The sequence below is a fragment of the Hemiscyllium ocellatum genome, chromosome 39 (genome assembly GCF_020745735.1).
Source record: "Hemiscyllium ocellatum isolate sHemOce1 chromosome 39, sHemOce1.pat.X.cur, whole genome shotgun sequence".
Taxonomy (NCBI): Eukaryota; Metazoa; Chordata; class Chondrichthyes; order Orectolobiformes; family Hemiscylliidae; genus Hemiscyllium; species Hemiscyllium ocellatum.
The window spans coordinates 16928726-17217083 of record NC_083439.1 but is presented as its reverse complement, the minus strand read 5'-3'; the positions used below and the strand labels follow the sequence as shown (position 1 = coordinate 17217083).

The following is a 288358-nucleotide window of genomic DNA, read 5'->3' as shown; positions in this document are numbered from 1 at the left end:
ACTTCAATGGCTGGAGTGATGACATCTGTGTGATTATCCAGCAGATTTGGAATGTACTGGACCTGGAGTGTATTGAGTCCTCCAACCTTGAATCAGTTTGTTCTACATCTCTGACAAATCTGTCTGCTTCTCCTGCATTAGCTTGTGTTCTCTCCCAGTTCAGCTGCATTTTAGCTGAGACTCAGACATAACAATTACATTGGTGCAATGAAACATGAAATAACAACAGTCTTATCAGATTATAGGGCAACTTCTCTCTCCAATGAGACAGATGACTGGTGGTGGCTTAACCTAATGGTCACCATGCCTCAAGCAAGGGGAGCGGTTGAGAAGGAGAGGCCTTCATGGTAACCTCAGCCAGTGCAGGAAGTTGCTATTAGCATCAGTCTGCATGGCAAACTAACATCTAGCCAACTGAGCTACTGAGAGCTGGACTAACAGTCCAAAGATGTTCAGGTTAGGTGAATTATTCATGCTAAATTGCCCATATAGTGTCCAGAGGTTTGTACTTTAGGTGCATTAGTCAGGGAAAATATAGGGTAGGGGAATGGGTCTGGGTGGGTTACTCTTCTCAGGTTTAGTGTGGACTTGTTGGGCTGAATGGCCTATTTCCACACTGTAGGGATTCTATCTAATTCTATCTATAACAATGGAGACAGCGTTCTAGGTGCACAGTTGTCATTTGATAATTTGAGCAATGCTGTGGGTGCAGTGGAAGCTAGTGTGAGGAGCCGTAATGATTAGATTAGATTAGACTTACAGTGTGGAAACAGGCCCTTCGGCCCAACAAGTCCACACCGACCCGCTGAAGCGCAACCCACCCATACCCCTACATTTACCCCTTACCTAACACTACGGGCAATTTAGCATGGCCAACTCACCTGACCCGCACATCTTTGGACTGTGGGAGGAAACCGGAGCACCCGGAGGAAACCCACGCAGACACGGGGAGAACGTGCAAACTCCACACAGTCTGTCGTCTGAGTCGGGAACTGAACCCGGGTTATGGCAAGAGGAAACAGTTTTACAAATGATCAAGTGGGACATAATGGTCATTTGAGGTGGCAGGTCAAAGGACAGGAATGGCAATTGAACAATTAAATCCAGAATTAAATCCAGAAACAAGGTTCAAACAATGATGAGTTAAACTAAGAAAGTCAATCTGTACTTATTGCTTTAAACTTTTTCTCTATATCATACCTGTAACTTCTTGAATCTCTTCAACTATTTTCTTTTCCACTTCAGGGTGTTGGGCAATAAGCATTAGCATAAAAAAGATGCTGACAGACATTGTGTCTGGTCCTGCTATTAGAATTTCCAACACACTCTGCCTCACATTCTCCGCAGTCAGTTTCCCATGCGTCTACAGAACAGCAGAAAGGCAACTGTTATTCTGGGCATTGATATGAGCTTTATATTAACAAACATGACAGGCAAAAACCAAGATATGAACAGTCCTCAGGTGAGAGATACACAAAAATACAAATATAGTAGAAGAGTGATTGCCTACCTCTCAAATAAATCATAAATGGTTCACTAAAGTTGAACAAAAATACATTTTTTTTCACTTTTTTTGCTAAAATAATACATTTGCATTTGGATTTCCATTTGATTCTTTCTTTGTTGTGCTGTTACCTTTCCTCTGACATTATCATCAAAGCAGACTCCTGGCTTCTACCTGTGTCATGAGGGGCCAGGATTGAGCGTAGACTTCAGAATCAGCACAATGTGAATGTACAAGCTCAGCATGCAGAAATCATGCCGTGGACATATTTCCGATCATTTTTGAATGTAGGAACAAGCAAACTTCTTTTTTTTAAAACCGTATTTGCTCACAGGCTTATTGGTCAGCACACATTTTTCTGAAATAGGACAGATTCTTAGCCCTTAACCTTTAGTAAATGTTATTGCCGCAAGGCCACTAGTTAATGATATTCTTATTCTACTGTTTCCTGTCATGGGTGTCCTTGCTCATCATTGCTCTAAGATATGTGACAACTTTTATGAACTTTAATCATTTTGTCTTTTTAGCGAGTCTTTCTTTGCTGATTTTTATGTCATTTCATAAAGTGTCTTTAGACAGTATTCATTTTGAACCAGATTAATGAGACCTAGAGCACAGTCAGATGTAGACAAAAGTTGTGCAGATTTTTAAGTACAAATTAAGTGACAGCATCTATGTTAAGGTTAGGCTTGTCATTTTCTCGCCGATATTGTGACTTGGCCTCCACAGCCTGCTGTAGTGGAGAATTCGATACTTTTATCAACCTTTCATTATTTCAGTCCCAAATAATTGATCCCATATCCTGAGATTGTGTCTCCTAGTTCTAAATGCTGAATTGCTTGCTGCACATGCACATCTATTTTCATTGACTGGTTTACAAGCACAATTTGCTTTGCAAAAAAAACCCAGCTGCCTTTGTTTACTGCTTTCCAAATGTTCTGTTATCACATTTTTACAACAGTGTTTTGGACCAGGCCAGACCCATCAAAACATTTCAAGAAAGCAGCCCAAACTCTAACTTTGCTAGCTGTTTTAAGTGGGTGTAATGCAGATATTCTAGGAGGGATACAGTTGGTCAAACTACTTAGTTTTAAACAAAACAGAATTTACTTACAAAATTACCAAATGAAACACAAATGAAAGAGAACAGAATACCAAATAACTTGACCTATCCAAAAACCCAACAGATCATTCCAACTTAGTGATGCCATTCCCAAAACTTGCAACAATCCCCATAAACATTCTTTGGCACAAAAGGTAAAATCAAACACAGGATCTTACAGGAGAGAAGTCAGAGAGAGATCAGCATGGACCTGCTTCCTTGGGTCCAATTTCTTTTCAACTCTACTGTGCTAAACCTAAACCAAATGAGATGGAAGCTGAGCTAGGAGAACTGGCCCACTCCCCTTTCATTGTATAAGAGATTTTTTTAAAACTTAAAAGCCTCATGCCTGATGCTATATCTATTAGCTATAATGAAATTGACCCTAAAGCCTTTCAACTTAGACTTTTCTTAATCTGTGTCTTTTGCAACCTCTCTGAAAAAAGCCAAGGACAACATAACCTTGTTAAAGGAGCAGCATTGAGACAATAGGCTCCAGCATTTACTCAATGCTGATGTTAGGCTAGGCCTGTTTTTCCTGATCTGTTTTTCCTCCTTTCCTCCTTTTTTTAAAATGGTGACATCACATTTGAAGCCCTCCAAATGTAGACACTGTTCCATACTCGATAGAATTTTGGAAAGAAATTCAGAAATTCAAAGAAATTTCATGCACTAGAATTCAAGTCAAAAATGTTCTGAAACAGACATTCAGACAATGTAGTATCAATGTAATGACTATATTGATAAACACCATGATATCTTTGTATATATATATATAATGTGAACTCTTTTGAATTGCTATTTTCATAGATGCGATTACCTGTGCAAAAATCAGGTCAGTCGCAAAGTCACTGATGTCTTGCAGTTTTTCAGCTTCTTGCAGTTCTTGTTGCTTCTTCAGCAGCAGTTCTTCCACTGCATCTTGTAGATCCTGGCTAGAAGTACAGAACACATCACAGCTCAAAGTAATGTTGTGCACATGAACATTTACTCGAAGGTAGCAAATATTAGGTAAGTTTACACAAGAAATGCTGTCTTGTCAAGAGATGGCTACAGTTTTAGGATGTAAGTTTGCTCGCTGAGCTGTAGTTTGTCGTTTTCTTCCTCCTTGGTGAACTTTATGCCTGTGACGGTGTTGTTGATAATGTTAAATGTCTCTTCTGTCTTGTTTCGTTTTGTGATGACAAAGGTGTCATCTACGTAGCAGACCCAGGTTTTTGGTTTGATAGTTGGTAGGGCTGTTTGTTCTAGTCTTTGCATTACTGCTTCTGGTATGAATCCTGATAGTGGAGATCCCATGGGTCTACAAACAAACCAATGGCACACCCATGGGCCTACAGCTCAATGAGCAAACCTACACCCTTAATCTCAACCTGAGCTACAGACCTTCACAAACCTTGCAATAGATGGCTACAGGATTGGAAAAGAGTGATTGCTCGCAGTAATTAGCCAGAAAATAACATGCACAAAGCTAAGGATACATGCAGCAGAGATTTGATGGTACAATTGGTTCTAAATTTATAACGAGGTTTTAAGGTTCCAACTTCAACATCCTGAAACCTCGCTGCTTCCTCATCTGCCCTGAATTGTTCCTCCACGTCCACTTTAGGATGGTGACCACTTGCTCCAATCTAATGGTTCATATAGTTTACAAATAATTTTTTAACATGTGGGATAGGTTTCATTATTTTGAAGGGCTGCAATATTGAAGACATTTTTGCTTATCATGAAGCTGTCTTCCAAGCTACAGTCACCCTAAGCAATGGGTCCAATATGTATGGGTGACACAGTGGTTAGCACTGCTGCCTCACAGCGCCAGAGACCCGGGTTCAATTCCCACCTCAGGCAACTGTCTGTATGGAGTTTACATATTCTCCCCGTGTCTGCGTGGAGTTCCTCCCACAGTCCAAATATGTGCAGGTTAGGTGAATTGGCCAAGCTAAATTGCCCATAGTGTTAGGTGTAGGGGAATGGGTCTGGGAGGGTTGGTGTGGACTTGTTGGGCTGAAGGGCCTGTTTCCACACTGTAAATTATCTAATCTAATAAAGGTAAGTCGAATAATACTCACGCAGCTTTTTCATATTTTTTATATATCCACTTGAATTTGAAGAAAATGTCTGGCTTGAGCAAGAGCGTTTGCCACGTGTCGAAATACTTCTGAATTTTAGACACAATTTGGCCCTCTACAAAGGCAAGATAAAATGTCAAATGTGCGAGGTCTCCTTTTCCTCATAAACACATCGTTAATGCTGCAATGTTGAATTTGAATGTGTATTTGAAGCCATGGCCCCTCAATATGCAAATCTGTGAAAGTGCCTGGCACGAGGTCATAAATTGTCTTGTTGTTTATTAAAAAACATAAGTCGAATCCAATCCTGCTCATTGATGCTTCAGATTTCCACGAATTCCAATTTGTATCCCTGATTAACGTGTCAGTAGAACATGAGGTCCCTGAACATTTATAATAACATTGTGTGTCAGCAAGTTCATGAATAAAGCAAATACATTAATGAATGAAAATGGCACAGATGGATTTTATGTGAAGAAGACAGTGTGTTTGTAACTAATGTTTTTATTTTCAGTGCCAGATTGGCTGCTATTCGGATAACATTACAATTGGCATTGGATCTGTCAAAGTGAATTCTAACTCATTTAGACAGCATAGACAAATTCAGCATTGGGTTATTTGAAGCTGTATATTAATAATTATAACTACTCATACTCCAGTTGACTGCTTTAAACAGGATAGAAATTCGAATTACCGTGCATCGGAACTCTGAGAAATAGCCTGTTGGAAATGTCTAGTGTGATTGCTCTCAGGAACAGCAGTATATCCACACAGGCTGTAGTGCTGGTAGTTGTGGTGCTGTTACTCCCCAGTAATTTATCCAAGTGATTACGAGTCGATTCCACACTCACAGCGAGAGTCCTCTGAAGACCTGGGCCAGTCAAGGCTGAAACAGATGCACACAATGAATCCTGCATTGTACACAATGGCTATAAAAACACGCATCATTTTAATTGTAATTCAATGTGGAGAAAGAGTGCAGTCCTGATGATGGAGAATAGAAACCGACAGAATTGTGGATGCTGCACATCAGAAACAGAAACAGAAATTGTTGGAAAGGCTCAGTAGGTTTGGCAGCATCATGGAGAGAAATCAGAGTTAACGTTTCTGGTTCAGTGACACTTCCTCAGAACTGATGGTTGCTGGGAAAAGATGGCTTTTATATCCAGAAGATAGGGTGGGAGAGGGGATAAGGAGAAACAATAGGTGTAGATAAAGTCCAAAGAGAGAGAAGAACAGTTGGATAGACAAAGGAATGGGAAACGATCAGCCTGGAAGAGTAAATTGCTTTTAGTGGACAATTAGTAGCACTTCAACACACCATCTTGTTTTCTGGCTCACTTCTCTGTCTTGGGCTTACTGCAGTGCTCCAGCAAAGCTCAGTACAAGCTGGAAGAACAGCACCTCATTTTCTGCTTGAGAGCACTGCAGCCTTCTGGACACAATATCAAATTCAACAACTTTAGGCCTTGAGGCATCTTCTCCCATGTCCTTAGCCTAATCCACACACACCAGGCCTTGTTATCACATGGTTTGCTATTCCACATACCCATTGTTAATCACTGGTTGTCTACTAACAGCCATTCATTCTCCCAGGCTGATCATTATCCACTCCTTTGTCTGTCCAACTGTTCTGCTCTCTCTTTGGGCTCTACCTTCATCTATCGACTACTCCTCTCCCCAATCCCATCCTGTCTTCTGCATCTAAACCAACCTTTTCCTCGTTACCATCTGAGGAAAAGTCACTGGACCTGAAACGTTAACTCTGATTTCTCTCCACAGATGCTTCCAGGCCTGCTGATGGAGATTTCTATTTCAAAAAACCTAAATTATATTTGAGAAGTAAATAAGAGGCTGCGCTAGAAATCTGAAATAAAACCGGGAAGTGGCAAAGAGAGGAGCAGTTCTGAGCACATATACAAAGAGAGAAATGGAGTTATGAGGTCTTCAGAAATGAAGAGAGGTGGTAAAGTGAAGGGCTTTATGCTTGTGTGTCTTGCAGAGAACATCTCAATTCCTTTTGAATGGAGATATCAGGACTTTGAGGAAAAGCATTTCCTTTGAAGAGCTTGTGAATGTAGCAAAGTGGAATAGGTGCATTAGAGATGAGGGATTTAGTGACTGATGGTCCATTCTCTGAGGTTGCAGTCTGGGGAACAATTAATGGGTCAAGAACTACAACTGGAAATGCAAAGTAAAAAATTACACAACACCAGGTTATAGTCCAACAGGTTTAATTGGAAGTACTAGCTTTCGGGGAGTGCTGTTACATCAGGTGGTTGTGGAGAATAAGATTGTAAGATACAGAATTTGTTGCAAAAGCTTACAGTGTGATGTAACTAAAATTATATATTGAAAAAGACCTGGATTGTTTGTTAAATCTCTCATCTGTTGGAATGACCATGTTGGTTTCAGTTCTTTCATATGTAAATCGCAAAACTTTTTTAAAAGTTACATTCTCAAGTGAACTTTAACAGTTGGTGTCATGTTGGCCCAGATAACGTATTGAAGGTGTGAGCTGCTCTGTGTAAGACTGTCTGTGCCACAATGGTCAGACTGATTCTCATCTAAAAAACAGATATACAGAATCTTACATAGATTCATGCAGTTTTTGAGCAAAGTAAAATGTAATTCTGCAAGTACAGATTCACCTCACAAACATTTGTGTGTGTGTGCGTGTGTGTGTGTGTGTTGGGGGAGGGGGGTAGGTTACAGGTGTCTGTGAGAGAGTGTGTGAATGTCTGTGAGTGTGAGTCTATAGGGATATAGGTCTGTGAGCATCTCCAAATCTCACTGGAAGTGATTTGGAGATGCTGGTGTTGGACTGGGGTGTACAAAGTTAAAAATCACACAACACCAGGTTATAGTCCAACAGGTTTAATTGGAAGCATTAGCTTTCGGAGCGCCGCTCCTTCATCAGGTGGTTGTGGAATGCTGAAAGCTAGTGTACTTCCAATTAAACCTATTGGACTATAACCTGGTGTTTTGTGATTTTTAACTTTGTACACTGGAAGTGCATAGACTACGAGTTGTGATAAACAGTGAAATTCTGCCTTAGTTAATTTGTAATTGAATGAAATCAATCATTCTGCAATAGGAAAACAAGCACAGTAAATTCATCTCCGATCCACAACAACAAGAATTTAAAGTAAAAAAGATTCTTGTTCAACTTATGAATCTTGTTCTCTTTAGACAATATAGTTAAAAACCGCCCTAGAATCAAAAATGACTTAAAACAAAACACAAGCAAGCCACTTTGCAGCTCTACGTTCTGGCCCTTGACTCTCACTATAAAAATAGGTAACTTGTTCATGATCAGCTGGAGGTGCATGGCATGTGCAGACATCTATTGCCATTCAGTTTTCTAAGTCAAACTGCTGGGAAATTGACACGAACAGCGTTTCTCTTTGCTAAACATGGAGAGCATACTCTGAGGAACACATAATGTATACATGAAAACAATGACCAAGAGTCCAGACTGATGACACCCCGTCCCATAACCACCTCATCCTTACAGCTGCAGTTTATTGAGTCTCACTCTCAGATCACATCAAAGTTTGATTTTCTCACTCTGGTGCAGTGGCCAGATCAAGTGTTTGTCTCTGATGCTTTGGCGAGCCAATTAAGATCTGATTTAATTAAGTTCTCTGTCATGAGAAAAGATAGATGAGTCTGGATACACAGGAAAATGGATTGAAATATTAAATGTAAATGGAATACAAGTTGCTCTGCTGTAATGCATGTTTCATCCATGCGAATTTGCTGCAATATGATTGACAAATTGAGTACACTGTTTCCTAAAGCACAAACTTTTAAAATGTGTGTCAGCTGGAACGTGATTACTTTGTCAACACTTTAAGCACTGTTTCTGCAGCACAATATTTCGGGGCTGCCTAAGAATTCAACAATGGCTTTCTAGAAGAACCATGTGTATAAGTAATGAGGGGGAATAAAAAGAATAATGTAGGTCACAAATGCAGAAGGGAAGGAGGAAAAAAAGAGAGAATACAATAATTAAAGACAGAAAGAACGAAAGTAAAAATCTTTAACACTGAGACCTCATGACAATTCAGGGAATTGCAATCTTCCCAATTCTGGTCAGGTTCCTAAACTTTGGCTTATACATCTTCAATTGAACAATGATATTACAAAAAATAAAGCTATTTGAATATCAGAAGTGGATTTATTACCAAGATACTGATCCAAGCCTACATAAACAAAATATCAAAAGAAGATCAAATAATGAAGCACTCAAATTCAGCTTGATCTTTCTATTCTCTTCCTCTTTTAATTATTTTAATTGTTTAATTTGATGGTTCAACAATAGAAAATTCAATCTTGAATCTTGTCTTCCTGCTTTGCATTGGAGTCATTTCCAAACAATAGACTTTAACTGTACAAATTTTTCCTAATGCAGTGCCCAACTGACAGAAAACCTTATATCACAAACTTCCAGTCACCTCATGGGATAAAATATATTCAAATGGTATAGAAAAAAGTTACAGCTGATGTTAACACAATATTTTTGAGTTTTTTTAGCATCATTCTCTATGATCTCAATTTTTAAATCTATGGCTTCCACTGAAGACTTACTTTCACTTACACAATGCTGTGCTGTTGCCAGAAATCTAAGGATTAAAGCAAAAAAGAACTGTGCCATGTAATTGATCCTCTCTTTAACTTAACTCCAGTCAGGCATCACTGGAAAAGCCACTTTATATTACCTATGGTTGGTTAATAAGGCTGTTAGTTATAAGACCATTGGGTCCCTCAAATCTACTCCACCATTCAATGGAATTATGGTTGACCTGATAATCCTCAAATCCACTTTCCCACCATTTCTGTATAACCTTCAATTCCTTACTGATCAAAAATCTATCTTAACCATGAAGATACTTAATGACTCAATCTCAGCATTGCAGTTCTAGTCTCCTGTCTATTGGAAGGATAATGTGTAATGTACAAAGGTTCAGAAAAGATTTCCAAGGATGTTGCCAGGGTTGGAGGATTTGAACTAAAGGAAGAGACTGAATAGGTTGAGGCTGTTTTGCGTGGAGCGTTGGAGGCTGAGGGGGGACCTTGAGGTTTATAAAATCATGAGGGGCATGGATTGGGTAAATAGACAAGGTCTTTTCCCTGGGGTGGGGGAGTCCAGAACTAGAGGGCATAGGTTTAAGGTGAGAGGGGAAAAATTTAAGAGTGGCCTAAGGGGCAACTTTTTCACACACAGGGTGGTATGTGTGTGGAATGAACTGCCAGAGGAGGTGTTGGAGGTTGGTACAATTACAGCATTTAAAACAATGGGTGTATGAATGGGAAGGGTTTAGAAGGATGTGGGCCAAGTGCTGGCAATTGGTACAAGATTAATTTAGGATATCTGGTCAGCATGGATGAGTTGGACCAGAGGGTCTGTTTCCATGCTGTATGTCTATATGACTCTATGACAGTTTTCTGTAGCAGAGTTCCAGATTTACCACCCTCTGAGAGAAAACATTTCTCCTCTGCTCTCTTCTAACTGGATGCCTCCTTCTTCTGAGATTAGGCACTCTGTGCCCAGACGCTCCCACAGGGGGAAATAAACCTTTTGGCACCTACTGCGTCAAGACCCCTTAGAATCTTATGTTTCAGTAAGATTGTCTGTCAATCATTTAAACTCCAATGAGTACAAGTTACTCAATTTCCCTCATAAAAAAAATGCAGATTGACCTAAGAAACAGTCCCTGGAGTACCTCCAATGCCATTATATCTTTCCTAAAATATTATATATTTTTTCTCTATTTAAGTAGATTTTATCTCTTGTATTATTCCTGCCAAAGTGAATAATGTCATATTTTCCGGCGTTAGGTTTCATCTGACTAGTTTTGCACACTCATTTATCCCTCTGCAGCCTCTTTGTGCCATCCTCACAATTTGCCTTCCATCTTTTTGTTTAGCTTTCTGCAAACTAGGCATTCATACATTCACTTCCCTTATCCAAGTCATGAATATATAAAATAATTAATAGTAGGCCCAACACTGGTTCCTGCAGCACACCATTATTTATGGATTGCTATCCTGACATTGTTCCTCTTGTACCAGCTCTCTCTTTTCTATTAGTTAACTGGTTCTTAGTTGGTCGAAGATGGTAATAGTGAACCTTCATATGGAACCATGTAGTGGTAGATACTTTTTGTAGTGGTTGACACAACTGAGTGGCTTGTAATATCGCTCCAAGAGGCAGTTGACAATGACACTTTGCTACACACTCTCGTTATGTTCATTCTACAGTTGAGTGACGATTGCACTTTAATTAAGATGGAGATTTTCTAATTTCAGTGCAGTTAATTCCATGTACCTTTATGGATGGATCTCTGAAGTGTATGCATCAAATCATACCCACAGTTGGGTCCTTCGGGACAGACTTGTTGTACACTAGAAGATAAATACTTTCAGATAAAGTGCAGATGTAGACTTTCCAGAGAAAGTTTTATTTCAACCAAGTACTCACTATAAATCTCAGTCACCTCCTAGCTGATTCTGCTTTATACAGATTTGAATCCTCTTTTAGGTCAAACAAGTAAACAAATTAGTCCAATTTAAACCAAAGTAAAACAAGATAGCCCCTAGGACATGGTAACTCAAACTGAGATTTTAAGAGAAAATTAGCAACTAAATTGAAATTTGTATACATTTGAATGTAATTTCCAATTAGTTTACAATGCCCTTTTTCATTGTTACCCTGAATTCCTCGGTATTTAGCATCTTATTAACAGGCACTAACAAACCTGAGGGAGCACATTTCTGTCAAGTTTTGTGAAAGCTTCTTACCTTTTGCAAAATACGGACGTGTCATTTTCCAAATGGAGGGATTATTGTTGAAGATTATGCCATTTTCGTTCATACCAATGCACTTAAGCGCCTGTTTGTTTCCAAACCTGGATATGTAGTGCGCCTTCCTCATCACATGGTTCACAGCAGAGGATCTGAAGAACAAATCGGAATTAAAAGAATGAGATCACTACCCTGGGTGATCAGCTTGTCTAATCCTGGTCATTTGCACAGGATAAGGTCAATGTGGAAAAGTCATAAACTCAAAGTAAAGTCATAAAATACCTGTCTGAGTTTAATTATAAATGAGACAAGCACATCAGAGGATCTAGACAAGAAATCAGAGTTGGAAAATGATATGTCACAAACCTTGGTGATGCGTTAATAAAAACTGGCCATTTCCACATTGCAATAAATACAGAAAACTCTAAAAATCACAGAAAAGCTGTTTAATTTTAATGTAAGGGAAATGCATTTTTCTGTTCGTCAGTGGCAGTGTAATTAACATAATGTATCACAGAGCAATGCTTGGGAGAAAATTAGTTTCCTGCAAACTTGCAAATTGATTTACCTGCTAATAATAAGGGTTTCCTCACCATGGATCCACACTCTCACTATCTGGCCGTACTTTTCGTTGTAATAATTGCTGGCACTACCAATTCCCATCCACAAGAATCGACCATAAGAGATGAGAGGTCCAATACCCAGACAGAAAGAAGGACCTGCTTAAAGACATTGCACAGTTAGAAAGCACCTCTTGTTGACACGCTTAATAGACATATGCACTTTTTGTTACCTGGCAAAGTTGCTTTCTTTTGCAAAGTCTTGACAAAAATGAAGAGCAGCCCCAGGAAAAACAGCAGAGGAGCAGTGGCCCTTGATCCCATTTCAGGCACCACCCCAGTTGTTAGATTCTGATGGGCTGGTTTTGACATCTTCAACAGCGTATCACCCAGGGCAAACTGCCTCATTTCGACATAAGCTGAATTTTGAAAGAAATACAGTAGATTGCAAATTATGTTGAGGCTGTTTCTGTTCAGGAGTGTATTGCAGTTGAAGTGTATTGCAGTTGTCGATCAGTATTAAATTGCCTTGCACGAGATGCATTTTTATAAGGCAATAGGGAGGGTTCAGACAGGAGGTACTGGAAATGAAGTCAAAATATAGAGATAAGTTACATTTTCAAAGTGAAAATTCTTAGTAACCTTGGTATAAAGCAACTAAAATGCCTTTTTCAGTGCTAATTTTTATCTGTAATCTTGTCCTTGAACAGTCACTAGTGGCAATAAACTCAGCCTAACTATTGAGGTTGATCATAATTATATTAAATACATTTGACATGTCTATAAATATTATTAAGTGCATTTTATTTTTTGTTAAATTTGGTGGACTATAAAAGATTGTTGCTCATAAATATTTTTCTTTTATCTGCAATTCTTATTTCTTTTAGCTTCTAGTAAATTTATTTCCAGATGCACTCCCATCTCTTTTAATTCTTGGTAAAGACTGAATCTGGTCACTAATTATCTCCTCTTTTATTAACCTCCTGTCTTTTGTTTCCTGCATGCAAACCCCTTGCCTGTATTCCAGGTGAGCAATTCATCATGTTATTCATGCATAAAGTAATTATTACAGTGTACAACATGTTGTCTAACTATAACCTTTGGTACAAAAGACTAAGAAATATTCTGAATGATAAAAGTATATTGCATTCAATCCAGTATTAGGTAACCCCCTGGAGGGACTCTCACACTTGACCTGCCAGTACCATCGTCAGTTGAGTTACAATGGCAAGTTCTTATCATTTGCACCCACAACAGCTTCAAACCTACATGAAAAATGCCATCTTTATGGCCCGCATCCTAGTGTAAAGTTTTCCTTTGTACATTAACTAGTAGAGTCACCTTGTGGTTTAAATTTATTACAATCAATTGCCCAGCATCTTCCTTTCAGAAAAAAATCTGCCAATCGCACAGTACAATTGCAACTCAAGTCTGTTCATTTTAGGATTTACAAGCTTCTCCTACACCTGCCTTGAGTAACTTAATAGAGAAACCGAAAACTATTTTCTAGCTGAAATATTTTGCTCACAGGATGACTTGTTTAAAATAGTTCAGGAACAATTTGCCAGAATGGCATCGCACATGGTCCAAAGTAAAAGGAAGACCCACGTGTATTTAAACTTGTGTAAATGTGACTCTAAATATTTTCCCTTCAGAATTTCCAGGACTAGAGCAAAATTATAAAATCACCTGTTTTAACTAATGAAAAAAAATCAATCTGTATCTTACAGAAACATTTTTTAATAGATTGACTCAATTATTCAAAGCCTATTGCTCAATGAATTATTAATTGAATTGCTTTTTATTTACAACATATAATCTATTTAATATATAATACAATAATTAGAAAAAGCCGTCATTCAGACATACCTGCTTTGGTCTGGGACTTGAGGGAATGTTCCTTTCTTGATCTTGCTCCGGCTGTTCTGAAAATGTTTTGTTTCATAACCCTGCGTTCATCCTGTTCCCTTTTTATAGTGGGCTTAATTTTGGTTGCTACGTGCAAAGTTGCCAGGAGACAACACTAGGAAATTAGTGACAGCTGCTGTCATCAGCAGGGACATGTTTGTAAAATCCATTCTTCCCTTGTTCCTTCCAACTGGTGTTTGATGCTTCCAATAAAAACACAGGTATTGGAAGATTAAATTGGTAAATTATCAGTGAAAAGCATTTTACAAATCCATTCTCCCAGTTGATTAGCTGTCCATTTGGAGTTCCTTTTCTACTGATTGCTCCAGTTGAGAGCTTTGCTTTACCTCAGCTTTTCAATGTAAACCAAAATCTTACTAAATTGAATGATTCACTTCAGAAGCTGTTCAGGAGTTCCCATAGCAACCCGACTTGTAATAAATTACCCCATCAGGAGATACCTGGACTGTGCAAATTACTTTGTCCAGTGCCATGAGTTCAAAAGCAAAGCATTGCTTGGCAATTAACATCTATGGTGACAAACAAATACATTCAGTTATAAAGAAGGTTAAAATTAAGGATGTAATTAAACAACATTGGGCCACTTCGACTTGCCAATTTTAAAAAATTCTTTCACGTGAAGGTTGCTGGAAAAGCCAGCATTTATTGCCTGTTTATGCTGTCTTTGATGGACTGTGCTGTTAGTTTATTGAAATCAGGATTTTGACCCAATGATATAGAGTCATAGAGATGTACAGCATGGAAACAGACCCTTCGGTCCAAGCTGTCCATGCCGACCAGATATCCCAACCCAATCTGGTCCCACCTGCCATATCCCTCCAAACCCTTCCTATTCATATACCCATCCAAATGCCTTTTAAATGTTGCAATTGTACCAGCGTCCACCACTTCCTCTGGCAGCTCATTCCATAACTGTACCACCTTCTGTGAGAAAATGTTGCCCCTTAGGTCTCTTTTATATCTTTCCCCTCTCAACCTAAACCTATGCCCTCTAGTTCTGGACTCCCTGACCCCAGGGAAAAGACTTTGCCTATTTGCCCTATCCATGCCCCTCATAATTTTGTAAACCTCTATAAGATCCCCCTCAGCCTCTGACGCTCCAGGGAAAACAGCTCCAGCCTGTTCAGCACTGAACCCTTTCAAGTTTCACAACATTTTTCCGATAGGAAGGAGACCAGAATTGCACGCGATATTCCAGCAGTGGCCTAACCAATGTCCTGTACAGCCGCAACATGACCTCCCAACACCTGTACTCAATACTCTGACCAATAAAGGAAAGCATACCAAAAGCCTTCTTCACTATCCTATCTACCTGTGACTCCACTTTCAATGAGCTATCAACCTGCACTCCAAGATCTCTTTGTTCAGCAACACTCCCTTGGACCTTACCATTAAGTGTATAAGTGTATATTTCCAAGTTAAGATGATGCACAGCTTGGAGAGAAAACTGAACATAACAGTGTTCCCCACAGCAATACTGCCCTGTCCATCTCAATGGTACACGTCATAGGATTGGAAGGTACTGTAGAAGGAGGCTTGTTGTAGTACATCTTATAAATGGCTGCCACTATGAGGAAATGGAAATATTTAAGACAATATATAGAATGTTTCTCAAGTTGGTTGCTTACTGGTGTTGAGCTTCTTCAGTGTTACTCTGCATTTAACCAGGCAAGTGGCTCAATGGGGATTTGGGTAGCTTTTCTTTGAATTGGACCGATCGTAAAATAAAAAATGTTGAATGCTATTGTGTCTATCCAGCCATTCACCTCTCATTCAATAAATGGTAAAGAATTATCTCCAGCCTCTGTAATTCTTTCAAGTATCTTGAAGTTATGCAGAGGGTAGACTTTCAAATGAATTATTACCTTATTTTCCATCTGGTGGATTTTAGCCTATCCAGGATTTATGGGATGAGAATTTTTGGCTTGGTGAGACTGCAAAAGCGCTTTAGAGAATTCTACTGGGAAGAAGAAAAATGCTATGTTTATTAATGCAATACTAAATGTTACGTATATTAAAGTATTTACAAAATTTTTGTAAAGAAGGTATATCTGTATGAAAAAATCCCATTTGTCACATTTAAGTCAAACCTCATTTCCTATGTCTCACTCAATCCAGGTTAACATTCCAGTGTGATACTGATGGAATGCCGCACTGTCCGAAGTGCCATCTTTCTGATGAGACACTAAACTGGCACACTAAATTGAACTTAAAAGATCACATGGCCACTATTTTGAAGGACAGCAAAAAAAATTATCTCTGGTGTCCTAGTCAATACTTATCCCAAACAACATCACATTAAACAAAGCAGATTATCTACTTATTTTTCATTGTTGTTTGTAGATGCTTGCTGTGGGCGGCACGGTGGCACAGTGGTTAGCATTGCTGCCTCACAGCGCCTGAGACCTGGGTTCAATTCCCGCCTCAGGCGACTGACTGTGTGGAGTTTGCACATTCTCCCCGTGTCTGCGTGGGTTTCCTCCGGGTGCTCCAGTTTCCTCCCACAGTCCAAAGATGTGCAGGTTAGGTGAATTGGCCATGCTAAATTGCCCGTAGTGTTAGATAAAGGAGTAAATGTAGGGGAATGGGTGGGTTGTGCTTCGGCGGGTCGGTGTGGACTTGTTGGGCCGAAGGGCCTGTTTCCACACTGTAAGTAATCTAAATTTGGCCACCATATTGCTTCCATTATAACAGTACCTCATTTGCTGTGAAGAGCTTTGGGAAATTTGGTGTCCATATAAATGCAAGTGTTCCTTCTATCTTTTCACACTGTGGTGTCACTTGGGTGAGTTTTCTGAATGCAGATCACGAGGGTAGGCCTATTCATGTGTAACAGAGTGCCACAGGAACAACAACAACTTAGATTTAAATAGTGTTTTTATCACATGGGAGTAGTCAAGAAGCTTCTACAGGGAGCCAATCTCAAACACAATTTACCTGATTGAAGAGGTGGGTTATAGAGCGTGCATTAAAGGAAGAAAGAGAGTTAGAAAGTTGGAGAATTTCATTGAGTGGATTTCAATATCTGAGAACAAAGCTATCAAGTGCACAACTGTCAGTGTTAGACTGATTAGAATCGGGAATGTGCAAGAGGCTATTAATGAACAAATGCAAAGATTTGAGGGAATGATTAGGCTGAAGGAGGTTAACTTGATAATGGCCCCAGAGGGATTTGTGAACAAGGCTAAGAATTTCAAAATCAAGTTGCTGCTGGATTGGATGCCAGCGTAAGTCAGAGAGTAGAAGAGCAATGGGTGAATGGACTTGGTGTGCGTTAAGGTATTGAAGAAGAATTTCAGATGCACTCAAGTTGATGGATGGTGGGAATTGGGTAACCATCTAAGATGGCAGTGGATTAGTGATAACCAAGACCTTGCTGAGTGTTTTATAAGCGGATAAGCTGAGGCAGGCAATGTTGGAATTATGCTGTAGAGCAGATAAGTGATCAGAAAGCTGATTTCAGAGTCTGACAGAGTGCTACAATTGGAAACCTTCAACCTTAAACAATGAGCAGGGAGAAGGATGGATGGGGAGTTGGTGGCCAGTGTTTGTGACCCAGACTGAAGACAATAGCTTTGGTCTTTGCAATTGTTAGTTGGCGGAGATATTTGCTCATCTAGGACTGAATGTCAGACCAGCAGTATGCTGAAAAGTTTTGTTTTATGAAGCTATGCTAGCCATTCAACTTCAATGAGCCACTTGTTATCTTTCCAATGTCCTAATATCAGGTACAGAATAAACTTTGGAGACTTCAAGAGACAACCTTTTGCCTTCACTGTAAGTGCTGGGTAGTGGATCAGAGAGACAGAGGGAGATAACTAGAACAGCTGCTGTTTATGTTACTACTGAGAACTAGATAGAACAGATGTATTTATGCTTGTGTCGCTGCCTCTTCATTTATCCACTGATGCTAATCACTTATTTTTCAGCAATAACCAAAACACACTTGCTCCTTAGTGTGGGGCAGAATGCAATCAAACATTTTTGAAATTCCTTCGCTCCAAATTGCCTTTCTACATCCCTACATGGAACAGTTTAATCTAAAATTCAACATCCCTCTCTTCCAATAAATCTCACTCCTTACAGCTCTGAGGGCTGGATATTACATGCCCCTGCTTTGTGTGTGTGTAGTGATAGAGGGGCATGTCATTTAGGCCAACACATCTAATTTTCATATGGAAATAGTTACAGAATAAACCACCTGCATAAGTCATGTTAAGTCTGTAAAATATTATAAAATCTTGTTGCTTCATTTAACACTATTCTATCCTACTTTTTCTGTCATATTTTATCATCATGATGGTTGGCACCAGTTAAGCAGCAGTATTGTCACTTCAGAATATGCCAATTACCATTAATGCATCATTAGTATCATTGATATGATGCAGTAAAGTTGTAAAATAGATATAGATATAATCAAGAAAGAATCAGAACTCCAACCGCCACCAAGACAGAACCCCACTGGTTCTCACCTACCACCCCACCAACCTCCGCATACAACGTATCATCCGCCGCCATTTCCGCCACCTCCAAACGGACCCCACCACCAAGGATATATTTCCCTCCCCTCCCCTATCAGCGTTCCGCAAGGACCACTCCCTTCGTGACTCCCTCATCAGATCCACACCCCCCACCAACCCAACCTCCACCCCCGGCACCTTCCCCTGCAACCGCAGGAAATGTAAAACTTGCGCCCACACCTCCACACTCACTTCCCTCCAAGGCCCCAAGGGATCCTTCCATATCCGCCACAAGTTCACCTGTACCTCCACACACATCATCTATTGCATCCGCTGCACCCGATGTGGCCTCCTCTATATTGGTGAGACAGGCCGCTTACTTGCGGAACGCTTCAGAGAACACCTCCGGGCCGCCCGAACCAACCAACCCAATCACCCCGTGGCTCAACACTTTAACTCTCCCTCCCACTCCACCGAGGACATGCAGGTCCTTGGACTCCTCCACCGGCAGAACATAACAACACGACAGCTGGAGGAGGAGCGCCTCATCTTCCGCCTGGGAACCCTCCAACCACAAGGTATGAATTCAGATTTCTCCAGTTTCCTCATTTCCCCTCCCCCCACCTTGTCTCAGTCGGTTCCCTCAACTCAGCACCGCCCTCCTAACCTGCAATCCTCTTCCTGACCTCTCCGCCCCCACCCCACTCCGGCCTATCACCCTCACCTTGACCTCCTTCCACCTACCCCACCTCCATCGCCCCTCCCCCTAGTCCCTCCTCCCTACCTTTTATCTTAGCCTGCTTGGCTCTCTCTCTCTTATTCCTGATGAAGGGCTTATGCTCGAAACGTCGAATTCTCTATTCCTGAGATGCTGCCTGGCCTGCTGTGCTTTGACCAGCAACACATTTGCAGCTGTGATCTCCAGCATCTGCAGACCTCATTTTTTACTGAAATCACATTAGGCTGGTTGTTCTCATGGGATTCTCCAAAGACAAGTGGTGAATCCATAAAGCTCCCATAATTGGATATATACTTAAATATTCAGAGTCCTGACTTGATGTTTGTTAACAGGAAATAGTCTTAGCATAACACTCAAAACAACAATGTCATTGAGATATAACAAAAACAAGCTGAGTTTTAGAATCCATTATTTATACAAACCAATATAAAATACAAAGTAGCCTAATATGTTAGACTAGCTTTTGGTCTTGGTGGTGATCTGGTAGCTTTCTTGAACTGCTGTAGTCTATGTTCTGTAGGTACACCCACAGAGCTGTTCGAGAAGGAGTTCCATGAGTTTGGCCCAGCGACAATGCAGCAATAGCAATTTAGTTCCAAGTGAGGATGTGTGAGTCTTGAAGACCTCCTATAGTGTTTCAACAAAATTCAAAACAGAAAGTGCTGATGAAACTCAGCAGATCTGACCCCATCTGTGGGAAGAAAGCAGAGGTAGCATTTCAATAGTTTTTGTTTCAGATCTCCAGCATCTACAGTCCTTTGTTTTATTTTACTGCAAGATCAACACCTCATTTTCTGCTTTAGCACCTTTCTACCCTCGACCACTATGTTGAATTCCATAACCTTTGATCTCAATCTTTCTTACCTTCTCCAGCACTTTCTGTTTGTATTGTTAAAGGGGAGTAGGTTTTGAATGTACTAACACAGGCATCTTGGTGAATTGCTGCAGTGCATCTTGCAGGTTCGATGCTGTTGTTACTGTGCATTGGTGTGGAGCAACAAGGTGAATGGAGTACCTGTTAAGTGGGCTACTTTGTTTTGTGTGTTGTTTCAAAGTGTTGATAAAGTTGCGGTTATCCAGACAAGTGGAGTGTATTCCATTACAATCTTGATTTGTGTCTTGTAGATGGTGGATAGTTTCTGGGGAGTCTGGAGATGAGCTACTTCCTACAAATCCTTTGGCCTCTAACTGGCTTTTGTGGCTGCAGTATTTAGATGGTCTTATCAAGTTCAGTTTCTAGTCAGTGGTAACATCTAGGATATTGATGGTTGGAGATTCAGCTATGGTAATGCTGTTGAATGTTATATGCTGCTTCCCACATGCTGGGAGATGTAAACGTTCTGAAAAAGATTTAGTGGAAGGCAATGGATTGATTATGAATGTAAAAGCCTGAAGTTTTCACATTTGGTTAGACCATATGAAATAGAAACAGGAGTAGGCCATTTGGTCCCTCGAGCTGGCTTTGCCATTTAATAGGACCATGGCTGATCCGACACTCAGCTTCCTTGCATTTTCTCCCCTAACCCTTGAATCCCAGAACTGATGAATAATTTACCTATCCCAGCTTTAAGGGCTCTGCCCCCATTGCTCTCTGTGACAAGGAGTTCCAAAGATTCTGAGCCGTCTGAGAGAAGAAATTCATCCAATTGATGCCCCTTTTTTTCCGAGACTGCTCTCTGGTCCTGGACTCTCCTGTAAGGGAAACATTCTCTTATCATTTACCCTATCAAGCCCCTATAAAAATCCTATGTGTTTCAAAGAGATTTTCTGTCATTCTTCTAAACTCCAGTGAATAGAGTCCCAACCTGTTCATAAGAATGGGGATCATCCTAGTGGATCTAAAGGCCAGGTCTTTATCCTCTAGAAAACTGAAGACTTTAAGCAGATTTTATTGAGGCTAACGTTAGAGCTTGGTCTAACAAATGGAAAGTAACATTCATGTAATGGTTGAGCTTTTAGAAAATTTATAAGGCTGGATGTCTTTATTTTAACAGTGTTTTCAAATGCAATCAGCCTTTGGAAATTCTATAGGAGCTAGGAGGCGAGATGGATTGACAGAATGGAGAAAGAGCCTTTACAGCACTTATTGTGGAGCAAGAGGAGTAAAACTGTTTGGTTTAGAACCAACAAACTTATCAGTAAAATTTACCTGTCCCCATGATTTGTCCAACACCCTAACAATGGGATGTCTGTTCTCTCATATCACTATCTGTCTCGATTTAATGATTAGATCCTGCCCAACACCACCCTGCACCCACACCCCTGCCCCATCCCAGACATTTAAGGTTAATGACTCCCTTATAATCAGACTATCTTGTGGAAATTAAACCACTTTTTACTATCTGACACCTGTGGAACTAGGAGTGTGCCAGATCAAATACTCTGGATAATCAAGAGATCCACCGATTCAATGTAAAAACACACTCTAAGCACAGAGGGTATACACATCAATGTTAGACTTTATTTACAGCATGAATCAGCTAAATAATAAGGTGACTTTGCTTAAATAAAAATGTCTGGCAGAGAGGCATCTCACTCACACTTTCAACTGACTACTCGTGGCATTTGAGGAAAACTTGACTTGAAATTGAAAAAACTTTTGATATCTCCTGTGGCTGTTTGATTGAACAAAAAGTATATTTACTTTGAGGTGAATAAATTAAAAACAACTATAATAATTGGACAGAATAATACAGAAAACTTCCTAGTATTTAAGGTATGTATTTTGCCAGTTTATTAAGAGTGCCAATTATAAGGTGCCAGTTAAAACAATGTTTACAGTATTTCTTTCCTAAACATATCAGTGACTGTGCCTCTTTGTGGCAGAGAATTTTATAGGTTTAACACTCTCTGAGTGATGAAATTTCTCCTCATCTCAGTCTGAAATGGCCTATTGTTTATCCTAAAACCATAACCCCTTGTTCCAGACCCCTGGCCAGGTGAACTATCCTCCCTGCATTTAGTCTGTACAGCCCCGTTAGAATTTTTTACATTTTAATGAGAACCCCCTCTCATTCTTTAGAACTCCAGGCCCAATCTCCCCAACCTCTTCTTATAGGACAAACAGGAATTTGACTGGTAAATTGGTGCTGAACTCCTTCAATGGCTAGTATATCTTTCCTCAGGTAAAGAGACAAATATTGCACCTGATACTCAGATACGGTCTCACCAAAGCCCTGTATAACCGCAGCAGACCTCCTTGTTCCTGTAATCAATCCTCTAGCAACGAAGGCCAACGTACTATTTTCCTTTGAAATTGCTTGCCTTCAGTGACCAGTGTGCAGGCCACCAAGGTTACTTTGTACCTCAACATTTCCCAATCTATTACAATTTGAATACACACTGCTATTCTGTTTCTCTGACCGAAGTGGGCAACTTCACACTTATCCAAGTTATACTGCATCTAACATGTATTTGGCCACTCACTCAACTTGTCAAAATCACCCTGAAACTTTTTTTTAGATCTTTCTCATCACTCACACATCCATTTTTGTGTTATCAGCAGACTTGGAAATAATACACCCCTCATCCAGATTATTGACATAGACTGTGAATAGCCCCAGCACTGATCACTGCAACACTCCAATTGTCACTGCCTTCTACTCTGACCTTATTCCCATTCATAGCTTCCTGTTTGTGAACCAGTCAGTATACTATCACCAATCTCTACAAAATTTTATAAGATGACAACCGATGCATTTCTTATTTATATGGCTGCATCCTTTACAACCCTAGCACATATATTATCAGGCCCAAGGGATAGGAGGATTTATCAACTTTCAGTTCCACTAGCACATTTTAAAAATAATATTAGTTCCATTCCTCTTTCCCAAAAGGGCATTGCTTCCTTACCACTTCTGGAAATTTATTTGTGTCTTATTTGGTGAAGATAGAACAAACATTATTGATCAACCATTTCCATTTTTCTATTATCAATTCTGTCATTTCAGACTGTAGCATGGTTTACAATTATGTTCACTAATCTTTCTCTTTTCACTTACTTAGAGTCATAGAGTTACACAGCACAGAAACAGATCCTTCAGTCCAATCAGTCTATGCAGACCATAAGTCCAAACCAAACCCATCCCATCTGCCTTCCTCTGACCCATATCCCTCCAAATCTTCCCAATTCATATACTTATCCAAGGGTCTTTTAAACATTGCAATACAGGAAGATCATTCCACACGCGAACCACCCTCTATGTAAAACAAATGTCCCTCATGTCTTTTTAAAATCTCTCGCTCCATTCACCTTACTTATAGAAGTTCTTACAATTTGCTTTTATAGCGTATTACAGTCATAGAAATATACAGCACAGAAACAGACCCTTCGGTATAACTCATCCATGCCGACCGATATCCTAAATTAATCTAGTCCCATTTGCCAGCATTTGGCTCATATCCCTCTAAACCCTTCCCATTCTTATATCCATCCAGATACCTTTTGAATGTAGTAATCGTACCAGCCTCCACCATTTCCTCTGGTAGCTCATTCCATCTGAATGAAAATGTTTCCCCTTCAGCCCCTCTCACCATAAACCTATGCCGTCTAGTTTCGGACTCCCCTTCCCTAGGGGAAAACCCTTGGCTGTTTATCCTACCCATGCCCCTCATGAATTTATAAAACTCTATAAGGTCACCCGCCTGCCTCCAGTGCTCCAGGGAAAACAGCCCCAGCCTATTCAGCCTTTCCTGATAGTTCAAACCCTCCAACCCTGGCAGCATCCTTGTATATCGAGAGTGCAAGGTATGTGCTTCATGAAAAAAAAAGTGGACACTGAGGCAGGGTCTGCAGTGAAGATGTATGTAACCTGATGGGATGTCACAGCTGGAATGTGAGCTGGCCTCACTGGAGATCTAGAGATGTAAGAAGGAGAAGATGTTCGTGGACAGTCTCAATCTTCAAGATCACCAAATCCATTAAAGATTTACATTTGTTATTACCAATGTCGTTGGAAAATGGGCAGAATAAAGAGAATGGGGATGTTGTTGCCCTGAGTGTAGGGAATCTTATGATTATCTTTGATTTCCCCGAAATGTCCCAGAATTCTGAAACATTGGGCTAGCACAAGGCAGGTCAGAGATTGTATAACGGCAATCATATGTCATGAGGCTTGTGACCTTGGGATTGGACAACAGTTTGGAGGCTCAAATATTTTATACATTACTAGATTCATATTTCAGTCCATGTGAAATAAAGATGCCAATGAATTTATCAAACAGTGATACATTTATAGCTTAGCAGTGTATGTTGCAAGTGTTCATTTACCGTGACACCATTTTCCTTTACAGTCTGAGAGAGGCCAGGATTTAATCAATGATGATTTAGCCAAAGGAACATTCTAATTTACTTTGGGCATCCGCTAGTTCTGGGGAATTATACCTCTTCAGGGCAGCTGGAGATTAGCTGAGGTCTTCTCAACTCTTCCCTTGCTTGAGGCATGGTGGCCCTCAGGTTAACCCACTACCAGTCATCTCTCTCTGTAGGGAGATAGCAATCCCAAGGTCCAGTAGGACTATGGTACTTTGACTTTCCTCTAGATTCCAATTTGTGATTAGTCAGATTCAGGAGCTTCAGAACTCACTGCTAAACGCAAAGATCCAGTCACAAACACATCAGAATGCATAGAACGAAAGTAAAGCAAAAAAAATGTGATCACTTTCAAGCTCACAGGATTTATTTAAGTATTTTCATTGAAGTGTAGTAACTGCTATGTTGTAGGAAATGCAGCATCCAATTTGCATGCAGTAACCTCCCACAATAAGCAATAATATCATGGTCAGATCATTTGTTTATTGAATGAGGAATAGCTCACCTTGTTCAAGATTAGGTTAGATTCCTTACAGTGTGGAAACAGGCCCTTCAGCCTAACTAGTCTACACCGACCCTCCGAAGAGTAACCCATCCTAACCCATTTCCCTTTGACTAATGCACCTAACACTATGGGCAATTTACCTGACCGGTACATCTTTGGACTGTGGGAGGAAACCAGAGCTCCTGGAGGAAACCCACGCAGACAGGGGGAGAACGTGCAAACTCCACACAGACAGTCACCGGAGGCTGGAATTGAACCTGGGACCCTGGTGCTGTGAGGCAGCAGTGCTAACCACTGAGCCACCATGCCACCCACCTTTCTCATCTAGCAGAGACAGTTGGCAGAGTTTCAATTTAATGTCTGACTCAAAAGGCAGCACATCTGACGGCATTGGGGAGTTACTCTTGGATTTTGTGCTCAAGTCCTGAAATTAGACTTGAACCCATAGCATTCTAACTCACAGTGGACACTCGGAAGTGAATGCAAATATATGAAAGTAGTCATTGTTTACTGGGGTTCTGTGTGCAGATACCTACACTGCTGAAATTTTTGTTTTAGTGCTTGATAATCATTCCAAAGTTATTTCACCAAATTGGAAGAGCAACACGAGTTGTTAAGAGCAGTCCTCTGGCTGAACTGTAAGAAAGGTCCTGATTACCTTTTGAATTTCATGTATTCACACAGCCTTATATCTCAGTGATTTTAACTGCCAATTCCCAAAAGAAATTAGTTTGTACATATTACCATGGTTACACTTCAGTGTGCAAAAAGCAACTGCCTAATAATTACACTGTGTAAAATGAAGACAAGGGACTTCAATGCATTACACAATCTGATGTTTCAGATTTCTATTTGATTCTCCAATCTATAGTTTAGACTTGCTTGTGTTTTCCTCTCTTGTATTTGAAATGCTGCCGGCTTCTCATTCCCAAGTGTTCTTGCCTTGTCAGTCATGGTTCAAGCTGTGATTCCTTGTCCTATGATTTGTGATATGTTTTACAAACATCACATTAGACTGGATTTGATGCTCCTCTGTCCCTAGGCACAGGAACACTGTTTAATTCAAACAGCCTGTAGTTGGAATCATTGCTTCAGTCAGGATCCTAAAAACATGCTGTGACACTGCCATTGCAGTGACTGGGAACTCTGCCTTCTTCCTAGACCTTCCCTAACCCCCTCCTTCTAACATTTTCAGATATAGGTAGTTTTCCTGCAAAACTATAGTTGTGTCCCAGTGAAAGTTTGCTTCACAGAAAATCACCTTATATATATATATTGGGGCCTATAGAAAAATAGGGTTAGGGAAAGACCAGCAAAAAATATCACTCACAATCGCTCAAGAATCATTCAAAAGTCTAATACAAAGTGTAGCACAGCCTGAATAAAGGTTGAAATCATATTTATTAATGAAACAAAAGTAAATTTAACAGAGGATGTTTAAAAAATGTAAGAAAGCTTCTCTCTGTTCAGTACCTCTCACAGAGAGCTGCTGTGTTGGCAGCTGACATCAGCACACGTGCAGAATGAAGCGCATAAACAGATCTCCGCTGGAATTGCACTATTGCGAGCAAAGGTAAGTGTTCTTGAAAATACCTTTCCCTAATTCTTCAGTGAAGTTATAGCCAAATCGCGCTGTCGAAACACACATTATCCCAGAGCTACCTGTATCCATGAACTAGCTGTTCAGCCTTTGTGGCATCAGATAGGTGGGTGGTAAGAGGAGAAAGAAGCAACATCACTCAACCTAATACTAACAGCTACAGGCTCAAGTACTGGCACTGGATGAACATTTGAAGCCTTTTTAGTATCGGGGGACGTGAATGACCTGCAAACAGTTCAGAGGGGTGGATCATTTCTTGCGTATACTTCCCAGAGATGGAGTTTGCAGACTAGCTCTGCTACACATTACTTGCTGAGGGCCTCATTGTTTTAGATGGAATTGTCTGTTCAGATAAGCTCAGGTCAGAACTCATTCTGACTTCTACCATCTTTATTTACGTCATATACATGAGGATCTTGGAGTAGACACCTCTGCCTAAAAGCTACTCAACTTCCAACCTTATAGCAGAGTGTCTTTCACATGAAAACTGAGATGAGACTCCTAGTTTATCTCAGAGGCTTATCCCCCAAAGTGTATTTTTATACTCACTGGGGTAGATTGTGGCAAAACACTGACGAACCTGCAGATCACAACGGGTTGCCCATAGCAACCACCCAGGCATAAGAAGAAGGAGGAGTCTTGTTCCACTGAGACACAGGGCATTGTACAGAGCTCAGAACCTATCCTTCCCACCAGGAAATTTGTGGGCAGCTCCATGGCAGTCGTGTTAGATTACTCCATGATAGACTGTCTCTAGGCCTTATTGCAGCTACTGCAGTGTGAGCACAGTCTACCTCATGGATCATTGCTACAGTGGGGGCTCAGACAGATGCCGTGAGATCCCAGATTGTTGGCGGCCAGGTAGGGATAGCATCCAGTGGCGATGTCTGGAGAAAGCACTACCAAGCTCTTACAACAATTGGCACTGCAGTGGATTGCAGGGAATGTTGAAATGTGCTACCCGTGAGAGTGCCAACGACCTTGTGGAGCACCAACCTAGTACCCTCTATCAGCATGCCCTCAGTCATGCTACTTCTTCACCCAGGAGCTTTGCTGAGGTCCCGCCTGCCTGTCAGCTCAGTTTCCTGGCTGCCATGATGAAGTGGTGCTAAAGCCAGGCCCTCACAGCACAGAGCTGCTTCAGGGCACTCCCCAAGGCATTCGGCAGTCTCTCCTGACAGAATGGCACAGCAGCCTTCCACATCCATAGTGCAACCATAATGTAGGACCAGGAGGTCAGACAAGGGACGCCGGGAGGACAGGGAGATCCATGCTGGTTGATTCTCTTTTGTAAGTGGAGGCTTTTTTTATGGTGGCCTTTAATGACTTGCTGTTGACCAATTGGGAGTTTCTGATGAGGAACATGAAAAGCAAATGAAGGGATTGTGGAGCCATTTTAGGGGAAGTTCCTTCTATTTAAAGCAAAGCCACACTATACGGTCTCTGCCTCCTCTCCCTCCTGATGTGGCCTCTGATCCAAGAGGGAGTGGCTGGATGATTATAATATTGATCCTGTGATGGGTGCAGCACACTCCAGAGACTTAAAGATGCCCTGGAGGTTAGACCTATTTAGGGGGACCCTGTGACTCCTCCATCATCCCTGCGATCCCTGTGTATGATCTCCTCACGCTGCACAGCAACTGACACTTTAGTCTCTCCAGTGTAATATCTCTGCTGCCTGCATTCTGTAGAAAGCCCTGTACACCTGAAGCAGCTCCCCACAATGCGGGGGCCAACTTGAGACCACTTTTGTGAAAGTCCCACTGGGCTGTGCGGTTCATTAGCCTGTGGTTTCTGATACTTGCTGTTTCAGGAGTGAATAAGGAAGGTGTGCCCTTCACATTGACCAATTTTATTGTGGTGTGTCGCCTCAGCCCATTGAACTTTTGCAACGTCGTGAACAATCTCTTCAGATGTTCACTGCCGTGCATCACAACATCTGGATTGCCCTGCACAGACAACAACCAGCATTGTCACTCAAACATCAGCTCTGCAGTCAGGCTCCAGTGGCATAACTCAAATATGTTTTGCAGCCAGTGATTCTGGGCTAGGTTCACCAAGTATCAGCAAGGTGGTACCTTTACCCTTTCAAACAATAATCAATTCACTCCTCTTTCCCTTGGTTTTTGAACTGAAAACCAATTTGTCATATATTCTCCCTCGGGCTGCAAATCTCACATTTTCACAGACGTTGCTGGAGAAACTCAGATGCTCTGGCAGCCTCTATGGAGAGAGAAAAACAGGGAGTTCCAAGCCTGGTGACATTTCTCAGACCTGCTGAGTTTCTCCAGCAATTTTGGTGTTTATTTCAGATCTTCAGCATAGCAATGATCCATGAGGTAGACTCTGCCCACAACAAACAATTCTTTGTGTTATAATTCCTGAGTTTCAATCTTTACAATTCATCATCTACCACATCCCACATGAAGATAAGATTGCAATCAACAGCTTGACTGAATTTGGGCTTGCTGTAAAACTCAACCGTTCCTTCTTTGAAATATCTACAGTCCATCTATCTTACTTAAAATACTTTTTCTTTTCACCTCAGCTCTGTGCTTCCAAATTGAAGTTGTTACTTTGCAAACTGCAATGATACTTCAAAGACATTCCAGATTTTCTTTAGCAGTTCAAGCATGTTAGACACTCTGAAAGGATGGCCATTAAACTTGACTGTAGCTTTCTAAAAAAAATGTTTGATGTGTTTATTTTTGCATAAAGCTTCCAACAAACCACATGGTCTCTGCACTGATGATAAAACTGGGTCAATATAGATGCACTCACAACAAACATGGATGACCTATTTCAATAAATAGCCAACAAGAACAAAGATGTGGATTACAGTTATAAAGGCATGTTTTTTCCATTCCCAGGAATGCCTTGCGCACCGCAGGTTCACTAGAATACAAGAATCCAAAAATAACACTTTATGCTTCATACAATTGCAACAGTTTGCCTTACTATGGTCTCTGCCAGCATGTCTTGGAAAATGCAGATTTCTAGCCTGACTTTGCCAGTTTCATAAAAGGTTATTCTTGATTTGTTTTTTTCTATTTTTGATTATGATACAGTTTCAGTATTTGCTGGTTTAACTGAAGAGAGCACTCAGCGTCTTTCAAGTGGAATATTGCACCTCAGTTGTTTCTGACATCACATCATGTTTATTTGAACGTTTGAAGGATTGGATATTGTTGGTATATGTTAGACTGAAGAACTCATTTTCGCAAACATTTACAATAATACATTAAAGCCAAAGGCAATAGACTGAACAAAAATATCAAGAACTAGACCAGGATTTAGGGAGAATCTCAGAATCTCCATTAGAAGAGACAGCAGAGTCTACATGACAATACCTGTAATTATGGGCGGCACGGTGGCTCAGTGGTGAGCTCTGCTGCCTCACAGCACCAGGGACCCAGGTTTGAATCCAGCCTAGGGCGAATCTCTGTGTGGAGTTTGCACATTCTCCCCACGGTTGCATGCGTTTCCTCCAGGTGCTCCGGTTTCCTCCCACATTGCAAAGATATTCAGATTAGGTGAATCAGCTATGCTAAATTGCCCGTAGGTTAGGTGCATTAATCAGGTGTAATACAGGTTAGGGCAGTGGGTTACTCTTCAGAGGGTTGGTGAGGATTTGTGTGGACCAAATGGCCTGTTTCCACAGTGTAGGAATTCTATAAAATGTAACTTTGAGTTTTTCTATATTCAGTTGAAACTAAATTTTTAGCATCCACTTACTGCCAGAAAAAGTAGTGAATGAATGTTGCTTTCAGCAAGAACCATATTATCTAGTTTTTCATGCATCTAGTGGCTATTTCACCTCAATCCTGCCCTTCAAGATTTTCCCATTGCAGACATGCTAGGATTCAGGACCTTTGCACTGGCATTACAAGATGAGCAGAGGAGAACTCCAGAGATGGAGAGGTTTGGGAGCCATAGGGTCATAGTTACCTGGTTTTACAAGCATGCCACACTTACCATTGGCATGTCTCAAATTACTCTTGCAATGCATCAACTATAATATGCAAAATGACAGGAGATTTACCCACTTCATATTGTAATACGCTTAAAAAGTCATCTGAATTCTATCATATGTATAGGCAAATCAGGGCAGGACTTATACCATAAGTGGTAGGTTCCTGGGAAGTGTTGCTGAAGAAGGAGACCATGGAGTGCATGTTCACAGTTCCTTGAAGGTGGAGTCACAGGTGGATAGTGTAGTGAAAAAGGCATTTGATACACTTGCCTTTATTGGTCAGTGCATTAACATAGGAGTTGGGATGACATGTTGTGGTTGTACAGGACATTGGTTAGACCACTTTTGGAATCTGATTCAATTCTGGCCTCCCTGCTGAATGAAAGATGTTGTTAAACTTGGAAGGGTGCAGAAAAGATGTATAGGGATGTTGCCAGGAATGCAGGGTTTGAGCTACAGGGAGAGGTTGGATAGGCTGGGACTATATTCCCTGGAGTGTCAGAGTAAAGGGGTGGCATTATAGAGATTTATAAGATCATGAGGGGTATGGATAGGGTGAATTGCCAAAGTCTTTTTTCCCAGGGTAGTGGAATTCAAAATTAGAGGGCATAGTTTTAAAGAGCAAGATTTAAAATGGACCTAAGGGGCAACTTCTTCACGCAGAGGGTGGTATGTGTATGGAATGAGCTGTCAGAGGAGGTGGTGGAGGCTGGTACAATTACAACATTTAAAAGGCATCTGGATGGATATATGAGTAGGAAGGGTTTAGAGGGGTATGGGCCAAATGCTGGCAAATGGGACCAGATTAATTTGAGATATCATAGACTCTATGACACTAGGCTTTTCATCTTGTAGCTAGCAGGACAGAATCGCAAGAATATCAAATTTCAATCAACACTTTATGCTGCAAGAGAAGATCATTCTTATTGATTTGCAAGTCATAGAGAACTTGAATATTACTTTTAAAAAGCTTACCAATCATAGACATGCTTGGTCATATTATCTCAAGAGACAATCATGCTGAAATGGGATTAGAAACATATGTAGTCCAGACTGTGTGAGTACAGCAGATTTGCCTCCATCAGGACATTTTCTGAGGTTGAAGGGTGACCTTATAGAGGTTTATAAAATTATGAGGGGTATAGGTAAGGTGAATGACAGTGGGTTTTTTTCTCTAACGTGGGGGTCTTCAAGATAAGGGGGCATAATTTTAAGATGAAAGGAGACACAACATAAAAAAAGACGTGTGGGATTATTTTACACAGAGAGTGGTTTGTGTGTGGAATGAATTGATAAATGAAATGGTGGATATGGGTACAGTCCAATGTTGAAAAGACATTTTGATAAGTGCTTGAATAGGAAAGGTTTGGAAGAATATGGGCTAAACACAGGCAGGTGTGACTAGTATAATTAGGGATTATGGCCAGCAAAAACTGTTTGGACCAAAGGGTCTCTTTCTATGTTGTTTGACTCTAGTGAAACACCTTGGTTTTAATGAGAACAGCTTTATGGTCACTTTCATTGGTATCATCCTTTGATCTCCACATTTCTGCCCAAGAGAAGGTGGTGGTGAGCTGCCTTCTGTGGTGGGTACACCCACCTTGCTGTTAGGAAGAGAATTCCAAGATTTTCTCCAAGTGATGGTGAGCATACAGCAATATTCCTCCACATTGGAAGTGTATGGCTTGGCAGAGGACTTGCAGGTGTTTCTATTCATCTGTCACCCCTTTTCTTCCCAGTAACAGAGGCTGTTTTCAGACCTCTCTGTCAAGTTACATGCTTCAAAGAAGAGCACTTCTCATTCCTCTAAACCCCAGTGATCACAGGGCCCAACCTTTCCTCCTTAACATAACATCTTTTCCCAGAATTCAGCCTAGTGAACCTTCAATGAACTTTGATGGCATTTTCCAAATCTGCAATCTCCTTTGACGGTATCTTTTAAATTTACAATCTCCTTCAATAGCAGTCTCCAAATCAATTGGTCTCATCATTAAGGCATTGAGATAAGGCCACATACTAAAATTCGGTCACAAAAATCTCTCTCGCATCTATTGCCATGATCTAATACATTTGTGAGACAGCATTCTTACACCGGGAGTCACCTTTATTTAGAGCTGAAAATGTGTTGCTGGAAAAGCGCAGCAGGTCAGGCAGCATCCAAGGAGCAGGAGAGTCAACGTTTCGGGCATGAGCCCTTTATCAGGAAGGGTTTCACCTTTATTTAGGCATTGCATGCAATAGCCTGACCCTGAAATCCAATTCTGCTTCCCCTCAACCAACTTTATGGGACAAGAGCTGAAAGGAGTATGTTAAATCTTCACCCTCCCTGCTCTTGTTAAATATTCAGTTAGAAAATGGTGGGCACTTTGCTGTGCAGGATAATGTTACAACAGAGATTAGTAACCCTGCAACACGGTGGCACAGTGGTTAGCACTGCTGCCTCACAGCTCCAGAGACCCGGGTTCAATTCCCGCCTCAGGCGACTGACTGTGTGGAGTTTGCACATTCTCCCCGTGTCTGCGTGGGTTTCCTCCGGGTGCTCCGGTTTCCTCCCACAGTCCAAAGATGTGCAGGTCAGGTGAATTGGCCATGCTAAATTGCCCGTAGGTAAGGGGTAAATGTAGGGGTATGGGTGGGTTGCGCTTCGGCGCGTCGGTGTGGACTTGTTGGGCCGAAGGGCCTGTTTCCACACTGTAAGTAATCTAAAAAAAAACTGATATCCTGTATTTGGTGCTGCTCTTGCACAGCAGATGTCAGGGTGGCACTGTGGCTCAGTGGTTAGTACTGCTGTGTCACAGTATCAGGGACCTGGGTTCAATTCCATTCTTGGGTGACTGTCTGTGTGGAGTTTGTAATTTCTCCCTGTGTCTGCGTGGGTTTCCTCCAATAGTTCAAAGATGTGCAGGTTAGGTGAATTGGCCATGCTAAATTGTCCCATAGTGCATTAGTCAGGAGTAAATGTAGAGTAGGGGGAATGCATCTAGGTGGGTTACTCTTTGGAGGGTTGGTGTGGACTTGTTGGGCTGAAGGGCTTGTTCCCACACTGTAGGGATTCTATGATGACATCCTGTGCAGGAAGCAGCCTGATCATGGCAAAATGAACTGATCTTGCTGAATTGATGCACAGCTCTAGCCTGCTATGTTGCTGTCTCATTGTGCACCATGCACACATTTGTTCCACTTGCACCCAGTCACCATGCAACATAATCAGTCCCACGGAAATGAAACTGGAATAGCGATATTTAAAGCAGGTCACTGTAAAGCTTATGCCAGAGGCTTACCTTCACTTTCATGTCGTGTTCAAATACGTATCACGTGGACTTTGAGACCTTGGTGCAGATAATTCCATGACATCCCTCATGCTGATTCGGATCAGTTATCAGTTGAGATTATTGTTGTATCCCATATCCTGCAGTTGTGAACTTGCAGTTCCAGGCATTTGAAAAAGAAGTTGCTGCACATTTGTTAAGATATTCTTGGTCTCATCGTGCTGCTCAAGAATATGTACAGGTTTTGCTGAGGTCAGGGAAACATTAACTTTATTTAAGAAACATCCCACTGTGGCTTCATCTTGCCACAAGGTTGAAATTAAGGCCCAAGATCATGCAACATTGGAACCCTCCCTTTGAATGTGTAAACACTTTCTAAACAATGTTTTCAGAGCAGGTGGCACCTGAAGCTGGGTCTCCTGACCCAGAGAAAGGAGCAGTACCACTGCATCACAAGAAGCATGAAAATTTTACTTAGATGTTTTCTAATCAGCCTGAAGTGGATAGGACTTGAACCAAGGCCTCCTGGTCCAGGGGTATGGATACTACTACTGCACCACAAACCTGCAATGCTGTATTCTGTGTCTCCATAGCATATCACAAAGTCAGACTTAACCCCTTGACAGTACACTTATAAGACATCAGTCTCACAACTTCTAGGATAGCTTGCAGCCTGTCAGATGTCTTTGGAAATGTAGTTACTATTGCAATGTAGGGATGGTGCTGAATCTTAATTCCCATAAACAGATTTTGAAAATTAAAATGCAAGCATTCAAAAACAGGAATGGAAGTGCACCCACTTTCATGTTATTTTTGGACATTTTTTCCCCCACCAGTTGAGATAGCCATTCTCCCTTCCCAGCCCTGCAATAAGAACCCCATCCCACCAGAAACAAACTCTCTCATTTCCCAAAGACAGCTGCTCTCAGAGCCTGTCCAAAACCTATCCCACCTTCAAGCTGTTAATCATGCAGACGGTAATTGACATCACAAATCAATTAAGGAAGTTAAATTCTGCATGAGAATTTGTTAATTTAGTTCGCCAATCATTGTCTCCAATACAACCCCCCTGCAATCTCCTGCCACCCCCACCCATCCACACTCCTGTCACAGCCCGACAGATTTCATGCCGCCCCTAGTACTTGTCGACACTCTGTGTACTTGCCACAAATATAACCTCAAACCTGCCCAGATCATCTGTTTTTGTGACAAATCAGCCAGAATGGCATGCTTCTGTGAGCTCGGCTAATCATCAAATCATTTTTGCTGACGGGAGGTGATGGCCAAGTGCTGTTATTGCTGGACTGTTAATCTGAGACCTGGCTTCAAATTCCACCATGACATATGGTGGAATTTGAAATCAGTTTTTTTAAAAAATTGGAATTAAAGAATTTAATGATGACTGTGAATTCAACGCCAATTGTCAGGCAGACCCCATCTGATTTACTAATGTCCTTGGTGGCTCAGTGGTTAGCCTCACAGCGCCAGGGACCCGGGTTCGATTCCAGCCTCGGGCGACTGTCTGTGTGGAGTTTGCATGTTCTCCCTGTGTCTGCGTGGGTTTCCTCCCGATGCTCCGGTTTCCTCCTACAATCCAAAGATGTGTAGGCCATGCTAAATTGTCCATAAAGTCCTAGGTGCATTAGTCAGCGGGAAGTGGGTCTGGGTGGGTTACTCTTCGGAGGGTCGGTGTGGACTTGTTGGGACGAAGGGCCTGCTCCCACACTTTAGGGAATCTAATGTAATCTAAACTTCTATCCTTGTCTGATCTCCATGTGACTCCAGACCCACCGCAATGTTGTTGACTCTTAACTGCCCTCTGGTAGGATGAATTAGATTAGATTGGATTACTTACAGTGTGGAAACAGGCCCTTCGGCCCAACAAGTCCACACCGACCTGCCGAAGCGCAGTCCACCCATACCCCTACATTTATGCGTTATTTAACACTACGGGCAATTTTAGCATGGCCAAATTGCTGCCCCATGCTTCCCCATGCAGTGATTTTACAAGAAAAGAGATTTATTTGCCTTTCAGGTCGTGCTGGTTATAATCCCTTTAAGTAAAAGAGGAAGGAAGGATACTTGTAAAATTTGAATGTTGCTTACAAATCCACTGTTACAATGATAGATTTGCATAATATAATAAATGTAAAATGTTCTGTGTGCTACATCAGTTTGGCTAGTGCCTGAAAAGGTTGGAACAGGAGATCTTCTCCTAAAATGTTAAATTCTACTTCAAATTCTACCTAAGGGCACAAAAGACAAATGCAGCTGCTGACTGGTTTCAATTGACTTCCCCATTTCATAAACTGGCTGAATTGGTTGTTTATTATTGAAAGTCAATGTGTGTCTTTGATTTTAAACAAAAATCAGTTCAATGTAGAGAGTTGAGAGTGTGGTGCTGGAAAAGCACAGCAGGTCAGGCAACATCTGAGGAGCAGGAGAATCAACGTTTCGGGCATAAGCCCTTCATCAGGAATTAGGCCTGTGGGCTGAGGGGCTGAGAGATAAATGGGAGGGGGGAATGGGGCTGGGGGGGAGGTAGCTGAGAATGTAATAGGTCGATGCAGGTGGGGGAGAAGGTGATAGGTCAGAGAGGAGGATAGTGCGGGTAGGTGGGAAAGGTGATGGACAAGTCAGGAGGGCAGTGCCAAGTTGGAGGTTTGGGACTGGGATAAGGTGGGGGAGGGGAAATGAGGAAACTAGTGAAATCCACATTAACCCCGTGTGCTTGCGAGATCCCAAGGCGGAAGATGAGGCGTTCTTCCTCCAGACAGTTAGGGTTTGGCGATGGAGGAAGACCAGGACCTGCAATGTCCTTGGTACAGTGGGCGGAGGAGTTGAAGTGTTGAGCCATGGGGCAAGAGTGCCACACTCTACACACATGGGACATCAGCAAGGGCAGTGATTTGTTTTAATACTGATTTTAAAGTGCAGTAATAAGATCAGTTCACTAGATGGCAATCTCATCCTAATTCACTCTTCAGATCATTTACATTAAGGACATTACGAGGAAGGTTATGCTCGAAATGTGATGTATAGGGTGGGGAATAATGCAGTGGGATAAATCCCGATTCTATCCACAAAAAAAGGCAACTTATGGATTGCTGCTGTTTTAAAAACAGCTTAAAATGTCAGCGGTTTGATTTGCAATAGTAGTTTGAAATGGAAAGCCGCTAATTGAGTTGAAGACAAGTTTGGCACCAGTCTGTGACTGGATTTCTATCCTTGGATCCTATTGAAATGTCTCCCTGCTTAACTTGTGCCATGATTTGTATTAGCAGGATTTGAGTCTTGCTTAAAAAGACACATTTTTAAAAAGCTTTTTGTCTTGCACTGAACAGAACAATTCGCAAGAATCCCAAAGGCAACATGACAACAATATTTATATTGTATGAGAGGTCAGCACTGATTGGTTGAAATGTGGAGTCTCATTGGTGGAAGTATAACCATGGAGAACACGCCAGTTAATAATGACTAACGGTGAACTGCCAAGTTTTGTTTATATTTTAAAGCAGGTAGGTTCACTCTAACTGTTCATGGCACAGTCCAGGGAAATGAACCAGTGAATGGCTGTCACCTATTATGTTGAGTTAGCACAACATACATTCATGTTTCTGTTCCATAAAGGACAGGGCTCTATGTATTTATTGAATCCCCACAGTGTGGAACCATACCAGTCAACCCATCAAGTCTACCCTGATCCTCACTCCTACCCTACCCCTGTAACTCCCATGGCTAATCCACCTAACTTGCATACCTTTGGACTGTGGGAGGAAACTGGAGCACCCGGAGGTAATCCAAGGTAAAAATGTGCAAACTCCACGCAGTCGCCGAAGGGTGGAATCGAACCTAGGCCCCTGATGTTGTGAAGCAGCAGTGTTGACCACCAGGCCACCAAAATGTATGTAACTTTCATAACAAGCAAGTGCACCACATTGCCAGTCTGAATGCCAATCCTAAATTGGTTGTCAGCGTGATTCTTCACTCACTCAGGATTATTTAACAAATGCTGTCCAGTTGCAGAATCATATCTAATATTGAAGACAATGTTGTAAGTATGGGCTTGTTAGGAATGGTTAGTATCTTACTTGTTGCGAACAGTCACAGGTATATGATATGTTTGATATGATCCATTTGTTCACTGTGCAAGCTTGACATATGGCCCGTCAAAGCCATCCAGTGGGGTAATGGCTACCCTGATCAGATCATTTTTTGCTGGCTGGGCAAAGGTTCAAATGTGAAAGATGTACCAAAAGGGTAGAGATAATGTAAAAATGGAAAATAGTCACATGGGAGCTGAGGGTCAGAGAATGACAGGAAGTGCCAGAGGAAAACACAAAAACCTAGGAATACACCAAGCATTTAACAAGTATAAATCAAGAAGTTGCAATTACTATAGCAAAACTGCAGAATCCCTACAGTGTAGAAACAGGCCCTTCGGCCCAACAAGTCCACTCTGACCTTCCGAAGAGTAACCCACCCAAACCCATTCACCTACCCTATTACTCTATATTTACCCTTGACTAATGCACCATATCCACACATCCCTGAGCACTATGGGATCACTTAACTTGGCTAATTTGCCCTAACCTGCACATCTTTAGACCGTGGGAGGAAACTGGAGCACCCGGAGGAAACCCACACAGATACCACATGGGCTGAACTTGCAAACTCCACATAGACAGTCGCTCTGAGGGTGGAATCAAACCTGGGTCCCTGGCACCGTGAGGCAGCAGTGCTAACCACTAAGCCACCGTGCCGCTCCTGTGCCACCTGTGGGGTTCGGGGTGCAGTCCAGCAGAAAACAAAAAAAGCCCACCGACTCAGGACTGTAGCTTTAGGGTACAGGACCTTGAGTGTAGGGAGGTTAGGAATAATGCAGCGATCTCTAAGGAGGGTGCCTGTAACCAGAAAGGTGGATTGAAGTGTGTATACTTCAATGCCAGAAGTATAAGGAATAAGGTAGGTGAACTTGCAGCGTGGGTTGGTACCTGGGACTTCGATGTTGTGGCCATTACAGAGACGTGGGTAGAACAGGGACAAGAATGGCTGTTGCACGTTCCAGGGTTCAAATGTTTTAGTAGGATCAGACATGGGGGTAAAAAAGGGGGAGGCGTGGCATTACTTGTCAAAGACAGTATCACAGCAGTGGAATGGATGATGGAAGAGGACTTGCCATCTGAGGTAGTTTGGGCTGAGGTTAGAAATAGGAAAGGTGAGGTCACCCTGTTAGGTGTTTTCTACAGGCCTCCTAATAGTCCTAGAGAAGTAGAGGATAATATTGCGAGGATGATTCAGGAAAAGAGTGAAGGTAGCAGGGTGGTTGTTATGGGGGACTTTAACTTCCCAGATATTGACTGGGAGAGCTATAGCTCGAGTTCATTAGATGGGTCGGTGTTTGTACAATGTGTGCAGGATGGTTTCCTGACACAATATGTCGACAGGCCAACAAGAGGGGAGGCTATATTGGATTTGGTTCTAGGTAATGAACCAGGCCAGGTGTTAGACTTGGAGGTAGGTGAGCACTTCGGGGACAGTGACCACAACTCGGTGACTTTTACTTTAGTGATGGAGAGGGATAATCGTGCGCCGCAGGGCAAGAGCTATAGCTGGGGGCAGGGAAATTATGATGCTGTGAGGCATGACTTAGGATGTGTGGATTGGAAAAACAGGCTTCAAGAGAAGAACACTAATGAGATGTGGGGATTGTTCAAGGAGCAGCTACTGCGTGTCCTCGATAGGTATGTACCAGTCAGGCATGGTGTAAAGGGCCTTGTGAGGCAGCCGTGGTTTAGTAAGGAATTGGAGTCCCTTGTGAAAGGGAAGAAGGCGGCATATGTAAAGATGAGGCGTGAAGGTTCAGTAGGGGCGATTGAGAGTTATAAGGTAGCCAGGAAGGAGCTAAAGAGGGAGCAAAGAGAAGCGAGAAGGGGACATGAAAAGTCTTTAGCTGGTAGAATTAGGGAAAACCCAAAGGCTTTCTATGGGTATGTCAAGAATAAAAGGATGACTAGGGTAGGTATCGGTCCAGTCAAGGATAGTAGTGGGAAGTTGTGTGTGGAGGCGGAGGAGATTGGAGAGACATTAAATCAGTACTTTTCATCAGTATTCACTCAGGAACAGGACACTGTTGCTGATGTGAATATGGAATCACAAATAATTAGAATGGATGCCCTGGAAATATGCAGGGAAGAGGTTTTGGGAATATTGGAAAGGATGAATATAGATAAGTCTCCTGGGCCTGATGGCATTTACCCCAGGATCCTATGGGAAGCTAGGGAGGAGATAGCAGAGCCATTGGCCTGGATTTTTATGTCGTCATTGTCAACGGGAATAGTACCAGAGGACTGGAGGATAGCGAATGTGGTCCCATTGTTCAAGAAAGGGAGTAGGGATAGCCCTAGTAACTATAGGCCAGTGAGTCTGACTTCAGTGGTGGGCAAAGTCTTAAAGAGAATGGTAAGGGATAAGATTTATGAACATCTGGGTAGGAATAACGTGATCAGGGATAGCCAGCATGGTTTTGTGAAGGGCAGGTCGTGCCTCACAAACCTTATTGAGTTCTTTGAGAAGGTGACTAAGGAAGTGGATGAGGGTAAAGCAGTAGATGTTGTGTATATGGATTTTAGTAAGGCGTTCGATAAGGTTCCCCATGGTAGGCTAATGCTAAAACTTCGGAGGTATGGCATTGAGGATACATTAGAGGTTTGGATTAGGAATTGGCTGGCTGGAAGGAGACAGAGGGTAGTAGTTGATGGATTATGTTCATCTTGGAGCGCAGTTACTAGCGGTGTACCACAAGGATCTGTTTTGGGACCATTGCTTTTTGTTATCTTTATAAATGATCTAGAGGAAGGACTTGAAAGCTGGGTAAGCAAGTTTGCGGATGACACAAAAGTCGGTGGAGTTGTGGATAGTGGGGAAGGAAGTGGTAGGTTACAGCGGGATATAGATAAGTTGCAGAGCTGGGCGGAAAGGTGGCAAATGGAATTCAATGTAGCTAAGTGCGAAGTCGTTCACTTTGGTAGGAATAACAAGATGATGGATTACTGGGCTAATGGTAGGCTACTTGGTAGTGTGGATGAGCAGAGGGATCTTGGTGTCCATGCACACAGATCTCTGAAAGTTGCCACCCAGGTAAATAGTGCTGTGAGGAAGGCATATGGTGTACTGGGCTTTATTGGCAGAGGAATTGAGTTCCGGAGTCCTGAGGTCATGTTGCAGTTGTATAAGACTCTGGTGAGGCCTCATCTGGAGTATTGTGTGCAGTTTTGGTCGCCATACTATAGGAAGGATGTGGAAGCTTTAGAACGAGTGCAGAGGAGGTTTACCAGGATGTTGCCTGGAATGGTAGGAAAATCTTATGAGGAAAGGCTGAGGCACTTGGGGCTGTTCTCATTGGAGAAGAGAAGGTTTAGGGGAGATCTGATAGAAGTGTATAAGATGATTAGGGGTTTAGATAGGGTAGATACTAAGAACCTTTTACCGCTAATGGAGTCAGGTGTTACTAGGGGACATAGCTTTAAATTAAGGGGTGGTAGGTATAGGACAGATGTTAGGGGTAGATTCTTCACACAGCGGGTTGTGAGTTCATGGAATGCCCTGCCCGTATCAGTGGTGAACTCTCCTTCTTTATGGTCATTTAAGCGGGCATTGGATAGGCATTTGGAAGTTATTGGGCTAGTATAGGTTAGGTAGGATTCGGTCGGCGCAACATCGAGGGCCGAAGGGCCTGTACTGCGCTGTATCCTTCTATGTTCTATGTTCTATGTTCTATGTTCTATGACTCTCCCACTTCACTCACTGTCAGAACGGGTAGAAGGTTCAGTCCTGGGGATGACCCACAGCAGCTTCACCGGTGGAATCCAATTGTTGGGAGCGCTGGTGCCCCCGCTGGTGCTTCCGCAAGCTGCAGGACAATGTGAACCTCAGCCCACACTCAGGCAGGTGAACGGCCTCTCCCAGTGTGTATCCACCGGTGGGCCAGCAGGTGAGAGGAATTGCTGCAGGCCTTCCCGCATTGGGGGCAGAAGAAGGGCTTCTCGCTGGATTAGACCCCTTGGGCCTCAGCAGGGCAGAGGAAATTGCTGAAGGCCTTCCCCACACTCGGGGCAGCTGAAGGGTCTCTCCCACCGTGTGGACCTGCCAGTGCTTCGGCAGGATGGAGGACTCGGTAAAGCCCTTCCTGCACACAGGGCAGCTGAAAAGCCTTCCCACCTCCACCCCCACCTCCGTGGACCTGCCAGTGCCTCGGCAGGACAAAGGAATTGTTGAAAGCCTTCCCGCACACAGGGCAGCTGAAGGGCTCTGCCCTATATTAACCCACTAGTGCTTCAGTAGGTGGGAGGAATTGTTGAAGGCCTTCCCGCACTCGGGACAGGAGAATGGCCTCTCCCTGGTGTGCCTACGCCGATTAACCTCCAGGAAAGATGGGGCATGGAAGCCTTTCCCACAGTCGCCACATGCTGGTTTTCAAAACCCTTTTGATACTCCACTAGCCCCTGGGTAAAGAGGATAACTAATAACGTAAGCAATTAAGACATTAACATAAGACACAGAAGCAAAAATTAGGCCATTCAGCCCATTGATTCTGCTCTGCCATTCAATCATGGCCTAATTTCAATGTCTTTAGCAAATTTCTTGAAGCATTCATCTTGAAGTTTGGCCAAGACCATATGGTTGAGAAGATAGTTTTTAATAATCTGATTACTGTTTCGGTTGATGGAGTATGCAGTCTGGAAGCTTTTAACCTCCTGAACCAGTAATCTACTGGGGCCAAGGGCCAACTTTTGCCAAGACCTGCCTGGAGTAAAAAGTGAGGTCTGCAGATGCTGGAGATCAGAGCTGAAAATGTGTTGCTGGTTAAAGCGCAGCAGGTCAGGCAGCATCCAAGGAGCAGGAGATTCGACGTTTCGGGCACAAGCCTGAAAAAAAAACCCTTCCTGATGAAGGGTTTTTCAGCCAAGACCTGCCTGGAACCTAGATGCTAATAAAGTTTCATTTGACATTTTCCTCTTAATTACACAAGTATGGCAGAACAATGTGAAGTCTTCAATTTCTTCAGAAAATGCAGCCCTGCACGGATTTCACATTCGCCATTCCCAGTAACTACCGTATGTTCTATGTGGATGTTTCTCCCTCATCACCCTGGATATTGCTAACGTTTGGCTCTAAACAAGAAGATTGTCCATTATTTGAGAGGTTGCTGCTGGCTAAGGTATTTTTTCAAGAGCAAATTAATGGGGTGTACTATGACCAACTTTCCTGGCATAACTTTCCAATCTGGGTACACTCCGTATCTCCCTTTTCTGCTTTGCTGATTATTCCAGCTGTTTCTCAGCGCCTGGTAGGGATTTTGTTATGACTGATTAAAATGCTTTCACTTCTTAAATAAGAGCTAGATCCACAGTTTCTGCTTGATCAACGGCAGCTCAGCATTTTGTGTCTGCTCTGATCTGAGTTGACTTTTGTGTGGCAATTGCGGTGGCAATTCTCGTCTGGATTCTGTCCTGCTATCCAGCTGGAGGAGGACTTCATCTGCCATTTCCAGAAGACACAGGCTGTACAAAGGCATCTCTGCTCAGTAAACATGGTCTCTTGGTGCGTGGAGGTGATCGTGTTTGCTGGCCTCATCTTGCACATTGCATTCCAGAGGGGTGGCTGACACCGCACATAGGAGCACCACTTTTAACATGTAGCAAAACCGTACCCATATCCAAATCCTAAGCAGTGGTTGAAAACCAATCCCTGAATGTCAGCTAGGTAATCATTATATTGTTCCCTGACAGCAGTGAATCAAGGGTAAGCACGAAGCCCATCACTGTTGCTCTCATATTTATACAGAACATATCTAAAAAAAACAAAAACAAAGAAATTATGGTTTGTGTTTTCTTTTAAAATTTATCTGAAGTATTAATTTGGTTATTTAATTAAAGTATACTTAAACATGTGAATGTTCAGGATACTAAGTTGGCAACAACAGCAAGAAGAACAGCAACTGGCATTTATATAGTGTCTTTGATGTAGTCAAACATTACAAAGTCCTTCAAAGGGGCATGATTGAACAATATTCAACATTGACACATGATGAGATATTAGGACATGTGACCAGCGTCTTGATTAAAGAGACAGATTTCAATGAGTCCTTTAAAAGGGGACGGAGTAGGGAAAGAGAGTTGGAGAAGATTGGGAAGGAATTCCAAAGTTCAACTTTTAAACAACTGAAGACACAGTCACCAATTGTGTAGTGATTACAACTTAATGATTCGGAAGGTGGGGGGTGGGGTAATTCTTGCTTTGGGTGTTTCAGAGACAGGGAGGCAGAAGAAGAGTTTCGTGCAAGAGCAAGGGGTTAGCTCTCCCTGGGCACCCAATCCCCCAACGTCCTATTACTTCGAATGATAACCTGTGGCCCTGCATAGACAGGCCGCCCACTAGGGAGCAGCTATTGTTGATGTCACATGGTGACAGACCCACTTCAGCTGGATTTATCAGAGAGGGCAGCAGGTTTGAATGCCAACAGGGTAGGAAGGCACAGGAATTTGGATACACTACCACCTTGCCCAATTAATTGCCCTTCTACCCAATGTGAAGTAAAGGGTATAACTGAGGGATTTGGGTGTACGTGTGCACAAGTACCAGAATCATAGAAATGTACAGCAAGAAAGCAGACCCTTCAGTCCAACTCATCCATGCCAACCAGATATCCTCAATTAATCTAGTCCCATTTGACAACATTTGGCTAATATCTCTCTAAACCCTTCCTATTTATGTACCATCCTGATGCCTTTTCAATGTTGTAATTGTACCAGCCTCCACCACTTCCAATGGCAGCTCATTCCATACACTCACCATCCTCTGTGTGAAAAAATTGCCCCTTAGGTTCCTATTAAATCTTTTTCCTCTAACCTTAAACCTATGCCCTCTAGTTTAGGACTCTCCTACCCTGGGAAAAGATCTTGGCTGTTCACCCTATCAATGCCCCTCATGATTTTATAAACCTCTATAAGGGCAGCCCTCAGCCTCTGACACTCCAGGGAAAATAGCCCTAGCCTATTCAACCTCTCCCTATAACTCAAAGCCTCCAACCCTGGCAACAACCTTGTAAATCTTTTCTGAGTCCTTTCAAGTTTCACAACATCTTTTCTATACCAGAGAGACCAGAATTCAACCCAGTATTCTAAAAGTGTCCTAACCAATGTCCTGTACAGCCGCAACTTGATCTCCCAACTCCTGAACTCAATGCACTGACCAACAAAGGCAAACGGACGTCATTGAATAATGAAGTACAAATCAAGGAGGTTATATCAAACACGTATAGAACATTGTGTTCAACTTCAAACACCACATTTTACAAAAGATGTGAATAAATTGGAGACAATGGCTTTTGGAATGAGGAACTTGAGCTACGTCAAAGGATTGTGTTCCTTGGATGTAAGAAGGTTGAGAAAAGATTTTATAATGATCATAATGATGAGGGATTTGGAAAGTGTAGATGGAGAAATTCTTCTCCCAATAAAGGAAGGGCTGCGAACATGTGGACCCAGGTTTAAGGTAATTGACAAGAAAAGCAATGGTGAAATGAGGAAAAACATTTTTACACAGTAACTGGTTGGGATCTGGAATGCACCGACTGAGGGTATGGTAGAGATAGATTTAATTGTGCCCTTTAAGAGGGAATTGGATTATTAATGGAAAAAGGAGAATATGCAGGGTTTTGGGGAGAAAACAAGGAAGTAGCACTAGGTGAATTGCTCCTTCAGTGAGTTAGTATAGACAGGACAGGCTGAGCGGCCTCATTCAATGTGGTAATGTCTCTGTTATGTCTTCAGAAAGTGTACGCCTTGATCTAACATAATGTTACTGATAGGAGAAATACAAAAGGCCATTGTGAAGTGTTCCAAAGTTGCTCTTTGCTCGACTTTTTAATCAATATGAAAGGGCTTGTGAATTCACGAAGCGCCTACACAGTGGCTCAGAAACTTGCAGTATTCACTCAGAGAGTTTCATAATAAACAAAAAGTATGATTATACTTAGTTGTTTTATATAAAAACTGCAAATTCTTTGGCTCTGAAATCTTTTTTCTGGTATTCATTTGAAATGGATGATTTTCAGATATGTCCCACACATGCTGCCACTGATTAATGCACTCAACTGTCTTGCAACAGAGAAAGCACGAGGGAAATAAATAGACAGTGAGGAAAGCTTAGATGAAGAGGCACATTATCATTCTCATTGGGTGTGTAAGGGCACAAAGAAAGACAGGGATGGCATTTTGTGAACACAATTAACAAAAGTCTAATGAACAATTATAATGATTCGCTGTAAGTAGCCATGGGTTGGTTACACAATAGGGAACACAAGTGGCATTATCCACTTCCAAGAAAACGGATGAGCAATACTGTTGACTGGCCAAGTTAATGCGAATTACGTGCCAGCAGAATCTGGGCATGATCCACATGGATGCAGAATAACCTACTGAGATCAAGAAGATAGACCAAGATTTGGGGAAGATGGTGGTGGTGTGCGATTGTCATTGGTTTAATAATCTAGAGACCCAGGCTAATGCTTTGGGGATAAAATGAGGACTGTAATGCTGGAGATCAGAGTCAAGAGTGTGGTGCTGGAAAAGCACAGCAGGTCAGGCACATCCAAGGAACAGGAGAATCGACGTTGTGAGCATAAGCTCTTTTTTAGGAATGCTTTGGGGATATCTGTTTAAACTCTTCCTTAGCAGATAGTGGCACTTGAATTCAATTAATGTATCTTGACTTATCAAACTATTGGTCACCATGTCATTTATTGTTGTAAAAATCCAAGTGGTTCATGAATATCCTTTGGATGGTCTTCCTTTGGGGAAGACTATCTGCTATCCTGCTATCACGGCCAGGTTTATACTCCAGACCCCATTGCAATGTAGGTAACTGTCAACTGCCCTCTGAAATGGTGTGAAGATACCCAATCTCTCCATCAACGTCAGCAAAATGAAGGAATTGGTCATTAACTTCAGGAAGCGGAGTTGAGGGCACATCCCTATCTGCATCAGTGGAGCTGAGGTGGAGATGGTTGAGAGCGATGATCACCAACAATCTGTCCAGGAAGAAAAGTGAGGACTGCAAATGCTGGAGATCAGAGTCAAAAAGTGTGGTGCTGGAAAAGCACAGCCGGTCAGGCAACATCTGAGGAGCAGGAGAGTTTGGGCATAAACCCTTCACCAATAATCTGTCCTAGTCTACCTATGTTGATGTGTTGAGGTTTGAAGTGTTCCCTGGCCAACATTTCTGTCTCAGGCTTGCTGTAGTGCTTCAGTGAAGCTCAGCACAAGCTGGAAGAACAGCACCTCATTTTCTGCATGGGAACTCTACAGCCTTCTGGACTCAATATCGAATTCAAATATTTTAGGGCTTGTGCATGCTACCTCAACCCCCACACACCAGGCCTTGTTATCACATGGTCCGCTATTACAAACAAGCCATTTTTAGTCATTAATTGTCCCCATTAGTTGCTGTTCATTTTTCCTGTGCTGGTCTTTGTCCACTCCTTTATCTGTCCAACTGTTCTTCTCTCTCTTCGGTCACTGCCTCCACTTATCATTGACTCCTAAACCCCTCTCCCAATCCTGTCTTCTGCATAAAAAGACAATCTTTCCTTGCCACCATCAATTCTGAAAAAGGGTCATTGGACTCCAAACGTTAACTCTGCTTTCTTGGATGTACGTTTGCTCGCTGAGCTGGAAGGTTCATTTTCAGATGTTTCGTCACCACACTAGGTAACGTCTTCAGTGAGCCTCCAGACAAAGCACTGCTGATGATTCCTGCTTTCTATTTATATGTTTGGGTTTCTTTGGTTTGGTGATGTCATTTCCTGTGGCGATGTCATTTCCTATGGTGATGTCATTTCCTATGGTGATGTCATTTCCTGTTCTTTTTCTTACGGGGTGGTAAATGGGGTCCAAGTCAATGTATTTGTTGATAGTCTCAACACTCGCTAACTCTGCTTTCTCTCCACAGCTGCTGCCAGACTTGCTGAGCTTTTCCAGCACTTTCTGTTCTTGTTTTTGATTTCCATAATCCTCAGTTATTTCAGTTTTTATTTCATTTATCATGTTAGTTCCTTGCAGGTGGATTAGGGAAAATCCACCTCCATTATTTGCAGTACATTTAATATATCAGATATCAAAATGGGACTTCTATCTAATAAATGGTATTACTTCTTGAAACTTTAGACTGAGGAAAGTGAAGGCTTCTGCCTAGTACTTAATGTAACAAGGGTCATGCCAACTATGTTGACATAGACTAGGAGCAGCAACATCACAGAAATACTAAATTAAGATGTATTTTGCATCAAAATTATCTTTCAATCCACTTTTAAGGGTTAATATTATTGAAGACCTTTCACTCCATCAGCAGCTGGCTCTTATGGTATCAATGAACTATTATCCCAGATGACTGATGAGTAATACTGGATTTTACAGACTGTTATTACTAGAGCACTCCAAAGTGTGCTAAAGGTGAGTGAAATAAATGAAAACACTGGTGTATACAAAAACAATAGTCATAATAGAAGCCGACCAGGTCAAAAAAACAGTAAGCACTCTGTCTGAAGATAACTATTTCTATTTTTATAAAGTAACAAGGCAATCAGTAATCGCCATCAGCACAGCTATCTTTAGACTCGCTCAATAACTGGTGCAATGACAAATCTCACATCAAGCTGCTATAAATCCTGTTAGAAAATGTCCAAAAGAAAAATCACAGTTTCGTTCCTTGTGATGTGATGACAGCTGGGTCTTCTGAGATGTTTCCTTTCCTGAACATCCATTAAATAAAGATTCTACGCATAAATAGGAATTTGTGAATTTTAAAATGAATTAGTCTGTTGCACTCAGTAAAAGCCAAGAATAATATTCTTGCTTTTTTTTATATGATTGCATTTGAACTTTTCCCATTCTGTGCCAAACTGCACAGTGAATGGTCGCGAGCAAGACACAGAAATATTTGTGAGTGGCATGGTGTTGTATGTACTTCAGCACGAGTTAATTAATTAACTTGACAATAATTCTGAAGGTAAAAAAGTGTTTTTAGTTCACTAATGTTAATGAAAAGACCACTATGTGCTTATTCACTTTATATTTTGTGCTGGCTTTTTCACTGATGTTAAGAATGGAGGGTAAAATATACATTGAGGTGGTATTGGTCAACTTTATTCATGATTCAGAAATGTTCCCAGTTGTAGAATGTTACCAATTTTTGTTTCAACTCTGGTTTTGTCCCAACTACGTCACCACCTATACTCATTATCCGAAACCAGTCACTGCCTTCTCGGACCAAGTGTAAAGTGAAGAGATTCTTTGCTTCTGAATGGGATGTTTAAATGATTGAGACGATCGTAAGAACATTAGAAATAGGAGCAGGAGTAGGCCATATCGCCCATCAAGCCTACCCCACCATTCAATAAGATCATGGCTGATCTTCTCATGGACTCAGCTCTACCTACCTATCCATTCACCATAACCTTTAATTTCTTCACTGTTCAAAAATCTGTCTTTGCCTTAAAAACATTCAACAAGGTAGCCTTAACTGCTTCACTGGGCAGGGAATTACACAGATTCACAACCCTTTGGGTGAAGAAGTTCCTCCTCAACTCCATCCTAGATCTGCTCCCCTGTATTTTGAGGTTATGTTCCCTAGTTCTAGTTCCACCTGCCAATGGAAACAACCTCCCTGCTTCTATCCTATGTATTCCCATAACGTTTTATATGTGTTATAGATCCCCTTTCTAAATTCCAATGAGCACAGTTCCAGCCTATTCAATCTCTCTTCATAAAGCAACCTTCTCAATTCCAGAATCAATCTAGCAAATCTCCTCTGTACCCCTCCAGTGCCACGATATTCTTTCTTAAATAAGGAGACCAAAACTATACAATTTTGTACAATATAACTTTACCTCATAGAAGCCTTACAATAACCTGTCACCTCCAGCCAGTGACAGACATTTACATTCGCAGTTGACATTGATGCAACATCTGATGGATTCTTTAAAAACCATCCTGGCTCAACATGATTCTTCAGTAACTCTAAGTCATTTTATATCACTGCCCTGTCAATAGTATGGCTATGGAATGAGGGTTAGAGGGAACATTTAGGATATTACATTTTCCAATAGGACTGCCCAATTTCATGAGGTTGTAACTACAGCTCCAAGTGCACTTACAACAGTAGCATTTTGTTTTCTCCCAAACAATCACCTTGACAAAGAGGTTTCTTCTGTCACTTCACATGTACATGTGGCTGCATATTAGGTCACTCACAATGTTCCCTCTAAGCTGAACAACCACATGGCAGTGCAGGTCCTCCAAGAGTGCACGTGTCAACGCATTAATTCACGATACCGGAAGTCACTGCTTCATATAGACCTCAGAGATCACTGAGGCGCGAGGGTCTGGAGTACCCTGTTTGTACCTTACTTGCTTTCTGCGTGACACTCTTGAGAAACTTGCCTCTTTGACCAATGTTTTGGTCATCTAACCTTCTATCGCCTTCTGTAGATTGATGTTATACTTCCTTTAAGATTACATTTCAGTATGTTATCTTCCATTAAAGGCTTCATATCAATATAATGTTTTATCATTGTTGATTCTTTCAGTTTTTTCCACCATATGAACTCTTTGGCAATGTGATGGAAATCTCTGTAGAGCAGTATTATACTGGTGGGCAACAAACCTAAAACTTAAGCTCTGAAAGAAACTCGAGTCTCCTGCAAACAAGCCTTAATGTTTGACAAAGCTTCAAGATCCTGCAGTCACAATTGTGTGACCTCAATTAATGTAGTTGGATTTGGAACAATCATGGTGAACACTGGGAAGCCAGTCCCAATTACTTTTTAAAAATCAGGTAACAACACGACCACACATTTTCAACGCTTTTTTAGTACACATTCCATTTGCCAAGTGAGCTGTAAACTATTTGGACTGAAGGGCAGAATAAATTGAGATCATGCCCTATTCCAATTAGTATTAATGGTCACTAAGATATTGCCAGTTAATGGCTAGTGGCTGGCTTAAGTTATCCTTTTACTGTTACATTATTGAATTGGAGATTGTTGTCTGATCACCAATCTTCCACTAACAAGCAAGATTAGAATCACTTAATTTAAGTCCACTTCCTCTTATAGTCTTACTTAGTTTAGTTTTATATCAAACAAACCACGGTAAAATTGAAAATTAAATGGTCACTTTGAAACTTCAAGCATCAAATTTGATACCTGCCTTTGACTGTCAGTATATTTTCTCATTCAGGAACTGTAACAAAACATGGTCAACTCCATCAAGTTGACTTACTCAGGTTGCAAGTTAACCAAATTCATATGAAACACAGCTATTTGAATAATATGAAAGAAAAGTAATTTGGAACAGAGTTAAAGATTGTATGAGTTGAGTGATTGTGTTAGTTTTTAAAATAAATTGATGTATTGTAGATTAATTAGATCACATTCCTACTCTTGTGTCTCTTGTATATTGGCCTTGCATAGCTAACATGCATTATGTATTTTACTCCCCCAATGTGTTGATTCACAAAATAAAAGTGTTAATGCTTAGCTTTGCAATTGTCCATACCCCATCTGTAGAACCATCTGACTGTGCAAGCATAGCAATCGGTTTGCCCTAAAATTTTATCATAAGGCTAGGAATCCAGTATAGGAGAAAGTGAGGACTGCAGATGCTGGAAATCAGAGCTGAAAATGTGTTGCTGGAAAAGTGCAGCATGTCAGGCAGCATCCAAGGAGCAGGAGAATCGATGTTTCGGGCATGAGCCCTTCTTCAGGAATCCTGTATAAAGTCCTTCAAGCTAAAATCTATTTTTAGAAATTAATGCAACCATATAAGTTTTCATTTCCATTATAATCTCTTCAGGATTAAAATTTATTTGCTAATGAGTGTTTCTATCAATGCTAAACAGTCATTTTACACAGAAATTAAGAGAGAGAGAAAAACATTTAGGTCAATTATTCCATGCTCATCTTTATGCTCCACATATGCCTTACCCCAATTTTCTTCATCTTACCCTGTCAGCAGTAGGGTTTCCTAATTCCCTGACTTTCCAAATAAAGGAACTAAGTATTGCCATTCTCCACTTTTTGCAGTATTTTATTCCCTGGAGGTGGTGAGAGAATTGGCAAACAAAGGAAATAATTGATGAGTAGGCTCTGGAGAAAATCCCTGTCCTTTCCTGCCAGCTCATAATGATGTTCTGGGTGAGGCGTACCCCTCAACTTGTCACCAATGAAAGCCCTCCAGCCCAATAGTCGCGAAGGGCCTTAACTCACCTGACTCCTGGCTCACCTGGCAGGCACGGAAAGTGACTTGCCTCCCAGAGATTGGATGATGGACTCCAAATGGGAGCTCGAAGAATGTTAGGGAAGATGTACAAAGATGCTTATGTTAGCTTCTAGCATGACCCTCAAACTCTCTCATGACTGGCCTCCCAAATTCCAGTTTCTGTAAACTTAGCTCAGGCCCCGCACTGTATTCCAACTCGTTCAGCCACCATCTCAATGCTCACTGACTTACAATGTCTCACTAACATGTGTCACGTGCTACAGCTACAATTGCAATCTTAGAGCAGGGGCAAGACTGCACTGCCTGTGGCTGAGAAAGTGCCTGTTCCAAACTGTGCAGTTTTATCTGTGCTGTTTCTTCGAGGCAGGAAATGGAACATCTCACAGTTTCCCATAAATGCTGCAGAAGGGAGGTCACAGATTTACACTGTTCATTGAAAGCTAACTTCCTTTCATTCTCTCTTGCCAAATGAAAGCAGGTAGGCCGAGCACACAGGATTTCAAATTTCCTCATGATGCATGGTGGTATTGTTGGCATTGTTTTTTGGGTGATACCTTTGCCCTCTCATGCATCCAAAGGAGATTGCCACTCCCTCAACGTCTGGCTTTCAGGTGGTAAAGTAAAGTGAATCACGTAGATTGATGCCTAGCATTTTGACAGCAGTCAGGATAATCTGTCACTTGAAAGGAGTCAGAAAAGATTTATAAGGATGTTGCTAGAGTGTGAGGATTTGAACTGTAGGGAGAGACTGAACAGGCTGGGACTATTTTTCCTGGAGAGTTGGAGACTGAGGGGTGACCTTATAGAGGCTTATAAAATCATGAGGGGCATGGATAGGGTAAATAGACAAGGTCTTTTCCCTGGGGTGGGGGAGTCCAGAACTAAAGGGTGTAGAGTCATAGAGTCATTGAGCTGTACAGCACAGAAACAGACCCTTCCATCCAACTTGTCCATGCCGACCAGATATCCCAACCCAATCTAGTCCCACCTGCCAGCAACTGGCCCATATCTCTCCACACCCTTCCTGTTCATAGACCCATCCAGATGCCTTTTAAATGTTGCAATTGTACTAGCCTCCACCACTTCCTCTGGCAGCTCATTTCATACATGTACCAACCTCTGCATGAAAACGTTGCCCCTTAGGTCTCTTTTATATCTTTCCCCTCTCACCCTAAGCCTATGCCCTCTAGTTCTGGACTCACCCACCCCAGGGAAAAGACTTTGCCTATTTATCCTATCCATGCCCCTCATGATTTTATAAACCTTTATAAGGTCACCCCTCAATGATCCAGGGAAAACATCCACAGCCTATTCAACCTCTTTCCTTAGCTCAAATCCTCCAACCCTGGCAACATCCTTGTAAATCTTTTCTGAACCCTTTCAAGTTTCACAACATCTTTCTGATAGGAAGGAGACCAGAATTACATGCAATATTCCAACAGTGGCCTAACCAATGTCTTGCACAGCTGCAACATGACCTCCCAACTCCTGTACTCAATACTCTGACCAATAAAGGAAAGCATACCGAATGCCTTCTTCACTATCCTATCTACCTGTGACTCCACTTTCAAGGAGCTATGAACCTGCACTCCAAGGTCTCTTTGTTCAGCAACATTCCCAAGGACCTTACTATTAAATGTATAAGTCTTGCTAAGATTTGCTTTCCCAAAATGCAGCACCTCACATTTATCTAAATTAAACTCCATTTGCCACTTCTCAGCCCATTGTTCCATCTGATCAAGATCCAGTTATAATCTGAGGTAACCTTCTTCACTGTCCACTACACATTCAATTTTGGTGTCATCTGCAAATTTACTAACTATACCTCTTGTGCTCACATCCAAATCATTTACATAAATGACGAAAAGTAGTGGACCCAGCACTGATCCTTGTGACACTCCACTGGTCACAGACCTCCAGTCTGAAAAACAACCCTCCACCACCACCCTCTGTCTTCTACCTTTGAGCCAGTACTGTATCCAAATGGTTAGTTCTCCCTATATTCCATGAGATCTAACCTTGCTCCCCAGTCTCCCATGGGGAACCTTGTTGAACACCTTAGTGAAGTTCATATGGATCACTTCTACTGCTCTGCCCTTGTCAATCCTCTTTGTTACTTCTTCAAAAAACTCAATCAAGTTTGTGAGACATGATTTCCCACGCACAAAGCCATGTTGACTATCCCAAATCACTCCTTGCCTTTCCAAATACATGTACATCCTGTCCCTCAGGATTTCCTCCAACAACTTGCCCACCACCAACGTCAAGCTCACTGGTCTATGGTTCCCTGGCTTGTCCTTACTACCTTTGTTAAACAGTGGAAACTACGTTAGCTAACCTCTAATCTTCCGGCACCTCACCTGTGAGAGGGACCTAAGGGGCAATGTTTTCATGCTGTGTGTGTATGGAATGAGCTGCCAGAGGAAGTGGTGGAAGCTGGTACAATGACAACATTTCAAAGACATCTGGATGGGTATATGAATAGTAAAACTTTAGAGGGCTATGGGCCGAGTGCTGGCAAATGGGACAAGATTAATTTAGGATATCCAGTTGGCATGGATGAGTTGGACTGAAGGTTTTGTTTCTGTACATGCTGGAAAGATACAGCAGGTCAGGCAGCATCCATGAAGCAAGAGAATTGATGTTTCGGGCATAAGCCCTTCATCAGAAATGTTGATTTTCCTGCTCCTCGGATGCCGCCTGACCATCTGTGTCTTTCCAGCATCACACCTGGTTTCCAGCCTCTGCAGTCCTCACTTTCTCCTCCATGCTGTACATATCTATGACTTTGTGACAGCTCACTCTGCCAGCTGTATTTGAGAGTCCACAGTAAGCTAAAGCCTGACTACTGGGTGATAAAGGCTGCCCAGTGATGATAACCCCTGATGACTCTCCACATTGTACAGGCTGAACAAGTGCAGCATGGAAGTGTGCAGCAGCAGTCCACTGAGCTGCTGAAAGACCATGTTTTCTGTGTACACACTGCTGTGAGGGACTACTCCCCAGAGAGGGTGTGACATTTTGTGGTGATGCACTGTGCACTGCACCAACTCACCACCGTGAGAGTGTAGCCTTATCACCGGCTATAGTGATAATTTAGGATTGGATTGGAAGGAGAAATAGGAAGATGAAAAGACCAAGTAACCTTGACATCCACTTTCTGACCCAATTATTGGCGAACAGCTCAGCAGCACATGATATTAGTAACTGCAAACCCATTCTCTAATTACCAGCATAATGCCACTTCCACCTCTTGCCAATCATCACAGGACTCACTTTGGTCACAGTGCATGAATCAAGGCCATTGAAAGACAGACTTTTCAAACTGAATTCACTAATCAAAGCAATTAACATTCCATACAATAATGTACCTCATGCATTCCCCTACTGCTTGCCTCATATTTGTCTTTATCTGTCCTCATGCTCCTTTGCAGCGCTATCCCAGTAGCTGCAGTCTAGCTGCTGGAAGACTTTCAGGCAGGGAGATTGTAGATAGAGACTGACATTAGCAGGCAACAACAAGGGCACTTGTGCAATGGCAGGAGTAGATGGATGAGTTTTGTCTTCCTGAGCAAGACGTCACAGATACGCCAACCCCTACTGCGACGGAGTTTCGACCATCTGTTGCTAGACTTTAGTGACAGCCTTCCAGCCGCCTTGCACACATTAATGCATATCCATAACGACAGCACTGCCAGTGATTGAGCCTGGGAAGAAACTGACTTTGCATGACTTCAGTCTGAGCATCTGCTGCTGCTCTCAGTCACTGTTGGAAGCTGTTGGTACGGCAGAGAAAGTTCAGCCTTTGGGCACTGAATGGGCCCACACATTTGCTGATGGAGTTGATCACTATTTTGATGCTGGAAAATACGTTATCCTGTGCCAAATTGACGCTGCATCACTCCATGCTACTTGGCTTTGACTTTCTACCAGGCTATCAATGCACCAAGTCTTTTGTTCTGCCCACCTTCTTTGTACTGTTCCTCTGAGTACCCTGCAGCTGACACAAGCTGCTATAGTTTAACAGTGTTGAAGAAGAGTCAGATAAAATGACAAACTCTGGATGGTGGATAGCTGAACACAAACAGGAAGTACTGGAGAAACTCAGCAAGTCAGGCAGCACCTGCAGAGAGGGGAAGAAATGGCCCAGTGGTAGCACCATCAGACTGTTAATGTAGAAACCCAAGTAATGTTCTGGAAAACCAAACCAGAAATTGCTGGCAAACTCAGCAAGTCTGGCAGCATCTGTGGGGAAGAAAGCAGAGTTTTCAAATTCAGGAAATCTTCATCAGATGTTCTGGGTTTGAGCCTCACTATGACAGATAGCAGAGATGGCATTTGAGTTTAATAACAGTCTGCAATTAAAAGCCTGATGATGACTATGAAACCATTATCATTTGCTGAGAAAAACCCATCTGATTCACTAAAGTCCTTTAGGGAAGGAAATTGCTGTCCTTATCTGGTCTGACCTACATGTGACTCCAGACCTAAAGCAATGTGGTTGATTCTTAACAATTAGGGATGGGCAATAAATTTGCCCTAGCTTAGTCACACCTACATCCTACAAATGAATAAAAAAAGAGTTACATGCTTCAAGTCCAGTGACACTTTGATAGACATTTTGATGAAGGGTTACTAGACTTGAAACTTGAACTCTGTTGTGCTCTCCATAATTACTGCCAGACCTGCTGTGTTTCTCCAGCATTTTATTTTGTTATTACTGTAATTCAGATTTCCAGCACCTGCAGTGTTTTGGTTTGATGTGACAGACGATGAACAGAGGTTGTTGATAGTTAAGCGATGAGGCTGTGGTGAATTGAGCACTGTGAAAGGCAAACAGTGCAGTTGTCCATGACATTGTGTAAGGTTATTGAACTACTTTCAAAACTGCATCCTTGACACTAGATTTCCATTCCGGAAGGATCAAACACAAAGTGAATTAAATCCATTTGCACTTTTTGTGAACAAAATTACTGAGTCAAGAAATATTTGTTTTGCTCTCTTTACATACTTATCTTAGATTAGGCTCTTATTATGCAAGGATATTAATGGCAGCTCACTGTATATTTTAAAGGATCACCTGGATCACACTTATATGTTCTTTCTTTTAAAAACGCTCTCTATTAGATACATGAAGGCACTCCAGTGATTAGAGGAACTCTGCAAGAAGTACATATAATCCTTCATTGAGGTCTCATCCATTCATTTATATATGTTTCCTGAAACTGCTGTGAAGCAAACGTTTCAACTTGTTTCCTGTACAGTTAAGCCACAAATCCATGGCTTTTCATTACCAGGAGAAACTGGGATGTGTTTTGTCCCACCCGTGTTCAGGTGGGGTACTGAGGTAAAACACTCGCACAACATGCATCAATATCTTTAAGATGGACCAGAGCAAACACAATGCAATTTTAAAATGTTCTGAGCAATAGTGCAGGGCATCACAAGTTACCCTTTGAGCATTACTGAGCATTACTGGCCAGCAAACTCAAGGTCACACCATTGCTGCCTACTTTCCTTCATCACCTGATGAAGGAGCAGCACTCCAAAAGCTCGTGATTTCAAATAAACCAGTTGGACTTTAATCTGGTGTCGTGTGACTTTTGACTTTGCTTCCCCTCTGGCCTGAATTTCCTGTGCTGACATTAAAGTTACGGTCTTTGGAAGCAAGGTCACTGGATCCGAAATATTCGCTGTCATGTCTCTCCACTGATCCTACCACAATGCTGGGTTTTTCCAGTAATTTCAGTTTTTGTTTTGTTTGTGATTTCCAGCATCCGCAGTTCGTTGATTTTTTAAAATTAAGGCTAGAGTGTCCATTAAGTACATTAGGCTTGAGACAAAAATAAAACTAAAAAAGTAATACTCGGAAATGGAAGAACTCAGCCTCCATGTGGAAATTGGCGTTGCACTAGTATGTGTCACTCATCAGTTTTACTGGCTTCTCCTTCTGTGTGGTTAATACCCATCCAATAAGGATCATATTGTCTTTATGATCCACTCCTTCTGCCCATGTAAATCAGGGTGTTGTTTTCCAAGGCAGTTCTATTGTTAGGTCATTGACTATTATCATTATTCCTTGTTTTCTCATGCAACATTCCATGCCCCTCATGTGCTGGGAAAACTGATGCCTTGTGGTATTATTACTGGACGGTTAATCCCAAGACCCAGATACCACGCTGGGGACATGGACTCAATCCCTGTCATGGGCAGACAATGGAATTTGCATTCAATACAAATCTGGAATTAAGAGTCTAATGATGACTATGAAACCATTGCCAACTGTCGGAAAAACCGATCTGGGAAGGAAGCTGCTGGTCTGGCCCTCATGGCATTTCCTTGCCGTGGGAATTCGAGATGTTGTTCCACCTGTTTTTACTTGGGGTTCTTACCTGATGCCAGACCCACAGCAACGTGTTTGACTCTTAATTGCCCCCTGGGTAATTAGGGATGGGCAATAAATGCTAGCCTAGCTAGTGATACCCACATTCTGTGAATGAATAAAACAAATCTCTTGTCTGTCTCAAAACAACAACATTTTGACTTTTGTATTTCCTTAAAACTTCTCCCCTTCCCTTTTTTTTTCTCTCTGATAATGTTTCTCATGACATTCTGGCATCTCTTTGTGAAGCATGCAGCAATAGAATTAAGTTTATTCCAGTTTTCTTCTGTCTTTTGTGTGTATTTTAAAATATTGGGTTTTACTTCAACTCTGGTAGTTTGTCAAACCAAATTGCATCTGGAACACAACATCTTATACTTACCTTTAAAAATAAGAAAAAAGATGGGGTCTAAGTTATCTCCTTGTTATAGTTTGAGGGTGCCTGATCAGGTCCATAACAGGAACATAGTAGCATATGAAATAGGAGCAGGACAGGACATTTTGTAAATAGAGTTTGCTCCAGTATTCCTAGCTGATCTTTTACATTAATGCCATTTTCCCACACTAACTCCATTTCCCTTGATATCTTTAATGGTCAATCAGTGTTCCAATCAGTCATTGTTAATGAATTCAACAAAGGCAGTTTGGTGTTGCAAACAGAAACCAGACTGAGGGAACTTGAATGAAAGGCTAGAACAACACTAAGTGATATTAAGGAATTTAGAGAGGAAGGAGATATAAAGCTGAGTTCATAACTGGGAAGGACTTAGGCTTTTAAGAAAAATGCATTAATGATAATTTCAAAATCGGAGAACTAATGTTTGGGAAAAGGGAAATATTAACAATAACAGCATACACTAAGTCGAACAGAGATGGGGGAATGGTTAGGACCAGCATAGGTAGATCCCAGTGAACAACTCCATTGGGTAGAATGTGCGAAATGGAAAAGTTGCACTGTTTTGTGGAATTAAACTTATGCAGAAGTTAACCAGGAAGATCCAGACTGGGCAAAAATAATGAGGGGGTGTTCATGAAAAGGATGGCTTCAGCTTTGGAGACAAAGTTGTTTTCATACGTAACATCAGAGATGAGAACAGAGGAAGAGAAGGTAGAGAATCCAAATGACTTCTCATCAAGGGAAAGAAGAGTTCATCATCGTCTTTTCTCTGGAATAACTTGCATGTTTATGAAACTTTATGAAAGCTACCTTCTCTCTCCAATGAAAATGTTGCTTTGTTGACTTGAACCAAGCTACACAATCTGTTTGCATTATAGTTTTATATATTGGGAGGGTAGTAATTGGAGGAAACATTCAACTTACATTTACAAAGTTGCTAAACTTGTGGAACAGAAAGGCTGTGACTCTATTCGTAACACGGCTACCTCAGCATCACAAGGTTCTGTTTCCAGTTCTGGATCTTGAGCACAAAATTCTCCAGTGTGGTACTGAAGGAATGCTGTTGTGTCTGATGTGCTGTGTTTTGGACGAGATATTAAACCAAGGCACATTGTCCCTGTTCAGATGATTTGTGAAAGATTCTGCAACACTATTTTAAAGAAAAATGTGGGAAATTATCTCTGGTGTGCTAGCAAACATTTATCAACTTCATATAAAAGGAATTGTTTGGTCATTGTCGTATTGCTATTTGTGGGAACTTGCTGTGCATAGATTTAACAGCTGTGTTGTCTATGTGCAAGTATTTCACAAATGCTTCATTGGATGCAAAGTCCTTTAATATAGCTGGTGCTTATGAAAACTGCTGGATAAAAATATGGTCTTTCTTTATTTCATGGTCTAGATTAGAGTGGTGCTGGAAAAGCACAGCAGATCAAGCAACATCTGAGGAGCAGGAAAATCGATGTTTTGGGCAAAAGCTCTTCATCAGGAAATTTTGCCTTTCTATATTTCATGTCTACTCTTAATGCTTCACACAATTCTACTCATTGAAAATTGAAAATGAAATGTCCCTAAAAGAGCTTTGCATGATCTATAGGTGTCAAAACTATTTTGTATAAATAACGATCAAGTATGTGGAAATGCTGAGCTGTCTGATTTCTGTGTCGTTCACAGCTTTTTCTGTCTGGTCGTGTCCTGCCATCAACATATTGTGATCATTTACTGATAAATAATTCAGTGGATGTATGTTTGATATTTGAAGCTCAATGTATGTAAAGGTCATTGTCTTGCTAGAGCATAGGGCTGTGCTCGCCTTGAGAGGTTGAGAAGGGAGAGTCCTTTATGGTAACCTCGGTTGGTTCAGGAATTGAACCCACTCTGTCAGCGTCACTCTGTTGAAAACGTACCATCCAGCCAACCAGCCCCATGATGGAAGTGCTGCTCTCTGGGTGGTGAGTTTTTTTTGTCTAGGAGACCAAGTGTGATAGTGCCAACCATTTAAACACAACATCTTGTCACAGAAAAGGAGATCCATTGAGACCATTGCTTCTTTGAAAGGTGACTTCAACTTGTTTCTGAATAAGCCAGCAATTTATTATCCAAGTATGTATTCAATTCACTGCTTGAAGTTGCCATTGTATCTCACATCATTATCATTCTAGATTGTGAGAGACTGTGTATTGAGCTACTGACAAGTAGACATAGTATCTACTTATTCTCCATCCAACCCCTCATAGGATTACTAGATCATGTTTGGAAATCTGTTTGTGAAATGTCCAAATAGTTGAATGAAATTTTTTTTAAAATGGAAAAACCCAGCGACCAGGCAGCAACCGTGGTGGACAGAGTTAACATTTCAGGTCAGTTGAGCTTTCTTCAGAATAGTTGAATAACTATTTTAAAATGGGCCTTTGCATTAGTTTGAAGTTATGGTATAGCTATTGAGAATCCCAAGTTGTGTTTCTGGAATTTCTGTAGTGATTATTCAGGTCTCCCACTGTTAGGTACCATGAAGGGCTCTCGCCCTATAATGTTGATTCTCCTGCTCCTCAGATGCTGCCAGACCTGCTGTGCTTTTCCAGCAGCATACTCTTGACTCTAATCTCCATTATCTGCAGTCCTCTCTTTCTCCCTGGTGGTTGAATGCAGGGGAACTCAATCAATTCCATTCCCCTATGTTGTCCCCGTAAGCTTGTGAATTTAATTCCCTCAAGAGTCCGTCCAATTTTCAGTCACCGTCTCCTAATCAGATTTGCTTAATGTGTTTTATTGGTGCAGCCTTAAATTCTACTCTAATTGATGTGAAAATGTTTTTGCAGTTGATCCTTTGGAAGTTGTGACAGGAATACCTCTGTACGCCTCAAAGGTGTTAATCCATTTTCTTGTTTAGAAAGTAAATTGCCTTGGTCTCATATTTGGGTTCAATCTTCGACTGAGCCTTAACAAAAACAATCTGAACTACTCTCAGTAATGTTTCAAATACACAGTAAATATATCACCATTCATTAAACACAAACTTTTATTTTGCCTTGGAATCCTAATGATATGCGTCACTAAAGTTCTTTGATCTTTTAACAGTTGAACAGAACTGTCCCCTTATCTTTAAGAACATAGTTCAGTTCGTATTTGTACTCATCATTATCCATATGTATTTCTGTTTCTTTCACAGTTTAGTCTGGTGAGTTCTAAAATGAGAAAATCCTATCTGAAATAATATTGTGTCTAGATATAACAAGTCAGACTATAGTCTTAACCTTTAGCCTGCCCTACACAGATTTATCTTAAGCACTCAAATAATTTCCCAGTTTTCTTTATGTTAAAGGCAAAACCTTACCTCTGTATCTTTTACTGAAAATGTGTTGCTGGAAAAGCGCAGCACGTCAGGCAGCATCCAAGGAACAGGAGATTCGACGTTTCGGGCATAAGCCCTTCCTGAAGAAGGGCTTATGCCCAAAACGTCGAATCTCCTGTTCCTTGGATGCTGCCTGACCTGCTGCGCTTTTCCAGCAACACATTTTCAGCTCTGATCTCCAGCATCTGCAGACCTCGCTTTCTCCTCTGTATCTTTTACACAGATCGTTTTTCAGAACATGAACTTAATTAGCAGATTTTTTAAGTGCTTTGAGGCAATTTTATTAAACGTCTTACCCATATTCCTGTAAAAGAAACTTTTACTATTAATGCATAGAAATTATCTGTTGTAAAGAATTGCTTCTTTCATTTAAAAGCTATGTTGAGATTACAGCATAAAAACAACTCAGTTGACCCAACAAGTTGATGCTGTCATTTCTAGTATACGCAAGTCTTCGTGCACCCATCTTAATCTGACACCAGCCACCTTTTTATAGCTATATTTATATAAAACCTGAGGATATACCTACATGTAATAACCAAAGGTGCAATTGTATGAACATATATTGGATGGGTATTGATGAAATGGTTACGTATGTAGTTCCTCAAAGGTGTGAAAATCATTGCATTGTTTCACGTAGCTGGACTCAAGTGCAAGTGAGTGACCTACTTTATCTCAAACCACTTTAAGCATTAAATATTGAGATTAGAATGCTTTCAAAACATACCTAAACAGTCACTGTACCAAGCCTCTATCCCCTGGCGTTGCATGTCTTGCTGCAGATGATGAAGGAACTAATAATTGAGGAGCCATTTCAAAGACCTTTACTTCATAATAACACGCCGTCCAAATTAATTCTTGTAACTGTTTCTATTTTCCTATGAACAGTTACTATGCCTCTTTATTAGAGTTAAAGCCCAACATTCACTAGGTACTGCAGAAATGCACTGGGGCAAAGCCGGATATTATGAAAATGTTTACAGCTGCCCAGGATGACTACAGCAGGGCTTTCCAAGATTTTGGGTAGTGTTGTAGAACAGAGATATATTCAGGTATATAATTCTTTGAAATTTGCATCACATGTAGACAGGGTGGTTAAGAAGGCATTAGCACCTTTGGATATTGGAGTTGGGACATTATGTTGAGATTGTACAGGAAGTTGTGAGGCCTCTTCAGGAGTATTGTGTCCAGTTCTGGTTGCCCTGCTATAGGAAGGATATTATTAAGTTGTTACCAGGATGTTGCTAGAAATGGAAGATTTGAGTTATGGGGAAGGGCTAAATATGCTGGAGTGTAGGAGGTTGAGGGGTGACCTTTTTAGAGGTTTATAAAATGATGAGGGGTATGGATATGGTGAATGCAGGTGTCTTTTCCCTTCGATGGGAGGTTTCAAGACGAAGCAGTATATTTTTAAGGTGAGAGGAAAACGATTTTAAAATGATGAGGGGCAACTTTTTTACAGAGTGGTTCGTGTGTGGAAGGAATTTCCAGAGGAAATGGTGAATGAGGATACAGTTACAATGTTTAAAAGATGTTTGGATAACTATTTGAAGAAGAAATGTTTGGAGGGATGGGGCTAGTTTCGTATGGGATTGTAATCAGACTGGAGTGGTTGGACCGAAGGGTCTGTTTCCGTGCTGCATGACTCTATAACTCTACAATATGATGAGATATACAATGAGACAGTGTCAGGGACACTGAAGGATATACTAGGGATACAGAAGAATATTATAAGGTGATTAACAATAGAAATTAGGAATGGAATGTTTTATCATTAGGGACTCAGCAGAACATGAAAAGACAGCAATAAAATATTCTTGAGAGTGCTATCAGGAATTAGAAATGGAATGGTTTATTAGTGAGGATACAGCAAATTATAATCAGGGACTTGAGGGTGTCAGATTTGTACATAATTACATTATTTCAGCAAATTAAGATGGGAAAGTTTCATCTCAGTGACTGGAAGATGGGGAAATAGAATGGGTCACTCTCAGGGCACAGTGCACAATCTGAGTGAGACTGAGACCTGCCAACTTCGGATCTGAGTCTGACTCCTGTCTCTGAATGCCATGTTTGTGTCTTTTTTGCACATCGGGCAATGAATGGAATGAATGTGATTAATCTGTAAAGCAGCCTCCAGCCGCAGAGCAGAAAGGGCGAAGAAACTGCATATAAATCAGGTGCCAGGCAATGCACTAGCATTCTGAATAGACTGGCCGAGATTGCCAGGGCGTTTTCTGCAGCCCTGACCGGCAAGCTGGGGGTCGGAGCTCCGTGTGCCTGCCTTAGACAACATGACTTTCCCGGCAGCACAGCCCAGCTCAGTGAGAGCAAGTGTCCTCCTGGCGGGCCTGTTCCTGGTCACTGTGTTAAACTGCGCTGGGCTGGTTTATCTCTTCGTGCAGTGCAGTGGCCTGAGGTCTCAGCAAGCAGCACTGGGCAGCCGCCTGGAGGAACTAACTGAGAGCTGGCCCATGGAACTCATCTCCCGCCTGAGTCAGGAGGAGTCCGGCTGGACTGAGCAGAGGAACCGCAATAAGAGAAGCCACCAGCAATCCAAGAGCCTTGAGGAGACCGAGGACAGTGTCATGATGATGACTTATTCAAGGATCCCGGTAAGGCATACCGTCCATTTTAATTACATTTCAAAATGAGATGTAACCAAGTGAGACGCAAAGCAATTAATCTTATTTTTAAACAAAATCAGCACATTATAAGAGGTAACTTTGAAGAAACAAAATGCTGCATTCTTGACATTGAACTAGAGCCCATCTGTATAGTTTTTTTTCTAAATTCACTTATAGCCAGTCAATGGAAATTTCGTTCTTCAAACATGCAAGAGGGGATTGTGTGCGGTATAAAAGGCTTTTGGAAAAGAGGATTTGTCTGTGGCTCTGCTCCAGGATATCTTCATTTTTAACAAACTTATTCAGGCACAAGATGGAGCAGTGGGATCTAAACCTGTACTTTTTAGCCCAGAGGCAGGGACATTACCACTGCGCTGTAAGAGCTCTCTTACTCCTAGATAAGCTTTTACATTTCAAATATTGGATTGTGGGCTCAGAATGCTGGAGGATTGAGACTGTCAAAGATTCTGGGAGTTTTACAGCATAGGAAAAGGCCCTTCGGCCCATTGTGTCCTTGCCAGTCATCAAGCATCCATCTATTCTCATCCCACTTTCCATCATTTTCCCCGTTGCCTTGTATGTGATGAATGCTTATTTAAATAGTTCTTAAATGTACTGAAGGTTTCCTCTTCGACCTCCCTTTCAGACAGTGACGTTATCAAACATTGCCTTGTTAGTCCTCCAAAATGCATAAACTTTCACTTCTCAGGATTAAGTTCCATTTGCCACTGTTTTGCCCATCTGACCAGTCTGTCTATATTCTGTCGTCTAGGGCTTTCCTGCTTGCAATTTACCACATCACTGATTTTCACATCATTTGTGAATTTACTGACCATACTGTACCTCCGGACATTCATGTTGAGATCATTGATGTATAGAACAAACTATAAGGAACCTAACACCCAACTCTATGGTAAGCTATTGGACACAGGCTTAAAGGCACAAATAAACTATTCAACCATCACCCTCTGGTTCCTGTCACAAAGCCAGTCCTGGATCCAGTTTGACAATGTGGACTCTTACCTTCTTGACCAGTCTCCACTTATCCAAAAGCCTGATTGAAGTCCACACAGACTACCCTCATCTACTCACCTGGTCACCTCCTCAAAAAATTCAATTTATTAGATGTGATCTCCCAGTCACAAAGCCATGTTGTCTGTTCTAGATCAATCCCAATGTCCTCAAGTGGAGATTAATTCTGACCTTCAGAATTTTATCCATTTGTTCCCTACCACAAAGTGAATGTTTTGCAATCAATAATTGAAAGCTGGGATGGATTTTTGAGTATTTGAAGCCTTGAAATCATTTAGATGACAACGGGGCAAACCATAGTCTTTGATATTGGATCAATTGAAATGGAGAGATTAGATTTTGTCTTCCAGAACATGGGTCATTCCCTTGGATCTGCGCTACTTCCAACAGGTCCAACACCCTCACTCACAAGCAGCTGTTCACATTGAGCCAGTTGGGGGAGTGTGGACACTCAAGGCCATGCCTAACAACAGGGAGTTTAATGTTTGTACATTAAATGTAATGTAAAAATAATCTAAGTATCTCCTGAGATTAAACTTTGAGCAACAGCTGGGGAATTCTCATAAATACATTACCGAACACCTATAGCTAGCAACCCCCCAAAATATTAAGCAGCATTTAAAATTTAGATAAAGTAATTAAGTTACTTGAATCATAACATATTTAAGACTCTGAGATTGGTCAGGTTTTGTTGAAATGTCCAAATAATGCCAGTCATTCTTAATGCTCAAATTGGTTAGTATCTCAGTTAGCAATATCTCATGAGCTGTGAATGATCACAAGTTACCAGATGATTAATGCTACCCTGCTGTTTGTTCTGTGAAAACAGGGTCATATACTTAGCCTTCAAGTCATTTTCATGAAGTTGCTGCATTTGCATATTGATTGTTTATTAAGCTTACCACAGCAAGTTAAGTTTAGCAGTTTTAACCTTTGCCTACATGGAAAATTCCCTTTTTTGTAGTAGCATAAGAACTGTGAGTTACTTGCAATAATACTTGATGGCATAGGATTACATTAAAGCTGAGATCCCTTGACATCAAGACCACATTTGACCGAGTATGGCATTGAGGAGCCCGGGCAAAACTCGGATCAAATGGGAATCTGAGGGAAGCTCTGACCTGTTTTGAGTCATACCTTGCACAAAAGCTGGTTGTGGGTTTTGTGGGCCTGTCACCTCAGCTCCAGGGTAATTTTGTAGGAGTTCCTCAGGGTTGATTTTTTTATTTAACCTATTTATTTAATCAGCCTGTTCAGAGATGATATTACATATCTCTGGAGCAGGTGAGACTTGAGCCTGGGCCTCCCAGACCATGGATAGGGACAGGAGATCCTCAGGATAGTGCCCAAAGTCCAACCATATTCAGAAGCTTCTTCAATGACCTCCCCTTCATCGTAAGGTCAGCAGTGAGGATATTCACTGATGATTGCACTATATTCAACATCAATTTGTAAGTCCTCAGATATTGAAACATTCCATGTCCAAATGCAGGAAGACTTGGACAATATCAGTATTTGGGCTGATAGGCAGCGAGTAACATTTGTGTCACACACCAATGTCAGACAGAATACACACTCACAACTAGGTCTAAAGGGAACAAAAGGTGTGGGGAGGAAGCTAGAAAGGGGGTTCTGAGTTGGATGATCAGCCATGATCACATTGAATGGTGGAGCAGGCTCAAAGGGCTGAATGGCCTACCCCGGCTTCAATATTCTACATTTCTGTGTCTGGGCCCTCTAAGCACAATGCCCCTGGGCTCACTTACCAAAGTTCCAAGGCCAACAGATTCTCTGTTGAGTAAACATTCTTGACATCAGCTGCACAGTAGAATAGTAAACTGCATAATAAATGAGGTGAGATTATATAATAGATAGACTTTTATCTCCTGGTTAAAATCTTGTGCAGATATTTGGACTTATTGTCTCAAAAGCATGAACCTCAGTTTGTGATCTAGCCGTATTTGTCAATGTTGCTCAGGGGCTGCGATGATTCTGCTCTCAGTCTAATGGAGAGACTGGAGAAGCCAGGCTGGTTCTCCTTACAGCAGTGATGGGTATCAGAAGATTTAACAGAGTTGTTTTCGATTCCCTTGGACTCAGCACCGCCCTCCTAACCTGCAATCCTCTTCCTGACCTCTCCGGCCCCACCCCCACTCCGGCCTATCACCCTCACCTTGACCTCCTTCCACCTATCACATCTCCATCGCCCCTCCCCCTAGTCCCTCCTCCCTACCTTTTATCTGAGCCTGCCTGGCACCCTCTCCTCATTCCTGATGAAGGGCTCTGGCCCGAAACGTCAAATTTCCTGTTCCTTGGATGCTGCCGAACCTGCTGTGCTTTAACCAGCAACACATTTTCAGCTACATTCATGAAAGAGCAAGTAAGGAGAAACTGTTTCCAATAGGTCATGGACAAGAGGGCATAGCTGTATGGCAATTGGCAAAAAACCTGAAGCAAGATGAGAGAAAATATTCTTTAGTAGAGATTGTTGTGATCTGTCTGAAAGACTCGATCGTTATATTCAAAAGTAATTGGATAAATACTTAAAAGGGAAAGAATTTGCTGGACCCTAAGGAAAGGGCAGAGGAATCTGCTGAAGTTTGGGAGGGGAAAAATTGACAAGATTGAAATTTAAGATCCTGAGGGCTCTCAACTGAGTGGATATGGAAGGAATGTTTCCAAATGTGAGAAAGTTCGAAGTAGGGGGTCACTGTTTAACAATACACCGCCACGTACTTATGACAGAGATGAAGAGAATTTCTTTCTCACAGAGGATTGTGAATCTTTGGAACTTGTTTCCTCAAAACGCAGTGTGAGCAGAATCCTTGAAATGTTTGAAGGCAAAGTCGATAGATCCTTGATTAGCAAGCAGGCGAAGGTTTCTGGGGAGTAGGTGATCAGCCATAAGTCCATTGAATGGTGCAGCAGGCATGAGGAATTTGTGTGTTTGAATTGTACTAATTGGACAACTCCTGAAAGAGATATCACAGGCAGGATAGGTCAAGTGGCTCTCTCCTATGGTGCATTATGTTTTGACTCTATAGGTTGGATTTTCCTGGTTCTATGGAGATGGGGACAACAGAAAATAGGGAGATGCAGGTTCTGGGCACTCCAGCCCTCAGGGATCTGTCCCTCAATTAAAGCGGTGTCCTCAAGAGAGGCCTTTAAACTAATGGAGGTGTTGGGGGTGGGGTCAGGCTGGGGAATGTGCAGTGAGGTGTTGGGAGACGGAAAGTGAAGGCAATCAGGCTATTGCAGAGCAGCTATTTACATAATGATAACCAAAGTGGGTCAGGAAGGGACGGAGTGTACGAGGGTAATGTGGCTCAGTGGGTAGCAATGCTGCCTCACAGCACCATGGACTGGATTCAATTTCAGCCTCAGGCGACTATCTGTTTGGAGTTTGCACATTCTGCATGGGCTTCCTCTCTTATTGCTCTCGTTTCCTCCCAAAGTCCAAAGATATATATGTTATGTGGATTGGCCATGCTAAATTGCCCATTGTGGCCAGTGTAGATTAGGTATGTTAGCACTGGAAATGTGGGGTTACAGGAATAGAGGCGGTTTGAGTGGGAAGCTCTTCAGAGGGTCAGTGTGGACTCATTGTGCTGAAAGGTCTGCTTCCACACTGTAGGAATTCTATGATTCATGAAATAAATGGAGCAAATTGGATCAAAGGGAGAAAAAAAATGGCAAATAGACAATATTTATGGCTCTTTACTCAAATGCACATACGGTATTTGGAATAAGATAATTGAATTAATGGCACAAGTAGCAATAAATGGGTATGATCTGGTAGCCATTAAGGTGATGAGGAGATCAAAGCTGGGAACTAAAAATTCATAGACATGTGACGTTTCAGGAGGGTGAGCTAAATTGAAAGGGTGGCGGGATAGTGGTGTTATTACGAGCTGAAATGAATATGATAGTAAGAAATTATCTTGGATCTCATGATGAAGGATCCATATCTGTGGAGGTAAAAAATAAGAAAGGGATAAAGTTATAATGGGAGTTGTTCATTGGCCCCTTAACCACATCTGTACTATAGGTCGGAGAACAAATTAGGAGATAATGAATGCACATAACAAGGCAGTATATTAATTAGGAGTGACTTTAATCATCATGTAATTTGTGAAAATTTAACTTGCAGAGGTAGCCACAAAAAAGAATTCATAAACTGTATTCAGGACAATTTCCTAGAACAATCTGATGTGGATCCTACCAGTGATCACACTGTTTTAGATCTGGTAATTTGCAATAGGTCTAATAAATTATCTCAGAGTAAAAGATCTTCCAAGGGCCAGTGACTACAACGTGGTAGAATTTAGCATTCAGTTTGAGAGTGAGAGACTTGGGTTGAAAATAACTGTGTTAAATTTAAATAAGAATAATTACATAGAGATGAGAGCAAGTTGGCTAGAGTGAATTAGGAAAAAAGTCTAGCAGGAAGAGTGGTTGAGGAATTGTGGCTGATATTTAAGAAAAATGAGTGAGGAGAAGAATTCTAGGAAGAGGATAAACCAACCATGGTTAACCAGGGAAGTTAAGGATAGTATAAAATAGCAAGAAAAAAAATGCGATGTGCCATTTTTGGTTGTAAACCAGAGGATTTGGAAACTTTTAAATACAGCCAAAATGTGACCAAAAACAATGATAATAAGCCATGTGGGTAAACTTGCAAGTAATACAGAAATAGACAGTAAGAACTTATTTAAACGTGTAAAAATGAAGAGGGAGGCCAAAGTGAATACATGTCCCTTGCAGAGTGAGCAAGGAAAATAATAATGGGGAACCAGGAAATGGCAGAGGAAACAAATAAATATTTAGCATTAATCTTCATTTTGAAGGACACCTATAGAATTCCAAACATTATAATAACTAGAGAGCGAAAGAGTGGGAGGAAATAAATAATTATCAGTGAAAGGAAAATACCAGGGTGGAATGCTCAACTATAAGAGGGCACATGTTCAAGGTGACAGGTGAAAAGGTTAGGGGAGTAGTGCGGGGAAAAGTTTTCATGTAGAGAGTGATGGGTGCCTGGAATGCACTGCCAGTGGTGGTGGTGGAAGTAGACATGTTAACAACGTTGAAGGTGTAATCTTGACAGACGATCAAGAGGAGGCGAACAGAGGGTTAGAAACTATGTATGGCCAGTAAGTATCAGGTGTAAATAAGGACTAGGAATGGGCACAGGCTTGGTGGGCTGAAAGGTGTGTTTCTGTGCTGTATTATTCTCTGTTCTTTGTAGCATTTAGAAATTGATAATCTAATCAAGTAGTGTCAGTATGGCTTCATGAAGGGAAATTATATTTGACAATCTTATTAGAATTCTTTGAGGAGGTAGCAAGCAGCAGAGATAAAGGGGACCTGGTATATTGTGTATCGCATGGATAGAGATTTATGGGTAGTGTATCGCATGGATAGAGATTTGACTAACTAACAGGAGACAGAGAGTTAGAATAAAGGGAACATTTTAAGAATGACAATCTGTAATTAGCGGAGTGCCACAGGAATCTGTGCAAAATATTTACAAAATATATTAAAGACTTGGGTAATGTAAGTGAATGTACTGTTGAAAAGTTTATGGACGAGAAAAAAACAGATGGGAAAGCAAGTAATGAAGATGACACAAAGAGTTGAAAGGGATATAGACTGGTTAAAACTTAGCAAATTTGGGACAATGTTCGCTATTTACTTTGGCAGGGAGAATAGAAGAGCAGTATATTATTTGAATGAAGACAGGCTGCAGAAAGATTGAATACAGAGGAAAATGACAGAAAGCCTTGCATCTATATAATGGAGGTACACTCTCACAAAAGGAGCTACCCAAAAAATAACATGGTCTTAAAACTGGACATCTTTTTGATTGATCTTTTCTCATTTTAAACAGGCTGCAGTGATGAAGGGAAGAGAGGGAAGCACGAAGGAGTTATTAATCTCAGGATGTGAGAGTAAATTCATGCCAGCAGGACCATGGCATTAATCTAAAGTTCTTTGTAATCATATCATTGGTTGGTTTCCTTACATTTTTCATTAACTAGGTTAAAATGATCCTGTTTGGATTAGCATATTCCAATTTTCTTTTTATCTGAAAATTGTCAAGTTCAGAAATCTGGAAAAGTGCTCATCCTGAGGGTTGCCAGATTTGGGAGAATGTAGCTGTATTTTAAGTAACCTCAGGAAGTAGACATATACTTCAGACTGAATGAAGTAATTTCTAGTGTTTTGTTGTAACACCACAGCCAATTAACACACAGTAAGGCCGTACAAACAAATAGGAGGAAACCAACCTGCTAACCTGTTTTAGTGATGTCGCCATTTGCATGTTTTTTTAACTTGCAATATAAAAATTCAGCAATCGAATTATTTCTGCAAGTGTTTCAGTGGTTTCAGGATAAAAAAATAAATGTTATTACCAGCGAGATGGGGCGTAGTACTATAGCAATTCTAACTGGGTCAGCCAGCTGGACCTTGTGGAATATGAGTTTCCTGATTGGAGCTGTTAATCTGGGCCAATCAGGGAGCCCTGTCTGACAATGTCTTGCCCTTTCTTGAGAAAGGCATTGTTTGTCACTGGCTCACTGTTTCCTTTCTTCCTGGTGGTGGAATATAAATAAAGATTTATACACTTGTTGTCCTTCACTGTGTCCTGTACCTGCACACACACGACATGGGTGCTGGGAAAAAGTAATTACTACTCTGTTAGGCGGTAGTGTGGGGGAAAGAAAGAAAGGAGAGAAAAAAAACAGGAAAAAAATAAATAGGAGTGTTAGGGGTTCTGTTCACTCTAAGAGCTGGCTGTAAGAAATAAAAGAAAAAAGGGGGAGTGTCAGAGATACTGACAGTCAAATAGTTGACTCTGAAGAGGCAGTATTAAAGATGAGGACTGTTCATTTGTAAATAAAGGGTGATTTGGTGATGGGATACCGGCCTCAGTAGTAACGAGAGTAAATCACACTCCTGAAGAAACTCACTTGCAACAGTTGCCTTTGAGTTGGGGTAAGCATTTTTGGCATCATGCCTTTGTTTAGAAAGCTTGACCTGTTCAATCCTGATATTAAGGACTGGGCCCGGTGTGTGAAAACATTTTTTTCAAGGCAAAATACATTGTGGCTGATCAAAAACAATGAGTATTTCTCCTGACAGCCTGTGGAACCACAGCTGTTTCTGTTATTCGGAGCCTAATGTTATGGACCAGGTCAGACACACTCAAAACATTTTAAGACCCTAACTTTTTTTATATTTAAAAGGCAGGTGTACAGTGGATATTCAGGAGTGATGCAGCTGGTCAAACCACTCGGCTATAAGCAAAACAGAATTTATTTACACACTACGGTTGAAATAGGAACAAAAGAAAACAGAATTCAAAATGATTTAACTATTTGGAAACCAAACCAACACGATATTGTAACTTACAAAGGAGCTGTTCCAATACCTGCAACATCCCATATGTACACCACTTGGCCAAAGGTAAACTCAAACACAGGTTCTTTACAGGCAGGAGAGATTGCAGAGAGAAGAGTCAGGTAAGAAACATTTGCTGAAGCATGGAACGATGTTTCACTGTAGTTACTTCCCTGCCAGTTTCTGGTAAAAAGTGAGGTCTGCAGATGCTGGAGATCAGAGCTGAAAATGTGTTGCTGGTTAATGCACAGCAGGTTAGGCAGCATCCAAGGAATAGGAAATTCGACGTTTCGGGCATAAGCCCTTCATCAGGAATTCCTGATGAAGGGCTTATGCCCGAAACGTCGAATTTCCTATTCCTTGGATGCTGCCTAACCAGTCCCTGCCAATTTCTGACTTCCTGCTAAAACAAACCAAACTAAAAACAAACCTGAACTGGGAGAACTGACCACTCCCCTGCCATTGTTTAAAATAGACAATTCCAGACATATTGGCATCTCTGCCTTTACGACGCCTCTTGAAATAAAAAGGACAACATAACCTTGTTAAAGTGGCAGCGTCGTCATACCAGATACTAAACCTTTCAACAACTGATCGACATAGTTAAGAAGCCTCCTCTAATTCTGAGACACTGTTGTTTTTACTCAGCAATTTGAGAACCAGGCAAATCCATATTGGGATTATTGATGAGGTTAAGATGACTGGCATATGACTTTGGTCTAACCCTTAATGAAATGCTGAGAAACCATTTGGTATGTGGAATTAATGATGTAACTGTGCAAAAATGTTTACTAGCTGAAGCCTAACTGGACTTTAGACAAGCACTATAACTCCATTGGAAAATGGCCAGTGGAGCATATGAGTTGCAGGGTATTCTGATGGAAGTGGACACCCGCACCAGTCTGACTGAGCTTGGGGAATACCACCTCAGTGTAGACAATTTCACAGTCTCACTCAGGACATATCCTGATCAGAGAGAGTCTAAGTCAGCCCACAGCAAAGCCCCAAACCAAAGCCAAGCCTTGGCCAAACAGTTAACGTTTTCTTCAGGATCCTGGCTGGCAAGCCATTGTAGTTGCTGCCAATGTGCAGACCTAAGACAGCTAAGGAGTCCTACTGGATTGAGTAAGGGGACACAGAGGCTGGTATCCAGTTATCAAGTACACCTGAACAATCCCCGAGTTTAGTACTGCCTCTTTAGTCAAGTCTCAGAGTGCCAGTCTCTGAGACTCCGCTTGATTTCTTTTGTTTTTTTCTGTTTTTTTTGCTCCTCTGACACTCCTGTTTCATTTTGTTTTTGCTTTTTCATCGACCTCACACTACTACCGAACTGCAGTGGTGCTTATTTTACCCCAACTCCCATGTAGTGTGCGTTCAGGTGTCGGACGCAGTGAAGAACAACAAGTATGTAAATGTTTATTGATGTTCCAGCACCAGGAAGAAAGGAAATACTCGAGTGGCCAGTGACAATCAGTGCCCTTCTCATGAAAGGGACACTCCTCTTTATATCTGTCAGCCAGGGCTCCCTGATTGGCCCAGATTCACAGCACCAATGAGGGAAATCATTCTGTATGAAGTCTAGCCGGCTGACCTCATTACAATCCTGACAGTAAAACCCTTATACATGGAAACATTTGTGAGTTTTAGACTTACAAAGTACAATTTTGCTTTCATTTACAATAATTGTGCAGACTAAAATTATATTTTTAACAGTAACCACAAAAAGCAAATGCCTTGTAACAGGCTCTTTTGTCAAAGAACAATGGAATTTAAGTGGCCCTGAGAGATGTTAATTTGCTGGTTTTGTAATTTGAAACCATTGGTTTTACTTGTTAATAGTGGTTATGTTCTCCCCATACTCTTTCAATGGGTAAAGCAGAGCAATTAAACTTTATCAAGAACTAACAGATTATTATGTTATAACTAAGCTTTTCATTGTCAACACAATACAGATACAACTTCTACTGGTTAGTAAGGAGAAATAAAACTAAAACTTCATCAATATTTTACCTAGACCTATTTTGGCTGATTTTGGATAATAGTTCATTCCCTTCGCAGTTGCTACAAAATGCCAAAGGTATCTGAAGAGGTTTGAAGACCAGATGATCAGACCAACATGCTAAACCTTGTAACTGGTTTGACTATTGAGACCCTAGATATAAGAAAAGGAAATCTTCAGAAGTGTCATTCATAAAAATGAAATTTTAAACATCTAGTAATCAAGACCACACAAGATAGAATCATAGGTATGGTTACTACAGTTCCAATGTTGCAATCACATAAAACACAATATTCTAAGCATTTTTTATATTGTCAATATGGAATTAAGAGCAAAATAATATCAATGTAAATATTAACTGATTTTTAAAAATATTTGCTGCTCCATGAATAACATTAAACATATGTCCAAAACAACAAATTAGGAACTAATTTATGGTATATCTATATGGTTGGTTTAAAACAAGTTTTAAAGATCAAAATGTAATTTCCTCTGGGAAGCTAACTAAGATTAAAAAGTGCTCTGAAGCCCGAGTTTCACTGCGCTTTTGCAGTTTAATGACTATTGTTTGAAACCTTTTTGAATGTTCATTGGAATGTCAATTTGTGATACTGTGTTCCTTCGTGTAAGTCTATATTAGATTAGATCCCCTACAGTGTGGAAACAGGCCATTTGGTCCAACAAGACCACACTGACCCTCTGAACAGCAACCCACTCAGACCCATTTACCTCTGATTAATGCATATGGGCAATTTAGCATGGTCAATTCACCTGACCTGCACATCTTTGGACTGCGGGAGGAAACTGGAGCACTCAGAGGAAACCCACACAGACACTGGGAGAATGTGCAAACTCCACACAGGCAGTCGCCCGAGGCTGGAATCGAACCTGGGACCCTGGCTCTGTAAGCCACTGTGCCACCCCTTTACTAACTTTAATTGGGTAGCTTATCACATTTATTGTATCATTATGAAAAGCTGATTCTGAATAGCACTACAACGAGTTAAGCCTAGTAGTGCCAGATCTTAGGCATCAACTACAGTTGGTATCGGTTTAACAGAGTCATGTTAATACTGGTAATGCTGCCAACTGCCTGATGCACAGAATTCATTGTTTTCCCAAGTTCCCAGTTCCTTCCTCATTCAGTAATTATGGAAGGCATATTCTTATGACAATGAATTGATTTTGACTGTGTGTGCCTTCCAATATGTGCTCACAGGAAACAGTTCTTCAAAATGTAGTCAAAATCATGAGGTCTCTTTCCCTCAAAAATTATTGAAGTTTGACCAATTGAAAATTTTCAAAACTGGTAAGCTAAGCTGTGAACAGTCATGATTTAATTGGATTAGAACAGCCATTAAGGGTTGAACACCGTATAACAGTTCCTATGTGCTATTTGCCAATAGTTCAGATTTAAGAGATGATAAGGAAGAGTGATCTTTGAAACAATTAATGAAAATCATAGGGAACTAGTGCAAATTGCTAATAAATTGTTTAAGAATTAAATATTAGACAATACTTCATGGAGAACAATGCGGAGATGTGACCAACAAATCCCCAACAAGATCTGGATAATATCTAGTTTTAGCCTGGCAAGTGACATTCATGTCACTAAATGTTAGGCTATCATCATTAAATGGTGTTACCATCACTGAATCCCTCACTATCAATGTCCAAGGGGTTACCATTTACCAGAATCCCAACTGTATCCACCACATAAACGCAGTGTCTACAAGAGCAAGTCAGAGGCTAGGAGTTCTGTGGTGAGTAACTTATCTCCTGACTCCCCAAAACCTGCCCATCATCTACAAAGCACAATGTAGGACTGTGATGGAATATTCCCCACTTGGCTGGAAGGGTACAGGTCTAACAATACACAAGAAGCTTGACACCATGCAGGATAAAGCAGCTCGCCTGATTGGCACCACATCCACAAACATCCACTCCCTCCACCACCGACACTCAGTAGCAGCAGTGTGTGCACTGCAGGAATTCATCAAAGATCCTCAGACAGCATCTTCCAAACCCACTACCATGTCCATTTAAAATGACAAGAGCACCAGATATATGGGAACACAATCACCTGCATGTTCCCCTCCATGCCACTCACCATTCTGACCTGGAAGTATATCACCGTTCCTTCACTGTTGCTGGGTCAAACTCCCAGAATTCTCTATCTAATGGCATTGTGAGTCAACCTATAAGAAGGTGGTTGCAAGGCAGCAGCTCCCCACCATCTCCACAAGAGTAACTAGGACGGGCAATAAATGTTGGACATGTCCCACGAATGAATTAAAATAAAATGCAACCTCAAGCTGCATGAACCCACCCCGAACAGCAAACTAAAAAGAAAACAAACCCAATTCAACTCTCACACCTTGCTAGTGATTTCTGGAAATGAATGCCTTCAAATATAAAAGAAAAGCAAAATCTTGAAGAAGCCTTAACTGTATTACTATCACCCAGGAGTGGATATAGGAACAAGGTAAAACTGAGCCATTGTACATCATATTGGTATTTATATATCTGCCTAATAGCAGCACTATCTGGGATTTTAATTGTCCTGTTCATGTTTCTGAATCTCCTTAACAAATCTGATCATCTAAAAGAATTGCAGTAGTCCTCTTCAATATTGTTGGAACAGTTGAAACATAAGCTCCAGAACCGATTGTTAAAAGAAGAATGTCTTAAAAGTTGTTGTCACTTTTCAGTTTGCTTTTATGGAGTACCTGTATTTTAAAAGTAATACACAAATCAAAAAAAGATTTACTTCACCTTGATGTGAATTTGGTTAGATGATCACTTTCTCTTAATTTGCCAGAATAGTCAACGTCTTGCTTTGAAGCAAGGAGGTAGGAATATCCTTTTCACTCCCACACTTTGCTGTCGTTTTCACTTAGCTTTTAGACAGAATGGGTGAATTGTAATGAACAGTGTACAGTACCTGATTCTTTTAATGAGTGATGACTTTTGTAGGCCTTTTGATAAGTCATCAGAGCTCACAGTAACTGCTAATATTGTAAAAGCCACCGACTCATTCAAAAATCTTTCTGATATTACAGCTGCTGAGCACCAAACTCTGTGCCAAGCTGCCTTATAATGACAGCTTTGATAATAAGGAAAGATTGTTTTGAAGATGCGTGGGTATGGCTATTTGAATCTAAGCCATTTCACAATCTGTAACAAATTTTAGATGTTCAAAAATAAGCAATTCTGGAAGAACAGTGATGTTCTGTGAAATTTTTATTGTAACCATTGTTATTTTTCCTTAAGATTCGAATTTTTATGGATTTGTGCAACAGCACAAGGGGAATATGCTTAACAGGTATGTCTCTGAAAAACTCTGTGGATGGAATATCAGAGCAGAAAATTGAAATCATTTGATGCGTTTTTATCCTGTATGAATTGATCTTTAATGTTATGAGTATAGCAAGTTTATTTAAGAAAAGTGATTTGATAATGTTTTAGAGAATGCATAAAATCAAGATTTGTGAGTAGTCTTTGGGCCTTGTTTTGGGACTATGCAGAATTTGGCAATTTTGTAAAAGTTGTAATGGGGCAGCTAATGTGAGGTTGTCATAACAACCTATGAGGTTGCATGTCTATTTTATCATGATTTGGCTGCTGTGAAGTTTGGGACAGTCTATTAATACAAACGTCATGGAAAGTGTGATAAGGTCTTTGATGGCTGAGAATATCTCTCTAAATTTAATCTTCTTGGTATATTATTATTCTTGTAAATTTTGATGCTTCCATGAATTTCTTACCTGGAAGATAGGCGATTCGATTTCCACCAATTTGGAAGGACCTGAACTGACAAAATAACTAACAGTGATGTCCTCCAAATACATGCTTACTCATATGTGTACAGTATAGCCACGCATATAATCACACATCTATACCTCTGCATGCACACACAAACATGTTCAACTATAGGCTTTAGTGAAGTGTCAAACTGAAATGAAGTTTCCATATTTGTGGCACACTATTTCACACACTTATATATGGCACTATTAAGACGTATTTTAGTTTGGATAATTGGATAACTTTTCATATCAGCTGCAAATGTGTTGCTGGTCAAAGCACAGCAGGCCAGGCAGCATCTCAGGAATAGAGAATTCGACGTTTCGAGCATAAGCCCTTCATCAGGAATAAGAGAGAGAGAGCCAAGCAGGCTAAGATAAAAGGTAGGGAGGAGGGACTAGGGGGAGGGGCGATGGAGGTGGGATAGGTGGAAGGAGGTCAAGGTGAGGGTGATAGGCCGGAGTGGGGTGGGGGCGGAGAGGTCAGGAAGAGGATTGCAGGTTAGGAGGGCGGTGCTGAGTTGAGGGAACCGACTGAGACAAGGTAGGGGGAGGGGAAATGAGGAAACTGGAGAAATCTGAATTCATACCTTGTGGTTGGAGGGTTCCCAGGCGGAAGATGAGGCGCTCCTCCTCCAGCCGTCGTGTTGTTGTGTTCTGCCGGTGGAGGAGTCCAAGGACCTGCATGTCCTCGGTGGAGTGGGAGGGAGAGTTAAAGTGTTGAGCCACGGGGTGATTGGGTTGGTTGGTTCGGGCGGCCCGGAGGTGTTCTCTGAAGCGTTCCGCAAGTAAGCGGCCTGTCTCACCAATATAGAGGAGGCCACATCGGGTGCAGCGGATGCAATAGATGATGTGTGTGGAGGTACAGGTGAACTTGTGGCGGATATGGAAGGATCCCTTGGGGCCTTGGAGGGAAGTGAGTGTGGAGGTGTGGGCGCAAGTTTTACATTTCCTGCGGTTGCAGGGGAAGGTGCCGGGGGTGGAGGTTGGGTTGGTGGGGGGTGTGGATCTGACGAGGGAGTCACGAAGGGAGTGGTCCTTGCGGAACGCTGATAGGGGAGGGGAGGGAAATATATCCTTGGTGGTGGGGTCCGTTTGGAGGTGGCGGAAATGGCGGCGGATGATACGTTGTATGCGGAGGTTGGTGGGGTGGTAGGTGAGAACCAGTGGGGTTCTGTCTTGGTGGCGGTTGGAGGAGCGGGGCTCAAGGGCGGAGGAGCGGGAAGTGGAGGAGATGCGGTGGAGGGCATCGTCGATCACGTCTGGGGGGAATCTGCGGTCCTTGAAGAAGGAGGCCATCTGGGCTGTGCGGTGTTGGAATTGGTCCTCCTGGGAGCAGATGCGGCGGAGACGAAGGAATTGGGAATATGGGATGGCGTTTTTACAGGGGGCAGGGTGGGAGGAGGTGTAGTCCAGGTAGCTGTGGGAGTCAGTCGGTTTATAATAGATGTCTGTGTTGAGTCGAGATAGAAATGGAAAGGTCTAGGAAGGGGAGGGAGGAGTCTGAGACAGTCCAGGTGAATTGCCATGGGCACCCGCATGGGCCCCAGCTATGCCTGCCTCTTCGTAGGATATGTGGAACAGTCCATCTTCCGCAACTACACTGGCACCACCCCCCACCTTTTCCTCCGCTACATCGATGACTGTATCGGCGCTGCCTCGTGCTCCCACGAGGAGGTTGAACAGTTCATCAACTTTACTAACACCTTCCATCCCGACCTGAAATTCACCTGGACTGTCTCAGACTCCTCCCTCCCCTTCCTAGACCTTTCCATTTCTATCTCAGGCGACCGACTCAACACAGACATCTATTATAAACCGACTGACTCCCACAGCTACCTGGACTACACCTCCTCCCACCCTGCCCCCTGTAAAAACGCCATCCCATATTCCCAATTCCTTCGTCTCCGCCGCATCTGCTCCCAGGAGGACCAATTCCAACACCGCACAGCCCAGATGGCCTCCTTCTTCAAGGACCGCAGATTCCCCCCAGACGTGATCGACGATGCCCTCCACCGCATCTCCTCCACTTCCCGCTCCTCCGCCCTTGAGCCCCGCTCCTCCAACCGCCACCAAGACAGAACCCCACTGGTTCTCACCTACCACCCCACCAACCTCCGCATACAACGTATCATCCGCCGCCATTTCCGTCACCTCCAAACGGACCCCACCACCAAGGATATATTTCCCTCCCCTCCCCTATCAGCGTTCCGCAAGGACCACTCCCTTCGTGACTCCCTCGTCAGATCCACACCCCCCACCAACCCAACCTCCACCCCCAGCACCTTCCCCTGCAACCGCAGGAAATGTAAAACTTGCGCCCACACCTCCACACTCACTTCCCTCCAAGGCCCCAAGGGATCCTTCCATATCCGCCACAAGTTCACCTGTACCTCCACACACATCATCTATTGCATCCGCTGCACCCGATGTGGCCTCCTCTATATTGGTGAGACAGGCCGCTTACTTGCGGAACGCTTCAGAGAACATCTCCGGGCCGCCCGAACCAACCAACCCAATCACCCCGTGGCTCAACACTTTAACTCTCCCTCCCACTCCACCGAGGACATGCAGGTCCTTGGACTCCTCCACCGGCAGAACACAACAACACGACGGCTGGAGGAGGAGCGCCTCATCTTCCGCCTGGGAACCCTCCAACCACAAGGTATGAATTCAGATTTCTCCAGTTTCCTCATTTCCCCTCCCCCCACCTTGTCTCAGTCGGTTCCCTCAACTCAGCACCGCCCTCCTAACCTGCAATCCTCTTCCTGACCTCTCCGCCCCCACCCCACTCCGGCCTATCACTCTCACCTTGACCTCCTTCCACCTATCCCACCTCCATCGCCCCTCCCCCTAGTCCCTCCTCCCTACCTTTTATCTTAGCCTGCTTGGCTCTCTCTCTCTTATTCCTGATGGAAGGGCTTATGCTCGAAACGTCGAATTCTCTATTCCTGAGATGCTGCCTGACCTGCTGTGCTTTGACCAGCAACACATTTGCAGCTGTGATCTCCAGCATCTGCAGACCTCATTTTTTACTCGAACTTTTCATATCAGTCCATTTACTCCCCAATCTTTGTTTTAGATCATTTACTCCAGAAATGAACACAGTAGGTAATGCCTAATGTGTGAACATTCAGATAGCAACAATATATGAGCTATACACTTAGATACTTTGGTTAAGGTACGAATGAAACTACCGAGAAACATTTGTCAGCATGGAAACAACAAATAGATGATAACAAAAAATGTGAACACTTAATTTGATAGTCATACAGATGTGCAACACAAAAACAGACTCTTTGGCCCAATTTGTCCATGCTGACCTGATATACTAAATTAATCCTAGCCTCATCTGCCAGCATTTAACCATATCCCTCCAAACCCTTCCTATTCAGATACGCATCCAGATGCCTTTTAAATGCTGTAATTGTACCAGCCTCCACCACTTCCTCTGGCAGCTCATTCCATACATGCACCACCCTCTGTGTGAAAAAGTTGCCACTTAGGTCCCTTTTAAATCTTTCCCCTCTCACCTTAAACCCATGCCCTATACTTAATATATAATTGTGTTTATGTTGAAAATAGGTATTTTTTGGATAGCTTTAATCGTTAGCTTGTCTTTAAAATTGAGCTAGTACACAACATTTAAATAAACACTGCCATTTAGTGAAATATCAAATTCATTTTGAAAGATTATTGCGAGTATGAGAGAGCATGTGAGGTGCAGACATGAATGTTAGATAGACTTGTGTGCTTGAGAATGTGAATGTGTGAGAGAAAGAATTCAAATTTAAACAACACTGTCTGTTTGTTTCACTCAGTATTTGACATTCTTTTGAATTTGAGAGGTCAGATATTCGAAGTTCAGAAGTTCTCGAATTTGTATTAGAAAAATGTTCCATTCAGCCGGTGGGAGGTGTGGGAAGGGGGAGGGTGTTAGAAAAACCCACAAAATTGCAACCTCAAAGAAGTAACCCAGTGAGCATTGATTATCCTGTATGACAAACATTAGGGACATTTTACAGCTCTATGGTAAGTTGGGTTTGTAATGAGCTGTGACTGTTTGGAGGAGTCAGAGTGGGACCCATTGGCATTTTCATGGTCAGGTCTCACTCACAATATTTTCCTGAGCTGCCATAAGAGTGATTGATTATAACTAGCTGAGTCCACATTGTTCACCATCATCTCTACAAGGACATTTCTGTAGGTGGTCACAGCATCCATCTGGTTCTGGCACTGGGCCTCCATTCTGTGATAACCAGGGTCATACGGCCTGGTTAAGGCCCTCTTCTATTGTGTGGGAACACCAACTTACCACACTGTATGAGCAGCTGTCACCATTTTCTTTAAGTGTAGGACTTGCTTGGTCTGGTGTGGTCAAGGGAATTACTTCCTGGTCTAACTTGAAGATCTTTTTATAATTAATGAGCTATACCCTCATTTCATGTTAGCAATGAGTCACATCTTGCACATCCTAAGAGCCATTGTTACAGAGACTTGGAGGATTTGTGGTCTCGTTCCTTCACGTTGGCAAGCGGATCTGCCTACGAATCCAAATGACATCATCACAATGTATGGGGCTGATGGTGTTTCTATGTATTAGCCCTTTCAGGTCCAACGTACATCACCTTTGTACTGCTCAGTGGCACCCATATGGGTGAGTTGGCACAGCATGCCCCATTAATACTGATGGCAGTTCTGATCCACTTTGAGGACCAAGTCACTTATCCATGCGAGCTGCTTTTGGTTGGATACATGGCAAAGCTCATTGAGTTTGTGTCTATCATATTGGCCTCTCTACCACAAAGGCGGGGGGGGGGGGGCAATGGGATGGCATGGGGCTGCAGTGTTTTTTGTGGAGTCACAAAGTTAACTTGAAACTGTTGTGGTGCCGTTATCAGAGTGGACAGCAGCAGTCCATCATAGACACACTCTCTTGCACTAACAAGTGCCTTTCCTGAAAATCTATAAATAGAATCATAGAATCACAGAACAGTTACAACACAGAATGATGCCATTCGGTTCATTGGCCTTGGAGTGGTTCTATTACCTGGGCCAACCTATTGCCTTTTCACCAGATCTTCACATGATTTCTATCCATGTAATCATTCACTGCCCTCTTGAATGCCTCAACTGAACCTGCCTCCACTACAGATAGTGCATTCCATATCTAAACTACCCTCTGTGCGAAGTATATCAGATCGGTGTGGACTTGTTGGGCTGAAGGGCCTGTTTCCACACTGTAAGTAATCTAATCTAATCTAATCTATTGTGATTTCTTTATTGATACATGTTGTTATATCTGAAAAGAACATGTCAGGCGTGACTTGCTATTTACCAACCAATGCTGGTCATCCTTAAATACTCCAAAGCTTTGGAAACCTGTATAATTTTATTTGGAAATGCATCATTAAGCGGATTGGTCCAAACGATGTGCAGCCTCTTTGATGAGGTGCCTCAGTGAGTGTTCCCATGAAGCAATGGGAGCTGGCTTGGGGAGGTAATGAAGTTGCATCATTAACCAGGTTACAGACATCCCCAATTTGAGCTGCCCTCTTGCCTCAGCCTGAAGTAAGCTCACAGGAAGTCTATGGTTGACTCTCCCTGAATTCCCCCCCCCCCCCCCCCCGCCCCCCCCTTGCCAGTTGAAGTCTTTAAATGGCCCAGTCATGACATCCTCCCACCGTTTCTGGGATTAGCCCAGCTTTAGCTAGGCCTGTTGCCATGCACTGTCTGTATCGGTGAAATCTGTGAGCCATCTTATTTCTCTGGTTAGATTAGAGCGAGTTGGGAAGGGTGTGTGCTTGGGGGGGGGGGCAGGGAGCCCATGCATGAGGAAAGGAAAGAAAAGAAAGTGAGAAATTTGCTGCAAAAATATCAGAACATGCATGATTTCAGCCCACTGAGTATTTTCAAAAGCTTTCCTTAAACCAATAATCAGTACCCATCTGTCCTTTGCTAATCAAACATTGATCTGATCCTCTGTTGAATCAATATTTACTCCATTTGATTGCCCACTATAATTCCATTAATTTGTACTAAGAGGTTTCCCTTATAGTAAGGCCATGGTATAATGTACTTGCATTTAATACTGGTTATGAAAACTCTTCTTTTTCATTAATTTTGTCCAAATTTGCTTCTTTACATTATATAAAACAGGCCCACAAGGACCTGCTGGACCACCAGGTAAGAATTATTAACTAGTTACTTCAATATTATTTTTTCAAATAGCTGAGAAATTTTAACTGGCTTTTGTCATGATATAGATCTTAGACAGTGTGTTTGCTATGTATTTACTTCAAATATCCCTTAAGGCCTTCCAGGTTTAGATGGACTGCCAGGAGTTAATGGCTCAGATGGACCTACTGGGCTTCCAGGACCACCTGGAAAGGAAGGCAAACGGGCTCGGAAAGGTACCGAACCCTTTAAGTGTTTGTACGGTTCAGTAGTTTGGCAGAAGAACAGTCGTCCCTGTGCATTTGCAATGGGTCAGTCTTTGCTGAGGAGAGAGCGAACATGAGGAGCCATAATCCACATGGGACATCACTCTCCATTAGACAGAAGCAATTGGTTATGTACAGCTTCAGGGTGCCCACTCCACATGCAGGAGGTGGGGTGAGGAGGCATGAGCTCCCACAGCCGTTAAAATGATTGAACCCAGGCTGCTGGCTTTATTCTGCATCACATTCGAGTCAACTGAACTAACCAACCCTCAGGCGATGGAATAGTGTGGAACTTTGTCTTAAGCATTTGTCAGCTCTTAACATTGAGAATTTCGAGCCTTACGTTTCCTGCCTGATATATTTACCTGTACAAGGCTCTCAAAATGCTGATTTGTGGAAGCTGTCAAACCCAGATCACTTGATCAACAACACCATATTTGATAATCAATTCTGTCTTATCTGTCTAATTGGCCAGGTCAACTATATCCTGAGTGAAATGGTTCGGCTTAATCATTGGTTAGGCATTAGTCACGAAGGTGTTCTGTTGAGAAGCCCTTTGTGACTTGCAAGCTTACTGTGTTGTAATGTTTATACATAAACGCTTGTGTTCCTATAACAAAATAATCAGCTGATTAGCATTTATATTGAAACTAAATGTCTTTGTCTAATCTTAGCTGCGCCTGGACCAAAAGGGGAACCTGGAGATGTGGGACCGAAAGGTGAGAAAGGTGACCCGGGGCCTCCTGGTTCAGATGGGTTACCAGGTGCCAAGGGTGAGCGGGGACCGAAAGGTGAAAGAGGAGAGCCTTATAACGAGATCATTTTAGAAGGTAAACAATCACCTTGCTCTGATAAGGGCTTAAATCTTTGCTCCTTATTGTGAGATATCCAGTGTCCAGTTATGCCTCAATATTTACTAATGATATCTTTGAAAATGTTGAATTTATTAACAATTAGATTTGTCCAAGTCAAGGCTGTTTAGAAAAGAAATCTTACAACCTTACAGAATGGTGTTTGCAGAAGCTGTGAACTAACCTGATAAAAGATGTGGAAATGGCAGAGTGGTGCACATTCCTTAGTCATATCAGTAACATCCCAAGTTAGTTTAATGAGAGTCATTTTCAGATGTAGGTGAAAAGTCAAAGGTCTGACTAGTTGTGTTAGATATTGAGACAAGGGATGGTTCAGCGAAATAATACAGGAAATGTAACTTTATTTGGATGGGTCCAGGAAGAGCAGATTTCCAGATAAATGTAGGTGCTGACAGCTACAGCAGGAACCTCTTTGAGATCTATTAGTTCATCAGTTCCATGGTTCTGAGCTGCAGAACCACTAAGTTTCTAGCAGCCCTAAGCTTCCTTTTAGTTTGGGAGTTACTTGAAATCTACATAGGAGGATTTACCATTATATCTGTAACAGAATGTAAAGAGTCACAGAGTTTATTGTTAACAGCTCTGCTTTTCAACTCTACCCATTTTTAGATTGTTAGCGTTGCAAAGCAGAGGTTACGTTAAACTCTTATGACTCTTTACATTCTGCAACAGATATAACGGTATATCCTCTTATGTAAATTTTCAGACTTAATGAAGCACATTAACAAGTTATAGTGTTCCGATCCCAGTTGATGTTACTGCTGAACAAGTCAGACCTTACAATTAAACCTGGCTTGATGGAACACTTTTTTAAAAAAAATAACATGGCATTCCATCCCAGAAACATTAGCACATGATGCTGCAGATTTGGTTTTAAAAATAAAACAAAAGAGTTGATCACACAATAAAAAGTAAAGTAAATCAAACCAAGCTATCTACATATAACACAATTTGAAATATTTCAAAACACATGACAAAGTAAAATCCCACCTACTTTCCAACACTCATTATTTTATAGTTATTCTAAAAACCAAAAAAATTCCTTGCCTATTAAATCTTTAGTTTGACTAACAGCTTCTTCTCACTTCTGATCCCATTACCTGTGAGCCTTGATTAATTATTCAACTAAGAACTTAAACGTTCTCAGCTTTGAATCTACAGAGTTCTAACCAAATGCTTCAGGCCTGGAAGTTCCACAATCTAAACTCTTTCACTGAGTTAATAAAGTTATTCCTTTAAATGTTCTAACCAACCTTCATTTCGAAGGGGAGACTATACTTGCATCTTGCAGTCAGGTAAACCCAAAGGTTTTTGAACTACATTTAAAAAAACGTAGTCATCCTAGATTATGCTAAGATAATGGCTTAACGTTGTCTCTCTCCTGTGGTACATCCCCACAATATAACCAAACTTCTATTAGCCCTGCAGCAAGTACAGATTGGTTTGAAATCATTGTTCTGGAAAGACTGACCTAGTCAATTTTTAAACTCCTTCACAAAAATAGACCAACACTCACCTGCCACAATTTTAAAATCTAAACTTATATCTTTTAACTCTTAAAAAAAATGCAATGTTAGTATATAAATGTACAATCACACATTTTACATTGTATTAGTCACTGAAGCTTAGGAGGATGAGAGGTGACCTTACAGAAGTTTATAAATCATGAGCGGTATAGATAGGGTTAATGGTAGTTGACCTTTCCCTAAGATGGGGACTTCAAAACTAGGGGACACATTTTTAAGGTGGGAGGAGAGAGATTTAAAAAAGACGTGAGGGGCAAATCTTTTCTCACAGAGGCTGGTTTGCATATGGAATGAACTTACTGAGAAAGAGGTGAATGTGGGTTAAAATTACAATGGTTAAAATACATTTGGATAAGCATATGAATAGGAAAGGTTTGGAGGGATATGGGCCAGGAGCAGGCAGGTGGGACTAGTTTAGTTTGGGATTATGTTTGGCATAGACAGATTGGACTGAAGCATGTGTTTCTGTGCTGTATGACTCTACGAACAAAAACAGGAATTCAATTTTGTGGCTCTTGTGAGTAGAAAATACGTTCGTGCAATAGTGAGAATTTTTCGGTCATGTTAGCAAAGGTTGAAATAAACAGTTCATGTCTTTGTTAAAACAGAGAAATGTAATGGTAGGAATGTTAATCCACCCTCTCGAATAATGCATAGTGTGATTAACCTCTTTAAATAAGAAGAGAGAATTTTGTATTTATATCATGCCCTTTAGATTCAAAGGTGTAAAAGTGTTAGGAACCAATGTTTAACTGTAGTTAGTGTTTTCTGTATTGACGAATACCACAGCCAGTATGTGACATTCAGAATTTCCACAGGGCTATTGGTGAATGCCATAGTGAGGAGGCCTCAGTGGCAAAAAAAAACAGCTGATTTTCCAGGATTCCAGCCAAAATATTCCTAAAGTTACAATGGGAGATTGGGAGAAACTCAATATTCGCCTTTTCTATTTTAGTAGCATATTTAAACCTCATTGGCTTGATAGTAATGTGTGGTAAATGGAATTGGTAATCTTTCTGTCATGATTGTGGTGGCTCATTGGCCATTGGAAATTTATTTTAAGCAATATTTCTGATCAAATGATCAGAGATACTGTGACACATCTCTGGAGCAGGACTCCTGAATCAGAGAATACAGAACCATGACACCACAATAGCTTCCAGGAGCTTTTTTTCCACCAGGGACCTATTGCAACACAGCTAATACATTCAGACAACAAGTGTGTCCGAGTCTGATGACATATTTATGACCCTGATTGTTATATCAGGATGACACAGTATGAAGTGCATTCTCCAATCAAGTTTACTGAGGCCCAGCCAAAGACCAAGAAATATAAGCTTTAAATTATATTTGTGGGAGTGCTTCTCTGAAATTGACAAAACTAATGTGTTAGCCTCTGCTCCAGACTCTTCTTACTTTACAACTGCCTAGTATTGTGCTAGCCCAAATTTACTGAGTTGCATCAGGATGTTTGTTAGGGGTAGGTTTACAAATGAAATTAATGTCCCAAAGTGACCCTGAGTTCTTTGCGTCAGGGTGGGACTGATGATGGTCTCATTCTGGAAAAGGGACTGCCTTCGAGAAAATGAGATCTCACCCATGGCACCTTGCAAAATAAATAGGCAAATCATTGACTCTCTACAGTACAGAAATAGGCCATTCAGCCCATTGAGACTGCACTGAGCCTCTGAAAATTCATCCTGTGCACCCTCCCATCTTATCTCCATAACTCTGCCTAATCCACCAAACCTGCACGCCCCTGGGCAATTTAGCATGGCCAATTCATCTCACCGGCACATCTTTCAACTGTGGGAGGAAACTGGAGCACCCGGTAGAAACCCACACAGACACAGGGAGAATGTGCAAACTCCACGCAACCACCTGGAATCAAACCCGGGTGCCTGGCATTGTCCAGCAGTGCTGACCATGGAGTCACCCCACAATCTGACCATGTAAGCCCCCATGTCACCTGGGCATATTCGTGTATGGAGGCAACCAATCGGAGAAAATTCATACCGTTAAATAGAATGGAAGGAAGTGAAGAGGAGGCACTTCTCTAATCAGAAGCTGGTTCTGTCCCGTGCTTGCTGCTGATTAGTCCACTAACCTGGGTGAAAAGCAGCATTGATTGGAAGAGCATTGGGCAGCTTAGTAAGTCAGTGAGAGTTACAAATCACACAACACCAGGTTATAGTCCAACAGGTTTAATTGGAAGCACAGAATTTATAGCTTACAAATGTGCACTCCACATCCATCTGATGAAGGAGCAGCACTTCAAAAGCTAGTGCTTCCAATTAAACCTGTTGGACTATAACCTGGTGTTGTGTGATTTCTAACTTTGTACACCCCAGTCCAACACCGGCAACTCCAAATCATGCCTTTGAGAGGGTTTTAAAGGGGTGTGCCTTTTGCCTTTAAAATGTTTCAGTATTTGTCCATCTGCAATGGAGATGCATTTGCTGAGGAAAGTGTGTTCAAGGTGATGGCTTTTCATATGTACAAGTGTGTCAGTTATTTTGATAACCATTGTTAACTTATGACTGTTCTTATGTCAGTTTAAATACTGTGGCAGAAAGAAAATGCATGTTTCCTTGTGTGATGTGGCTTTGAGTTTAATGGAGAACTGAAAAGTGTTCAGGCTGTTGATGAAGTCTACTAATTTTGTTTGCCTGTCAGACAAAATATACATCAACACAAATAGAAAACTATTATTGCTATATTCTGGCATCAACTGATGAATGAGTTACTGGGAATGAAAAAGTAGCCCCCCAGATGCCAATAAATATCCTAAAAGAAAAATATAGCCTTTGAGAAAATTTCACGAGGAGACCTGAAAAAAAATTTGTCCCCTGGTCGGTGGTACTCCTATATCTGAACACCATAGCTTTGGGACAAAGTTACACTGCAGGCATTTAAGGAGAAGAAAATTAAGGCCAACTGCTGCATTCCAAAGTTGAGGGCTTGCTGAACTGCAGAGCTGACCCCTTTCAGCTGAGGCATTAAACTGTGGCTCTATCTGCCTCTTCAAAGATGGCAAAACGCTATTTTAACAACAATGCCCTAGTACTTGGAATAATGTTTATCCCTCAATCAATGTCACAAGGAAGAAACTGGCGTTACTGCATTTCTAATTTTGGGAGCTTCCAAGGTCCAGGTTGGCTGTTGTGTTAATCCTCATTGGCTGTTGTATTGATCCTCATTGGCTGCTGTGCTGATCCTCATTGGCTGTTGTATTGATCCTCATTGGCTGTTGTATTGATCCTCATTGGCTGCTGTGCTGATCCTCATTGGCTGTGCTGTTTTGGGAAATGTTGAGGTGGTGAAAAATATTGTTTAAATACAAACCCTTCTTTTCCCTTTTGACAGAGCAGCTCCTATCATGAACCGAAGTTCGGTCTGAAATGGAACATCACGCAGATTCAATAATGCAGCTCCGTTAAAAGTTCAAGAAAGGTCACTGGATCTGAAATGATAATTCTATTTTCTCTGCACAGATGCTGCCAGACCTGCTGAGTTTTCCCAGCAATTTCTGTTTCCATTTTCACTAAAAGCTGTCGGTTCGGTAAACAGCAGGAAAGGAATGCACATATTTGGTGAAAAGCAAATTACTGCGGATGCTGGAATCTGAAACCAAAAGAGAAAATGCTGGAAAATCTCAGCAAGTCTGGCAGCATCTGTAAGGAAAGGAAAGAGCAGACGTTTCGAGTCTAACTGACCCTTTGTCTAAGCACATATTTGGTGGTTGTTTCTTTCATCAGTGAATATTGCTTGTGATGCCATCCCCTTGCAGTTAAGCTCTATACATGCAGATTGTTACTGAAGGTTTACGACACAGATTTACATTTTCAATCTTCTTACCTCAGGTCAGAGAGGCCCTCCCGGACCCCCAGGGCCAGCAGGACCTCCAGGTCCTGTAGGACCTCCTGGCCCACCAGGTTCCAAAGGAAGGTCTCGCCATCAGCAGAACACAGTCAGTCACGGTAATACTTTCCTCATTATGAACCAGCTTTAGAAATATGACTTCTTGGCATTCGATCAGAACACCTTTATCAGGCCGAGCCTCACTATTTTGTTTACATTTAGATGAAGCTCACGCTGCACCAAGAGATGACACGTTAATCAGACGGATGTCGGCACAAAAAGCACTCAGCACCATTTCGATGAAACCTGGTAGTGTTTCATACCATTTCCATTTTGATTTTGAGATTGAATTGTGGTCGCTGTTACATTAATGCTTAAGTAATATCCTTCTTTAGGACGCATCATAAAATCCGTGGATGCCCCTTACAATGTGACAAGGATTGAAAACACATTTGGAGCATGGATGAAGGACCCTGCATCGAAGGACAATGGAAAAATTTGGATTGTGGAGCACTTTTCAGGTTTGCTTTCATTTATTTTAATGTACTGAAAACATTTGCATTTCTGTTATCCCACAATATTCATAATTTTCTTACTAAAATAACTGTTAGAATTAAAAATATACTTTCCTGAGAAGTTAAAGATGTGCAGGCCGATTACGATGGACTACTGGGGCAACACAGTAGCTCTGTTAGCCCTGCTGCCTCACAGCAACAAGGACCTGGGTTTGATTCCAGCCTCAAGTGACTGTCTGTCTGTGTGGAGTGCACATTCTCCCTGTGTCCTCTGGGTTCTCCAGTTTACCCTCACAGTCCAAAAGATGTGCAGGCTAGGTGGATTAGACATGGGAATGCAGAGATAGGGTAGGTGTGAGTGGGGTGCTCTTTGGAGGGGCGGTGTGGACTTAATGGGCTGAATTGCCACACTGTAGGGATTCTATGATTCTAAGATGGAATGTTGAATGAAGATCTTCAAATGACTTTGTGTAAATCGTGTTCCCAGTTTCTGTGGAAGTCGTTTTGCTCTCCTTATCTACAAAGCATCTTTGATTATTTAATGGCCACCAAACCACAGCCGGTTATGGGATTACTCCAGGGCAGGCTGAGGAGGCAGGTTCAAAGTCTACTTAACCTAGAACACAGCTCAAACCATATCTTGTGGTCATTCTGAGCAAAAGGCTCTTGTAGATTCAATGTCTCCATCTAAACACTCTGTCCTTGGCAAATGCAACATTTTTTGCTGTTGTAGCCTGTGTCTTTTGCTTTGCAAAGTGTCTTTTCCCAAATATATTTATAAATAGGTCTAATCAACGATGTTACAGTTTAAAATGTTTGGATCAAACATCAACATAGCATCTTCCCCTTTGAAAGAAATGAATGTGGTTTACTTTTCCTTTTAATGCATCAAAACATGAGTAAATAATAAGGAAGATGTCTACTCCCATTCACTCTTTAAGTTTAGTGTAGCTATGTATTTTAGCATGTTGCTAATCAGGTTCTTCAAACCTGAGTTAATTTCTGGACAAAGTATGGATTATCACAATGTTTTACCCTAGAAAGTGTGAGATATTTTAGTGTTAGGGCTGTAGTAGCAAACTCCACTGAAATAATCTGGCATTCTGGGCTTTGATATTTTCCGTAAAGGTAAGAGGTTTGAGATCAGTCTGTGCCACTCTATATAGCCTGAACTGAAATTACCATATACATACTGTGGCTACTAGAGCAGGTCAGACGCTTGGAATTCTGCCAAAAACTCAGCTGCGCAAAAATGTAAATACTCCATTGAGCCTGCATTAAACAATTGCATCCCTCCTTGGGTAAGGAGACCAAATTGTATGCAATATTCTAGGTGCAGTCTCATGGATGCCTTTTATAGTTAAACATTTTCCTATTTTTATACTCAATTCCTTTTGCAATAAATGCCAAAATCCCATTTGCCTTTCTTATTACCTGTGATGAAACTTCCTTACTAATATTCTTAAGATTTGTTACCAGTTCTTAAATTTTACAGGATTGACAGTTAAAGAATATGAGGATTTAGAGGCACTTAAAATTGGGAGCAACTTCAAGACCATAACATTGACCCGTTATTTTCATGGTTGTGGACATGCTGTGTATAACGGCTCGATTTATTATCACAAAGGAGGATCTGATCAAATTATAAAGTGAGTATATTATTGTATCTTTTAAGGAATAACAATGTGATATGGAGGTGCAGGTGTTGGACTGGGGTGGGTAAAGTTAAAAATCACAACACCAGATTACAGTCCAACGAGTTTATTTGGAAGCACAAGCTTTCGGAGCGCTGCTCCTTCATCAGTGAGGATCTTCGTGTGTGATAGGATGTTATCAGGCCTTCCCTGCTGGAGCTAGTGGAATTCCACTAAAATTGAGAAACTCAATTGTCTTTATCACAGCTGAGTTTTGTTAATCTGCTCAACACGATATACTTTTGGATGCAGCTTTTTGAGACTTAATCTGAACATTTAAATTTCTGTGAAGTCCATTTATTTGAATAGATAAATGTATTTTCTTGAATAATTTCTCTAGATAAAAATGTTTGTTTGTTTTTTATTACTTGTGGTTTTAATTGTAATAATATAATCTGAATTTCTAATGGCCACAAATATAATTGCATCTATTTTATAGCAAGAACTTTAGAGACATTGGAAATGCTATTCAAATCCTGAACATTTTAATGCTGCCTTGCAATTAAAAATTGGTATTTTATAATTAGGCTTTATGAAATTTGACACCCAAGGATTGAATATTGGACATGTCAGATGTGAGAGAAATGCATAAATGGAATATACCAATTATGATAAGCTTCCTTCTGGGTTTATTTAAGGCAGTCACTTATTGACGAAACGCAATGCAAATCCAAATGTAACCACTTAAGAAATTGAAAGTCCCGGTGCCTCCAATACATCATTATGTGTCAGCCATAACTCAGCAGTCCTTTTGCCTTTGAGTTAGAGTTTTGTAGGTTCAAGTTCCATTCTAATGGTTTGACATAACACATGTTAGCTGACTTTAATTTCAAAAATGGACTTTATTCATAACGAAATCTTTGTGTGTGTGTGTATGTGTGCATATACATAGTGACAAATGCAGTTCAGTTCTATGCAGTAGCATATCAAGGAAACAACAAACACTGGAGTTTGAATCTATCCAAAAAAACCAAGGACATCTCTTACACATACACAATTATATTTACATGCATTTGAGACATTAGGAGGTCTGATAACTGAATGGAGCGCCAGTTAACTTCAGCAGGAAGACCTCAGACAGTGGCCTTTCCCCAGTGCGCCTTCATAACTTCAAAGCTTGCTCAAGCTTTAGTGCATCCCTCAGCAGGTAATTCTGGACTTGGAATGTGCCAGACTGCAACATTCAGTTGAGGTCAAGTCCTTGTTATACAGGTTTCAGGCAAATGTAAGCCGACACTTGAGTGCACTGCTTAAGAAAGTGCTGCACTGCCAAGTTTCCAGCCTTTGCATGCAATGTTAAACAAAGGGAACTATCTGCTCTCTCAGGTGAATTCAAACATCCCATGTGGCTTTTCTCTTAAAGGTGATCAGGGAGTTATCCCCATCACCTTGGCCAATATTTAGCCTTGAATTAACACAATTTAAAAAGAAAAGATTGATCACTATTGCTTCGGCGTTTGTGGAAGTTTGCCTTGTGCAAATTGGCTGCCGTGTTACCTGCAACAGTGACTACACTTCGAATGTGCATTGGCAATTTGGGGACTTTTCTTCAATTGCTGCCTGTTTGAAATTCAAGTAAGTGCTAAAACTAGCATTGTTAAATTATCACCATTAGTCACATTAAATATATTAATGGGGCTCACTTAATCTCATATTCATCCACATAAGTAAATACTTCTTGTTGTAATTTATTGCAAATAATGTGGTATATTATCTAGCTAAGAAGTTTTTGGCTGCTTCATTGTTGAGTACATTTAGAGACAGTCTAAAAAGGTGTCTCAGGAAGTCAGGGATATGGGACCAAGCAGGAAAGCGGAGTTAAAGATCAGCCCTGATTGTATGGAATGGCTGAACAGTTCGTGTGTTCTATTTCTTTTCCTGTTTCTTTTGTTATGCAATAGCTCTGAAAAGCACACAAATCTGTAGGCAGTCAATTGTTTTTATAATCCACGTGACATTTTATAATTTCCTACTTTGGAAATAGAACCAGTCTGACTCTCGATTGGAATACACACAGATTCGAACCTCACACCTTTAATACATTGTCTGAAGTGAGATTTCACTTTTTTAATGAAACCTTACATTATCTCTTGACTTGAAAGAAGTTCTGGGATTTACAGATTAAATTGAAACCTGAAAGCCATTCTAAAAGATGACAGACTTAACAGCAATCTAGGTTTGTTCAATGTATCACATCAGTGTGTGACACTTTGATCTTTTACTATAAATTCTGTGTCCTATGATCCTACCTGACGAAGGAACAGCACACCAAAAACTTGTACTTCCAAATAAATCTGTTGGACTCTTACCTGTTGGTGTCATGTGATTTTTAGTCATAGAGATATGCAGACCCTTTGGTCCAACTTGGCCACACCGACTAGATATCCTAATCTAATCTACTCCCATTTGCCAACACTTGGCCCATATCCCTCTTAAACCCTTTCTATTCATATACCCATTCAAATGCCTTTGAAATGTTGTAATTGTACCCAGTCTCCACTACTTCCTCTAGCAGCTCATTCCATACACGCAACACCCTCTGCATGAAAAGGTTGCCTCTTAGGTCGCTTTTAAATTTTCCCCTCACCCTAAACCTATGCCCTCTAGTTCTTAATTCCCCCACTTCCGGGAAAAGACCTTGATAACTTATCCTATCTATACCCCTCATGATTTTATAAACCTCTATAAGGTCACCCCTCAGCCTCCGACGCTCCAGGGAAAACAGCCCAAGACTGGTGGGCGGCACGGTGGCACAGTGGTTAGCACTACTGCCTCACAGCGCCTGAGACCGGGGTTCAGTTCCCGACTCAGGTGACTGACTGTGTGGAGTTTGCACGTTCTCCCCGTGTCTGTGTGGGTTTTCTCCGGGTGCTCCGGTTTCCTCCCACAGTCCAAAGATGTGCGGGTCAGGTCAATTGGCCATGCTAAATTGCCCGTAGTGTTAGGTAAGGGGTCAATATAGGGGTATGGGTGGGTTGTGCTTCGGCGGGTCAGTGTGGACTTGTTGGGCCGAAAGGCCTGTTTCCACACTGTAAGTAATCTAATCTATTCAGCCTCTCCGTATAGCTCAAACCCTCCAACCCTGGCAACATCCTTGTAAATCTTTTTTGAACCCTTTCAAATTTCATAACATCCTTCCGATAGGAAGGAGACCAGAATTGCACATAATAATCTAACAGTGGCCTAACCAAATTCCTGTACAGCTGTGTCATGACCTCCCAACTCCTATGCTCAAAGCACTGACCAATAAAGGAAAGCATACCAAATGCCATAACTATCCCACTTGACCTACAACACTAACTCTGATTTCTGTCCACAGATGGTGCCAGACCTGCTGAGTTTTTCCAGCAACTTCTGTTCTTGTTCCTGATTTACAACATCTGTGTTTCTTTCAGTTTTTATTTTATTCTCTTTACCTACTCTGGCTTATATATGACAGAAAACCTATAGCTCTGTGGCTTGAAGGCCTAATTGTGGTGCCACATCCCATGCATGAATTCAAATAAATTCTAACTTGAAATATAGTGAGTTGAAGTTGTGTTATATGTATAATTAGATTTACATTCTCTGCAGTGTGGAAACAGGCCCTCCAGTCCAACAAGTCTACACTGAGCCTCCAAATTGTTTCCCTCTGACTAATGCACCTAACACCATGGGCAATTTAGTGTTGCCAATTCACCTGACCTGCACATCTTTGGACTGTGGGAGGAATCAGGGGGAGAATGTGCAAACTCCACACAGATGCCCGAGGCTGGAATTGAACCTGGGTCCCTAGTGCTGTGAGGCAGCAGTGCTAACCACTGAGCCACAGTGCTACCTGCAAGATGTATGCAAGAACTTTATTAAGCTAGAAATGTTAATGTTTTGTTTAATTTGTGAAGCAGAAATTATTTATCTCATTGTGACAGAGACTTTGAGATGGATATTTGCATACTATCTGCATTTAATGACCGAAGCAAGGTGTATTCCTAACATTGCTGACAGCAGGGCCTCAACATTTGGATCGATAAGCTGTCCACAGCTGTCATGTACAGACTTAATCAGGTGGAAGCAGGAGAGCAGCTAGATCCCCACCTCACATCTTCTCAACCAGTTAAACGTCCTACCTTTAAAAGTGCCATGAGGGAGGGTCACTAAGTTTGTGCTGTACATGTCATTTATCTAACCTGACATGGTGGAGAATGAAAAATTAGAAACAGCGTACACTACCTGCACTTGTTTGGGAGGGGGAAAAAGAGTAGTCAGTACATTTCTCAGCAAATGTGACCACCTTCTGTAGTGTTTAGAAAGCACAATGCCCATTTCTCTGTTGTGAATTGTGGGGAAGTGTCTCATAGTCATCTTGTGGTATCCACAGATTCATACTTCCAAGAATAATGGCAATTATGAGTGGCCTGCTTTTCTCTAGGAGACAGTGAAGACTGCAGACGCTGGAGATCAGAGTCAAAAAGTGTGGCGCTGGAAAAGCACAACCGGTCAGGTAGCATCCAAGGAGCAGCAGAGTCGACGTTTTGACCATAAGCTCTTCATCAGATAGGTAGGGGGAGGGGTTGCCCAAGGGGCTGACAGATAAATGGGAGGAGGTTGGGCTGATCTCAAGTTCGCCTGGACCATCTTGACACCTCCCTCCCCTTCCTGGACCTCTCCATCTCCATTTCCGGTGACCAACTCAACACGGACATTTACTTCAAACCCACTGACTCCCACAGCTACCTGGACTGCACCTCCTCCCACTGCCCCCGTAAAAACGCTATCCCTTACTTCCAATTCCTCCATCTCCACCGCATCTGCTCCCAGGAGGACCAATTTCACTCCAGAACATCCCAGATGGCCTCTGGCCTCTTACTTAAAGGACTGCAAATTACCCTCCGACGTGGCCAACAATGCTCTCCAGCGTATCTCCTCCACTTCTTGTACCTTTGCCCTTGAAACACACCCTCCATCCACAACAAAGACAGAATGCCCTTACCACCCTCCACTCTGACCTATCACCATCACTGCCCCACCTTCATCTACCTATCGCATTTCTAACTACCTTCGCCCCCAGCCCCCCAACTCCTATTTATCTCTTAGCCCTCTTGCCCAACTCCCACAACATTCCTGATGAAGAGCTTATGCTCGAAATTTCAATTCTCCTGCTCTTCGGATGCTGCCTGAGTGGCTGAGCTTTTGGTTCTGTTTTTCCCTATCCTATCCAAGAGTATTAATGCAAAAAAAAAATCCCTGACCTGGAACTTTCCAGGTTTATATGATTCAGCATTACACCATCCTTCAGATTTTACTATTTGACATTTTGAAAATATTGAAACTATTTCTAAAAATAAATTATTTTATTCAAATTAATGGGAAGGGATGCATTATAGTTAGGGCTAGCGTTACTGATATTGCTTGTAAGAGTTATGACACACTTACAAGATTGATTATTCTTTTGCTTCAAATTTAAATTGTGGTCATGGCAATGGATTGGCAATTAAGACAGAATTGAGCAAACTCATTAATCCCATCACATCACAATTCTCAATACCTTATGGACTGTACTAATGTTCCTGTAAAATATGTGTCCAGGCTGAGCTGCTTAAAAGGAAGCTGTGTGAGATGTAGGGGCTAGGAAAAAAGTAATTTGCAATAAAGTCCATTTTGGGAACGATGTACCTTTTTACTCTTGCTGTTTATTTTAGATTTCCATTCGATGGGAAACAAGCCCAGCATATGAAAGTAGAAAATGCTTTGCACAACAATCGCAATTACCTCTTCCAAAATGCAAAGACATATTTTGACTTGACAGCTGATAAAGATGAACTTTGGGTAATCTATGCTTCAAGTCATGATGAAAACATCGTTGTTGGCCAAATTGAAATTGATGAAGACTCTTTCTCGATTGTCCAGAATATCAATACCACATACCCAAAGTCAAAGGCTGGTAATGCATTCATAGCACGTGGGATTCTCTACCTCACAGATACTAAGGACTCTAAAATAGTTTTTGCACTTGATTTGCTGAAAGACAAACAACTTGATGTAAATTTTGATTTTAGATCATCCAATGATACGCTTACAATGGTTTCCTATGATCCCTATGATCACACTTTATATACATGGGAAAACGGCTACTTAAAGAAATATGGTCTTCATTTTTTATTAGCTGAATAAATGCTAATTATTTTACAATAGGGAGCACTTATTCATGCATATGCAACTGATAAAGCCACTAACCTTTAATATAATCTCAAGTTGAAATGATTTTTGTTTAAATGCAGTAGAATATTTGTTTTCATTTTTTACTTTGTGTTTGTGCAGAACACTATCTAACATCATGTATAGAAAATTCAACTTGTACATTGCATTGTATTATATTTTAAAGCATTTTGTAACGTCCTCCTTTCAATTCATGTTTAAAGGGTAAAGTCATCATAGTACTACTGGACGGAGGGCTCCTTTCTCCTTCGAGAGAGATGACTAATAGACGTTCACCCTGAGAGTTACCACACCTCACATAAGGGGAAAAGTTAAGGAGAGTCCTTCATGATAACCTCAGCCAGTGTAGGAATTGCACCTGTGCAGTTGTTGATACACTGCAAACTGCACAGTAAGCCAACTGTGTTAACCAAACCACCACTCAATTGGGGGCTTAGAGATCTGGACAATGTCAAATTGGTTTTACTAAAGTTTTCTCAATAGCCAACTATGTATAGGTTACATTTATACTGTAGCTTTAGTGTAACTGAGGTAGTTTCCATTTAGAAGTGACACTGAGGTTATAGAGCAACTCTGGGTTCAGGTGCTGCTGGAGAGGAGTGGTGACAGATCTCTGGCCCTTTGCTGCATTCTGCCCCACCTTGTGACTGCCCCACCCCATGGTAAATAATTGCAATACGTTGTTAATTCTGGTATATAAAGTGGAGAAAGGGACCATTTGACCACCTCCACATTTTTCACCTTTCACAGACTTCAACATGAATTGTACTGAGTACAGATACTCTCACCCACACTTTTAAGACTGGTAGCCACATTATGCTTGGGCTTATTGACAAATACCAAACATTCCAGTTGCATCTAAAGAACTCTACAAAAATCTTTTTAGTAAATTATGACTGTATGCAACGTGCATGCAAGATAGTAAAAGTATATAAAGAAAAGCACGCATCTAAAATAACAGTTCAGTTGCATGCACTGTACAAATTCATTCAACTTTTGGTAAAACTGCAAACATTTCCCAATGTTACATTCAAGTTTTAATGTTGAACAATTAAGCAGATAACATTGTGCAGTATATTGTAGAATCAGTAATGAATCTTGCTGAAAAGAGAGAGACATGACTCACGCTTTCTGTCTTGTACTTACCAGGAGAAACACAAGAATGCTAAATCTCAATTGATCCCAACAATTTATGCTGCAGGAGAAAAGGTAACTAACTGGTTGGCAAATTGATTCGGACTGTCCAAGGCATTTGGAGAAAGCAATTGAGAACTAAAAACTGTCACCCTCTGGTCTGAGAAGTGGCCTTTCTACCTTAAAATTATGCTGTGAAGGCAGAGTACCTCAAAAATTTCATGCTGCTGCTATCTAGTGGCTACATGAGTAAATAAATTGCGCAACAGCCAAGAGAATGCAGAATTTGCAGCTCTGCGGAAGTTTTCATTCGAGCCGTGTGTCTCCCAACAGGGTCTTGATGCATAATCAGTCTAGTGCTATCATCTCTTGTTCACTTGTACGTTACAAAAACCATATAGCTATGCCTGTGGTTAGACTTTCTCTTTATCACAACTGTAGGATTGCCTTCTGATGCCTGTGCCATTGGCCATTACATTAAATTCCCTGAACAGGATACTGCTATCAGTCCAAAAAGAAATTCTGTTCAAACATTGTTTCTGCACTTCAGCGCCAGTGGCCACCTACTTCAGCATTGTTTCCAAGCAATCAATTAATAACTTCCACCGGTTTTCCTAACAGGCAGATTGCACACCATTCAAAACTAACTCACAATTGCAAAACCTAATTGGATGTGATTCTGGAATTGGATAGCACTGCTGACCAATCCTACATGCTAACAGTTACACTAATCACCAGCTTAAGCTAATCAGTTGAGCTAGAAATGCAGCTCACTTGTGCTTGCTAGAAATGATGTGCATTTATAGACAAGAATCCATTCTCTGCGAACAAAAAGAATATGTTTAAACTTTATGTATTTTTGAATTATCAGAGAGCATGGGCAGCCTACAGCTGGCCACTTCCTTCTGCATGATAATGATTTGGCCAATCAGGAAGTTGACTTGCCAACCAATCAACATTATTTTTTCTTGGAGAAATTTGGCATTCTTGGAATTGTCGAGTGTGAGACAAAACAAAAATTTCAGCCTAAATCTCTTTTCAGGATTATTCAAAATCAACATTGAACATTAAGTGCCTCAATATATGTAATTAAATAATATGTAATTATCTTAAAGGATAAAGAGCTACATCAACTACATGCAATAGATAGAATTTGCATTACCAGAGGTTAATAAAATATAAGTTATAGTAACTGAACTTTTAATTGCTTAACATGCTAGCTGCAAGGTGTTATTTATTTAGTAGGAACGGAATTCTAGTTCTATATTTGTATGAAAACAACTTCAAATGCTACAAAGTGGCAATAAAATTGATATATGCAAACAAGACAATGTTGGATTATTGATAAATGTATCAGCATCAGAAAATTTATTGAGAGATAATAGTTACACCTTTAGCTTTCACATATTAAACTGCAAAGGTAACATTGTAGCATTGTAAGTGTGCAGACTTGCTTTTGTGCAACACAAGACTGCTACTGGATGCAAAGTTGTTGGGATACAGTGACCAATAATGTCTTCACTTCCAGCTGGGAAGTTTAAGATAGATTTTTTTGGGCATACATTAAAATTGTGACCTCTGACATGGATTTTTGACTATGTGATTCAGCATCTTTAGAACAAGGCCTAATCTTTAGTGCAAAATGGACTGATTTCCTATGAAACTGATTCCGGTACCAAGAATAGAACAATCCCAGGGCCCTGTGCTGAAGTGGCAGATAGCAATTGTTGGAAATTTCTGTAGAGAGAGTCTTATTCAAAAGAATCGCTAATAACAGATATGTTGATTTGCCACCTGGTGACAGCATTCAGAATGCAGGCTTCTTCCATTTTTGTGGGTTGCATCAGATGTAGGCAAATTGTCACATACACATTTTGAAGGTAAGATTTTTCTAAGTGACATAAACAAAATGGGGAGACCATCGCAAGAAGATTGCTTTTTGTCACTTTTCTGGGTCTATATTTGAACTTTCATCATAAATAAAATAAATGAACAAAATAAATCAGTAGATCATTAGCTACTCACATTAAAAATAATTTATTTGACTTACAAAGGTAAGCACAACTATTGTTTGAAATACATTTTCAAGCGCAGGATGAAGAGTCCACATCTTGCTCAGTCCACAAAGAAATGCAATGAATTTGTTACAGACAAGGACACAAAATATAAGCAGAAGACAACTTCACAGACAACATGTCAAAATACTGACTGAAGGTCCTCGAATTTTTCTTAGCATTTTTTTTAGCAACATATACATACTGAAAACATAAAAATACAACAAATTAAATAGCATATTACAGGCAAAATAACAGACAATACACAGCAATGATTACAAGTTATGTTAATTCACAGATCAAAATAACTTAATTGGTCATAATATTACATAAAATGTTGGGCCAGTTAAGCCTGACATTCATCCAAGGAAATGCAACCTTTTTTTCACATCAATATAGATTTTTTTTTAAAATACCAAGACTTCATAGCTTCCTTTAAATTAGAGCGCAATGCTCGGATTCAATGGATAAGCAAAAATAATATTAAATGCAAAATGAGCAAAAGAAACAAGAAAAAACCTCATCTGGTTCCTTTACTTCCAAGTATAGATAAATGATGACATTATTACACTGTGCCGCACTTAATTTAAAGGCAGATTGTAGTAATACAACAGTCTCAGAAGGTGTAATAACAGTGTGCAAAAAGACATAAAATAGTCATTTCAATCGCTTTAACTGGTTGAGTGATTAAATTAAAATTTCAAAAGTACCTATAAACTGACATAATTAATCTGTACAGCTTAATGACTCTGCATCCCATTATTTGCACTTTTTGCATTTTAGCTTTCAGTTAAGAACCATCTCCATCTCCTTCAGTGTCACTAAAAACTCCCTCTGAAGAAAGAAGTAAAATAATGAATTCAAATTTTTATAAATCAACTCACGCCATCATTACATACAAGATTTCCCAATACAGTGCTCATGGATTTTAACCATGGGCACATTTTTAATGTCCATACACTTACAGTACACCAAAAAATTTTGCGTTGTGTTCACAAAGCATTACCAACAACCTGCAACTGCATTGTTTTTAAAAGAATGATACAGTACATGCATGTCTGTCCTCTGGGTTTATGATACGAATTTCTTCAAGGCTTTATGCCACAACTCCACTCTATAATTCTTCAAATTACTTTCTTTTGCTTTATATGCATTTAAAATCTGCTCTGATCCACTAATAAAAAACTTCTGCAAAAACTGAGCCTTGGGTCCCTCCACATTCAAACACAACTCACGAGCAGCTTACGCACTCCCACAGCATATGTGAGATGCCCATGTTTTTTTATTAATAGCCAGAAACCAAAACAAGCCAGCCTAGCTAACCTACAAAATGTCAAATATTCCAGCAGGGATATTAAAATAGTCTGGCAAAACCCGTGTCTTCAAAGTTCCATCTGCTCCACAGGAAAAGATACGATTGCCTGGCCTGATTTCCAGCTGCACAACCCCTGCACCAATGTTTCGAAAGATTGACTGTTTGGCATGTTCATTTGTAAATGAATGAATTAATCCATGACCTGTTAACTTCCACACCTGCAAAACAGAATTGTAATGTTTGGAACAAGGCTTGATAAAAAAAACTAAACATTCTGAAGTTCATAAGCCAGTTTAATGTTCAATCAAACTTACTGAAAATATCAAAGATGTAGGTTTGTCACATTTTGTTAAATTATTATAAAGAATTAATTACAATATATTCTTAGACTTAAATGGGAAGAAGACTATTAAGTTGTGACAATACTTAATTTCAGAGCTGTATTTTATCCTTTTTTTGGAGAGAGCCAGCGTTGCCAAGTTGTCTCTATCAAGCCAATAAAACAGCTTGTGAGGCTCTAGGTTATTTTTAAAGTTAGAACAGTAGAAGTAGCATGAATGGATGGACTCAGTGTTTTAGTTTAGCTTTTAGTAGCTGTTGGAATTTTGAAGTTGGTTGTGGAAGTTGCTATACTTCCCTCTGCTACTGTGAAAAGTTTAAGTTCTCTCTCTCTCTCGGCCAGAATTTTCTCTTTGTGTTCCTTTCTCCTGGACTACAGAAACATCACATGTAAGACTATCTAGTTTACTGCATTCGCCTTTGCCAGGGGTATGTCTATGGGATGTTACTATATTGGAAAAGTTGCTGTTTAGTAGTTAAATAATCTATTCTTCTGTTAAGTTTTCTAACAAATTTACATCAATTCTTCTTTCTTTTGTTTTTATTTTATCTGGGTATAAGAATAAAGTATGTTTTGCTTAAAGCTAAGTAGCGTGACCAATCAAATTACATCAGGAACACAGCTCTTTACACTTGCCTTTAAATATGATAAAAGTTAGGGTCAAGGCTATTTCCTTGAATTTATTTGAAGGGATTTGGTCTGTTCCATAACAGAGTTAAATGTTAGGTTTACTAATTGCTTCTTAAAATGATCAGATATGTAATATACTTTAAAGAAGTTATTTAATGATATACACCAGTACTGATTCACTATCTGGGTTTTAAGACATTAGCAGGTAGATTCTAAGTGTGTTCAAAGGGAAGGGACTGGAGAAGATAAGGAGAAAGAATACAATCCTCAAGAACCTGGACAATGAGAATGCAAGATAACAGAAAGGAACCTTGACAAAGCTAATTGTCAAATTCACAATTGAGATATACAAATGATATAGAAGAACAAGCACGATAGTGCAATAAGATGGACACAGAAAGTGGTACAAGAAGGCTGATTGTTAGGCCTGAAAACAGGTGCTAATTGTAGGATGACAGCACGAAGTCACTAATCTATATTTCTTTACAATTATTCTGTGATCCCACGTTCCAAATGTCAATCTCCTGCAATCCTGACACTTGCACCATAATAATGTGTCAGACTGCATCATAGACATCAATCTTATAACAGTGCATCTAGAAGAATTGTGCCTAAAAGAACTACTGCTAAAAGATACAAAGTTAACACTTTTTTTCCATGTACTCATTTCGACTGGGATACAAGATACCAAACTTTGAAAGAGAACATCAATTTCTACAGCAGAAGGTGCTAATCAGTTCGCTGGATCGGTTAACTGTCAATCTTAGCTACCTAACGAAATGTGTGAAAAGGCAGATAGATGCTGGTTGGTCAATGAATTTTCACAAAGAACACAGCAGGGACTGGAAGTTTCCATAACCCTTTCTCACTGAAAAAGTAGCAATGCGTGGATAAAATGATGACAATCAGAGAGTGTGGGAATATGGAACCATTACACAGCCCTCTGTATTTGGAATTTTGTAGTCTATTACTTGCAAATAGTATCCAACTCAAATTCAAAAGACAGTTGCCCTGAAAGATTAGAACAACAATTTCAGTGAAAACAATAGAATCATATTTACCAGTGTCCTCCAGTGCTGACATCATCATATATGGAGGCAAATCTTTAATTTGCATATTTGCCCTTTCAAAGCCTCCATTCAATTATTCTTTTCTTGTAAAGTGAGTTCAGAAATGTAAACAATTTTAGTATTCTATATCAAACATCAAAATCTGAATGTAGGATTGATTTCAGTCGGTGGAACCCAAATGTTGAGGATTAAGTTGAGTATCCATCACAAAGCAGTTCTAATTGAATATTTTGCCTGAAGCCTTACCTTCATATTGCCTTCGGCTGAACCTGTAATGAAATAATCTTCTGTGGAGTCCAAAGCAAGGGCTTTAATTGCAGAATCATGAGCCTGAAATGTGTGTAGTAACTGCCTCTGCCGGATGTCAAAAATGCAGACAAAGCCTTTTCTGCCTCCAGAGATCAGAATTTGCTGCTTTGGTGCATATTGAAGCACTGTGGCTCCATTGTCATGGCAGACAAAACCTCAGGGGATTAAATGAGAAAAAATAGTAACCTTCAGTCTCAACATTTATGTTTAGCAAAACAAATTATCTGCACACAATTTTTAAAAATCACGGGATGTGGGCATCACTGTAAAAGATTTTGCTCATCCCCAAATTCCCTTAAACTGAGTGGTTTGTTAAGCCAGTTCAGAGGTCAACCACACTTCTGAGATTCTGGAGTTGATCACATAAGGATGGCAGATTGCTTTCTCTAAAGGAGATTAGGGATTCAGATGGATTTTATAACATTGAATGATAGTCGTTCAATGATAATGGTGAGATATGATCACCATTACAATGATCAGCCTTCATTAACTGAATGTAAATTCAATCAGCTACCTGTCCCTGTCCCCAAAGCATTGGTCTGGGGATCTGGATTACTGCTGCAGACATGCCCAAACAGATTCAGAGAGCCCAAGTTTAAACGTAACCAGTTTTATTTTAAATTACATGAATCATATTTGTTTGTCAGCAGTTGACTTATTTTCTGTTAAATCATACACTTAAGAATTTCAAAACAACAGGCAAAAAGAGGGTTACAAACATCAGCAAGGTGGGGGAAAGGAATTGAAAAGCATTAAACCTATGGCATACAGTCCATGGTGCTTTCTATTCAGATATTAAATCAGAGGCACAGATGCTTTTTCACATAACTACTTTGACAAATCAGAATTTAATCATGTCAATGGCAAAACATTATTTGAAAATGTATCCAGTACAATGTGAAACTTTTAGATCTCAAAACTGCTCTCTCCTGCAATCTTTGCTGTTTCTCTTCCTCCTTGTGCCCTATATGCACTCCAACCAGACCAGAACTGCAGTTAAACTGTTTGAAATAAGAAAAATCAATCCAGAACCAGCAAAAACATTATTTAATTTGAACTTCTCAGAAGATATGGCAGAAAACAGGCCAAAAAAAACACCCAATGATCAAATAGCTGCTGAGAAAGACCCAGATATAGTGAATAATCCCTTCACATTGCCCTGCTGAAGGGTTGTTCCATATATTCACACAAGTTGTTAATCAGGTTTTCTACAGCTAAGTGGATGCTGGATGCTGACCAATATCTCAAAAAAATCCATATCTAAATTTATTATTCATATTTTTACTATATTTCTGGCACATTCCCTTGTCCTTTACATAGCAGCATCCTGTAAAATGGCAGGCAGTGCCCCTTTGACAGCCAGACAGGTGACAGGAAGTCCAACAACAACCTCTTTGAAGGGAGATGTCGCATTGAGTTTAGAGACAGTTTACTCCAAATTATAATTCTCAAAATTCAGTACTGCAAGAGTTAGGTGTACCAGAGTGAAATAACTCCCCGGAGGCCAGTAGCCCATCACCAAGTCATATTTTATTTATATACAAAAAGCCCTTGATTCTAGCATTGCCTCTCCAGAGTCAGCTCTCAGAGTGACAGAATCGCTAACATTCCTCTTTTAATCTGTCAGCTAGGGCTCTTTGAACGGACCAGATTAATAGCCCCAGTCAGGGAACTCATATTCTATGAGGTCCAGCAGGCTGACCTCATTAAATCACTACAGATCCCTCAAATGGTCAGTGTCATTTTGGTGGGTGTGACCAACCTAGTAACAACATTCTATAATCACTCAGACACATCTTCTTTCCATTAGTACCAAAGCAAAGTTTGATTGGATTGCTTCTAAAGCGTTATTCTACGTAATCGTGAGTTAAGCACTCATATTGTAGCTATGTCAGAGGAATCTGTTCGTGATGTCAGAACAGCTTCCAGCAGAACAGCATCAATCAAAATGAGGCACTTTCAACTCTATTTGCTGGTGGAAGCGTATGGATCTGGTTTCTGACCAGTTGACCTGCCTGACCTTGTTCTTTTGTATGTTCATTTGAAGTGCATAAGAAGTCCTTCAACACCATCAAAGGGAGATGGAGACAAAAAGAGTATAAATAGGAACTGCTGACAGAGGATCCTGCAATCCAGCAGGGAAAATAAACAAATTCCTGAAAATAAGGTCAAAAAATACATTTAAATTACAACTGCCCGAAAATCTGTGCTTAACAATTCTGGATAGGAAGGCATTAAACATATTCTGGGACATAGAATCCTTCCACCAACAGCAAAGGGTCTTTTATCCCACTGGTTATGCGGAGTCTAAAACGTGGTTAAAGAATTGAGAGGCCATGGTTAAGCCAGTATAAAATTGAAGTCAAATCAAAGAATACCAGCCTAGCTATGGTTTCCAGGTGCACGTCAATGCTTGTGTATGGAGAATAAATTGGTATTCACAGACAGAAGTCAAAATGAAGGAATGCTTTTAAATAAATGCTTCACGTTAATTTTCAAAACAAAAGAGCATTTTCATAGAACATTATTATAATAATAGAAAAATATGACACTTAACTGGACAGTTCTATCATTAAGTTAAATTTGATCAAGAATTACAGACAATATTCTTACCATGCACAAGACTGCTCTGCGGTGAAATTAATGTATCCCATAAACAAACGTTTCTGGAAGGAGAAACAAAAAAATTGCCAGTTACTATACCAAACTAATATTTCGAACATTGTATTAAACGTCAAGGGAGACAGATTAAAGAGAATAATGTCCCAGGAGATTTCTAGGCAATGTAGGGCACAATATTCATCTCTTGACCCTGGACATTGATAGCTTCTCTCCAACCAGCTCCAAGCTATAGCATCTGGCTGTGAACTCTATGCCAGACCACTACCTTTAATGGTAATGGTTCCTTCTGTCACAAACTTTAATGTTATTTCAATTTTGTTTACTGAATAACACAGCCATAAGGAAAACAGATCGCTGTAGAGAAATAAAAATTCAAGGCCAGCAGGAAGGTTTCAGGAAGATGATCAGGATCAGACCATAGCCAGGCATCACAGAATTAGTTACCAAGTTGGAAAAATTAGAAGAATAGAATAAGGGAACCTATGAAAAAGGTACATTAGTAATTAAATAGATTGAAACTTTTCAAAGAACAATGACTTTTGGTAATGTCCCTTTAAGTTTGGCAATAAATTTTCTTATATCAATATTGCATTAAAGTTCATTATACCTGTTGTCATTAGACTGTCCCGCTGTCGTTATGAGACTTGAGGAGGTAACGAATGCAAAGTCACCAGCAGCTTTACTATGACACTGCCAGCTCTGCAATTAAACAAGGAAAATCTTTTCACATTAAGAATTACAAAAGAAATTCTTTCTAGCATTTCCTTCAGCAAGTTTTACCTTCCTTCTTGAGATGATAGTCCATGCTGCTACAATGTTTTGGAGAACTCTTTCCTTGAAATTTCAATCTCTCAACACATTTAATCAGTATGTTTGGCTGAAGTCAGATAATTACACTCATCTATAGAAGGTACTTGGAAATACTGACCATGTTTTTGGCACATGTGCAATATCTTCAAAGAAATTACTTATTTCAACAAATGCAAGAAAAGGCATGTGTTCTTAAATTACACATCTGTTTATATAACTTACAAGATAAGGCTTAGGATTAGATCCAGTTTGGTTGACTTGCCAGAGGCTCAAAAAACCTTCTCCATCTGCCACCCCCAACTGTTAAAAGGAAGAACCAATCGTTTTAGTAAGAAAGTTATAAAATAAAATTTAATACCTTTTTTCCCCCCAGCAGTATAGTTAATAGAGTAACCAACAATGCATGTAAATTGTGAGAATTTTATAACCAAAGAATAGAAATGCAGTATGTAATAGATTGGTCAAACTAACACAATCAATGCCATATTCTTTACAAGTTTTTCTCCACAGTTCTTAAAGTTGTTGATATTGATTCACATTTAATATTTATTAAAAATTAGAGTAGATATGTTGACATTCATCTTTATGAGAAGCAAATGAAGAATATTAAGTTTAAATCTAAGTGGCTAAATGGACAATTAAAAGCTTCACTAATGCAATCCTTAGTAATTCTATATAGATATGTTACTTTCTCAATTTTCTCTAAATATGATCAAAATTTTCATTAACTACACCTATAGTTAATATAGGTTTATATATATCAGGAAACCCCAGATTTTGAAGGCCCTAAATGTTGTTATCTGAACAACTCAGTGTTAAATAATCATGCCCTCCGTATGTTTGTTCAACTGCTTTATGAGGCCACGTACAAATCAACTTTGTGCTTATCTAGGGTTCTCAGCTTTTAAGATGTTTGAACACTGGAAGAACTTTAATTAGTAAATATTTGTAAATAGATGTGTGTTGTTCTGGTATAACACACGTTTTGACAATGCAAATTCGCTGTAACGTGATTGATAAATTGAGACACTGTTTCTAAAACGTGAATTTTTAAAACATGCTGGCTGTAACACATTTACATTGCCAACACTTTAAGCGCTGTTTCTAAAGCAAGATTTTTCTATAATGCGGAGTTGCAAAGAACATATTTTCTCCTTTTTATTCCTTATTTCCTTCAGATGTTAAGGGGGTCCTTCTTATTCATTTGAAAAATTTAAGGGAAAAAAGCTTGCAATTTCATAATACTTTGATCAATTCCATTGCTTATTTGTACAATTGACCATTTAAAAATAAAAATGAATAATAAGGTGATTTGTGAAATATGGATAACTGCTTCTGTAGCAGAAATAGTCTGAATATCAAAAGCAGAACCTGACTGAAATGCTAATAATGATGACAAAACACATTGGAAAGCAAAGTTTTGTAAACATCAGTCCAAACTGAGCCCATACATCTCCACAATCTAGAGGTCAATTCTTCTCTTTTCTGCACTGTGCCCAAAGCCTTCCAATCTAAATAGATCTGTCCATAGCCATTGGCAACAAATCATCTAGGATTCTTGGAATGAGATTTAGCTCTAGGTAACAGAATACAGATGGGAAAAGATATGGAAACATAGTAATGACATACATTTACATTAAAAGCTCAATGCATAAAGTTTCAAATGCACAATGTCCCACATAATCTCAAATTTCACTACTCCCCCAGAGAAATGTAAAAGGACATGCAATTAAAGCACACTCAAACGTGTTTGAATAATCCAAGGAGGCACAAAGATCAACTTTGAAAAATTCCCATTTCTTGTCTGTCCAGCACTCTTCCCATATGTGGCATAGTTATTTTCTTAATTCTTAAATGCTAACAAAAAGGCCACACTTAGGGGAACTACTTCACATCTGGGACCTGGATCTAAATAGCATTCATGTCTTACCCAAAGTTGCTTTAAGTGGTCTCAATTCAGTTTCAAAAACTACTGGATATTTGATGAGAAATGACAAAGTAACACAACAGGAATAGGAATATTATTACTAACAGTCAAAAACATAATGCACAGATTACTGACATAAAATGGAATAGGGAAACTAACAATCTTCAAGGAGATAGAGAGATTCTGATCATCAAATGGGATTTAGGACTATTGAAAATACTTCAAAGCATTCTGAAAGGAGGTGCTTTGGATGGAACAGAGTCTTTCCCCACTTAATGTTACTTCAAGTCTGATGCTAAGGCATAATGCCAGAGAAAACAATAAACTTTATTCTGCATTTAATAGCATTGGGCATGACCTGGTATTACAGATATTGGGGCCAACATATAAAACATTAAAATCCCTCATCAAAATTACTCTCATTTGTGCTGAGAAACAATCTTTGAATACAGAACTGACTTGAAGGTAGAAAGGAGGGGGGGGGGGGGGGTTTGTGTGGAGGGTTGCTTTTCAGACTGAAGGCCTGTGACCAGTGGTGTGCCACAAGGATCAGTGTTGGGAACACTGCTTTTCATCATTTACAAACAATTTGGATGTGAACATAGAAGGTATAGTTAGTACATTTGCAGATATACTAACAAAATTGGAGGTGGAGTAGGCAGCGAAGAAAGTTACCTCATAGTACAACGGGATCCGATGGGCTGAGGAGTGGCAGATGGAGTTTAATTTAGATAAATGCAAGGTGGTTGCATTTTGGGAAAGCATATCTTAGCAGCACTCATACACTTAATGGTAAGGTCGTAGGGAATGTTGCTGAACAAAGAGACCTTGGAGTGCAGGCTCATAGTTCCTTGAAAGTGCAGCAGCAGATAGATAGGCTAGTGAAAAAGAGGCTTTTGTTATACTTTCCTTTATTGGACAGAGTTCTATGTATTGGGGTTGGGAGGTCATGTTGCTGCTGTACAGGACATTGGTTAGGCCACTTTTGGAATATTGTGTGCAATTCTGATCTCCCTCCTATCAGAAAGATGTTGTGAAACTTGGAAGGGTTCAGAAAAGATTAAAAGGATGTTGCCAGGATTGGAGGATTTGAGCTAGAGGGAGAGGCTGAATAGGCTGGGGCTGTTTTCCTTGGAGGCTGAGTGGTGACTTATAGAGGTTTATATCATCACGAGGGGCAGGGATAGGGTAAAATCGACAAGGTATTTTCCCTGGGGTGGGGGAGTCTTAAATTAGAGGGGATAGGTTTAGGGTGAGAGGGGAAAAATTTAAAAGGGGTCTAGGGGCAACGTTTTCACACTGAGGGTACGTGTTTGGAATGAGCTGCCAGAGGAAGTGCAGAAGCTAGAACAATTACAACAATTAAAAGGCATCTGGATGATTATACAAATTGGAAAGGTTTAGAGGAATATCTGCCAAATGCTGGCAAATGGGACTAGATTAGGTTAGGATATCTGGTTGGCATGGACAAGTTGGACCAAAGGATCAGTTTCCATGCTGTACATTGCTATGAGTCTTTGACAGAAAAGGACCAACAAATTGCATACAGTCATTCTATTCTCTTCCATATGCTACAGTGCCATACCATGTTAAGACAAGGTACTACAACATGTAAGCATTTTGTTAGCATAAAGTTAGCATTTTGTTTGATGCAAAGAACAGAAACAAGAACAAAATAAAAATCAAGAGAAGATAGCTATAAAATAGGCAAAAGATATTGGAACGATTCTGCTTTTGGATTTGATATACCAGTTTTATATAAAACCTGTAGGGTGAGAAAATGTTTTATACTGAAAGCTAATCCTCAACTACAAGCTGCATTAATATAGAAGTTTCGATGTCATAAAATGTTCGCAAGACACTTGCATGGAAGTGTTTTCACATATCATTATAACTGTGCCACAAGAAATATTATGACAGACACCCAATGTTCAGAATCCAAGTAGATTTTCAGGGAGACAAAGGAGACAGGCTGCCAGAGGGCTAGACAGCTGAAAGTATGGCATTAGCTGTGGATTTAAAGTGGCTATGTGTAAAAGGTCAGAATTGGAGGACTATAGAATCTTAAAAGGTACTCAGTGCTAGACTCAGCTATAGACGTAGGGAATGGCATGAAGGAATTTAAAAACAAGGATGTGAATCCTAAAATCAATGTGCTGAAATATCTGGAACTAATATACATCAGCAATGATAAATAAGCAGGATTTGGTGCAAGTTAAGTTACAGGTTGAGGTCAGCCAGGATATATGAGTAATATAAAAAAAGCATAGATGTGGATATTTTGCAGAAGCTGAGGTGAGGAGGGGACGGAGTTGAACAATGCTATGGAGGTGGAAGTAGGCATTTTGATGATGAAGTGTTGGAAAGTTGCTTATGTGTTAACTGCAAGATTACAGTTAAAAACAAATTCTGGTTTTGTGTGGGTGGTAGAGTGTGAGAGTGAACATGGGAGAGAGAGTTGATAGTGACAAAGAAGGGTTTATGATGGAGACGGAAGACAATGGGTTCATTACAATATTTTAATTGAGAGGATATTTATATTCATCCAGTGCTGTTTGGTGGATATGTGTAACAAACTAAAGACAGTGGAAAGGTTTAAGAGATTGCAGTGGTGTACAGTGGATATCAATGGCATCCCTCACCTGGCATTTCACATCCAACTGTGATATTCTCAAGGGCTACATGCAGATAAAAATCTAGAGGTGAACAAGGATTAACCTTTAGTGGAGGTGCAAGGAGGAGGTACAAAGGAAAATCCATTGTAGGTGTTTCTTTGGATACAACTGGTCAGATAATAAAAATAGATTCAGGCAAGGCCAATCTGTCTCATACCTCCCCTTCCTTCCCCTAACCTTTGCCCAAATCTTAGTCCTTGTGCCAAAGAATTCAGCAATCTAATTAGTATTACCCTCCTCCCAAAGGAGGAAAGGCCACCAGCATTTTGGAAAGGCCATCAGCATTCTCAAACTGGCAATGCTTTTCCACAACCTATACCAATGGGGAGAAGGCACAGAAGCCTTAACACATACACCAGCCAGTTTCAAAACAGTTCCTACCCTACTGTTGTTAGAATACTGAATGGACTCACAACCTCCTACTATTTGCATGCACCTGTGCTTTGGTTTTTGCCGCTGTTTACTTATTATTTACTTATCTATGCTATTTAACTATGTGTTCTGCCTGTATTGCTTGCAAGACAAAGCTTTTCATTGTGTCTCAGTACACATGACAATAAATTCAATTCAAGCATAACTTAAAAAGGAATCATATAAATCCACGTTTGTTCTTTCTATCTGTAGAGAACTGCTTCTCAGTATTTAAAAGAATTAAACTTGCATCAAAGACAAATTCTATGCAAATGAATATCTTTGCTGGATTTATATTGGCTTTTGTAAAGATATACATGTAGGGCCATATTGTCAGAGACAATAGGATTGTGGAATCTTTATTCAACTTTGCCTAAGTTGTACAATGTTACAATCAAATAGACATATTCCGCATATTCATTTCAGTGCTTTCAAATAACTACAGAAAAAAGGAATTGCAGAACATTTCTCAAAAAATTAAATAAGAAATTTCAAATGTTACAGCAAATTTAACTAGGTCTTTGGAAAGAAAGACCTGAAAGCTGAACTTATAAAATTTACATTTTATATTATTCAGTTCAATTAAATTTTAGATGGATTGCAGGAAGAGCTAACCTTATTTCCTTGGGAATTGAAATGTAGTCGAGTAACCCTGGCATTGCCAGCTTGGCGGAAACATATAACCTGCTGTGGCCGATTCCATTCAAACATTCGAACACTTCCATCTTGTGCACCTGTAAGGTCTGATGAACACAATTGAAACAAGTAAACTCAATTAATATGAAAATGAAATTACTTTGGTTTTAAATTAGTCTGGTCCAATCCCAACCCACTGCTTCACCTGGAAGGCGTGTCTAGTTGAGAAGGGAGGCAGGTGTTACACTTTCTGTGATTGCAGGCAAAGGTGCCATGGGGACGTGGGTACATGTTGGGAGTCAAGGAAGAGTGGACCAGGGTGTCCTGAAGGAAATGTTCCTTGCAGAGGCCCACAAGGGAGGTGAGTGGAATATGTGCCTAATGGGTAGCATCCCACTCAATCGAGTCTACTGTATATCCTGCTCACAATGTGGTCTCCTCTACACTGGGGAAACGAGCGCAGACTTGGTGACCACTTTGCAAAGCGCCTTTGTCCCGTCTGCAAAAATGACCCCGAGCTTCCAGGTACCTGCCACTTCAAACACCATTTTCCCTAGCCAAAATCTCTGTCTGAGGCTTCAGCAAAGCTCAGCACAAACTGACAAAACAACATCTCATTATCTGCTTGCAAACTCTTCAGTCCTCTGGACTCAATATCAAGTTCAATCATTTTAGGGTTTGAGTCTCTTCTCCCATGTCCTTATGCCAACCCCACACTTGTCATCACATGGGTTGCTAGAAGAAAGTGAGGACTGCAGATGCTGGAAATCAGAGTCAAGAGTGTGGTGCTACAGAAGGGCAGCACGTCAGGCAGCATCCGGGGAACAAGACAACTGACGTTTTGGGTATGAGGAATGAGGCTCATCAGCTGCTACCACACACAACCCCTTGTCAGCTATTAATAGTCCTCATTAACATCTATGCATTCTCCCAGGCTGACCTTTATCCAGTTCTTTATCTGTCCAACTATGTTTCTCTTTGATTGGACTCTAACTCCACCTATTGTTTCCTTCTCACTCCTCCCCCACCCCATCTTCTGCACAATTACTAACCTTTTCCTTGCTACCAAAGTTCTGAAGATGGGTCACTAGACCCAAAGCAAATCCTGCTTTCTCTCCACAGATGCTGCCAGACCTGTTGATTTTTCCAGCAATTTCCATTTTTGTACCTTTTTCATCTGCTGGGAAGCAGGTGACTGGGAAGGTGAGAAGTTGACATTCTTAAATGACCATTTATTGACCATGAAGGGATTTAATTACTGGCAAAATTATCTGTGGAACTTCTCGCTCAACATTTAAGTGCTGAAGTGGTGAAAGGAGGTGTGGGAGAGTTCCTCTCCAGAACAAAGTTGCCTAATTATTTCCCCTTCTTGCCCCCTACAAGGAGGGAAAAATTCAACTGCTGGTCTTATGGTAGTGCACGCTCAATTAAAATCATGAAATTATAGGTTTATGCACCACAATAGACTTGAGTACATAATTGAGGCCAGCATTTTACTGCAGCATAGCAAATGGAAAGGTAGTTACAGCTGTTTTCTTTCTATTGAAACACTGAAACCATAAAGGTGGGATTTCATGAAGAAGCCGGTTGTGAATTCTCCTAGCATCCTGGGCAACATTCTTATTGCAAATAATGGCAAACAAAAACAGATTAACTCAGAATGAATTTTGTTACTGTTTGTTGTAATATTCTGCAAGCAATTGTCTTTCAGATCAGTGAAGCAAAACAACAACTAAAATCACTCTTGTCACTTCAGGATCTTCTAGTTCATTATGTAGTTCAAATGCTACATAAATCCACATTACTTTTTCTTATTGACTATCAGCCATTATATAAATGGTATTTCTTTTATTTTTACCTCTTAAAGTCTGATATTCAATCAGGATTTGGCTCTTTCGGCATTAAGCAATACTTTGATACTTTTCCCATGGCCATAGTATTCTAGTTAGATCAAAGATTCACCAATAAGTTATGTAAACCAGAGCAGTGTATTGGCCATAAATTAACATATTAGTATCTCTTCTTTAATGTAATGTACTTTCCAGTTCAATTTTCCAGAAGGTTGCAGCAGCACAGACATCGTTGATGATAAACTGGCTCAGGGCTGATGGATTCTTTTCAAACTGCACCTTTCTATTTTTATATCTTATTCTTAGACTATTCAAAATGACACTGGATCAGGGTGATAATGATAAAAGCTTTTCACTGTATTTTACTGTCTTTCACACCGTAAAATACATGTGACAATAAAATCATTCATTAACTAAGAATCCATGTGGAAATTGCTGTCCAGTGAGGCAACACTGGATTAAGGCAGCAGGAAAAACCAGGGCATAAGACCTAAACAAGTAATTGAGGTCTCCATTGTGACTGCAGTTGAGTGCTGCTGAAGAGGCTGATGCTCAAGGCAGCACAACAAAATGGATAAAATATTAGGCTGAAGACCCAGCAGGCATGCATATTGCCTGTGACAGCACTACCGATGAAATGCTGTTGCAATGATGAGTGATGACCTCAGGCTTGCCATTCTCTGTACTACAGAGTTCGTGTCATTTTAATATTGCCCAGACCTCTTGCAGTGTATTTGCAACTTTAGCTGATAAATTATGTGGGTTTCACGCACTGTTGGTTAATTCCATTGCCCTCCAAAAGTGGTTCTTAATTATTTCTTAAATAATCACTACTGGCTTCTAACCACTGATGCTTAGGGTGCAGACATTGCACTCAGCCTGCCTTGAGCAATGTGGCAGAATAACATTGGCAAAAAGGCCCGAGATAATTTTTCAAATTTTCCCAGCGCTCACACCTTTAACCCCACCCTCAAGGATTCTGAGAAATATCCCAATTAGATTAGAACTAAATTGAAAACAAGTCAAAAGGAGAAAATAAATAGAATGACAAACAAGATAAGCTTAACTTTAAATAAAAAGTTAACATTTCAGACTGATAACCTTTCATGGGAACTGGAAAGAAGTTAGAGATGGAACAGGTTACAAGAATTACACAGACAGGAAAAATGACTAGGAAAAAGTGAGAACTGCAGATGCTGTAGATTAGAATCAAAAGTTCTGGCACTGGAAAAGCACAGCAGGTCAGGCAGCATCCGAGGAGCAGGGGAGTTGACATTTCAAGCGTAAGCAGAGACTTTCCTGCACTTCCAAACTCCAGCGCATCTCCTCCACTTCCCGCACCTCTGCCCTTGACTCCCACCCCTCCAACCACAACAATGATAGAACCCCTTCCTCACCTTCCACCTCACCAATCTCTGGATCCACCGCCACTTCTACCACCTACAATCCCAGCACCTTCCCTTACTACCGCAAGTGTATAAAATCTGCACCCACACCTCTCCCCTCACCTCCATCTAAGGACCCAAAGGATCCTTCCACATCCGGCAAAGATTTTCCTGTACATCCAAATACTGTGTCCATTGCTCCCAATGTGGTCCTCTCTACATTGGGAACAGTTCAGGGAACATCTCTGGGACACATGCACCCAACAACCCCACTGCTCTGTGGCTGACCACTTCAACTTCCTCTCCAACTGTGCCAAGGCCATGCAAGTCATGGGCCTCCTCCACAGCCAAAGCCAAGCCACCCAAAACCTGGAGGAGGAACGCCACATCTTCCGCTCTGGGACCCTCCAATCCCATGACATCAATGTCGATTTCACCAATTTCCTCATCTCCCCTCCTCCAAACTTATTCCAAATCCAACCCCCCAACTCGGCACCACCCTCTTGGTTTGTCCTACCTGTCCATTTTCCTTCCCACCTACCCGCTCCACCCTATCAGCTTCATCTACCTATTGCCTTCCAAGCTACCTTCCCCCAAGCAATTGCCTCCCCCCACCCCCCCCATTTATCTCTCAGCCCCCTTGTCACCTCCCCATATTCCTGATGAAGGGCTTATTCTCAAAAGGTCGACTCTCCTATTCCTTGGACGCTGCCAGACCAGCTGTGCTTTTCCAGCTCCACATTTTTGACACAGACAGGAAAAGACTGGTGGGAGAAGAATGAAAGGAAAACATTGTGACAATATGAAAGGCAGGAGAGATTCAATTGATAAAAAACAAAATCAATTATTGTTCATGTCAGTACTCACAATATCGGTGAGCTGGATGTGAAGTCATCCTTTTCACATTGTTTAAGTTCCTCTTTATGAGCTACAACAGGGAATAATACGTTATTCACATAAAGACAGTGTCCTGTATTTAATTTTTAATATGTCAATGTAGGTACAAAGAAAATGCAAGTCACTTTAGCATGTTGGTACCAACATGCTACTTTTTTGTGAAAAAATGGAATTAAAGCCAAGTTAAACAAGGAAGTGAGCAGTTCATTCTATTGATCAGCATAAATCTGAAATTTTTAAATTCAGTTTGGCAATTAACGTCTTTGATTATTACATTCGTTTTACTATCAAAAAACATTGCTCCAGCACATTATCTTAAGTACAATTGTCAAAATAATTTACAATTGATACACTGGACGCAACAAATGTTAATTATAGCAAGTTTTTGTAAACTCTAGGAAATTTTCTCTCAACTTTCTTCCTTCATTTCCAGTACTAGAAGTGATGACTGCTTTCTGGGATAAAATTACATAAAAATATACGTTGCTCTTATAGTTTTTTTCTCGGACACTCAGCTAACATTACATCCTGTTTGTTGAACTGGATGAGATCAGTTAGTTAAACAATGACTAAACAGAGGCTGGAGTTCAATTCAGAGACCTCTTTGCTTGAAAGGCTTAGCTATTCACTGGATGAACATACTGATCAATTGAGGCATCAAGATTTGATTCACATAGAAAATAGGAACAAGAGTGGGTCATTCAGCCTTTTCAGCCTGCTCCACTATTCCATAGGATCATGGCTGATCAGACTCAGCTTTCTGTTCCCACTTTTGCCCCACACCTTTGATCCTTTTAGCCATAAAAATGATATCCATCTCCTTCTTGAGAACATTCAATGTTTTGGCCTCAGATGTTTTCTGTGACAGAAGCTTCCACAGGCTCACCACTCTCTAGGTGAAGAAACATCTTATTTCTGCCCTAAATAATTCATGTTCTGTCCTTAGACTGTGGCCACTTGTTATGAAAATGGAAGTACCTTACACCTACACATTCTAACAAGAGAGTTTAATCGAATAAAAAGCCAAAAGTCATGGTTGGGTGGCATGGGGGCTCAGTGGTTAGCACTGCTGCCTCACTGCTCCAGGGACTCGGGTTCAATTCTACCCTTGGGAGACTGTCTGTGTGGAGTTTGCACATTCTCCCCATGCTGTCAGTGGTGCTGAACATTGAGCTACCATCAAGGAACCTCCCCACCTCTGACTTTATGATCAAGAGAAGATCATTAATGAAACAGTTGAAGATGGTTGGGCCTAGGACAATGCCCTGAAGAAGTCCTGCAGCTGATGACAGCTTTAACGAGCACAACCTTGTGACAGGTATAAAAATGAGTGAAAAAAAAAGGTTAAAAGAATATGGAATGCAAACAGGGGGACTAAAGAGCACAGCTCAAAATGTATTAAAACAAGGTATTGCTAAATATGGTCTGAATTCCTGAGAGAAGAGGTGTATGTGTGCGTTAGTCAGGAATACAAATACTTTGCATTTTGATTTTAACTCCGTCAATATTTCCCTCCTCCCTGATATTTTTCACTTCTTTAAAAAAATGGTAAGGTGGTAACTCTCAAATTAGATAAAAGTGAATGAAGGATATCTTAAATAAAGACAGAATTAGCAAAGTTGGCTGTTTATAATTGGACATACCACAGTGGCTCCTGTACTGGTTTGCCCACTTCCTAACCAAGGCATTGACGAAGAAGCAGAAAGCTGGCTGGATCCAAAATGAGTTGTACTTGTTTGGCTAGTACTCACTGTTGAGCGGTGCTCAAGATCATCAGAACTATAAGAGATCATAATGACTATATTACAACTTTGGATGATGCAAATGCTGAAGTTCAAATTTAATTTTGAAACACAATCTTATTTCATATTACACTTAAGAATAATTTTAATGGATTAAATAAAGTTTTTTACCTTCTAGATTCCCTGTCTGAATCTTCACCAATCCAGGTATAGGGCTGGTCAGCCAGAATTGCAGATACGTCAAGTTCTTGGACATCATGAGTTGAAGCCAACACCATCTCGTTGGAATTTGCCTTTTAAAGAGGAGAAAAAAAACTGAATTCAAACAAAAAGGAAAATTTTATAAAGCACAGATATCATATATAAAAAAAACCAATATTAGCAACGACCTTTAACACTGCAGGTAAATTCATCAAGCTACTAAGAAAGAAATCCACAAAATATTTGCAATTTGTAACAGAACCCATTTATCAAAAAAGTTGGGTAGTATTTTGAAGATGTTGAGAGAGTGGGGCCAGGTGGATTACAGCAAGTTCGGGAGAAATGTATGGGGGAGCTGTTTTGAGTTCAGGAAATGTAGAAGCATTATTTTCTGAATGTCTTGCAGTTTTTAACTGCAGAACTTGAACATGTTTTTGTATGTTTTCCACTCAAAGATAAAATAGCTACTACAGTAGGATAGAAGAACTACAATTGAACAAGGCCTAGGAAATGAGATACAATGTGTACAATGTGGGAGAGGAAGAGCTTGTGCTGGTGCCAGCAGCAGAGGGGTAGCAACGTGTGTGTTGCAGCTGGGGTCCAATTAAGGGAGGGATGGGTGCAGCCAGATCTTGGCAGGGAGACAAATGTCCCTGTTCAGCTTTATATAGTTGGACAACACATTCTTGCGCATGTCCACAAGCAGTACAATAAAGATTACTTACCCTCTCAGTAAGCCTTGCTTTTCCTCTTTTCATTGCCATTATTTCCAAAGGCTGGAAAGCTCAAACTCATTTGCTTGAAAATAGAATTGTTGTTAACACAAAGGCACACAGCCTTGCTAAAATATTTAAACAACTAGCCCACCTTCTGCAAGTAGAGTGGGTTGTCTGTCCCTCATCAGACTTCAAGAAGTCAATGGGATCAAGGCAATTGAGCTCCTGATTCAGAGAGTTAATATCACACCAGAACCAAACCCAGCTGGCTTTTGGAGGTTAAAACCTCCCCTAACAGAGTTGATGTGTCTGTGGCTGAAAAGTGAAGTAGCAGGTTAACATTTTATTAATGAACCTTTATTAGAATTGAAAAGTGAAAAGTAAGTAAAGCTTTTATGTCAGGTAGGAACAAATAATACAAGTGGAGATGAGCAGAATTGTTAACTAAATCATCATCTCAAAAACAGATGACATAAAAGACTGTCTCAACAAGGCACTGGAAAATATTAAACCAAAAAAACATGCAAACAGCAGAATGAGAAGAGGTAATGGGACAAGTCCCCTGAAAGAAAAGAGTAAGGGAATAAAGTAAAGAGAGAAAATAAAATTAAAACTGCAGGTGGCCTGAAATAAAAACAGAAAATGCTGAAATGACACAGTGGGAAGCAGAAAACAGCTAACACCTCTGCTTTAAAGCAGGTGTCTCCCCAAGGAATAATGTTCTGAAAAAGGTTCCATGTCCAAATGTCAACTTACTTTTCCTTCTTGAACAGACCCACAGTACATCAGTGACCTAGGGTGTAATATTCTCTGCTCTAAAGGTGGCAAGAAGGGGAAATAAAGGGTTGAGGTCACCCTGAAGCAAAATGCATCCCCTTCTCACCATCTCAACAATTTAATGTGAGGCATGAATATCCATGGGTAACTTTCTCAATTTGCTAGAGGTTAATTAATGGCCACTTAAAAGCCACCACCTCTCTGAATCTGTCTCCTGCAAGGCTGAGAAAGCTGGTTAATTTTCTGATTACCTGTCTACAGGTTTTGGGTGGGTGGGTGGTAGGGAATGTGCTCCACTTACTCCAATCTGGGCACAACTGCAGGCACAGATAACTTGCAAGGAGTCAAAGGGGTGACCTTTCAATGCCACCCCCTTGACTCCGAACCTGCCAATACCTCTTCCTTGGTGACCCCCAACCTGTCAGTCACCACCTATCACACTAACTGCTCCATCATAAAAACATAGAAAAATTCTGCCCTACATTATTTCCATTAGCAGGTTGGAAATGTAACTGGATTTCCAAAAGGTATAAATGATGCTGGATGCTACTGAAGATTAAAAATTAACTACTTGGGGGAGTTGAGTTCTATGTTCAAGCCTAGGCAATTATGCAGGGGCTATGTTGTCATAGAAAGTCTGGCAAAATGTGTAATGCCGTCTACTAATGTTAGAGATACACATCACAATTGCTGCCCATTGACATTTAATGGAAGGTGTGGTATAACAGCTCCTGTGCATCACCATGTCAATGAGAAACTAGAAATTCTACAAAACTAGCAATTCTACAAAACTAGCAAGACTGACTCCATAGGGTTAAAAGTTTGTAAAATATTTCAGCTGGTGGAATTCATAAGCCACTTATCGTTCTTACCTTATTAATTGCAAATGCCATTATGGCATCTGAATCTTTGTGAATAATCTTTGCTTTTCTACCAGGATAGCCCAGCTCTGTTTCAACCTAAAAGATTGTATTACGTATGAGTACTATGGTTGTGAGTATATCCACACACCTTAAAAATCATATACTGATGATGTTATTTGCCTTTAATATGGAAATAAAACACAAACACACAGCAAAAAAATTTAAAACTCACCAGCATTACTATTTGTTTAATGGTTTTAGCATTGCAGCAAACAGCTGTATATAAATTAGCAATGTAATCCTTTTGAATTCACACAGAATGACATATTTGTGCTTGCACTGCAACCTCCACAGACATAACAACTATGAGATGGACCTCCACTTGTGTACAATTATTTACTTTCACATGCCATTAAACAAGACGGTGAAGCTAGTGTATGTATAACAGCTGCTAAAGGTGAGGGGTGGGTAAGGGATGCTACCTTGTTGCTTCCACGATGTTCCGCTACGCAGTTTTGTTTGACTTGATCCACATGGTCTTCTACTGACTACACAACACAGCACACAGTCACAGCACATTACACATGCACAGAAATAAAAAAAAAACGAAAATGAATAAAATGTTTTTACTGAATTAAAAAAATGAAGCCTTGGCAGTATTATATTTGGGAGAATAAAGCTATTTTATTGTACGGGACAATTTAAAAAAATTCTCATCTAAGTATTTCGGCAATGGAATTTTTCTTTCTCTTTTCATATAAAGATTGAAAGACGACAAAAAGGGTTTCAAAGTGGACTACAGAGAGAGAGAGAGCGCGAGCGAGCAAGAGAGAGAGAGAACGCGAGAGAGAGAGAGAGCGCGAGAGAGAGAAAACAAAAAAGAAAAAGAAAAAGAAAAGCAGGGGCAGCAGGCAATGGAAATGGGAAGAAACTGAATCCAACTCCCCCCAACACCCCCCACCCCCCCGCGCTTAACACCAAAAGACAGCAGTGAAAACTAGGTGTGTCAAGTGCACTGTCACCCAGAAAGCAAAATTTAGTTTCAAAATCAAACTTGCTTTACCATGAGAAAGAATTAAAAGATTTGAAATTGATGAAACCAAAAGGCAGAACCACAATAAGCATCAACGAGAACTATTATCAGAAAAGCAAGATGTCAACATTACTAATATTAATGTTTAATGAACTAAGTGAGTAAATTCTGACAAATTCTTTAATAGTACATCCCAAAAAGATTAATCAACTGAAAACCTCCCTTGATATTCCTAATGTCTTCCAAGAAAAAACATTTATCTGAATGGGGAAATAAAGAATTCAGAAGAGATCAGTTACTAGATAAATGCTAGGTGCTGCATTTTGAAAATGCAAAACAGACCAGGACTCACACAGTTAATGGTAAGGTCCTGGGGAATATTGCTGAAGTGGAGGTGCAGCTTCATATCTCCTTGAGAGTAGAGTCGCAGGTAGATAGGATAATGAAGGCGACATTTGGTATGCTTACCTTTATTGGTCAGAGCATCGAGTATAGGAGTTGGGAGGTCATGTTGCGGCTGTACAGGACATTGGTTAGGTCACATTTGGAATATTGCATGCAATACTGGTCTCCCTCCTATCAGAAAGATGTTGTGAAATTTGAAAGGATTCAGAAAAGATTTACAAGGATGTTGCCAGGGTTGGAGGATTTGAGCTATAGAGAGAAGTGAAATGGGACAAATGACAAGCAAGTGTGCATTTTCAGCATATCTTTTCATTTCTGTAGAGGTGTGAAGAATTACCAATGTAAAGAACAATGGTTTCACGGTATATGCTTACAGTAGCTGTCCAACTTCAAATAGGGAACCCTTGGGCCTGACTGACAAATGCAATACTTTCTTTAGGAGGTATAACAAGTGGCTGAGGACAAAGAGAAATTAAATTCGTCTATAACAGAGATCCTGCTGATGAATGTGGTTTTCTTCCTGCTCAGACAAAATCAAAAATCCGAATTCCATCATCCTTACATGTTTGAATATCAAACTGATTGACAAAAAATGCTCAACAACCCCACTGACTTGCCACCAGGCAAAACATGTTAAACTTGGAGGAAATAAAGATTTTATAATGAAATAAAATCTGGAATGCAACAAACAAAGTGAACATACAAAGTTAGGTGAAGTAGTCACAGAAAACCAGAATGTCATGACAATGTTTGTATGAAATCACCATGCAGTCACTAACAACACTATATTTTCATTTATAAAATTTTAGTGGTAAAACTTGAAGTTTACACAGAAAGGTGATTGATTTTCTTTTTAAGAGGAAGAATTATCCAGAGGCTGACTGTTACAAGATTCAGATCATGATACATTCTGGGAGAAAGAACATTTATATTTTGATTTCTGAACAGCCTCCTTATAGTCAAATTGATATGTTCAGAAAGCCAGCATTATGCATAGAGAAGGCCAAAAGGAATACACAAATCAGAATAAACAAGCAAGATTTGGGTTAAGTGAACAATACTGCCAGGGCTATAAAACAAGGAGGCAAGCAGTAAATTGATGATGTGCCTAACTTATTCAAGGTAATTCAGTATGCATTTCCTTATACTTAGATTAAAGCAAATTTCATTAGGGTGTAGGTTGTTATGAATTCTTGATAATACATTATTTAAAAAGGTGGTTTCCTTCCAACTGAATTGTCATTGAAATTAGCAGCAGGAGTATGCCATTCAGCCCTTTGAGCTTGCTCTGCCACTCAAATGGATCATGGTTGAATCTTGGTGTTAATGCCATTATTCCCACTTTCTCTGCAGCTCCCTTAATGCCTTTAAAATGGGAGACTAAGGCTGGGGTTTTTGATTACTCGTAGGTTCAAGAAGGGGTACAGGTGCGATTTGAAAATCATTTTTCAGGATAATGATACTGGATCTCCCCCCCTTTGGAATGCAATACAATTTTCAATGGAGGAGTGAGAGGAGAGAGACACAGCGGGACAATGTAATTTGCAAAACTGAAATCTGCAAACCTGAATAGTCTGATGCGTTAGTGTGCAAAATGTCAGGTTCATACCAGATAGGAGTTTTTTTTAAAAAAGTTATTTTCTAAACATTAAGCCATGGGAACCTTGCAGTGAAATGTGTGCTCTATCTTGCATTTGATCATCTAGGCCACTTTTGAACTTTTTGGGCCTGCCAAAATGCTGCCTGCTCTCTAACAAAGGGGACATATCCCATTATGACTGAATAACATGGTTCCATTAGTAACAGTTAATAAATATGGATGCAAAATTACTAGATTTAAGTTATATATTATAAATAGATATAAATAAATAAATAAATAGAAACGCAAGTACGGCTAAAATATGCACAAACTACTAAGTAAATATTTATAATAACTGAGTTTTCATGCCCTTCCTTTTCAATTAAAAGGATGGTGTGGTTAGATATGTTAAAATCATGTCCTGTATATGGACATAGCTGGGGCTGCTGGGGGCAGAGAATGTAGAATCTGGAGCTGGTCTGAGTTAGATTTTGGGGGTGGGGGGGCCAAAGTTAGTCTTGAGAAGCACTCCTGTTCTTTATGGTCCACAAACAAATCATTTATAAATTTAGAATTATAATGTATAATATCATCTTATTGATTGCTAAACTCCCATAACCCAGATTAAAACTTGCATTAAATTCTTAATTGCACCTTACATTTCAAAATTAATGCAATTGCTTCCACCTGTCGATTTTGACAAAAGAAAACAGCAGTTAAAGCATTGATATCTTGGAGCATGTCAGAAATACAATGGGAAAAGCTTTACCATCATGTTAAACAACTACCTAACTTTTCCCACTGAATGGATAAATTTAAAAGTAAGTATTCAGGGTCTAGACATAGTAATTCTGTTAATGCTAAATTGATTTCTTCAACTGAATTTATACAAGTTGACACATCATCATTTGTATAATTTGTGTTTAGCTTTACAGTCATAGCAAATATGTCTTTAAATCTAAAATACTAATTCCAGAATTCCAAATCTTAAAAAAGGCAAGAACTTTTATCTTTATTGCCATTTACCTCACTTTGCTTTCGTTTCTTTGTGAATATAAATCTGATGAATGTGTCTTGTAGAATTTCTTGTTTAACCAAGAAATGCCATAGCCTTTTAACAGGAAACGTTGAGTAATGTCGTGACCTGATGTAAAATAAATAACAGTGAATGATGGACATGCAGCCACAACTAATTAAATATTTTTGTGTCTTTCTTTTAATTGATGATAAATCATATGACCAATTATCAGTAATTTTATTTAAAGTGGTAGTACTTTTCAGAAATGATTTGTAACATATCAGACGAAACATTTCATGCAAATACATCTCCAATAACATTATGTGTATTAAGCTTTAAACCCAGCCTAACTTTCCCATCCTTAAATGCAGGATGCTATGTCAATCTGATGTTTGCTGGCCATTTGAGATAAAATAAAATGCTGGCTTCAAAAGTTCTAAGGCGATGATGCTGAACTTGTATCGAACCTTGGAAATACTGCACCAGCCATTTAGCCTTGGCCAGTGTATTTCAGGAGAGATACAGAACTATTCAAAGGCTAGAAGTTGTAAGGATGGTTGTTGAACTGCGAACATTAAGTTATGAGGGAAAACAGCATTCCCTGAAACCTACTCTGAATAACAGGGGAATGAATTGACAGGTAAATGAAGACATTCATTGGTATGAAGAATTTGAATATAGCATATTACGCTTGAACTTTGAACAGAATTATCCCATAGTGTAAAGGGTTAACATTAAAATACAAGACAGTTTACACCACTGTAAGATCACATGACTACTAGAACTACTGGGAGATGGTTCTATCTAGAAGCCTTCTGTTAAGTCTGGTCCTCTACTCAGATAAAAGACAATATTCAATGAAAAGTAATGTTCAGCGATAACTGGGTTTCCTAATGTAGTTACCAATCCAAATTCCAGAAACTAGATTATAATTGCAATGATAGAACAGTCCCTGGGATGACAGAGTTGTTCAATTATGAGAAATTTGGGTAAATTGTGCGCATATTCTCTAGTTTACAGAATGAGGAGTCATCTTATTGAAACAAGACAGTTACTAAAACTCTGCTCTCTAGTTTGTCAATGTATAAAGGGGAACAGAGCTGAAAATGTGTTGCTGGAAAAGCGCAGCAGGTCAGGCAGCATTCAAGGAACAGGAAATTTGATGTTTGATGAAGGGCTTATGCCCGAAACGTCGAATTTCCTGTTCCTTGGATGCTGCCTGACCTGCTGCGCTTTTCCAGCAACACATTTTCAGCTCTGATCTCCAGCATCTGCAGACCTCAGTTTCTTCTATAAAGAGGAACATATAATGGGCTCTTTGCTTAAGATTGAGAGTAGGAGAAATGTCTTCGCTCAGAGTTGTGAATCATTTGGATTTTCTACTCCAGATGGCTGTGAATTCTTGATTTCTCAGAGAATTAAGGGATATTGGGAAAGCAGAGTTGAAATCCAAGATAATCCAGGACAGCAATGAATGGTGGATCAGTATTGACAGGTTGTATGGTCCTGAAAAATGTGTTGCTGGAAAAGCGCAGCAGGTCAGGCAGTATCTAAGGAGCAGGAGAATCGACGTTTCGGGCATGAGCCCTTCTTCAGGAATGAGGAGGGTGTACCAAGCAGGCTAAGATAAAGGGTAGGGAGGAGGGACTTGGGGGAGGGGCATTGGGAATGCGATAAGTGGAAGGAGGTTAAGGTGAGGGTGATAGGCTGGAGAGGGAGTGGATGGGGGGGGGGGGGGGGGGGAAAGAGGTCGGGAAAAAAAGATAGCAGGTCAAGAAGGCAGTGCTGAGTCCGAGGGTTGGGACTGAGATAAGGTAGGGGGAGGGGAAATGAGAAAGCTGGAGAAATCTGCATTCATCCCTTGTGGTTGGAGGGTTCCGAGGCTCTCCTCCTCCAGGCAGGCTTTATTCCTGATGAAGGGCTTTTGCCCGAAATGTCGATTTCGCTGCTCCTTGGATGCTGCCTGAACTGCTGTGCTCTTCCAGCACCACTAATCCAGAATCTGGTTTCCAGCATCTGCAGCCATTGTTTTTACCCCGTAGTGTTGCCATGGTCTGGCGATGGAGGAGTCCAAGGACCTGCATATCCTTGGTGGAGTGGGAGAGGTGTTAAAGTGTTCAGCCATGGGGCGGTTGGGTTGGTTGGTGCGGGTGTCCCAGAGGTGTTCTCTGAAACATTTCGCAAGTAGGTGGCCCGTCTCCCCAATGTAGAGGAGGCCACAGCGGGTGCAGCGGATGCAGTAAATGATGTGTGTGGAGGTGCAGGTGAATTTGTGACGGATATGAAAGGATCCCTTGGGGCCTTGGAGGGAAATGAGGGGGGGGGGGGGGGGGAGATGTGGGCGCAAGTTTTGCATTTGTTGCAGGGGAAGGTGCGGGAGTGAAGGTTGGGTTGATGGGGGGTGTGGACCTGACGAGGGAGTCGAGGACGGAGTGGTTTTTCCGGAATGCTGGTAGGGGAAGGGAGGGAAATATATCCTTAGTGGTGGGGTCTGTTTGGAGGTAGCGGAAATGGTGAAGGATGGTACGATATATCTGGAGGTTGGTGGGGTGGTAGGTGAGGACCAGTGGGGTTCTGTCCAGGTGGCGATTGGAAGGCCGAGGTTCAAGGGCGGTGGAGCGGGAAGTGGAGGAGATGCGATGGAGAGCATCGTCAACCACGTCTGAGGGGAAATTGCGGTCTTTGAAGAAGTAGGCCATCTGGGTTGTTCGGTATTGGAATTGGTTCTCCTGGGAGCAGATGCGGCGGAGGCGAAGGAATTAGGAATATGGGATGGCGTTTTTACAGGGGGTAGGGTGGGAGGAGGTGTAATCTAGGTAGCTGAGGGAGTTGGGCGGTTTATAGTAAATGTCCGTGTTGAGTCGGTTGCCCGAGATAGAAATGGAGAGGTCTAGGAAGGGAGGGGGAGTGGAGGAATCTGAGACGGTCCAGGTAAATTTGAGGTCAGGGTGGAAGGATTTAGTAAAGTGGATGAACTGTTCAACCTCCTCGTGGGAGCACGAGGCAGCGCCGATACAGTCATCGATGTAGCGGAGGAAAAAGGTGGGAGTGCTGCCAGTGTAAGCAGAGGAAAAGATGGGGGGGGTGGAGCAGAAGAAAAAAAGGTGGGGGGTGGCTCAACAAGGACTTTTACTATAAACCGACCGACTCCCACAACTACCTAAATTACACCTCCTCCCATCCTGCCCCCTATAAAAACGCCATCCCATATTCCCAATTCCTTCACCTCCACTGCATCTGCTCCCAGGAGGACCAATTCCAATACCGAACAACCCAGATAGCCTCCTTTGTCAAAGATCACAATTTCCCCTCAGACATGGTTGACGATGCTCTCCACCGCATCTCCTCCACTTCCCACTCCTCCGTCCTTGAACTTCGCCCCTCCAATCGCCACCAGGACAGAACCCCACTGGTTCTCACCTACCACCCCACCAACCTCCAGATATATCGTATCATCCTTCGTCATTTCTGCCACCTCCAAACAGACCCCACCACCAAGGATATATTTCTCTTCCCCTCCCCTATCAGCGTTCCAGAAAGACCACTCCGTCCTCGACTCCCTCGTCAGGTCTACACCGCCCACCAACCCACCCTTCACTCCCGGCACCTTCCCCTGCAACTGCAAGAAATGCAAAACTTGTGCCCACACCTCCCCCCTCACTTCCCTCCAAGGCCCCAAGGGATCCGTCCATATCCGTCACAAATTCACCTGCACCTCCACACACATCATTTACTGCATCCGCTGCACCCGCTGTGGCCTCCTCTACATTGGCGAGACAGGCTGCCTACTTGCGAAATGCTTCAGAGAACACCTCTGGGACACCTGCACCAAACAACCTAGCCACCCCAAGGCTCAACACTTCAATTCCCCCTCCCACTCCACCAAGGACATGCAGGTCCTTGGACTCCTCCATTGCCAGACCATAGCAACATGACAGCTGGAGGAAGAGCACCTCGTCTTCTGCCTAGGAACCCTCCAACCACAAGGGATGAATGCAAATTTCTCCAGCTTTCTCATTTCCCCTCCCTCCCACCTTATCTCGGTCCCGCCTTCTTAACCTGTTATCTTCTTCCCGACCTTCCCCCCACCCCCACCCCCTCTCCAGCCTATCACCCTCACCTTAACCTCCTTCCACCTATTGCATTCCCAATGCCCCTCCCCCAAGTCCCTCCTCCCTACCTTTTATCTTAGCCTGCTTGGCACACCCTCCTCATTCCTGAAGAAGGGCCTCTGCCCGAAACGTCGATTCTCCTGCTCCTTGGATGCTGCCTGACCTGCTGTGCTTTTCCAGCAACAAATTTTTCAGCTTTGATCTCCAGCATCTGCAGTCCTCACTTTCTCCAGGTTTTATGGTCCTCTCCTGCTTTTTCTTGTGTTTGACCTTCAGGGTCGACTACTTTCATAATTTTCTTAACTCACCTAACAATCACCTATGACGAAAGTTTGTGGCAATTATTTTATATCTTGCAACCTTTGTTTCCTTTTCATGGGATTTAGGACAATAAAAAATAACTTACAAATAACTATTTTGAAAATAATTTTTTACATTTACTCTCTGGGAATAGTTATAGGATACATACTTAAGGAACAGGTAATCAGAGTTACCAAAATGCTTATTTAACATTCTAAAAATGTACTAAACGGCATCTTCTGTTTGTTCCCTTACTTAAATGGAGTATTTTCTGGTTCAAGCATTGCTTTGTGTCGCAAAATGGCTGGTCCAGCAGCTGCCGAGAAATCACTTGGGTAGGTGTTAATATAACTTGGAGGTGGGCCTTCAAATTGTTCCATTTTTGCCTGTAGCAATTGTTCCCAGTTTTCTAAAGTCTTAATGACAGCATTGCCCAATGGTGAAGTTACTGGAAGATCTGTGAACAAAGTTAAACATTTATTTTGAAGAACAAAATTGGAAGTCACTTTTTAAAACAGCTTTCACCTCTCATGTAAAATTTAAACTAAAATTACTTTGCGTTTCAAAATCAAAGTGAATACTGTTTGGTTGAAAAAAACCTTAACTTTATTATTCATCCTGTTTGAATATTTGTTTTTTTCATTATTAACCAGTGAAATTTACACATTATTACCAGTGAAATTTACACATTACAAAATTATTTTTTATTGCTATAAAAACCCTTGCATACCCCTTTTAACTTTGTATCTTACATAAATTTCTTGAAAAAAAAGCAGAGGCATTTCAGCGGAGAATCCATATGTTAAATAAAAGTCTTTCCAGCTGATTCAACCTACGACCTTATTCAATTGTTTTTGTTTATTGCACATGTAGGAGTTTATATTGATTGTGAATACTGGGGCAGATTATAAGACAGCAAGATGATGAAGGCAGATTATTAAAATATGGGCTGCCACAAAACATATTCAATACAGAAAAGTGAGAGATGATACATTTTGATAGGATAAATCAGAGGAGAATGCAATAAACTAAACGTTACAATTTTTAAAAGGAGACGAAGGAAAGAGAGACCTGGGAATACTTGTGCACAGATCTTTGAAAATGTCAGAACAGATTAACAGAAGTTGTAAAAATAATGAGGTCCTAGGCTTTATAAACAGTACCAGAAAGTTATGCAAAGCCTATATAAAGTACGAGGTCTGCCTCTGCTGATATCTTGTGCCCAGAATTGGACACATTTGAGTAAGGATATCAGGGCTTTGCTCAAGGTACCGAATGTTTTCAGGGATCATAGTTACATGGTTAATTAGGAAAAACTGGGATTGCTCTCTACAGAGCAGCGAGAAGCCTTGATGGAGTTATTTATAATTATGAAAGGATTACACTGGTAACAGTTTCTATTGATTTCTCCAATAACTGAAAGGTTAATTGCCAGAGAACACAAGTTTAAGGTGTTTGGCAAATAAAGAGGCGCAAAATGGGGAAAAGCTTCAGGTTCTCACTTGCTTAAGGTCTGAAAGCTAATGCCTCATTAGATAGCGGATATAGAATCTATAGTAGCTTGTGAAAGGAACTGCATGAATACTTGAAGAAAAATGTGCAGGACTATTGTGAGAGCAGTGGAGCAGGATTAACATTACAGCTCTATGAAACACTGGTACACTGCATGCTAACCAGTGTCTGCAGTTCTTTGTTTTATTTTACCTTTATCAATCTGTTCACAATATTTCAAATTAATTTTGTTAGAAGCATGGAATTATATTGAAAATTTTAGCTTTTTGCTATCCTTCAAAATAAGAAAATAATTAAATAATGAAACAGATTCAACAATTGAGTAACAATTGCCTCCATAAAGTTTTTTTTTATAAACAGAACAAAAGGTTAAATTCTAGTTCTTAAAACTTGCAAAGAGTAAATGTTTAAAGTTTTTTTTAAATTCAAAAGAATGATAATGTTTGAAAATCAGGATGATTTGTTTTAATTCTTACAAAATATCTCCAACAATGACTTAAACAAACAGAAAAGTCTAGTACCTGCAAATTCCAATCCTGCAACAGGAAAGAAGTTCCTCACATTGTTCAATGCAAGCTTAACCATTCCTAAACGTATCAGTGCCCAGCTGTAAAATAAATGTAAATGCCTTTAACAGACACAAATTTTTGATTTTACCAATTAAACTGGAGATTAAATCAACACTGAATTGAAGATTATTAACTCATTCTGTTCTATCTGATCGTCTTGAATCAAATAAATTATTAGTACTCATTTTTTAAACCATTCGGCAAGCAACATAAAGGATACAATGGCCGATTTTTGCCAAAAATCTACCAAGTGTCAATTTCAGGCAATTTAATGGATGCTTTCTCTCTGAATGACCTCATGCAATTTTAATCAAAAAGTGTGGCGCTAGAAAAGCACAGCAGGTCAGACAGCATCCAAGGAGCAGGAGAGTCGACATTTCAGGCATGAGGTTTTCATCAGGAATTCCTGATGAAGGGCTTATACCTGAAACATAAACTCTCCTGATCCTCTGATGCAATCTGTTCTGCTGTGCTTTTCCAGCACCACATGTTTTGACTCTGATCTCCAGCATCTGCAGTCCTCACTTTCTCCTCATGCAATTTCACACTACTGACCTCATTATGTATATACCTTGCCTCTACGGCACTGCCCTTGAAGTGTCATGCATTCGACCAGTGGCGGATGTATAGTGCACACCACTGCTGAGACCTCCCAAGATTTATGCCAACGATACAATATTTAAAGCACAGCAGTGCACTAGTTCAAAAGCTGCCAGCCAGAAATAGCTCTTCACAGTACACGTAGTGGGAGGGAAATGAATAAAAACCTTCTGGAGTACAAGAGGTGGCATGGAACTCATGTTCATAAATGTATTGCCATCATCATCTATATGACTGATTGTCATTGTAACAGCACCTACAAGAAGCAAGCTATACAGGCAACCACCTAAGCGCCATATCATCTGAAATTCTATTGCAGACAGTGGCACTTATTCCCTAACACCTGGCAGTGCATAACATGTTGGTGTAGTTCAATATATGAGCATCACATATTGGAAAACATTCCAATAGTTGAAATCAACTTTTATTGAACAACATCAAAGCCAAGAAAAATCAAACATAAAAAGCTACATTTGTCTCTGGAAATAAACAGGCTGTCTGCCTTTCAAACAACACCAATTTACAACAAATGCTTATTCACCCAACTCACATCTCTTGGAAAGGCAGCCGAGGCATCTATGCTAAGTGTCAATTAAATCCTGTCCACTTAATGCTACACCGCTCTGTCATGCAGATGCCAATTTTCCTGCTGTGCAATGTATTCATCATCTTCCTTGGAAGACTGCAGCCATTTCCCAGCTCTTCAGTAACTACTGCATCTCCTCTTCACCTGTTACAGTTGTGCAGGGCAGAACAAGCAAAAATTATGGGGCACATACTGTCTTGACTGTACTGCAAGCTCCGCGCTCCCCTGTGTAAGAACAGGCAACATTGAATACACTCAGCTTCAGTCATGGGTGTTTGTGCAAGAAAGTCTTCAACCATGGTTACAAAGGGTGGCCCTTGTTTCTCAGTAACCATCCTTTTAAGGTATCCAGCCTTTGAAATGAAGCAGGAAAATGGGGGCTCCCAAGGATGTAGGCATCATGGCAACATCCAGCATACCTGGAACAGACTTCCAGGATATGCTGCTAATGATCACAAATGATTTGCACACTGAATGGAAATCTTTTCTGTTGATGAAGTTAGCATGTTATGATACAGCAGTCTCAAGGGAATGTGCGTCGACTGTGACCTCACGCACCAAGGGAAAAATGCTATGTTGGCAAAGCCTACTGATCCGACTGCAGGACTGACCTCTTTTATGGGGAAATGAAAAGATGTGATGTGATCTGGCACATATAGCATTGATAAAAGCCTTACCAACTGTGTAGGCCAAGGATTGAAAGATCCCACAGAGATCCTCAGTGGATCTTGGAAGCAATTAGTTACATAAAATATTTAGCACAACTGTCATCTTGATGGTCATGGTTGATAGGATAGCCACTCATTCCTTTACATCGCAAGTCCCACTCCTGCAGATAACATGGCTCTGCGGAAGTACCCTGGGAATCTTCATTCTACAATGGCAATGCACCTCACGCATCTGAAGGAAAACAGCTTTGAAGACCATAGATTATGGGTATCCTGCATCTCCTCTGTATCTTGACTGGATCTTCAGGTTCGACTTCTTTTGTGGAAGCTGTTTGGTAACCACTGAGGTTGATGGTGGGTTCTGGGTTAGCTGACACATTTGTTCCTCCTCAACTTCTCTGCTCCTTTATTATACCATGGCCACAGCAATGATGTTTGTTCCAAAAGACCAATGGGAGAGTATCAGAAACAAAATATCTTCTTGTAGTGACAGTAATTAAGATCGGCATCTCACGAATGCATAGACAAACAGTGGAAACTTGCAGGGTTTCAACAAAGAGAAACCATGAGTGCCTCTACATTGACTTTGACATAGTGGACCCTATTCTGTTGTTCTTTTTTTCTTCTTTTTAGCTACCTCTTGTCCTGAGCTTGCTACATTGGCAGAGGTGATGTCGGCAAGGTAGGCCCAGCCACAAAAGATGGTCATGATGATCAGCAACTTTATTATTCCTTGGGTCCGACACTGACGGCGAAGGTGAAGAAGTGACAGAAGGATATCACAGCAACATCAACAAAATGGGCCCAGTGGCGAGAGAAGCGACTGACGTTGGTGGCCTGATGTAGGTGGCAGTGAGGCAGTGGCAGAGGAGAATCAATCCAGCAGTGAAAGATGGTGCCTGAAGAGTGGCGACTTCAACATTGGTTAGGTCTGGTGTAGACGGCAGTGAGGTGGTAGAAGAGGGATGCTGGCTCAGGATCTCTCTTTAAGATATGTCTTTCTATGTATTTTCTTATTCTTAAAGCTATTCAAAATGGCACTTCATTATGGCAACAATGGAAAAGCTTTTCACTCTATTTTATTGTATTTTACAGTGAGGAAAAACATGTGACCATAAAAGCATTCATTCATCCAATATTTTCAATACAAGCAATGCGTACAGAAGATTATAAAGGTGTCATAGGAGTATGGAGACTTTACCCCCACCATCAACAAGATAAGCAGCATTGCAATACAAATGTATGTTGGCTAATACTTACAGTTCAAGTTGAGGTCAGTTCTGTTCCCTTGTGCAGCCAATGAGATCTTGGCTTGTCTTTCAATTGTGGCCTGCAGATGACACTTTTAAGGTCACCTGTGATTATTCCTGCTTCACACAGATGATTAATCAATTTAAAATATCCAATGATGTGGTCAAGGTTGCTCAGGGCCAGGATATGTATCCCACATATTTAACATGTATGGTATTATGATTAAAGGTGACTTCAACTTGTACTGCATAAGTTCAATGCTAAATAACAATTTTCTCTTGAAGGGTTTCACAGTACTCACACATAGAGTTTGTATATTCAGACAAAAGAAAAGTACTTACTCCAGCCAGTTCAGGTATGGTCAAAGTCATTTCCATTGCATATTTACGATTCAGATGAGGACACAAGGTAACAGGCCACAATTTGCTGAGTGACTTGCTGGTAACCTAGGGACACCTCCCAAAAGGGTTTTATGTTCTTTTCTTCCTTGCAGTCCTCGTTAAACCCAGTTCTGAGTTTCCATACATTACCAGCCGACTGTAATTTACATTTTCATCTCGAACATTACCGTGAGCTCTGACCCTATAGTTTAAGAAATGCCAGCTATCATGCTGCATAATCATTTGTTTCAAAGCCAGAGTGGTGGTTACTATTGATGACCCTCTTCCCACAGTAAGCTGTTGCCTCCTGCTGTTATACCTTCTCAATTATTTCCACTCTGCATTCCAACATGCTGTCTTTAATCACCACAACTGACATTAACTTCCCTACCACAGCAGTGACCCCTTATAGTCTCCTTGACTTTCAGTGAGCATACTGCCAGGACTGACCACGGCCCACCCTCTTCACTGTTTGGAAGGACAGTTCTGACTGATAAGTGACTGGGTCCCTGACATATCTGTGCAACTTCCTGGTTGACTTATTGTGAATCTTACTGCACTGGACTTGCAGGACTGGCCATGGCCCATTCCCTGGACTGCAGTCATAGGGAGCTTCTGACCCTGACCCCCACCCCACAAGGCTGACTGACAGTGCCCAAACTACTGGACTGATATTGAACATTGTCTTTGACTGTGTGGAGTAGGCTTGAAGGGCTGAATGGCTTACTCCTGCTTCTATTTTCTATATTTCTATGTCTTAGGGTGAGGACTGTCCAGCTGAAGCAATTTGTCCAAAGGAATCCCTTTGCAAATTCTACTTCAATGTAAGCCAGTACTTACAACTATCTGGCTCAAACTCCACCAAGCTCACTGGGTGCCTGGGTAAGTCATGGTATAGGTACATAATACAAAGCATTGTAATAAGGCTAAGACAATATTACTCTACATTCAGACGCTATGAGCAGAAATGTCCTTATACCCTGAGTGATGCTAGTAGTGACAAGAAATGTGGGAAAATACAGTAAGATTAAAGCAAATCTGAATCTTGAATAATTTATTTTTCAATATTTCCCTGAAGGTTTCATCAGTGGGGTCATACTCAGATTGAGACGTGGCCCAACACATCTCATTCCTATTTAGCTTGCAATTCTCCTGAGAAATCGGATGGCAAGAATTCCCAGCTTGAAAGTCGGGTGGTTAATCAGCAGGATGCAGTTCACTGCTTGCTTCTCCTGTTTCATAGGCAGTATTCTCCTCTAACCAGCAAATCACCAGTTTCGCTTTAGTATCTTGACTGATTTCAGACCAACTCCGAATCCACTTCAGCCTTTCTGGACTTCATTTTAGAGCTCAGGGGCTCCATTGACTTGCTTGCTCCTATAGGTCACTTTGATGCATCATACAGGATGCATTTTATGGCAGTTTGCTACATTTCTTAGTGCTCATGTACATGCCTACTTGATGGTTACCAATCTCTGAATTGCACAACTTTACAGCCAGAAAGCAGGAAGTATTAGTAGTTGAGGAGGATGAGGTGATGACAGTTGTTGAGATGCTACTTAATAAGGCTTGTAGCCCATGAGCACTGATGAGGTTTGTGTGCAACAGAGTTAGAGTCTGAGATAACAAAGAGATGGTCAAATTTACCTTTGCGGAGTGTAGATCATCAACCTTTTACTGCACCATTGTGCATTCTGTCTGACCGTGACAGTACCTACATCTGTGTCCAGAATGGTTACAATTGGTACCTTGGCCTCCTCCAGTGGTCTACTGGGTAGTGGATGGCCCTTGTCTCGAACAACCTGTCCACCAGGATGTCTAGGCCCCTATGTGGAAAGCTTCCATTTCTCAGACACTTTCACTTCCCAAGAAGACAGATCATGAAGCAATTCCTGGCTCGTAGTAAGTGAAATGGTGTGCAGCTAAGCTTTAAATATGATGTCAGTGGGCTTGTATACAAGAAGGGGAATATTAACCCTCTTGCCATATGACTATACAAAGGCACCAAACAGGCTGAATGTGTAAATGTAAAGGAATGGAATACTACGTAGGAAAGATTGCTGTAAGTCATGAAAGGGTCTTCCACCATGAAATTCCCTGAAAATGGGAAAATGCAGCCCAACATCTCTACTGTTCACACGCTATAACATTGTCATGACAAAGATGAGGATTGTCTGCTATGTCTGTCGACCATCTTTTCTGTTAAACTTCTCTCTCAGTCCATTCCAGCCAACTTTACCCTCATTCATTTGCAACTACACTTCTTAAAAGAGTTTAGCACAGTTGTTCTGACTCAAGTTTCTGTTTCAAATTGAATGGTAAATTCTACCATTTTACGGTCATTATTTCCAAGGAGATCTTTTACTTTGAGGTCATTTCTTAAACATGCCTCAATATACAATACCAGATCCAAAATAGACTGATCTCTGGTTGGATCCATAGCATATTGTTCTGGGAAGCTGTCCCAAATATATTCTTTTCATTCCTACTCATGGCTTCCTCTGCAAATATGTTTTTCCCAATCTATATGAATATTAAGGTCACCTATGGTCGCCTCTTTCACTCGTCCTCATTATCTCCTGAATTATTCTCGGTCTTACAGTTTAGCTACTGGTAAAGGTCCTATAGACTACTCCAAATATTATCTTTTTCAGCTTGTTTTTTTTTTCACCTCTATTCATATGGATTCTATGTCTTCTCATCTAAGATCATTTTTTTGACATTGTATTTATTCCACCTTGCACAAACAAAACTAGTCCATACCCTTTCCTTCCAACTGTTCTTTTCAAAAGTCACACATCCCTGAATATTTAGTTCCCAGCTTTGATGTCTTCAGAACCTTGGCTTCATAATGACTAAAAGATAATAGCCATTTCCCTTTATGCGTGCTGTTAATTCATTTATTTTGTCCACAGTACTAAATACATTTAAATAATGAACCATTAATTTAGCCTTTTTACTATATTTTCCCCGTTTAATCCCATGTACTGCTCATTTTCATGTTTGTTCACTCTGTTCCTTGCTGTTCCATTCCAGTGGTCATTACCTGACTACATACCTTGCAATACTGCCATATCTTTGTGCTTTGAAAGCTTATAGATCTTCTCTACAGCACTCCCACCTCACCCCTCCCAGAGATTATTACCTTGGAGGATCTGCTTTCTAATTTGGTTCTTAACTGTTAGAATTCTTTCTGCAGAACCTCCTTTCTAGTCCTATCAATGCTATTCCCTTCACTGCTTAAACCCTAATCACCAGCAATTGAGAGATCTAGGAAATAGGGAACATATCTATTGAAAAATCACAAGTCAATGATGTTGCTGGTATCTGATTACAACACTCACTTGTATTGAAAGGGAGAAATTTCGGAATGAAAGGATTTCCCCCTCCATTTTATTCCCCCGAAAACTGAATTATACTCCTCCAATTCTATGCAATATGAGTATTCTGTGAGCACTGTAATAGACACATTAACAAACCTGCAAATGACTTGTCTATTGGTTTATTAAAAGGTAAATTTAAATGTACATAAGGTAGCTGCTACTGCAACAAGGATCCTTTTAACTAACCTGTAAGAGTTAGGATCTGAATGCTCTTGTAGCTGAGTGTCAGAAATAAAAGCATCATCTTCATCTTCTTCTTCATCATCATCACTCGGGATACTTTCATCTGAGTCATACATAAACCCACTCTCAGATGGAGGCAAGAATGGCTTAAAGTACAAACATAAATGATTAAAACAGAACGAGTTGAAAAAAACTTGAAACTATATAGTAATTAGTAACATATTTTGCAATATTATTGAATGTAACAGGAAAGTCAAGCATTCAATGAACTCTTTTCCATACTATCCTGCAGCCATTTTCGGTATAGAATTTGTCAGAGGCATTTCAGGACAATTTTATTTGAATAATGCTTTTTTTGGCATAATGTAGGTAACTGCCCACAGCACAGCACCTGGGGAGTGAAATGCTATGTAGACCTAGAAAAAGTACAGCGTGGCATCTGAAGGTCAGGAGATTCAACGTTTTGGGCAGGACCCTTCATCATTCAGTATCTGGAGTCCTCACCATCTCCTAGATGCTACATAGACTTAACTTGAATACATGAAGACTGAATCAAGTTTTCACGATATCATAAAGTGAATCAAAATATTAATGGACTAATAAATTTGCACCAATACTTTTAAGATATATTGCACTCACTTTGGCAACAAAATAATCCCACATACTGAGCTCAGGTGGAATAAACTTTTCTTTGTATGATGGTCTCTCTGCTGGTACTGGCGGTGGGGTTGAAGTTTCCTTTACAGGCCTACCAGGAACCAACATCTTCATATTAAATCTCCGTCGATATCGGTCAATGTCCTCTGGAGGAACTGTTCAAAGCAATGAGACAGATGTACTGAATGAAACCTTTGGCAGTGTAGTTGCCTACATTGGTCATAATGGTTGACCTAAACTCAAACATCTTAATTTAGCATGATTACCTTAAGATCCTTAGATTAATAGTCCAAAAATAAATAAAAATGAACTTCAAGTTCTTTACCAGACAGTCAACAGGAATTATTAAAAGTTGATAAGAATCATTCTCAAAGATAACACAAAAGGTCTATATTGTACTAATTATTAATTTGGTTTCTTTTAAATACTCTCAAGACAGAATGTACTTAAGATTAATCCTGAACTATCCATTTATTTTCAAACGACAAGCATGGAAAGTTAGCAATGATTCCACACAAACATTTGTTCAGGTGTGAAAAGAGGACATATATTAATAAGTTGATACAAAAGCTGATAAATCAGTGGAAGATAAATTAAAAGTTATTTTGCAGATTAAAACTTCGACCCCACATGCTCCTGAAATTCATTTATTTTGCTGACATCTGAGTACAGTCACAAAGTTACCTGCAACTAACTAAAAACTTTGAAAAGGTTTTATCAAAATTTCAAGTCAAAATCAGAATACATCATAGTTGCACTTTAAGATAATGGAGAGTAAATTTATTTAGGCTGTCAAATCTGTATTTGACTCAATCCAGCCAGTTTTCTGCCAAACGGATATTGTGTTAAAATTCACCCAGTGAATTTTAGTTTACAGATCACAGCAAAATTGCATACCCTGTACAGTAAAACAGCAAGTTAGATAATTTTGTTTATTCATTACAGTGCTGCTATTTCAGACACTATTGAATCTCTCAATTATGTCAGCCTTCCACTACACTCCAAATCATGCTATTTTAAATCACATTTTGTTAAGTACAAAGTGATACCTTTACATAAAGAGATTAGATGTTACAATAAAATGCATCTTTTTGATTGGGTAACAGCTTTAGTGAAGTTTAAACATATTATCATTTTTCTGAAATAGTATTTTTGGGAACAGAAAAAGGAAGAAGAAAGTTACTCCAAGGAAGGGACAAGTTCCAACCCAAGAAAAGCACACTACACTCCACAGCAGCAAACATTACCACTCACCATCCAGTCCTGTGGTGTGCTGTGTACCAGTCTCACAGCTGGAAGAGACAGGCACAGCTACTGGTCCTGTCTTCAAGTCAGTATGTTGTTCCAAATTTGGTACAGCTGAAATATATGGTTCACCTGTACCACAAATTAGTTTTTAATTTAAAATACATACCATTCAATTCTGAAATCTTGGTGCTGAAAAAATAATTCTGCTCCATTACTTTAGGGCTTTATATTCAGTACTTGGTAAATGAATTTTATTGCTCTTAATTTACAAATATATCCAATAATTTTGAAATGAATAAAACTAAATCTATTGTATCCTTTAATAGGGAGAACCTCAACACTGTTAATGGTTATCTAAATCAATAATACAGCCTACTATTGAGAGTTCAAGAGTTTATTACTACTTGATTGCAGGTATCTTCATGCTGGGGAAAAAAAATTGAACCTCACCATCACTTAAGTGATATGACTTGCAGACTACTGCTCAAAATAATTTCATCAGTCAAAATGAAATTTTTAGGTTATAAATCAGATGTGGGAAAAATAATCTCAAACAAGACTGAAAAAAAACATTCAGAAGCATCAATAGTAATGCCACAAACTAGATATGATATAAAGCATAATTTATAAAATAGTAACATTCAGGATTCCCCAGTCACACTAAGAGTGCATGTATGGAATGCACACTAGGCTGAAGATGATGAATGCAAATATAAATGTGGTGTCACAACCAAATCCAAACAATTTAGGGAGAACCATATCAATCTCAGTTTTAAAATTAACACTTGATTTATCATTATGTAGCTTACATGGAAGAAAGTTTTAAACTTCTACCATGTTATGTAAAATGCACTGTATAAAATCAAGTTGCTATTACTGGTGTTACATAATAAATTAATGTACCTGGTGTAAGTTCTGGCCGTTTTTTGGGTTTTATTATCGTTTTTGCACCTCCCCCAAATACTGCAGCCCAAGTTCGATTATTTAGTGGATGAGCAACTAATCGAAAGAGTTCTTTGCTATCTTGAGTAGCAAGACCATGGATCAAAAGGCTTAGGTAGACACCAATCACTGCCTCACAAAGCAACACATTCAATTTGGGTTGATCATCTTCCTGAGCTGTTCCAAGAAGATTAATGAGTGATGAAACACCTGTAAGAAATAAATGGTGTATTTTAACTAATCAAGTCAGAAGAAAGCATTTTTGTAGACTATTTGAGTAGGTGCTATCCAGTTCATACATAGAGTTACAAAGAAGGTAGAGTACCAGCTTGTTATTCGATAAGTTTTTACCATCTTGCAACATATATTTCTACCTTACCAGGCCAGTGTGAAGGTGAAGAGTTAGGAGTTACATGTTCTTCAATGCTTTCAGTCCGCAATCTACGTCTTTCACCTAACAGAAGTCCCTGATAAACCATTCCGGTAAACAGGTTTGTAGCCGTTTGACTGTGAAAAAGGATAATTTTTAAAGAAGTCATTTCAAGTTTTGATAAATTAATTATTTATTGAAACCAATGGAATATCATTCATTTAAAGTGAGGCTATAGATACATTTTGACCTATAATAGCCTGACAGACAACTGGATCTCAAGGATTATTTTACATTGTGAGGATGTCTTAAAGCAAAACTAAATGGTTTGATGAACATCAGTATAATGAATAAATTTACCTGTAGCTGTGACTGTCACACAAAGACTGGTAAATACAAGCTGAGAGTGAAGCAGCCAAAGTATGCAGAATGAAAACCTAATATGGAATACAGTACATTAAGAAGTTAAAGGATAGCTGGTAGAAATACTTCACATGAATATAACTATGGCCTATATTGCTTTATCAGCACAGAGGAAATTTCTTTAAGTACTAAATGTTTAATCATGAATTTAGGCACACATTGGGAAAGCCAGAGATTAATGATCCCCACGGATGCACAGAGTTAACCAATTAAACTGTATCCATCTGTCCATTGTTTATAGACAAGAACAACCTACATATTTAGGAAATATTTCTGTTTTACAAATTAACTGGAGCCAAATATGAAGAGTGTTAGTTACTAGTCACAAGGTAACTTTCTCATGCCTACTAATCTGCCAAACCTGTTGGATAGTTAGCAACTATGCCCTCAAGTACGATAGATCAATCTGGCTCAGATACTGGTTATTAATTTTTCACTGAGAATTGGTTTGATTGTAAAGTTCTATGGTTGACATGTTATCTTGAACCTTGTGAAAAATATCTTCTCCTCTAAAACTGAATATGAAGCCCACTGACAGGTATTTATTCACCTAAAGATGAGTTTCACAGTAAACATGTAACTGCAACCAATGCTATTAATATTTTGAAAAACAGCAAGCCTTAATAAAATTGTTACCTTTTCATCCTTAAGACTTGGAAGAGGTGGAAAACTCATCTGGACCACAGTGTACAGAATATCATGGATATGGTTACTCAAATGCATGACAGGGTTGGCTATCACAGTTTTGGTTGAAGCAATGCTTGCAGAGAGAAGGGGCAAAGTGGTTGGTAAAGGAAGTGGAGACTGAAGCTGTTTCATGGTAGTTTCCTATCAGAAAGTAAAACCAATATTGAACAATCATATAAGCTTATAATGAGTTAACACAGTCAAATTCTATACACGATTTCTAGTGATATAAAGTGGGCAACCTGCCCATGGTAACAAAAACACAAATGGAGAACGACAAATTCTTTACTAATAATCTATCAATCCCAAATTTGTTGTAAAAGTCCATATATACAAAAGAAAACTGACTGGTCCAAAAGAATAAATTGAAAAATAGCCCTCAAAATTGGTCTATGACTAGCCCCAATTTTCTCAAAGCAATCAAGTACCAAATCCATATTTATCATGTTGTATTTCAAGTATATTATTAGTGTCTTGGGATCACATTTCACATTTATTTTCCTCTCCTTATGAAGGCCAAAATCAATTAACTTCATACATGGCAACTTAAAGTAATGACAATTGAATGCGGAGAACCACGAATATGTCAACTTAAACAGCAGTTATAGTCAATATTCATCAATTCTATTAGAGGCTTTTCTTTAAGAAAAGTATGCAAGTATGAGTAGTTAGTTGTACTCATAACATTTTAAGGATTAAGTGAAAAAGCAGCAGCTGATAAAGATAAATCTAATTTGAATTTATTCCCAGCTCCTGCTGTCATGTGCAAGAAAATTATCTTGTTTATTTGAAGGTTGTCTTACAATCTTAAGGCCAAAAAATCTCCAAGACGAGAGAAGTTATTAACCAACCTTCATTGCAAACTGTAAAACTTTACTGACTTGAGATGCTCTTAAAGATATTGGTTTCGGTTCAGCACAGAATGATAACATATGGGATGCAGCATGTAACCATGAACACTGGCATGGTCTGACTGAACTTACATTTTAAAGTAATCAACTATAACCTAAATTACAATTTTTGAATCAAGCAGAAGGAAGCAGCTTATTCTGTACATTGCCCGCTAGTCAAGGATGCAGTCTGTAAATCAGTAGATATCATAGGATAAAACCCATCTGTGCTGATGAATCCATGAACTTGCATCACAGAGTTATAGAGATGTATAGCATGGAAACAGACCCTTTGGTCCAACTCATCGATGCCGATTAGATATCGCAAGCCAAACTAATCCCACCTGCCAGCACCCGGCCCAAATCCCTCCATTGCAAGATGACCGGAGACAAAATAATGTGGGAGAAATAAAATCCAACAGAAAACTTATAGCATTTAAAAGTTATATTTGGAACATAGGAGAAAGCTGGTTTAGTTGAACTTTATGGAAGGAATAGTGATGACATTTAATGCAGAAAATTGCTATTTTCGGATATCTGTCCTATGCAACATTTAAGATTTTGTTATCCGGTTCATGTCAGTGAGCCTCACAACTAGGCAATTCATCACTGTTCTAGTCTTATGGTTGTTACATACTTATCCCAGTGACTGGCCAGTCAGGTTTCTGATCTTGAATGGTATGCTTCTCTTGCATTTTTAAAATTACAGGCCCCCAGCTAAATCTAAAAATGAAATTGTTGGCTGGAGTGATGGAATAATTAATGCTATCTGAGCCAAGATATTTTAATAGCAGATTATAGTAGGGATAAAGATGGTAAGCTGACCTTCTAGAGATTGTATAATAGCACAAAACTTCTGCAGGATGCAATGCCGATCTCAAAGAATGATATAATATCATAATAGTAAATGATGGGGATTACTGGCATTACCTTTTACATCATTGGATACTTATTCTTTAAAAAGATTTTTAAAAAAAATCACACAACACCAGGCTATAATGCAACAGGTTATATTTGGAAGCTTTCAAATAAATCTGTTGGACAATAACCTAATGTTGTGTGATTTTAACTGTTGTCCACTCCAGTCCAACAGTGACACCTCCAAGTCTTTATAAAGAGACATTGTCAGGTTACAGATGTATACCATTGTCTATCCAATGTGTTGCATTTTACAAGCGCCAAGAAGGCAGATATGTAGAATGGTCAGCAGCAAATTCTGAAAATAGTGTACCAGGTTTAGCCAGAAACAGGATCACCAGCTACCAGTCTGTGATAGGTAAACACTTAGCCAAATTAAAGGCTCACTTTCACACAGGATGAAAACATCATCAGGGTTTTCCTTGGAGGCAATGAGAGCTGGGAGGGGACATTAATGCTACTACTTAATCACTCAGCAATGGGACTCAACAACCTCATTCATAGCATGAAGTTGTGGTCATGTGAGATTTTTAATTTGTCCTAATGCTGTACAGTGCACCTTAATTTGAAGGCACATTCATTTTTTTCTTAATGCGATGAAGGTCTACAATCTATAATTATTATTTTAAACTAGAGATAAATGGGATTTTGTTTTTTAGTTCTGTGAAGAAGACTTCCTTTTTGAAAAGTCAGAAAGTAATTTTGAACAGCAAGTTCAAAACAGTATTTCCAAGCAAACATCAGACATAAACTAAATGACCAGACGAGCTACCTTATGTGATGATTACTGATGTGTTTCGAGATTTGTTTTTACACCATGCAGAAAGCAAGGCCATGGGCCACAAGTAGGCTCAGTTCAAAAACAGAAAAAGTTCATAGCAGTAGAAGGACAATTTAGTTTTGGCTGTGTCTGAGCTATTAGAGCTTGAAAAAAAAGTTGTTTTTCCCTTTTGCAGGCTAACTTACTGACTTTTCATCATTGACCTCTGTGTGCCTAAATGAGAGATGAAGAGAAGCACATTTGGTGAATGAGTAGAAGATCACTGAAAAGAATTACTCGTGGCCTTGACAGTTGAGTAAGAAATGTATAAATGAAGGTAGCACTGATGCATTAATAGGGTTGAGTGTCAGTAAATGATGCTGCTAAGGAAAAGGATCGTCTTTCTTTGTGATGTTTATGATCTTTCCAAATTTTTTTCTTCTCTTGTGTGTTAGTATACTTTCAATAATGGGAAACAGGTTTGATGTGTGAATCTGTTTAGAGGCTGACCACTGTGGTAACCAAATTGCAAAGATAAATACAAAATAAAACTTATGCTCTGTCAAGTCAGGTTTCATTCTGGAATTTGACTTATTGAGATTGATATCAGCTGAATCATAATGTTATGCGGTACCCCACCTCTCCTGGAAGGGCTGCCAGCCAGATATCACAGTGACGCCTTCCATTTGGCTTCCCATTTTCCTGGTATGCACAACTTACTTAATTGATGAAGCTCTCAGAGGTAACTTTTTCATTGATTACCTACTGAAAAATCATGATTAACAGCTTGCTGTGATTACTTTCAGGTTCAGCCTTAGAATAGAGACCAAGATCAGGGTTGCAATCCAAATATGACAATTCAACCCAGTGGGTCTGATTTTCACCCTGGGTGCATACTGGAAAGACTTCAGGAGCAGCAGAAAAAATGGGATTAATTTGCATACGATAGGTGAGCTGTTAGTGCTACATTAGCACTTACAAGCAGCATCCCGATCCTGAGGAAGGGTAGGGAAAGGGGCGTGTATTCTAATAGCTTCTTTAAAATCCTTTAAGGAGGATGATCACACACTTTCCAGAACCAGGGACATACTAGACTCAGATATCTCTCCAGTGTGTGACCAAGGTGAAAATCAGACTCAACTGGCTGAATTTTCATGGTTGGGGGGTCAGTATCAATGTCAAAAAACCCAAAAGTAGTAACAGTGAGACATTTGTTGCAATCTTCCCAAAGGCTGGATTTATGTAGTGGTAAGATCCTACTTTGCATGTCGCAAGAATGCTCCCACTTGAAACAAGCAACTGATATGGCTGCCAATTTTCATAATTGGTCAGTAATAAAAGTGGGTAGATTGGGAGTGGTAACAAGGAGGCAAATTCAGTGTTGCAATTCATGCTACGACCTTCTTCCAGCCAGTGGAGACCATTGAAATCAGTCTATTCATTTTTCTTTATGGAGGTGGGAGACATAGTACAACAGCAAAAAGAAAAACGTGAACAAAAATACACTTTTAACCTGTATATATATTATATATATATATATATATATATATATATATATATATATATATCAGGAAACATGAAGCAAAATATGTTACTTAATTGAAAACACTGAAGTGTAGGACTTCTGGATTCTCACAATTAAAGCCATATGGTGTATTTCACTCTGCTTCATTTACTGACCACTTCTAGAGTCTTATACCTGCTGTGATTCTTGTAATAGAAAGATAAGTTCCATTCTGACTGAAGCTAAGCCACCACCTTGAGCTCCATGCAAACTGCAATAGCTTAGAAAAACTCGAAGCAGGGCCTGATTTTTCCGCAGCCACCATTTCCGTCTTTCTGCGTGTTCTTGCTTTGCTTGTAGCCTCCGCCGATCGATCTGATGCCTTTCATATGAAGCGCCTTCTGTGTTTTCAGTTATATCCTCCTGGTCAAGTGAGCTACTGGTCTTTGTATCAATGTCAATGACAGAGTCTTTAGTTTCAGTTTTATAATTGCAGATTTGATGCATTGCACAAATCTCTTTTTCTAACCAGTTGTACAGTTGAAATCGGAGCTTCCCTCCATCTACTTCATATCCCGTAGCCAATGTCCTAAGTTCAGTCATTAGGATTTTCAAGCATGCTCTGAATTTTAACTGTTCTGCAATTACATCAACCCATGAGTCAGAGGAAGTGGAATCTTCTTTTGGATGAGACCGAGACTCTTCAGGAATACATTTTTTCTTATCGTCAGCCTTGTGCTTTATTTCTGCATCTTTCATATTCAGCCCACCAGCATCCTCCTCTTCAAATTCATCATCTTTCTCATCATCCCATTCAAGTTTTAGTGGTTCTTCAGCAAATGACATTATTGGCTGACTCCAATCAAAGCCAGCAGTATTACTGGTTCCCCCATCCAGACCAGAAGAATCTGCTACAGTCTGCGACCACTCAGTAGGTCCAGTGATTCCATCACGATTATCAACACCATTTTGCCTCTGGGTACTCAATGTGCCGTTTTCACTTTTGAAGTATATTTTTGATTTTTTCAAGATCTTTGGTATCTTAGACAGTACCTCAAGAGCTAAGACAGGGCAGCCAACTTTAAAGTGGGCATTTGCTGTGGAAAAAAATAATTTCCTCTCAATAAGGTTGATTTCATCTTCACTGCCTTTGTCTGTTACAAGTCCTAAAGTAGCCAAAGATCCTTCAGGTGAAGCAAAATGTCTCCGCATCAACAAAGGGTGAGCGCGAAGATAATTGTAAAAGCTGAATACTACAGGATTGCAAGATTTTATGAGGACTCCTGTAACATAACAGAAAAAACATATTTACAGCAGTTAGAGTTATAAGTTTAGACATAATCATTTGAAATTTTGAAGCAACCCATTGTACGGTAACCATTCACAAAGTCTGAGCCTTGTGACATCGTGTATCACAAATGGGAGAGTGGAGGTGAGTAAGCTGAGGAGGGAAGGGGTTTAACAAGGATCTCACATGAGCAATCAGTGGTTGTAGGGTGATGGTGTCAGCCAGCAGTAGCCCACGAGACAGAGGTTACACTTTGTGGAGTTAGGCACCAAAAAAGTTTGTCTTTTTGCATGTGGTCTTGGGTTGGTTTCCTTGACTATTGCCGGAGGTGGCACTTGCCATTTTAGTGATATAAGACCCCATCTAGGATGTGAAAAAAGGGTGCTACATGCCTCAATTTCAAGGACTAAAATCTAGATACAAAGGAAAATAAAATCACCCAAATAATGCAACAAAATAGGGGCTTTAGCAAAATTAAATTGTCTGGAATAAAAGAGACAGGGGCAGCATGAGTACAAAGCTAGCTGAGTGACAGGTAAGAGACTGTAGTATACTCTTCAGTTGATTCTTCATACCTGGATGCTTGTCACTACCCTTTATAGGTTGTTCCAGAAGTGTATCCAATGCCTTAGAGTAATCTTTCAGAGTCCAATATGCAATACTTCGCAAAAATGGATCTGGATGTAATTGGCTTGGCACAAATTCAGATCCGTCTGCTTTACAGCCCAGAACTTTTTCATAGAGAATGAATTTACAGGTAGAGGATGTTTCATAGTCAGCTTCATACAATCTTGCAATAACCATGGCCAATTGAATGTCATCCATTTTTTCGAGACACACCTGTCAAGACATAGGCAAAAGTCCTGCCTTTGTGAAGATTAGGAGTCAGGAAACCATGCACAAGTGATAGTAAACAATGGCAAATGATTCTGCAGGAAAAGTACTATAGTTTTATTGCAACATTTGGAATTTTGATATTAAAAATATTATAAATCATTTTAGAAGAAAGACCAAAGATTAGAACTTGAAACGACACTACAAAATTAAATGTTGTTACTTGTTAATTTAATAATCTTGGCACCTCAAATACATTGTTACCAAGCTGGGAAATCCTGAGAGCTTTAGCTCCAAGTAAAAAAGGGTTATCAGTTACAGCAGTTAAATATTATTAAAAACAAATTGTTGTTGTGACTAGATGTTACCATGAAGAACGTCAATTATGATTTGAACAAGGAAGACCAACCTTACCTCAATAGCATCCTTTAAAGAACCAGCCAAAAGGAAAAATGCTGCAGACTGTTCAAATCGCTGTTTACCCAGCAAAGCAAATGCATTTTTCAAAGCTGCTTTCCGCCATCTGTCTTCACTAAAATTGTGTTTGAAAAACTCGGTCATCTTTTGATCGTGCTGAGATCTGAGACAAGTACACAACAGTTCTGTTAGATTTGAACACATGAAGTTATACCAACACAAGTCATTTGAAGTAAAAAGCAGAACATCTACTTTGTATGCTCCTCATCATTCTTCAAATGTTACGCATAACAAAGCATATCAGTTGTGAATCGATAAATTTAAATAATCCTGCAATTCTCTAATTTTAACATGTGCATGAATATTTTCAAAACGCATTTAGATGGTACTGCATATGATTTATGCATATAGAAAGCCACATCAATATACAAGTTATAATGTGCAAAAACCAACAGAAAATAAACCAACAGAAAATATCAAAACATTTCATGGAATAAAAAGTAGGAAAGTTGCATCTTCTGGCTGAAGTCCAGATCTTTATTGATGCACTGAAAATCAGCTAGCTCAGCATGGCTACCATAGATGAATTCGAGCTATCAACTACCTGAGATGGTCAAATTCAATCCTAGGCTATATCAATAAGATATATCTGTAAATTAAAATTCCCATGCTATTTTGTGTTAAGCTGCCTGCACTTTTGGAAATCCAAAATGGCAGCTCAGTAAGGCTCTTGAGCCTGCGGCTCATCTGCTTTTCTTAATTCTCTTTTCTTGTTCTTTTTCTTCCTTTTACTTGCCTCTTGCGAGGAGCTCGGACATGGCGGTGGCAGGGCGAGTCCATAACAGACTTGTGGCTGCCACGAGGTGAGACCAGTGCAGACTCGTGGCGGAGGCATCAGAGATGCGTTTAAGCTCCCAGCAGCTTCTGCATTGATGAGGTGAGCCCTGCACCGACACATAGCTGCTGCAGTAGAAGTGAGTTTTAGTTCTGTGTGGCATCTGCATCCAGCGCAGACTCATGGAGGCTGCGGTGAAGGCAGGCTTTGGGCTGGTGTCAGACACAGAAACATAGAAGATGGGGCAGGAGAAGACCATTGAGCCTTTTGAGCATGCCCCACCGTGGCTGACCGTCCAACTTAATAGCCTAATCCTGCTTTCTCCCTATAACCTTTGACCCCATTCACCCTAAGTGCTGTATCTAGCTACCTCATGAATACATTCAATGTTTTAACATTAGCTACTTCCCGCAGTAATGAATTCCACAGGTTCACCACTCTTTGGGTGAAGAGATGTCTTCTCACCTCTGTCCTAAATGGTCTACCCTAAATCCTCAGACTGCGACCCCTGGTTCTGGTCATTCGGCATCTACCTTACCTGGTCCTGTGAGAATTTTATAAGTCTCTATGAGATCCCCTTATATTCATCTAAATGCCAGCGAAAATAATCCTAATCTAATCAGTCAATCTCGCCTCATATGTCAGTCCCACCTTCCCTGGAATCAGCTTTCTCCCCATAACCCTTTGTCGTTGGAAAGGGGGTTGAGAAAATTAGCAGACATGATTGAATAGCGGAGCAGACTCGATGGGCTGAATGACCTAACTTCTGCTCCTCTGTCTATGGCCTAAGGTGGTAGCTGTATTGGCAAGAGCAGACTCTTGGCAGCAGAATAGAGTTTGGGCTGGTGTGGGAGCCAGTGGCATCGGTGGTGGCTGCAGTGGCAAGTCCACTGAGGGCTCATAGTGACAGTGGTGTCGATGGAGGCAAGATGGCACCAAAAGGTGGTGACTCTTGTTCCAGCAGTGCAGTGTGGGAACTCATGGCTAGCGGCTCCAGGCTCATGGCTGAGCACTTGACAAGAAGGACTCTAAAGCTGTACTTTATTTCTTTATTTTTCTGCTTTTAAATTCAACGTTTTGGTATATTTTTCTCTGTTTCAAGATGGCGTGGGAGACTGACAACACTATACTACACTTTTCACATTATTTTCTAACATATTACACCTCAGAATAAATAAGTCAAATCTATTGACAATCTTTATTTGTGAACACTGATATAAAGAAATAATATATTACACATGAATTTCAAATTCAACATTTTTAAACAAACGTTGAGACCTTCTGATCTTCAGCACGTCAGCTCTTCATAAACAATTCCAAACTTGCCAACCATTTTCCCTCCAGTAACATTCTGATTTCTAAACTATGCCAACCCTTCAGTTGAAGCTACTGCCAAATTTTTGGGTTTCCAGTGTAATTGGGCATCCAGTAGTTATGAATCTGAGGTGACAGTTACACATTCAAGTAAGAATTTTGAGTGTCCTTCTAATGCTTTACCTGAAGTATAGTTTTTTCAGGATTTACTGCTATGTTTATTGGAGAATTTAACCCAAAAACAAGAAAAATAAATTTCTGCTTGGCAGAAGAAATAGATCCACACTGAAAAAAAACTTGGGCACTTACTGTCAAAATGAAGAACACAAATTCAATATCTATTTTGAAGTTAGGTAAAGGATAGCGAGGATCAAACGTTTGATGATTATGTAGGACTGCATGAAAAGCATTGTGGAAAGTATTAAAGTGGATTTAAAATTAATTGCCAAAGTAACACAGATGACTAAACATCCATGCTGGGTTCATGGTAGAAGCTTCAGATAGCATAAACAACATAACTGAGACACAATATTTTCAAAATTACAATCTTCCCCTAACTTAGTTCCTGTTTGAGCAGAAGCGAAGAAACAAAGAAAAAAACCTTTCCATACTAAATAAAAACTATTTTGCTGAGACGGAGAAGAGGTCATTATTTAATGTAAAGAGTTCTCAAACCAACTTAGTCAAATCAGTAATAGAAGAAATACAAACAGACAGCCTTATCATTGAGGTTTACAAAAGATTATGGCATGCAATTTTCAATATTCAGGGTTAGTGCTGTTCGAAAGACACAACTTGAAGTGAGAATAGATATTAACAAAAAAGCTTCGCTGTTCAGTTTTGTCCTAAATGGCCTTAGTATGTATTTTTATTTTCAGACATACCTGAATAAGCCCCAAAGTACAGCCTTTTTCTTTATAGCAAGATAAAATAATGCAGCATCCATTGCAGCATTATTTCTTTGGAAAGCAGCTTTAGCAACCTGTGTAAAAAGTGGAAATAAAACACTTTCACAAATATATCCTCGCATTTGGGATTGGGAGCAACTGATGCAATTAGAATTGTGACACAATTGCTACATCTAAAGCACTGTTGCCAGAGTCCATATTGGTAACAATATATAACTGGATTTTTCACTTTTAAAGGGAGTGATAGTAGTAGATATAATTAGAAGGAAGTAGAGTACTAATGTAAATGGGTTTAAAACAGGAATATGGCCCAAAAAGAACCACTTTGCATTACACAGACAATAGCAAGGAATTAGTTACAATTGGAATATATATATGGGCTGCAAAACTATGGAAAAGAAACTGAATAAATCTGTAGACACATTGAGAAACAGAACTGTAGACTTGCAATCTTAAGCATTTAGGAGTGCAAAGCATATTCCAGAAAAAAAAAGGAAAATACTGAAAATCAATTCCCACAAACAGAAAGATTAATTAACATGAAAACTTGAAAAAGCATTTGCTGGTTATAATTTAGGTAGATAATTTAAATGATAAAATGCAGGAAATACAAACAGAATGCAGGAAAAACAGAAAAGAGGTAATGACAACGTTGATAACAGAGCAACAAAATTTATATTCATATAAGACCTTTAAAAGACAATCGTTTGGTCGTACGAGCCTTGAGTAATATTTTAAAATGTACACTGTAGCATCAGTACGTCCCTTCAGCTGTTTGCAACAAACAAAATACGGGCTGTACCAAAGCCTGTACTTGCAAAACTTGCAACAGTGTCTGACTCTAGATGTAACTTTACATGTGCTAGATAATCTTGAACTTGTGAGGAATTATTCTGGTAACTGAATTTGGGATTGCTAGTTGGGCTTGCTACTTGAAGCTACATATATTAACACACAGGCTCTTTGCAGAGATAAAGAACAATTACGTACACGGAGCCTGTTTCAACTCAACAAGATAAGACCAGCCACTGATTCATTTCTCAAGTAAATGCCCTGATCAAACAGTGTTAAACTGCCCAGTTTAAACTTTAACAAAGCTTAACTATCATCCCGCATAAATCACTGCATTCTCCATAGGCAATGCCTCTACCAAAGTTCACTTGTCAATCAATCATTCAGTGTTCTCTTGTCATGCAGTATAAATGTTGGTTTTTCCCTTGAATTTGTATTCTTGTAAAATGTCCTGATGAGTACAAGAAGAAAAGCTTTGGCAAAATGAATCTCTTTCTCCGCAATGCCTTTAACAGACACTAAAGCTGCAAGTTACCTCATAAATGAGTAAGAAAAGCAGGCTCTGAGGCAAAGGAAGAGAAATTCAGAAACAGACTGATAGTTATTTTAATCAACTCATTTGAACATGTTATGGCACACCTGGGGCAGGTAGGACATCACTGCGCCACAAAGCTCCTTAAATTTGACTGATTAAAATTCCCTTCTTTGATCAAGTTTAAGACCAAATGGAGGTAGTGAGACAACAGAGCTTGGAATCCAAACAATAAAGGGTCACAGGAATTTTGGATATTACAAGTAGGGAATGTTAATGCCATTTGGGTACAAGAATTTTATTAGGAGGATTCTATGAACAATTGTGACTCAGGGCTGATCTTAACTTGGTCCTCACAGTAAAATGGACCAAAGCAGAGTTAGAATTACTATATGCCAATAAAGTTCAATCATCACTGTCACTCTATTTATTCCCACTGGGCAGATCACAAGTTCTCCTGATTTCTGCGTTAATTCAAGAGTTCCCTACACACCTTTGCCTGCAGAAATATTAATTTGTATTTTACAGTTGATTACTAATCTAGTAATGGCTGTATAAAAATTACAAATACAAAAAAGGAAATACTGTACAGCAGCCTGAAATATGGCAAGGAAGTTACATCATACAATTTGAGCAATAGAAATCCTTGGATGTATTTGTTTAAGTTTTGTCTACAGAAAATATCATTCCTGGACATTACCATCCCTATGATATCACATCCAAATTTGTAAATTTTCATGCAGGAGTCGAGATAGGTCCAGCAGGTTATTCAATGAATCATCATAACAATCACAATCACACTTAATCGTTTCAACCAGTGACAATAAGATATTTTCACTGCCAGTAATTAAAAGTTTTTTCTCTCTTCTGGCTCAAATTCCATGTAGCTTGTTCTTTGATACTCACCTAGAGATGAGGTAACTCAATGCAGACCAAAATCAAAAAGATATGGCCAAATTTGTTACATTCTGTTTGGCCATCTTTGGCTGTATATGTTCACTGAATTATCCGGGAAATCCAAAGCTACTTTAAAGAAATCTACTCATAGTTTGAGAATAAAAAACAGTTAATCCTTTCACCGGCAAATGTTACCTCATTTTCGTAAACTAAAGTAAATAAAATTTAGCAAGCATTCTACAAAAAAAGTGCTAGTGATTTACTATCAAATCACTGTAGGATGTCAAAATTAGGTTCATTCTTGGGACAAAGGGATTATCCTTAGGGAAAGGTTGACAGGTTTGAGTGTATACTCATTGAAGTTGAGAAGAATAGGAGGTGATCTTATTGGAGCAAAGAAGATTCTGAAAAGCCTTAGAGGGTAGATGCTGAAATAATTGAAAATGACTGCAGAGTAAAGGTCACTTAAGGTTGAGATGAGGAGGATACCTTGAACCCTTGGAATTCTCTATCCCAGACAACTGTGTAAGTTAGTCATTGAATATTTTCAGGGCTGAGATGAACAGATTGTTGAACTATACAGGAACTGAGGACTACAGGACTGGCAGAAAAGAGAATCAAAACCAAAATACAAGATCTGCTACAATCTTACTGAATGATGGAGCAGGTTTGAGGGGCGTTATGGCCTTGTCCTTCTCCTATTTATCTTATTATTCTCTTCAAGCTGAGCACAATAATGGAAGGACATGCATTTATTACAACTCGGTAATGATGTGAAGAAGTAATGACCATCATGACATATAGTGATGCTTTTACTTTCAAATGCAAATGAGAAATCCACATTTTACTATTGTAAAACATCTCGATAAAGCAAAACATGTTAGACAAGTTGCAAAAACAAAACTTCCCCATTGTGTTGCACCCAAAATTTGTGGAATATTGCGTTTATATTACTGAATATGTTTATTTGCCAATTTCTATGGACACTTACTTGTAAATTCTTAACGTATAGTTACAATTACAATACCTTCTCAATAGTCTTGCGGAGTGTATTGATGTTTCGAACCCACCAGCCTACTCCCATAGCTTTCAGCTCAGACCACTGAGGATCTCCTTTCTGCATGGCAGGAATCATATTAAGCAATTCCTCTTCAGCTTCAGAATGAAAGGCCCAGGCAAAGTGGCACGTGGATAAGCCTATAAAGTACAATAACAATTTCTGTGTCCCGAGAAATGCTACACTAACTCAAGCAGAAATTTAAGCATCTATTATAGATATGTCAAGGTATTAGACTGGATTCCTCACTCTATGACTTTACAGGTTCAAAGCAACAAATAATATTACTGAATAATCTATATGGACAAGATAAATCTTAATACAATAAACACAAAATATACCTTCTATCATATACAGTTAGGACTGATTTAGATAAAAATTAAAATCTACTTAACATATATATTCATAGTCAAAGAAATGTATGTTAATTCCTTAGCTCCATTACTTCTTATGAATAAAATTTGCTCTTACTTATCCCAAAGTTTCCTGTTTATTTTTCAGAAGTTTTCCTTTTATTTTGTCCTTTAACCAAATGAGAATCAAGTACCACCAACATTCCAGACACAAGTATACAGAGAATGGACAACTGCACGGCATGCTAAAATGACTCAGAGTGGACTTTCACTCCTTATTCAGGAGGTGGAATTGCCTACTTAAGCGGTCAATGAAACTGATTGTTCAGCACTTCCACAATGTAATAGTGGCCACATGTCAACCATGATCGAATAGCAGAACAGACTTGATGGGCTGAATGGCTGAATTCTGCTCCCATAGCTATAAAGTGGCACTGCCCAGAATGCACAAGGAGACCAAAAAGGAAAATGACCTTTCAAAGAAAACAAGTTCCAGGATTTCATGGTATGGAGGGGTCATGTATGTGAGGTGCAGAGTGTGGGACCAGGTTGATTGGAGAGGTAGTGTGGAAGAATGGGTAGCATTTTAGGAAGGGATTGAAAGGTAGCCCTGATGCATGTAGGGCAGCTCCCATATGCCCCCCTTCTTCCCACCTTTGTTTATGTCAGTGTTTGAAAAGAGCTGTCCACTCCTATTCCACTGACTATGCTAGTTGTATTATTGCAATCAATTCAATTTATAACCAGTTCAATTGACTCTTTTACATGTAGCCTCAACACCCATCAGTAACACTGCTAGCTGTGGCATGTACTCTCCAGCCCCCTTTGCAACTGCAGCCTTGTTGCATGATAATCTCTGTTCCTCAGTAATTTTGTTATACACCACTCTATTCTCTTCCATTACTTTTTCTCAGCAGTCCTTTTCAGTTTGGTTACCCTTCCACCTGTTAAAAAATCTTGCACAGCTTGTCCTTGAAGTACCCCAAGGTTTCATGCTTGTCTCTCTTTTTATCATATACCGTTACTTCTCAAGAGATGCTATCTATAGCTTAGTTCCACATAATTTGAAGAGCTCCCATTAATCACCTCTCAAATGTGATTTATTTTTACAAATCTTGCATGCAGCATTCACTTCCTGTCTCACAACAAATGCTTCTTGTCATGCTTTGCTGATAACATTCTTTTTTTTCTTTGAAAAGCATATCTTCAAACATTTTTTTCCACCATTAGAATAGTGGGATGTGATAGGAGGGTTCCATGCTGATTACTAACCCAATAAATTGCATCATGAATGCTCCCTTCCCCAGATGATAAACCCTGATATGATAATTGAATTTGGAGCACTAGGCCAGATGTACAGACAGTAACATTATACCATGAACAATAGCACTGCAACACTCCAGTAGATTGTCTGCTTTGATTTTTGTGTAATAATCAAGAACAGGAGTGGCACCTGAACCATAATCATGTGACTCAGAGGCAAGAGTGCTAACAACTGTGTCAAGTGATCCAATGTCAATTCACAGTTGAACCAGAAATGCTTCCAACTACAAACTAGGAAAATCTAAGATAGTTTATTCATCCCTTGCCCAACTCCATTCCTCTTCCTAGCTTCTGTCATCTCAATCCAGATGCTCATCGCCTTCTTTTTCTCCATTTTGAAGCAGTTTGGGGAACCGATCCAATTCGACATTTGCAACAATAGCTTCTGGATAATTTAATGATCAGTGAGGTGATTTGAGGAGTTTTTCATAGTTAACGATACCTTATAGAGTCACAACAATTCCACAGAGAACAGACTGCATTATTTGAGAGACAAATGAATCTGCGATGAATGCAATGTTCAGTGTCTTGATCATTGATCCCTAGTTAATTCCGAGTTTGCAGAATGCAATAATGGAATAACCTGGCTGCTACAAACTCTGAGTTGAGAAAGAGGATACCCCAGATTGTAAGTGCATAAGAACATGATTAACTGCAGCTATGATGCCATTATTTAAGCATAGAGAAGAGCCAGTTGGTCAGGATACTAGGGCAGTGGTTCCCAACCTTTTCAGTATCAGGGTGCACTTCAATGGGACAAAGAATTCTGTGGAACATCCACTTTTTTCATACCACATGAGCGGTATGAGAAGTCTAGGCATGCACACAGTCAACAGGGAGAATAATAGACTTTGAAGCTCTGGAGGAGATCTAAAGCAGGGAGTAAGGCTTCGATGCTCCATTAAGCAGAATTGCTTTCCAAAGATTTTGCAGCACACTGGCTGAAAACCACTGTACTAGGGGATTGCTCTTATGCAATAAAAACACATGTAAAGAAAGGGGGAGAAAAGTACCAAAAATAGCATTTTTGTTATACCACTTATATTCTCTAATATCCCCAATTGCGAACAGGTAGTGGCTTTAAGTTAAACACAACATAGGTCTATGCTAATAGGACAAAATATTTTTACCACAGCCCTGGCATTATCATGGTTTGTAAAGAAGATCTTGCTTCTATCAACTGGTTTTCAGCATAATTGCATTTCAAAGAACAGCCAGGACTTAGAATATGAAAATGATTCAGTTATATTGTTGCTCTCCAACTGCAGTATCTTCCTGCTACTAGGCAAGATGAGATGTGACATGCAGCTGTTTCCATAGCTTTCCAGCTGAAAACTAGTTGCCTTAATTTATTTTTCCCCTTTGTACAGTGCTCTACATATTGTTATATATATGCAACAACAACTTACATTTCAGTAATGCTGATTATGTACAAAGAATGGATCCAGAATGGGCACTGAGCTGCATGGAATAAACAGAGGGTGAGGAGTGGGGAAATGGATGTACACAAGAGATTTGCGCAGTTTGTAACAGTAACGAGAAAGATGCAGGCAGAGATGCTGAGAGTTTGAGAGAGCAAGGACAATACAGTAAAAGGTGTTGTTACTGAATGTAAAGGGAACAGAGTTGGTTGGAGTTCCAGAGGGTGTGAACAGGAGCATTGGGTTGCTTGAGATCAGGAAGTTTACAATACCAAGGAGGAAACAAAGGAAATCTTGAATTTAAAATAAAACAAATACTTTTGTTTAAAAGAACTGCAGATGTTGAAGATCTAAAACAGAAATTGCTGGTGAAACTTAGCAGGTCTGGCAGTATCTGTGGGAGAAAACAGTGTTAACATTTTAAATCCAGTGACTTATCATCAGAACTGATAGCAGCTAGGAAAAACTGGTAGCTCTGCTAAACATGAGGATGAGGAGAGGTGAAGGAGTTGAGTGGATAGGTGTGGATGGAACCCGGAGAGAAAGATATAAAAAAGGATAGACTGATAAGGGAATTATTGATAGTAGGCCAAGATAGAAAAGAAACTGATTAAGTGAAAATGAGTAGGCTAAGGTGAAAGATGATAAAAGGCCTGAGTGAGCGAGAATGGATTAGCTGCACAATAAGCAAGCAATATCATGACAGGATTGGGTGTGGAAAAACATGGAAGGATGAATCAGGCTCTAAAATGTTATCAAACTCAATGTTGAGTCCCAGAGGCTGCAGGATCCCTAAGCTGAAAATGAGATGCTATTCCTCCTTCTATCTCCCCTACACCAATGACCCCATTATCAAACTTCAGGCCATTATGCCTGTCACTAACCTTATCTCATCTGGGAATCTTCCCTCCTCCCCACCCAGCCCAACAGCCTCCCAGCTCATAGCCTCTCAATTCTACACAGTCTGCTTCTACCTACACCCCAAATCCGTATGCAGGACCATCTGGGCAGACCCATTGTTTCCACCAGTTTGTGCTCTTAGGAACATCTCTTCTTTTTTTAATAATATATTTTTATTAAGAAAAAAATAGATTTTTAAATATTACAACAAATACAAAACAATGCAATTCAAAACAGTACAAATAGTACAAAACTAAACCCAAATAATAAAAACAAATTCTCCAACCCAACCTCCTTTAAGTATAAAATTAAAAAAAAACCTAAACTAGCTATTTAACTAACTAAATAAATGTCTAACAACGAACAAATAAATAGTAATAACTCAGCCCAGCCAAACAAAACACTCATACATTCACAGTTCCTCCTCCATGGATATTGGACTTATGAAACACAATTATTACGCCTATATAAAAGCCCTTGTTAGTGTGGCAGATAAATCTGTGTCCCGGTATTTCAAAAAGGGTTGCCATGTCTTGTAAAAATTCTCAGTTTTGTGGTGTACCATATTTGCGAGAAAATCCAGAGGAATATGCTCCATAACAATCTTCCGCCAACCCGACAGGCCTGGGGGGGTTTTTCTGATATCCAGCCTAGCAAGATATTCTTCCTTGCACAGAATGTAAGAATATTGAATGTTTTGCCTAGTGCGAGCCTGCAGGAAATACAATGGGTAGGCCCAAAAGGAGCGTAATAGGGTCCTTCATCACCCCTACACCTAAAATCCTCTCCATTGCACCCACTACAGCACTCCAATATGTTTGAAACCCCTGTCACAAGACCAAAGACAATGGATAAGAGTACCCGTACAGACCTTGCACTTGGAGCATGCTGAAGATACCCTGGTTTAAATTTTGACAAACAGTCTGGGGCTACGTGGACCCTGTGGAGAATCTTCAACTGTAAAGCATGGGTCCTATTGCAAATTGATATCTTCCTTGCATTCTCCCAAATATCCTCCCATGCCTCTGAAGAAACTTCAACACCCAGCTCTCTTTCCCACATCTTGCAGAGTCGATCAGACTCATCTGAGGTGGCACCTCCCAGTTGGTGATATAGAGTACTTACAGAGTGTACTCTTAGCCCTTAGTACCCCTCTTTCTATGTCAGATTTGTAGGGATCAGTCAAAAGTGTGGTCTTTTTTTGAATAAAATCCCTAACTTGAAAAAAAACGAGAGGTCTCTATTAGGTAACTCGTACTTCCATACTAACTGATCAAAGGACATCATTACATCTCCCTCAAATAAATCACCCATGCAAGATATACCCCTAACGTTTAAATCCTGAATCTATCATACCTGGTTGAAAACTCGGCATACCCACTAAAGGTGTAAACAGATGTTTTGCCAATATTACCTTTCCTCTGCTGAATTGTCCTCCATGCTTTAACAATATTGATGACTATTGGGTTATGGCAATATTCCCTAACTGTCCTCACCTTGACCAAAAACAGCAAAACTGATAAGGGGGCACCTTGCCTGAGATACTTCGATATCTAGCCATATTGAAAAAGAGGGTCCCCACAAACCCAATCACTTATGTAGGTCAAAAGCGAGCTTAATTGGTAATTTTTAATGTCCGGAAGATCTACTCTGTGAGGCAACTGCAGTTTGGCTAATTTAATGAGGGGCCGTTTAAAGTGCCAGATAAAGGGGTTTAACCAACTGTTCAGTCTCCTGAGTGTTTGTTTATTGAAAAATCAGGGGGAGCATCCATATAGGGTATAGTAAACAAGGGAGAATATTTGTCTTAATAAGCGCTATCTGACCCAACCATGAGACTGGAAGTGCCTCCCATCTTTGGAGATCTTGTTTAATTTTTTCAAATAATAGAGTAAAATTGGCTTTGAACAGCCAATCCAGAACTGGAGTAATGAATATGCCCAAATACACAATACCCCCCGTGAACACCTTAATTGGAATCTATAGTCACTCTCAAGAGCCAACTCTTTCGTAAGACCACCCATAGGCATAGCCTCTGATTTAGCAAAATTAATCTTATACTCTGAAAAAGCGCCAAACTTGTGAATGCACTGTATCAGGCAAGGCACTGAAACTGCTGGATTGTCAAGAAAATTAGATCATCTGCATACAGCGAGATCTTATGTAATTTTGACCCCACTTCTGGAGCTGATATATTGAGATCCCCACGAATGGCCTCTGCCAATGGTTCAATCACCAATGTTAAAAAGTAATGGTGAAAGGGGACAGCCATGCCAGCTGCCCCTAGAAATATTAAAATTGCTTGCTTGGTAATGACTGCAGCGAGGGGTACACTGTAGAGAACCTTTGCCCAGACCAAATCGGTCTAGAGTATAGAAAAGGTGCGGCCACTCAACTCAGTCAAATGCCTTCTCTGCATCTAAAGAAATCACCAATCCCTGTATTGACTGCTGTTAGCATGCTTGAATTACGTTAAGCAGCCTCCTAACGTTATTGGAGGATCTGCAACCCTTTATGAAGCCTGTCTGATCCTCTTTAATAATAAAAGGTAACACAGTCTCCAGCCTTAACGCAAGAGCCTTAGAGAGGATCTTAAAGTCCACATTTAAGAGTGAGATGTGCCTGTATGATGCACCTTCTTCCGGATCCTTCCCTTTAAGGATAACTGAAATATTGGTCTCTCTCAGAGATGGTGGGAGACAAACATGACTGTATGAATCATTAAACATATTCAGCATTGGGCCTGACAGTATACTTATAAATTCCTTATGGAATTCACTGGGAAGTCCATCAGGACCGGGCGCCTTTCCACTCTGAAGCTGCCTCGCAGCTTCCTACACTTCTTGCTCTGATAATGGGACATTGAGAAAGGACTGTTGTTCGGAAGTCACACTTGGGAGCTTCAGATCTCTAAAAAAGGATTCCATTTTGGCCCTGCCCCTCCTCACAATTCTCAGACTGATATAATTTAGAGTAGAATCTCTGGAATGCCACATTAATCTTTTTAGAATCACATGTTAGGTTCCCAGACCCTTCCCTAATTGCTGTAATGGTTTGTGGGGCACTTCTTTTTCTGGCAAGGTATGCTAAGTATTTGCCTGGCTTATCAACATGCTCGTATAACCTTTGCTTTGCAAAAGCCAGCTCCTTCTTTGCCGTCTGTGTGAGCACGGAATTTAGTGCAGACCGCAGTGCCGTAATCCTCTGTAGTTTGACCAACGAGGGTCTGTCAAAATCGGCCTTCTCGGCTACCTTCAACCTTACTTCAAGGAGACGTTGCTGCTCACCCTTCTGTCGCTTCCTACTTGTGGAATATGAAATAACTAACCCTCTGGCATAAGCTTTAGCAGTTTCCCAGAGAACAGATGAACTATCAACCGAGCCTATGCTGATGTCTAGGAAGCCCGAAATTCCCTAGAGAAATACTCCAGAAACTTGCTGTCCATGAGATTAAAGGGGTTCATTCGCCAGTACCTTGAATCCACTGTAACATCCTTAATTTTAACATGATGTACACTGGAGCATGATCAGAAATGGCAATATTACCAATCATACAGGATGCCACCAGATCCAGGGTTACTGCAGGGGTCAGAAAAAAAATCAATCCTTGTGTGACATCTGTGCGGATTGGAGAAAAATGTGAAATCCCTACCTGTAGGGTGCAGACACCTCCAGACATCCACCAATCCTAATTCCCCACACAACAATAACCGTTTAGTTTGTGCCAAGGGTATCGAGGTACCTTTAGACAACCTGTCTATTGTGGGGACCATGAGGCAGTTAAAATCTCCCCCTATAATGATGTGCCGAGACTTGAGACTTCAGTTTAGAAAAAGCATCTACCAAGAATTTAAGAGGATGAGCTGGGGGACAATAAACATTTAAAATGCCATATTCTTCCCCATTTATTAAGGCTTTAAGAATTACAAACCTCCCATATGTGTCTTCAACACATCCCAACAATTTAAATGAGAGATTTTTCCTAACCAATATAGCCACTCCCCTACTTCTGGTATTAAATGGTGAAAAATAAACTCGGTCAAAGCCATTCTGCTGCAATTTCAGATGCTCCTTGTCATCCAAATGTGTCACCCGTAACAAAGCAATATCCACCTTCTCCTTTCTAAGATTCAAGAGTACCTTCTTCCTCTTAATTGGTGAGTGAGTTCCCTTGATATTCCAGGTACACCATTTAATCAAATCATTAGCCATAATCTTCTGCAATTACATTTAAATTCCAGAGAGGAGGAATCCGAACCACAAATTGCTGAGCCTTCTTGTCGCATGATCTACCAAATATAAAAAACTACATAAACTAAAACCACTACATTTAACAAACATACAAACTTATTAAAAAAAACGAAACTATAAAACAAACCAACATATAAAGCGCCAATAGCGCTGAGTAGGGGAACTCACTCCCTGCCTGGAGAGGGCAACTACCCATCCTGAACTGCCCATAAATAGGCATCTAACCATCTCAACCACCTTCACTTCTCCCAGCTAGAGCCGCATCGCATGCACAAGCTAAAAAGAATAAACACTCCCCCCATCCTTTGGTATGTCCTAACTTAGAAATTTAAAATGTACATCTTAACCACTGCCAGACAGTTTGAACCAAATGATCATCAATACAGGAAATAAAAGGGGAAAAACAAAGCTCCAACCGGATTTCCTCCATTTCTTTTACAGAATGATAAACGCATACCCAAGCAACAATATTTATACATACTACAATTGTTTAACTTAGGTTAGTTTGTCCACAAAGTCTCTTGCCTTCTCCGATGTGTCAAAGAGATGCATGGATCCATCTAAGGTGATCCGAAGCACTGCTGGATATCTCGGAGTACTGAATCCCAAGCTCCTTCAATCTTCTCTTGACACCATCATACAATTTTCGTTTCTGGATCACCGTCACTTAAGAGTCTTGAAAAAACATGATCTTAGACCCCTCGTAAATTAGGGCCTTTGGATCCTTCCCCTCGAGTCTAGAAGCTTCCATGACTCTCTCCTTATCCCGGTAATGATGGAACCGCACCAGGAAAGGACGAGGGCGTTGACCCAGACCCAAACCTCCGTGCTACGACCCGGTGAGCCCTCTCTATCTTCAATCCTCTTATGCCAGTCTCCAAGTCAAGGAATTTCAGAAGCCAATCTTCAACAAATTCCGTAGGCCACTCACCTTCCTTACCCTCGGGCAGACCTATGATCTGAATGTTTTTTTCTCCTGCCCGTTTTCAAGGTCATCCACTTGGTCACGCAAATTACAAACCTGCGTCTTCAGGGCTTGGATCTCTTCCTTGAACGAACTGGCATCAGCTTCCACCACTGTGACCCTGTGCTCCACCTCATCCGTCCTCTTCTCCAGGTCTCCCAGCAGCTGCTCCTGCTTCTGCAGCATGACAGAGACTGGAGCCAGCTTCTCTTCAATCGGTTTCCCCAACATCTCGCGAGATTTCGAGAGCTGGTTCACCAAGTCCTGGAGAGTAATCTGCTCGGAGGCTGCTGCAGGCTGAGCTGTAGGCCCGGCCTCAGATGCTCTTCCTCCCTTTTTAGGCATTTCTGGACAGTTGAAAATACGGGCAAGTCAATTTTTAAGATGTTTCTTGGGGCACCACAATCTTTCCAACACCCCAAGAAATCCTGATGACCTGGGTTGGGTGGGTAAAAAGGACTGTCCTGCTCCTGCTGCGATGCAAAGCTCTGCAGTGTGATCTTCTCAGATTGCCGGTATCTTAGACCCCCCCCCCCACTCTTGTTCTTTTGACTAAATTTTTCACCCCTTCTCCAGTCCCTCTTCACTTCCATCTGTGATTCTTCTCATGTTTACTTTGGTTTCAGAATTTCCAGTTTGCGGGCAGCAGGTGCTTCGATTCACCATGGACATGCAATCTTTTTACATATCCATTTTCCATCAAGATGGTCTCGGGGCCTTCCACTTCATCCTGGAAAGGCGGCCTGAATCCACCATTACCCGTCTTCGGCTGGCCAAGCTCATCCTCATACTGAGCAACTTCTCCTTTAACTTCTCACTTTCTTCAGATGAAAGGTGTTGCCATGTGTACTCACATGGATCCCAGTTATGTCTGTCTCTTTGTGAGGTACATGAAACATTCCTTGTTTCAATCTTACATTCCTAGAGTTACCTGGACTATACATCCTCACACCTTGCTCCATGCAAGGATTCCATCCCATTCCACCAGTTTCTCCGTTTCTGTTGCAGCTGTTCTGATGACGCCACCTTCCATCAGGATCATCAGAAATATCCATATTTTTCCTCAACCAAGGATTCCCCAACACTTGGTAGACAGCAGTCTTACCTGTATTCAATCCATCTCATTTACCCTCGACCGTTCTCTTCTCTCCCATGACAACAATAGAGTCCTCCCCCAGTCCTCACTTACCACTCCACCAGCCTCTGCACCCAAAGGATGCTAAGTTGCCATTTCTGTTACATTCAGCAGGATTCCATGACCAGACACATATTCCCCTCCCTGACTTTGTCAGTGCTCCACAGAGACCACTCCCACTGAAGCACCATGGTCCACTCTTCCTCTATTCCCAACACCACCCAGTGCCCCATAGCACCTGACCATGCAAACACCTGCCCACTTAGCTCATTCCTCCTCACTATCCAAAGCCTCAGACACAGCTTCCAGGTGATGCAGCGACTTATCTACATTTCATTCAACCTAGTCTACTGTATTCAGTGTTCAGTGTGGACTCTTCTGCATTAAGGCAATGAAACATACACTGGGTGACCACTTTGCAGAATACATACATTCTGTCCATAAAAATTACCCTGTGCTTCAAACTGCCTGCCACTTCAACATATCACCAGATTCCCACATCAACATTTCCATTGCAGACCTGCTGTATTGTTCCAGCCAGCCTCAGTGCAAGCTCGTAGAACAGTATATCACTAGGACTTGACTTTGAGTTCAAAAGCTTTACAGCCTGATTTGGCCTTCCATATATTTTTTTAAACCATCCACAAACTTGGTCCAGTCGTGACATAGTTTGCTTTCAGCACAGCCTACCCATTCTCTCCCACTCTCAGCTCTGATTATCACTTATTCAGCTTTTCTTCTATCCTGGTCTACTATCAATAAACCCCTTGTCTGCAAATCCCTTTCATATCTCCCTATCTCTAGTTTCTGCCTTCTTTTCCACCTTCCACCATAACCCTCACCTCATCTTCAGAACAAATGCCACTTTTACCTAGCTGTTAACAGTTCTGATGACATTTCTAACTGGACTCGAAACATTAACTGCTTTCTCCCCACAGAAGCTCCCAGATCTGCTGAGTTTCTCCAGCAATTTGTTTTTTGAATCTTGAAGTTTACTCACTGGGACAAAGGAAATTAGTGAGGTAAAGGACAATGGAGACATTAACCTTCACGCAGGCAAGTTATAGTCTCAGTGGATCTGCAACTTCATATGTTCGGCTTAGATACCAACAATAGATTTTAGTTACTACTTTTTCACTTAACCACTACTTTTAATTATACTATTTATGGAGTTATATCAATAAATAGTGAAGCTCACTAAGTTGCACAATGCTACTTTGCTCAAATCCCATACCTTGATGCAAGAGTTGAAGCCTGTAGACTGGCGGCAGAGATGTCAGAAGACACGTATGTAAGCGCATGGCAAGCAAATAACGTAGACCACATTCATCCAGTGTTTCACCTCCTTCAAAACAGACAAGAAATTAAGTAACATTTAATCAGATTTTACCAAAGTTGCCAATAGACAGGACAGACCTTAGATTTAACTCTGCTTTCCTTTACATTAGCTTTAGAATGTTACCTAAAGTCAGATGCTTTGTGAAAGTTCAGTTTTGAGGGAAACCAGGGTATAGCTGCTTAACGTTAATAAATCATTCATGTTGATATCTGTCCAATATAGATGAAATTCTATTCTTTGCATGCAAGTAAGAATGGTTGAAATTAATTCTGGAATTAACATTATTCGCATATAATGTTGACAGTATTCAACATTGAGATGGAGGAATTGTACATGACACACCCAATTGTCACAGAACAGGCTGAGTAAAGCAACTCAGATAATGAAGTTCTGCAATAAAAGTAATTTACATTCAGTACAAAATACAAAATTCTAAATTTTACAGGCACTCCTTAGCAGTATTTTTTTTAAAAAGAAAATGTGTTGCTCAAAATATTTCTTAGGTGTCAGGGAAAAGGCAAATAAGAGAATTACTTGGTCCAACAAAGATTTTCACTTAAAACTACAATGTATTCCTGGATAATCCATGATTGTGGGGCACTGTTGTTCTTCCTGCCCCACAAATAATCATTATTTATTCTGCCACTAATTACGTTGTTCTAAATTTGATTAGAAATAGAACTGAGCAGAGTAAATAGGCAGCTGATGAGATTCCAATCAGCTTCAATAATTCTTAATCAAACAAATAGTACTAACAAAGTAAATCTACTTTCAAAATACCCCTTCTGTTTCTACAGTATAGATACTTAGGATTTATGCCAATACTCGAGTAAAAAAGTGAGGTCTGCAGATGCTGGAGATCAGAGCTGAAAATGTGTTGCTGGTTAAAGCACAGCAGGTCAGGCAGCATCCAAGGAACAGGAAATTCGACGTTTCGGCAGAGCCCTTCATCAGGAAGGGCTCTGGTCCGAAACCTCGAATTTCCTGTTCCTTGGATGCTGCCTGACCTGCTGTGCTTTAACCAGCAACACATTTTCAGCTTTATGCCAATACTGTTAACAAAGAGTTTGTTTTAGAAAATAACTTAAAGTTATTATATACATACCAGAGTAGGTCTTGTCTCTATTTTCATTAACTTCTGTGCTTGTGGTAGCCACTGTGTCAGCTAAAGCTACAAGGAACATCTGCTCTAGTCGTGTCAGTCCCGGCAAGCTTGAGTGCATCAGGTGACTGGAAAGCACACGGGCATGTTCTGGCCCAAAGTATGTTGGTCCATACTGGGATAAATTTATGACTTTAGATCTAGATTCTTTCTTTTCGATTACAAAGTCAACAAAGTCATCTGTAGTCACACTTGGAGACTGAAACAAATCAGCATACTGATTGTCCATTTCATTTTTACTTTGAGACCGTGAACCTTTGTTTACATTAGGAGTTTCTTCAACAATTTTGAAGGATGTATCCTGATCTGCAGATAGCAATGCATAAAGTGGCAGAGGTGGAATGGAATCTATCTCAGTATAATCGCGTGTACCTTCTCTTCCGGCTATAATTGTGTCCTTTCCTGTACTTCCACTTACACTGATGGTTCGAGAAAGATGGCGTCGAGGCCCTCCGCCTTCTCCAGGATCTTTATCCCTAAAAACTGCAACTTCCCCAGCAATACATTTTACTAAGTGTGAAAGGATTGCCGTAGCTCTGCGCACCTTGCCCAAATCCATAAGTTCCAACAGTTGAGTGGGGTGATATTGTGGAAGAGTAGGAGAAAGAATGTGAGCAGCTTCAAACAATCCACCATCTTGAACCATTCCTGGGATTCCAAATACATCATCCACACCAGCTGTTGCGTCGGCAACACTGTGTCGCTTTGAAAGGATTTTCGTCTCAAATGGAGAGCTATCAACTAAATCTTCAAAACATGACAAGCCCCCACTGTCATTACCATTTAATGATTTTGTAGAATGTTTCCATTGTGCATACACATGCATTTCACAGTCCATTCCAATTACCAGGATGCCATCCCTTACCCAGGATAGAGAAACAGGAAGTGAAGGCGTTCCATCCACTGAAGACACCAAATCCACACATCTCAGCAATACCCATTTTGACTTAGTTCCTTGCTTAATGCTTCCCCCTAGTGGCAAAGTAATAACAGCCAGTCCATCTTTGCTACTGGCTTGTTCAGTCACAATCCCTGACAGCCTTCCATACATGAGAATTTTAGAACCAACTCCCACTGTAAGAACATGAGAACCGTCTTCTTTTGATACCCAATCCAAGTGCACTAAATGTTTTATGTTTGATGTTATGTGGGTGCCTTTGAGATAAATATCAGATTTATTATACACAAACAAATTGCTATCTACACTAACTCGAGAGTCCAGGACACTTCCAACCTTTCCTATGCCATCTAAATGTATTGTCTGCTCTAACACCCACTCTGATCCTCCAGTAGATTCACACTCAAATATGGAGACATGCATCATGAACTCTTTTGGCGTAACACCATTAGCTTGTAAAGGCTCTTTATAAGCGACGGCCAATCGTCCAGTGTACGAACAGCTTACGGCCACTGGTCGTCCTGCAATACTAACTGCACTGTCACTGTGTTCTCCTTCCTCATTCATCAAAGGCCAGGTTTCCCACCTATAAGCATGTACTTTCTCTAAGTTTTCTGAATTTGAACTTTTATCCACAGTACACCGCCAGAATCTCACTTTACCATCAGAGCATGATGTCACTATTAGATAAGGTGCAAGGCAGACTGGATAGATTGAAGATGAACTTAAGTGACCTAAAAAGGAAAAAGAAACCAAACACTCTTATTACAATAGTGAAACACTATTAACTTTGTTAAAAATAGAAATCAATCCCTTATGTGGGCATGGGATAGTTTATTGCAGAGAATGGCAAGGGTGAAATACACTGGTCTTGTTAAGAAGGTTTGGGGGAGTTATGTATAGCCATGGTTACTCAAGCTAACTATTTATTAACCCTTGCTAAGCAGTTCAGACGTGTGGCACTACATTTACATATGTGTAATGACTGATAATAATATGGCAAAGTTTTCAAAATGTCAATGAGACAATTATGTATATATATGTATAATACTTGTGTTTTTTTACATTGCTTTTTAAAGCTGGAATAGTTAATGCAAAAATCAAAATGAAAAACAAAATGCTAGTTACATGCAGATCTTGGCAGCATCTATATAGTGAGTAAGAGAAACAGCGAGAGTGGCAGGGACTGAGAAAGAGTGACAGACAGAGGGTGGAGGTAAGCGAAAGAGACAGGGTGCTAGCGAGAGACAGACAGACAGACAGAGTGTGAAGGGATGAGCAAGCAACACAGACAACTTGTGAGTGAAAGAAACAGAGTGTGAGGGAGGGAGCGAGAGAGACAGGGCTTAAGGGAGGAAAACAGACAGGGTGTGAGCAAGAGAAAGAGAGAGAGAGAAAAACAGGGAGGGAGAAAGGTGGACAGGGAAGAAGTGAATGACAGACAGACAGTGAGGAATGAAGCAAACGAGAAAGAGAAAGGGAACCAGAGAAAGGCCAAGCCTGTGTGAGTGAAAAAAAATGTGAGAAATAGAGAGCACAAGTGAGAGACAGAGAAGGAGACAGAGATGTGGGGGTTGGGTGGAGATGAAGGTAGAGAGAAACAGACAATATGAGCAAAAGACTGAGAGCGAGAGATAGCGAGTGACAGTGAGAGATAAATGTTTTAGGTTGAATACTAAAGACTGGTTTCAGATCAAGTACCACTGATTATAACCAAAACGTTTTGTTTTTCAGAAAAGGCATGAGCGGAGGAAATAATAAAAAGGGAGAGTGGGACAGAAGAGAGATTAAATAACAGAAGGGATGATGAAAAGCAAAAAGGAGTTAGTAATAAAATATAGAGACAAAATAAGTCTTGAGGATGCTATGAGGACCCTGGTCACACACAATCAGTGGCTGAAGAATACAAAAGTCAACTGAGTTAACTTCAGCAAGAATTAGACAATGAAAGTTTGATATATATTTACAAAAATATGGTAAAGCTTTACACTGCATTACAAAGATGTACAAAAGTTTCCTGAAACAAGGCTGTGGGTACTATGTAGTACATATAGAATTTACAATACAGAAAACATGCTATTAATCTCAAGCGGCCAATGCCAACATTTATGCTTCAAATAAGCGTCCTCCTTTGCTTGTCCATCTAATCCCATCAAAACATTCTCCTATTTCTTTCACCCTCGAGTTTATTGACCTTTCTCATAAATGAATCTGTGTTGGTTACCTGAATTATTCCTTATGGCAATGACCACCATGAAGACATTTGTTTCTTTTGAATTACCTGTTGGATTTGTTAGTTGTTACTTTGTATTAATGACCTAACTATGGCTTTTCCCACAAACAGAAGCACCTCAACATCTGCTCTCTCAAACCCTTTCATAAATTTTAAAGGCTACCATCAGGATACCCCATGAGTCTCTCCCAGAGAAAAAGAGCCTCAATAAATTTAATCTTTTTTGATAGACAGAACTTCTGGCATCATGTATCATTTGAGGAAATTCTTTATGTATCTTCTTCAGTGTACGTGCAATTTTTTAATAATATGGAAACTAGAACACAGAATGTTTAAAATAATGTTTTCAAAATTAAGAAATGTTGTTAATGTCAAGACATAATACTGCCTCTAGCTTATGAAATCTGTCACTAAAAAAGGGTAAGGAAATATCCCGACATATACATTCTGCCATGGAGCACTTCTAATATCTCTGAATTGCTACTGATTTCCATCATGCTCTTCTGCCATAATCGAACTTTCATAACCTCTGATTGCCCAAGCTTGGTCCCCAAGATTGGTAGCATTTATTTACAATCTGAGACCACCAGTCTATATCTCCATGATAGAAATTGCTAATTTTCCCCACCCCATCACCACTTCAAACAAAATCTTGAATGTGTCATAATTTGCTGTCCTTTTCCTCTACACCACAACCACCTCCAAACTTAATAAATCTTTCAATACCTGACTCAATCCTCAAACCCCCATCCTGGCCAAATTAACTTGTACTGATGTCAACCCAATCGAATCCAGCAGGCTGCTTTAAAGACTCACTCTCTTGTAGTGCTAAAAGTTGTATTTAAAGCATTTGCCGAAACTGTGCCTATGAAACAACTGGGACAGGAGCATGGCCTTCGAAGAATTAGACACATATGCAAACCAACAAGAGGAAAAATACTTTCTATATATTAAATACTGTAAACAATTACCTGCAGAAGGAGTTGCTCGGATTACTTCCACTCCCTCAGGAACATTTAACTGTTGACTGTAAACTAATTCAGAGCTAAGTATCAACTTGCTAGCAGTCTGAAGGTTAGCAACTGATGCTGACCGTGGAAGAGAACTTAAAACAGAAGCATTTGGAGATAGGCTAAAGCTCTTTTCCTCAGGCATAGATATTTTATTATCCGCCATGCTTACTTTGAGACAGGAGTTTGGTTGTGAGGAAAAAGAAAAAAAAACAACAATTAGAAATTCCAACTTTGAACATTCTGTTTACAACAGAAATGTTTCTTTAACAATACTAGGCTGAATGCTCTGCACTGTCTGATACAAAATCATACAAGCCATGGTAGTTCAGGCTCAATTGAGAGTCTGTGCCAAGGAACCTACTTTACACACTAAATTGTTGGGGGTGAATGGAGATGAGAAATAACAGCTAAGGTTCTCACTCCTAATTATTATCCAATCATCCTATTTGTAAGGACATATATGTCTCTTAGGTTTATGTTGACTGTGATGTCTCTGAAGATAAAATAGCCTGGTGGCAATTACTATTTGTGCCATCCAAAAAATTTACTGACAATTGTTACAAACTGAATTCTCCTCACACACCGCTATCAAGAGAGGGATGGAAAAAAACAAAGAATTTATATAAAAAATTACTTGCAAAGTTACTTAACTTTAACTTCCAGAATATTATATATGTACATAATATTTTTGATCTGTTAATTTTAAAAACCTTCCAAAGTAGTTTAAAACATTAAAACATGTACATTAAATATCAGACTTAAGTCAGTTATTAAGATATATCTTGAAAAAATTCTGGGCTACATGGTGGCTCAGTGGTTAGCACTGCTGCCTCACAGTGTCAGGGACCTGAGCTGAATTCTACTTTTGGGCAACTATATGCATGTTTGTACATTCTCCCCATGTCTGTGTGGGTTTCCTCCAGATTCTACAGCTCCCCCCCCCTCCCCCTCCCCCCGACTGAAGATGTGCAGGCTAACTGGATTAGCCATGGGAAATGCAGGGTTACAGGGATAGGGTAAGGAGTGGATGTGTGTGGATGTTCTTTGGATGGACAGTCTGGACTCGATGGGCTGAATGACCTGCTTCCACACTGTAGGAATTGTATTATTCTATGATTACATACTTTCTCAAATTGAATTAAAAATGAAAATGTGTTAGTTAAAATACATTACAATACTTCTTCAAATGAAAAATACCTTTCACGTTTTGACGTCATCTACTTAGAATACCAGCTCTATTCTCTGACCATAATAACACAGTGGTTTTTTTAAAAAGCAAACTCTAGTCGGCATGGATGAGTTGGACCAAAGGGTCTGTTTCCATGCTGTACATCTCTGACTCTAATGATTATGACAAACTGTCCCCCTATCCTCACTTACTCTTATTTTCTATTGACTGTTAGTTGTGTATGGACCTTCCCTTCAATGGAAAGGTCAGAAGTGAAAATGCTCCCTAATGCACTCAACACCATCCAGAACTCCTCAAATGGACAGTCAGCGAATGTCCATATGCAACAAGATATGGATATCATGGACTGATAAATAGACGTAACATTCATGTCACACAAATGCAAGCAAAGACCATCTCCAACAAGGGCAAATCTAACAATTGGCCCTTGATACCCAAAAACATTGCAACACTAAATCGCACAGCATCAATATCTTGAGGGGTTACCACTAACCAGAAGCATAACTGCACTAGCCAAACGATACTGCAGTTGCAGCAGCAGGTCAGATAACAGGAATTGTGCGGTATATAATTCAGCTTTGACTCCATTTGTCCACCATTGACAAAACAAGTCAGGAATGTGATGGAATAATCTCCATATACCTGGATGAACGTAGATCCAACAAATCTAAAATGCCCCAGCAGTATGATGGCCAAAGCAGTCCACTTTACTGTGGCTTCATCATTGACCTTAAACATGATTCCATTTATCCCTGGTGCACAGTGGTACTAACGTCTACCATCCATAAGAAGTACTGAAGCAACTTGTCACCATTAACTTGCACAGCTGCAACCTCTGCCACCAAAGAATGGCAACAACAGCAAACTCACAGGAATGCTAACACTCTCTAGTATCTCTTAAGTCATGCACAATCTCGATTTGGAATTACATCATCATTCCTTTAACTGTGTTAAAAGCCCAAGTCTTCTCTAACAGCTCTGCAATTGCACCAACAATGCTATAGCTAGTGGTTGAAGGTGGTCACTCACTACTACCTTCCTAAAAGCAATAAATGTACTGAGGAAGAGTCACTGGAACAGAAATGTTAATTTTGATTTCTCTTCACAGATGCTGTCAGACCTTCTGAGTTTTCCTGCAATTTATGATATTGTTACAATAAATGCTGGTCTTGCCTGCGATGTTCACATACACAAACAAATTTAAAACCCTTCTTGATCTCAACTTAAAGCCACTTTTCCTTTTATAGATACCACATAAAACAGTTCTTTTTTATATTATCATTAGCAGGTGTATGCTCCATAAATATTTCACACATATTGATCTCAATAAAAGGATTTAATAAGCTAATTTCTGTTGTGTATTTGCCAAATACCTACCTACACGAGGCTGCACAGATTTCAAATGGAGGTGCCACATGTGAAGAACAGATCTTCTCTTGTCCCTTTCTATCACCACAAGGTAAAACTTTTCAGAGAATGACGGTGCACGATATCCTTAAATGACAGATAATTAAATAACTCAAAAAGCAACCAAAATTCCCAACATAATCAAATTAAGTATTACAGTAAAATTCTGTGCCTGGCAATCATTTATGAAAATCTAACAAGTGTAGAAAACTAAAAACAAAGGAATTCTCATTTATAAAATGCTAGATCATATTGCCCCAAAATGTACTTTAAACTAGAGAAACATCTTCTTTAAAAGAAACATGGTAGTCAGTGACATATAGCAAAATCCCCCCACAGCAATTAAGTTGATTGTTCAGTTGATGAAGTGGGAAATTCCCTAGTCATAGTTCCAATACTATGATTCACTTCACAGACATACTTTGATCATGGTATCCAAATATCAGCACTTCAGCAAGTTTTCATATGGTGCTTCCATTGTTTGTATCATCTGTTGCTATCAGAAACATTCAAAACAGTATGCTCCTTTGCAGATGGGTTGGTGAAGATATTGTACTCCTGTCAAGGAGCATTTAAGGACATCTTCAAAGCAGTTCCTCTGTTCTCTTGGTAACCACTTTTTCAGATTACATTAGATTACCTACAACGTGGAAACAGGCCCTTCGGCCCAAAAAGTCCACATTGACCCTCTGAAGATTAACCCACCCAAACCTATTTCCGTCTGACTAACGCACCTAACACTATGGGCAATTTAGCATGGCCAATTCACCCTAACCTGCACATCTTTGGATTGTGGGAGAAACCAGAGCACCCGAAGGAAACCCACACAGACATGGGGAGAAATGTGCAAACTCCACACAGACAGTCGCCAGAGGCTGAAATTGGACCTGGGTCCCTGGTGCTGAGAGGCAGCGGCGCTAACCACTGTGCCACCATGCTGCAATGAAACTTGGAGTAGACAGCTTATTTTGGACATCTTGTATCAGGCATTCAGATAACATGACTCACTTAATGCAGCTAATTCATCATAATCAGTGTGCTTCAATACTGGGATTACTAGCCTAAGAGAGGACACTTATATTGGAGCACCTTGCATGGCTGGGGGTTTGCAAGATTTGCAGTAGATCAATGATGATATTCTATTAGGTATTGGGGTAACCCCCACCAAACTGCTTCAGCAAATACAACCTGTCTCACCTGTGGCAGGGTTTGCTGATACAGCATTGGACAATTTAGTTACCTCAGGACTCAACACTGGACTGGAAGAGAATCCTCCTGAATCCCAAGCAACCGACTAAGAAGATCTCCATTCCATCTGATATGTCAATGGAGATTATGTTTAAATCATGGAATCTGACTGAAACCCAATTACTTCAGACTCAGAAGTAAAAACTGCCACCAACTGAATCAAACTCATCAACAGTAGCATGGAACTGTAAAGAAGTATACATAAACCAAGGAATGTATTAGCTCCCATTTTAATTGACTTTGTGTACCTTGGGCAGGTTGACTGAAAGAAAATTCTTGTTCCTTATTCAATTCTTCTTTCTGTGGTTTATATCCCAAGATAAAATCTTCTTGAAATACATGAAGTAGCTGTGTGTTTGTGCCACACTGTGCCAGAAATACAATGAGAAGTGTTTTAGTCACATTCCTGAACAATAAAATGGTCACTAAAAATTTGAAGGTTATTTATATTTATGGTTGCGTATTACAGGTCACAGGGGACTCATGCGAGTACCTGTCCAGTATAACTTTGGGCTGTATAGATTGTAATTCACATTCTGTACCTAACAGTTCATTGCTTATCCACTAATGATAAAGTAGCCTGCTCACAAGGCAATTAACTCACTGCTCACACTGAAAACGATGTAAATTTTTGAAATTTGGTTATGAATTTAGTTGGAATTGAAGTACATCCAATGTGAAGTGCAAACAGTAGAACTTCGGGTTGTGCCAACAGAATGATAAGGCAGTGAGTCAATACAAATTGCTTTTTTAAAAAAAAAACTAATTTATAGCACTTTCTTATGTTGCAGCATGCAAAACTGATTGCAAAATGGCATGTTAAATTTTGAATTATAAACACACTGATACAAGTGTGAAATACAGTTCTGGATTTTAAAAAAAGATTCACTTTTTATAAGTAAAAACAAAATGTTAGCAAAAAGGAACACAAAGCAGTATGCCATGAAGGAAAAACAAATTACTCAGAACACTGTCACCACCAACTTTGTTTTAAACCTCTGCGAATTTGACAATTTTAACCATTAATTTCCTTCTTGCAAAGCAAATAAATGTGCAGAGTAAGGTGCTGCAAGAAAACAGAGAACCATGATATGCTTTTTATTTTTCAACAATTCCCAACTGACTGAAATTAAGCATCTGCACTCAGTCAGTTACGTGAGACTTGAAAGAAAAACTCATTCCAAAATGTAGCAGGGTCTGTTGGAATTACTACCCAAGAATAATTCAATTAATGCCAAACCTGAAAATGCTACAGCCATGAATTAAAGAACACTCTGAAGTCAACCCATGAGGTAAAATATAAATACCCATTTAAGGAATAACTGGCATAATAGAAAACTCCAAACATTGAGGCATGGCCACGTGGGAACAGGCAATTAGAGGTCAATTATAACTAGACAGTAACCTGGACAAACTATTGGATTATTTAAACTATTTAAACTAATTTGGTATTCTGTTATATAAGGAATAGATTCAGCACATTACGTTGATTGAAAAGAAGGTGAGTTTTGCACAATTTTCCGAGGATAATAAAGTAGTGGAAATCATCACCTCCCACTTTTGTACTATTTGCAACATCCTAAAAATATTACCTATTAAAACACGATTTGAATTTGAAATGTGAAAAATAATTCAATGGGACTCAAACCTACTGTATGATTTACCCAAGCCTTAAATATTTCACATTATTCAAGCCTTGCATTCATTGTTTACAACCTGCACTCAATGGGAGGTATGACAGCTGCACCACCCAAACAGACTGTACAACACTCACTGACATACTTCCCTCTTGCAAGTGTTGGCAATGCACAAAGGTAGCAAAACTATGGGGACGATAAGAGTATTTTCAAGTTTTGACATCATGAAGATGACAGAGATGAGCATTATGAAGAGAAGCACTGGTGACATTATTGCCAAAGATGAAGCCACTGAATATTTTCATATTTCAATTATAATCTCCTGCTCATAGCCCATCTTCTCTCTTGCAGCAGTTTGTCTTATTCTTTGCAACCTCTGCTCCTTGTCCCAGTAATTTTCAATGCCAACAGAAAACCCTACTTAACCACCCATTGTTAGAAGTAACTTGTTGGAGATTAGCCTTTTAAATTAGCAAGAAGAAAAATAAATCACCACCAGCTCGGATGGTGAGAATTTTAGCAAGTATGAAAAGGCACCAAAAGTACAAAGAATTACAATAATAGTTTAATCCAGCAGCTGATGTATAAGTAATTGATTGTGATTCTAACCAGAACTGGAGGGAATCTATCATATCGGTGAACCTGTCTGCAGCTGTGGGAGGCTTGGAGACATTTTACATTACAGTGTCATGGGTTGCACTGCAATTGATACAGTGTACTGCCACTCTAAGCTGTCAGTGATCACTCAGCATTTTTAAAATGAGGTTTGGCACACTCTGCATCACAAGTGTGCGTGCTTGCCAAGGACATGATTTTGGTCCTAAAAAGGGCTTCAGTCTCCAAAATAGAAACTAATTCTTCAAATTTGCACTTCCCCATCACGTATTCTTTTTTACTCCCTGGCTGGGTGATTGTTGATTTAAAGTGTCTTTGCAATGAAAGCGAGATGGACAATGGAATGATATTTAGAGCAGGTGCCATTTTGTGAACCCATGGTCATTAATAATATCTAACTAGATTTTACTAGATTATACCAGAATTTGATTTTCATGTTAGTGCAAAAATTTTTAATATTCTGTGTCAAATGAATAACTACTTAGTCTTAATTACAGCTTTCTCGCTTTTCGCTCCTAATGTGTTTCTAAACAAAGAGAAAAAGACATGAACAGGAATGAGTGAAAAAGTCATAAGAGGCAGCGAAAGGAAGGGATTAATGAAGGTTCAAGTTGTGAAGAAATAAATGGCAACGGATTTAAAGAAAACAAACTGTTAGTGTGCAAAACAGCTAAAATGAAAATGGAAGTAGCACATTTTCAGTCAGTTCATTATTTCCAACTGTGATAAAAGAAAATCTGTGTCAGAACTAATTTTAACAGGCAAACGTGTTAAGGGAATGATTTTAAGCTTCCTTTCACTGATTCCAAGACTCAACAAAACCTGAAATTGCAACAAAAGAGAGATAAAAAGGAGACAAGATTCAAATTTCTACACTGGAATGAATTTCTAACCTGAGCTGTTATTACATCCAGTTCAATAATGCAACCTGGTCGAGCTGTTGACTGCTGGCTGACTATATTGAATACTTCTCCAACGAGTTTCTGAAAAAAAAAGACATAAAATTACTGAACTTTAGTCACAGTCACAAATACAAACTACATAAATGTAGAAATAGTGATCTGTCCCATCTCATTCATTTTATTTAAAACATTCAAAATCCTACAAAAAGCAGTACCTGAACACAGCCTAATTATTCACATCAATTTAGCAACCTTGCACAGTATGGCCTTGAAATTTCTAGACTTGGCAGGGTGGACTTAAGTTGCAAGCTGGGCAGGAGACAAGAACTTTAGGTAAGAACAAGATTCATAGACACCTTTCCTTTTGTAATGTTGAGAATTGTTGATGGAAGTGGACAAATGCTAAAGCGAGTGAGAAACAGCATCCTAGCTGATAGCTTCAACATGATTGCCATTTTGGGAATGCTGGAAATGTGCTTAGGGAATAAACTGGCATAGCTAATGCTGGTTTCTAGTTGAGATAGTAACTCTAAAGAAATTGTTGTTCAAATCCTATAACAATTTGGTTCTTTAATCTAAACTGGTGTCTCTCCCTCCCAATGAAACAACATGACAAAGCTCCAAATTTCTTAACCATATGTAGGACAGTCACCCAGGAAACAACAAAATGGATGTAGCCACCCAACTCTTCATGGCAGTTTAGCCCTTCGTAGTGATGGATAGAGATTTCAAAATGTTAGTCCCTAAACGTATTTGAAAAATAATTCTATTCAATCAAGCAGGATCGTGGAGACAGAGTTCCTGTCTGAGTCAGTGTCAATGATCTGTTGTCAACAGGAGTTGTACATAATTAATTTAGGAAATATAGTGTCAATTGCCAATCATGTTGCAATATTCGATCATATTTCAGGTTATCAATCTGAAATGTTAATTATTTCTCTGACAGGGAGTGCAGTTTTAGACCAAAGCCAGTAGAGTTTGTACAGCCTTCATTAGAAATCTGTAAAATGTACAGTTGTGGATGGCTCCCCAGAGAACCATCAGCTCCAACCTACAGCCTAATACTATATGGGAGTCCTTTTAGCCTAGAGCTAAGAAATACAAAACATCTAATAAAAAGAAAGTCAAAAGCCAATAGAATTGGTTGGTCAACAAAAGAACACACAATTAAAAGTTACAAATAAGCAAACCAATAATTTAAGGGAAAAAGGTTAGTCAGATTAGAGCCTGAAAGTGGCGAACTTTACCAATCAGAAACACACACTGGCCATAATCAGATTAAAATTAATCAGTGACAAGTAAATTATGTGCTATAAAAATGGCAAACATTCCTATTCAATAAATGTGCTGAAATCCTCATTCATCTCTTGATTATTCCAAGCCTCTTCACACTGACTTTGTCTTCCGTTCTCCATAAAATTCAGCCCTCCTTTCTGCCATAACATGGATATTGTTGATGGTTTTTCTGCATTTGGACACTGACTACTTTCTTATCTGGTGCTACACGTTATGCAATCATCAATGAACATCAACACTTATGGAAATTATGGTGGAGGGACTGTCATTGATGAAAGAGCTCAAGTTGGTTGGCCATAGGATACTATCCTGAGGATCTCTTCAGGCTTCCCCACCTTCCTCTTCAAGACTCTTCTTACAAATTGCTTTTTTCACCAAACAATGAGTCATCTTGTCTAACAACTAGGTAGTGTACAAAAGTTCTTTTTTTGTGTTTATGAATTGTTCTTTAATGACATTTCTTATAATAATGCTAGTTACTTGTTTGACTAGCCATTAACCTACCGAGATTTCAGGATCAGAAAGTTCATCCAGAAGTTTCCTGGCATCAACCACAGCTTGATAGAGCCTAAGATTTTGACCATCAGAAGCGACAAAACAAGCACTAGCAGAGTTGCAGTAGGTCCCTAAAAATTGAGGTGAAATATAATCAATTAATTTATAAGTATAGATTGTATTAAAATGTTTTTGAAGGTTATCATAGTAATAATGAAATTTAATAACTAATTGTATCTTGCCTGCTCTTTATATTTGAAGAAAATATAACTGCATGATGGCATACAATTTGTTAAACTACGAAAACTTCATAAAATAATTATTTTTCATCTTCAGATAATTGAATTTAACCTAATATTTTCAATGCTACTGCAAATTATTTTGAATACAAAATTCAACAGATCAGTAATGAAAAAAAGTAACACCTGCTTAAGGTACAAATGATATTTCTTGTTCTAAATGTTACCAAATCACTTAAATACAACTGCTGATATTTTTTGGATCTAAACGTTTATTAAAGGCAGATGGACTGAAAGATTCCTCATATTTTGGTTGCAAGGGACTCAGAAGTGTTTTGGATGACAACACTGATTCTTTGTGTGCGGTAGAATTTTGAAACAGAACATTACTTACAAGTAATGGATTTCATGGCATAGCAAAGATCTCTAATAATAGATTTTGCATTTACAATTAAGAAAACTGCAAATCAAGAAATATTTATAGGAATATTGTGGACTATGTTAAATAATTAATATAATAATAAAAGATACAAATGATAAGTTTCTGTTCTAAATACAACCAAATTACTCAAATAAAACTTAATTTATTGAAACTATAAATTTTTTGAAGACAAATATTTGTGGGGAATGTTTGTCCTATGCAGATTGACTAATGTTCATTGTTTAAAAGTAATAATAAAATTGATTATTACTAACACATTTGGATTAGTCATTTTAAAAAATATATTACACAGATAGTTTGATTCCAGATTATGCAGTGGCTTACAACAGGGCAGGATCAAACATCATAGCCGCAGGTGCTATGCTTGGCCTAAACTCCCAGCCAGGGGAAAGTGAAAGTGAGGACTGCAGATGCTGGAGATCAGAGCTGAAAATGTATTGCTGGAAAAGTGCAGCAGGTCAGGCAGCATCCAAGGAGCAGGAGAGTCGACGTTTCAGGCATGAGCCCTTCAGCAACTCATGCCCGAAACGTTGACTCTCCTGCTCCTTGGATGCTGCCTGACCTGCTGCACTTTTCCAGCAACACATTTTCAGCTCTAAACTCCCAGCCACACATGTACGCCGCTGTGCTCTGATAACATGGAATCTTTTTGTTTCTAGCATCCAGAATTGAATCAACCCAGATGAATGGACTTCTTTCTGTACTTTTTTTTTAAAAAACACTATCTTTTCATGGAAGTGAACATGGCTACCTAGACCAGCATCTATTACTCATCCCGATCTTCTAGATGGTGCTGGGGCCACACTTTTGAACTGCTGCAGTCTATGTGGTTTAAGGAAGTCCTCGAAGGAAGAGAGTTCCAGAATTTTGACCAAGTGAGTGAATGAACTGCAATATAGTTCCAAAGAACGATGGTGTTGACTTAGATGATAACCTGCAACTGGTGTTCCCAAGCATCTGTTATCCTTATCCTTCTAAACAGCAATGATTGCTGGTTTGGAAGGTCCTGTCAAAGGAACTTTGCTAAGTCTCTACAGTGCATAAGTAGTTGGTACACACCACTGCTAGTGAACTTAAGTAATGGAGTGTGCAAATGATGATGGCATGCCAATGACACAGGCTACTCTGTCAAGTATGGTGTTGAGCTCAAGTATTGTTCGAGCTGCACTCATCCAGGTTAGTAGAGAGCATTCCATCATACTTACGATTTAATCTTTGTACATCCTGGACAGAGTTTAGTGATTCGGAAAACGAACACTTTCTGCAGAATCCCTGGTCTCTGGTCTGATCTTAAGGTCAATGTTTACATTGCTCAGCCAGTTCAGTTTCTGGTCACTGACTTCCGCAAGATATTGATAATGTGGGAATTCAGTGATAACAGTATTACCCAATGTCAAAGGGAGATGGTTAGATTCACTTTTCTTGAAGATGTTCATCACAAATGTTGCTTGCCACGTTTGAGCCCAAGCCTGAATGTTCAAGTCTTACTGCACATTGTCACCAACTTCTTCCACATCCGAGACACTGCAAATAATGCTAAACACTCTGTAATCATTAGTAGACATCCCCATTTCTGAAAAATTAACAAGCACTGAAGATGGAAGGACCTCAGACACTACAACAGGGAACTTCTAAGTAATGTCCTGGTACTCAGATGACTGACCAATAATGAACCATCTTCCTTTGTGTTTCAACAGTGGAGTTTTCCTCTCAATTTCCACTGACTCTAGTTTTGCTATAGTTTCTTGAAGTCACACTCAGTAAATTGCTGTCCAGATATCCAGTACAGTGTGGTCACCTCTCGTCTGGAGTTCAGCTTTACTCCTCATGTTTGAATCAAGGCTGTAAGGAGGTCAGGAAGAATCCATAGTGAGCAGATTCTCGTCATTCTAAAGTGCCACCTTAGGCACTGTTGATGAACTCTCATTATTTTGATGAAGAGCAAGAGTACATGAACGTTATTGGCCAAGTTGGATTTGTCATGCGATTTGTGAACAGGACACAACTGGGCAATTTTCCACATTATTTTGCAGATGCCAATTTTGTAGCTGTACTTGAACAGCTTGGTAATAGTAGAACAAGGATTATATTAGTATGAGGTTGAATATAATCTGATGCTGCTAATGACCTGCTGCACCTCATAGTTGCCCAATTTTGAGTTTAGATCTGCTCCAAATTTCCGACATTTAAACGTGGTAGAAGTGCCACACAACATGGAGGGTATCGTCAGATTGCAATTATGACTTGATTAGCACAAGAACCATGGTTACTGCTGCGAATATGGTCATGGACAGATATGGTGAGAGGAGGTGAAACAGGTTTCTCTCTCGTTGGTTATCAGCAAATGCAGGTCGAGTCCAGCAACGTTGTCCTTGAGATGTAGCCAGCTTGGTCCTACCTAGTCACTACTGATGATCGACACTGAAATTTCCCAACCAAAGAACATTCAGTAACCTTGGCACCTGCAGAGCTTCTTCCAATTAGTGTTCAATACGGATATGGGGGCCGAAGAGATGCAAGGTAGTAATCACAAGCCTTCAATACCCATGATGCAATGATAAAATATTTACCTAAAACAACCTTGGATATAATCAACAAAATTTCCTGCAGGAATGACTGCACAGGAAAAAAGGACTACAAAAATGCCCTGACAGTAGCTTGCCAAGAAAACTTCGCATTTTTATACATATTTTGGACACAGAAGTGATATAAAGTTTTAACCTTATGACTCACAGGGTAGAAGCTGCAGCAGGCAAGTAAACAGCCTTTAAAAGGTCTGTCTTTAGAGATTTTCCAGCCCATGATTTCCACAGTTCTACCAATCCCTACACGATGACCTTAGAAGGTTTCAGACAGTATGGAAAGCCATATTCTGATCTTTAAAGCCGGAGCATGGAGTCAAGTCTTCAGTCATCTAGCGTTTTGGATAATTAAATTGCAAGCCTTTGGGTTCAATAGGGATTACTCATGTGGTTTGAAGAATATCACAGTTTATATGGTAAATGGCAGGTTCCTGTTAGCTTGTTGACATATCTGCTTTTATGATAATTTAGTCACTGCCACAATTTCCACCGTCCAGGTTTAAAAGTGAAAATATCCTTCTCTGGGAATCTCTGGTTGGTTTCATTATATTTTAATTTACCACTTAAAGAAAAACACTTTCTTAAAAACCAATGTCTAGATGCCAAAATAGTGTAATCATGTTTTCATATGGCTTACCTTATTAAAAAAAAGCAAAGCAGCACACTGAAGTGATTCTGATAAAAGCTGATATTAAGGAAAAATGAAGATAGATAGCTGAGGGGAATGAACAGTAAAACAGACTCTGAATAGCGCGATTATATCTTCAATTTTCCATGATGAATTACCTAGCTTACCGAGGATGGGTGAAGCTTTTTGATATTTAATGTTCTTGACAACTACGAAAACCATTTGAAACTGTAGCAGCGTGCTAAAAGGGCACAATTAATTTCTGACTGGCATGCACACAGTTAACTAATAAATATCAAGAGTGTAATAAAACTAATTTAAATCAAACTTACCAAGACAATAGCTTGGGATCAATGTTGGAAGCCAGGCCACATTCGAAAAAGCTGAAGTATGCAAGGAATTGATACGTGCCAGCTCTGAAACCCCTCCAGAGTATGACAAAGGTCCTATTGGGTCCATACGCCAAAGTATCAATTCACTGTAGATGGCATTAGGGTCATGAAATGTTCTTGTAGCAGCATTTTTAACATGCTGTGAAGCTGGCCCTTTTAAGGGCTTTACATGTTCTGCCACAGGTTTTTCCTTTTCAACAAAGTCAGTTTCTGGAGTCATCAGTGCATTGTGATGGGAAGAGGTCAACAATAAGGGTAGCACCGAATGACAAGCTAAGTCGTTCAGATGAAAACGATGTCCACAATATCTAAACTTGTGCGATACCATTAATACTGTGGTGAAAGCAGAGTCTTCAGCAAAGGTCACTGCCCACTGGTTTAGTGATCCATCGACATGCTTTGAAATCATCATAACTGCTGGAGTGATGATGTTTAATTTTGAGCTATTCACAAAATGGGTCACCCCATTGATATTAGGATCATTATCTGGAAGGCTCTTAGCATCTTTAGCAGTACATGCATACATCATGATATCTTTACTGAGCGAATTAGCATCCCCAGTAGGAAAAGCAACAGGAATCCGTGATGAAAATGCAACCTAAAATGCAAACGTGAATTAGATATTTTTGGCTAACGTGCAGGTTTCCGCACAATTTAAAAAATATTTTCTTTTGCTCCCTCCAGTAAGAAATTACATGTCATGAATCTTTAACACAGCAAACTCTCAAATATCTTCACAGAAATAATCAGAAGTGTTAAGCAAAGGAGGCAGCAAAGTTAAGTGAAATAATCAAAGATAGAGTTAAAAAGTGAGATTTGAAGTGGGTTTAAAAAGGAGAGATGGAAGTAGAAATTGGAGGATTTAGCGAAAAAATTCTTAAGTTGGAATTAAATAAACATGTGCAAATTAAATTGGACACTTGACATGAAAATACGCAGTAATTTAGTGATTAAAACAGATTAACAAAAATCATATGCTTCCTTAACTAACATATCATCTAAATTCTGTGATTGTTAAACAATGGAAAATATTGAGCATTATAACCTGAAAAATACAGTTTCTCAATTTTGTTTTCATTTTTTGTGTGAACATACAGTTAATCACATACTTACGATTCCTGTATCAGGCTTAACTGAATCAAAAATTGACAAAATCTATTAATTACCATTGAATGTGTTCCAAAAAAAGGTCTGAATTAGTAGGATAATTTGCCTATCACGAGGAACATTGGGGCCACTTCTATGTAGTCACAAGCTTTATTGCAAAGTCTTCCTCTATGGTAGATTATTCAGTACATATTTACTAATCACAAGATTGCTAAAATTACATACAATGACACAAGAAAATTAAGCACATTTTTATACAGCATCACCAAATGCCAGAGTAACTTTGGATACAAATATTACAGACAATATATGTATATATAGTCTCCTTTTATAGTAAAGCTGCATCTGAACTGTACATCACAAAGGCAGCATATGATTAAAGTAATTTTTAATTGAGCCCTGCTTAGGAGGGAAGACAATTACTTGGCATTCTGCACCACCATGTCATCCTGCATGAGTATGAAACAAAACACACATTCAAATACATCGTAGCGTTTTCAGAGGCAGAAATTAATATTAAAAAAAGTGCAAATTAAATACTTTTAAATAAATTGCTTAATGAAAGCGCTCATACTTCAATATGGCAAGCTCACAGAATTGTATCAAGCATTCTATCAGAATGCACATTGTGTTACGACACAGGGTAAACCTCCTGCTTAATTTAAAGCCAGCAACACAGAAAAGATTTATCCCATGCAGTAACCTGTAGAAATCTGAATGGCCAAGAACCATAAGAAATAAAGTTGTTAATTTTTATTTTAAAAAGTATAACAGAGAATAATTAACTAACAAACAATTATGTACAAGTCCTTACTCTAACCTATCTTTTACCTTCCCTTCTATAATACTAGTCTGATAAAACTCCCAATTAAGATTTACAAAACAACGCTTCTTATCTCAAAACCAGGTAGCTTTCGGTTCTTCTATTTGGATCTTCCTGTGTCTTTTCTTCTTTTTAGGAATGTCTGCGCCACTGGTTACTGATCGAAAAGGTACCTTTTAAGAGAGCTATTTTTCAAGCAGCTAGGGCTTGGTAGTTCTCCTCCCAACTGTTCAATTTTCCCCAGACTTACACCCCCCAAAGCATTGGAATATGTCATTGGCTTTTAAGATTGTCAATATATTAAATTCAAACTGGATTGGAGTTTGGTATTTTTTCAGGGTATAATTTAAACAGATTGGCCAAATTCAAATTTGGTTTTTGTCTCCAGGTAATGAGCTAGCCAAGTTGTTCGACCCAGTGTTACATTGTTACTTTATTGAGAACACTTGGTGCTGTGTCTGGTAGTTCTGCTGCTTTTAACGTTCTTAAAGCACACCCACATCTTCATAACAATTGGGATAAAAAGATTGACACCTATGCAATGTAAACAATTAGATGAATAAATGATTAAACAATAATGTGGCCTCACATAAATGGAGAGCTGTTCCAGTTTCATAATGAGCTTTTGATCCCTTCTACTAAAACATAAATGCCAGGTAAGACACCTTCAAATGAGCCAAGTTTGTTTGTCCAATTTTGCATCTGTTGAAAGATTTACTTTCAACGATTCAATTTATAGAGGAACCTCGATTATCTGAATGAGATGGGCGGGCATTATTTCGTTCAGATAATTGATTATTTGGTTAAATGATTCAATACCTTTCCTCTGATGCTCAGAATTTTGTGTTATGTCTGCTCCCCGTACAGGAGACGAGGCAGCAGCACACCGTGCGTGCCCCCGCCTGCCCCCCCTGCCCAACCCCATCCAACACTGCGATCCCGCCCTCCCCCCAAACCCCTAACCCAACACCAGATCCACAGCCCCCGTCCACCCAACCCAGCCCCCCACCCCCGAACTCCATCTGACACCGCCCCCTTCCCCATCCCGCTCCTCCAAACCCATCCAACACTGCCCTCCCTCCTCATCCTGCACCTCCAACCTAGCTCAACACCGAGCCCCCTTCCCCACCCCCACATCCAACACCACCCCCTTCCCTGCTCCTGCCCACCCCTCATCTGCCCCACCCCCTCTCCAGGGCAGCCAGACAAGACTGGACACCAAGACTGCTGCTGCCTTTGAGGGGGTGGGGGAGTCTCCAAATAGCGCGTGCGTGCACACACCACCCACCCACACACACACACACAAAAACGCTTTACTGCAACTTTTCGACAGGTTCCACTTTTGGTCTGTACAGGACAATGTTGGAGAGATTATCTGGGGAAGGGGGGCAGTGTAGAACCCCTGGAAAAGTGTATTGGGGTGGGGAGCAAGAGGATGTGTGGTCAGTCATTTGGAGGTTGTGCCTGGGCTTCCACCAATGTCCAGGACTGTCCTCGGCAACATAAGCCGAATTCACTTTTAATCACTAAACAAAAGATGCGATCAGTGTTGAAAGCACGTCTTTGATGTAATGTTTCTGTTGGGACCTCAAGATCTCCTTTGGATAATCCAATATGTGGACAATTGATATTGGATAATTGAGGTTCCTCTGTAATGAACTGTTTTGCTTTCAATAATTCCCTTCTCAATATTTCTGGCAAAATTTGAAGTGTTTTGATCACCGCACAAACACAATAAGTCAAATAGTTTCCTTCTGTGTTTTAATCATTGATATGTCAGTGAGTCTATTTTTAACATTCCCTTCAAATTGGACCTTGCTGTTTTGTTTGCTATCTGCGGCATCAACTGAAATTAGATATTTTATCATTGAGTTCACAGCATAGGGGGCTACTTGACCCACTGCGCTGGTCCAAGCTAGCAAGAGAGCTATTCAGCTAGTCTACTGGTGTCAGCTAAAAAGACAATTCAAAACCATCTGTACTCTGTCCAAAAATTTCACAACCCAAAAGAAAGGTTTCAACATTAAAAGGATATGGCTAAATCTGGCATTTTTTAAAAATTAATTTGAATGTGCATCAAAGTTATCTTAAAAAGTAGCTTGTATCAAATTCCAGTGCAGGATTCTGACAATTGTCTCCCCACGAAAACATGCATAAAATAATTATCACACTAACAATAGTGCTAAATTGACACTTTTGTAACTTGCACAAATGGGATACCATGAATCATAATTATAGCACAATTACTATTTGCACACAGGGCTCAATATGTAGTACTGAATCAAGGTTCTGGACAGAAATTTGATGTATTATTTTGTAGTAGTCCAAATCAATGAACTGAATTAATTAAGAAAGAGAGCAAAAAGATGTTGTCTGTCTGGCATGAGAATCTCTAAGGGCTGGATTTAACACTCATCTTACAGAAGGGCACACTAAATGCAGCAGGGTAATTAGTCCAGCATGGACCTGCTCACTTCCGTTCCATCATAATTTATACCAGCAATGGGAACATTGGGCTGTAGTGGATAGATTCTTGGTAAGCAAGGGGTTTGCAAGTTATTAGAAATAGACAGGAATGTGGTTTTCATGTTATAATCATATCAGCCATGATCTTACACAGTAGGTTCAAGGGCCTCAATGGACTATTCCTGCTCCTTGTTCATAATTTGTTAGGTTGTTTCCACATTAAGAACAGTGTGCACATTAACTTCATCATTAATTTCTCAAATATTTCTAGGCCAATTATTGGTTTAAATTCAAACTGAAATCACAGATCTTCAATAGGACTTTACTGAACTATTCCAGTTCTCAGTTTGAGCTGCTGAAAAAGTGTTTAGCCTTCAACATACCATAAAGTCGCCACAGTCCTAGAGGACTGCTCTCTTACTAGAGAGATGACTGCTGGTGGTTTAACATGAGGGTCACCATGCCTCAAGTGAGGTTAAAATGGTAGGACCTTCACGGTAATGTCAGCCAAGACAGGAATTCAACCTGTGCTATGATGTCACTCTGCACTGCAAGCCAGCCACTCAGCCAACTGACCCAAAATGCTTTACAACTGATGAAAAGATTTTCTTTGTAAACTATGCTCTAGTAAAATATGAAGGATGCTTGAAGTCTGTGGGGATATATACTGCCGAAATTAAAATTTCATGAACAGAATGAAAGTTAAAACAATATTTGCCTTCATTTTAGACCAGAGCCAGAGAATAAGAAAATTATGGTGAATACTCAAAATTGCCTTTCTTTTTGTCTGGCAACCAACACAAAAAGATACATAATTACCAAAAGACAAAATGATGTTGCTGGTTTAATGTTAACTTGGGATTTGTAGTAAGCAAAAACAAAATGTCCCTATGAAAATCTCTTGGAAAGAGAAGTAGCTATTTAAAATAAACATACTGTGACATTCAAAGTGGAAGACCAGATTTAAGGCAGACATTATTACTGTCAAAACACAATGTAATTTGTAAATTATATTAGAATATCTCTGAAAATAGATTACAAATCAATGTGAGGTTAGTGCAAGGTATTGATTAACCCAGAGCAAAGTCTATTTGTCAGCTTTAAAAAGAAAAGCAGGCAATGAGTATTTTTACTAGCACAGGAAGGTGGATCACAATGGATGCATACATGTTTTACTGAACTATGCTTCTAGCCACCCTACTGAACTTCTTTCATAATGCCTAAGTATTTGTCATTTTGTGCCAAATGAGCAAATATAGCCTTTGAATGTGAAGTTTCAATTTAAACAACTATTTTTTAAGAATATTTTGATTTGTACCTGGACTTGTCTGAAAATTCCTGGGTGATATTCATCTAAATACTTCACATGCCATACTAAAAATGAGCCATCTACAGGATGGATTGTGAACAGCATATCAGCATTCCTGTTCCATTCTGTTTGCAGTGTTTCAATTTTTCGATCCAACAATATGGTGGGCATTGAAATCCCCACAGCTGATGGTGTAGATACTTTAGTGCTTCCAACTTGCTCAGCCTCTTCGTTCTCGTATTCTGATCCTTTCTCTGAAGTTTCATCTTGTTCTATAACAAAACAAAAATAAAAATGGTTCAAACACGCCCATGCAATTAAAGTAATCATGTCTTAGTTACTTTGAGCTTCAGTGCACTCCACAGTTAGCAACACAAATTGGAGGAATTAATTTTCAAGTGTGAAGTTGCTTCAACAGGATAAAATGTTTGTTGTAAAAAAGGGAATCTCACAATTTGATAGAAAATTATCTAATATCACATAGTTAGCAATTAATTTTACACTGAAAGCACTATATGGCTTGCAGCACTGAAGCTCTTTAAAAAAAATGAAAAGTGTGAGTTCTCTTCAAAACTAACAATCCATTAAAAATGAAAAGAAAATCAAATTTGTGCATTATGCAACTTAATTTTTTTTTGTTAGTAAATGACATACTAATAAAATTGCTTGTTTCTATATTCCAACCGACATTTCAAGCTTTGTTCTTGGTAGGTAACAAACAATAATATTCTGCTCCACTGTTAAGCTCTTTGCAAGAATTTAAAGAATGCAGTTTGTTAAAACAACTTCTCAGTAGTTTTCCAAAGTTCATTAACTCCATTTTCCAATCCACAGGTTTTATAAAACAATTTAATATTTCAGTTCATTTAAAATCTTTAAATCATTGGTGTGAACTAATTTTAACTAAGAAAAACGCCATCCTGCGTGTAGGTGACTTGGTGATTTAGATAGCCTAGTCTATATAAGTAACTGCCATTTAACCACAAAGGACCAGTTCTTCCAACACCATAATTCAATAAAGAGACAATAACATCAAGGATGGACTGGGAGGAAGTGCAGCACATGAAAGGCTCAGAATATGCTTATTTCATTGTAACCTATTATATTCTTCCTTACACCAACAACATAGTTTACTCATTCCTTCCACTGTCATCTATCATTACCCAAACAGAATCAAATGTCTGGTTACTATATATATCACTCAAAGGACTGAATACTGCAGGACAAGAATACCAGACTTCCACCTTGAGGCAAAAGGATTAAAAGCAGATAAGACTGACAAGTGAAACACTCTAAATGATTGCTGTAAGGGATTCCATATGATGCAAGCCTGACCAACTCAATGGCTGAATATCCTGAATAGTACAACTGGTCCAGAAAACTGAGATTACAGTGATGCAGCTGGCTTTGCCTTTCTGTGGTTTAGCTAACACATTGGTATCAACTCTGTATTGCCACAATGATATTTTTGAGCTAGGTAATACAAAAGTAGGACAATATTTTTTCTAATTATGACAGGGATATGAATGACTTTACCGATTCTAGAGCAAACAGTGTACAACATTTAATTTTAAATTTTTAAAATAACAATTACATCAATTACTATTAAATCGTGTTGACATCATAAAAGCAAAATCTGAATGCTTAGTGTTTGATCTTTCTTCCTGCAGGCCAAATGGATGGACAGAAAACCTTAACAAAACACATAAATTAATTAAAAATCAAACTCTGCAGCAGATTAAATTCAGTTCTTCTACATCATAGAACATAAACATTTTACTTGCCTTGCTCACTGTTGTCGAGTTTCATTTTTAATCCATTCTGACTGACCGTGTCAACTTCATCTTCTGTCTGCTGATCTGTCAGCTTTCTTAATTGCTCCATGAATACTTCCATAGATGATGAAAAATGCAGTTCTTTATTGTTCAGCCAATGAACTACAAAATTTCCACCTCCATCTTCAATGTTAAAAGCTGTGCCAGCTAGCGCTGGTGGAATATCTGCATAACAATTGAAAATTTATGTTCCACATTACATATCTAATGGAAATATTTTTCATATCCAACTGAATGATATTAGGCATCAAAATCAAACCAAAGCAAGCAAATGGCACTTGGCTTTTTTTAAGATCTCTTCATAGTTAGTACATCTTTTTTGAACCTATGTTTGTAAACTTAAGTTTAGTAAAATTTGTTGCACAACCAGTTTTTCCTACTTAAACCTCCAATTGCAACCCAACATACCTACATTCTAAACATTTCCATACAATCTCAAATCTTGCTTCGTAACATAACAGAACTGATTAAATGTCACTTTTAGATTGATCTCTAGTTTAAGTTCAAGGGCCATCAGTTTGTTCAGTTTAATATATTTGAAATTGTACTTCCAACCAAAAAACTGGTAGGCTTTACATCAAGGTCAGCTATTGGGAGCTATATTAAAAAAAAGGGAGGTCGTGGAAATTATAACGAGAGCCAGAAACCACCATGATCCAATATAACCGGCCTTAGGGTAAATTAAGTATAAGATCCCAATCAGAAAATTACAACGGAAATGAGGATCTCACCAAGGATAGTGGAAGTTTTCTTCTGGTAACAGCAAAATATCCCTACTAGAGAATGACAAACGTTATTTGTTCTGGCTTCTTCTGGCACACTTGTTGCTTCAAGCCAGTTTTCTCAGGTGATTTGACACAAGCACATTTCTCCTTAAATCATCATTAAAATCTTGTTAAGGCACCGACTAAGACGTGAGCCACGACCTTTTGAGTTAAATCTAGCCCTAAGCTCCCTAACAAAGCTGTCTCCAAATCTGTCACAGATAAAAATATCATTAGGTGGGATGTAAATATCTTAGGAGCAGAAAATGGAATCGGCTGATTTTAAATCCTTACACTTTTAGCCCCACCAAGTTCTGGAGACTCAAAATCAACCCGTATGACATTCTAGTCACAAGAAATTTACTATTACCTTCAACAGTGAATTAGTTTTTGTTAAAAATGAGTTGGATTATTTTAGTATGGTAAAAGCAATTACAGTTCTACTCTGACTAATCCTAACCTGTATTAGGATTAATACTCGCTGCAATATGAAAGTGACAGAGTGCATTAACATAGTGTGAAATTTGTCTGTGAACTTCATGTGATTCCAGTTGGCTTGGCAAAACTTCAATTTGGGCAGCCAGAACGGAGGATCTGCGACGATTTCTTAGATGTTTCAAATGGTGAATTGTCTGCAAAAACACAATTAACAGTGCACTAATATTTATTCTTCTAGTAGATTAAGAATCCAAATTTAAAACCTGCTAGCATGAACCAAAACAATTTAAAAATAAATTGCATGGCCTTCCAGAAGATATTAACAACTGGCAAACTAGGATTTGATTATTAAATACAAAACATCACTCACAACATACAAACACTGAGTCACCACACCACACACAAGGGAAGAGATTGGGAAGGAGAGTCCTTATGGTAACCTTAGGTGGTGCAGGAAATCACAATGTTGACATTACTTGGCACTGCAATCCAACCATCCAGCCAACTAGCTAATTGTCTCAAAGACTTTACAGCATAATAGGGGGTCAAAGGGATTCATAAATAGTACAAGTTGACAAGAAAAGTTTACACAATTTTATATTATAGATTATAGAAATGTCTTTTATAGGTATCTGTTCTAATATATGGTATTAATTATGAATTCTATTGGATTAATAAAGTAGGCTAGCATACATCAGACATTAAGCATGTGAGCACAAAATCTACCCCTTTTCTGAAAGATTAATTTAAGATTTTTCATTTAATTAATAATCAATTGATTTATTCAACTTGGACACAAGCGTTGCAAATCAAGAAAATAAACATCAAACCATTCAGTTATATATTTTATCTTCAAAATATTCAGGAAGTTGTAATTTTAACTAATTCATCTTTTTGTCTTCTTCTAAACAAATTATTTTCAACTATTATCTGTATTTGAAATTTAGCTGAATACACAAATAAAGGGGAAAGAAATACTAAACATTTTAATACCTCTCCTAAGACTGGTCCTCTCAATTAAAATCCAGCTCTTTAGGATTCTAGGCTGCATTCTGTAACCAGAGTTTAACTTAATAGAAATGTTCCTACAGTAGATTATAGCTACTCTATCAAAATATTACTGAAGAATTTAAATTCCAATAATACAGCAATCCCACCTTGCACATCACTCTACTTTACTATAACCTCTAGAATCCAGGCTAAGCTACCAAATTTTATGATTCTAAAACAATACAAGTCCAAGAAGAGAAAGACTGGCAAAAGGAAAGTTGCAGCATATAGGGGCAGGGTATTTATGCTCTTTAAAAAGTTATAGTTATTACCTGACTGAACAAAATAAATTCTTCCAGAATCCACTGAATTTGTTCCTGGTTCTGGTTTACAATCTCAGAAAGCAGTTCATCATATTTTCAGTATTTCATAAACAGACCATCCTTACATGTCTCAGTGTGTACTGCTTTCACATTGAAGAGTGTACCACACTCCCCAGCATTATCCCCAATGTAATCCTTTCACAGACTAAGAATATGCCTAAATGAAACATCACAACCATATCCACATTCCTGAGAAATGCCATGAGGAAGTTGCAAAAACAATATTTAGCTTTGTTGTGCAATGAAAAAATAGAATTGACAATGCATTGTTTAGGTTAGATGCCTACTTTTAATGAAGATGCTATGATTTCATCTCCTTTGCCACTTTAAAAAGAGCTCCATTCTTAAATCTTGCTGCGTTGAAACTTACATGCAATCTTCTATAAACATTAGATTAGCAATTCAATGCCGTATCAATTTTGGCACCAACGAAAACAGTAGCAAATATGTAGTAAACTTATATGAGTATTGTATTTGCAATCCTAAATATTCCATGAAAACTAACACTGACATCTTTTATGATGACATATACAAGTACATATTGTAAAGCAAATGTGTGCAAGACTGCGCTGTTGGCACAGGACTTGTCAAAATTTACCTCCGTTCTTAAAGCCAAACTGGAATTACAAATTGCTGTACTTATTTCAAAATTAGCATAAATAAAGCATGATTTGGAGACGCCAGTGTTGGACTGGGGTGTACGAAGTTAAAAATCACACCACCAGGTTATAGTCCAACAGGTTTATTTGGAAGCACTAGCTTTCGGAGCGCTGCTCCTGATCAGGCAATCACCTGATGAAGGAGCAGTGCTCCGAAAAGCTAGTGCTTCTAAATAGATAAAGCAAAAAGACACAATTGCTTTCTTTACTGTATTAATTCAGGCATAAAAGCATTTTTCCTGAGACATGTAGTAGCTATCAGTTGCTATGAAGCATTCAATTGGCAGAGCATGGAACAAGCAAACTTGATTGGTATCTATTAATTAGCTTAAAAATGTGTTGCTGGAAAAGCGCAGCAGGTCAGGCAGCAAAGGAACAGGAGAATCGACGTTTCGGGCATAAGCCCTTCTTCAAGAACCTTCCAGCAACACATTTTTAAGCTGTGATCTCCAGCATCTGCAGTCCTCACTTTCTCCTAATCTATTAATTAGCATAAATTAAACAAAGCATATTCATTGTTTCGGATTTCATTTGAAACTCTTTCCATTTTAAGGCCTTAAAACGATTACCTCCAGAGCATGCTGAATTTTGTCTTTCTGACTTCCACTCTGAGGAAGATTGCTGGTTGAGGTACTAATGGTAGATTCTGTCATTTGTCCTCCAAGAAGACTGTCTTCTGGCAATAAGGTTTCAGCCCAGAGCCGACAAACACCATCTTGACATGATGTCAGTAGTACGTTGCACACAGAACTTCTGGAGATAGAATATATTGGAATCTCATACACTCCAAATACAGTGGAGAAGTCTCCTATTCTACTGCAGTCATTCTGCAGTACACAATCAGTCACAGAAAGATAAAAGCAAGATTAAGGCTTTGGAAAACTGGACAAGACTATAAATTAGAATCTAATTTTGCATGTATTAAGTATTTTTGACTTGTCTTCATCGAAACATCAGCTATACCTTGCACCATATTTGAATTTCAAATGATAAAAAAAGTTCTGAGGCCTTACTTGTATAAATAAAATCATTTTTCCAAAGAATACCATTCAGCAATTCAGCATATGCTCTCCATTCCTCTCTAACTGTTTGCAACCATTCATGAACATCTGAAAAAGGTTGTCCAGTATGCAGGAACTCTTAAAATCCTGTTCTCAGCTAATGTCCACATTTATGGGCAAGTCCATGAAACATCATTGTTTAGCAACCTGGAGTGAGGACTGCTGTTGATCTTCCCACCAGTAAACTAAGGGAGCAGATGTCAATTGAAGTATCCTTAATCATGGTACTAAGTTAGACACCTAACTTGTCACCAACAAAGCTCTGAATCCAGAACTGCCTTTTGAACTTTGTTTACAAGATGAAGTTCAGCAACACTGCAAATCAATTTTTTTTTTCATCGTCTCTCAGCAACAAGTACTTTGTATCAAGTACGTAAAAGACCAGAGGCAAAGCAAAGGTTCTTGTATAATGTCTTAATAAAAACTCAAAAACCACCTCTTTGTACGTCATAGCAGTTTACATTTCAATGTAGTGCTCGTGGCTTTCTCAGGCTGTTCAAAAGCCAAATACCAAATGTTCAATTAAAAACTGACATTTACTGTGATGAAGCGAGCATGTCTCTAACCTTGGCATATATTTACTAGTCTTCCGCCATGAAAATCCTGTTACTGCACGAGGATGTGCCAGATACACAAAGGAAAAGTGTACAGCTGAAGAAGCATTCTTTTCCCCAAATGTTTCTGCACCTATTACAGCAGACTTCCAGCCAGTGGTAAGATACCATACTTTCAGAAGGGAGTCATCCTGCAGAGAACAACAACAACAACAACAACAACAACAACAACAACAACAACAACAACAAAAGCTTATGGTGATAGAAATAGTAAACGTTTATAAAAACTAAGTACTTCAAATGAAGTTCAATGTTTCACAAATGCAGCTTGTAATCTTATCGTTGCAATTATATTTTGAAACATTAAATTTCACTTCTACTTCTTAAATGCACTGCTTATGTTAACACACAAAATGAATGTTATTGCTTGTTTAGGAAAAAAGTCTTTCACAAAATCTTACTTTTCCTGCTGTTGCAAAGTATTCTCCATCAGGAGACCATTTCATGAGATATATTGGAATAGCAGTCCTAAATGGACAAAATGGGATATGTTAATGCATGATCCAACAGTTCAAGTTTTGTTTTAAATTGATTGAACTGTTTTGTTATTGGTTATAGAAGTTATTTTTAATCCAAAAGTTAACTACATTAACATGAATTGCAATCACTTATTTTCTGGATACTTATTAATTAAAATAAACAATGGTTCTTAAAAAAGGTAATAAAGAGGCAAAACTCAGTCAGAAGTTACAGCAAAAATGAGAGCATAATCTCTATGCTTGATGTTGAGTCAAAATAAATAGGAGTGCTTCATGTGGTCCACACAAGCTTGAAAGCTGTTGCTGGCCTGTGATGGGTTTCCCTTTTGGTCCTGTCAGGTCACTACTGGTGAAGCAAGCAGGCGAATACTGGTGAAGCAAGCAGGCCAATGTGGATGCCCTTAAAGTGGACAAGCCATTTGTTAATGAGCTCCAATTCTGGGCTGACTTTATCACCCTCTATGATCTCTGCATTTCTCCAATTGTACTGTGTTCCACCTGTACTGTGGGAGAGCCAATCCATTGACAAATTACTTATTTACAATTAACCAAAATGTCTTTGACTTGGCATACCACAAGATGTCTGGCATTTTATAACCTTTGTAAAGTAAAAGCCTTCAGTAAAGAATTCAGAAACATAATACACTGGAACTCAAAGAAGCCAATTTAGATAGAGAAAATGTCATTAGTCGAACAAACAACCGAATATGACAGACATAGTCATCCTTCATACCAAAGTACCATCCTAAAGCTTCTTGAAATGATTCACATTTCTCCAATGTCCTGGATGGACAAACAATTTTGTATGGATCATAATAAAAGAAGAATTAAACTCCATGGAAATTATTTTGAGTTGGATTCTTACTTGCATTGCCAGATACATTTCCAATCATTTAAATCTGGGTGTAATCTAAATTCCTCAGCATGACTACTTTCTTCTTCTTCTAAAGTGTCAGCAGGAGGTGGTGACCACAACTGCAGACAATCTGTAGCTGTCAATAACTGGTTACCTGAAAGAAATTACAATAAATGTAAACTAAATTAAGTATTAGAGTCCTGGTTTGGGATTTATTTGGAGTAAAGATTATATACACAGAAATGGAGGCTCAGAATCAAGTAAAGTCTACTCTGGCAATCAAAATTGGATGCCTAATGTAGTCACAAATGCAACACTCAAGACAGTAATCGAACATGGATAGTAAAAATCAGTTGTTAGTCTAGGCTTCTGCCTAACAGGTAGGATAGCACAATACAGAAAAGCATCAGATAAAGAGAAAGCATTGGCATAGTAGCATTGTTGCTGGACTTGAAATCCAAATGTCCAGGTCATGCTCTGAAGGCTCTAATCCCACCATAGCAGATGATGGAATTTGAAGTTAGAAATCTGGAATTAAAAGGTTGAATGAAGGCCACAAAACTATTGTCAAATGTGTAAAAGCCCTTTTGAGTTATTAATGCACTTTAGGGAAAGAAATTTGCCACATTTACTTGGTCTAGTGTATATGTGAGTCAGGCTTACAGCAATGTGGTTTGACTCTCAACTGCCATCTGAAATGGCCTAGTAAGCCACTTAGTTGTATTCAATTGCTAAAAATTCAAAAAGGTGGACCATCTGGCATAAACCTTGGCATCAGAAACAACAATGGCAAATTCAGCCTCATTGACTCTACAAAATCCTCCTTTCTAACGTGCGAGGGCTAGTGCCAAAATTGGAAGAATTCCCAGACAAATCTAGCATGGTCATACTCAGAATCAAACTTTATAGACAGACAATGTTCCAGACATCACCATCAATGAGTCCAGCAGAATAGAGCAAGTACAGGATGCAGCATAGTGGCATACACATTCAGAGGGAATTGCCCTGGGACCATTCTTTATTCATTCATGGAATGTAGGCACTGCTGGCTACCATTTATTGCCCATTCGTAATTGCTCAAAGGACACTTAATTGTCAATCTAGATTCATACATAAACAAAAGCAGGAAAGGAGGTAGCTTTCCTTCCATAAAAGGCATTTGTGATGTAAATAGGCTTTAATGCCAATTAACAGCATTTACATGTTCACCATTAGACTAGATTTTAATTCAAGATTTTATTGAATTTAAAGTTCATTGTCTGCCAAAGTGGGATTCAAACTCATGTCCCCAAATGTTAGCAATGGGTTGACTCATCCATGGAGCATCATGGCATTAGTTCAAACCTGGCAAGAAAAATTTCTGCTATTACCACTTAGTGCTGCCCTCCTCCCTACTGCTAAGGGATGAGTACTCCTCCAAATTGAGTACCACTTGGACAAAACACTGATGGTGGCAAGGAAACACTACAACTGACTAAGCTGGTCCAGTCCTAAAGCTGCTACACTGTGTGCAGGCCAGCAAATTGGAAAATAGATTTCAAACATAGTAACTCAACTCCAGTTTCTCAAGACTAGGAATCCATGAGGTATGGTGGGTTATCAGTAGCAGCAGAATTGCAGTCAAACACAAGATAAAATCTCATGGCATGGCATGCTCCACTTACTATTATTATCAAGTCAGGCTATCAACACTAGTTTTAAAGAACAGTATGAAAGGCTTGCCAGAATTGGCACTAGGCATTCCTAATAATGAAGTTTCAACCTGATGAAGCCACAACGCAGGATTACATGTGTGTTAAACAGCATTAACAGTAAGTAATCAAGAGGCAAGTAATTCCACAAGCAACGAATCAGGTCACTCATCGCAATCTTGGTTCAAACATGTATAAAAGAGATGAATCCCAGAAGGGAAGGGAGAGTGACTGCCCTCAACAGTAACACCACATCTGATTAAGCACAGCGTCAAGGAGCCTAGCAGCATTTGTGTTGGGGGAATACAATCCATTGGTTGGAGGCATGTCTGGTACAAAAGGTAGATGTTTGCAGTTATTGTCCTGAGCCCAACCATCTTCAACTGCTTTATCAATGACATTACCTCAATAATAAGGTCAGAAGTGGGGATGTTCATTGATGATTGCAGAATGCTCAGCATTATTTACTACTATTCCATTATTGAAGTAGTCCAAGTCTAATCGCAGCAAGACCCAGTCAATATCCAGATTTGAGCTATTAAGTAGCAAGTAACATTCATGGCACACAATGCTTGACAGTGCCCATTTCAAACAAGAGTGATGTTAATATTCAATGGCATTACCATCACTGAATCCCACACTAACAAGAGACAGGGGGTTACAATTGACAAGAAATTGAACTGAACTACCCATGTAAACACTATGACTAGAAGGGCAGGTCAAAGGCTTGAAATCCTACAGCAAGTAACTCTCTTCCAGACTTCCACAGCCTGTCCAACATCAAATCAGGAGTGTAACATGATACTTCCCATTTATCTAGATGAGGGCAGCTCCAACAAAATTAAAGAAACTTGACACTATCCAAGACATAGCAAACTGCTCAATTGAAACCATACCCATAAACATTCACTCTCTCCATCATTGACACACTGTGGTAGCAGCAGGTACCATCTTCAAGATGCATTGCAAAGATTCAACTCCTTAAACAGCACCTTCCAAACCTGAAATCACCACCACCTAAAGGACACAAGCAGGAGATACATGAGAACTGCAAGTTGTCTTCAAGACACAAACCATTCCAACTTGAAAACACATCACTGCTCCTTCATTGTTACTGGGTCAACATCCTGAAACTCCCTCCCTAACCTATACCAAATGGAATGCAGCAGCTCAAGAAGGTAGCTTTACCATCACATGCTCAAAGACAAAATTAAAAATCACACAACACCCGGTTATAGTCCAACAGATTTATTTGGAAGCACTAGCTTTTGGAGCACTTATCAACCACCTGATGAAGGTGCAGCGCTCTGAAAGCTAGTGCTTCCAAATAAACTTGTTGGACTACAAATCTGGTGCTGTGAGACTTTTAACTTCGTACTTCGCAGTCCGACATCAGCACCTCCAAAGCATTCTCAAGGACAATTAGAATTGGATAACAAATGCTGTCTTGCCATCTCTGAATAAATTATAAAATCAAAACCCTACCTGTGCTCTGTGTTAATACATTACACCGTTCAAACTTACTAAAACTCAACTGTGCTCTTGCATAATCTTTAGGGGTTCCTGTGATTTCGCTCTGGTAGCTTTTAGGGAATGCTTTCTAGATATAGAATCATAAAAAGAAGTTTACTGCATTAAAAAAAAGCCACTTCTCCCATTATGTTTGGACCAGCTGAAAATGAGCCATCCCATTGTCCAGTATTTGGTGCATAGCCCTTCAGTCTACGACACTCAATGTGCATATTCAGACAACTTTTAAATGGGTGCTTTTGCCGCTTCAACTATTTACACAGTGAGTTCTAGACATCTACCACTCTCCGCATGAAAACATATTTCTTCATCTCTCCTCTCATCCTTCGACCCATCACTTTAAATTTAAGGATTCTAACCACTGCTAAACTAAGTAGGTCCCTCACAATTTTGTACAACTCACATCAAAACTTCCCTTAGCTCTTCCAAGGCAAACTTTAGCCTATATAGTCTTTCTTCATAGCTGCAGTTTCACTCTCGTCAACATACTCATAAAACTCATCTGCACCCCCTCTAGTGCAATTACCTTGGGGGCAGCATGGTGATTCAGTGGTTAGCAATGCTGCCTCATAGTGCCAAGGACCTGGGTTCAATTTCAGCCTCAGGCGACTATCTGTGTGGAGTTTGCACATTCTCCCAGTGTCTGCGTGAGTTGCCTCTAGACGCTCTGGTTTCCTCCCATAGTCCAAAGATATCCAGGTTAAGTGGACTGGCCATGCTAAATTGCCCTTCAAAGGTGTGGGATTAAGTATATTAGCCATGGAAAATGCAGGGTTACAGAGGTGAAGGTAAGTCGGGTGCTCTTTGGAGAATTGGTGTGGGCTTGTTAGATCGAACGGTCCATTTCCACACTGTAGGGATTCTATGTGATATGTATGGTTTCTGTAATGAGGTGACCAGACTGTATTCAGGTTGTAGCCTAATTAACAATTTATACAGATTCAGCAACATTTCCCTGGTTTCATTCTATATCTCAGCTCATCAAAGGATTCCATCTGCCTTTTTAACCACCTTTTAGAACTGCATTATATCTTTAGAGATCTACAGACATTCTATCCAAGGTCCCTCACTTCCACTTCCCTCACTCGATTGATTCCACATTCATTTGCTTTGTTTGACATTCCCAAATGCATCACAGAACACTGCTATGCTGAATTCCATTTATCACTATTCTGCCCACCTGACTAGTCCATTGATATCTTGCTACAGTGTAGCAAGACTATCCTCTTCATATTAACTACATGGCCAACTCTTGTGTGTCATCTGCAATTTTTTTGACCATGTTCCCTATACATCTAAACTATTAGTGTTTATTGAGCCCTTGAGAACACCAATGAAACAGTCAACAAGTACTCTTGGCTACCTGAACTTGTATATTCAACTTGCTTCCTTTTACTTAAATCAATGGGCTTTCTTTTTTTTTAAAATGTTTACCAACTGAGAGCTCGTCAAAAGTCTTGCTAAAGTCCATTTATATAAGTAACTGGAAAGTACAACTTCTATTAAACAAATAGTATTCTAGAACTGCAGAAATTTTAAGAAATTTGAAAAGGAAATTGTTAAAATTACAACTGCTAAACTGCAGAACTTCAAATCTAATGTACAATCTATCACAAAAATATCAATTTCCACTCCAATGCAGTTTGTCTCTGCTGTGTGTGCTTAATGACCTCTCTAACATTTCCCTTAAAGCACTAAGAGAGTATCCTTGAGAAGTTTTGCACCCTTTAACTCTAAATCAAAGAAGTTTAAAAAAATCATTTTTAAGCCACAAAAGTTTGATTCATACTTTTTTTTCAAATAAACGTAAATCTAGAGGAACAGCATATTTCAGTATGAATTTCTACATAGATAAGACTTCATTTTGAAACTACAACAAAGATATTTAAAAATACACTAAGTAGTGCTTTGAAGACATCAGATCACCATACAAATTCAGTTACCTTGTGGATCCCAAGCCAAGTTGTATGCCATAGACTGAAGAAAGAACTGCCCCACCTTTTGCCATTGATAACTTAGGACCTGTAGTTTTTGAGGTTAGTTAAAACAAAAATGAAAACAACTTTATTTCTGCAAAGAAAAAAAAAGCTTAACAACCAACAGCTTGAACAAAGTAAATTCAACTTGAATTTCACTGTATTAAATGGTTATCATCTGTACCTTTTGAAAAATTAAGGAAATTAGAATTTCACAGGTCATGCTTTTTGAAATTCTAAATGCATTGACAGTAAAACATATTACAAATTTCAAGTAAATCAATATTGACTGGAACTCAACTTTAAAGAGTTAAACATATTTGGATATACTACTTTGTTGCACGAAGCAACATAGTTATGTTTTAATTAACAGTTAACAATCCTTGACAGAAGCACTAATATAGCCTTGATAATTACATACTTATTTGTAGCAAGTTGAAAAAGCGCTTAGTTGAAGTCTAGACCTCACTTTGTTAGCTTCACTAATGCCCTTCTAGTGTTAAGCAACGCAATGACTCCATAAAATGATAATTACTCTATTTTACTGCTAAGACTAGATGTCTTGCTCTTTGATTGGGAACAATGTTGTTATTATCAATCAGTACACAAATTGATTTTAAAAGAAAGGGTACAGTATTGAACTCTCAATTCAACGACAAGGTTATCTTAACCTTCTGTCAATCAGAAAGAGGAAACTCTGGTAGTCAGACATTAATAGTGCACCGCAAGTGACTCTCTTCTGGCACTTTGATATTTGAAAGGAGATGCTGGGATCACTGTGCATGTACTTCATAATGGCTAATACTGTGTCAAGTTACATTCATTTTCATACAGTATGTTGAATGCATTTCAGTTGGAGCAGTTTCCAAAAAAATCTTATCAAAGATTAATTTCAGGACATCTGCTCAGTCAGGTAAAATACATTTGATCTGCAACTGATCAGCAACTAATAAGTTACAGCAGTATAGATACATTGCTGTAATCCTAACCCAACACTTGCTTCATCAAGGAAATACCACTGATAGCGACTGCTATGTTATGCAAAAAGACAACACAATCATACTAGCTTCAACTGAAAGTAGCACTGTACAAGAACCTGGCACAACTACAAATTGGAGATAACAGCTTAGATCATCTCTCATTTTTGAGGAAGACTATAATGTGGAAATAACAGCTGAAGGCACTCTTACTGAATTCTGTTCCGTTGGTTTTGAAGTAATGATTGACTTGTCTCAGCGTAACTCTCAAATATTCTACTTAAGGAAGTCAGTTAGTGAACTGCGATGCTGCGTTAATGCGCAGTTGGAACAAGTCCACCATTAACACACTTATTACAGGTCTAAAACCTCTTATGACCAGGACAATTTGTTCAAATTCATCATTTTTATTCAACTTCTGCCTCAGAATTCTGCACACCAGTTATATTATGGTGACCCAGCCTCTCCACTTCAGTGTATTTGTCACATAATTATATATAATTAACTCAAAAGATCCAAAACACAGTGCACATTTGAATATTAATCAGTGCCCTGGTACTGGAAACCTTACTGACTCTTCCCTTCTCTGATACTATATCAGCTTGTTGGCTGATAGTTACTTGATTTGGAGAAAAGGTGGAATATTTCACTGAAATTTTTATATGTTTCATTTCAATCCCTCTTTAAAACTAAAGCAGGTTCGGCACAACTACAGATTTTGATTTAAGTGAAGAATTTTGTATGAACAGTATGCACTGAGTCCCTTAAAGGTTTCTCTTTAAATCGTTAGCATGAGGAAGAGGTTTGAGAGGTCTTGGCTTACTTCTTACCATGAAGTTCCTTTCTAGATTTGTTCTTTTTTTAAAGCCGCAAAGTCTACTCTTGTCTTTGGATATTAACAAAATGCAAAAGGATAAAAGGGTCTTCCAATGATTTTGAAAAACATTGTTTTCCAGCGTTTTAAAACTGATCTAGATTAAACCTTAAAACAAAATGGCAGAATTTCCCTTTCCAAGATGAGAAGCAAATCTACAAGGCTATGGGCTGTGAGGTGGAAGGGGGATTTTGGGGTGGAGCGGAATTATCACATGGTGGTCTTCTCTCTATATTAAATTAATTTGCAACCAAAGCCACATTTTAGGAGGTATGCACTAGATATCCTAGGAGTCATCATGACTCATACGGATTAGTATTCTCATATGTGCCTACCTCTTTCTGAGATCATTAGCCTTTACATAGATGGTTCCTGGGAAACAGAGTAGCTCCTCTAAAGCTAGTCCTTGACACCTACACGATCAGCACAGACAGACAACTGTACTCATGTTTCCATCAGGATTATAGTGGAACAGACCACAGAACTCATGAAGGTGAGATTTTGGTAAGTGCATTGCTCCCATAGTAATTTGTAGCATAGCTAATACATACAGCATTGGAGGGTGCGCGCATTCTAGATGCAGATGAAATGGAGGGACTTGGCATGCCCGGAGCATTCGAGGAAGCCGTTTTCGGGGTTCCAGTGTGTTGTTCCTCCTCCCTACAGGTTCCTGGTTGCTGCTAACACTGTCTGTCTGAGAGTAAGAAGCAGCTGGAATCAAGTCGAAGTACCTTGTCCCCATTTGCTTTGCTGGTGATGCTGAGCAACCAAGGCTAAAGCAATGGAGTGTAGTTTCAAGAACATTCTTGGCAGCCCCTAAGTATTCTGCTGGACCTGGGTCCCCAAGGTAGCAACTCCCTCTTCCATGGAGGCAGTTGAACAATTATGTACGACAGCCAGCATAGTAGTGAGAAGATGGAAGTTTTCCTCCATCTTTTGTTTCAGCCTGCAATGGCTCTGGTACAGTTGGCTGATGTTCCTGTACTAACTGAAGTAAAAGCCTCTATACTGGTGGAGGATGCAGATTAATGTGTTGCCAGTGGATACTTTGAGGGTGCACGGGCTTCCTCTTCAAAAGGTAGCAATATTGTTGAGGGATTCATACTGTTGCCTCTTCTCTCTGGAGGATTCCTGACTGCCATTAGTGCCTAAGCATGCTGCCTGGGTTTAGTGGGGTGGACTCCTTTACTGTCACCCAGAAAGAGGACGAATGTTAGCTCCAACAATCTGTCGCCAAGAAGCAGGGAGCTAGCTTATTTTCTCTCTGAGCCAACTGGTTGGAGTTTAGAGATGACCTCCATAGTGGGAGGGGTAGTTTCTAGATTGCAATGTCCAGGTGGATTTTATTGCACCAGAACCTTGGAGGCCAGAAGATCCCATCAATAGTGAACACCTCCAGCTTACTCAGAATATGATTTGCTAAATAATATCCTCAATATATTCCTTCCATAACTAATGAGGAAAGAAGCACCAGATTGTGTGAGTGCATGTACCCTGTGCTATGACAAAAATGAGACCACGAAATTTACTTACCACAAACTTCAAATGGAAAAGTCCTGGCCTAAATCTGGAAGATCTCATTTTCTGGATTTAAAGTTTGTGTATCACCCTTAAATGAACATTAACAAAGGGTTACACTGCATATTTTTTCTTTAAAAGGATGGGATACTTACAAGTTTTCTTTTGTAATGGCTTACAGGTAATGGCTCAAAGATGCAAACAGTGTTCCCATAAGAAGCAGCAATCTAAAAATGACACAATGAAAGCTATTTATTCAATGATCTCAAGTTCCTGGAGTCATATGTACATAATAGAGGTCACCCTAATTTCCAGCACTACAATTTCACTTCAGTGTGCATAATGCTACGAAATATCATTGTGGTTTAACTTGTGATTTCGTTGCACATTCCTTATATCTATTTGAAATTAAACTTTCAATGATTCACTGCACTAAACAGTAATTATTTCATTAGAAAAAAAAACAGCCAGCTGCATATTGTGGTTTCTATGATCGTGTCTTTGTATAACTGATCAGGAGACAAGAAACAGCTGCTGGAAGGTTTTTCCTGAAGAAAGTACAAGACCACATACATATAAATGTAGACACTTGTGATCCAGTCAAGTTAAATGCATTTGGTAATACCAATTCATGAAAACATCACTCAACACAGAAGATCCATGCTGTTGTCAGCAGAATTATGACATTTTATGGTAAACTGAACAGCTCACAATGCCTCTTATAAGGAATACTTTATACCCGCTATTCACACAGACAAGGTTCAGCCACATTCATCAACATTCTGAAAGCCTGTCAGCAAACGGATGAATTAAAATTTTTTTGAGGGAAAAGATGAGTCTAAGGAGACAATTATGGGAGCTCCAAATTCAATATTTGAGTATAGTAGATGGCTGGAGAGTACAGCACACAACTACACGTGATCAATTAGTCATCTTGGTTTACCTGAGGCTGGGATTCTGCATTCTACATAACACTAGACAAATACTTTGGAGGTTCAAATTTAACTGTTCAAACAGAACCAAGTTTAACAGTTGCTTATTCAGGTAAACTGTGGTTTTATCTGGTTAAATGTCACCAGTACCGATTAAGGCACGTGGCTGTTCCGCATCCCTGCTTCTGCACACCCATAGTTAACCGTTTTGGACTTAAAAGAAGGTGCCCCTAGAGTTCAACTGGAACTTTTAGAAAGTGCTAAAATATTACACAATTCTCATAAATCGCACAATCCTAAAATGTACATTAATCTTTTAAAAAATCAACTGAATTATGGACTGATAAAATTCGGCTAGAACAGTTCTGTATACAAGGCAAAGCAGCATATTGGAACCCAAAAATAGGGTACAAGCCTCCATTGAATACATCACTGGGACTAATCCAATAAAATTATCATACTCTGCCTTGCTGAAGGGAGCACTCCACACAGCCCACTTGGATATTGCCATGTTTAGCACCAGGGATGATCTGAACACATTCAAAATCACTTCCAAGAATCACTATGTCGCATCCTGATGCGTATGCCTAGAAAAGCAGAAATCAGAAGGAAAGTGAATAAATAAAATGAATTTAAATGGAAAACAGAATTGCCCTGAATGATAACTGAAATCAATGACAACATCCAAGTCACATTTAGTGTTAGTTCGCTCTCTCCCTTAAAATTTCTTCCAATTTCTCCCGGGCTAGCATTTTTTGACTTTCAGTCTCTCTCTCTCTCTCTCTCTCTCTCTCTCATGCTTTTCTCTATACTTTCTAAGCTTTTACACAATTTACCTTTCTAGTTTTTCTTTTTGTGAAAACATGTGGCTAGCAAATTACTTTTCTCTTTATGTAAGCTAACCCTTTGTCTGCTTAGCCTTCACTATTTTTCCCACTGCTTGTTGCATATTCAGTTTTCTGGAAATAATCTGCAAACCAGGCAACATTTGTGGGATAAAAACAAAGTTACTTTTTCAGGTCAATAATAATTTTTTTCCACAGTTGCTGTTGGATATGCTGAATATTTCCAACATTTTTTTGTTTTTATTTCAGATATCTAGATTCCACAATACACCGTATGCTGTATTGTTATTCTTTTATATTAAGTTTTCGGATGCACATAGTACATTTTTAAAGATCCTTGAAGCAGCAGAAACAACAAAGATTATTTTAGTAAGGCTGAAGTCATTGACAATTCACCCAAGGGCATCAGTAAAGAATCCCTTTGATAGTTGAAGAGAGATGCTCAGAATTACCATGGCACTCGTGCCTAGAAAAGGTCAACATTACTGTGGGGTAAGAGTAACTCCCCAGTTAAAGAATTATTTTAAGCACATATTCGTTTCAAAAAGAAATGCAATCTTGGATCAGTAAAGGCCTGTTACTAGATTTGCCCATTATAAAGTTGCCAGCTCTTGGCAAAACATCCACTCTTGCCATCATTAATTTACATTTCAATTTCACACAATAATTATTACTGGCATATAAATGACAATGTTATACACACACCAATAATTCAGTACAGCATCTCAAGACACACACAAACACCACTTCTCATTCAGGTTTCTTGTTATGTCAATTTTGAAGAATAATGCAATAGGCAGAATGCTGCAGGGATTTCTGGCAATGGTTCATGATATCTAGTTGATACAGTTTACAAATTTCTTCAGATGAAAAAAATAAATTTCTTTACTTTGAGGTCAGTAAGCTGTAAACCATACCCAAAAGGCTGCTTATTCCCTTAAGTAGCAATGTATAACATTAATCCTATGTCAGATTATAGAATACCAGTTATTCAGAAATGATGTTCGCATTATAAGGAGTTGGAAAATGCCAATATAAAACATGCATTTAGAACATAGGCCTGCATTTAATACATCTGAACTTCAATTCAAAGAAAATTGGGTACAAGCACACATCATATTCTAAACAACACATTGAGGACACATTGCATACAAAACAATAGACAAAAATACTGGTACGGTTTACAGAGTCAAGAACACAGCAGCTTTTGAAACCAAATTTACTTCCTAAACTAATACAGCTATAAACAATCGTACAGTCAGCCTCAAGAGTTACATTGAATAAAATATAAAAACAATGCAATTAAAATCAACATGTTAAGTTGTACTATCCATCAATTCAATACCTTGCACAGAGGATGTGAAATGTTTTTGAAATAATTGTGCATATTAGATAACCAGCAGCAGAAGGGGTGATCACAAAGTTTACATTTAATGCAAATAACATATTTATTGCTAGGCATTAAATAGTCTTGGGTGTTTAATCAAAGTAAAAAGCAGAAGTGATTTTTGCAATTTACAAAAGCACACAAAATTTAAGAGGGATCAATGATCATTAGCAGTATATCATTCCAAAATGGCTGAGTGAAATACTTAAATTGTTTGATTATAGTTGAATGGCTGCAACCCAGGTACTTACCTCATTTTGTGAACTGCATTTAGCTTGTGTTATAGTCTGTGGGGAGCAAGGTACCCCAGTTAAGGAAGAATAGCAGTCTTAAGTTATACATTATTTACAAACAGATTTCAATTCAATTATTTTGCATTGATACCAGATTTGTTTTGGCTTTACTAACAAATGATATTGACACAGCATTTTAAAAAGTCCTTTCAGAAGATATGGGCATCATTGGAAGTGTCATATCAGGAGGCAGATAAAAGACAGCCACATTGCTGTGAATCTGGACAGGTGGCTAGACCAGGTAAGGATGGAAGATATCATTTCCTTAAAAGGACATTAATGAACTAGATACATGTTTATGACAATCTATGATAGCTTTCACGATTATCAATTACTAATGATAGGATTTCAATTTTATTTAAATTCCAACAGCTGCCATGTGGGATTCAAAACACGCTCCCAGAGAATTGGCAAGGGTTTATTACAAGTCCAGTGGCAGTACAACTAATCCACTATCTCCCCCTCAATCCATGAGCTAAACATTGCAACAAGCATAAATGAGTATAAGTATCACTTCAATACATCATCCCAGACGCAGGACAGAATCTCAATAGAAGCATAAAACAAAAAGTGGTGAATTGCCATCTGTTATACATCCCGTCCAATTTTACTTTCCATTATGTCAGTTCGCTATTGCCTGCCACTGCCAGACTTGAAAGTTTCACTTGTCAACCTCTTTAGCAAGCATAGTTTTCAACTCAAGGATCAATTCTAACAACATGACATTGCATGATGTGACTGCAATTTGCCTTTCAATAGGGAGGTTAATGTGCAAAGTTCTAGTCTACATTTTTAAAATTTGGTGAAGGTACAGAAAGAGCCACAACGGTGATACTAGAGTTGAGAACATCTATGTATTATGAAAAGCTGAACAGACTGGAGTACTTTTCTGTGGAAAACAAAAGGTTGAGGGTTGACCTGATTATGGCTCTTATGATAAGGAAGGGGCATGCGAGAGTAGGCACAGTGAAATATTTTGGCTTACAAGGTGTACAAAGCTAGAAGCTTTGAATATAACAGTCAGTAACAAATTCAACTGGAAACTGATAAAAGAAAACTTTTTACCTAAAAATTGGTAAGAAAACGGAACATATTACTGCACAGAATAAGTGAGGCAAAATAGCATATGAAAATAAAAGTGAAAAGACTATGTTGATAAGAAGTTGGAGAATGATCATATAGACCATTATATACTAGTATATACTTGTTGGACCAAGTGTTTTTTTTGTGTCATAAATCAATTCTTCCACCCCTATTTGTAAGACCATTTATCTGACAACCAATCTTGGATGAGCCACTATTTCCTATAACTAAACATTGAGATGACTCAAACCATCATCTACTGAATAGCCTGGACAGAGTAGATATTGGGAAATTGTTTCCACTGGTAAGAGAGACTAGTATCAGAGGGCATAGCCTTAGAGAAAAGGGAAGATATTTTAGAATGGCGCTATGGAGAAACTTCTTCATCAGAGAGTGGCGAATCTATGGAATTCATTACCACAGAAGGCTGTGGAGGCCAGGATATTGACTACATTTAAGACTGAGATAGATAGGTTCTTGAGTATCAAGAAGATCAAGGGTTACGGGGAGAAAGCGAGAGAATGGGGGTGAGAAACTTATCAACCAGGATAGGGGGTGGAGCAGACTCGATGGGCTGAATGGCCTAATTTCTGTTCCTTCGGTCTTATGGTCTAGAGAATTAGAACAGGTCTGTAGCATAGACATAAGCCATTTACGCCAAGCTGGTTTACACCAGGATTTATGTTCCAACTGAGCCTTCTCCCAGGAATTCTTATGTAATTCCACAAGTATATCCTTTTACTTCTTTCTCCTTGCCAATGCTTGCCTGCTGCTTGTCTGCACAAAGTCACAGAAAGGTAATTTGTAGTAACCAAGAATAGATCCCCATAGGACTTCCAATGCAGTGATGTGAGAAGCAATGTGTGGAGATCCATAGCTAAAACTGGACAGATGAGTGGGATGAAATAAGCAGAAATGGAAGGAGTTGGCCAAGAGACGGTCACTACCGGCTAACAAAGAAGTGTGCAGAAATTTAAGCTGGGTGATAATAGAGAAAAAGGCAGCAGTAGCTATTTCTGTTCTTGAGTTTAATCCTAGGGAAATGGATACTTCAGATTGGGAAGAACATAAGCAGCTTGAAAAGAGGGTATTTGAAAAATTCTCAATTTAATTTGGTCTTAGTACTGTTAAAAATACAGTATTGGGAGGATCCAAGCTGGAGGCAACCTGTTAGGCTCATGTTTATTGGGTTCTGCATGGCAACTCCAATTCAAACAGAAGTAGAACCCATCCAAAGCACTTTACTGTGAGCTAGAAGGAACTAGAACCCCAAAAATGTTGCCTTACTTTTGTCCTTGCAGCTGGAGAATGCCAAAAAAAGGAGGAAGCTCACCTGGGGCCGGGGCCATGGCCCAGCCCGCTGGGCTTGCTTACTCACCAGATCCTGATTAGGAGCTGGCCAAATCTCGTGAGGTCCTGAAAAAGCAGATCCAGGGGGGAAAAAAATCAAAGAGAAGCTGGCTCCTGTATCTGCTATGCTGCAAGAGTTGGGAAAAAGCTCCAGCACCAGGCTGCAGGGGTAGAGGCAGAGAAAGACTCCTCCAAGAGCCAGATTGAAGCCCTGGAAACACAAGTCCGTTGTCTGTTGGATCTGGTAGACGATCTCAAAAATGGGGCAGAAGAAAGAAACTACACATTGTTGGCATACTGGACGGGACAGAAGATGTGTGGCCGATGGAGTCCTTCAAGAAGTGGTTCCTGGAATTCCTTGGTTTAGAGGTTGAGAAGGGAAGGATAACAATTGAAAGAGCCCACCGGATTGTGGCATGAAAGCCAGGTGGATCAGCGCCCACGCCCTGTCCTGGTAATATTCTATCATGATAAAGACAAGCAGAAGGTCATGGAAGCCCTAAAGCCCAGGGGAAGGTTTATAGGGCATTGGTATGCAGTTTTTTCAAGACATTTTGGCGGCAGTGGTTTGGAAAAGGAAGTCCGATGATAGCGTCAAGAGGAGATTGGAAAATTGAGAGAGCTTGGGATCCAGAATTCTCTGAGATACCCAGTGGTGCTTCGGCTCAATCATAACTGATCCATACATTTGTTTGATTTGCTGGAGAAAGCGAAGAACTTTGTGGACACATTGACTTAAGTTGAACGGCCAAATAGGGTAGAGGACAGAGCTGTTCGGGTTTGCTTCTCTTTAAAAGGACTTGGTGGAGTCTCCTTTCTGGTAATAAGTTGCTTGAAATGATGTCCAGGATGGATAGAGTATTTATCTTTGATCTCTACATTACGTTAAGGGGTGGGTGACATATTTATTTTTAGTTTACTTGTCTGTAGTACTAACCTTGCTCTTGGTGTTTTTGTTCCTCTACCGGGATAGTTGGTGTATGTGGTGCAACCCTAGCTGTTAGGAGTTGAGGGGGGGGGGGGGTTGGAGGAGTGGTTAGTAGGATTGTGGGATGTATAGGTACCCCCTTTGAAAGGTGTGGGGGGGTTAAATTCCTTCAATCAGTGCCTTTGGCGATTTTTTGATTTTCTGTTTTTGCTGTGTATAGTTTTTGTCAGTTTTGTAGATTTGTTGGCTATAGTTATTTTAGTCTGTGCAGTTTTGGGTTTTGTGCATTCTTTTGCATTAAAGCTCAGCGATATGTAGTTCGGGTTCTTCCTCTCTGGAGTCTAAATGGTGCGAGAGAAGGTTATGCCTAATGACGTGTTAAAGTGGTGCACCTGGAATATTAAGTTGAGTCATTCACCTGTCAAGAGGAAGAAGGTACTTTCCAGCCTTAAAAGGGAGAGGGTGAATGTTGCCTTATGACAAGAAACACACTTGGATGGTGCAAAGCATTTGAAGCTGCAACAGAATGGGTATGACGGGGTATATTTTTCATCTTTCAATAGGAATAGTAGAGGGGTGACTACTTTAGTTATAAAGAATCTCTCATTTAAGTTGTTACAGTGCATTAAAGACACACACGGGAGGTTTGTAATCCTTCAAGCTTTGATACATGGGGAAGAATATGGGATATTAAATGTTTACTGCCCCCTGGCCCACACTCTTATATTCTTGACAGAAACACTTTCTAGACTGGTTAACCTTGCATCTCAACATATTATCGTAGGAGGGAATCTCCGTTGTCTCATAGACCCTACGATAGACAGATTGTCCATAGACCCACCGATATCCGCTCTGCGATCTAAACAATTAAGGGATCTGTGTGCTGAACTGGGGTTGGTGAATGTTTGGAGGCACCTTCACTGTACTGGCAGGGACTTCACGTACTTTTTGAACCCACATAAATGCCATATCAGGATTGATCTTTTTCTGACCTCTGCAGCACATCTGGGCTTGGTGGAGTCATGTACAATCATGTCCTAGTGTATTTAATGGTTAAGAGTAAGGATACTCTGGTAGGCTAGAGGCACTGGTGACTGGACCCCTTCATCCTCAAGGATAGCAAGTTTATTGAATTCTTTCAGGGCTTTTTTAGATATTAATTCAGGCTCGGCCAGTGGTCCACCCATTCTTTGGGGAACAGCTGAAGCCTATGCTAGGAGATTGGTTATTTCCTATTCAGCCAGTAAGAAGCGACAGACGGGTGAGCAGCAACGTTTGCTCAAGACATGTCTGAAAGTAGCTGAAAAGGCAAACTTTGTCAGATCCTCACTGGTTAAACTGCAGAGGATCACAGTGCTTCGATCTATGCTGAACTCCATGCTCACACGGACAGCCAAGAGGGAGCTTACATTTGCAAGTCAAAGACTGTTTGAGTGGGGGGATTCAAGATAGCGGTGATCCAGTTGGTCTGCTTTGCTGAGCTCTGCACAAGAACCCAGACAAAGTGGGGTACTCACCCTCCTTTTACTGCTTAATTTGTTGGAAATAACCAATTCTCGACCTTTACAACTATTTAGTACCAGTTTGGAACAGTTAAGAAAATAACTGAGGAGATTTCACTTGGAGCGCTATGAGTGGGGTTCTTCTTCCCGGAGAGTGGGGGGAGGTCAACGACTGTTTCAGACGATCATGGCTAGCCATTCGTTTAAATGGTGTACCAGGAATATTAAGGGGATTCATTCTCCAATTAAGAGAAAAAAAAGATACTGTTAAGCCTTAGAAAAGAGAAGTTCAATGTAGCCTTGTTACAAGAAATACACTTAACTAATAAGGAGCATTTGAAGTTGCAACAGGGAGGATTCGGCCAGGTGTTTTTCTCATCCATTAATTCGAAAAGTGGAGGGGTTTCTATTCTCATCCGGAAGAATCTCCTGTTTCAAATGCTAGGGCAAATTAAGGATGAGTGCGGGTGATGCATAATCCTTAAATTTTTAATACATGTAGAGGAATATTGGATTCTGAATGTATATTCCCCCCTGGCACATCCCCTTAAATTCTTAACGGATGTGCTTTCTAGATTGATGGCCCTTGGGGTGTGTCATACAATTATAGGGGGAGACTTTAATCATATTATTGACCCTGAGGTGGACAGGAAACCTTGGGGTCTTGCGGGTATGTCTCTGCAATCCTGGCAGTTAGTAGATCTGAATAGGGAGTTGGGGTTGGTGGACGTGTGGAGATGTCTTCACCCCAAAGGTAGGGATTTTACCTTTTTTTCTAATCCACATAAGTGTTATACTGGAATTGACATGTTTTTTGTCCTCTGTGCTGTCTTGCAGAATAGGGAACATAGCTGTTTCTGACCATGCGGCAGCGTACATGGAGGTCAAGGCTGGTGGTAGCGGGACGGACTCCCGGCATTGGCGTATGGACCCTTTCCTCCTGAAAAATAGCAAGTTTATACAGTATTTTTTGCGGGAGTTCAAACTCTCTTGGGATATTAATTTAGGCACGGCCAATAACCTATCGGTGCTGTGGGAGGCTGCCAAGGCCTATGCACAGGGTTTGATTATTTCTTACTTTGCGACCTGGAAGCAACAGAGGAGAGAACAGCAGCGTTTGCTCAAGGCTCGCCTGAAGGCAGCAGAGTTAGCATACTTTGACAGACCGACTCTCATTAAATTGCAGCGGATTACAGCCCTTATGGCTACTTTAAATGCTGCACTCACCCAAATGGCAAAGAGGGAAATCTCTTTTGTGAAACAGATTATTTACAAATGGTGATAAACTGGGTAGATATCTAGTGCACTTGGCCAGAAAGAAGAATGCCTCCCAATCTATTACAGCCATCAGAGAGAGTGCTGGTACTCTTGCAATGCTAAAAAGATTAATACAGCATTTTGAAAGTTTTATTTTGAGCCGTACATGTCGGAGGGCTGTGAGGACAGAATGATGAAGATGGAATCCTTTTTTAAGACCTTGAACCTACTGGTGTAACCTCAGAGCAGTAGTCCTTTCCGAATGCCCCTCCCCCGACAATTCAAAAGTACAGGAGACGGTGAAGCTGCTCCAGAGTGGTAAACACCTGGACCAGACGGATTTCAAAGTGAGTTTCATCAGGAGTTTATAGATAAATTGGCTGGGCCACTCTTGGATGTGTACAATTACTCATTCAGTCAAGGCTGCCTCCCATCTTCTTTGAGAGAAGCAAAGATTTCTCTTATCCCTAAGAAAGGAAAAGCCCCAGAGGATTGTACTTGTACAGGCCCAAATCCATACCATATGGGTTTTAAAATCTGTTGAAAATGCTGGCATTAAGGCTGAAGACGGTATTGCCTTTTATTGTAAAGGAGGAACAGACAGGTTTTATTAAGGGTCATAGGTCTACCAACAATAGACAATAGGTGCAGGAGTAGGCCATTCTGCCCTTCAAGCCTGCAGCACCATTCAATATGATCATGGCTGATCATCCTCAATCAGTATCCTGTTCCTGCCTTATCTCCATAACTCTTGATTCCACTATCCTTGAGAGCTCTATCCAACTCTTTCTTAAACGAATCTAAAGACTGGGCCTCCACTGCCTTCTGGGGCAGAGTATTCCACACACCCACCACTTGGGTGGCACGGTGGCACAGTGGTTCGCACTGCTGCCTCACAGCGCCTGAGACCCGGGTTCAATTCCCGACTCAGTCGACTGACTGTGTGGAGTTTGCACGTTCTCCCCGTGCCTGCGTGGGTTTCCTCCGGGTGCTCCGGTTTCCTCCCACAGTCCAAAGATATGCGGGTCAGGTGAATTGGCCATGCTAAATTGCCCATAGTGTTAGGTAAGGGGTAAATGTAGGGGTATGGGTGGGTTGCGCTTCGGGGGCTGAAGGGCCTGTTTCCACACTGTAAGTAATCTAATCTAATCTCTGGGTGAAGAACATTCTCCTCATCTCTGTTCTAAATGGCCTACCCCTTATTTTTAAGCTGTGTCCTCTGGTTCGGGACTCACCCATCAGCGGAAACATGTTTCCTGCCTCCAGAGTGTCCAATTCTTTAATAATCTTGCACGTCTCAATCAGATCCCCTCTCAGTCTTCTAAAGTCAAGGGTATACAAGCCCAGTCGCTCCAATCTTTCAACATAAGATAGTCCCACCATTCCAGGAATTGATCTCGTGAACCTACGCTGCACTCCCTCAATAGCCAGAATGTCTTTCCACAAATTTGGAGACCAGAACTGCACACAATAATCCAGGTGCGGTCTCACCAGGGCCCTGTATAGCTGCAGAAGAACCCCTTTGCTTCTATACTCAATCCCTCTTGTTATGAAAGCCAAAATGCTATTAGCTTTCTTCACTACCTGCTGTATCTGCATGCTTGCCTTCATTGACTGGTGTACAAGAACACCCAGATCTCTTTGTAATGCCCCTTTACCTAACTTGATTCCATTTTAGGTAGTAATCTGCCTTCCTGTTCTTGCCACCAAAGTGGATAACCATACGTGTATCCACATTAAACTGCATCTGCCATGCATCTGTCCACTCACCTAACTTGTCCAGGTCACCCTGTAATCTCCTAACATCCTCCTCACATTTCACCCAGCCACCCAGCTTTGTATCATCAGCAAATTTGCTAATGTTACTATTAGTACCATCTTCTACATCATTAATATATATTGTAAAAAGCTGCAATCCCAGTAGTGATCCCTGCAGTACCCCACTGGTCACCGCCTGCTATTCCGAAAGGGAGCTGTTTATCACTACTCTTTGTTTCCTATCAGCCAACCAATTTTCAATCCAAGTCAGTACGTTGCCCCCAATACCATATGCCCTAATTTTGCTCACTAACCTCCTATGTGGGACTTTATCAAAGGCTTCCTGAAAGTCCAGGTATACTACATCCACTGGATCTCCCTTGTCCATCTTCAGAGTTACATCTTCAAAAAATTCCAGAAGATTAATAAAGCATGATTTCCCTTTCATAAATCCATGCTGACTTTGACCTATCCTGTTACTGCTATCCAGATGTGTCATAATTTCATCCTTTATAAATTGACTCCAGCATCTTTCCCACCACTGAGGTCAGACTAACTGGTCTATAATTTCCTGCTTTCTCTCTCGCTCCTTTCTTAAAAAGTGGTACATCATTAGCCACCCTCCAATCCACAGGAACTGATCCTGAATCTATCGAACTCTGGAAAATAATCACCAATGCATCCATGATTTCTAGAGCAACAGTATTAGAAGAGTACTAAATATGGTCCAAATATGCCAGCAAAGATCAATCTTGGGTTTGGAAGTCTCCCTGGATGCAGAGAAAGCATTTGATCAGGTGGAGTGGCTGTACCCCTTTTATGTCATGGAATGATTTGGTCTTGGAGAGGTTTTTGCTAAATGTGTGGCAGTGTTGTATAATGAGCCGAAAGCAGCGGTTCTCACTAATGATATAAGGTCAGTTTTACTGTCGGCAGAGGCTGCCGTTAAGGGTGCCGTCTCTTGCCACTAGTATTTACACTGATGATCGAGCCGCTAGCAGAAATCATCTGGGTGAACCCACAATATAACTGCCCCAGAGGTAGGGTCAGGCAGGCATAAAATCACCCTCTAGGTGGATGATGTCCTTTTTTTAAAAGTGATCCAATGACATCTGTGCCTCGCTTAATACGAGTGATTAGTCTATTTGGTGTGTTTTCAGGGTATAAAATTAATTCCATGACATCAGAGGCCATGCCTGTGGGGTGCCTTACTAGTATATCCAAGTTTGGGGATGGAACCAGTTTCCTTCCGGTGGTCACAGGGAGGCTTTCTGTATTTCGGCATTTTTTATTGCCCCAGTTCTCGATATCTTGGGTGGACAGAATAGCCCTGGTTAAAGTGAATGTTCTTCCTTGCTTATTATATTTCACGTGGATGCTCCCTTTGATGCTGTTAAGGCAAGTACTGTGTAGGCTTTATAGTTGGCTTGAATCTTCTATTTGGCATCATAGGTGGCCTCCTATTAAGTTGGATAAATTGCAGCTTCCGCAGGTGGTGGGGGAAGAGGGTTCTAGATTTTCCGGACTTCAAGAAACACCAATTGAGTTCTTTACTATTCTGTGGCTGAATGGACCTGTTAGGATCCACAATCAGGACATCGAAGCCTCCCAGACAAAATACCCTCTCATTAATTTGTTGTTTATGGATAAGATGAGAATTGTTATGGATCACTGCAAAAACCCGATTGACCTAAACACAGCTAAAGCATGGAGAATGATGCAGTAGGGCGAGTGCAATTTACAAAAAACTTCTCCTTTCACTCCCACAGTGGGAATGTCGGGACTCCAGCCGGCATCGATGGCTTTAAATTCTGCGAGTCCAGAGGAATCTCCTGTTTGGGAGATCTATTTGACGGGGAGGTCAGATGTCCTTCGAGCAGCTGAGTCAGAAATTTGAGCTGGGTGGGGAATCCAAGATGGCGGCAACCCAGCAAATTTGAGTCAACAGTGCTCTTCCCAAGACTTGGGCAAAGTGGGTCACCCACCCCCACCACACTCACCAAATCATTTAAAATAGCTGTTTAATTTAATTAGTTGTTTAGTATTGAATTTAAACAATTTAATCTTCAGCAAAAAATGACTAAAGGAAAGGGAGCCCACAGCTCTCAACAAGCAGGAACCCCTTCCCCACCCTCTCCAGCTGCAGCAGAGGCGTCCGCAGCCGCCCCAAGGCGAGCCTTGTGGAAATCATCTCCAAACTGGATGCGAAGATCAACGCTTTTATTGAAGAATCCCAAAGTTGATGGGACTCACTCTCAGCCGTGCTGCAAAAGCACGACCGAGGCATTAAGGAAATCGAGCGCCGAGGGGCGGAACTAAAGGCCGTGACCTCCGAAATTACAGTACAATCGGCCGTGGATCAGGTCCGGATTCTCAAACAGCGAATCTGGACCTTAGAAAACCACACTGACGACCTCGATTCTCGAGGTCGTCGAAAAAATATTCGTTTGCTGGGCCTTCCCAAACGGGAAGAAGAAGGCCAGCTTACAGCGTTCCTTGAACAGTGGCTTCCACAGCTATTAAATCTGGAGGCTGGATCAGGCCAGGTAAGGGTAGAATGGGCCTACTGGGTTGCAATATGTGGGCCCGGCTCGAACCAGCGCCCCCGCCCGGTCCTGTCCTGGCTGCAGAGCTATAAGGAGAGGCAGATACTCTTAAAAGCCTCTAGAAATCTTGGAAAAGATCCCCAAGCCCCAATCTATAAAGATTCCAAGATCATGTTATTCCAGGACTTTTCCCCAGCTCTAGTCCAAAAGAGAAAGGCATTCGAAGAAGTGTTTAAGGGGCCTAAATAGTCAGTACTCCTTACACTACCCAGCGATGCTACGCTTTAACCATGAAGGATCCGTGTATAACTTCGGATCGCCGGGAAAGGCTAAGGAATCTTTGGACTCTCTTAGATAAATTGTAAGAGATAATTGATGTTGGTTTGCCTTTCCCCCATTCCGGTTTATATCCCCCCTTTTCTTTTTTTACCTTACTGTTTAATATTATCTTGGGGGGTGGGGAGAGGGATTTATTTATTTGTTCTCTAATTAACAATTTTCTCCCCCCCCTTTGGTTTTTTTTAATTATTCTATATTAGGCCAGGGTGTCTAGTTAATGTTGGTGGGGGGAGGTGGTTACCTTATTCTATTTTGCCTCTGTCTCCAGGAGCGGGGTTGTTTTCCCTTGTTATTTTGTATTACTATATTTAATTATTACTAGTTGAGGTTGTAATTTTATAGTTATATATGTTTATACATGGTATTAACATTACCAAATATATCCAGGTGTTGGTGTGGGGGTGGGGTAGGGAGCTCACTGTTAACTCTAGCTCTGTAGTATATTTGAATTTTCCTCATCCTATTGAGGAGCGCCTGGGTCAAGGGTGGGGCACTGGTTGGGAGAGGATACGATGGACCTTTGAAAAGGAAGTGATACCCCCTGGGAACAAGGGGGAAAATCTCCATTTAAATACATTTTATATTTTTTTTTATTTAGAAATAGTTTTTTATTATACTGTTGTGAGTGTATTAGGGAGCCTTTATTTTTGTGAATTTTATATGCGCCATGCTCAGGATGTTCTGGATAGGGTTTCCCCTCTCGAGGGGTCTCGGATTTGCCCGGATGATTATGGTTGATCAGTCGGTTAAGTAGTGCACCTGGAATGTCAAGGGGAGTAATTCCCCAGTCAAAAGGAAGAAAATATTATCAAATCTCAAGGAAAGGGTTGATATAGCTCTCCTAAAGGAGACACACCTGTTGGATAAAGAACACTTGAAATTACGACAGGGTGGATTTGATCAGGCCTTTTTTCCTTCTTTTAGCTCAAAAAGCAGGGGAGTTGCTATTCTTATTTGGAAGAATTTCCCTCTCAAAATCCTAAAACAGATCAAAGACTAATCTGGACGATATATTCTGATTAAAGCCCTTATAAATGGAGAGGAATATGGTTTTTGTATTGCACCCCGGCACATCCCCCAAGATACTATTAAACAGTAAGGTAAAAAAAGAAAAGGGGGGGATATAAACCGGAATGGGGGAAAGGCAAACCAACATCAATTATCTCTTACAATTTATCTAAGAGAGTCCAAAGATTCCTTAACCTTTTTAAATTTGTATTGCACCCCGGCACATCCTTTTAAATTTATAACAGAAGCCTTCTCAAAATTGATGGCTCTGGGTGCCTGTCATACAATTATAGGGGGAGATTTTAATTGTATTATGGATCCAGAAATAGATAGGCTTCCCAATAGTACTGCAGGAGTATCTCCCAGATCTAAATAATTGGTGGATTTGAAAAAAGAATTAGGATTAGTAGATGTATGGAGATGTCTTATCCACAGGGCAGAGATTTTTCTTTTCATTCCAATCCACATAAAATGTCATACCAGAATTGATGTTTTTTGCCCCATCGATTTTTTAAAATTCCATATCATCCTGTAAAATAGGTAGTATAGCAAATTCTGATCACGCTGCTGTATATATGGAAATCAAGGTGAGGAACAATGGGACATCCCCTCGGCATTGACGTATGGACCCTTCCTGATGAAAGATAGTAAATTTGTAAAGTACTTGTCTCAAGAATTTTAAACTTTTTTAGAAATTAAATTTAGGTACGGCTAGGAACCCATCAATGATGTGGGAGACTATCAAAGCTTACGCACGAGGTTCGATCATCTCATATTCAGAGACCCAGAAAAAATTACAGGGAGAACAACAGCGTCTGCTCGAAGCTCGCTTAAAAGCAGCTGAAACAGCATACCCTGATAGACCTTCTATTATCAAATTGCAAAGGATTACGGCCCTTAAGACAGCTCTAAACACCACGCTTACCCAAATGGCTAAGAGGGAAATATTATTTGCAAAACAAAGGTTATATGAATTTGGCGACAAGCCGGGTAGATACTTATCCCCTCAAACTATCACGTCTATCTAGGAAAGTACGGATATTTTGACTCATGATCATGAAAGGATTAACGCAATCTTTAGAAGACTTTATTCTGATTTATATAAATCGGAGGATGGTGAAGACAGGACTAGGAGGATGCAATCATTTTTTAAAAATTTGACCTTTCCGGACCTAACTCCAGAACAGGTATCGGTCTTAAATGCTCCCCTAACAGTTCAAGAAATACTTGACGCAATCAGGCAACTTCAGAGCGGTAATGCACCTGGCCCAGATGGCTTTCAAGCTGAATTCTATAAAGAATTTACAGGAATATTGGCTGGTCCACTTATGGACATGTATAACTACGCATACAGTCAGGGCTGTCCCCGCCTTCATTGAAAGAGGCAAATATCTCTCTTATCCTTAAAAAAGGAAAGGATCCAGAAGATTGCGCGTCATACAGACCAATATCCTTGCTAAATGTAGATTTTAAAATCCTTTCTAAAACATTAGCATTGAGACTAGAAAAGGTATTGCCACATATCATAAAGGAGGATCAGACTGGGTTTATTAAGGGCCGTAGATCATCCGATAATATTAGAAGGGTTTTGAATATGATTCAAGCCTGCCATCAGGAAAAGATACCAGGAGTAGTAGTCTCATTAGACGCGGAAAAGGCATTCGATAGGGTTGAATGGTCATATTTGTTTTACACATTGGAAAGGTTTGGTGTTGGAAAGGTGTTTACCAAATGGGTCTCAACATTGTATAGTGAACCCAAAGCAGTTGTGGTTACCAATGGATTAGGTTTGGATAGCTTCAGTGTGGGTAGGGGCTGCCGTCAAGGATGTCCTCTCTCGCCATTGTTATTTACGCTAATAATTGAACCACTAGCAGAAGCTATACGGGCTGATCCTAATATAACGGTTCCGAGGATTGGTACAAGTAAACATAAAATTACCCTTTATGCAGATGATGTTCTTCTATTTCTCAGTAATCCTCTGATGTCCGTGCCTCGCTTAATCCAAGTTATTAATACATTTAGTGCATTCTCAGGCTATAAAATTAATTTCTCAAAATCGGAGGCTATGCCAATCGGTGGCCTTGCTATGATACCCCACTTAGTGGACGGATCCCACTTTCTCTTTTGGTGGTCCCTGGAGGGTTTCTTATATTTAGGCATTTTATTGCCCCAGTATTTGGTCAGTTATAGAAGGCTAACTTTGTGCATTTACTGGAAAGGATAAGGCAGGACCTCCAGCAATGGGGAGACCTTCCAATTTCCTGGCTGGACAGAATAGCACTAATTGAAATGAATGTTCTTCCCCGTCTCCTATACCCTATGAGAATGCTTCCAGTGATGCTGCTGAGGCTGGCACTACGTAAATTATATGGCTGGCTGGGTTCCTTTATCTGGAATCATAGACGGCCCCTCATTAAGCTGAAGAAGCTACAGCTTCCACAGGCAAGGGGAAGATTGGACTTCCCAGATTTTAGGAAATATCAGTTAAGTTCCCTAGTAAGTTACATAGCTGATTGGGTCTTGTCTGACCCGCAATCAATCTGGCTGGACATCGAGGCTTCTCAAGTAAAATGCCCACTTATTAATCTTTTATTTTCAGACAAAAGGAAAATCATTACGGATCACTGTAAAAACCCTATAATACTAAACACAACTAAAGCTTGGGATATAATGTGGCAAAATGAGTGCAGCTCACATAAAACATCCCCCTATGCTCCAATTGTGGGAGCATGGGGATTTCAACCAGGGTTTTCAGATGCCATTTTTAAACTCTGGAGATCCAGGGGTATCTCATGTTTAGGGGACCTACTTAAATAAGAGGTCCTGATGTCTTTTGAACAGCTGCGTCAGAAATTCGGATTACCTAATGGAGACCTCTTTTGATACTTCCAAATTTGAAATTATATACAGAAGAAGACTACGTTATTAGATAGTCTTTATAAGTCAGATAGAGAATGTGGAGTGCTACGACCAATGAGGGTATCTTCCGTCAGTACTATTCATCATTTATTACATGAAGTATCGGGAAATATGGACAATCTGCTTAAAACATGGGATCAGGATTTGGGACTAGAAATCTCTGTAGAAACGCGGAATGACATTTGGGAAAAAGCCAGAAGAATCACCATCTGCAACAGAACTCAGGCTATCCAGCCGACGATACTTCATAGGGCCCATATAGCACCGGATCAATTGGCAAAATTTAAGGCAGGAGCATCTCCAATGTGTCCCAAATGTAAAAGAGAGGTGGGTACTCTTGTACATTGCTTATGCACCGGTCATAGGATCCGTAGATACTGGACTAAAGTAGCAAATTAAAGTGGACCCTGTATCTCTCCTTTTGGGCTTTTCGAACTTACCCTCCCTGGATATGCACGGGAAGAGATTATTTTCTATTCTCTCTTTGTGCAAGGAAAAATATTTTGGTAAACTGGGTGGCTGAGGGCTCCCCTGGACTTTCAAATTGGCACAGATTAATGATGGAATGTATTCCCCTTGACTTCCTTACAAATATGGTGCACCGAAAGACCGAATTATTTCATAAAATATGGCAGCCCTTCTTGAATTATATAAACACAGATATTTCGGCTATCCTAACAAGGGCTTTTATTTAAATGAGATTGCGAACCTGGCTGGTCCGGGGCCCCTTGGGAGAGGAATCCCGCACAAATACAGGTTTTGTTACATTTGATATTAACACATTCTGAGCATGTATCTCACTATCCAATTTCTGTGTTATCCATTGTTTTTTTTTCCTTCTCTTATTTGAATAATGTAAGAGACTTAATTATACACTCTGGTTAGTTGTAGGTTAGATTAGTAGTTAGTTGAGTTTTGTTTTTTTCCTCTCGGTATTTTTCTTTTGTTAAATTTTGGTTATTATTTAAGATTTAATTGCATATCAATGTTTGTACTTGAGAGTTTTGTTTATTTTTCTAAACTTGTAAATATGTTAAATTTTCAATAAAAATATCTATTAAAAAAAAAGTTCGAGCTACCTATGACAGATCTCTTTCGTTAGTTCCAGGTTAGAGACTTCATACAAAAAAAGACTACATTGATGGCTAGCCCCTACAAGTCGGACATGGAGAAGAGAGTGCTCCAGGCTATGGGTTGATAATTCCTCAAGACAACAAGAATCTAAGGGCTACAGGGAGAATGCTGGTAAGTGGAGTTGAAATGCCCATCAGCCATGATTGAATGGCGGAGTGGACTCGATGGGCTGAATGGCCTTACTTCCACTCCTATGTCTTATGGTCTTATGGGTGCCCTCTCGGTTAGCACTCACTATCACTTGTTAGGAAGTAATGTTTCGAAGGACATTGAATGGCTATGCAGAACCTGGACTCAAGAATTAGGGGTGGGAGGATATCTGGGAAAATGTTAGGAAGATCTCAATTTGTAATAGGATCCAGGCTATTCAACTTAAGGTACTCAATACGGCTCACGACACCGGAACAGCTTGCGAATTTTAAGACGCGAGTGCCCCCTATGTGCCCCAAGTGTAAAATGGAAGTAATTAGAAGACTGAATGGCTGGTTCAGTTTTTTTTATCTGATATTACAAGTGGCCCCTAATTAAATTGACTAAATCGCAGTTCTCTTACAGACTGGGAGGAGTGGGCCTCCCAGATATCAAAAGCAATCAATTAAGCTCAGTGCTATCTTACAGTCATGGAGCACATCCCCTTGGACTTCCTTATGAGAACGGTGCACCATAAAACTGAGAATTTTCATAAGACGTGGGAGCCCTTTTTAACCTACCCGAATACAGATTTGACCACCATACAAATAAGCGCCTTTACGTAGCCATGGCAATTCTGTTTGATGAATCTGGTATTCAGAGGGGAGGAACTACGAACATATTCATATGTATAAATTTGTGTGCTCAATGATCGAGGGCTATTGCTTTGCTGAGCTATGTTATGGTTATTATTGTTATTGTTAAGATTTTCCTTCTTGAGCTTAGTTATTATTTACTTATGCAATTAGTGGGTTTGTTTTTTAACATTGGTTTGAATTGTTTGGTATTGTACTTGTTGTAATATTCAAAAGAAAAAAAATTCCTTCTTTTAATATACTTTTTAAAATACTGTATCAAAGAACATTTTACTGTCTGTTGGGAATCACTGCAAACTGCATAGGCTAAGTGATTAGCTTAGATCTCATTACACATATTTGTATGCAAAACAGATTCCAAGTTCGATATGCTTCAATACTTCAGTACACATTACAAAATGCTGCACACAACATTATGCAGTAAAGGAGATAATGTTAGATGTCACAAGATCTTCAGATAATCTGCAATAATGTGTAGTTAAGCTAGAGCAAACTTGTTAGCCACACGGTCAGCTATTCATAGGAGGTGAAGCTGCATTCAATATCCTTTGTGTTAGTACTGCAAACATGCTGAGGGAAGCAGCAGCTAAAGTTGTAAGAACATTATAAATAGACATCCAAGTATATCAGCATTCACAATACAAAAAAAAAGTTGTAAATCACAAACTGATACTGAGATGAAAAATAAAGTTAATTTCTTTTCACAAATTATATTCCAAATATGACATCTAATTGCTTTCAATACATTCACTATGACATGCAAAATAATCTTTGCTCTTGCCCTAACACATTAACTGAACAGGTACCACAGTCATTAGTTTCTCTCCACAAGAGTGCAAATATAATTCTGAAAAGCTTGTAAACCATGGTACAGATTAATGACGCATGGTTTCCATGATTACACCTTCCTGCTCCAAGCCATCTGTCTGTCTATTAACCCAAACTGCAGCAACGAAAAAAAACAAGTAATCATACACCAAATCATGATGAAGAGAAGAGAATTTAAAATAGGTCATTCAATTCTCATTAAGTACTTTTGTTTTGCTCGGAATAAAACTTACAAACTGCATTAAAACACTACATAATTAAGAGTGGATATATTATTTGTAAGTTGAAGCATGTGAAATGTTGATGTACAATCAAGAAAGCTCTCTGAAAATTATAACTTCTCCTTAAATGTTTTCTCCCAAAATTCTATAGAGGCCACATGACAGAACCAACCTCTACATTTTATGATCAACCTGTTCAGAAATGAAATTACACACCTTTGGTGTTGGTGACACTGAACCCAGGTCTCCTGTCTCAGAGGCAGGGAGACTGCCACTACACCACAAGAACCCTTACAGTCAACCTCTAACATTATGCCTGCAAGTAGGTACAGTTGATGGCACATGAAAAGACTCCTGTTTCCAGTTGTAGTTTATTATAACCTAGTTTTATTATACTGGTTCCCCCCAATCAGGAGAGATTATTTTATCAATAAAATTCAGCCTAAATTTTCTAATCTACAGACACTTTGTGAACAGAGGTCCCAATAGGGCGAGGGAGACTTAAACTTATTTAAAGTGTATTGTCAGTGGCTTTTTAAAAACTTAAGTCAACCTTATTAAACATTTAGTTGGTAGGTTTTCTGTTCAATGAGAGGAGGCAGATTTTATGTCACTCCACAGTATCCAAACTTAAGTTCAACGTTAAAAGTGAACAATCCAAATGTTCAAGTTGAAGTAAATGGAGTTGGCTGTCAGAAAACTGAAAATAAAGTGGAACAATGGAATTGGGCCAGGCAACGGTTAGGTCCTGCTTCACAAATGCTCCCCTGGATACACCGCTACACTGTAACAGCAGCGTGCACTATGTACAAGACGCTCTGTAGAAATTCACTAAAGCCCCTTAGACAGTGCCTTCCAAACCCATGACCCCAACCAACGATGAGGACAAGGGCAGAAAATACACAGGAATACCACGACCTGCAAATTCGCCTCCAAGCCAGTAACCATCAGATTTGGAAATGTTGTTTCTTCACTGTCAGAGAAATGGAAATCTTGGGCAATTAGTTCAAGATAGCATCCCCATCTTCGTGGGATACTGGTTCCAATAGTGAAATCATGGATTCTGTCTCCACTCTAGTACGAGTAGTTGAACTGCAGTGGCAGTTCACTACCACCTCAGGGGCAATTTGGGTCAATAAATTCTGGCCCAGCCAGCAAAGCCCACATTCCCAGATGAATAATAGAGTGAAATTAATTTACCTAATTTGAGAACATGAATTGTTTGGATCAATTAGAGATTGTTGAATGGGTTGATTGATTGTATTATTGCAGGACAGCATTATTTCAGTTACACTGATGGGTGAAAGGGGAATTTGCATTCTACGTGACATGCTATCTCTACCATTTGCTTGTACATTATTTCTATTTAAATACTCAAATAAATTTACCTTCACCATACTTTCAGTCAATATTCCAGATCACAGCCACTCACAGCAAGGAAGATTTTCTTCACTGATCACATTTATTTCTTTTGCATTCACAAAATCTATGCCCTTTTGTTCTTTATCAAACTAAAACAAATTCTGCCAGTCTATCCTATGTTGACCTCTCACAATTTTGAATAGAGTTTCCTCTTATCCTTCTCTCCTCCAAGGAAAACAGACTCAATTTCATTAATTTGTTTCCATGGGGTTTGATTCAATTCGGAGGCTTCCGGGACATTCCCTCATAACTCAATGCAGCTGCACTGATCAGACTGTCCTCCTTGTGGGACAGAATCAGAACATGGTTATACTGGAAAAGTCTGGCATGATTCATCTGAGGATTACTACATCTGACTATCAGATAGCTACTAAGTTCTGACACAAGCCCCAGATGATGTTAATGATCAACTGGATAGAGTAGGCCCTTGTTGTTTTAGAAACCTGGGTCAATGCCAAGTGACTTGATTGACTTTATTGCTGTTCAACTTTTTGATAGCAATCTTATATGTGCTAAAAAAAAATTGATAAGTTACATATCTCGAGGGGCTGGTGCTTAAATAGCCTAACACACATGAGATAAATGAGGAATTTGGAGGCGGGAATCAGATTGCTATGCTAAACCTACACCCAGTTCGAAGTTAAAATTTTGACCCTGGAAACTCTGAAACTATCACATTGTTCCAATTATTAAAAATAGTATTGTGAAAGATGAGAGACAAACTTTTATAGTAACAATGAAGTTGAGGTTTCTATTTTAAAACAATCTGTTTGGACATATTATGTCACATCTTCAGTGGGACTTGAACGTGGACCTTCTAGACCATAGCAATCACTTCTATGCCACCATCACATCCATAGTAGAGTACATAATTTGTAATGCTAAACTATATTTAAAACTGGATAACTTTCTGTGTGTCGCTGTATGTTTAAAAATTATTAAATAATAATTTTTGGGCAACTGGATTTGGCAGCCCAGCAGAACAATAAACTGGAGAAATATAATCAAACCAGCAAAATACAATGAACTAAGGAATGGAGTATCACAGTTTTGAAGCATCTGATGCCATTGTTCCATTTTAAATAATGAATTGTATTGAGTAACTCTCAAACTTTTGTGCAAAAGTAAAATTCTAACTTCACAACATAGCATTATGGAGTTTAAGCAGAAGTCACTGATACACAATTTGCCTCCTTCAAGGATGCTTCTTATCTTTTAATTAGTATAGACAGGAAAAAAAAACTCAAAAGATTCTCAAGGAATACTTCAAAGCTGTATGGTAGAAAACCTACAGCCCAAAATTATTTTCAGAACAGATAGCATGATTTATAACCCAAAGGAGTTAATTATTTAATATTAATATGCAAGTTTTCACTTTGAATTATGTCCAGATTTAGTACTGTCACCACAATGAAAACTTTCTGAACTTTACATCAATGTACTCTGATTTATTCAAATTAAACAGTCTCTTCCTTTTTTTTGCTCTCCCACTAGCAGTCTTCACTGAAGTAGCATGACTATTGACAGATTATTTGACCATAGGGAAGTATGAATACAGCGTGCAACCATGTCATTTTTCATTGTCCACATTCATGTTTCAACAGTCAGTTAGTTTTCTCCTATCTTCATTAAGGTCATGGAAACCAATTGTTTCCCATCTGCCTGACTCAGATCAGCTGAAACACAGTTCAATATTTAAAATGTAGGTCCATGTTTAGTATTCCGCAGAAATAACAATTTTGCATTTGTATATCATTTTCAATGTCGTAAAATATTCCAAGGAACTTCACATGAGTGTGGACATTGGTTTCAGCAATTGAGGAGTCAAGATGGAGGAAGGGAAGCGATAAACAAAGATACAGGTGAAAGGATGATGGTCAATCTTTTCAAATTCAAATCTGCAGTATTCACACTTCTCCGCAAAATAAGACCCTTGACTCTTCAGCCCTTGTAAACTATGGCAACATCTCCAATCTCCCTTGCTTATCCAAAGTCCATGAATTTGTTGTTGCCTCCCAGATTTGTGCCTATCTTTTCAGCAGTGCCATTTTTGAATGCATCTCATTAGGTTTCCATTCTTCCCACAGAACCAAAACAGTTCTTAAAACTATGAATTACATTCTCCATTAAAGTGCTAAAGGATGACTATTCTTTCTGGTTCTTCTCAACCTGTCTACAGCCCTTGATATATTTGTCCCATCATATTTACTACTGTCATGCAACTGGATGGAATTGTACTTACCTGGTTCCATTCTTAGCTAAAGAAATGCTATCAATGACTTTGCTTCCCATTTCTGAATTGTTGCCTCCATTGTGCTCAAACACAAGACACTTCCGATTTCTCTTTTGTACAATGCTACTTGGAGAAATCATGGGAGACATGTCCGTTTCCATGTGTACCAATGATATTAGTTTTATCTCATCATCGCTTTCCTCCTTTTGTGTCTAAATGATCAGACTGCTGATCCAAAATCCAGTACTGGATAAGCAGAATTTTTTTCCAATATTTGGTAGACTGAAAACATTGTCTTTGCTTTTGACTTTCCACGCTATTACTCTTCTTGGCAACTATACAAGTCTCAACCAGCCTGTTAGCAATCTTGGCGTTACTCTGATATGGGCTTTCAGAAACATACTAAGATGGTTTATTTTCACCTCCATAACATCATCTGTCTCTGCACCTGCCACAGCTCTTCAGTTTTGGAAACTCTCATCCAAGCTTTTGTTAACTCCAAACTTAACTATTCTAAAGCACAGCACGTCAGGCCTGGTGAAGGGCCTCATTCCTGATGAAGGGCTCCTGCCTGAAATGTCGATTTCCCTGCTCCTCAGATGCTGCCTGACCTGCTATGCTTTTCCACCACCACTCTAATCTCGTCTCTGATCTCCAGCGTCTGCAGTCCTCACTGTCGCCTATTCTAAAGCACTCCAGGTTGGGATCCCACAATCTATCAAACAAACTAGAGGTCAGCCAACACATTACTGCCATGTCCTAACTTATTCCAAATGCGATGCACCTATACCATCTGTGCCAGTTAACCTTAACTGACTTCTGGTTAAAAACTGTATTCACCTTAAAATTCATATCAAGAAAACACACCAATGTCCCACTTTCTCAGAAGGCTAAAGAAATTTGGCATGCCCACAATGAATCTTATCAATTTTTATAGAATGCTTTCTATGTTGCCATCTATCTGTTCTGCCCAAGCTACAAGAAATTACAAAGATTTGTGAATACAGCCAAACCCATCACACAAACCAGCTTCCCTTCCAGTGACTCCGTCTTTGCTTCCCCCTGCTTTGGGAAAGCAGCTAAAGTAATCAAAGACCCCTTCCCACCAGGTTATACTCTCTTCCAAGAAACAAATATTATATTCCTTATGTACTTATGTAAGGTATGGTTTGCCAGGCAACTTTCACTGTATCATGATACATGTGACAATAGTAAATAAAATCAGATCAAATCCTGTCATAGCTTGGCCCTTCCCTATCAGTGTTACCATCTGTAGCCCAATAACCCTGGGATATGTGCTCCTTTAATGCGAGCCTCTTGTACATCTTGTATAGTCACTCTGTGATTTGGTAGGCATGCCACCAGCCCTAAACCTCTATACCACAACTTAACTTCCTAGTTTAAGATAGTCCATTTTTAAAATTAAGCTTTTTGGTCATCTGTCCAACTATCTCGGTGTTTCAAAGTCATGCATTAAAAAATGGCTTCTTTGAAGTGGCGTGGGGCTTTTAATTTTGTTGAAAATGCTATGTAAATAAAACTTATTGTTGCTTTGCTGATGCAGAAGATATAGAGTCAGAAGTTCAGCTCTGGGTTAATTGCTGCAAACAGTTGGTTCAGACTCCGCAGTAACAAAGGAAAGACGTGGAGCCAATGATTAGGGCCAAGAGTTTGTGACAAACATTGATAGGAGGAAATCCCACTGTTACAACACACTTTGATGCTGATCATAGCTTTACCAAAATGAGGAACAATGCAAAATCCAGCATCTACTCTAAGTCTGAAACAAAAACAAAAAACAGTGGACATATTCAGGAAGAATTTGCGGAGAGAGAAACGGAATTAACATTTCAAGTCCCTGATCTTCCTTAAGTTTGACTGAAAGTCAATAATCTCAAACACTAACTTAGTTTCTCTCTCAACAGATGCTGCCAGTCCTGCCATGCATTTACAACAATTAAGTAAACTTTGGTGTTTGCGAGAATGCATGTTTAATCTGGCAGATGGGGTGCTGATCAAGTGGATCACTTTAAGCTGAATGTTATTCCATTTTAGTGTTGCAGTTGCACGCAACTAGGCAAATCAAAAGTAATGCCATCACATTACTGATGTGTGGCTTGTAGCTCGTTGAAGGGATTTTTGAATCAGGAAGTAAATCATTTGCTACAGAATACCCAGCTTCTGACCTGTTGTATTAGCTTTGGTGTTAATGTAGCTGCTGTGTTAACAGTGTTATGATAATATTATTGAGTAACATAGAGGGTTGGTTTTGCTGTCTTTTGTGGAGGTGGCCATTGCCTGGCACTTGTGTCAAACAAATATTAAAACCATAAGACACAGGAGCAGAAATTAGGCTATTCAGCCCATCGACTCTGCTCTACCATTCAATCATGGCTGATACGTTTCTCCCGCTTTCTTGGCTTGATCCCCACGATACTCAAGAACCTACCTATCTCAGTCTTAAATATATTCAATGACGTGGCCTCCTTAGACTTCCGTGGCAATGAATTCCATAAATAATTACTTGGCTCTTATCAGCCAAGACCAAATGCTCTGCAGATCTTACTGTATCTCAGCACTGATGAATTGCAAATGGAGATTAACATTTATTATTTGCAAACAGTCCGACTTCTGACTAATGAAAGAGAAAAAGTAACCGATGAAGCCATTTATAATAGATAGGCCTATACATGTTGCTGTAAGAATTTTCTACAGAAATGCCTGGGCTGAGATGATGGATCTCTACTAACCATAGCAATCTTCTTTTGTTCCAGGTTTCCAGCCAATGGAAAAGTTTTCTAGTTAATTTCAGTTTTTCCTAGGACTCCTTGTAGTCAAGTTGATTTGGTGTCGAGGAAAATGGCCCCTACTTCTGAATACAACTCATTTAAATCAATGGACCAAGGCTATGATGAATTCTGGGGCCAGAACTCCTTAGCAGAACTCAAATTGAGAAAACTGAGCATCAATGAGCACACTGTGGATAAGCTAGTGCCACCTGCTAGCACTGTAGATGAATTTTTCTGATGACTGAGAATAACCTTGCCAAATGCTATTTCAGTGGGTTGGATTTTATTTGGACAGGAGACGGATGCTGCTGTTGTAGACAGATCAAATATATGGGAACCCTGTGCTTTTCTCCATATAGTTCAGCTGATCTAACAGACAAAACCTTAGTTTCATGGATTTTCCAAAATACCCTTCATCAACAATTTATACTTATTTGCTCTTGAATGTGGCAAAACATCCAAAGCACTTAAAAAAGACATTATAAAACAAAATTGGCAAGAAACTACAGAAAGATAAAAATGGCCAAAGCAGGTATAAAGAAAGAAAAAGAAATATAGAAATGGAGATTTCCACATAGGGAGAAAGAGAGAAAAGACATGAAACCAATGAAATGAATGTTAAAATAGAGATATTGCTTAACTGGACATCAATGTAGGTCAGTGAATAAAGATGCGGGCAAATGGATTTTGATGCACATTAGGACACAGGAATTACCTCAAAGTTACATACAGTAAAATAAAATCATAAGATCAATCAGGAATGCATTGAAATAGTCAAGTCAAGAGGTTACAAAGGGAGCAGTACATTAGCTAAAATGGACAATGCCATTTGAAATAGGTAGTATCAGCGACAGCAAAATGATTAGAAACCCCTCTTGAGGTCAAACATGGCACCACAGCTGCAACAAGCCTGCTTCTACCTTCGCCAGTTAACAGGGAGAGGGATGAAGTCAGTGGGAAAGGAAAGGAGTTCATATACAATACTGTGTAGGAATGTTAACCTTAAATATGTACTTAAGTTTGAACCTTGATCTCAATACAACAGAGCTGACACTTAAAATCAGAAAAAACCTACAACATAATTCAAATGCTACAAATTATAAGAAGTGGCATTTTTTTCCAGCAAAAAACAATTTAGAGCTCAACATGAGCAGAGCTAGCGCATGAATCACAGAAAGTACTACGCAGATACAGCAAGTAATCAGGAAACCTAATAGAATGTTTTTTTATTGAGAGGGCAATGAATGCAAGAGTAGGAAGATTACATTTCAGTTATACACTGCATTAGTGTGACTGCATCTGGAATACTATATACAGTGCCAGTTACCATACTCACAGAAGGATGTTAACGCATTAGAAGCAGTTCTGACAAGGTTGACTGGACTACTACCTGGAATGAGTGGCTTGCCTTGTGAGGAAAAAGCTATGGCTGTATCTTCTGAAGTTTAAATATGTCAGAGGTGACTGATTTAAAATATAGAAGATCCTGAGCGAACTTGATGGGGTGGACATGGAAGAGATATTTTTCTTGTGGAAGAATCTAGGACTGGGGTGGCCTATTTGATGCAGCGGAGAAAATACTTTGAGCGTCTTTGTAACTCCCCCTCCTCAAAAGTCGGTGGATGAAAAATCTTTAAATAAACATTTTAAGGTAAACGTGGATGGATTCTACAAACGAATGAGAAATTATTGGGAATATGCAGGAATGCTGAGCGAGATTAAAATCAGCTCAGACGGGATCTTGTGGAATGGCAGAGCAGGAACGAAGGGCCGAATGGCCTCAGTATAACAGCATCATTATAGGAAGGAATTATTCAGCATTTCAAGTACTGTGTACAGTAATTTACATTGCAAAATCCTGGGAAATGAACCAAAGCGATTACAGATCTTTATTGAGTCTGTGCAGCTGGTTCGTTTCCGTTCCGCACTTATTAATTGCAACAGTCATGGGAGGTCGATATCGATGGGTTTGCACCGGACGATCGAATTTTCTCTCGCATTCCCGTCCAATTGGTTGTAAACAGTCATCGTGCATCCTGTAGTTTCCAAAGCATCAGCATGGATCTGAATCTACACGCACTACTGCCCTTGCAAGGGCGCAAAACCCCAATTGCAAGCAACTGAATGGAAACCTGTTGGAAATTCTGAAGGACACCAGCGACAGACAGCCAGTTTCAGCACCATGATTTATTAATGCCATCAAGCCAGCAATCAGCAAAAAAGAAGCAACAGTGCAACATTAGCCAAGCCCTACCACGGCAAAGAAATTAGAATTTTAGACAATGCTTTTGCAAAACCAAGGTTGGATTCCAAGCACAGAACGGGGAAAATGTGTATTTGTGCTGACGCTCCAGGTTTGTCACCAGAATCATGACAGCTTTGGGGTGGGAGAGATAACTGAGCAATTGCACTCTCGCTTCTTCGATCTGCTTATTTTTTTTTAGGGAGAATTAAAGCTTTTTTTTAACATTTCAAAATATACTTTATTCATAGAAATAAATCTTTGGTACCTGTACAATTTGTCATGTCGTTCATATATACACACACACACACATTGCATGTCTCAACATTACAAAGAACAGATTGAACTAATCGAATTTACAGTTATCCTATTTACAGTTCCCTTTATTAACCATCCAGTCTCTCATTATTTAGCTGTGGCTGCAGTGGAACCCACCTACTTAGTGAGAATTAAAGCTAACAGCGGCCAGGCATGCACCAGCCGTACCAATGCTGCAGACACACAAGTTAATTCAAGCTTCAGTGCACCTCCAGTGATCCCCGTTACGGTCAGAGGGCCTGCTGCACCATCGCCGGCTGACAGTCGAGGGTGCATTGATTCCGGAACGGGGGTGGGGAGTTTTATGTGAAAATTTGAAACCACACTCCCCCCCCACCCCCACCCTTTATTCGCCCCCCCGGTCCGGCTGCGGGTGACATGACTTCGAGGGTCGGGTCTGCAGCCGCAATGCATCGGAGCCAATGATTCCCCTGCACCCCACCCCCACCCCGCCCCCTCAGACAGACAAGACAGTCAGACACTCACCGTGAACGGGATGTCAGCGACGCCCCCGACCGAGTAGCAGTTGTCCCCGGGGTTGACAGCTCCGGTCAGCACCTGATGGAGATGCATCTTCCCGGGCACGGCAGCCCCGACCAGGTCCCGATCCGATCCGGCCCGCCTCCGGACTTCAAAACATCGTTTCACACGCGCCTGAATGATATCTTATTATTCTACCAGGGTGGGGAGAAGAGTCCCTCTTTCTTTCTCCCCTACTGGGAAGGCGGCGCCGCTTTCCGTCCGTCCGTCCGTCCGTCCGTCCTCCCTTCCCTCCTTCCTCTCGCGCTCTGTCCGAACGCCCGCGCCGCCGCTTCGGTTTATTTTTAAAATGCCCGGATCGTTCGGCGCTGCCAGGCATGCGCGGCCGACGCTCGCTCGCTCCCTCCCGCCGACGCTCGCGCCCGCTGCCCACGAGCTCGCTCTTGTGGTGTGTCCGGCTCTTTCACCTTCACGGGTGGGGTGACGTCATTGCGGCTGACGTCACCCCTCGGCGGCCCGCTCTCTGGAGTAACCTTTTTATCGCATGAGTCCCTGTGGCCCTTTAGTTGCTTTGACTGCAATTCTCAAGACAGTCTGTTCTGGGGCCACTGCGCTTTCACAGGCACCAATATTTCCTCTCAACAGATTTTTCTTTAATGTACCTTACCTCGGTGGAAATGGGATTTCCTTCTCTTTCCTAATTTGTTCATTACCCATTAATCCATTCCACAACTGTCTTGCTCAAGCCACCAAAAATGTTTTAGCTCACTTTGTTCCTCTCCCTTTTACTAATGGCTATGTTGCCTTGCCAAGAACAGGAGGAAATGATTCAGCTCTCGATGTGTTCTGCATTCAATGAGATGATGGCTGATCTGTGCCCTAACTTCATATGCCCACCTTTGGTCCATGTCCCTTAACACCTTTGTTTAACAAATACTTATCTATGAAAAATAAAAATCAAAAGAATTGTGGATGCTGTAAATCAGAAACAAAAACAGGAATTGCTGGAAAAGCTGAGAAGATCTAGCAGCGTCTGTGGAGAGAAATCAGAGTTAGCATTTTGGATTGAGTGACCCTCAGAAAATTTATTTGTCTTAGATTTAAAACAAACAACTGATCCAGTATCCACTGCCATTTGTGGAAGAAAGTTCCAAACATCTACCGTGCTTTAAATATAAAAGTGCTGATATGGACCAAATGTTTGCAAATAGAACTAGATTAATTTTGGATAGCTGGTCAGCCTGAACGACTTGGATCGAATGGTCTGTTTCCATAGGAATCTATGACATGATCCCTCCTGAATGGTCTGGCCCTAATTTTTAGACTGCACCAACAGAAAAACTAGGAGCAGGATTAGGCAATTCAGTGCCTTGAGTTTGCTCTGCCATTCAATATAATCGTGGCTAATCTCATTTTGGCTTCAACTAAGCCCACCATTGTAATGTCACATATCCTCCTACCATGTAGTTAAATGTGAAGTTATATACTTTGGTGTGAAAAACAGAAAAGAAGAATATTATCTAAATGGTGACAAATTAAAAAGTGGAGATATAGAAAAGGATGTTGGTGTCCTTGTACACTAATAAATGAAAGTAGACAGGCAGTTGCTTATTGCAAAAGTTTTAAATTCAGAAGGAGAGATGTTTTACTGCAGCTATACTGGACCTTGATGTGCTGTTATGGTGTCCCTACCTAACAAAGCATATACTGTACTTGCCAAAGTAGGAGTGCAACAGATGTTCAATGGGTTGATACAAGGGATGGCAGGACTGTCATATGTGGAGAAATTGTTTTGACTGTGTTTGTATTTACTAGAGCTTAGGAGAATGAGAGGGAATCGAACTGGACAGCTGATATGCAGGGAGGATGTCTTCCCTGGTTGGGGTTTCTAGACCAAGGGGTTGTAGACTCAGGATATCGGGTAGACCAGTTAGTACTGAGATAAGGAAAGATTTCTTCACTAAAGGAGGAATGAATCTGTGGAATTCTCTACCACTGAAGGCTATGGGGGCAAAGTCACTGAATATATTCAAGAAAGAGATGGGAAATTTTCTAGATTTTAAGGGCATGAAGGAGAGAAAGCAGGGATATTGCATTGAGATAGAAGATCAGTCATGATCATATTGAGTAGTGGAGTAGGCTCGAAGGGCTGCATGGACTATTTGTACTCCTAGTTTCTATGTTTGTACAAATGGCTGTATTGCTTTGCTAAAGTTATTAGAAACATTTTTGCCCTCTATACTCCTCTCTCTGTACATGGAGATTGTGCTCTGCCTTGCATGACCCTACCTAGATTTCCAGGTTTCAGTTATTAGCATAACCTCTAAGACCTTCCAATGTGTAATGGATGGGTGTAAAGATTGTCAACAATGTCTTCAAACACCTCTACTATAAACACCCAACCTATATTTAAAAAGGAAAATGAGGTGCACTTATATTGCCCCCCTCATTTTCTTGTGCTTATACAAATGTTCCATTTGCTCACTTCCTTACCTCAGTTCGGAAGACCCTTAAAACAGAGGCAACATTAAAAAGAAGAGAACTATTATCATAGTTCTCCCCTTTCTGCGCTCTGCAACTGAAAAAGAGCATCAGAGTTTTTATTTTATTAGAAAATCAGTCAATAGGTTGGAGCTTGATAAATGAGTACAACCTGTTCATTTAAATGAAAGGTTAATTGTGCCAGAAAATTGATTTTTTTATGAGCGTGTATTTTCAATTTGTGTTTTGTATTGCAACAAATAGTCCAGATTCTATGGACTACCTATCTGTGGACTACCTAAAGTACACAAACCAGACATCTCTCTCAGACCCATAGTATCACAACTAGGGACACCATCACACAAACTGGCTAAAGAGCTACAGCAGAAACTGAAACACCTGATCAGTGGATCCAGACACTCTATACAGTCAACACAAGAATTCTTGGACATCATCAGAAATATAGAAAGGAAGAAACCATGGTTTAATTCGATGTAACAGCACTATTCACCTCTATTGACAAAACCCTAGCCAGAAAGATAATATCCAACCTTCTGGACAGACAGAACAGACAACAGGACGTTGAACCTATTAACAAAGACGGCATACTTAAACTACTGGACCTGTGCCTCACAACACACTTCACATTCAACAACCAGATAAACGAACAAATCAATGGAACACCCATGGGCTCACCCATCTCTGGACTCATAGCAGAAGCAGTAATGCAAAGGTTAGAATAAACAGTCTTACAGCAAATACAACCCAAACTCTGGGTCAGATATGTGGACGACACCTTTGTAATCATTAAAAACACAGAAATAGAGAACACACACCGGATCATCAATGCCACACTCACAGGAATCCGATTCACGAGAGAGGAAGAAAAGGACAACCAGCTCCCATTCCTAGATGTGATGGTACAGAGAACACCGAACGGAGAATTCAGCACAAAGGTATACAGAAAAGCCACACACACAGACCAAGTCCTGAACTATGAAAGCAACCACCCCAACACACACAAACGAAGTTGCATCAGGACACTATTCAAAAGGGCCACAACACACTGCAGTACACCAGAACTGCAAAAAGAGGAAGACAAACACCTATACAAGGTATTCACCAAAAACGGATACCCATGCAATTTCATCAACAGATGCCTAAGGGAAAGACAACGGAATGAGGACATGCCGCAACCCAAAGGACTAGCCACAGTACCATACATCAGGAGCATTTCTGAACTGACAGCCAGACTAATGCGACCACTAAAACTCATAACAGCACACAAACCAACAGCCACGCTCAGACAACAACTCACCAGGACAAAGGACCTGATACCCAGCATGAGCAAAACCAACATAGTGTACAAAATCCCATGCAAAGACTGCACAAAACACTACATAGGACAAACAGGAAGACAGCTAACAACCCGCGTCCACGAGCACCAACTAGCCACGAAACGACACGACCAGCTATCCCTAGTAGCCACACACACAGACGACAAACAACATGAATTCGACTGGGACAACACTACTATTATAGCGCAAGCCAAACAGAGAACAGCCAGGGAATTCCTAGAGGCATGGCACTCATCTACTGATTCTATCAATAAACACATGGACCTGGACCCAATATACCGGCCACTGCAGCGGACAGCAACTGACAACCGGAAGCGGCAGAGACAAGCCACTATAAATGCCGAAGGAAACATGACAGAAGCACTTCACCGGAGGCTCCCAAGCACTGATGATGTCACCTAGAAAGGGGACGAAACGTTTGCAACAAAAACTCCCAGCTCGGCGAACAGAACCACAACAACGAGCACCCGAGCTACAAATCTTCTCCCAAACATTGCAACAATAGCATGTAAGATGTTAAAACTATTGACCACTGAGGATAATTTTCTGAGAGACCATTCAGGTTAATTACAGGAGTGAATGCTATAAATTGATGTGCATTCCTTAAAAACCCAGAATTATTTCTTCAATCGTGAACTTTTTGGTTGGGCCCCTGCTGGTCAATCCATGTGACGTTTGTGAATTAAATCCGACTTTTATGTAAAGAATTGGAATCGTCCATTGTTCTTCTGCTTCAACCAAACAACTCCTGTGATTGGTTGTGAGAAGGCAGGCCAAGTCAGCTTTTCAAGCAACAGATAAAAATTTCTATCTTTAAATTTGTACCATATATTTCCGCCACACAATACATCCAAGGACAAGTTCTATGAGTTGACACTCCGATAGAGAGTTACAAGCAATATTTTATGTATCTAATTGCATAAAGAAATGCACATTCTCTGTTTTACATGATACTCTGTTGGTTGACCTCTCTTATTTAAGTACCATTGTTGTTTCTCAACCTTAAGTCTCAATTAGATTGAATGTTTGCCTTTCAGAGAGAAGTATCGTGTGGTGCCTGATGATACATTGCAGGCGTTGACAAACTTAGCCCTGAGACTGAGCTGTATTTAATGGTTTAAGAATTCCTGTATAAATGTATTAATGAAGATTTCTTCTGTTACCAATAGTAAAAATTATAAATTGGACATGGTGAATCTGCATCTCTCCTCCATTCACAAGCCCTTGTCTTACAGCCCTTGACTCCCTTTCCAAGTAAAAAAATCAATCTGCTTTTGAAATTTCAATTGGTCTGCCCTATGTCTTTTTGGGGAGTTCCAGCATTCCACTATCTTTTCTGTGGAAAAAAAACAATCCTGATTTCAAATTTAAGCACCCCAACTCTAATTTTAGCATAGCCCACTGTTGTTCTGGATATCTCACAAAAATAAATAGTTTCTGTACATTGTTGTGTCCACGTGTTTTTCAAATAATTTGAACACCAGTTTAGTGAATGATCAACCGTTAAACTGTAAAAGACACAGACAGATTTTCTTATAATTAAAAGAAAAAGGAACGAGCATTCATTTAATTGTGCATCTTGCTTTCACATGCTGCAGCAAGCTCTCAATACAGACATTGATCCATGGTACATCCTACTGATCCTGAAGTTAAGCATCATGCTGCCACAGTCACATTGACCATTGACCAACCAGGTTGTACCCTCTACCTATCTTCACCTATCCCCAATTCACCACCCTGCCCCCACCTCCACTTTATCTGCAGCTCCCCCACACCCACCCCAAGTCCTGAAGAAGGATTACACCTGAAATTTCGACTTTTGCACTTCCTGATGCTGCCTGGCTTGCTGTGTTCTTTCAGCCTCCTACCTTGTCTACACAAAGAGGCAACACAAAGTAGCAAGCCATTCCAAATGATTGATTCTGTTTCAAACTATTCAAAGTATATCTCCCTGATTAGCCAGAACTATAGAAAGTTCCAGAAACCCATCTAAAATGTATAAAAACAGGGTACACCTGCAGACTTCTCTTGGAATATTCTGAGGAGAGCAGTGTAGCAAGTGGCGGAGAAGAGATGACCATCCACACAGACAGAGGAAGGAAGCAGCTTTACAGACTCAGAGCCAGAGAGAGAAAGTGACATAAATCTACAAGAAACTCAGAAAGTATTATAACCTTAAAGGGTCAAATACAATTAGAGATAGTATGTTTAATATTAAAGGTCATTGTAACTTTGTTCCTAATAAAGTTGGGACTGTTTTGACAACGGCTTGTGTTTGTATTGATTTGACCACTTTGGTATTGTGGGACACCTAACAAATTCATTCATAGCATTTTGGTTGGAGTTGTCTAACTTGTTTAAGAAGAAACGAGACAACATTTTATCATGCAGAATACAGTATATAAATCCTCAGCCATTTTAACACTTGTTGTTTAAATTATCTTGTTTAGCCTTTTCAATCTTACCATGTGGTTTCAGACCACTCAATAAATCTTCATTTTTGAAATAAACATAATTTTTTGTAACAGGGCCTATGTTATTAAATTAAATGTCAATTAAATCATCCCCTAAATTTCTAAACTCAAGGGAAAATAATCAGGCTTGTCTAAAATTGTCTTATAATTTAACCTTTAAAGTTCTTGTAAGATTATGATGCACCTATCTTGTAACTCTTCCGAGGTCAATACATCTATTCTGATTCCCCGAACTGTATCTAATAATCCAAAGTCCCATACAACTACATCTTAGATATTGACAATAAGATCAGTTTCTCCATCTATACCTTCTACCCTTTCAACATCAAGAAAATATTACATAGTTCTGAAGAAATCATAAAAGATTTGAATTGTTATCTCTGTTTTTCTCTCCACAGATGCTGTCAGACCTGCTGAGTTTCTCCAGCATTGTCTGCCTTTGTATAGATTTCCAACATCCGCAATATTTAGCTTTGAAGTAAATGCTCCAATCTGTCTCCCTCAGATTTTTCAGTGATTCCCCACAAGTGGCCAACAGATCAAGGAGTGCTGCTTTCAAACTACAGATGATTATCCCCATTGTCTCCAAATCACACCTACACCTATTAGGAAATGACCAAAGGAGCATTTCTGGCACCGTTGACCTTACTGTCATTTGTGGAATTTTGCTTTGTGCAGCTGTGCCAAAACTTCGAAGAATTGCAATTTTCTACCCTCAAACTTACCACCCAGGCTGATCAGGTTAAGAAGGCATATGGTGTGTTGGCTTTCCTTAGCAGGGGGATTGAGGTTAAGAGCTGCAAGGTTATGCTGCATCTCTACAGTCCTGGTTAGACTACACTTGTAATATTGTGCTCAGTTCTGGTCACCCCATTATGGTAAACATATGGAGGCTTTAGAGAGAGTGTAGAGGAGATTCACCAGGAAGGCATGTCTTAAGAAGAAAGGTTGACGGAGCTAGGGCTTTTCCCATTGGCGTGAAGAAGGATGAGAAGTGACCTGATAGAGGTGTACAAGATGTTGAGAGACATAGATAGAGTGGATAGCCAGAGATGTTTTCCCATGGCGGAAATGTCTATCATGAGGGACATAATTTTAAGGTAATTAGAGGAAGGTTTAGGGGAGTTGTTAGACGTAGGTTCTTTACTCAGAGAGTGGTGAGTGCATGGAATACACTGCCAGCAGTAGTAGTGGAGTCAGATACATTAGGGACATTTGAGCGACTCTTGGATAGGCACATGGAAGTTAGTACAATGAAGGGTACGTAGGTTAGTCTGATCTTAGAATAGGATGGAAGACCGGCACAACATTGAGGGCAGAAGGGCCTGTACTGTACTGTACTGTTCTATGTTTTATGTTCATTAAATGGACTGCAGTGATTCAAGAACATGGCTCACTATCAGATGCTCAAGGATAACTAGGGATGGGCAAAAATCCTGGCTTTATCAGAGACACTTGAAAAAATAAAAATAAGTTGACTGCCATATTTGTCAACACAAAAGAGTTTGCAATTCAGAAAGTGATTCATGCATTCTCTGTCAATTATTTTAAGATTTTTGATGGTCTGAAATTTGGAACGCAAGTTTTCCCCTTCCCATTATTTGATGGGTCAGGTTTAAAGGATCAAGCTCTTTAGGAATGCAGGAGGAAGCTGCTTCAGTCCAAAGGGTGAAGAAGGCAGAGTTGCTCTAATGGTCATCAAATCTGCCATTCTATTCTTGGCCAAGTGCGCAGTCATAAGCTCTTCCTCAACATTTACCCCTTCGTATGAATGTGCTTTACGAAACTCAGTCCTTTGAAGCCGCAGTGAATCCCCAAAATGGGAAAATGTGGGCTGGTGTTACTTAGATAAATGACAATGACTCATATTTCCATTACTGGTAGGAGAGAAAGGCTAGTTTTATAAGTTCACTAATTCATCTTTACAATTCTCATTGAAAGCAATGATGCAGAAAACTCATTATCCAAGTGACAACATACATGCCTACAAATCTGACTTGGAATGTGCTAGCTAGTAAATGTCTCTTAATTCTCAGCTCTTCAGTCATTGTCTTCTCCTGGTTGTATGTGGATGTTAATCAGGATCTTTTGTTAAGGAAACATCTACAGCTATGCTGTTGTATACCACATTTCTCAGGGAAAGTGACATCAGTAGACATTAATTGGTGAGAGATTTTCTATATATTTACAAAGTGTAAATGAAAATATTATAAGACCTTGTCATATAACATCATGTCACATCAATATAATACTAAATGTGTGCATCTGCTGACAATGTTTGCAATGTATGAAGCTATCAAATTTCATATTGTATGTATGGTCTCACAATGTCATTGAATGAGCTCGTGTTTCCTCCAGGAAAATTAGATAATACTTCACTTCCTCCATCATCTTTTGAATGTTAGAAATATGGGGCATACGTTAAAAGAATGCTTTGATATGCATCTGATATAATGATCGACAGCTTTATTAGTTGTTTACTTTCTGTGTCTTTTATGTCTTGTGAACATATGGAGTAACTGTGACTTTTCAAATGATTGTCTAATAGTTTTAAATAAGGGTGATGAAAGCTCAAATTATCTTAAATTGATTTCTTTTCCATAAAAGCTGCTATTTAACTCCACTGATATGAATATTTATTTTACTGAAGACATAAAATAATTAAAATTCCAAACCTTATTAAAATATTAGTCATTTTCTTGTGACAAAAATAAATCCATGAACAGAAAGCCTCATTTCCAAATTCTTAGCAATACAGCATTAACACCTAAACCACCATTTTGAACATTCTCTCCTAAAGGGCAGGGTAAATAATTCCTGTCAAGTGCAATCAATAACATATTTTTTTTAATCAGCCATCCAGATCATGCTGCATTTTTTCAAAACAAAGCTTTGAGCAAGATTTTGCCCCATTATGTAATGTATTTTGTCTGAGACTTTTTTTTTTACCTTTTCCATATACATAAAACAAATTTATGTTATGCTGTGATTTGAGTGTTGCTACATCAGCATAGGCTAGTCTAAAAATGGAGATGTTTGATTATCTAGCAATTCCAGTAGGGAGATAAAGTGGAAATTCATTATATTTTCACAATGGAAGTAAGTGTAAGTTAACAAGTTGAGCCCTGGCAACATCCTTGTAAATGTCTTCCAGTTTAATAACATCTTTTTTATAGCAAAGTGACCAAGACTGAACATAATACTCCAAGTGTGGTCTCACCAATGTCCTGACTTCTATATTCAATGCCCTGACTGTTGAAGGTCAGTGTGCCTTCTTCCCTGCCCTGTCTACCTGTGACTCCACTTTCAGAGAACCATGCACCTCAATTTCAAGGTCCCTCTGTTCCACTACACTCAAGGCCTACATTCACCATGAAACTCCTGCCTTGATTTGACTTTCCAAAATGCATGACCTCACACTTATCTATATTAAATTCCAATTGCCATTTCTCAGCCCAATTCCCCAGCTGATCAAGGTCCTGCTGTAATTTCTGAGAACCTTCCTCACTGACCACGATACCTCCTATTTTAGTGTCATCAGCAAATTTACTAATCATGCCTTGTACATTCTCATCCAAATCATTGTTATTGATAACAAAGAGTAATGGCCCGCCCCTGAGACGCTGGTCACAGGACTTCAGTACAACAAGCATCCTTCCACTATTACCCTCTGCTTCCTACCATCAAGACAATTGTGTATCCAACTTGCCAGCTTCTCCTGGATCCCATGCAATCAAGCCTTTCAGAACAGCTTAACACATGGAAGCTTATCAAAGGCCTTACTGAAATCGATATAGACTATGTCTACCATTTAGCCCTTGACAACCTTCTTGGTTACTTAGAGTCATAGAGATGTACAGCATGGAAACAGACCCTTCGGTCCAACCCATCCATGCCGGCCAGATATCCCAACCCAATCTAGCCCCACTTGCCAGCACCCAGCCCATATCTCTCCAAACTCTTCCTATTCATATACCCATCCAAATGCCTCTTAAATGTTGCAATTGTACCAGCCTCCACCACATCCTCTGGCAGCTCATTCCACACCCATACCACCCTCTGTGTCTGCCCCTTAGGTCTCTTTTATATCTTTTCACTCTCACCCTAAACATATGCCCTCTAGTTCTGGTCTCCCCGATCCCAGGGAAAAGACTTTGCCTATTTACCTTATCCATGCCCCACATAATTTTTTAAACTTCTATAAGGTCACCCCTCAGTCTCCGACACTCCAGGGGAAACAGCCCCAGTCTGTTCAGCCTCTCCCTATAGCTCAAGAACTCTAACAAATTTGTGAGGCATGATCTCCCACGTACAAAGCCATGTTGACTATTCCTAACCAAACCCTGTCTTTCCAAATGCAAGTATATCTTATCTCTCAGAATCTTCTCAAGTAATTTACCGACCACAAATGTTAAGCTCACTGGTCTATAGTTCCCAGATTTTTCTTTACAGCCCTTCTTGAGTAATGGCACAACATTCGCTACCCTCCAGTCTTCTAGTACCTCACCCGTGGCTAACAATAATTCAAAAATATCAATAGGGCCCCTGCAATTTCTTCTCTAGCCTCTTACAGTGTTCTTGTATATATCTAGTCAGACCTAAGCAATTTATCCACCTATCAGTCAGAGAGTGGTGGGCCTGTAGAATTCATTGTCGCATAGTGCAGTGGAGGCCGGGACACCAAATGTCTTCAAGGCAGAGATTGATAGGTTCTTGATGTCACGAGGAATTAAGGGGTGGGGGGAGAATGCTGGTAAGTGGAGTTGAAATGCCCATTAGCCATGATTGAATGGCGGAGTGGACTTGATGGGCCGAATGGCCTTACTTCCACACCTATGTCTTATGGTCTGATGGTCTTATACATCTTAATACATCTAACACCTCCTGTAAAGTAATATGGACTGTCCCCAAAACATGGCCACTAATTTCTCCAAGTTTCCAAGTCTTCATATATTTCTCCACAGTAAACACAGAGAAGAAATATTCATTGAGGACCTCGCCAATCTCCTGTGATTCTACACATACATGTCTCCTTTGGTCCTTGAGGGGTCCTATTTTCTCTCTAATTATTCTTTTTCCTTTAATATACTTTAAGAACCTGTTTGGATTCACCATAATCATCTCAGTCAAGGCTAAGTCATGCTCCCTTTTCACCATCCTGATTTCCTTCTTCAGTAAACTCCTGTATACGCTATATACCTCCAGGGATTCCCTTGATCCCAGCTGCTTATAGTTGAGTTATACCTCCTTTTCTCTGATTAAAGCCTCAATATCTCTTGTCATCTATGGTTCCCTATTCTTGTCAACTTGCCTTTCACCTCACAAATGCTTCTGCATTTTATCATTTGGATCTTAAAACTAGCATCTGTGAAACTTAAATGTCAATCAAATAAGAGAGATGTACGCTGACAACTTTTCCTCTGTATAAGACTGATTGACCAGTTTGGGTTAACAGTTCGACTTTTCAGGTTTTCCATTCCCCTTTCCAGGCTGTTGGCATTTACTTTGTCTCATTGAAAACCTAAAGTCAGAGGCAGAGAAACATTAGAAAATGGACCATTCTGTTTTACCTTCAAAAGCTACAAAGTAATATTGATTGTCAGGGTATGTTCAGTACTGTTTGTAAGTATCCAAACTAGCACTGTATTGGTATTTTCTTAAATATCTCTTTTTAAGGTTACTGAGTAGTCTTAACGTTCAAGATTTCAGCTTCAATATTCCTTAAATCTGTTCTTTATACTGAAAAGTTCAGTGTTTTGTCTTATCTGTTTTTATCCTTGCTGGTGTTGTTCATATTTTACTTCATCTTTCGTCACAGGATACAATTTCAAAACTGCGTTCAGAAAATTCTATCCAAAATAATGTGGCTTACTTTTAATTGAAGTTCTCAAATAAGCCAAATTACATGGATTAAGTAATAATGTTGCAGATCACAAAATTCAGAAAACAACAAAGTATTTGCTGGAAGAGTGGGACAAAGTTATAAAACATTATACAATTTTCATCACAAAATATTCTTGACTAAAAATAGGATCTTGCTAGATTTATGCAATTGATAAATCTTACTTTTTAAAAATAATAAGAACAAATAATAATCATTAAATTTGGTAATGAGAGAAAATAGTTTGTGATCAGTTTGTGCAGCACTATTTGGTGCACAATTAAGCATATTGTCCATTTTCTTGAGACGACTTGACACACTAATTAATGTATTCTGGATTAATGATCCAAAATAAGATTTAAGACAAGGTCAAGTTGTACTGAAAGAGCCAATGAGCATTATTTCATTTCTTAATTTACTTCCTGGCAAGCAGTGTTGAGCAACTTTTTTTTTGCATATCAAAGCTGGTTAGAATTATCTGGTCCCTTGAAAGTGGTTAAACCGGGAAAGAACATCTTTCAACAGTGATTATTCTACAAAAGTACTTCATTGGTTGTAAAGTACTTAGGCACATCTTGAACATACATAAAATGTGATAAAAATGTCAGATTTTAATCCTTTTACTGTCATGCGTTCACAATTATCAGTCTGTCCCGAAAGGTCAATGGACAAATGCATTAAAATGAAATAAATTTTCAACTTAACTGCCCAGATAGTAATTTGGATTGCCAACCATATATTGAATACTTAGTTATCATTCCTCTTAAATTAATGGAGTGAAAAATTAGGTGGGTTTTTTCATGGGTGCACAATTATACTCCACCAGAGTAGCCCCTGGCTAGTGAAGATATAAGTTTCCTCCCTTCAGTGACATCAAATCAGGAATCCCCTACTGAAGTATTAAAATAATTTTGCATTGATGTGTGACCTCATTTCCCTCACTGAGAAGGAAGAGAGCTTGCCAGGGAATCTTTGAGATGTCGTAATTATGACCATCTTCAAAAAAAAGACACAAAACTAATTGCAATAATAACAGAGGGGTATCCCTGCTGTCCATCAGAGACAGGGTCAATGCAAGAATTCTTATCAATTACCTCCTTCCAGTGGCTAGAACCCCTCCCAGAATCATAATGTGGATTCTGTCTATCGGCTGCACAGTGGACATTATCTTCATAGCAAGTCAAGTCTAAGAAAAATGTAGTATCAGCAATTTGTAAACATGATTTCTTTTACCTTACAATGGTCCTAGGCTCTGTTGTACTGGGTTACTTACTTTGGCAGAGGTTTAATCAAAAGACAAGTGCAATGACTGACATGTTAACTGAACTATTGTGCTGAACATGAAAGAATGTCATCTTCAATAGCAGGGAACCAGATTCTGCCTCAATGTACAAGTTTGACAGTTGTATTGAAATCCAGATCAAAGCAAACTCCGTTTCTACAATCTAAAGTAAACTTCGTGAAGAAAAGCAAAACAAAACAGAAAAATTGCATTCTAGCATGTTGGGAAACAGTTTTTCCCCCCAACAAATTAAGTAGTTTATACTCCACCACTCTCTCAACTCTCATCTGAGAAACTTGAAGGTGAAACATTTTAAAATTGCACTATGTTGTATTGCAGTAACTTCTAGAGACTACCTCAACATTAGCTGCATGAGGTGGAATGACCTTGAACTTCAGCAGAGATGTGGTGCCCAGAAGACTCAGGCCATGACGGAATGCTTTTGGTCAAGATCATTAATACATGTTGCCAAAACCTAGAGAGCATTTATTGACATTTTTAATTATTTTTCCAAGTTGCAGATGCAATCAATTTTTATAATTTCCATTTGCCAGATTGTTCTTGAGTGATGTGACAATTAAGATTAGTGCTGAACAATTCAGTTTATGTCTGCTTCTCTTTAAATCATTTTGTGCCAACTCATTTCTGCTTATATTAAGAAATATTTAATTAATTCATTTTTAAATACCAGTCAAGTAAAATGATATTATTTTTGAATATTATTTGATTCAGTAGTGTTAACATCAAAGAAACAGCCAGTCCCAAATAACCTGTAATAATGCTCATTTTACAATTCTCAGACACCAAAATTGCCACTTAGGAGAGAGCTTGTTTTAGAATGTTATCATTCTTTTTCAGAATGTATTGCAACATAACTATTTTTACAGGATCTCTTGTATCCTTTTGACCACTATTCCAAAAATATACTCAAACATAAATTGGATTACCACACGTTAATTCACAAGCCTAGCATTGAATAGCTTTTATCACCAAAAGAGGAGAGAGAAAAGCAACGTTAATGTTTTATTTCCAATGTGACTATGGAATTCTCCATTTGCTGATCATTGTGCAGTCCTCGGTCATAATCATAACCTATCAAATAATAAAAAAACTCTCTCCCTTGTCGCCTGTGAAATATTCTATACAGCACTTCAACCAGTTTATTGCCAATAAAACACATTTATCGAGGTACTGTTACTGCATGAGACAAAGAACGGCAGTTCAAACAATCACAAATCGAAGAAACAACTCTTACACAACCAAGTAAATTAACCTTTCCCAAATTAGGCTGACTCCTCAAACAACATGTATACTAACTGCGCTAGTGAACTTGATAAGGCTGCTGGATTCAATTCACTGAGCTCTATCGATGGATGCACCCAAGGTCTTCTTGGTACGAAGCTGGATCACGCATGGAGCCTTCGCCGGCTGAGTCTTCGCTGTGGGAATGGTTGCCAGGTGCCCCTTCTTATATCTGCTTTCTGAGCCCTTCTGGAATGTTATCAGGCTTCAATCAATGGGTGACAGGGTAGAGTTTACAGCACCCAATATGGTTAGGCCAGCTCATTGTAGATGTACCCATCCCTTTTTTAAGATATGATCATTCCACGGTGCTACGGGGTCTGGCCAAAAATGGGAATAGACAAACCTAAAGTGTGTACTTTACCTGGCTGAATGCTTCTTAATGAGTTTCAAGTCATCACAACTCTCCCATTATTACGGTTGAGCACCTTTATTCAATATGAAATACAGGTCTGGGCTGATCCCTGTTGGCTTTCGACCTTTGGTAACCTTGGCCTCTTTGCATTCCATCAGGTTTTGTTTGTAGAAACTGTTTAACTAATTTTATGTTGGCCTTGTTGCTTAGGCCATTGACCGCAACCTGCATGAAGCAAGGCATGAGCAACGTTCCTGAAGAAGGGTTACACCTGAAACGTCGACTTCTCCACCTCCTGATGTTGCCTGGCTTGCTGTGTTCTTCCAGCCTCCTGCCTGTTGACTTGTCGTTTTTGGAAACTGACGTACGTACCAAATGCTGATATCCCAGGTACCAATCATCTCCAAAATAGGAGAATCTAACCATCTCCCCACAACATTCAACAATATTATTATCGCTTATTTTTTAATTCTTTGGGATATGAACTATGTGCTCTCAGTTCTGAATAAGAATTATACTGGCCTTGAAGCATTAACTCTGTTTCTCTGTCCACAGATGTTGCCAGACCTGATGAGTTTCTCTGTCACTTTCTGTTTCTATTTACATCTCCAGCAGTACTTTGCTTTTATTAAATAATTTTGGCTCATTAAGCGACTCTGAATAGGAAACATGTAAATTTAGATTTGCCTGTTCTTTAAATAGAATAGGTCTTAGGTGCAGTGGGCACTATTGCTACCTCTGAGCCTGAAGTCTCTAGTTTGAGTCCCACAGCAGGTCCTGATGACCACATTAGCTGCATTCAAAACACAGTCAAACAGATCAATTATCAACCTGTAAATCCTTCAATGTGCCTTTGGCACATGGTAAAAGTGGGAGAGTCTCCTGATCAACCATGCTTGAGGTGGAGTGCTGTCTCTTAATCTACACTCCCTGATGACAGGCTGTTCTGGGAAATAAATGAACAGAAACAGACATAAGCACATGCTTTGTTTGCATCACGCGTCACTAGGTGTGGGAAAGCCTTTAAGTTTCAGATCTTTAAATGCACATCATGTTAATTCTGCCCACACAGGCAAAGGATTACTAAATGACAAAACAAGATATTTGGTGGCACACCACAGAGCAGATAACGATGGATTTACTGTTGATTAAACGCCCCAGCTCAATTGGCTAGAACATTGGTTGAAGCATATGATGAATAACAATCCACTCCTTGGATGAAATCCTCTGCTTGGTGAGTTCAGAGATGGGAAAGTAGTTTAATTGGCTAGAAAGCGGAGTACCCAAACCATGTCATCTTCCTGTCCCTGCCAGATGTATGTTCAGGATGGGAAGCCCAATGGCTAACCTTCTTGTTCTGCTGCTTTTAAATAACCAATTATTGATCTGTCAAGGACCTCAGACCACCATCACTGAAATTCACCAAGCTGAAAATGTATGGGCCTGTTGCTAACTGGGGTGCATGACTGCTGTTATCCTGCAGACAACTCAAAGTGACCAAGGATCTTTGATCAAAAGTAATCGGAGCCCAATCAAGGAACTGCATATTGGGCAGGGGGCTACTTGCTCTGAGCCAACCTCCTTCCCTTGTTTCTGACCTGCCCACCTCTCCATGATCCCCAACCCAATAAACACACATACCCATATCATTTACCTTTGCCCTGGGTTCTCTATGATCCTGTGACACAGCGGTTGAGGGGGGAAGGGGAGTTGGTCATCCACCAGCAGTTATAACCTCTGCCATTGATCTGCTGAACCCAAGAGCTGTTAGCTGATTTGCCAGTGCCTCTCGTAAGATGGGACAGCTATGCCCAGAGACCTAATCCCAGGGGAACACCCTTCAGAGATCTCACCATGTGCCTGATTGGCATGAGTTTTGAAGGGCTTTCCCTGGATGAGTCAGCATGATTCCTTTGTCATCTTCCAAGCTGGCTGAGGAGAACCCCAATGCCTTGAGGTGATTCCAGCCCCAATGCCTGTGCTCTACAAAGTTCTACTTGATTAGAGGCTGTTCTTATCATATCCTGTGGTTCATGAATGACTTTGTTTTGATTTGACATATTGGAGGAAGAAAAGGATCAGTAGTAGAGCATCAGTGTGGACAGATGCCGATGAGGAACCCCTGGAGGTCTCACTATTGTACTAGAAAAGCAAGAAAACTATTGTACTTTGCCATCGCTGATACGACTGGGTAAAGTGGGTTCGTTGTGGTATCCTGGGGTCTCTACTGAGGCATGTTGGATCATCTTGATGCAGTTAAAAATCACACAACACCAGGTTATAATCCAACAGATTTATTTGGAAACATTAGCTTTCAGAACATTGCTCCTTCATCAGCTAGCTCGTGGGGCAAGATCATAGGACACAGAATTTAGAGTAAGAGATCAAACTGTCATGCAACTAATGTGATAAATTAAAAAAAACCTAGATTGCTGTTAAGTCTTTAAATACTTAGAATGGGGATGCAGGTTAGGATTCATTAATATATAAATCCCAGAACTTTTTTCAAGCCACATTCCCAAGATAGGTTTTATAAAAAAAGTGCTCAGACAAAAGTGTGACGTTAGAGCCTGTTAGTATTCCAACCTTACATATTAATGAATTGAAACCTGAATCCATTCTAAGTGATTAAAGACTTGACAGCATTCTAGATTTGTTCAATACATCGCGTGAGTTGTATGATACCTTGATCTTTTCCTACAAATTCTGTGTCCTATGATCCTGCCCCACTAGCTATATGATGAAGGAGCAGCACTCCAAAAGCTTGTACTTTCAAATAAACCACTTGGACTAAAACCTGACATTGTGTGATTTTTAACTTTGTCTGCCCCAGTTCAACACTGCCACCTCCACATATGAATGCAGTGAATATTGACCTATGAGGTTTTCCCACTATTGAATGAAATCAAGAGAAAATTGGGTTGGCTCCTTTAAGTTGTGACTGACAACATCGTCTCCCCCACCCTATCCCCCTAACTGCCCCGCCCCCAACCAGTGTAACCCACTCTCATCCGCTTTCCAATGTTTGCAATACCCGTCAACTGCAAAAAAAAACCTCCTCTTCGGCCTCAGCAAAAAAACAGAGAAACACATTGGCAAGAAGCTAATATGCAATTTAGGTCAGATTCTTACTAGGCGGACCCTTTTGGGAGGACAACCAATGATATCAACATCAAACAGACAGTCAATATTAGCTATAGCATTGCAAGCATATCTAAATTTAGCCATTCAGAGGTGGAGAAAAATAACAAATGCAACAGAGTGTTGATATAAACAGTTGACTGCTGCGCTGCCAAGCCATCAATATTAATTACTATACATATATTATTTAATGCTTGTTATAAATGGCTCCTAACTGACCAAATATATCCGAGGAATTAATCAAACTTGCTGAAAGACAAAGGCATAAATAAACATGGGATGCTCCCTTTGTGGATCAAATCCCACTCCAGACAGGTAGGTGTGGATAACATTACACACAGTCACTCAGACCCACACACAAAGGAGTCTTACTTGGCTCAGTAATAACCAGCCTGCATCAGAGATAGAGGTTGCCAATATTCTGGAATCTGACCAAACGTTCTGAACTAACAATTCAGTGCAGCACTAAAGGATCACTGCACTAGTAGAGATCACTTGTATTTAGATGATATGTTAAAGCGATGCCCCATCTGTTTGTTCAAATGAGTAGAAAGGATCCCATGAGACCTTATCTGGAGGAAAAGGGATTTCTCCCAATTGTCCAAGCTGCTGTTCATTCCTAAAATAGAGCCACAAAAATCATTATTGAACTTTGCTGTGAGAAAATAGGCTGCATTTGCCCACAAAAAAAATAGTAACTGCAGCTCAAAATGTAACTAACTGCTTATAGTCATAGAGACAAAAAAAACCCTGCAGATGCTGGAATCCAAGGTAGACAAGCAGGAGGCTGGAAGAAGATAGCAAGCCAGGCAGCATCAGGACACGGAGAAATCAACATTTCAGGTGTAACCCTTCTTCAGGGTCATCTGTGGAGCCATAGAGTCATACAGCATGGAAAGAGATCTTTTTGCCCAACTTGTGCATGCCAACCAAGTTTCCCAACTAAACTGCATTTGGCCGATATCCCTTTAAACCTTTCCTATTCATTAATCTGTCCAAATGTCTTTTAAACGATGTAACTGTACCTGCATCCACCACTTCCTCAGGCAGTTCATCCCACACACTAGCCACCCTCTGTGTGAAAAAGTTGCCCCTCAGGCCCCTTTTAAATCTTTCTCCTCTCACCTTAAAAATCTACTCCCTGATTTTGAACTCCCCCACCCTAGGGAAAAGATCTTAGCTATTCACCTTATCTATGCCCCATCATGATTTTATAAACCTCTGTAAGGTGACCTCCTACAACTCCCTACACTCCAACAAAAAAGTCCCAGCTTATCCAGCATTTCCTTACAACTTCCTCGCCAACATCTTGTACACCTCAACATGACGTCTCAACTCCTATACTCAATGATCTGAGCAACGAAGGCAAGCATGCTAAACACTTTCTTAACCATCCTGTCTACCTGTAATGCAACTTTCAAAGAACTATGTGTCTGAATCCCCACACCTCTCTAATCAGTAACATTACCATTAACTGTATAATTCCTACCATGTCTGTTTTACCAAAATGCAATATCCAAATGGAACTCCACCTGACACTCCTCAGAACATTGGCCCAATTGATCAAGATTTCTTTGTAATCTTAGATAACTGAAACCTGCACAACACAGTTGGCCAAAGGCCTCCAGATCAAAAACTAACCCTCCCCCATCACTCTCTGTATCCAATTAGCAAGCTCTACCTGAATTCCACATGATCTAACTTTATTGATCAGTTCTACAATGCAGAATCTTGTCAAAGGCTTTACTAACGTCCATGTAGACAATGTCGATGCTCTGCCCTCATCAATCCCTTTGGTTACATTCTCAAAAAAAATCAATTTTGATAGACATGATTTTCCACTCACAAAGACATGTTGATTATCCCTAATCACGCTTTGGCCTCCCCAAATGTATTATTAATCCTGACTCTCAGAATCCCTTCCAACCACTTAGCCATCACTGATGTCAGACTCATAGGTATATACTTCCCAGGCTTCTCCTTACAGCCTTTTTTAAATAAAGGCACAACATTAACCATCCTCCAGTTCACTGCCACCTCACCATGGTTGTAGATAAAACAAATATCTCTGCCTGGGCCCCTACGTTTTCTTCCCTAACTTCCTACAATGTCCTGGGATACACTTGATCAGGTTCCAGAGATTTATCCAGAGGCTTTTTATACCTCCAGCATGTCCTCTTCTGTAATGTGAATTGATTTCAAGACATCAATATTATTTGCCTGAGTTCCTAGACTTCATATCTTTTTCTACAGTAAAAACTGGTGAGAAGTATTTGTTTAGTATCTCTCCCATGTCCAGTGCTTCCAAACATTCTCTCCCGAGTTGCTCTTTTACTTTTAATATACTTATAGAATCTCTTTGGATTATCCTTAACCTTATTTGCAAAAATTATTTCATATCCCCTTTTAAGAATACCCCTACACTCCTTATACTCTTCAAGAGATTCATTTAATCCCAGTTGTCTATACCTAATATATACCTACTTCTTATTTTGACCAGTGCCTCAATTTCTTTATTCATCCATTGTTCCCTACTCTTAGCAGCTTTACCCTTCACTCTAACAGGAAGATAATGCCTCTGAACTCTTGCTATCTCACTTTTGAAAGCTTCCCACTTGCCAGTCATCCCTTTACCTGCACACGGTTCATTCTGATCAAGAAGTTCCTGTCTCATGCTGTGAAAGTTGGTCATACTCCATTAAGAACTTAGACTTTTGTACAAGGCCGCTCCTTTTCCATAACTATTTTAAAACTAGTAGAATTATGATCACTGGTCCCAAAGCACTCCCCACCTAACTCTTCAGTCCCTTGCCTTATTTCTCAAGAGAAAGTCAAGTTTTGCTCTTTCTCCAATGGTACATTGACACATTGATAAAGCCATTATAGAGAGGAATATTTACAAAAGCATGGCAAACATGGACGATCGACCCCTCCACCTTATAGTAGACATTCTGTCCATAGACTACATTGACATGATTAATCTCTCTAGGGGATGGCAGTTCTGTCTCTCAGGCGTCTGGAAGCTCTTATTGTTATCTTTGTCTCCAGGTTCATTTTAAAATCAATTCAATTCAATAAGGGGAGAATATAAAGGTTCATCCTGGTTGGAGCACATTAGCTTTCTCATTCAACAACAAGTTGTGAAAGTGAGTTTTGAGTTTTCTGAGCTGTCCCTCCATTTTGTCCAAAAATGACTCAGCCCATAATTGAAATGGCATCAGCTGTGACTCAATTAGAAGGTCTCTTTGTTCTGAGTCACAATTTTCTGGTTTCAAGCCCCACTTCTATTCTGAGCACAGAAGTTAAACTTAATATTATAGTGCACTAGTGAGCAACAGTTACCTCATGGCAAGGTAATTAATGACAGATGAAATCATTTCACATTACGGTGCGATGGTGCTGTACATAAGTCAACTTTATTCTTCTTTGCAACCCTTTGCCTTCAAAAATATAATTAACTACTGGAGAAGGGTATTGGTTATTCTGAACAATATGATGAACTGCCAGATAAGTATAAATCATTTTCTTGTATTTTAAAAGCACTCATCTGTCTCTTCATGATTTTACAATTCTCACCTTGCTGCATAATAAATAATCTAACTAAAGTAAGCCTTCATTTGTTATTGTTTATAGAGTCCATTCAAGTTAAGCCAAATTCTCAGCCTTCTAAACAAAATCATTTGACACATCCAATGAGTTACATTAAACTTATTTTACTCAGTGAATTGGTAGCAGATTTATTTTAATTGAATTATGTAAATAAAATCATAATTAAGGCTTTCGGTCATCTGAGAATTAGGTATTGTAAAGATTCAGGACATTACATGATACTGACAACTTTTACAGCATGAGCCAACTGCAAGAAGCACTGTAGAAATTAACCAAGGCTTCGTAGACAGCACCTTCCAAACCAATTGCTTTTCATATTGAGTCAGATGCTTAAGTTAAACAGGTATAATCTGAATGGCTATTTCCAATTTACGTATTAATTCTGCTGACCTAACCTGATTTAATCATTGTACAAACATTACTTCCACAATTCAAACACTGTAAGTCAAGTTTTATACTTCTTTCATAGTTGCCAATCATTTATCATTTAAGATTTCACATTATTATACATGAAAATGGGCAGTGTATTTACACACACAAACATATACTCACTCTCACATATGGACACACCAGACACAACCTAGCAATCTAACTAAAGTCAACCAATGCTTCAAAAAGATTGGCACAGATCCAAAAACCTATGATCATCCATAAATTTAGGTACTGTTCCGAATCCTAGCGCACAGGAAATACTCTGTGTCACATTGAGGTGGTGCTTATTAGGCATAAAGGAAAGAGCTGAAAGAAAAAATAATTTATATGAGCTCTGTCACTTACATGATCAATCTGAGAAGTGCTAACTGGTTAACTTGGTATCTGTCTACATGACTAAAACATCGTAATGTTAGATGTTTCAGTGCAGAAGTGATCTTCGTGCCCATGTTTCAAGTTGTTTTTGGATTTGGTTCCAACAGATGGCATAGCAATTTGGTCATCTCTTCTGTGAAATGAAATACTTGCTTAGCAAAGACTGCTGCTAATTTCTCCAATCTCACCGACTCCCAAAAACTATAGCAAACTCCAGCTCAAGATACCTTGTTTATGTAGATGAGAATCCGTAGTGCTGTTTACCAATCTCTGAACTGCAATGTCAAAGGTAAAAACACCATAATGGTGCTTTGAGATAGAGTTCATTTCAAACACTGTCTGTTTAAAGACATTTCGGCACTGTCTCTCAAACACTTGGTTGTTTTAGAAAGAATCAAGAGAAAATCAAGTATCTCTGTCGCTACTCCAGATCGAATCTAGGATCCTTTATGGTCCATAAGTGTTCAAATCATAGAAATGCAATTTTTATGTACACCCTGGTATGTGAACAAGCCTTGACGCAATTCAAGTATTACAGGCAATGAAAAATGTTAGTATAATCCCTCCACCACCGATGATTAATCCCTACAGTGTGACCCAGTTGCAAGATGCACTGGAGAGATTAACCTAGGCTCCACAGACCGCATCTTCCAAACCAGCTCTCAAAACCTCCAGAAGGGTGAGGGCAGTGGATTCATGGTAATACTACCATCTGCAAGTTTCCTTTCAAGCCACTCATTATCCTGACTTGGAAATACATATAACTGTTCCTTCAGAGTCACTGGGACAAAATCCTGGACTCCACCTCTAAAGGCACTGTGGGCTTACCCAGAACATATGGACTGCAGCAGTTCAAGATGCCAGTTCATCACCAGCTTCTCATTGGCAACAAGGAATGGGCAATAATTGCTGGCTCATCCAGTGACACCCACATTCCTTTAGTGAATAAAAAACTGTAATTAACGGTGATGTCAGGTTGGGTAATGTAGTAGGTGGGAAGATATGAAAAGAAATCTGAACAAAAATAATTTCTTATGGTCCTCCAACATCTGCAAACAAAATGATAATTGGTGTGATATTTTAGAATCAGATAAAGGGTTGCTGCCCAATCATCATGCAATCTTTCCTTTCCCTGATGCTGAAGGGCATGCTGAAAATTTTAAATATTTTTTGATTTTCATAACTAAAAGCAGATGCTTATGAGGATATTTCAGCTAAAGTATTAAGAGATCATCTGCCCATTAGTGTGAAACCACTAGAGAATGGCAACAAAAACATAAAGAATATTCTACACTATATATTTTGCACTTTTATGATGGTGTTTGGCACTGATGTGTGTGGAATCCCATTTGTGTTTATTCACAGCTTATGTGACATATGCAATTGCATGCAGCTAAAATCTATAACTTCTGCAAAAGGTACAAATTCCAAAAATTACAAATAAAAAAAATTTAAAGTTTTGCTTATGTGAAAAAAATGCTGTTTGCAATAATAAATTTTAAAAGTTACTGCAATTCTGCAGGTAGCAACGATTCCGAAGTTAAATTATTTTCTGCAGTCTCTGTCGGACATTGTTCCAGTAAAGCTACATCTATTAGCATATGTCTCACTGACCTCCAGCTGTTCTCATGAAATGGAGAATCACAGGGGACGCAGTCATTGATCGACTGTACTCTTACGGTTGAATAACTCAATTATGCTCAAGGGATGCTCTTTAAAGTTGTTCATTTCTGAAAGTGTGGCACTGGCCAGAGACAAAGCAGAATATTGATTCTTGGAAGCCTTATGAAATGCATTATAATGTAATCAACTTTTAGGGAGGAGTCACCAAGACAAAGGACAAAATGTAATTTTTTTGTGACAGAAGGCATAGTTCAGCAATTAAGTTGATTGAAGGGCAGGGTATATCATAAATATTGAACAAGTTCAGGCAGGACTTGTACAATTAAAGGCAGGGCCTTGGGTAGTATTGTCAAACAGAGAGACCAAGGGGTTCAGGTGCATAAGTCTTTGAAATTTGTATCACATACAGATAGAGTGGTTAAGATGGCATTTAGCACATTTGCCTTCATTCTTCATTGCTCAGACTTTTGAGTATAGGAGTTGGGATGTCATGTTGAGGTTGTACAGGACGTTGGTGTGTCCAATTCTGGTTGCCATGTTATAGGAAGAATATCATTAAGCTGGAGAGGGTTCAGAAGAGATTTACCAGGATGTTGCTTGGGGAATTGAGGGTTTGAGTTATAAGGAGAGACTGGATAGGTTGGGAGTTTTTTCTGTGGAGACTAGGAGGTTGAAGGGTGACTTTATAAAGGGTTACAAAATCATGAGGGGTATAGGTGGGGTGAATAAAAGGTGGCTTTTTCCCTTGGGTAGGGATTTCAAGATTAGTGAGCATATTTTTAAGGTAAGAGGAAAAATGTTTTAAAAAATCATGAAGCGAAATTGTTTTTACACAGACAGTGGTTTGTGTGTACAGTGAACTTGCAAAGGACACGATGGTTGTACGTACAGTTACAACGTTTAAAAGATATTTGGATAAATACATGAATAAGACATGTTTGGGGGGATATGAGCTAAATGTAGGCAGATGGGACTAGATTAATTTGGGAAAATGGTCTTTAATGAATGGTTGGACCAAAAGTTCCATTTGCATACTGTATGACTTTATGACTCTATGATAGATATTTAATTTGGCCAGCATAATTTGTTCCTATGGTTTTGTGGTTAACTTACGCTCACTACTTGTGGCAATTTAGAGCATGACTTTGAAAATCATCCAAATTGGTAATAATGGACTGAAATTTACATTGCTTGTCTAAGTCCCAATTGCATGAATATTTTAAATGGTATGTCTCTTTGTTGTCCAAGACATTCTCTCACCCTATCTTAATGAATTCACCTCTTCAATGGGTCAAAGCGCCTCTTCCATACTGCATGATTCACTGATACTCACGGACCTGCACTCCACCCCTCCAATCATTAATGCTCAGCACCAATGAAAAGGCGACAGGGAAATGAGAGACCTTCACCTCACACCAGGTGCCCTTTCCTCACAAGGAGACAGGACAGTGCAAGTATGTACCCAGTTGGAAGAGACCCATATACAGGGCTCTGCCCATTATCACCCCCCCCACCCACCCCTCCACCACCACCACCACCACCACCACCACCAGCAGTAGTCTTCTCTCAGTCCACTTCAGAGTTGCTCATTCCCTCCATCTCAACTCCCCAAGCCTGTGGGAGTTCATGCTGAGAAAGGTGAACCAGCATCTGGGTAAGCCACTCTCAGCATGCCTGGGCCCTTTGGCCGCAAACCAACTGGGGGTTGATGTGCCATGATGATGATGTGTTAACCGATGTCAACCTCCAAGGCCAACAGGCTACACTGTAAGAAGTGTTCCTTCATCCTCAGGTGCAGACCCTAGGGAACAGTATGTTGACTCCAACACCCCCCCACCCCCACCTCAGGTGACTTCCTCAGTGTCTCGGCCTTGACACTGGCCATGATAATCCCACGCTGACATTCAGTGAACATACACCTGGATTGGCCATGAAAGCACCTCGACCCATTTGGAAAGACATTCCCTACTGATGAGTGACCAGATGCCTGTCTGATCTGTTCTGCATTTTTATAAATGACTTGGATGAGGGTGTAGAATGGTGGGTTAGTAAATTTGCAGATGACACTAAGGTCGGTGGAATTGTGGATGGTGAGGAAGAATGTTGTAGGTTACAGAGAGACATAGATAAGCTGCAGAGCTGGGCTGAGAGGTGGCAAGTGGAGGTTAATGTGGACAAGTGTGCGGTGATTCACTTTGGTCGGAGTAACAGGAATGCAAAGTACTGGGCTACTGGTAAGATTCTTGGTAGTGTAGATGAGCAGAGACATCTCGGTGTCCAGGTACACAGATTCTTGAAAGTTGCCACCCAGGTTGACAGGATTGTTAAGAAGGCATACAGTGTTTTAGCTTTTATTAATAGAGTGATCGAGTTCCGGAACCATGAGGTTATGCTACAGCTGTACAGAACTCTGGTGCAGCCGCATTTGGAGTATTGTGTACAGTTCTGGTCACCACATTATAAGAAGGATGTGAAAGCTTTGGACAGGGTGCAGAGGAGATTTACTAGGATGTTGCCTGGTATGGAGGGAAAGTCTTACAAGGAAAGGCTGAGGGACTTGAGGCTGTTTTCGTTAGAGAGAAGAAGGTTGAGAAGTGACTTAATAGAGACATATAAGATAATCAGAGGGCTAGATAAGGTGGACAGGGAGAGCCTTTTTCCAAGAATGGTGACGGCGAGCACGAGGGGGCATAGCTTTAAATTGAGGGGTGATAGATATAGGACAGATGTCAGAGGTAGTTTCTTTACTCAGAGAGCAGTAAGGGTATGGAATGCTTTGCCTGCAATGGTAGTAGATTCACCAACTTTAAGTACATTTAAGTCATCATTGGACAAACATATGGACATACATGGAATATGTAGGTTAGATGGGCTTCAGATTGGTATGACTTGTCAGCACAACATCGAGGGCCGAAGGGCCTGTACTGTGCTGTAATGTTCTATGTTCTATGATCTCTGTGCAGCTTCCCACTTAGCCCTGGATGATTGTACAGGACTTGCCTGACTGACTGTGGCCAATGTTCCAGAATGTAGTGGCATGGACTCTCTGGCTGAGAATGCCCTAAATGGCTAAACAATTGTATCCAAACTCCTGGAGTGATATGGGATGTTGCCCTTGACTTACTGGGCACTGGTCGCTTCATTGACTTGACAAGCCTTGATACCCTTTAGATTTTGAAGCATGGTCACTTGTTTGAGGTATATCGAGTGCATTTGCTGCATACATTGCTGCCATGTGCTCCATGTGTTACATTGATGTAGCACAGTGACGTATAGCGATAGGTCCACCTCCTCGACTGATTACTGCTGACAACCATGACCAGCCACCTGGCATTGTATCTGCACTAAAAGAGAAAGCAAGTCCAAAGTGCTGTGAGACTGTAAGTTATGAATGAGGCAGCAATGCGCAAAAAGGCAAGGCAAGGCATAGCAGGAATGTTAGGTGCATGCTAGTGGGTTCAAAGTGAATGTGCCCCCAAAAGAGCAAGCTAAGAGCCCTGAGATGCACATTGCTGAACTGCATGAGTGCTTGTCCCTGTTCAAAGTAGCCTGCAGGGTGCTGGTGGCCCCCAAAATGCAGTACAGAAATGGGTATCTAGATTCTAGGTGAGTCAGAGATGTGCCATGATGATGTTAGTGTATGACCAATGATAACCTCCATGGTCAAGGGGTGCAGGCCATCACCGCCCATGGAGTGTGCGCCGGGGTGTTTGTGGAAAGCTGGCCAAGATGGAGGCCCTGAGGAGCAAGGGTTGAGCTCGTGCTATCAGGTCCCTGCTTAGACTTCCATGACTGAATTATTGTCATCCAATTTCCTTCTGCCATATGAGAAATCACCAGATGGCATTTAAGTGAGACAAGAATAGAGAAAAACATGTTAAAGATTGTAAATGAGCCTCTCACAGAAAGATGAGGTGCTGTGAGTTGGTGATAGAACATATTATCAGAGCATGAGAAATGGGAGCAGGAGTAGGCCACACAGCCCCCATGGCCCATCTGTCATTGAGAAGAAAGTGAGGTCTGCAGATGCTGGAGATCAGAGCTGAAAATGTGTTGCTGGAAAAGCGCAGCAGGTCAGGCAGCATCCAAGGAACAGGAGATTAGATGTTTCAGGCATAAGCCCTTCTTCATTCCTGAAGAAGGGCTTATGCCCGAAACATCGAATCTCCTGTTCCTTGGATGCTGCCTGACCTGCTGCGCTTTTCCATCTGTCATTGAGCCAGATCATGGACTGATAAGGATATAAGAAGGCTGGAAGGCCCAACAGTACATGATGTGCTTTAAAATGTCTCAATGAAAGCATTCTTTACCATCAAGATCAGAAATAGTTATATTCAATCCATAACTATTTTTTGTGATTGGTAGGGACTGTCATGCATTCTCTGGAAACTTCCTGTCACAATCGTCAGTCACTTTAATTTATTACTACATCATTATTGCTTTGTGCCAATAAAATACTTAGTAAATTCTACCTATTGAACAAAAACCACAAAATAGCCTCAAGAATCTATATCATGATTATTTATTGCAACTCTATTCAAGGTTGGCTCAAATCAGGACCATTTCATAATTAATGGTCCCATGGCTGCCTGTTTTATTTGCTATCTTGAATTAATTACACTAAAACCATTTCAGTTTCCTACATAGAATAAAAGGCATAGATGCATCCTCAGGTTCATTTTAAACACCATGAATAAATGCAGTCTTCTATTTTACTTGGTAAGATATTTCAGTGAGTTATTGGGTATGTACACTATGGATAAGGGAATAGAAAATGGGAGTAAACAAGATGCGGGCTGGTGACTCCTCATAGATATGCTGAATTTTCTGATCTTTTACACGTGATAAATTTCTCTCTATCTTCTGCCTCAGGTTGCAGGCACTCGGAGGACAGGTCCTTGTTCACTCTCAGGCAGGACAGGACCCCATGGTGCCAGCAATCAGAGTCTTCATCAAGATGCACAAACAGACACATGAGCAGTCAAAGAGAAGTAGCAGGTTGGGTACTGCATTTTTCCCTATGGAAGCTAGGCATGCTGCTTATTTTTGATGCATCTCCCTCCATGTATCTCCCCTTTCCCTTCCATGCTCTATTGCCTCTCCCCTTTAGATTTTCTTGTAATCCCCCTTGCATTCCAGCATTTTGACTCCAATATCCAGAACTGAGTTCTACAGCCTTCCTTCCACGACAATGACCGCGCTCCCACTCACACCCCCAATAACCTGCCTTTGACATTAAGTGGACAGACCCTCAGAATAACTATGGCCCAACTCCAGGAGTGACCCAGGTATACAGCTGCGAACAATGAATAAACAAATTCCTGGCTGAGGTGTAATCTGTCTTCCCATGATTCCTGAACTTGACTACACCAAATCCACAGACTTAGGGCATGAGCCATTCCTTGGACTGCAGAGATACAGGCCCCTGACGATCCTGACTGGTTGACTGACTGTGCCAAAGGCCCTGATCTGATATGGGAAGCTGCCCTTGACTTACTGCATCAGGACCCACTGACTGAGCATGTGACGGAGGACTACTGCCTTTTGACTTTGGGAAATGACCTTTTACTTGTAGCACATGCAGTGCCTTTGCTACTTACGTGGTTGGCACATGGTGTCAGTGTGAGGTTGATGTAACATGTGCCGTACAGCCACATGTCCATCTCCTTAGCTGATGCTTGTTGAAAGGCAAGATAAGCTGTTGACTTGTGTATGTGCTGAAAGGCAGAAGTGCTGTGCCTTTAAGATTCAGCTAAGGGGGCAAAGTGATAAAAAAAAACAAGGCAAGGCAGGGCTGCTTTGCTCATCCAGGTTGGCTCAAAACGTGAGTGTGCACAATAACAGCAAGGAGGCAGCCCTGAGATGCAGTTTGGTTTAAGCCATTAGCTGGGGGCCTGTACCTATGAGCCAAATGTCCTTGCAGCAATTTTTCAATAATAGGTACCAGAGTGCTCCAAAAGAGCCGAATGGCAGTGCAGAACTGGGCAGCAAACAGATTGGAAATGTGCCATGACGGCATAGGGAGGTTGGCTTGTGTCAGATGACATGGACACGGGTTTGGACCTGAGATGTAGGTGTCAGGTGTCCAGAGGAGCTAAACTCACCGGCTACCTTCTCCAACTTCCGATGTTAGGAATTGTTGCTGCCTAATTTCAATCTGCTGGGTGACAGAACAAAATAGTTCAGATTAATTAAGCAAAATTAAGTGATAATGAGCAATAGTCCTCATTAATAACCTCTTATTGCTCAATAGGGAGAACCTTGGCTTGACATTGGGAATTTAGTGAAAGGCCTCATTCACCATCTCACTGTCCCAAATTTCTTGCTGTGGTCTACATTGTTCAGGGCCTGGAAAAAAAATTGTTCAATATCTTTAAACTGTGCTAGTTGCTTAGTGGTACATATTTGCTGTTCACTTATCTGAGAAGTTTTGTCTCATTTAATTTGCTGTTATGGTGACTGTTGGTGTTCCATTTCTGTTTTTAGAGAGTTGAGGGCCTCTAGGAATAATGGTTGATCTATGATCTTTGTAGATGATGAGTTCCCATTTTCTTGGCTGGCTGTCAATCAATTAGTCTTGATTAAGCTTATCCAACTGTGTCTGCAGCTGTGATAGCATACCTGGATATTTACTTCTACTGCACATGATTAAGTGATAACTGCTTTGTGTGAGTCTTTATTTACCACTCGGGCTGATTCTTATTGATAGTGTTGAATGCTTGTAGTCTGGCTCACTCTCCAAAGCTCTGATGGCAATGGTTTGGTCGTTTTATCACAATTAAATTTGACATTCTACCATTTTATCTTGATTTTGTCACTCGCACATTTTGGACTTCAGTAGTTTTTCAGCTATTGGAAGAGTAGCTTAGATGTGGCAAAAACATTAGTCTTTGGACTGGACTACTTTCCATGTCTTCAGTAGGTGTGTTAACTCTCCACGCAAGTATTGCCTTGTATATATTTATGCAGGGTCTGTTCGGTTTCTTTATGATTCATCTAGTGATTTCCACTGGCACCTCACCTTTGTATTTAACTGGTGATAGTGTTGTATGGTTTTGAATTTTCCAATATTTATGAAGTGACTGAATTCTAGTAGTGATGATACAGCTAGTTTTCTTTCTGAATGTTTATTTCCCATCACTAAATCAGGCATTTTTTTTCATCTATTAACCACTACCAGTGAATCGCCTGCATTTCCCCAATTGAATAATTACTGTGCAACGCCCATTAAGGGCGGTGTAAACTATCCATGGTGAAGGTGAGGTAGGGTAGAGATTAATTAGTAGTAGTCTGGGGTGTTAGAAATCACCTGCATTGAAGAGTGAGAGAAGCAGAGAGATTGCCATCTACTAATTTAAAATAGCAGCTCTTCCATTATTATCAATTGAGATTACCTACTGCAACATCATCTTTTGGCAAGATGTGCTGAGGAAGTGATGTTCCATTGGGACTTGATTCAAGTCCTTCTTTAGACAGTATAAATACTATAGATATGATTTAAATAGTCAGGGGCATTGTCAAAATATTTGATATAGTATGTGGCTATTTTTGACCTGCACCTATTGAATAAAGGTTCAAGGTCATCACAGCAGAACTTTAATAAAACAATGAAATAATTAAGCCACTCCACTCAGGCAAGTAATCCAACAAAGAGCTAATCTGACCTCTGGCACAGCTAACATTAAAAAGATCCAATTTTAGACAGCTGCAGAGCTCATTAACTCATAAGTAGATTAGCTGAACAGTCTAAAGTGCATAACAAAGTGTAGAGTCAATAGAATGCCAATTTTTTGCAATTAACTCAAATTGGTATAAAACCCTCACTGCAGTGATGTGTGGGTAGTGATTTTATAAATTGTTATTGTAGAATGAAGTCAGATCCCTGATGATGCCATACCAATTAAGAAATGGAGAAGTATTCTATTGACTTCACTCATGAAGTGACTGGTGGTTCTTGTGTTAATGATTCCATCCATTCATTACCATGTACCCTGTAGTTAGTTTATGATTCTTAAAAATCCATGCTCTGTAAGCTAGGTGAAAATGTTCCTGCAGATGTCTCAATGGGCCAAAGGGCTTGCTCTGTGCAATAGATACTTAACTCCAATCTGTCAACTGAGACCTTTTTCTCTTCAGCTGAGTTGTTGTTCCTTCACCTAATAGCAAAAGGGTTTATATGTAAAGGCCTGAGGCTAGTTTGAAGGCAGGAGGTGGGGAATATAGCTATAATGGTAGCTTGATGGCTGTGTATGAAGTATATAGTTCTACATTGACTGAAGGGAAGAATTTATTGCTATCTCTTTTTTATAATTGTTTTGTATTTAGCTGTCTGACAACTATCAACACTTTTTTTTCTGTTTTTAACAGTTTTATGTTTGGTTGTAGTAGCAAATCTAAGCAGGCCAAATGAATACAGTGTATCATGGATGACTGCCCAAGTAAGTGTTCCTCTTGAACTGGGAAAGTCTGGATTCGTTGTGTTGCATTAGAGTAGCTGGCTTCTGAAAAATCAGCTGAGTATAGATGAAGCTTACAAGCTGTGGAAAGTTGGACATTGAGAGACAAAATCACACAATGAATCTGAATTCACAAATGGAACTATAACAGGAGGTTCTGGAATGATAGTTCACAAAAATGAAGGATTTTTATTTGTGTGATACTAATCTCTTTCCTTCGCTCACAGTATGTGAGCAGCTGATCACAGAACATTGTCCAGACTGTTTTGATCTGTCACAGATCTGCATCAGCCACTAGCCATTAAATTCTGTTGGCTCGGGCTCTGTCGTTTGTGCAAGGAACCCTATCTACTAGCAATCTTCAGCATGATCCAGAAGTATCCAATGGGCAACTGTGTCCAAACGGTCTCTTTCTATTGAATACTGACTCTGTTTTTGCTTACCAGGGAGGCTCAGGACTATTCCAATCCCTTGTGTAAGGGGAACATTTCTTGCTATTAGATCGTAGGTCATATAAGGTGAAGTAACTTTGAGATAATGCCCTCTGACTCTAGTTTCTTCCACAAGTGGAAATAGCCACTTTGCATCTGCCTTGTCAAATCCCTATTGAGTCCACCACAATTTTGTGCAATTATGAGCAATCCCCAACTCCACTTTTCTGCCTTTTCCCCATAACCCTTGATTCCCTTACTGATTTAACTGGTCTACCTCAGACTTGAATATACTTAATGACTCAATAGGCCTGTGCTGTTGATAATTAATTACTTTCAGAGAGTAATTTTCCTCATCTGTCTTAAATGGGCATCCATAACTTTGAGATAATGTCCTTTGGTCCTAGTTTCTTCCACAAGTGGAAATAGTCACTTTGCATCTGCCTTGTCAAGTCCCCTATGAATTTTGTTTAAATAACGGCTCCTCTCATTCTTCTAAACTTTTAATAGGAACTATAGAGTGTCTGCTTCTGAGAAAATCCCTCAACCTGGATTTGATCAAGTGAAACTTCTGCAGAATCACCAAAAGATTCTTTGGCTGGTACCCTACTCCAAAGTGAGACCTCCTTTGTTCCTCTGAAGACTGATGCATAGCTACATGAACTTGCAGCTATATGGCACATCAAGACAAAGAAGATTTTGAGATGGGGTGCTCTTTTTTTTCAGTTCTCTGGTTTAAGTTTCAATTCCTTCTAAAACCCAAGGAAACTCCCAAAGTTTGTATGTTCTGTCTGAATTTGATCCTTTTCCCTGCATTCCTCCTAGAAGGAACATCACAGGAATGTGCTGTTGAGTCTGAGACAGCCATCTGAGGAAGCATCAATCTTGTGGGGCTATGATATAAACTTACCTTTTGTGATTGAACTAGATTTGAACTCTGCATGCATATTTAAATGTTGAAACTAATTCTAGGCCAAAAGGCTGATCTGAGTGAACAGATTGGGCTAATCATGTGACAGCTAGAATAGAACGTCTTTTGATATCTAGCAACACGTTGCAAGTAAAGATTTTTATTTTTCAGTTCATGTCAGAGTTTAGGACAGCAAACATGATTGTTCATTTTTTTTACCTTTAGAGTAAGCAAAATTAAAGCCAGCAGTTAATGACATTGCTTCTACTAATGACTACTTACTATTTTGTAAATCTGTTGGTCAAATCATAGTGTAAGCCAAGATTTAGTGAAGTGTTTAGTTTATTGACTTTTCCAATCAAAGGAAGCCACATGACCGCATGCAATGTAACCACTAAATAGAAGTACAAAGACAAAGATTTGCTGTTTCAGCTCACGGCTCATTATGAACAATTGAGTGGCCGTGCCACTGCAGCATTAGTCAGCATTGCAAACGTTTTATCTCCAAAAAGACACGTCTGCTACAAGCTAATTTCTTCCTTTTTTTTATTATTTTATGCTCACAACCTGACTTAAGACTTAGAGGTAAATTGTTCATGGTTTAAAACTATAGTATTCTTGACGGGTTGAGTCTGAGATTTTCTTGAATTCAGGGTTAATAGTCCATAATAATTATTATGACATAATATTTCAGTAAAGGCATCACGTCCTGTGAACGCAAAAATCATGTTTATCAACAGCACTGTCAGCTACACAATTCCAGAGCAGCATCTTGACAATACGTGTCCTGCATGCAGACAGATATTTCTGTGCTTTAATGGGACTGAATTGTCATACTCGAACACACCTTGCCTGAAATATAACAATTCATTGTCATTGTCATCTTGGACTGCAAAAGACAAATAGTATAAATATTAGTTGGTACAGGCTGTTATGGCAGTGGAAGGAACATTCATGTCTTGTGAGACTCTTAATTAGCCTAACAATCCTTCTGGACTTCAGGTTATCATTAAAGGAAATGTATACACTTACAAATATAAAGCAATACAATTTTTGACAGAAGGCTTATAATACCGAGGGCAATTTTAGCTGAGATTACCAGACAGAAGCTGAGCGGTCTTACAGCTGGCAACCATTCAGCTGAAAGGACAGCAAGGCACACCTCAAGGCTGGCAAGTGTTCTTTTTAACGTGTGTGTGTATTGGATTTTGAAGAATCAGTGAATAAAATCCAGCTGACATTTTCATTGGCAGTGTTTCCTCTTCAAAATGTCCAAACTTCATTTCCTTTTTGTTTACATTGAGTTAGTTACACGATGTAATTTTGAAAGGCTACAAAATAGCAAAACACTGTGGGCAAGAATTGTTTTGTTATCATTCATGAAACAACGATGGGAAATAACAATGACTGATATCAGATAGTGAGTATCTAACTGGCAAACATGATACGGAAGCAAAATATTTTGGATGTTGGGGAAAAAAATAAAAACAGAAAAAGATACAAATACTGAGCAGGTCTGGCAGCATCTGTGTTGACAGAAACTGAATTAATACTTCAAGCTGATAACCATTTTATCAGCAGAGATAGCTATAATCTTATGGCTAGCAGTTACTAATAAATTCCCTTTATATGTTATAATGGCCTGGATTTTGTGGTCAGTCATGAAGGAACACTGCTCATCATTCATGAAGGTCACAGCTGCCCGGACACATTTTATGAGCATTTTCCAGTAATTAGAGAATTACGGTATTTGGATATCCATCTCAATGCAGCACCACCTTCCTGGACAAGTGGAGACTGTGTGGGACTGGAGTCTGTGTGGGAACTGAGCCTGCAACAGTGTGTTTCTTTAAGCAAGAAACCTGGAGAAGTCTCCAGGAACCACATAGCTGCTAAAGCAGAATTTTAAAAGCAAACCATATTCTTTAAAAACAATTTAAAATCTGAAGGAATGAGACACCAGGCTTGGAAAGTAAGTTTCAGTATCAGAGAGGTTTTGTTTTAATTAATATGCCCCATGAAGACTTTTTAAAAGTCACTTGTACTTGAATGCATTCATTGTAACCTTATCTGGTGGACTTGGTTGGTAAGTATGACTACTTCACATCGTTTCATGCGTTTTGATGTGTATTGAACCGTATGAGGTAGCTTACTCAGCAATGGCCTGACTTCCATGCTGCACAGTGCACTTGCAAATCTATAGGTTGTCCGATTTACCCAATATTAATACAGTCAGAGTCATATAGCATTAAAACATCCCCTTTGGTCCAACCAGCATATGTCAACCATGTTCCCAAACTAAACTAGTCCCAACTGCCTGCGCTTGGCTCGTACCCTCCAAATCTTTCCAAGTCATGAACCTATCCAAATGTCTTTTAAATGTTGTAACCATACCTGCACCTATCACTTCCTCTTAGCATTTATTCCACACGCAAACCACTCTGTGCAAATAAAAAACTTGCCCCTCATGCCTTTTTAAAATCTTTCTCTCCACACATTAAAAATATACCTCCTAATCTTGAAATCCCTCGCCCTAGGGAAAAGACCCTTGACATTCACCTTATCTATATCCTTCATGATTTTATAAACCTGTGCAAGGCCACTCTCCTTTCGTCCAGTGATTTAAAAAAAAGTCCTAGCCTATCCAGCCTCTCCCTATAACACAAATGCTCCATTCCTGGCAACATCAAGGTTAACCCTCTTTAGCTTTATAATATCCTTCTTACAATAGGGAGACCAGAACTGTATGCAGTACTCCTGAAGAGACCTCACCAATGCACTGTATAACCTCAATATGACACCTAACTCTTATATTTAAAAGTCTGAACAATAAAGAAAAGTGTGCTAAATGCCTTAACCACCCTATCTATATGTGATGCAAACTTCAAAGAATTATGTACCTGAACCATCGGTCTCTCTGTTCTAAAACATTACCCAAGGCCCTGCTTTTAATTGTTAAGTCTGGCCCATGTTTGTTTTACCAAAATGCAGTACCTCATATTTATCCAAATTAAACTCCATCTGTCACTCCTTAGCCCATTGGTGAGCAGTGATAACTCATACTTATACTTATTTTTACCACAAATTCCAGGTCAGTATATTGCAAATGTTTTTTTAGACTATCGCTATTTTGGGTGTCTAAGCATGAAATTACAATCGTTTGTAGAAAACAAAATTCAATTTAATTTCTAAAAGTAGTTTGTTGAAAATAGGCACATTTTCAAGATATTACCCTGAAAGAATAAGATTTGGTATAATTTTAGTACATAAGGGATCCTTTTGCAAATTGCCTTCTAAAGCAGCAAATGAGAAAACTATTGAATTTATAAAAATGCTTTTATGCTTTAAAAATATATCAATGCACTTTCTACTCAAAGTATTCAAATGGAATTCACAAAACTTCTTTGGAATGAGTGTTTTCAGCAACCTTAGCTTCCGAAATATTAGTAAGTAAACATTCTCTGTTCACCTTATTCCAGTTCAAAAAGGTATATCTGCCCAAGTTTTAGATATGTTATTACATGCTTCTGGAGCAGGTGGCACTTGATCCCAGGATACCTGGCTCAGAAGCTAGGAACATTACCATTGTGCCACAAGAGCTCTTATTGGCAAACTTTTACCCCCTGGAGGGAGGAAATAAGAAAATGTGTATCACCAAACAGAACATGGTTGTGATTGTTATGGACTAGGTTAGACCACTCAGAACATTCTTAAGCAGGCAGCCCACACCCATAACTTTGTTTCAGTAAGCGTACAGTGAAAATTACCCAGATTAAGTTAATTACCAGCAGACAAAAATTAATTCACAAAATTATGGAATGAAACAAAGTACAGAATACCCACAGAATTCAGTCTCTCCAAACCAATCTTAATTATGCTGTTCCAAAAATACACAACAGTCCCAATAAACAAACCCCTTAAACACACAGTAAAACTGAAGCTTACAGGTTGAAGTTAGAAGGGCAGAAGGAGAGAGAGTTCAGTAGCCTGTTTCACACACAGCTCCTGCTGCACTGAACTAACTAAAGTTCTGAACTGAACTGCACAGCTAGAGAATTGGCCATGCCTCCTTGACTATACCAGTTTTTAGAAGACCTTTCAAACTTTCGATCTGAAGACTCATTTGTTTATGTATGAACAAAAAGGCCTCCCAATAACCTTTTCATCTCCGTACCACTTTAGTGGTTTGGCCTCAGGAGAGTTTAGCTTCATCCCATTTCCAATTGTTTTACAACTCCTCTGAAAAAAAATCAAGGATGCAGTAACCTTGAGAAAAGGAACAGCTTTTTTTTTTAAAAAACTTTCTGACAGTGATAAAAATGAACCTGTTGTGAATAAAGAGCTCTGTGTTCCATCCTTGGATTAACAGTCTACTCATGAAATCAGGAGAGCATGCAACTTTGGGATCTTGTCATTGGTAAGTGACAGCCAATTGCCAGGCACCTACATTAATAACCCATTGCACTGTGTAAGGTAGCCAATAAGCTGTGATTGGTATGAATGGCAGTGTTTTAATCCTAGCTCTGGCAAGTGCACTTTGGTGAAGTTCTTCAGAAATTCTGAGGAAGGGTCACTGGACCTGAAACATTAACTCTAATTTCTCTCCACAGATGCTGCCAGGCCTGTTGAGATTTTCCAGCAATTTCTGCTATTGTACTGTATAATGAGTTGACTTTGTACAACATATGCTCTGAATTTGTGAACAAGGTTGGAAATGGGATGGAGCTAAACTCTATTGAGCTCTTTAAAATATTACCTTGGAGGCAAAAGCAGTCGTCATTGTTGGGCATGGAGAGGAATGTTGTGCTAGCAAATTCATGAGCACCAATGATATAGCTAAACTGTCAGAGATCAAGAAAAAGCAGGTTTCTACATGTTGCTTTCTACATCACTCAGTTTGGAGACAGGAAGGAATTTTCATGGTCAAACCCAAAGACATATAATAAAAGTGGAAAGCATAAATCAGATCACAGCATGAATAAGTGGAGTAAATTTGCTCAAAATGGAAGGTGTGTAAGAAGTTGCCATGGATAGGATTGAAGGTGATGATTTAGTATTAATCATGTTTTCTGTACAAATGATCACAGATTTAAATGCCAATTGTGATGGCATTTTGTTGCTCAGTTCCATTTCAAACAGGCACAAGACCTTATGGTGAGCAACTAAGCATGATGAAGGAATATTTGAAGGATCTAAATTTCTTTGACCTAACTTGGGAGCCAGTGAGCAAGTATGATGCTCAACAAATGCAGTTAACCAGAAGGTGTTTATTTTGTATGAAACATAAAGAGCAAAGGTGCAGCCCAGAATTTTGACGAGCGGGCATTAATGATTTAACTCTGGAAGCTCCTGGCATTGCATTGCAGTGTGCAGGCATTGGGATTGCTTTGTTCTGTTCTTTAATCACAAGCGATAGATACATTCACCGTGTGGGCGGCACGGTGGCACAGTGGTTAGCACTGCTGCCTCACAGCACCAGAGACCCGGGTTCAATTCCCGACTCAGGCGACTGACTGTGTGGAGTTTGCACGTTCTCCCCGTGTCTGCGTGGGTTTCCTCCGGGTGCTCTGGTTTCCTCCCACAGTCCAAAGATGTGCGGGTCAGGTGAATTGGCCATGCTAAATTGCCCGTAGTATTAGTTAAGGGGTAAATGTAGGAGTATGGGTGGGTTGCGCTTCGGCGGGTCGGTGTGGACTTGTTGGGCTGAAGGGCCTGTTTCCACACTGTAAGTAATCTAATCAAAGAAGGTTTACTGTGAAGAACTGTGAAAATCATTCTTTATGGGTCAAATGTAGACAATGCAAGCCTCCCTTACAAATTACTGTGGTTTTAGCCTGAAGTAGGTGAATGATCTGTCAAGTTGGGTAAATTAGGTTTAAATCGAGACAGAGAAAGGGAAGAGTGGAGAACACATTTTGTCTGCTGTGTAGAAATTAAAGGTAAATGCAATGTAACATAGGCAACAAAAAATAAAATTCCATAAGTGACCCCATTCTGAGCAGCCCCTGAATAATTCAGTATCTTAATGTATTATCCTGGTGTAAGGGTCAGTAAATGTCCCTGTTTTAGTAGAAAGTTCAAAATAATTCTTTTTATGGTAGAACAGTCAGAGTGATTTATTGATTGATTCCCTCACTTGTTTTCCTTATGTTGTGTAGGTTTCAGGCAGCTTACATCACCTCGACAGAAAAGCCAGTTTGCTGTTGTAGCACTTCCTGCAACTAAGGGACTGGTGTAGTCGGAGAAACCACTACATCCAGCTACTTGGCCAAGATCTGGTCTGATTCACTCCCAACACTGAGAAACAGGTTGGCAAATGTACGACCATCTGCTGGTTGGCATGTTCTTGCCTGTCAGGCTCCCAAATGTCTGAGGCTTATCTGGCAATTAGAATTAGATAAGGAAAGGTGCAGCCCAGAATTTTGACGAGAGGGCATTAATGATTTAACTCTGGAAGCTGCTGGCATTGCATTGCAGTGTGCAGGCATTGGGATTGCTTTGTTCTGTTCTTTAATCACAAGCGATAGATACATTCAATCAACCCGCTCAGGAGTGTTATTACACACCTTTGGAGCTGGTGGAATTTGAACCAGGCCTCCTGTTTCAGAGGTAAGAATGCTACCACTACACCACAACCATCCTCTAGGACTGTTTTGTTAATTATAGTGAGGCTGCAACCATCTAACTGGTTCCATTATTCCCTAAATGTGTTACATCATTGCTATGATGCTTGCAGTTCAATGATCTCTGGTGGAAGTTAAAAGTATTTCAACAGAAACTGTTCCTTTTCTTCTTCCTGTTACTACAGCAGCTGTAGACCAGCATAGATGCAACATGACCCTTCTTTCAACACATTCACGCAGAGCGTCATTAGTATTCTATTCCTTTTTTTATATCCAGAAGTGCACTTACACACAACAGCATGATTTCTTTTTGCATCACCAATCCACCGATGGTATTATTTTTCCATCTACTTACCACTATCAGTAAATGAGCCGTGGTTTCAATTGATAGGGTTTCATTAGTATCCAACAACTTTTGGGACATTGTGTTCAGTTCTGGTCTCCCTGCTGTAGGAAAGATGTTGTGAAACTTGAAAGGGTTCAGAAAAGATTTACAGGGATGTTACCAGGTTTGGAGGGTTTGAGCCATAGGGAGAGGCTCAACAGGCTGGGGCTGTTTTCCCTAGAGTGTCGGAGGCTGAGGGGTGACCTTATAGAGGTTTATAAAATCATGAGAGTCATGGATAGGGTGAATCACCAAGATCTTTTCCCCAGGATAGGGGAGGCTAAAATTGAAGAGAAATTTGAGAGGGGAAAGATTTAAAAGGGACCAAAGGAGCAATTTTTTTCATGTAGGTGGTGATGTGTATATGGAACATGCTGCCAAAGTAAGTTGTGGAGGCTGATACAATTACAACATTTAAAAGGCATTTGGATGGGTACATGAGCAGCCAAATGCTGGCAGTTGGGACTAGATTAATTTAGGAGATCTGGTCGGCATGTACGAGTTGGGCCAAAAGGTCTGTTTCTAGCTGTACATCTCTGAGTCTAATGGGAATTGGAGGCAGGTGCATTAAAGCAGAAGTAGAAAGAAGTGAAAGTAAGAAACTGTGGTTGACGATGGTTTGTAACAAGTACATTTCAGTAGGGGGAAAATAAGTACTGTTTTCACATCAACAAGTTTAATGACACAAACAAATTTAAGCCCTGGTAGATTAGATTACTTACAGTGTGGAAACAGGCCCTTCGGTCCAACAAGTCCACACCGACCCGCAACCCACCCATACGTTTACCCCTTACCTAACACTACGGGCAATTTAGCATGGCCAATTCACCTGACCCGTACATCTTTGGACTGTGGGAGGAAACCGGAGCAAACCCACCCAGACATGGGGAGAACGTGCAAACTCCACACAGTCAGTCGCCTGAGGTGGGGATTGAACCCGGGTCTCTGGCGCTGTGAGGCAGCAGTGCTAACCACTCTGCCACCATGGTATTGTTGTGTAAGAAAAGTAGCAAACTAGAAGATTTGTTCATCACTGGATGATCATGACCATAACATTATCACCTCTGTTTAAATATTTATGATATTCATTTTGATGTCAAATATTATGCAACTTTCATATTAACCTTTTCTACCGTCTGTTCCTATTATGCTGGTAAATCATAGTTGTATTAATATTCATGCTGCAACATTACATTATAAATCATTTTTCTCATCCTCAAAAAAGCATATATTAGTCTTGGGAAGATGAAAGAATACATTTCAAATAATCTATAAACATTTCCATTAATCAAGTTTATAACCCACAATAAAAGGGAAGTGATGGTTTGGGATGTTGCAGAACATAATGAAAATAAACATTGACACATCCTTTTGCAGTGTGTCAATGTGGGCAATTCTTCGTTATTGCATTTTGAATTCTACATCTGAGTTCATATAATCTGTTTAATACATAACAGTTGCACTCGATGCACAAACAGCAAGTCTATTTACTATCTGTATTTTTCTCCTACTGTAAATCTTCTATAGACTTCTAAACTGTAATTGTACATCACATTTTACTGAGGAGGAAAAATTCATTTTGGAAGTGTAGTATGTATGTTATGGTGTTGTGGTAATGTGAGAATTTAATTTGTATTCTACGACATTGGTTTATTTTTGTCTCTGTTACCAAGTTTTATGGAGTTTAAATCCCAGGGTATTGATGACTAATTCCAGTTAGCACAAGAAACAGTAGAACTAAGGTTTGTAATGATTTGTCTATATCTCCTGTCACAAAAATTGTGGGGTTTTTACTGTGGTTCGGAAATCACATTCAGTGATTTGGTTAATTTCCCCATGGAAATCAGGAATCCCCAGCCTTGAATTATAGTTGACAACAATTGTTAACAAGATAGCAGTTAATGCACTGTTTTTCATTCGAGCTGTGGAATGTGGATTGTATCTGCTCTGAAATGTCTACTCTCTTGCTGGTTGTAAGAGTTCCAAAGAAATTAGTTTGATCAGTTTCAATCTATTTCCTAGTTGGAATGGGATCATCACACGGTTCCATAACTCAGCTCAATTTGACAGTTAATTATCTGTCTCAGTAAGGATGGCTGATCTTGGAAATGAAATTGGCAAGCTGAGATAAGATGTACTATAAAAGTAGGGAAGAGAGGCGTTTGTTCCATGTATAGACCTTTGAATGTTTGAAGCTGATATTGTTTATGAAAATGATTCAATTTCTCCTCATGCCCATCCATTTCAAAAAAGCAGGTGTTTCTTTGGTATCCAGTATCAAAGCCAGTGATAACATTTTATTTTAATGTGAAAGTGACAATGTATTCATCCATGAAAAATTGTCAATAACTCTTAATATTCTGTACAAAGTGATTCAAGAGTGATATCAACAAGCGAAGTCCTCTGACCAAGATTCATCTGCTCTTCATCATGCCTATGAGGTTACATTTTATTGGTGGCAATAATTCATCAGTCAGAGTTTAAGCTACAAGCACCTGAACAACATGATTTACTGACATTCCTTCATGTGCTACTAGTAGGGGGATGCTACTGCAGCTTGGGCCGTCTAATTTGTGGAATGAAATCACACTTATTAAAGTACAACAATCAGCTAATCATGACCAACAATATTTATTTTTCACTTTGGAAGGATTAGTTTTTTCCCAGTGGTGAGACAATGATTAAATTTTATTTTTGGGTATTTGAACATTCCTCATCGTTGAGTCACCCTGCATTCAAATTTATGCTTCTTAGGATGTTGGTTGATCGTGCTAACTTAGTCAATAAGTTAAACACAGAAGTTGCCCAACTCATCTACCCAGTCACTCATTTTCTTTTTTTTTCTTTCTCTCTCTGTCTGTCTGTCTCTCCCTCTCTCTCACAAACACACATACTCTCTCTCAACAAACGTCTGCTGACTCCCATCCCCCTTCAAACAGATCCCACTGTTGATGTTTTGCTCGACTCCCATTCACTCCATCCTGGTGATCCAACAGTCTATGTGCACCCCTTAGCCAGGTCACTATTTTATTGAAATTAGGTGAAAACTATTTTATTGAAAGCCTCCCTGTCCCTGTCACCACTCGCTTGTCCAATGACGTACTCTTGTTCTCTCCCACATTTGCTGCTGGGAGGTTCACTAGTGGGACCTATAAAATGCAAATGTGGGAGAGAACTGGCTTCTGATTACAGGTGCAACTCTTGATAAAATTTTCCAATTTCACTAACCTGTATTTTGACCAGACCTCAGGGTTGGGGGTGGCTCAGTGGTTAGCATTGCTTCCTCACAGCACCAGGGACCCAGGTTTGATTTCACCTTGGGTGACTGTGTGAAATTTGCACATTCTCCCCGTGTCTGTGTGGGTTTCTTCCCACAGTTCAAACATGTGCAGGTCAGGTGAATTGGTCATGCTAAATTGCCCAGAGTGTTGGTACATTAGTCAGGGGTAAATGTAGGGGAATGGGTCTGAGTGGGTTGGTCTTTGGAGGGTCAGTGTGCATTTGTTGGGCTGAAGGGCCTGTTTCCATAATGTAGGGATTCTAATCTAATCACCTTGGTTATTTCCAGGCCAACTGTTAGCGAAACCTGGTATGGATACATTTGGATCAACGGATTGTATGTGGTTGCATCATAAAAACTGGCTTCATTTTTCTAAAAGACAGATCATTTTGCAACGTTAATATTAAGTCTCTTGAAGCATGACATGTTATTGTTTTCTGTTCTGAATTATTTCTAAAAAGTCATTAATATCTATGTTTTAAGTACTTTGATCTCATGCTTTGACTCTTGGTTCAGACAGATGCCACGCTGTTTGTTTTCATTTACACTTTGGACAATCCCATTTCTTTGTGTTATTATAAAGAGGCAAATTCCTTGGTTGTCTCCCTTCAGACCATGAAGAGTCCTCTCCTAGTTTGCTTTGAATATTTCCTGTACCTTTGAAACAGTTATGTTATCTTCAGCCATGATACCATTCAAATGATCTCAGTTGACAAGAACACAACAAACGTGATGACATGTGACACTCATACATAATGCCATTGAGCCAAACAATTAGCTGCCATCTGCTGCTGTTGCTTACACGCAGTTCCTGCTTGCAGCAGCTATAAGAAAACAACAAAAGAATCTTTTCCACAGTGTTTGATTTCTGTTGTGTACCTGGCTTATGGCAGCCAAATAAGTTCAATTATTTCTAAATCTTTTATATCCATTCTTAACAAATAAATCCTTTTTGCCCAATGATGTTACAATATTAATTGTCAGTTTTATGTTTTTCTGCGCTTGGAAAATTGCATTCGTATTCTCTTGCCCAGATCAAATATTATTTTCATTTCAGAATCTGTCAGTCAGAAATGTGGAGGACTATTGCTTCCAGTGCTTGTTCACAGCTCGTGGTCCTGAGCTGTAAACTGAAAAACCTGGAGCGTTGGTTAAGGAATCTTTGGCTGGTATCTGGGTCAGCTAATTTGTGTGCTGTTAAAACTTCTGGCGTAATTGTGAAAGAGAAAGCAGAAATGAAGAGAGTAGGCTGCACTGAAAGTCTCGTCGCTCTGTCACATTCAAAAGGATAAGAGCACCCTCAGGCACTGGTGAGTCAAATAACTGTAATAGCTTTGAATTGAATAGAACCAGTCACTGGAAACAAATATTGCTTGTCTTATATACATAATCTAGATTGTCTAGATTATTCCGCAAATGAGTTTTTCTAAGATTGGAGTAATGAATAACTTTGA

The 288358-nt window shown here is 40.0% G+C and overlaps 3 protein-coding genes across 12 annotated transcripts in view; 1 reads left to right on the top strand and 2 right to left on the bottom strand.

The window, feature by feature from the left end:
• Positions 1 to 12453, bottom strand: part of LOC132834197 (aromatase) — a 22567-nt gene extending 10114 nt beyond the window's left edge. The window contains exons 1-7 of the mRNA XM_060852863.1: positions 12279 to 12453; positions 12054 to 12204; positions 11483 to 11637; positions 5370 to 5561; positions 4676 to 4790; positions 3427 to 3541; positions 1201 to 1363 (exon numbers count right to left, since the gene is read on the bottom strand). Coding sequence (XP_060708846.1) covers positions 1201 to 1363; positions 3427 to 3541; positions 4676 to 4790; positions 5370 to 5561; positions 11483 to 11637; positions 12054 to 12204; positions 12279 to 12453 — 1066 coding nt within the window. The remainder of the gene's footprint in view (positions 1 to 1200; positions 1364 to 3426; positions 3542 to 4675; positions 4791 to 5369; positions 5562 to 11482; positions 11638 to 12053; positions 12205 to 12278) is intronic.
• Positions 12454 to 64472: 52019 nt separating this feature from the next.
• gldn (gliomedin) lies at positions 64473 to 102651 on the top strand. The gene is made up of 10 exons (XM_060852960.1): positions 64473 to 64918; positions 78639 to 78690; positions 85328 to 85354; positions 85483 to 85581; positions 86286 to 86441; positions 91873 to 91989; positions 92093 to 92179; positions 92266 to 92391; positions 93881 to 94034; positions 99758 to 102651. Exons 1-10 carry the CDS (start codon positions 64598 to 64600, stop codon positions 100227 to 100229), a joined length of 1611 nt encoding a protein of 536 aa, XP_060708943.1. The 5' UTR covers positions 64473 to 64597; the 3' UTR covers positions 100230 to 102651.
• A 778-nt stretch (positions 102652 to 103429) lies between these two features.
• Positions 103430 to 242876, bottom strand: dmxl2 (Dmx-like 2). Of its 10 annotated transcripts, none has more exons than XM_060853085.1 (45): positions 242513 to 242876; positions 213298 to 213423; positions 212060 to 212131; positions 208503 to 208581; positions 203348 to 203492; positions 202405 to 202471; positions 201956 to 202134; positions 200898 to 201081; positions 198319 to 198490; positions 197044 to 197259; positions 195269 to 195531; positions 189495 to 190152; positions 185281 to 185402; positions 183472 to 183561; positions 180575 to 180692; positions 179049 to 179165; positions 176441 to 176650; positions 172282 to 173970; positions 171072 to 171182; positions 159461 to 159630; positions 156189 to 156286; positions 153153 to 153318; positions 152480 to 152744; positions 150812 to 151899; positions 146494 to 146685; positions 145795 to 145871; positions 145444 to 145571; positions 145026 to 145274; positions 144129 to 144251; positions 142857 to 143029; positions 142221 to 142363; positions 135119 to 135204; positions 133341 to 133542; positions 128682 to 128799; positions 125121 to 125186; positions 124648 to 124734; positions 122253 to 122374; positions 121983 to 122118; positions 120310 to 120370; positions 116187 to 116314; positions 110781 to 110858; positions 110356 to 110447; positions 109740 to 109792; positions 107064 to 107281; positions 103430 to 104995 (listed from the first exon to the last, which is right to left on the bottom strand). In XM_060853085.1, exons 1-45 carry the CDS (start codon positions 242597 to 242599, stop codon positions 104786 to 104788), a joined length of 9234 nt encoding a protein of 3077 aa, XP_060709068.1. In that variant the 5' UTR covers positions 242600 to 242876; the 3' UTR covers positions 103430 to 104785. The 10 variants fall into 10 exon arrangements, with proteins under 10 accessions (XP_060709068.1, XP_060709069.1, XP_060709071.1 ...); XM_060853086.1 differs by having other exon boundaries at positions 122091 to 122118; XM_060853088.1 differs by having other exon boundaries at positions 150812 to 151713.
• Between the last annotated feature and the right edge of the window lie 45482 nt (positions 242877 to 288358).

What these genes read in the sequence shown, in the direction of transcription:
- gldn (XM_060852960.1), top strand. Translation starts at nt 64,598, where the DNA reads ATGACTTTCCCGGCAGCACAGCCCAGCTCAGTGAGAGCAAGTGTCCTC. An exon ending in CACCATTTCGATGAAACCTG is followed by an intron (nt 92,180 to 92,265) that starts GTAGTGTTTCAT and finishes ATCCTTCTTTAG; the next exon opens with GACGCATCATAAAATCCGTG. An exon ending in GGATCTGATCAAATTATAAA is followed by an intron (nt 94,035 to 99,757) that starts GTGAGTATATTA and finishes TGTTTATTTTAG; the next exon opens with ATTTCCATTCGATGGGAAAC.
- dmxl2 (XM_060853085.1), bottom strand. Translation starts at nt 242,599, where the DNA reads ATGCATCTCCATCAGGTGCTGACCGGAGCTGTCAACCCCGGGGACAAC. An exon ending in ACTCGACAACAGTGAGCAAG is followed by an intron (nt 195,532 to 197,043) that starts GCAAGTAAAATG and finishes GTTTTGTTATAG; the next exon opens with AACAAGATGAAACTTCAGAG. An exon ending in CTAATCCTAAGCCTTATCTT is followed by an intron (nt 110,448 to 110,780) that starts GTAAGTTATATA and finishes GTTTAATTGCAG; the next exon opens with AGCTGGCAGTGTCATAGTAA.